General features: G+C 48.8%; 11 protein-coding genes and 2 long non-coding RNA genes across 60 annotated transcripts in view; 7 read left to right on the plus strand and 6 right to left on the minus strand.

Annotated features, from left to right (window-relative positions):
* Window positions 1–7,707: 7,707 nt before the first annotated feature.
* On the minus strand, window positions 7,708–45,935 carry GPR107 (G protein-coupled receptor 107; the record flags this gene model as incomplete). 3 transcript variants are annotated; one of them, XM_080562334.1, is made up of 19 exons in its annotated part: window positions 45,772–45,935; window positions 41,184–41,303; window positions 40,028–40,078; window positions 39,828–39,916; window positions 39,325–39,491; window positions 37,690–37,724; window positions 37,435–37,491; window positions 36,476–36,589; window positions 34,817–34,950; window positions 33,815–33,890; window positions 32,724–32,797; window positions 32,039–32,156; window positions 30,879–31,009; window positions 28,962–29,005; window positions 28,596–28,658; window positions 21,733–21,782; window positions 20,871–20,954; window positions 19,947–20,071; window positions 7,708–13,314 (listed from the first exon to the last, which is right to left on the minus strand). In XM_080562334.1, exons 1-19 carry the CDS (start codon window positions 45,886–45,888, stop codon window positions 13,218–13,220), a joined length of 1,746 nt encoding a protein of 581 aa, XP_080418460.1. In that variant the 5' UTR covers window positions 45,889–45,935. The 3 variants fall into 3 exon arrangements, with proteins under 3 accessions (XP_080418460.1, XP_080418461.1, XP_080418462.1); XM_080562335.1 differs by lacking the exon at window positions 28,596–28,658 and having other exon boundaries at window positions 45,772–45,933; XM_080562336.1 differs by lacking the exons at window positions 7,708–13,314; window positions 28,596–28,658 and having other exon boundaries at window positions 19,943–20,071.
* A 4,886-nt stretch (window positions 45,936–50,821) lies between these two features.
* On the plus strand, window positions 50,822–148,302 carry FNBP1 (formin binding protein 1). Of its 33 annotated transcripts, XM_080562302.1 has the most exons (19): window positions 62,232–74,617; window positions 81,185–81,300; window positions 85,204–85,260; window positions 87,756–87,903; window positions 99,904–99,966; window positions 100,694–100,798; window positions 112,719–112,847; window positions 114,613–114,759; window positions 119,938–120,135; window positions 121,082–121,108; window positions 121,579–121,674; window positions 130,480–130,494; window positions 130,640–130,675; window positions 134,096–134,205; window positions 136,847–136,979; window positions 138,171–138,292; window positions 138,755–138,894; window positions 139,770–139,928; window positions 142,638–144,146. In XM_080562302.1, exons 1-19 carry the CDS (start codon window positions 74,543–74,545, stop codon window positions 142,670–142,672), a joined length of 1,911 nt encoding a protein of 636 aa, XP_080418428.1. In that variant the 5' UTR covers window positions 62,232–74,542; the 3' UTR covers window positions 142,673–144,146. The 33 variants fall into 33 exon arrangements, with proteins under 33 accessions (XP_080418452.1, XP_080418453.1, XP_080418430.1 ...); XM_080562326.1 differs by lacking the exons at window positions 62,232–74,617; window positions 121,082–121,108 and adding an exon at window positions 50,822–51,037 and having other exon boundaries at window positions 121,492–121,674; XM_080562304.1 differs by lacking the exons at window positions 62,232–74,617; window positions 121,082–121,108 and adding an exon at window positions 50,847–51,037 and having other exon boundaries at window positions 121,522–121,674.
* Window positions 148,303–149,138: 836 nt separating this feature from the next.
* USP20 (ubiquitin specific peptidase 20) lies at window positions 149,139–173,162 on the minus strand. Of its 5 annotated transcripts, XM_080562295.1 has the most exons (27): window positions 173,015–173,162; window positions 172,611–172,744; window positions 172,195–172,233; window positions 169,623–169,727; window positions 169,196–169,249; window positions 168,420–168,482; window positions 168,146–168,277; window positions 167,461–167,557; window positions 167,205–167,274; window positions 166,477–166,590; window positions 165,285–165,363; window positions 163,555–163,996; window positions 162,512–162,649; window positions 161,363–161,475; window positions 160,738–160,910; window positions 160,165–160,259; window positions 159,584–159,617; window positions 159,084–159,129; window positions 158,629–158,809; window positions 158,064–158,190; window positions 157,751–157,920; window positions 157,025–157,106; window positions 156,517–156,625; window positions 156,015–156,117; window positions 155,682–155,753; window positions 154,460–154,644; window positions 149,139–149,448 (listed from the first exon to the last, which is right to left on the minus strand). In XM_080562295.1, the coding sequence occupies exons 4-26, from the start codon at window positions 169,701–169,703 to the stop codon at window positions 154,484–154,486; spliced, it is 2,736 nt and encodes a 911-aa protein (XP_080418421.1). In that variant the 5' UTR covers window positions 169,704–169,727; window positions 172,195–172,233; window positions 172,611–172,744; window positions 173,015–173,162; the 3' UTR covers window positions 149,139–149,448; window positions 154,460–154,483. The 5 variants fall into 5 exon arrangements, with proteins under 5 accessions (XP_080418421.1, XP_080418418.1, XP_080418420.1 ...); XM_080562292.1 differs by lacking the exon at window positions 149,139–149,448 and having other exon boundaries at window positions 152,414–154,644; XM_080562294.1 differs by lacking the exons at window positions 149,139–149,448; window positions 173,015–173,162 and adding an exon at window positions 172,871–172,988 and having other exon boundaries at window positions 152,414–154,644.
* A 76-nt stretch (window positions 173,163–173,238) lies between these two features.
* Window positions 173,239–178,447, plus strand: LOC308180506 (splicing factor C9orf78). The gene is made up of 9 exons (XM_080562349.1): window positions 173,239–173,387; window positions 174,384–174,443; window positions 174,950–175,001; window positions 175,208–175,278; window positions 175,455–175,532; window positions 176,040–176,237; window positions 176,619–176,755; window positions 177,502–177,600; window positions 178,040–178,447. Exons 1-9 carry the CDS (start codon window positions 173,305–173,307, stop codon window positions 178,129–178,131), a joined length of 870 nt encoding a protein of 289 aa, XP_080418475.1. The 5' UTR covers window positions 173,239–173,304; the 3' UTR covers window positions 178,132–178,447.
* Window positions 178,448–179,197: 750 nt separating this feature from the next.
* On the plus strand, window positions 179,198–185,105 carry LOC308180501 (torsin-1A-like). The gene is made up of 5 exons (XM_080562340.1): window positions 179,198–179,573; window positions 180,368–180,633; window positions 182,750–182,925; window positions 183,017–183,144; window positions 183,775–185,105. The coding sequence occupies exons 1-5, from the start codon at window positions 179,213–179,215 to the stop codon at window positions 184,023–184,025; spliced, it is 1,182 nt and encodes a 393-aa protein (XP_080418466.1). The 5' UTR covers window positions 179,198–179,212; the 3' UTR covers window positions 184,026–185,105.
* Window positions 185,106–186,127: 1,022 nt separating this feature from the next.
* TOR1B (torsin family 1 member B) lies at window positions 186,128–191,437 on the minus strand. Its single transcript, XM_080562343.1, has 5 exons — window positions 191,143–191,437; window positions 190,768–191,033; window positions 189,740–189,915; window positions 188,593–188,720; window positions 186,128–188,173 (listed from the first exon to the last, which is right to left on the minus strand). Exons 1-5 carry the CDS (start codon window positions 191,417–191,419, stop codon window positions 187,896–187,898), a joined length of 1,125 nt encoding a protein of 374 aa, XP_080418469.1. The 5' UTR covers window positions 191,420–191,437; the 3' UTR covers window positions 186,128–187,895.
* A 1,032-nt stretch (window positions 191,438–192,469) lies between these two features.
* Window positions 192,470–196,109, minus strand: LOC308180502 (torsin-1A-like). 2 transcript variants are annotated; one of them, XM_080562342.1, is made up of 5 exons: window positions 195,081–196,109; window positions 193,749–194,017; window positions 193,491–193,666; window positions 193,191–193,318; window positions 192,470–193,058 (listed from the first exon to the last, which is right to left on the minus strand). In XM_080562342.1, exons 1-5 carry the CDS (start codon window positions 195,265–195,267, stop codon window positions 192,814–192,816), a joined length of 1,005 nt encoding a protein of 334 aa, XP_080418468.1. In that variant the 5' UTR covers window positions 195,268–196,109; the 3' UTR covers window positions 192,470–192,813. The 2 variants fall into 2 exon arrangements, with proteins under 2 accessions (XP_080418468.1, XP_080418467.1); XM_080562341.1 differs by having other exon boundaries at window positions 192,470–193,318.
* A 1,234-nt stretch (window positions 196,110–197,343) lies between these two features.
* PTGES (prostaglandin E synthase) lies at window positions 197,344–216,650 on the plus strand. Of its 4 annotated transcripts, none has more exons than XM_080562345.1 (4): window positions 197,344–197,659; window positions 209,471–209,656; window positions 211,496–211,578; window positions 213,915–216,650. In XM_080562345.1, the coding sequence occupies exons 1-4, from the start codon at window positions 197,462–197,464 to the stop codon at window positions 214,162–214,164; spliced, it is 717 nt and encodes a 238-aa protein (XP_080418471.1). In that variant the 5' UTR covers window positions 197,344–197,461; the 3' UTR covers window positions 214,165–216,650. The 4 variants fall into 4 exon arrangements, with proteins under 4 accessions (XP_080418471.1, XP_080418473.1, XP_080418472.1 ...); XM_080562347.1 differs by lacking the exon at window positions 197,344–197,659 and adding an exon at window positions 199,658–199,808; XM_080562346.1 differs by lacking the exon at window positions 197,344–197,659 and adding an exon at window positions 208,693–208,831.
* On the plus strand, window positions 202,101–208,503 carry LOC308180509. The gene is made up of 3 exons (XR_013940980.1): window positions 202,101–204,632; window positions 205,188–205,313; window positions 205,897–208,503. It is a non-coding gene; the product is annotated as an uncharacterized lncRNA (long non-coding RNA).
* A 4,687-nt stretch (window positions 216,651–221,337) lies between the features above and the next one.
* PRRX2 (paired related homeobox 2) lies at window positions 221,338–242,613 on the minus strand. 2 transcript variants are annotated; one of them, XM_080562351.1, is made up of 4 exons: window positions 242,320–242,613; window positions 224,706–224,890; window positions 224,394–224,572; window positions 221,338–223,868 (listed from the first exon to the last, which is right to left on the minus strand). In XM_080562351.1, exons 1-4 carry the CDS (start codon window positions 242,561–242,563, stop codon window positions 223,751–223,753), a joined length of 726 nt encoding a protein of 241 aa, XP_080418477.1. In that variant the 5' UTR covers window positions 242,564–242,613; the 3' UTR covers window positions 221,338–223,750. The 2 variants fall into 2 exon arrangements, with proteins under 2 accessions (XP_080418477.1, XP_080418476.1); XM_080562350.1 differs by having other exon boundaries at window positions 221,338–223,886; window positions 242,320–242,606.
* Window positions 242,614–247,984: 5,371 nt separating this feature from the next.
* ASB6 (ankyrin repeat and SOCS box containing 6) lies at window positions 247,985–252,886 on the plus strand. 2 transcript variants are annotated; one of them, XM_080561554.1, is made up of 7 exons: window positions 247,985–248,071; window positions 248,473–248,684; window positions 249,063–249,244; window positions 249,324–249,430; window positions 249,788–249,896; window positions 250,004–250,090; window positions 250,816–252,886. In XM_080561554.1, the coding sequence occupies exons 2-7, from the start codon at window positions 248,575–248,577 to the stop codon at window positions 251,490–251,492; spliced, it is 1,272 nt and encodes a 423-aa protein (XP_080417680.1). In that variant the 5' UTR covers window positions 247,985–248,071; window positions 248,473–248,574; the 3' UTR covers window positions 251,493–252,886. The 2 variants fall into 2 exon arrangements, with proteins under 2 accessions (XP_080417680.1, XP_080417681.1); XM_080561555.1 differs by lacking the exon at window positions 247,985–248,071 and adding an exon at window positions 248,086–248,166.
* Window positions 252,887–253,660: 774 nt separating this feature from the next.
* Window positions 253,661–256,718, minus strand: NTMT1 (N-terminal Xaa-Pro-Lys N-methyltransferase 1). 2 transcript variants are annotated; one of them, XM_080561557.1, is made up of 5 exons: window positions 256,627–256,718; window positions 255,899–255,946; window positions 254,913–255,109; window positions 254,529–254,781; window positions 253,661–254,169 (listed from the first exon to the last, which is right to left on the minus strand). In XM_080561557.1, exons 3-5 carry the CDS (start codon window positions 255,072–255,074, stop codon window positions 253,913–253,915), a joined length of 672 nt encoding a protein of 223 aa, XP_080417683.1. In that variant the 5' UTR covers window positions 255,075–255,109; window positions 255,899–255,946; window positions 256,627–256,718; the 3' UTR covers window positions 253,661–253,912. The 2 variants fall into 2 exon arrangements, with proteins under 2 accessions (XP_080417683.1, XP_080417684.1); XM_080561558.1 differs by having other exon boundaries at window positions 254,913–255,114; window positions 256,627–256,708.
* LOC308180266 overlaps window positions 255,967–277,814 on the plus strand; it is a 29,777-nt gene continuing 7,929 nt past the window's right edge. Inside the window, exons 1-3 of one of the 3 annotated variants that reach the window (XR_013940853.1) lie at window positions 255,967–256,056; window positions 258,523–268,622; window positions 268,900–276,929. This is a non-coding gene — a long non-coding RNA (uncharacterized lncRNA). Of the gene's footprint in view, window positions 256,057–258,522; window positions 277,385–277,814 lie in introns of those variants that run through there. The other 2 variants (XR_013940851.1, XR_013940852.1) reach the window with 2 other exon arrangements.

A 277,814-nucleotide genomic window follows, 5' to 3' on the forward strand; every position in this document is an offset into this window, starting at 1 on the left:
GGCTTCAGGGCTCTGCCAGGGCTCTGCGTGCACGCAGGCACGGCCATGAGCTGCGCCCGTGCACTCGATAAATTCGGTTTTTGCTTCCCGCCTGTGTTGCAACCAAGGCCCCGCCGGAGCTGCCCAGGCATGCCTGCACTGCTGTGGCAGCAGCAGCCAAGGAGGGGGAAAATAATAATAAAAAAAAAAAAACAAATCTGTGCTTGGATACAGCGAAACCTGTCCGCAAGGCTGCGGAGAGCACAGCACCAAACACGGGGGCCTGTGTTGTGAAGGGGAGGAGGAGCACAGCTCATGCGACATTGGCTCCGCGCTTTCTTTTTTTCCTTAAACCAGCCAAGGGTTGCCTGCCACTCAGTTATCCAGGGATACGTTCCCCAGGTAGATGTTTCCGAAACACATAATCCTCCGGGATCCTGCCTTCCAAAACCGAGCTCGTTAAGGCAGAGGAGGAAACCCCCCTCCTCCAGCGCCACGGCCCAGCTGGGGCCCCCAGCAGCGGTGTGCCCGCGGGGCGAGCTCCGGCTGTGCCCTGCTGCGAGCAGGAGCGATGCAGGATCCGCCAGGAGGGATGCAGGATCCGCCAGGAGGGATGCAGGATCCTCCAGGAGCGATGCAGGATCTGCCAGGAGCGATGCAGGATCCGCCAGGAGCAATGCAGGATCCACCAGGAGGGATGCAGGATCCGCCAGGAGCGGTGCAGGATCTGCCAGGAGCGGTGCAGGACCCACCAGGAGGGATGCAGGATCCGCCAGGAGCGGTGCAGGATCTGCTGTGCCCGGCTGCAAGGAGGCAGCGAGGGTTGTGCTGCCCGCCAGCACCCCTCGCAGCTGCTAATGGGGTGTGGGTGGCTTTTAGGGACAAAGGCCCGCCTGCCACTCGTGCATCAACCCCATCAGATTTTAGTTTTGCCCCCAGAGCTGCTGCAAAATGCCCTGTGAGTCCCCTTTCTTCCACCAAAACACCCATTTTTGTGATTTCTCCCCAAGCTGTGGTCATGGTGCTGTAACCATGCTGCAGCAGGGGTCCCTGCATGTACGCAGTGCATGACACCCCCAGCAGCTGGGGCAGGAGCACGGCTGACATCCCGCACCCTCCCCGTGCTGCACAGGCCTTCTGGTACAAGCTCTGCTGATGCAAACCTGATGTTGTAGGGATTTAATGCTATTTAAAACTCTGCCCCGTCTCCACCACTGAGAACACTGAATAGAGAGCTCGGATCTCACAGAGGAGAGAAGAGTAATCAGAAACTGTGCAGGCCCGTCACTTTCTCTCCCTAATTAGTAGCTTTAACCCTGCTATTGCTTAAATAACACCACTAGGAGCATTTTCTGGGATGCAGTGACATTTCCACAGCCAGGGGAACGCAGCCCCGGCCCAGAAAGACTCCTAGGGCTGGTGGGTTTGAAATCAGGCACCGGGGCACAAACCAAGCTGCCCAGCCAAACGTGAAGCGTTCGGAGGCGACCCTTGTGCCAGCAAAGGGGCCGGCTTGTTTGCTCAGAGAGGACATCCAGCGTGGGGCCAGCCCTCGAGAGCAGCTCTGCAAATCCCACTGGGGCTCCCTCCCAGCTCTCCTCGCCCCTCCGAGCACGCAGCCCGTGCAGCACAAGCTCGGGATTTTTCCTTGCTCTCGGCACACCCTCTGCCTGCTCCCCAACGCGCTGCCATGGAAATCCTGGAAGCGCCGGGTCCCGCGGTGACATTTGCTGCCTGTCACCGCCGCGATGGCGCAGGGGGAAGCCGCTGCCTGTGCCCCCCGGGGCCGGGAGCACGCTCCACGCCTCGCCGCGGGAACCGCGTGGGCTGCGCAGCCAGGTCTGCGCCTGTGGGGAGCTCATCCTTCCCCAGGAATTCACTTCGGGGTTTAATAAAGCAGCGAGCTCTTTTTTTTCCCCAGGACGCAGCGGGGCCGCTGGCCTCAGGCACGCCGCCTTCGCTCCACGTGGGCCGGCCGCGCTGCGTGCATTTAAGGAGCATCCCCAGGAGCCATCACGGGGCTTCCAACACGTCCTCGTTGATTTTAGCATCCAGATTAGGGTCTCCTCGTCACAACTGCACTGCATGTAAGCAGCATTTCTCAGCCCCCTCCCTAGTGCTCTCCAATTCACAAAAAGGCCTTTTCCTCCCTTCTCCACCCCTGCAGATGTGTTCAGATCTGAAACCCGGCGGTGCTGCAGGGCTGAAGGAGCCAGGGGTGCAGCCTGCGGGTCCCTTGGGCACGGCCAGCACCAACGCTGCTGGCATTTGGGGACAGGGCAATACCCGGAGCTTGGCCAAATGTGCATTTAGATGGGAACTGGGGCAGGAGCTACCCCGGGGAACCTGGTGCTGGAGAGGGCAGCGGCAGGCAGCCTGTGCCAGGCCATGAACTCGGCGAGCAGAGCACACGCAGCCCATGCCCTGCCTCCTGGGGAAAAGCCAAATTTTGCTGTGCCTGAAAATCGGGGAGTCGGGCGGCAGCGAAGGCTCAAAGCCTAGGATGGGGGATGAACGCACGCGCGAGGTTAATTATATCAACTGCAAAAAGAGCGGCTATTTTAAGGTTAATACTTAATGATCGTGAGTCAGAAAAAAAAAAAAAAAAAAAGCAAAAGAAATCATCGGCGTCAGCGCTGGCCGCTCCACCAGACAAGCTGTGGTCACTGCTGGCACAGAGAGCCGCTGAAATAGTTGCTTTGGAGTTGAAAAAATTCCGGCGGAATGAGTTCAGTTTCCTGGTGCCACAGCCGCAAGGCGAGGAGGCAGGAACGCGTCAGCTGGGCCCGGTCACATCCTCGCCTCCCCTGGTGTCACCCCGGGCTCAGACAGCAGTAATTGTACTCACGTGTGTGGTTTCACGGCAAGGGGGCTGCGGGCGGATCCAAACGGGGCTCTAAAGCTTCGAGCTTACCAACCAGGGGGTTCCCGAAGCTCTTTTAGGCTTTACGAACGGGTGACCGATGCTGCTCTTGCTTTGCCCCTGGTTTCACCGCAGGCCACGTCAAACACCCAGCGCCCGGTCCTGGCAGTCACCAGCAGAATTGCTTGGAAAACTGAGCCACACACGGCTAACAGAGGCCTCCGAAATCAGGCCTTATGACCCCAAACTGGGACACGAACACCAGCAGCTCTAGTGGTTATCACCAGTATAAATTTAGATAGCACAGCCTTTTAGTGCCAATACGTAGCATGGTTTTGGACAAAGCACAACCGACATGAAGCACAGTGGATCTTCGAGTAAATGGCTGCAGCAGCAGTGCCTGCGGGTTCTCCTCCCAAGGAGATGGAGTTGCAGATGGTGAAACTCTGGCCGAGCACGGAGGAAGGCCTGGAGTCAGGCACCACCACACGCAGGCTGCCCATGCAGCCGCAGGACTGACGTGCAGCCGATGCGCTGAGCGTTACCATTCGCTACGCTATTAATTTCTCTGCCAAATTCTATTTTTTTTTTAAATTATTTTTTTAAGACTATTCTCTTCACAGCCTCCGGGGCTGTCATTGTTATGCTAACGTGGGAACCTGCAAGGGGTGGCAGCGGGAGCCCATCAGCTGCGCTCGTGTCAGTGCCGAGCATTTGGCTGAGACAAAGCCGAGCAGGAGGCAGCGGCGCACCATCTTCCTTGGTGGCACGTCACAAATCCCAGCTGGCACCTGGGAAAACACCTTCTCTTCTTTTCTCTTCCCTTCCCGCAGTGCAGGAGCCGCAGCCCAGCCTCCTGGAGCCTTCAAACGCCGCTCGCTACTGGAAGCAGGCAGCACCTCGGTGGGGAACAGAGAAGGAAAGGCTCCTCACGCTGCCAGCCCAGCACGCGCTGCGCAGCGGTGCCTGTGCGAGGGAAGATGCCAGCCGCACGGGTAGCAGCGGCTTCTTGCAGCCAAGACACCCCAAGACACCCCCACAGCTGCCACCAGCACCCTCGGGGCTGGAAGAGGGGTTGGAGAGGCCGCTTCACCACCCTGCGACTGTGTGAGGTTACTTGGGCACCGTTCGCCAATTCTACCGCCCTGCTCCAACAGATGTTTTTACCAAAAAAAAAAAATCTGAGAGAGGCATCCCTGTAAACGGCAAGACTGAGACCTAAAGCTTTTATTTTTAGAAATACATCAGAGCCTTCAAAATAGGGAAGCTGCTTTCCTGCCTCCGTCCCTGCTCTGAAGGTAGCTCGGTGGCCGTCCATTAAATTCTCAGCTGAGAGCACTTGCAGGGAGCAGTTGCGGTGGTTTTCGCTCCACGAGCCAGATGGAAGGCAGCCTATTTCTGAGATTACCTGCGAGTCGTGTTCGACCATCAGTGTCTTGGTGCAGGAAGCCTGCCGGTGGCGTACACCCTGTAGGTGGCGGTGGCCCTGCTGCAGCGCAGCCCCAGGAGCAGGGCAGCGCTGGGCACTGCTCCCCTTGGCTGCTTTTAACACAAGAAACAAGCTTTTGGAGCAAGCTTGGTAAGCAAACGGTGCTCTCCAGCTATTTCTGTCCACCCAAACCCCATTGTGCTATAGCTGAATTAAAAAAAAAAAAACTCAAACATGCAAAAACCTTCTTGTACCTATTTTTCAAATTTCATCGCCATAAGAGGTTGTGCGGCTGCCTCCCACAAGGCTGCTCTGATTCACGGTTCCGCACGGGCACTGTGGGGCTGGTAAATCCCGGCAGGTATTTCTGCTCAGCTTCTGCAGCAGCAGTCGAAACCTCGACTGCCCAGGAATACAGATGAGGGAGCACATTTCCCAGCCTCGCTGTACCGGGGCACGTCAGCGCTCCTGCCAGGCAGCAGCCCAGCTCACTCAAGGTATGCGCAAGGTTTAATAATGAAACAAAAAGGAGCCTCCACGCCAGCAATTAGGCAGGCAATACGCTTCCCACGGAGATAAGCAAATGGAAAAAGACCAAGTCGGGCATTTAGTCCAGCTCACGGCTGATAAGGGATTGTTCCCCGCAGTATATTTAGGAGGGATCTGTCCAGTCCGCTGTTCATTATCGGAAACAACACACAACTTCCTCCATTTCTCCGGGGAAGATTGTTTGCAGCAAAACCCATCTCCTTGGCAGAAGGCTTCTCCTGACATCTTTTTTTCCTCTGCTTTCATTCCTTCTCACCTCTCCACACCGCAGCCCTGGGGCCCCACTAACGAGTCCCCAACCCGTTTCCACAGCTCTCCCCGTGCAGCCGTTTTGTATAGCACTGCGTCGTCTTTAATCATCGCGTAGTCAGGCTCAGAGCCTTAACTCCTGTAACCTTCTGTCATTGCCCAGTTCTCTCATCTCAGTCACTGCAGCTGTCCTTTGTACTCCCTCCAGTTCGGCCAACACCTCCCGGTATGAGATCCATCCTGAAAGAGGAAAGTTTGGTTTCTCCCAGGAGATGTGGATCAATACCTTCGTTAAGAGCTGAGCCAGGTGGGGGATTCCTCCCGACTTCCCAGAGCTCCTGTGGAATAAAGCATCCAGAGCAGCTCCACAGGAGAGGCACTTTCAGCCAGGCAGCAGCCGAGGCACCAACAATCACCTCCACACCCTGCAGGAAGAGCAGGGGGTGGATTGGTAGGGTGACAGACTGCCAGCGGGCTATTGTGCTGCCCTACAAAAATGGCTTGAGACCGCAGATGGCATAGAAGATCAGTGACTAAGAGCAGTCTTCCTGGGAAAAAAAAATAATTGTATTTCCCCTTGGTGCAGAAGCCCCATGATGTTTAACAGCTCCTCCCACCGAGGATGCTGGAAGTCTCTTGCCAAGCTCAGTGCAATCACCCCAAGAGGGAGCAGTAAGCTCTAAGCTCTCCGCTCCATTTTGATGCTCACCTACGCCACCTAACACCACCCCAACAGCCCCCCTGACGTTCCTGTTTATTTCATTCAGCAGTACAAGAGTCATCTTACGCATTGCGTCTCAGCCATCCCACTAGAAATATTCTACGGGGGGAAGCAGTCACAAGAAAGCAGCGCCACCCCGAGTTACATTATTTTCCATGAATGGGACTGGAGAGAAGAAATGGAGAACATGCAGTTCCTATTATCTCAGACACACGAAAGCCTTCGGCTCCTGACTGAGGACCCCAGTATCAGGAGCAGCTGTGCCAACGCAAGCTGTGTTATTACCTCGCTGTTCAAAGCAATTTGTTTTTATTGACCATTCACTATACAGGGCACCACAACACGCTCCTGCTCATTAGAGTCTGTCACTCAGAAGGCAAAAGAAGGGAAAAGCAAGGTGTAAAGAGAAGACAGATCTTCGCAGTCATGAAGATAATCTTGCTAGAGCATGAGCGCTGACAGCAGGCACCCTGTGCTGCAACGAGGAGCTGCACGCGATCAAGACAGCTCAGAATTTCAGACACTGAAAGAAAATCCTCAAAGCAGGTAGAACCATTTACCTCCTCTGGTCAGGATACCCACAAACGTGCATTCAGACACGGCACATTCAGGGAAGCTTTGTTAGGGCTCTCGTTTATCCTCAGCCCTGTGCAGTTCCACCAGATGATCCCTGCCTGCAGTCAGCCTGAACCACACGGAGCTCTGTTACCGTTAGGGCTCGCCTCCCACCGGGAGGACAGGCAGAAATCAAGATTTTTCTCACATAACCCACACTTGGTCTCAAGCTCAAGTGTGTCTTTTCACAATTCAGTCCCCCTTGACATTCCCTTCCATTACAGCTGAACTGGTTTTGGTCCAGTACAACCAGCTCCCCTGGAGCCCCGTGTAGTACATCAGCGATGAGTTTGCTGCCACTTCATGGGGAGATGTTTTAAGGTCAAACATACAACGGACAGAAAAAGCAGAGGATGTGCAGTTGGGAGAAAGCAAACCCCCAAGAACTACCTGCATGCAGTTTGTTTTATTCTACAGCAGGCTATTAAGTCCCAAACCCATGTACTTTTTACAGTTTAGCTCCCCAGTAAAACACCACCCACCCAAAAGCTCCAGGCGATGCACAAACGGCTGCTTGGGATTTGCAGGGGAGAGAACACAATCTATTTCTGACACTACCCCTCGGTGGTAGCTTGGGAACTATAGGATAAACTGCAAAGCGTTCTGAAGACCTACATTCGGTGATGAAGGCCATATGCTTTTGAGGCAGGGGGTGGATCGTCAGGGAGAGCACTTTGTGGAAATACTCTGCCCTCCTCGTCCCTGCCAACCCAGGCAGCTTGCAGAACTGAAATGCACGCTCAGACCCTGACATCTCACAAAGAGAACTACAATAGTCCCCAAATATCCTCAGCCTAGCCTAAAATCAAACCTGCTCCTTTCTTTAAAGCAGTACTTCCACGAAGATAATGGCACTGGATAGACAAGGTTATTATGGGTAGAAATCTGTATTTTCAGTAATTTGCCTCTGGTCCCAAGGTTCAGAGCACCAGCTCCATGTCCTCCCTTGCCCATCAGGCTGACACCGAGCCCTGTGGCACAAGGAGCCCCCGATGCTGGCTGGCAGCAGCGAGCCCTGGCTGCGTGTGCCTTCCTGCCTGGCTGAGCCTGCGGGGCTGGGAGAAAGGCTTCATTCATTCGAGACTCAGACCACAGAAACGCTGCTGATGTTCACCTTGCAAAGCCAAAAGGCTTCTCTCAAAGATGACGGGTACGCAGCTGATTTTTGTGATTTGGCCCCTGTACCCACAACAATGTTAACGGCTGCAAGGGGATGTCAGGCATGGGGAAAATAAGGACTTTAAAACCAAAGGTCAGCTCGGTTACTAGCAGTTCAGAAGCAGAAAACAAGATGCGTTAAACTTTCTAGTCATTCAATCTTTATTTTATACATTTGAATCACAGCAGGGAAGCCAAGTTGCACAGACCATCCTGATTTGTATCTGTCTTGCTTCTCTTCAAATACTGGTTGCTGTTCTTTTAATAAAGCTTAAAAAAAATACTGAAAAAAGTTACTTACACATCCGAACATGAACTGAAGAACAGGATAGTTACTGGTCACCAAAAACCCTGAAAGAGGACCTTGCTGTACAGGAGAGTCTTTGAGCTCTTTTGGAGATCATTTACTAAATGAATTCAGAGCTACGTTGTACAAGGTGCCCTAAAGCTGCTTAATGATACAAGAGGATCTGGAATTAATTATTAATAGGTACTGAAGGGAAAGGGAGGCCATTTAGACCCATCCTCTGTTTTGATGGAGCAGGTACCAGCCCAACACGCCAGTATCCTAGCTACAAGAGGAAGTGCTTCGGACAACGTGGAGGTCAGGCTCTACTTTATTACACAGAAAGCAGAACACCAAGCGAAATCCCACAGGAAAATATTTATTAAGAATTGTCCTTTCTACAGGATTGCTGCAGTCAAAACATAAATGGGTTCTTCAACCAGTCAACCTACAAGGAGTGACTCTTTTCCTCGGCCACTTTCTTCTTGTACTATCACTTCCAACAAGTGTAGCATCTCAGTATTTTTCTTAAATCCTGTTCCAGCCACTTGCAAGTACATATCATGCAGAGTTCTTACAGGATCATTGCTATTTCCAAGCAAACTACACGGGGGAAAAAAAAATGCACAGCTTTCTATATTACTAAGTGATTAATACGCCTAACAGCATCATACCCAGCAGCTACAAGAGAAGCCAGATTAAACTGATTTAGCAATCAACCCCAGGGAACATGGGAACATTGGTCAAGTGCCTCTGGGGAGCACCGCCTCGTCTTTCGTGAAACATTCGGGTTACTGAAGTTACACACAAGGTCACAGGTTTTCGGCAGCAGAAGTCCAGTTACGTTTCACAAATCACTGTGCCTTCCACCTACTGGAGACCACGTCTCCATGCTTTTTACAGAAGTGAAGAATGGGGAAACAACTTATGATTGAGATGGAGGTCACAATGCAGAATCAATAAAACATTTGCTTTAAAGTAACAGTAGTCTGTTAGCTATTGTTACAGGTCAAACTGAAGGAGACAAACGAGGCAGTCTGAAGGAGCAAGCGTTTCCTTCAATACCTGCGCTTTTACCTGATTTTGTAAGAGCTAAGCAACTTCAGTTCTCATAGAGCTCAACAGAACCTACAAATACCCAGTATTTGCTTCTAATGCAGCCAGGCAATTTTCAAATAGACACACACTTTGTCCATTTGATCGCCACTGTTCAGCCTGCATTTCTCCTCTTTAAGAGGAGAGTACCGTAAGGAAAAAGAAGAGTTAACACATTAAAAGCCTTCCACTGGACTTTCACCAAGTGTGCACACTGGAGTGGTTAGGACGTGCCCTTTCGTGGCCAGCAGGAACACTACAGCGCTTGACATTTGGTGGATGCACACTCACACTACAGAGTCCACCTAGTTTAGAAAATACATCTCCTACCTTACTAGCTCGAAGACAAAATACTGCAATGCAGCAAATTTTTACAACATGCTCCCAGGGTATGCCAGCATGGAAATCCAGGGACAGGGCAGTCAGATGGAGAGAGACGGCGAACAATGCACTGCGCAGATCACAACATGCTGAGTTAGATGACAACATTAAAGAGCATCTTAATAGGACAGCATGTGGCTTCTTCAGCTAGAACTGCTACGTTTTGAGGAAGCAGCAGCAACGTTCCAGATGACCCCATTATGTCTTCCTATCTTTTAATGTGTCTCTTGATGAACCATCAAGGAAAATATTTTCAAGTCTGAAGAATGCAAGAGTCTGGCAGCTGCACTGCAAGGTCTCCTATGGAAGACAGCTTGCTGAACAGTTACAGCAGTAAGGAGGAGTCCATCAGTGGCGTTTGTATGCCATCATCAATAGGGATTTATTGGGGCATAAGCTGCATTACAATTGGAGAATGAGCCGATCTTTTTTCTCTGCAGAGGGTGCCGAGCACTCCACAGCAGCAACATATGTGAATGCATTCATAGCCATTTACTCAGCACTGCGCCAGACCTCCCTTCCCAGGGCTCCTCTCAGCTATACTGCCGTATACCCAGTGATTGTTTTGGCTGCTCGCTTCTGTAGGAGGCAGACAAGGAAGTAAGGCCGCATCCCAGAATGATCTGCACAGCCACAAGCAGCTCTTCCACTTTCCCTCCCTGTGAAAGAAAGGGAAAGTCTGTCTTCCTACCAGACTGACAGCAGTCAGCCCATGAGAGGCAACCACTGCGATTATCCCGCCTGGCGAGCTGCTGCTTTTCACTAGCAGTAGTCATGCACTTGTCACTTGTGCAGATGTGGGTTTGCCTTGGGAGGAAGGGGGAAGGCGCAGTCCTCCCGTTGATGCTCTGTGGCACAGCACACACCGCGCTGTGCACAAAGCTCAGCTGCTGCCACTCTCCCCATCCTTCAACATCCCAGCCGCTGTCCAATCCAACGTGCAACCTCACAAGGCAAATTTTCCAACCTGCTCTGAGGACTTCTGCGCTATAAAGTGGAAATTCACTTTGCACATGGCTGCAGTAGGAAAATATACCTTTTTCTTTTTTACTTGTATATCCACATATCATTTATTTTTTAATGCATCTGACAAGTCACTGTTGTACTGCTGGCTAGCGCCCTGCATTAAGTGCCAGCTGAAGTTGGTTGTGCAGCTGGTTGCTGAAGCTCAGAAAGTGAACTCCAGAAACAGCTCTTCTGAGAACACTTGCAGAGTCCTACCGTAGCTTTTCATGCCAAGACAAAGTCACCCATTTCTTGGCCTCTGACTAGGAAGGCAGGGTCTTGGCAGACACAACTACACTTTATGCAACGTTAGCAGAAAAGTGCACATAAAGAAACCTGAGACTAAGGTAAAAGCATTTGTCCTATCAGCGGCTTCACTGATGCTGAGGTATGGAACCGACAGCTGTTTGGAACCAGCTCGGCTCACGCTGGGACCCCAACACAGCCACCGGTGTTTTGGAGCGAATCGCACCCATCAGAATTCCCCATTCCATCCACAAAAGGCATTAAGAGGTTCTAAGACAGCATTGTGCCTGGATTAACAATGTGTTATTGCACTTCTGTTCCTGACAGCAAATCCTCACATACCTCAGTGCTGACAGACTTCAGGTCTCCTGGACTACTCCGGGCAAAATTTACAGCCTGTTTGAGTAGCCCTTTGGGAGCAAATAGTGACACTTCCCCAGGGACAGAATAACCATGCAGAGAAGGAGAGGATCGCTTTTTCAGCTATTGTATTTAACTGTGTGATGTGCTGGGGCTGCCTACGTTTGTTTACAGTTTTAATTTCTCACACCTCAGCTACTTAATATGCAAAAGAATTTCTCCTACTGAAGGTCTAAAAGGGTGTTACATGATGTATGAGCCTTTCTAGCGGCGTAGCCTCTGTTTTCACTAAAACTTTATCTTCCCAAGACCGCGACAGCAAAAGTCAAACCAGCTCTGCTGCAATTATTGTGCAGTTACAGCTGAGGAGAAAAATATAGAAGAGGACTCTGCACCAAGATAAGAGGGTTATTCTTTTGCTTTATCTGAAGAAAAACCAGTTCCAGGTATCAAAGCAGGTAGATTCATTTCTACCACTTCGATGATGAATAGAATCAATACCAGGGAAAAGAAGCTGCAACTGGAGAAAACAACGCTGCTCTTCAAACAGCAAGTCTTGGTACAGAGTGCTCACTTGTTAAGAGCTCTACAATCCACGTTCAGGACTGAGAAAGTGGTTCAATGTTTCAAACAAAAAACAACCCTGCAATACAAAAAAACTCACCCGCTTCTAAACTTGAAGAATGAAAAAAAACTTGCTGTAGTCCTTTAATCAGTTGTGCCCCAGAGATGCAGTCCCCTCACTCAAAAAAAAAAAATCTCCTAAAAGTGTTTGTAATACATCTTGGCACATCTGAAGCTCTGTGATGATGCCTGTCCCTGTCCCTGTATGTCTAATACCTCCACATGAAGATTAAGGCTTCATTAGGTCAGTGAGTTATACTTGATTTATTTGTCTTAAAGCTTATTCCCGTTACATCCGTGAACCACTTCTGTCCTCCCACAAATTAACAATCCATCGCTATGCCCTACTAATACAGCTACAGGCACTGACTCACCTTTCTAGCGATACCCAGAGCACTAGAGATAACACACTGCATTTGTAACATGTCTCTAAGTTTAGACTCCACTGCAGATTTGCAGCTGATAGATAAGACTTCTGTACTCCCAGGCATTGAACGTTCTGGCCATAACCCTCTCCTTTCCTGAGGAAAAACACATTTATGACTGGGAGTTGCACTTGCCTGGTTTTCACAGCAATACCGTTTTGACCAGTTCAGCTCACCTTAAATAGTTCTATCACTACATAGCCAGAGAGGTACAAATCGCCATCCAGAGGGGCAAAGCAATTCAGGATAATGGTGAGCCAGAGATTCATGCTGCAGTACATTTGCTGGACAGATTTCTACTGGAGATCCTGGTACTGCTTACACGGTGCCAGGAAGGAGTGTCTTCTGAAATACCTTGAAAATATTTCAGAATGCAGATCAAAGTACTTTTGGTCACAGCTTAAAATTCGTTTAAGACTGCATGGCAGACCCCTAAGAAGTAAGCATCAGTCCTACACCTCTTATGTACTTGTCAGGTGGGCACGAATCAAGAGCAACCCAATTGACAGGGGAGAATTTACATTAATGCTTGTTGTGCTACAGACTGGTGTTTTTAAAGAAATCAGTTGCTTGCTTCCTATACACCAATACATTTGAAAACCTGATGTGTTCAAGTGGAAACCTGCAGGAATAAGAGAAAACACTTCTCAGTGTTCCCACCAATGCGAGCACTGGTGGAATTCATCTGATTCAATACCCCATTTAGTTTGTCAAGTAACTGCAGTTATTTCTACTCATTTGTTTTGCTATATTTTGTCCAAGCCAAAAGAAGAGTTAAAAAAAAATACTTACACCTCTTTTCTTCTTTTCCCCACCTTCTGTGATACTTTGCATTTCCCAGCATACGTTACATAGCGTGTGTATATATATATATATGCACATTATATAAAATATATACTTTACATACACACTAAAGGTCTCTCTTCACGTTAAAATTACACATTCTGAAGAACGCAACCGCAAACAATTCAGAATACCTAACTGATCCAGAAAGGGGAAAAAAGAATAAGCCACCCAAAATCCCTAGGAAAGCTTCACACTCCTTGCAGGTACCAAGAGATCCCATTTTCTTACGATCAGAGGAATAGTTAGATTTCTGCACTGCTTTGCTCCCCCTAGACACACCCCACTCTGCAGTTTCAGTGTTGGGAAGTGCTAGTTGCTCCCTTTCCACTGAGTAATATTAATAAATTAAAAAAGTTTCTGCAAAAGTGCTGCCTTAGTCCAGTCCATCACGCCATGTTTTCCCACTCGCCCCGCGGCTCTGCTGAACCATTCACCACTTTCTTGACCTTCTTCATGCCCTCCATTACTCCAGAAGTCGTCACCCTGGAAAAGAAGGAAACAACATCAGAATTTGAACTGTAACACCCATTTTGCCAACAGCCCATGCTTCTCCTGCACTTATCAAACAACATTTCTCCCAAGTGACTCTTTACCCAGACCTACCAGTCTTGATGTCCTGCCTTTCCTATTGATACCATTTTGCCGACCAGGCATCATCCTGGACACACCACTGACGGGTGTTGGGAGCAATGCTGCTGTCCTTGAGAGTCTCAAGACTCTCCTCATCTGCCATTAAACTAGAACAGACATACGTAGGCTGGCTCGCAGTTTCCTGTTCAGACCAGGTGTCACAGCATTGAGAGAGGGCCAATCCTTTGTGCTTGGCAATGGGAAACACAGAAGTCCCAACAGCCTTGGTGTGCCAGGATCTGCTATAACTGTCTAGACAGGAAGAACTACCACCGAGGCCAGCTGACTTAGTTGCAGTTTTATCATAAAGATTGTTTATCCACTTATGCTTTACAGGGTTCAGATCAAAATAAACTACAGCATGCTTTAGAAAAAAAGGCTCATGCTTACGGATCCGTATGCCAACAGTAACCATGCCACAGTCCCATCTACACTGCTTTTACCTCCTGAAGGAGCCACCCTCAACAAACCCAACAGACCAAAGAAAACCAAAGTAGCAGACTGCAGAGGATCAGAGCAAGAACAGAATGTAACATCAGAAACAAACGTTTAAGACATTTGTATCAGTACAAATGAGTGCAGCTCCTTAGTTAAAGCTTCTTCTCATGGTGGAGGAGATAAAATCACAATGACTGGTAACAGACAAGGTCTAAACTGCACTCAGCTGAAACCACATCATTTAGTTTCCTTCTCTAATGTAGGGAAAGCTGTATCAAAACAGCATCAGAGACAGTGCAAGGGAATAAGCATTACAATATTTGCTCATACTCGAAAGAAGTATGGGGTTGTTTAGTAAATAACCAGCTGGTATCACATTAAGTTTGAGCAGCTTGCTTTGAAACTTTTTGCTCTATAGCTGAGCACCCTTAATTAGGTGCATGGGACTTGCTCCTGCATTTGCAATGCTTTTAACGTGTACCATGTCTTATACAAATGCACACGCTGTGGACGCTGCCCCAGGTGAACATTATTAGCTTAATGCACTCCAACTCCTGTTAATAGCAAAATTACTCAATGAGCAGCAACAAAACAGAAGAGAGGTCATCCCATTTATACCAATCCAAGTCTGGATTTGTCGTGGCAATCTGACCATTGAACTGCAAAGCCTCATAATGCTGTTCAAACACTAGGCAGACCGATCTGTTTATCCAGCTACAACAGCACCACTACTCTCACAACCACCTTGGCTTTCCAGCAAGCTCCTCAGTCCTGTACCCTTCTCCCTCGCCACACAACACAGGCTAATCACATGCACCAGACATTTGCTCTGTTCTTTTGCACAGTATGATTCTCATTCCACACAGGTATTTTTTTCCTACAAGTGTGCTGCAAAGGTTATTTTGGATGCTGGAAGTAAGAGTAGCAACAGTTCAATGCATTCACAAGGGATGCCTGGAAGCATACATAAAACTGTCCTGTTCGATGTCGCTGCTGTCAGTCTGTGTGTGCTTTCACCTGCTGTTTACCATGTAAGAATATTTGATCAGACTAGCTAACAGCATTTTCACAGTATCACCCAAGAGAACTAATCTTCAGATACACTCTTCTGACACCGCCCTTAGTCCCACACTAGATATCAGCTTCTGTTCGTGTACTCTCTAAGAATAATTTACCCAAACAAAAACTTGTACATTTTGTCATTCTAGTGGTGGCAAAATTGGGAACATCAGTGGTTAAGATGCTTTCAAATGGGTCTAGATAAGTTTGTGTTCAAGGAAATAAAAAGGGCCAGAAGAGCACAGATCAAATACCAACTTTATTCCCTATTGAAATAAAAACCAGGGAGATTAAGCAAGCAGGTTGCTTAAGCAAGAAAGACAGAATTAGTAAATGTTCACCTGGAAGAGATCACATCAAGCTTTTCAGCACAGAGAGCATACAGATCTCAAGTTCTCCCTGTTGACAGTGGTTTTCCCACAGCCACACAGGAAAAAACTGGGGAAACATGAGCTAGACAGATCTATCAGTGTAGATGCATAACTAATTGGAAAAGCATGCATTGAGATGTACTTAATGGTTTCCTGTCAAAAATGAAAGAACATTGAGTGTGGTTCCAGAGAGATCTGTCCTGGGTTCACTTCTACTCAATATCTTCAGTAATTGCCTGGGTAATGGAATAGAGAACTTGCTTATTAAATCTGCAGAAGACACTAAGAGCTACATATTTGAGAACAGGACTAGAATGCAGAAAGGTTCTGGCAAATTGAAGTAATGGTCTGAAAATTATGGGACAATGTAGAAAAACAACTATAAAGTTTACTCTTCAGAAATAACTGACTTCATAACTACAGAGTAAGGAGCTGAGCATCAATTCTTCAGGGATGAGTTTAACATTATAATGAACTATAAACCAAAAAAAAAAAAAGATACTACCATAGCGATCCAACAGCAGTCCTACTAGGATATATAAATAGGTGCTTTGCACATGCTTGACACCAAAGTAGCGCTAACACTTGACTCACATCTAGTAAGATCCCACCGGGCAAAGACTCTAGATTTTAGCACTGTACTTGAATGCAATTACAACCCATTATACATCACGAAGATAACAAAAACGATCAGAGGTTACAGCTCAACGGGAAAGATCCACTTCCTACATTCATTGGGGGATAGGACAAACAGATACATACTGAATTTGCAGCCAGGTAAAGTCCTGCTATTTGTTTCCTGCACCCCCGTGCAATGATAGCACAGAACTGCGAGAGATTTGGGGAGGTGGGTAGGGTAAATTCCTCAGTGAAAATTAAAGACTGCCTGTCTGATTAGTGCTATTCTTGTCTCGGGACAAGCGATCAGCATAACCCTTAAGGCCTCATTTCTTCAGACTGTTCACGCACAATGGGAAGTTCTCTTCCCTCTCAACATTAGTTCAGACAACATGGTTTAATGCCCAGTAAAATAAGGGCAGCAGCACCAAGATCAAGAACACTGCAATTCTCAGACTAATGCCCTGGGCAGTCTCTGAACTTGAGCTCTGACCTCCAACACTGCAAGTAAACATTCCCCAGCTGAACAGTTTGCTGAACTGCATTTCTAGCCCACAGATCAGTTGTAGCTGAAATGCAACAAATCCTTCTCACTAAACCATCTCTCCAGAGAGGACTCTGTCACAGAGAAAGAAAATCACTTCCAATGAAGAGCCTCATGAATCAGCCTGCCATGAAGCACAACCTGAGAGAGAGAGAGCAGAGAAAAGCAGCCAGCCAGGACGCTCAGCGCAGAATAGGCTGCCTCATGACACAGCAAGAAACTCCAGATCCCGAGGTATAAGCAAAGGTAGGTCAGCATTAGCACAGCAGTTCACTATGTTGAGGTTGTTTGTGGTGTTAAGTAAACACAAAGTCAGCCTCCAAACACTCAGTAAAACGGATTTACTGAGTTAAGAACAAAACGGTTAATGTTTTTTCCTGCAATTCTTCCTCCCGCATAAGTATCTTAACCCCACATGCGTTTATGAGCACGATTTCAACCCAGATCTGTAGAAGAGCTCTTCTAAAGCAATGCCTACTGAGCTAATGAAATAACTTACTGCAAGAGTAAAAAACCGAAACTGCTTCCTCTGCCCTTCCTCACCCCACCTCATCTACTGCACCGTTTACATTCGTGTTCGTGCCCCAGAAATGGCATGAGGACTGGAAGCCTGACAGCTCTTTCTGCCAAGTGTGGCTGCACCTTTTCAAAGAGAGTACTTTAATCTAACAAACTGTCAGCAACAGGCCCACATACTGACAGAACAGGCTAAAGAAGCTGCCCGGCACAGAATGCACAGGGAGCCACTTTGTTGAAGATGAATGGCTATTGACCCTACTTGAAAAAGAACAGGCTGGTCCTTAGTTCAGGTTTAGTCATCCTCTCCTCTCCACCAGGGCAACTTCTATTGAGTCTGGTATAATTGAAATGAGTCTTAAAACATTTGTGGATGCTTTCTCTCAAGACAGGGGTGTGTTAGCTGAAAAAAAAAGTAGCTTTACAAGCTTATTACAAGTCACCTTCACTGTTCGTGATTCATAGAAAATTTTTTAAGAATTACAACAGTCTACAGAGGGAGGACTTGTGCCTCACGTTGCTTCTGTCACAGACACCTAGATTTCGGATTTTTCTTTAAGCTCTGCAGATTGCCACGCTGTCCTTAGCAATATTTACATTTACTGCCACGCAGAGCTTTGTATAGTTTGCACTGCAAGAAAACAAGCATAAACTAGAGAGCTGCACTTCAAGCATCCTACTTTTCTTGCTGGAAGACAAGCAAGCCTGGAAAATAGACTTGCTGATCATACAGCTCTCCCCTCTATTGGCTCATGGAAATGTTGAGCCTAAAGAAACTGAATGCTTTTGCAGCAAGCTTTTTTTCCCCTTTTAAAAAAAGATAAATAAAAACCCTTTTAGAAAGGAAAACCACCTTAAAGCCTGGAAATAAGACATGGAAGAACACCATGAATTTTGCAGCCTTTCAACTCTTCTGCCACAGCATCTGAAGACAAGTGGATATTTATCACATGAAAGACAAAACACTCATACAATGGTTAGTCAGGATGCTGTCAGACACTTAGTCACTTGCTTGAATAAACCTTGATATTTTTCCCTGTAGAAACAACATTTAATATTTATAAAAACAAAAACAGGACTAACAAGATCAAGTCAAAAAGAAACTTTATACACATGCATTGCAGTGCTTCACCTATCACAGAACGTGTAGACATCATGCTTCTGAAATGTGTAAGCTTAACCTCCCTGATGCAGCTAGGGAACGGAAAACAAGACACTCAGAAATTATCCTCTGCCAAGTGCCCACATGGAATAAAACTCATAGTGAATCAGATGAGAAAAAACCCAGCAAGGCTAAGGGGAACACCCACAAGGCACAACAATGGAAACTCCCAAGGCAAAGACCAAAATGCCTTACTAGGAAGAGGCTCACAAAGAATTCTGATCCTCGAGTTTCTAGCAATGTCTGTATCACTGCTGCAAGATGTAAATCACTTGATTAGTTCATTAAACTTTAAGCTTTTTCCTGGCAGAGCCTCTAAAACTGAGCAGCTTCTCCAGTCCAGTGAAATCACTACATGTGAGAAATGCTTTATTATTAGGCCTAACAAAAACACAAACAAGTAAAAATTCATTAAGCACACAATGCAAAGTTAATTTCAATCTAGCAGGCAATCTTGCAGGAGCTCATTTCTGAACAACCACAAATCCTGCCACATCTTCCAGTTTAGATATTGCCTTCCTAATGAGGATGTTTGCTTACCAGCACCCAGACTGAGAACAGCTTCTTGTATAAACCCTTTAAACACATTTAAGTGATAAGTAATGTTATGGTCACTTGGATTCATCTTTCAACAAAGACGTTTTTATGAACCCAAAGCAAAAATAACTATGCATTTGGCAAGAACATCTCTGTTACTGGAGACATTTCTGAGAATTAAAGTCCTTGGCATGACATTTCAGGCTGGATTCCACCTCATGCATCTATCCTTGTAGCAATTCCCTAGTAAGCTCCATTTCTTCCTGAGCTAACTACGAGGGCAGCAAACATACTCTAACTTTTTTGCTCCTGCAATAAAAATTGGAGGAGCGTTGATTTATTTCACACAAGAACAGGTAAAGGAGATTTGCCAAACAGGAAAGAAACTCTCAGAAATAGAATTCTGTGCCTGTACATGAATTGCAGCTATGCATGAAACGCATAACTAGTAATAGATTAGGGTAGCTCTGCTCCTACAAGGCCACAGAGTGTAGCAATTATAACCATGTTCAACACTTCCAGCACGCTGCACATCTTAGAGCAGTTTCTATCATAGAAAACGAGTGTCATTTCTGAAACTAAGTCCTCAGAAAATCACTGCAAAAGAAATGGCAGGGATTAGGCTGACTCCCACTTTATAGTTGCTCCAGACTAATTCAGGTCCTACTGCATTTGTGGTGCCTCGTGGTTTAGCAGCAAAGAAGTGAACTGTGAAAAGTACTGTTAAAACCCCCATCTCCTCAGCTCAGCGTTACTTAAATTTTTGCAGAGCTACAGACTGACCTCCATGGTAGAAGGGACCTTACATCACGCTCATTTACAGTCAGTAGACTGGTAGTTTATTTTTATGATTTGTATGGTGATTGCTTTTTTAACTAAGAAGATTTATTTTCAGACACACTGAAAATACAACGTTAATGACAATCTATAAGGTATGTTGATGTTCGGCAACATAGTTTGTGTTTAATCTGTTTAGCCTGGCACTTCTCTGGGCATCTTTCTGCCCCACGAAATGCTTTACCAGCTTATTCTACTCTACTGCAATAGGCAGCTCAGAGATTCCTAGGCATATCACAAGCCTCTTTGGTAGTTTAACATACACCAAATAGACACCTCATCTTTAAATATGCAAGCAGAACCTAATCCTTTTCTCCAATAAAGACTTAGAGATTAAAACAAACTGTTTATAAACGTTAGTTTTCTCAGGTCGAGTTAAGAGGTAAAAGAGGGAGGTTCTTACACAGCTTCCATCTCCAAATCATCCTCATCATCTTGAGAAAGCTGTAGATATGGGTTGTCTGATGCTGGACGGAACTTGTACCCAGTGAGGACAAAGAACACAAGTGTGGCCATTTCATCCAGCAGCTGTAAGTAAAAACACAAGATTAAGTTCAGTCCTGTAATCCTTGACGGTCATGAAACACTTCTCATTCATAAGGTTCAAGATTTTATGGCCAAGAAGCCTGTGCCATAGCAGAAACAAAAAAGCAATTCCTGTCCTGTTATCATTAATCCCAGGCAAAAGGCTGTCAAGCTCTTTGTTCTTCCAGCTTTCCCTGTCACTCTAAATACAGTTACGACTCTAGCCATCACTCCAGTGATTTTAAATAGCTACAGCAAGACTTGGCTTTTAAATTGGAAAAAATACATATCCCGAAGTTGTCTGGTATTTTCAACAGTTAATATATTCCAAAGACTCCCTGCACGGTTACTTGGATTATATGTTAAGAAACCAAGTATTTAAAAGTCACTAGGCAAATAAAGCCTGTAAGTGGAAAAGCAAAAGCCTATTTCACTGGCTCCCTGGGGCCTCAATTACACTGGGCAAACCTGACTAATTTTTCTTTCCTCTTTTGTATATTCTTGATTAATTTCCTTCAGATATTTTTAATTTTAAAGACTAAGATCAATAATGCAATTACTTTCAGGCATGTCATATGTAATCCAGCAGCCTTGCTGGACAAACATAAAACTAAAAATACACTCCTGCCACCAGGAGCGATCAGTGATAAAAGTCAGGAGAAAACAGGGTGCAGCATTGCGCTTTGAGATGTTCTACCATAACATGAAGAACTCATTATGGATTTTTTTGGTGCAGTCATATTTAAAGATTACTAAGAAAAAAAATCAAGGAATGGATGTATTTTCCTTTGCAGACAAATACCTGGTACAGCCACTTCCACTGGAATGGAACAGCAATCTTTATGAGAATTGCAATGATCCGTGTGAAGTAAATGTAACACACAATCTGTGGGAAGAAAAAGGAGAAAGCATGTGTGTGAACAACAGCATCATCCTGAGTGAACCTCTTTTTCCAGAAAAATAGCTGAAGCAGTTCCCAGACAACTCATTATGTCAAATTAGCCCTATTATGCTCCTTCGATAAACATGGAAGATATGGGCTGAGGGCTCTGCAGCTTGTTGAACATCCAAATGACTCAGGCTGTTACTAACAAATTCAAGTTACATCAGAAAAATGCTTTAAGTATCAGGATTTTGTAGAACTGAAGAATCAGTACTGTAATTTATTACTCTTAACACTCATAAGAGTCTGAAATGAGACCGCTGGAAATCATTAAGAAGGCTATGCTCTCTTGGGAGGTATGCTCATGGCTCCCACTGACTTAATCAGAATCTACACGCATGCATCTCAAGGCACCATTTGGTCCCATGTTCAGTTTAGCAAGTTTGTAGTACGTTATTCAAGCTCATCAATTCAATTGGCAGCTCAAACTGTCTCCAGAGGAAATCAGTAAGCATTACAAATAGCTGGAGCCAATTTAAAAGATAGAGGGATGCAACTGCTTGGAAAAGAAGGTAAGTTGCTCTGAGGATTGTAACCCAGTTGGCCAAGATGCCAAAGAACAGCACTGCCACAGATCTAGGAGCATCTCTACCCCATTCATCAGCTATGGTAGCTTCAAAGAAGTAATCCACCACAAGGCTTGAATGACTTTGAAGTGCACTGTATGCATGAGCACAAGGTTTGTTTTTTTTTGTTGTTTTGTTTTTGTTTGTTTACTTACCATAACATAGTAATGTCTGAAGAGCTTCAGCTTTGCTAGGTTAATGGCAGCTGTCAAAAGAACAAAAGTTCATCAGAAAATTAATCGAAATGAGAGTTTCTCCTGATGCTTGTCTACAAGGTAAGACTGTGACCAAAACTACGACTTGGGTAATTCCACACTAGAAGTTTTTTCCCCACAGCCTGCTGGGTGCTCTGAGGAATGCTAGTCTGGCTTGAATACATATTGGACAATCCCTAGACTGCGGTGAATGACCTCTTAAAAAGGCAATTCAATGAGATCACCTCTACACTAAGTTTTACATATACACACACAACCTGCAGCATAGAACCTTCCTCTAACGCTTGTATGTTAACTACTCACTGTTGCTTTAGGACTGCCACAAGGGCCATGCTGCTTGACACTACCTCAAAGCTGCTCACATCAGCTGAAGGCAGAGAACATGTCAGGAAGTACTCGATAAAAGACAGATGCTTTCTAGGAGGCAATCCTGCATCCAGGAACCATTGCATCTTGTTAAAATACTCAGCTTCTGTTCAACAGCTAAGCTGTATTCTCCATCACTCACTGCTCAGTCATAATTTACAAGTGGAATGGGGAGACATACTACCCAGTTCGCATGGCAAATGCGTGTTTCAATCACAAACCCTGTGTGCTATGACCCCAGGCTAAGCTGCATTTATTGGACAGATTACATCAGCTCTTGAGGAACACGGCGCATATTCATGTGAATGAGCAGAGGTCAACACCAGATGGAGCAGCTGTCAGCTCTGGTTTAAGAGTCAGGTTTTAGAGGTGCAGCAGGATAACAGATACGGACTCCTGGTGGTTTTGTGACAACAGGAGAGGCAAAGAGTCCAAGATATGTTGACAGCATGCAGAGATGCAATTTAGAGCCAATGAACACATGTTGCCAGTTAGAAAACACTGCCACTCTCTTACTTGTATTCCCTCCAAGCCCTCCTTCTGTTTAAGGGAGATGGAAGTACAACACACGGCACTTCAGTTTACCTGTGCTCCCTCACAGAAAACACCTGCTGCAAAAATCACATCCATAAAACACTGTGTGCATTTGCACATCAGATCTCTCCAAGGTTCACAACAATGCAAAATACAGTGTTATGCATCACAAAGAGAAGGACTAATGACTACAATAAAACGTTTCACTTTGTGGCAAAAACAGTGATACGTTTCTTATGAAAAGGTAACGTCAGATGTACCACTCAAATTGTGTTGTATTTTCCCACTACATAAGTTCCAGTAAACACAGATCATTTTGTTACAGACCTACTTCATTTTATCTAGAAACCAAGTGTCACTTTCCTAAACTTAAAACACTTCCCCTGAAACATTACAGGTAAGCTATGGCCACCCTGAGACACATACAAACCCTCCTCCAGTGGGCACAAGATCACCACAGCACCTGACTACCTGAAAGCATAAGGTGACTTGCAGGTGAATAAAACTCAGCTAAAAGTTGTTCTGATTTAGTACTGCCCAGCGGCATGTCAGTTAAGAGGAAGCATAGCCACAGCTCCAGAGGGAGCAAACCTTAAAAAAGTTTTTTTTTTTTTTACCTTAAAAAGCAAACCTTATTTGGGAAGGAACACCAAATTTGCTTTCATGCAGCTAAAACTCGTTCCATGGCACACTTATCCGAACACCAGACAGGCTGCGATGGCTCTAGGAGAGTGTCCTTGTGGGGGCAATGTTATGGCACAAACTGTATGTCAAGAGCAACACTGGCTCTTGGTTTTGGGAGGATGGTTTCTTGTGGACTGCATATGAAACACTGAACATAGAATAGCACTGACTCTGCAACGTGGGGTTCTGGACTCCAGAACGCAGTGCCCAAGCTGTAGGCTCACATTTGAAGAGTATCTGCAGTCAAGCACAAAGAGCACTTCCCTGTGCAACAGATGCCAAGACTTGCAACTGCTAGAATTAAATCCTTGATAGCTAAATCGGCCCTGAGACATTACCTTGCTCACAAATGCTAGTTTCCCATATTTAAATAGCAAAAACGTATGGATTTTCATAGGTCTAGTCCGCCACCAGATAGCTTAATGTTAGAAGTTTTCCATAATACAGTTAGATAAAAATTAAAACATAAGTATGCAGAACTAACTCACTAAATCATGAAGCAGAGAGGCAGTGTTGTCCTATTTAAAGAATTACATTAAGTGTGACCATGAACATCTTGTGATTCACCACGTATCGGTTTGTACAGAAAGATCTATTTTGAACTCAACGCATCCATCTCCAAGAACTGCTACCAACTGGTGCACTGACAGGCCACGAGAATTCCCAGGCTTTGTAGTTGAAGGAACACCAACTCAACAGCTGTGATTCAAACTGCCAGTCCATCAGTGTTTTAGTCAACAACCGAGTGAGCTGGGGAGTCATTTCTGTTGGATTCATGCAGCGCACAGGAGGAGGAAAGGATAGCGAAGCCAAAGATCTGGCTGCCAACTCAAGCATCACAATGCACTTCTCTCTCAACTGGTAGAGCCCAGCTCAAAATCTCACCTGCCCATCTGATAATCAATACCGAAGAGTCATAGCATTACATCTAGATAACTGGAATGGCTAAGCATGGAAAAGAAGGGTGAGGGGGAAAAAAAAAAAAGAAGACAAGAAACACCAAAAAAAAAAGACTGCAGAGGCACCTTTGGAAGCTGGCTTGCTTGGTTATGACAGCCAGGTGCTCCCCTGTAGTTAACAACTTCAGGAATGCTCCTCTCCACTGTCAGATTCTAGAGTCAGTATTAATGCACAGTTACAAAATTCCACCAGTTTTTCTAAACAGCTCGAAGTTACAGCACACACTCTTCTGAAGAAAGTCCAAAATCATCCTTGCTTGTCATCAGCAGCTTGTGAATTGTTTTTTCACAGGCTGAAGGTGCTTCAAGCGTTAATTCTTGAGTCTTGCTATACTGGACACTTTGAGACTTAGGCTGACCTAGCCTGGCAGCCCAGATACCACCAGCAACACTCCCAAGAGGGTAGGCCAGCAACTGTCACAACTTAAATCACCTGCAGCCCCAGCCTGCAAAACTGTGATAAAACAGCAATCACAGCATGCAGTAAAGGTTAGGTAATTTTATATTTTGAGCATGATAATCATTCAAGGAACAGTGCCTAACTGCAGAGCATAAGAAAAGAGACTCTCTACCAAATGTTTTACAAACTAATTCATACCTGCATTCCACCTCTTTCATAGACTAATGAAGATGAAAGCCATCCTCCAAGATAGACTTATAAATTCTATAACTAGCTTCTTAGTTTCCCCTCTTCATCACCACTTACTTTAACAGCTTATGCCTGCAACAGCCTGATCTGCACTGATCAAAACATAACATGCCACAGAATTTTGGAAATCAATCACTTTTTCATTTTGCTCCCTGTGCTAATTTCAAATGCTGAGGCAGTCTGTAAGATGGAGAAAAAAAGCCAGACAGCGACAGCCCTGCACACTATCAGACAATAGCTTTCTGATGAGTAAATCTGAACTTTTCAGAATATGTATGTAATAACAGAAAAGGACTGCAGATAAGGGCAAAAGGAGCTCAAATTCAGACAATACAGCATGCAAAGACAAACCATAATGTGTCTAGAGCAAGCAAAGTACAGCTAAGAGTATTTCCACAATGCACTGCATACTATACTAACGTGTACATTTGAGATGCGATCTGTGCCATGACCAAACAGTAAACAGAAGTCTTGTATCCCCCCACTCCCCAGCAATGAAGGCAGCATGCAGATTTAGACCTCAAAAAGCAGCTCCAGGAGTAACTCTGAGACATACAGCCCTATAATCTCTATGGCACTCTGCTTAAAAGCATTCCTACACCAGAAAGATGGGGTCAAGCAAACAGATACAGCAACTCTCCGTGTCATGCATTAGAAGGTGGCACTAGTTCATCTCGAATACTCTGAAGCACATTAGCCGTTTGGCACATAAGTCCCCTGTCACAGTCAGAAGAAATTCCAAAGTCCTGGATAAGCAGCGTGTCTCCAACACGTAACTGCTATTTCAACCTTGGATACCTACATCCAGGACGCCTGGAAGCAGTACACTAGAACATAACAGGTCCATTTCATTTCTCAACTTGCATTTCTCAACATTTCCCAGCCCTCCTGTGCTATCCACTGAGGTCTTGACACTTAAATCACTAAGCTTTATCTCAAGGTTTTGAGATGTCCGTGTACTGCCTGGAGCATGTTTACCCTGCACTACCCCCTGCTCCTCGCCGGAGAGCTGCCGAGGTGTCTGAGCACAGGTCTGCACAGCCACCGCCTCCAGCGTCTGCTGAGCTCAGCTGAGCCCAGGGGGCTCTGCACCACGCAGGACCAGGCTCTTTGTTCACAGCATTTGTGGTGCAGAAGCAGGATGATGCCGAACGCAGCAAATGGTTTTTCCTGACATGGGGGCCAAGCATGAAAGCATTCATCATCATTTGCCCAGTGCACGGCACACAGGGGATGTTGCCTGGGAGCTATACGTTGCAATGTATTTCCCCTAGCACTGCTGCCAACTCTGCCATGCTGCAGTGCTTCGGGAAAATAGCTAACCGTTCGTGATCAGACTGCACCGAGCTTCACATCTCTCACCACACGCAGAGGTACAGGCAGAACAAAAGCTGCAGCGGTGTTTCCAGCCCTCCGTTCCTCCCTCAAACAACAGACAACATGACAGGTAAGAGTGGGTTGTGAGACTTCAGAGGTCCAGTGACCAAGAACTGAGTTTCAAGTAAGGAAGCTTACTATATCACGGTTCTCCTCCTTTTTCTCATAATGCCTCTGAACAAGGTAGTGGTAGTTGAGCAGCCCAAACGATTTAGCTTAGTTTGGCTCATTTCCTTAAATCTGCAAGCAAGACATTTGCAATGCAGACCCAGAAGCGGACAGAGAGCAGACTCCCTCTGAAAAATATGGTGACAGATCAGAAGAGCTAAGAACTCGCTTAAATCTGAAGGTGATGATTTTTTTAAAAGAAGCTCCTAAAATCCTATTTTCTACACGCATTTCGGTGCAGGACAAGCCTGTGTAGGTCAGGTATTTTGCTTCAGAGTTAAAGATCACCTTCAAAGGAATAAATAAATAAATAACCAACCAACCAGGCAGCTCAGACCCAGCTGTATCGCTGTGCCATGCCTATCTTTACCAGTGAACCACAACATCTGCGCTTGTGAGGTCATGCTGGTTACAGCTTTAGACCCATTCCTCTAGCTTTGCCACTTTAGGAAATCATTTTTAAACCATCAAGTTTAAATGAACATTAGCTAGTGACTCGAGAGCACTAGCAGTAGTTTTAACAAGCCTTTTATATAATTGTAGCTAGCTAATACAGAGGCCTACAGCGAGCACAGCTATAACAGACTGAATACTCGTAGGCAGGCCAGCTCGCTACTTCATTTCCATTCTAGTCAGACTGCAGTCACGACTGCACTTGACCCAAGGGAGTGCTATCTAATAAACAGGTTGTGAAGTAGCTGGAAGAGGACAAGACAAACAGTCAGGGAACACAAGCAGGATACTGAGCCATAAAGTCCTGGAGTCGTTAGTTCTGATGGACACAAGGAACCAAAAACAGTTTTCCTTAGATTTTCATCACCGGCTAAAAGGTCACCAGAAGACCCAGTGCCAGGAAAAACAGCTATTTCATTTTTAGTATCTAATTCCCCAAGACACCTTGTAAGTTAACAAAGCCTATGCAAGAGGAACAGTGAAAGCAGCCCTTGAGGTAATACTAGACAATAAATCCTAGCAAGCAATAGGCAGGCTGACCAGAACTCTGTCCACACAGGATTAAGACAACCCTAACCACAGGATAGATGGTGCAGCAGCTAAACTGCATATGAAAGGATCCAGAGGCTTTCACCACTTAAGGAGAAAACAGTCTTCACCTGTGGGGAAAAAAAGGGCTGATGAATTCAGAGGGCTATAGGACAGTCCGAGGGGCTACTACGTGTACCAGTGACTAGCTATAAGGATACAAGCAGTGCTTCTCAGATCACCATTTTCTTTTACCTCCTCTTTTACTGTCCATGTGACATAACACATCTTTCAGAATAAAAAGCCGAAAGCAATGCTTGGTTTTACTCAAATCAGGATCCCACCCATCACGGCGTCAGACGGGCAGGTCAGGAGCCTTTATGTTGAACATCCTTGATGTTGTCCACCTTAATTCTGTCCTTCACTCAGTATGTTTTGAAGTTAAACTCCATAGCACCACCTTGTGATAAAAACCACCAAGTGCAAGGTGAGCACAGGCTAATAATCACCTTAGGACATATCCGCATAAACATGCTGATGAGAAAACTACCAATGTTAATTCAAGGTAGATTAATGCTCACTTTTTGCATTGGTTTCTAGGGGTAAATAATATTTTTATCTCTTTTGTCTTACAGTCCCTCCAGAAACAATAGAATTAAAGGATAGGACTGGATTGAATGGATGTTTCAACAAAAGACCTTCTACAAATAAAGCCTTCAAGAAGAGTCAACCCCAAATGACAGAATACTGAAATGGCTGCCTGCTTCCTAGGAAGCCAGCGCTATGTTCCATGTGTGAACCTGCAGCCAAGTGAGGAACTAATCTGGAAGCAGTGAGAGGGCAAGGCAGGAAAAGCAAACACCACAAACGCCGTATTTGGGCTGACTTTCCATCCATCGTCTCACTCACCGCTACAATAAACATAACGTGACTTTACACAAGCAGCCCTTTAAATTGCTGTACAAACATGGACAAGCCAAGAGCTGCGTTACATTCAATGCCAATTTATGTTTTGTCTCCTACTGAGGTTTATTTCCCTTTGTCCAGGCAGGAACAGAATTCTGTAGAAATTAAATAAGGCTCACCATTAGTCAAAACGGACCCCCATTTCCAGAATTCGTTTCTAGATTGCTTCTGAACACCTGAGCCTGAGAACAAGGCAAAGCTGTCAGATGATTTGCTCTAGTTACCATGTCTAGCTTGAACACAGAGCTGTATGTGTATCAGGAAATAAGTCTCATGTATGAGTTCTGACAGTCAAAGCAATGCATGAAAAAGGGCATTTTCCAGAAGTTATTCCTAAAAGTCCACCAAGGAAAAGCAGCAAGGTAACAGTAACATTGTAGACTTATAGCTTTAGTTATGTATTTCAAAATCAACATTACACTGGAAATTTTGGCAATACCTTACGGCGTGTAGCATAGAACAGCAAGAAAATTATGATTACTTGCCTTTCCCATCTGTTGCTGAAGCCTCCTGTAAATGTCTTATTGACCTGAAAATTTAAAAAAGTAGAATAGCTATAATTTTCACACTCCCTTTTCACTGCAGCCCTCTAGAGCTCTTAACAGTTTTGTTAGCTCTCTATGGCCAGGCTATGCCCATATTTAACTGTGCCCTAGCATGTTTGGCACTGCATACATTTCACCCCCATCTCAAGCAGTTAGTTCAAGTATCCGCACCTCCTTGTGATTAAGAAAGCTAAATTGCTAAAACCTGCTTCAGCCTACAGAAAGCTTTGAGGGATGGCGGGAGCAAAGTGAGAAACTGGGGCATTTTCCAGCTTAACGCTTTCCACTTGTACAAGTGAGCTGAGCTACTATTCAGAGTGCTGCCAAGCATTTGGCATCTTACTGCTCTTTTAAGCTCTTCTCATTTAAAGACTTGATTACAGCTTACATGGCGACATAGGCAACTTATGTAACAGAAGCTACCCTGCAGGAATGGAAATTCGAGGGCCAAGTCTTAGTCACCTTGCTCATATGACTCAGCCCACCAGCTGCAGTGAGGCTGTCCAGATGAAAAGGGGCAGGATTTTGTGTCCTAGGCTTCACTGCCAGTTTATGTTGGTACCATGACAATGTAGGAGCACTGGTTGCACGCTATATAAACAGCTACAGGACAGTTCACACAAATGCATCTGTTCTAACAGTTCTGTTACGGAAAGCAAGTTTTGTACTAGCGTATCGCTACACAGCATGCAAATTCTGCACATTATGCAGCTGAAGCTGTGGCTGTAAAAGTTCCCTTTACATAGGAAATCAGAATCTCTCTCCAATGAAGGTTATTATTCCTGTAGTTTTATTTACCCAACCCGAATGCTCTCCACCCAAATGCTCTCAGTGGGGGAAGTGTCAAGTGGGCAGTGCAAATTTCTCGGAAGACATTTCCCTGCCTTGGCAGAAGGCCACTAAGACTGGGTTTGGTCCTTACAGAGGAAAACTGGGAAGCTGAAACCCACCCCAGTGAGCCAAGGTGAAGCTTACTCTCATCTACTGAGCACCGTGTATCCGTTTATACACACACATATGCATCATCAAACAGTTTTTTCCAAAACACTCAGTAGTTGCACACTATAGAGTGAGGACATGTTTATTAGACAGACACATTCCTTCTGCATTTCAGAAAAAACACTAAAGATACTGGAGAAAAACAAGAATATTGTGTTTACTAACCAAGGAGCCAGAAGCTCCTTCATATCCTCTTTTAAATCCAGCTGTTTATCCAATTAAGACTAAAATGAATTTAGAATATAAACGTTCTGACAAACTGGCAAGCAGCAACAATAGCATTTATCTGAATTATCTGTGTTTTGGTTGGGTTTTATATAACCAACATTTTTCCTTGCCAAGTAGAGTGGAAGGAAGGGCAGGGAAATGTTCCCTGTGGGATTATTTCTTCTAAACAGTCAAGTAAATATGCAGCTACTCTGGCTGAAAGAAGCTCTGATCTCAGACAGCACTATTGTTTTAGAATATAGTGGCCTACTTTCCAACCTCAGGCAGTAATGCAAAACCCTATTTTTCAACATACGGGAATCAGCACTCTGCCAAGTTCCAAGCTTCAAAGGCACCTATAGCCTGTTGGCACTGTGCTGGCCATGCTTTTAAAATGCCCCCCACTTTAATTTATCCTTTTAATATATTTCCAAAGCAAGCATCCTCCACAACATTGGACTGAAGTGTTAAAGTTTAATTAAAGTGTTAAAGTGTTAAAGTTTAATTAACAGAAGACTTGACTCCACAAAGGACAGACATTTACTTCTTTGCTTTAGTAGCATCTTAACCTTTAGCAGCCCATAAGCATTAGCTGAGAAGCAGCCCAAGCCATCAGTGCTCAGAAACCATACATCACGCACAGTGACTCACCATACCACTGGAAATAGGATGGCACCACAACACAGCAGGTCTACCAGGAAGAGGATTTCTTTCCACAGCCCATATTCAGTTGTTCCCTCTTCGGTCGACTCTATGATAATGTATGCCACGTTTGCCAGCACCTACAGGACAAAAGGTGCTTAATGGCTTCAGAAGCTTTCCAAAGAGAGATTAGACGTGGGCTGCCAACCCGGTAAAAGCTGTCCCACAGTTGCAGAAAGAGGCTATTCGGTAACATCAATTATTCTTCTGCAGCTCTATGTCAAAAATAACACGTTCAGAAGCATCTTCACAGGATTCACAGAAATAACTGACTGGAATTAAGTTCTGCTGACATTCAGGATGTAGCCCTTTTTGCTACATAATATGCTGAACCTACTGTACCAGTAGAGATAAAAAAAAATGAACAAAATTCCCTTTTATTATTTTTTTACAATACCAAAACAGGAGTCTGCATACACTTAGATAGCAAACAGACTAATCACATTATCCTAAGTCAAGTCAATAATTCAAACTGGTCATTCACAGCATTTTGTACTCCATACCCAAGCTCTACAAGAACCTCAGACACTAAGTATATACTTCTGATTTTGCAGCTGGGCAACAGATTCCATCTTGGAAAGCAGAAAGACTATTCTATCTACAACAGCAAATAGAATTGCTCTCTTCCTTTATTCTTCAGCTGCTCGAGTAGGACATAAGCTCTGATTGCTTTGAACATACTGGGAAAATTTCCCTCAGACGCAATGGGCCTACAAGTCTCAATTTTTCCCTCTCCTTAAACCCATTCAGCAAGCATTTCAGAAGTGACAGCTTTCACTTAATAACTCTGCTGAGTAATTTAGTACTGTTTTGCAGCCCAAGTTTTGTCCCAGAGTGCCTATACCTACATTACAGCTACTTGATGCTTACTGACACTATTCGATAACCATTATCTCATACTTGGTATGAGGAGAAAAATGAGGAAAATTATAGAAATAACTTCTGGCCCTTCCACAGCTTCCAAAACACTCTAAACTCAACTTATATTGTAACCAAGAGACTTATACAAGAAGTAACTGTGATATTCTGTGTAGCATTCACAGTCCGCTACAGTTTCCACAAGCTGCTCTCTCACAATACAGTAAGTATTGACACAGTTCAGTCCTCACCTGAAGCGGGATGACAATCATGAATATTTTTTTGTCTTTATCTGAAAGGATGTGTTTAATGAAAGCCCAGCCAGTTCCAATGAGAGCAATAGTGATGAACAGAAGAGCACCTTTCAGTCTGAAAGAGAAGCAGATAGGGCAAGGAGATTATTTTGTACTTCTGCCTGCGTCCTCTCTCCTACAGACAGTAAAGCCACAAACCCAAATAAATGCCTTGCTTTTTGTAAGTCTGGCAAATGCTTATCCTACAAGAGTGAAGCAGATGTATTTGCTTACAACTGTGCACCACACAGCAACATTACCCTTCATTCACAACTGTCAATATAAGCAATCTTTTCCTGGGGGAGTCATCCATTTACCATCATGAACAGGAGAAAACACTGGCAGCTGCACCCTCTTACTATTCACACCAAGAGCAAATTAGATACTTGAATATTACTATGAATAAAGAATAGCAAAGCATTTCTCCTTTTACTCCTTTACCCACAAAGTACCAATTCTCTGCAGCTGCCCTCTGCAAGTAGAGCTTTCCCCTTTACACAGGGCTGACTGTTGTCTTGTCACTCAGACAGTAGTACAAAAGGATCAGCAATTTCCCTGTTTTCTTTGGAGGAAGGGGGATGGCCACACCACAAATTCAGTTTCATTGTTTGAATCTACCAAATCAATCTTCTGATATACTTACAGGTGAGTGATGTAATAGACAACAGCCCAGCCTTCAATAGGAAATCCCTGAGAAGAAATGTAGTGATAGTCGATCTGGAAGCAGAAAATACAGTATGTTGCTTTATAATCCTCTCATCAGCACCCCACCCATGGCTATAAAATAGGTCTGCTCTCGCAGCCATTTCAAGTTTCATTCTCCATCAGCATGTACAAACTCATCCCTTCCACAGTTTAGAGGATGCTTCCTCCCAACACATTCTAGTTTTGTTTATTACCAATCAGGTCATCTCCATTTGCTATATTTCCTAAGCATTAGTGAATCATTTTATACAATCTACATCCTTCCTACATAGCCTCTACACTTAATTACAGTTAAACAATTGCATATATAGCTTATTAATTCATTGCTCAAGTTCAGTTGCATTAGGGAACTAGAGGCTCCCTAGTTTTACTTTCATTTGGAAACAAGATTCAAACCAGTAGACTCCAAAATTTTTGTAGGTATTATCCTTGTATGACCTTGATGGCGGAGATCATGACTGGCACTAATATTGGAAGATTAAATGTTTGTCATTATCTTTGTTAATGATATCTTTCAGCGGAAAGGCAAAGTCAATGCAATTCAACAGAGACATTATGTACTGAATGTGTTAAAGCTTGTAGTGTTAGGTCTGTCGTGGTATGCCATACTACGTCAGCTGAAGAAGCAGCCCTCAATTTTACAGACATCAATCAAGGCCAACCATTCATTAACATTTACTGTTAAGACATGTAGCTGGAGCTGTACCATTACTCGAGCTTCCAAGCCAGCCTCAGATGGCTGAAGCATTAGAATTCATGGAACTCATTCAAGCCTCCCATGTATGCTTGCTGCTTCCCCTTTTCAGGCCACGATCTCAATTGTATTTGAAGTCACAATGTGCTGATGAAAATTGAATCGCTTCCACCACACAGCTGTGGTTCAGTATCAACACTCCAATACGAAAGACATTTCTCTCCCCCTTCCCTTCTCTTTCCCACCCCCCTTGATGCAAATTCCTCTAACATCATGCCCTGAATTCCACATTTCTAATTCCCAGCTGAACAGCTTAGCGAATAAGTTATACATACTGCATGGAAGACCAAGGACAGAGATTTTGTGAAAGGGAGGGCTGCCATTAGCCAGTGAATCTTAAAGACATCATTTCTGTGAAGAAAAAGAACTGTCAGTTAAAGGCCAGCAGTAAAAAATCTGTTTCTGCAAGGATATTTTCTTTATCCTAAGTGTCAAAGTAACTCCCAGGAGGAGCTGACTGTTAGCGTAGAGGGACTCTTTTTAATGCTGCAGTCGGAACTTCTGCAGCATCCTGAATAACATTTTAACTACATGTTCTACTATTACTTTTTAATTAGTTAAAAACGGTAGTTCATAGTTATGATCTATACGTACCAGATGTATGTTAGAAAATTACTGAATACGATTCCAATGGTATCACAACTGCCACCCCACCCCTCAAAGTCACTAAACCACACCACCAAATGAACTTCAGATCACCAAATAATCAGATCACCAAGTGAACTTCAGACTACCAGATCATCAGATCACCTATTGAACTTCAGACTACCAAATCATCACATCACCTACCGAACTTCAAATCAAGTCCGAGGGTCCAAGCTGCTCCTAGCTTCTGATGTTATGTTTTAACGAGTAAGAAGCACAGCCCATGGCGAGGAATTCCTACCACTTTGTCTATAATCGAAGTGTTTATGGCTCCCCTCTGCCATTCCCCATAAGAAAACGATTATTAAAGATTTCTTGTTATGTAATGTTACTTTCAAATAGTATTCTCTGTTGTCCACTACAGGAATTTCCTGTGTAAGTTTTGCCACAATATATTAAAATACGCATACTCCACGCATAACCTCCTAACATAAGACTTGATAACTTTTGAACAATGGTCTCCTACAACAACACTGATTAACTGTTGCATCTAGAAGCAGTATTAGGTACAAAGCATTGAGCAAGATTCAGAATTTTAAGTGATTAAATCTGAATTGGGTATAATAAGAGGAGGAAGAAAATTAAACAAGGTAGGTCCGTACTTGTCACTGATGCAGCATCAGTTTGCCTACCTGCGTTTACGAAGTACGTGGATCCACACAGTCCCAGACAGGAAAAAGAAGAGTGCCATGGAAATGTAAAGTTTTGGCAGTGGAATCTCACCCGCTGAGAGGTAGCTTTCAGGATTCTTTTCCGTAATTTCTATCTGAATATTAAAGGTGTGTTATGCGTACAATTGAAAACAGATTTGGCTAAAGCACTGTGAACTTTAATTGTTAACTCAAACAGATACACTCGTCTAAAATTAGCCTTTCTGAAGTAGTAATTTATGAAACAAAAAAAATATAATCAGCTCTTTATCCTCAAGCATCTCAAGATATTTTTCAGTATTTTTCAAATTGCACCTGTAATTTCCCTGAAAAGCAGAAAAGGTCAGGCATTCCCTTCTGGTGCTTCAGTTATGCAACATAATTCAGAAAGAAAGAAATTTTCCCACAGAACAGTTGCTCTATACACCAAATTTCACATTTGATTCAGTAACAGTATCTACACAACCTTGTGTGAACAAGCAGGGTTTTAGCACAGTCCTGATTTCAGGTGAGCAGAGAGTCACACCTAGCTGCAAGAACTCTTAGGTTTACTACAGTGGATTTCTTCACGTGTCAAGAGAAAAGAAGTACTCTGCTGCAAGGCTATTACCTTGTGACTGAAAAAACAGCAGCTTTAACATCTTATTTACATCCCAAAAAGGCTTGCTTATGTGTGCTAGGACTTCCTTAAAATAATGTACCAAGACTAATTTGCAGCACTGAAAATATTGTGCATCTCTGGATACAACTATGTAGGCTAGTTATCCAGGTTTTCTTCTCTTTCCAACTTCTTCAGGGGCTCAAAGCAACAAATTGCAATTAAAAGACTTGGCCTTCTAAACATACAACATTAGAAGGAGATTTAAAGCAGCTTAGTCCAAGTGAAATTAGGGCTACTAAGGTCTATCACCTACACATTCCCTTGCTGTAGCATTAGCACAGCCACGTTAACGAGCAGTTCAGGGGCCTGACCCGAGAGTTACCTTAGTCAATGAGAGGATTCATTACAAAATAGGTTATATTAAATTCATTACAGCAGCATGGAAGGCAGTATAAGCACAAGAAAGGGAAAAAATGGAAAGCCCACACTGTTCTAATAATCTCTGGCTCAAGACCACATAGAATTGAACCCTTGAATGATAAAAGAGATAGAATATGTGCTATGAAATGTTACCCTTAAGGGTGTTCACCTAACACTGTAAAAATGCATCCTGATTTAGGCCATTAAAAGCGAAAAACAATGAATTCACAAATACCAACAATTCAGATTGCATCAACAGCCTTAATATCTGTAACTGTTTAGAGAAAAAAAAATGTGATTTTTGAGAGTAGCAAAACATGAACAGCTGTTTTAGCTCTCATCTCATTACAGCATCTAGTCACAACTGTGTACACTGAACCAATCCCACATGCAGTCTTCGGATTTCCAAACATTTCTCTAAAAGTAGTATTTTAATTCTTCTTACTGTAGTTGCTGCCTTCAGAAACGCCACTACAGAGATTAAACGCACAGCTCTGAATCACTTCCCATCCCAGACACACACTCACATACCGCATGTGCTTGGTATACAAGCTAGACTAAAACACACAGCTTTCAATTCTAAGTGAATGAGTTAATTATACTTTAGAAGCTATACTCACATCAAGACTAAATAGCTGCTGATTATTGTTAGGCTGCCCCTTTTCACCAACGCATTTATGGAAATACAGGCTGTAGAGACCTTCTTGGTTATCAGAGCTGATGTTAAAAAAAAACTGAAAACAAAGAATAGGAAAGTCAGCATTGTTCTCATTCACAACAGGGTTGCATTGTTAAGAAGCCATCTCTACTGGGGCCAGAAAAGTCATTTTGGTTCAGTTGGTTCTTTTCTGCCAACATACTGTTCTGAGGATACCTGCGTATCTGCACGTTTCAACAGTATTCCAGATACAGAATCACTATTGCTGTGCACTCTGGAAACCCAGGACATTTGGACATCAGTGTTTAAGTCAGTTCAACACAAAAAATAACAGGAAGTATCCTCTATTTAACATGGTGAAGCACAGAATTTTGATCATGCTTGCCCTAATGCATAAGAAGCTGTTCTGCTCCCACCACAACCACACAAATTTTCACAGCTATGCAAATTTGCTCTGTTTCACATTACGATCTAAAATACACTTGTTTTATAGTAACCAACAACGACAAATGAATCAGTGTACCGAAACAAAGCATTAATCTGGTTTCATGCAGAGCAGCTGTCCCTTAAGTGAATCATCAGACAGGTCACAGCTATTTGTTGTTAGAAATCTGCATGCACTAGCCAAATCCCAGTAAATGCTAAGGCTTTAACAGACCAAATACTTGGATATGCCAAGGCTCACTGACTATCGTATTTAGTTGAACTGCAAAGAGTTTAAAATCAGTCCCCACACTTTATGAATGATGAGCTTTCTGGCATTTATTTCAAGAAGAGTCCATCTCAAACTTACAAAGCTACTGAAGAGGCTCTGTACCAAGGGAACAGGCACTACAATAAGGAGCAGCAGACTTTTCACAAAGTAGTACGTCAAAGGAACCGTCTGTACACATTAAGACTAGACAATGGCAGAAGCCCTACCTGAAACGAGAAAGTTCCTCCGTCGTTGCGAACACGATGCTCTTGTTCTATTATGCTCTGGGAAAAGGAAAATAGACACAAATTTCTAGGCAGGTACCTACTACATCTGGTTACGTCATCCAGACAATCAGAACTGCCTCCTGTACATTTACAGTGGAAGCTGAGAGCAACAGAATACTCCTTTCAACTTTCTGGCCATACTTATATTGTAATGTTTTGCTATTTTTTTTCTGAATGAGAACAGCAGATTCTTACCTGAGAGGTTGTTGTACTTCGTTCAGACTTCTTATCTAGAGATAAAAGTATTAATGGTACGTTTAGAGTGTTTGCATTTAGACAGCCTCATAAACTACCACCTTTTACACATTGCCAATACCTTACTCAAATATTCCTACACTCACCTGCGTGGCAGTTTCCACGATGATCATCAGAGATTCTTCCCCAACCCCTCCTTACTTTCCCAGGACTCTTCCCTCCACTACCATTCATTCTGGATGCATCCTTAAATGTTAAGGCAGGCTTCCCTACTCCTACACCTTCCCCAAAACCCTGCCCAAACTTTCCACCCCCTCCAGCTACAGGGATGCAGGAGGCAGACAGCATATACTGGATTCAGGCTACAGCTTTGTTTCATACACTCTACAACTACATGACTTTAATGTTACCACTGATTAGCCTCAATGTACACATTAGGCCTGACAAACGTAGAAAAAACCTAACTTGTTTGGGGGAAGGAAAAGATTCTCAGCTCCTTACTAGGCAAGGTCACAATTTAAAAAAAAAGCGACCTGCCAAGTAAAGATCTGTTCTGAACTGGAGAAATTTAAACTGGCAGGAGACTTCCACAGAGCAGCATGTGAAGTTCACTGTTTCACTCCACTCACTTCAACAGACCCTCTATGAAGCTTTCCAGACATACAGTCCTTCCATCCTACCAGAAAGTAAAAGTTTAAGACTTAAGCTTTGCTTTTGGCTTCCATGTGTCAGCACACTGTCAATGTTCACACAACACTACTGCAAGAAAAGCAAAGCTAGAGCTGTCAGACAAATTATCTTCAGTGCCATCCAGCTTTAGCTCTTGACTTATTAAAACAGCTGTGCAAAATAAAGACAGCATACTCCATTTTCACCTATATCAAAGATCGTGAACACGACACAACAAGACAGACTCCAACTACTTCAGATCAGACTGCTGCATTTAGGAACTCTTCCGGGAAGAGATAACATGAACTGTTTAGAGCTAATTCCGTAAGGGCAGAGATTGTCAAGTTGTTTCATATGGTCTGGAAGCCAGACAAAGACGTATCCCTGCAAGAAAGATTACCGGTATAGCTGCCTTTGCATCCCCGTAACTCCTAAGTGACAGACTAAATTTTAACCTCTCAGATAAGGAAGGTCATCATCTCATAAAAATAAGGTCTGGAAAGGACATTTGGACGTTTCTAATCCAGCTTTTGAATCAAAGCAGCCCTACTGTCAGTAATGGACCACACTGGACACAAGTGTTTAAAATCTTTAAATACAGCGGTTCTACAAATGACATTTATAATCTGCTGCAATACTGTAATACCCACCTAGGAAAGTGGGTATTGGCCTACCCCAACATTCAGAGTCACCCAAGACTTGATAATGGGAGCAACAGCCACAAGTTGCACTATGTGCCAATACATTGTGTGCCACTACTGAAAATACCTTCTAACCCCCCCTCAGTTTGAAGTAGGTGGCTATCAAATTCCCCTTTAGGCTTCTTTTTGCCAGATAAAAGACAATCAGATACTGTCAAATTCTAGCACAAGGGGATCCTGGAATGTGACCACAACACACTGCTGGATGCACATCAACCAGAAACTAGCAGTGACAGCACACATAGGTCAGGTTGAGCAGACTTACCTTTGCTGTCTGTATTTTGTTCAGTCTCCTCCAGACTTTTACCGGAAACAGCATTTTGTTCTGACGTTTTTGTTGGCTTGGTAATCGTGGCAGTAGCATTTTCCTCAGACACGAATGAAATTTTAGGTAACAGAGAAGAAGCTTCTGCAGAGAACCGTACTTTCACGCTAAATAAAATTTTTATACAAAAGAAAAGCCAATCAACATTCTTAAAGAGGCTTTCATAGTCTACACATGACCAGTAAAAGACAATCACCTTATTAAAATACAAGAAAAACCTACACCAAAAAAACAAATCACATCCCCTCACCCCTTCAACATACAAAAAGAATTCTTGAACCACTTTATACCTCAAAATTTCTTTCACTCCCAATTTTCACGTAACCCACTGAGAATACAGCTACACGCACTGCAGCTTTCCAAGCCCTTCAAGAAGTATCAAATGTTACATTGGCTTCAACTATCAAAGTAACCTAAGAATGCAAAGTACACTATTTACTCACACTTCATTTGTGAAGTCCAGAAGTAAGATTACAATAGACACATCTTGCTCTGGTTTCTTTCTCAGAATACAGTAATCCAATTCTTCATCCTGGAAAGGAAAGCAAAAACATTTTTGAAGCATCCTCCTGTTTATAAGAACTGGGTATGTTCTCCCCCATGTACAGGCTACTATTTTTAGGCCAGCATCCACATCTCTTACCAGGTAAGTGGAGAACCCATCGTTCCTTGTTCGATCCAAACTGAACCCCACCTATGAGACAATTAAGAAGAATCTGTCAAATTACAACAGCTCAGCCCCCCAGGATGGGAAGCCAAGCCACCATGGAATGAGTCAAAAATACTGCTCTCAAATTAAGCTATGTTTAAGGCAGAATTTTTCGCATTACCTATTTAGACAGAAAATCATTCAAATATAATAGACTTGCTGCTTCATCCATACCTACTAAGAATTCAATATATACTGACTCGAACTCCAAGGAGAGTGCCTTCTGGCACTGATCCCTTTCAACTTGTTACAGTACTTTTCCAGATACTTTTGCTGAGGAAAAGATTTAATACTTTTCGTAATAAAGTAGAAGTATGCAGTAAAGTCAGAACACATCTGTTTTCTACCCAGGTATTTCAATATCTCTACTGAAATCACTAATATAATGTACTATGTACCATGTACTGTGAAAGTTCTCTAAAAACCTGGATATGGTCACTGTACTGAGGATCTACTGACAATATGATTACGAGGCGTATTCGAATGTAACAGGACAACAATATGAAAAGTCTCACTTCAGAGGACTGTTTAGGAAACCCCTGTTCAATAGAGAATCGATACATACACACAGTATGTACTTTAGGATGTACGGGAATGGCACAAAGCTGCACTGTGGGATGTTCAGACTGGACATCAGAAAAACTTCCTTTGCCATGAGGATGGTCAAACACTAGAACAGGCTTCCTAGAGAGGTGGTTGATGCCCCATGCCTGTCAATGCTCAAAGGGCGTTTGGATAATGCCCTTAACAATATGCTTTAACTTTTGATTTGCCCTGAAATGGTCAGGCAGTTGGACCTCGTGGTCTTTGTAGGTCCCTTCCTACTGAGCTATTCTGTACATAAAATACATACATGGACACACACAGGTTCAGCAGAGGAGATGATGAGTTAAAATTTGACCTTAAAGCAGAATGGATAGCACTTGAGGCTAAGTCCATAATGTATGTATCCTCACAGGTTGCTCGCAATGGGGAGCAAAGCAAAGAGCACCACCAGTTACAGTCTGACACTTCACACAAGTTCAAACATCCAGTGCAGGGGCAACTTGACACAAACCTTAACGCAGTGATTGGACTCAAAGTGACTTACCTCTGAGCCCTTATCAGCACTCATGGGTGGCTTCAACGAAAGGTTGCTGACATTGACTTTCATGAAACCATCCTTGAAGAAGCCAAAGGTATTCAGGTGCACTTTCTGCCTCACATCATCCTACAAGAAAGAAAAGATAAGTTTACAAACCCCATAAACAGGTCCTGGTTTTGGCTGGGTTAAACCACAACACGCAGCCACCTGCCCGAGCAATTACAGAGGAAGTAGGGTGACCGAGATTGACACTTAAATATTCATGCAAAACATCTGTCTGATCACACCAAGAGCAAATCTCTTCAGGATACCTTCAGATACAACCAACCAACTCTTCCAACAACTTAGACTTGAACTTTAAACAAATGTGTCATTGCTAATTATTTGACTCTACTCCTGCGAACGTTGCAGGAAAAAAGTCTGGAGGAAATTAAATTGCTGGCATCACCGATTAAACAAAATATTGCTACCAAAAAAGAAAAGACTGGAGATGAATGAAGAAAACTCTTGTTTGAACCCTAGCCACTGTCGTTGCAACAGACTGAAGAGGAATTAGTTGACTGTAACACTCTTACCTAACTGAGAGCTGGGTTTGGGCCATGTGTTTAGCAAGTATCACACCACGTTATCGTCCTATCAGATCTTCTGTGTTAGGCAGGGTCACCACTTGGCAGTCAAACACCTAACACACTGGAAAGCTATCTGCACGGCGCAGATGAGAAAATTTCATATGTAGCCTCGTTCTTCCAACTGATTTTTAGTAAGGTCCTGGTAAAACTCGAGGCCTTGAGTCTTACAAGTAGGGTAAGCACTGAATATAGATAGGTGGGGTCCAACAGAACTCCTAGGGTTAGTTTTTCTAACAGAAGTCCCAATCTCTAATCCCCTCCTCTGCCCACAGACTTACTTGCAGAATAATTTGCCTCCTCTCAGACTGGGAAGGAAACTAGAAATTCATACCTGCTCATGCCTTGCTCAGCTGATAAAAGTTCAAGTACACTTGGCTTTTTCTTTTTTCTTTTTTTTTTTTTTTTCGGAGATCATGAAGCACCTAACCTGAGAAGCAGTAAAAATCACACGCAGCTGCCACATCAGACAAGGCAAGGTCACCTTCCTGGTACTTTGCATTCAGAAATCAATAAGTAGGTATAGAATCACAGAATGGGTTGGGTTGGAAGGGACCTTAAAGATCATCCAATTCCAACCCCCTACCATGGGCAGGGACACCTCCACCAGATCAGGTTGCTCAAAGCCCCATCCAGCCCGATACATAACTGGACCCTCAGTCCTACGGGATCATAAACTGGAAGAAAAATAAGAACAGAGCAACAAAAATTAAAAAGCAAATTTAAAACCTAGTTTAAAGCACTTTTACAAGTGATCACTAAAAATAAGTTATTTCCTCCTCCTGCTACCTCTAGAAAAAGAAAATCAGATTTCAGAATACTTGAAGCAGAGAAGTCAACTGCTAAAGGCAATCAGACTCTTCTGGACAAGGCAGTGGAAGACTGAGCTGCAAATTGCACAAGTGAAATTAAGTTGTCTCTTTCCCTTGATCACCAGTGTTAGTTCTGATATCTGCATAAAACATTCCTTACACAAATGTCACTGTAAGAGCAGGACACAAAGCCTGGCACAGCTAACCTGTAATCCAGCTGTACTAAGAGATCACCCTAATGGAATCAAGCTAACCTGACAAATAACCAGATGGTTCCCTTAATGCTCAGAAGAGGGAAAAAAAAAGTTAGTGACACAGCTTACAGCAGATGCTTTGTTTAACCGAATATTAAAGCAGTGCCATCTTTGCATTCTAGGCACTTACATGCTTGAAACAAGAGTCCACCTGGGTCATTTAACAATGCTTTCCGTGTAATTTCTCAGTCAGAATAGAGGATTAATACCAGCTTTTTAGATATATACACCTGGTGTGGTATTAACCGCTTCTGGACAGAATCATGTAGGCGGCAATGAGAGAAATAAAGCGTCATCCAGCCGCAAGGCGCTTCGTATGTTGTAAATACAAACGGAGACACGGACGTCATTCAGAACTCCTGCAAACACTATGCAATTTCAGTTCACTTTAATCATTTGCTTCATTGGCTCCCCAATGTGCTTCCCATGAACAAACAGTACATAACACACACTTTCCTCCCTGGTTTTATATCAGCTTTGGGTGCTTAGAGTTTACGGATTTAGTTCACAAATCCTTCAGCTTTACACGATCCTGACAAGCAACAGCACGCTCCCCAAGAGCATCTATTGCTCCGTGTATCAACAGCCTAAAGACGCTGGCTAACTAACAGTTGTCTCACCTCTCACGACAGGTTTAACGGGTTGGAAATATCTGGCTTTTACTTATACCCGCTCAACTTCAGAAATATTTGATTGTGTGTTTAGAACAAAGGTGTGAACCAGGGCAAATGAATACTTAAGCATCAGAGCTGTTAGCACGCACGTGATTTAAATTTATATAGGATGCCTTCAACATTTAAACATGCCCCTTCAAGAGGGGATGATCTGGGCCTTATTACTAACAGGTTACAGTTGTACCAACAGATTAAGTTGTTGGCTGCTTTCCATAAAAATGTTCCCTGCTTCTCGCACTCCTCTAGGATAAAAATCAATCCTGCACCATTTGAGTACAACTGAAGGGAAGTGGCATCCAAGATCCTACAGAATGGGTAAAGAAATTTTCTTTAACATTTTACCGCAAATCTAATTGGGATGATGCTATCAGTATGAATCGCTTTGAAAGGTCTTTTCAACTTGTGCAACTGAAATCCCAGACTTACCAACATAAAAAAGGCCAGAGGGATTTACGGACAGAAACAACCACTGAAAACTAACATCTTCCAAATAAAAAATTAACATGACATCACAATCCTAAAAGTGTCATAAAACAGGAGGGGTTCTACTTCCCTTTTGGAAGCCAGTAAATTACAAAGCAATCTCACTTTAATAAAGTAACACCACAAACTGCTACACAGCATCGTCAGTTGGATGGTTCCTCTTGAGAAATCACTGGAAACCTCTAATTTCAGCTACTCGTCAGCATTAAACGTAACTGTGTACCTGACAAAGGTCTCATCTAGACAAACTTCCTCATTCTCTGAAGCAGTTGGTATTATGGTATTCAAATGTTAAGACCAAAAAACCCCAAACCCACAGCACATGTCCCGCTTACCATGTTTTTGGTAAACAGAAACATGCTAATTACCACCCACTTTTGGAAACCTCTGAAAATGGTTTCCATCGGTTTTCTTATGCTTGAACTTTTCAAAGCGTTTCTTTGTTTGTTTGTTTTTTTAGGATACCACGTTGTTTTAAAGAAGGTGATAAGTGCTAGCAAGGAAGAGTCTTCATTTGATGAGGTTATTCTAACAGCAACGGTCAAACAAATCCATTTTCTACCTCAGAAAAAATATTTGAATTTGTATGTTTCTATAAAAAGTTCTTTTTATAGCAGCAAGACGCGCTGATTGCGACTCGTTTTTCTGACATCAGAAGAAGTTGCACTTCCGGACGTTAATTACGAAGACAGAAGGAGGCTTTTCCAACGTAAGAAACAACAGCTGGTTTGCGGAGGCCTAGTATCCAGCACTCGCTTAGAGCCACGGCCTTCAGCTTGGCACAGCATCAAAGCACACACTGCCACCAGCAAGGAGCCAACGGCAGCAACACCAGAAGATAGGTTTCATTGTGAAGGGGTAGTGTTGTTGGAAGCTGGTGTTTACATAAACGCTGTAAAGCCGCAGACGAAGAGGCTGCACTCTAACAATAAAGCTCCTGTTTATACAGGTGTGTGAAGGCACGAAAGGGCGTCTGCTTCCCTCGGTGCTTGGCAGCTCAGCAACGCAACTCATGCAGAATACCTACAAAACTGGAGCTATGCGCCGCTTTGATCATAAGAAGGGAGCAAACAGTTCGGCAGTTCAGAAATGCCCCAACAGGATCCGGGAACTGCGGTGTTTGCTGCTGAACACATTTGCTTGAAGCCAGCCCAAAAGTTTACTACATAAGGGAAAAAAGTATTGCCCCGGGAGAAACTTCCAGCACTCAAGCGTTGGTCAAAATTTTTTCGAAACAATAAAGTAACCAGCAAAAGTTCCCTAATTTGTTTCTGAGAAAGGTTAGCTTTTCCTGGGGCAGAACACTGTTCACTCAGTGGCACATCACACAGCCGTACGGACTGGAAAACCCCCTACGGAGGAGTGAGGAACGCATCCCCACGTCCCAACGGCTGAAGGGGAACTCCCGCAAGGCCTTGGCACTCTCCCTACACTGCTCCGGCAGTGCAGATCCCGCTCCTTCAGCACTTTATTGACTCCTTTGGGTGTTTTTATTGGCGAAACGCGATATCGTTAGCCTTGCTGTGCAGAACTGGGACTGAACAACCCCGAGCCCCGCGGCGCGAAGCCCCCGGACACGCGGAGCCCCCTCAGCCCCACCACAGCCCCCGGCTCCCGGCGGCACGAGGGGCAGCACCGGCCCTCAGGGGACGAGGCGGGGCCTGGGCCGGCACCGGGACCAGGCCCGGGGGCTCCGTCCCAGCCCCCAGCCCCATCCCGCTCCCCTCAGGCGGCCCGGGCCTTACCCTGAGGGTGAGGTGATGGACGCGGGCAGCCGCCGGGCCCGCGCACAGCAGCGCCAGCGCCAGCCCCAGCCCGAGCGCGGCCCAGCCCGGCGCAGGCACGGCGCCGCGGGCCGCCATCTTCAGGCCAGCGTCAGCATCCTCCTCCGCGCCGCTTCCGGGGTCAGCGGGCGGGGCGCGAGGCACCGGCAGACACGCCCACTCCCCGCCAAAGCCACGCCCCCGCCACCACGGCCACGCCCCCTGGGCGCGATGGCCACGCCCCCCCCCCCGTCTGTCAGGGCCCGGCCCCGGCCCCTCGGCCCGGCCGCTCCCCCTCCCGCATTTCGCCCCTCAGAGGTGCCCCGCCCGGGTTCGGCTCCTCGCCGGGGGCCCTGCGGGGTGGTGTGAGCGGCACGCAGCGCGAACGGCTGAGGAAACGGGTTCATAAAAAAGACGCGTTAGAGTGCTGACTGGATATCTCGACGAAACGACCATAAAGTAAAGCAAAAGGCTTTCAGCTTTCATACAGGGATGGCTTTGAAGCTTCTGAACTATTTGAAAGCTGTTCAGAACCATAGTTCCGCTTGAAAATAAAATTTCACGCAGGCGGGGCCTGGCTTCAGCGCCCTCCCTTGCTCAGAGCAGCACAAGCAGCGTAACACAACGTAAATATCTCTTGCTCAGAGTAACACAACATAAATAGGGGTGATTTAAGTGGCTAACCCACTGCTAAAACCCTTTTTGAAAGGCTACGCAATATATCTACATTATGGAAGCCATCAATGTAAATAAACGTAACTTTTCAATGTTCTGCTACCTCATAACTCGAATGTTTTCATTTTCCCTTTTAATGTATGAGGCAAGAGCTGCACAGCACCCTTCATCCAGAGCCAGGTAAACAACTGGGCTGGCACAGGTGAGTAGCGAAGTGAGGGTGAATAGGTAGAGAAAAATCCCGACCTTTACAACAGCTACGTTGCGTACGTAGTATGTCACATCCTCGGTCAGACGTGATTCAGGTCTTACTGTACAGGTTATTTCTTACAGTTTCGTTTCCCCTATTTTCTTGGATACTCTTAGGTAATAAAATAAACACAGAAACCTCGACATCAGCCAAGGAAACCTGGACCGATACCAGAAAACACCTGGAAGCATGAAAACCGCACACCCCCTGTGTTTTTCAAGGATTTTTTCTGTGGGTAGTAACCGGGGCGTGCCGCTAGATGTCCTTTCAGCACCAGGCCTTGGAGCGCACGGCCTTGTAGGAAGCCTACGTGACCACGGTCAGAGAATTTATTTTGAAAAGATGGTTCTGGTCCAGATATTTTCTCGGAATATTTTAATAGCGTAATCATAATTTCTGTGCGCAGACCACCCTGGGAAACCCAGAGACAACAGGCTCATGAGAAATGGTTGCTTGTAAGCACTGTTGCAGCAGAGACTTTATGCCTCGCTCTGCCAAGTGTCAGCCACACCGACTTCTTCAGTAGCCAAACAGCATGAGGCTTCCCCCTCTAATTCTGGAGACTGGTTCAGCTGATGAGCCTCTTCTAGTCTGAAGGTGCTTCCTAATGACAAGCAGGGATTTTTATGCCACAGACTGGAAGTGATCTGAAGACTGATTTGTTTTCCTTGTAACTCTCTACCAGCTATTGGAATATTTTAGTGACTAAGTTGCAACTAACAGACTAAGTGAACTGCACATTGGAATTTGTGATGTTTACTTTCTTCGCCTAGGCACTTTTAAAGGAATATATATGTTATAAGATTCTATACTTAAATTTTCATCCCTGTCAATATACCCTTGTCATAAAATGAATGGGATAGATCAGTTGGAAGGGACCTACAAAGATAGAATCCAGCTACCTGACCGCTTCAGGGCTAGCCAAAAGTTAAAACATTACCAAGGGCATTATCCAAGCATCTCTTGAAGGTAAGGGCATATCATGGAGCAGCAAGGACTCACTATTCCCTCAAGACCACAGAGGGCAACAATGCAGCCAACAGGGCAGGAGCCTCACCATGCTGGGTGCAGTCCCTCAGTTCCCAAGCAAGGCAAGCCCATGGAGAGCAGCTGAGAGCCCAGGTCATCAAGCAAGTTTGTAGCAATGAGGCATGGATAAAACTGAATTGAGATGTTAACCTATAGCTCAGATGCTGAATTAAGAAGTTAGTATTTCAGGTGATGGTGAAGGTCAGACAGTCTGCCAATACCTGGATAAGTTTGTAGTGATCAGGCAGGTCTGAGATCAATACTTCAGGGGAGTCAGATGTCCACATCAATATGGTCCATAGCCAAACACACACACACAGCTATAGTTGAACACAAAATAAGTACCCCTAAAACCCAGCTCAAACAGAAGGCAATGCCTCAGGCTAAAGCTTAAATAGGGCTCCTGCCTCTATGGGTGGAGGGTGTGAGGTGGAGGCCACAGGTGAGGATGACCATTAAGGTTTATCAGGCATTAATCAGGTGCTAATCAGGCCCCTCCGGGCCCTGATAGGACATGTAAAGAGAACCAAGGTCCCCTGCTGTGTGTCTGAATGAGGTGGATAATGTTGCAACAGCAGAAAGGAAACAGCTGTAATGCCGGTGGCCTTAGGGAAAGGTGTGTCCTCTTCCTTTCCGGGTGCTGTTTTGGTCCTAGTGTATGAGAGGTTATAAGTAACATCTACGTTACTTGTCTTAGATGTGGATGATACGGGCAGAATTATAAAAAAAAATAAAAGGGAAGCAGCTGCAGGGGTGATGACTCCAAGGGGGAAAGGTGGGTCCTCTTCCTCTTTCTTATATCCTGGAAGCTGGAAATGCTCATACATTGCAAGCTATGATTTTTTCTTGCTTTGCATGATTAAACCCAGGGAGCAGGGATTTAAATTGAACTACAGTTTAGAGGTTTGTTTTACATTGCTTGGCTGCTAAATGATTTAGAAGGTATTTAATCTAGCTACTTTTGATTAGGGTTAGAGTCTCTTACATAAAGTTCTGTTTTAGAAAGGGAATTGCTTCTGCTTAGGATCCAGTTCAGAGACTATGCTAAATCATAACAGGAGGGGTAAACACAAAATTTACAGGAATAGGCCTGTATCTAGACAACAGCTCTGAATAGTCTTATTCCCACTGCAGGTGAGAGGAAAGCCCCCACTAGCTTCTGTACTGTTCTGATTCTGATTGTGTAAATCAGAAATAAAGAGAGAGAATCCATTTTCTAAGTGTTATTTTGAACTATACTTATGAGCCTGGGACCTGCTGAGCCTTCCAGCATCATGCTGTAACATAAAGGGTTCGTAATGCTTCCATCATTGTTAATTACATTAGCAATTAGGGACCAATCATGCTGCAGGCCCTGCTGTTTTGGGCACTGTACAAATGAAAGTAATAATGTAAGTGTCAGTCCCTGTCTTGGAGAGTTTCAGACTAAATAATAAAGACAGGGGAGAGTCTCCTTCCAGAAATATCTGGAATTCATTTCATTTAGGTTTTGTCTTGAGCTTCTGTCCACACATTTTAATAAATTTTCATACATTTTGGTATTGTTGATTCTAATGTTCCATCATAAATAAAAACTTGCATTTCTGGCCTGTATCTTTCTATAACCAGTTAAGCATTTTTTATCTTCTTTCAGCATGGACAGGTTTCCCTGCCCGTGCTGGTGTAACAGGTTTGCCTTGTTCCCCTCCCAGGTCTTTGTGCAAAAGGAAATTCCACAGCAAATTTGCCTCAGATGATACTAGTGCTGCTCTGTTTGGACTCAGTACATTCTTTTTGCTCAAGTATTTATAGATTAAGCTCTCCAAAAGTTGTGAGCCTGGTTTTGTGATGTGTTCTGGGTGGACATAAGCCTAAGGAAGGACAGCGGGCTTTGGCATCCTTTTTCTGAGAGTCTGTGGAAGGACAAGCCCTTGAAAGACTGTGGTTGAGCTTTAGGCAGCATGGCAGACACAAATATTTAAATATGTTGGCAATAGCAGGAAGAATTACTCTGTAAAATGAGTTGAAGAGCGTGTCTCTTAGTTGTTATGAAGTCAGTTCTTAAAAGTAATAACTTTTAATGATGAATAAAAGTGATGCCTGCTCTCTGCATCCCTTCAAAGACGGCTGTGTGAGGAGCAGCATTCTACTCTTAAGTTCAAACCACTTGAACTAACCGGGAAAAATATAAATGCAGTTCCATTATGGGCATAAAACCTGTCTTCATTGTTGTCCTAAACGTTGGAATCACTTAAATTATTATTTTCTTATTCTTTCTGATCTAAGTTAATATCTGAGTGCCAGCTAGTGAAAGGAGAGGTGCATTGATCTAAAGGAGATAAAACCTGCAGCAGCTGGTCAATTTTTATCTCCTTCATCAAGTGGATCCCACCCGTCTATAAGCAGATACCTTTCTTCTCAGGTGAACAAACGTGCTTCCCTTCTGTACCCACTGTGGAAATCTTTGATGAACAGATGCAGCAATAAATATAAAACAGCAATCTAAGGCTCTTTTTCAGCTACAAGAGATGTAAAAGCAAAAATGTAAAATCAGATTACGTGTGACACAGCTCAAACAAATGTTCTTACAAAGGAAGACGAGCACAAAATAAATCTTATTTCTCCGGCAAGGAAATGAGCCATTTTCTGCAAGGCCAGCATAATTGCTACAACAACCCGCATTTATGTGAAAGCAGATAATTTGATTATTTTTGTGCTCGCCTGCTGAGCACGCTGGTGGCAGATGGCGGACTTAATATTTGTGGATTTGGGTCGGTTTGGGGCGTGGGGCTGGATTTGGGCAGCACCTCCCTGCAGCCTGCCTGAAGGGCTGCTTTACTCGGCGGGGCGGATGCCCGCATCCCAATACGTCCTAACAGGAGCGTTTACTTCAAAACACAAATAATAAAAATAGCACGATGGGGTGAGGAAAGGGGGCTGAGGCACTTGAGGGGGCAGCGCGTCCCCGCAGCTCCCCTCAGGCACGGGAGCGCGCAGCGCCTGCGCAGTGCGCGCTTCTCCCCCTCCCCACACACCCACCCGGCCGCGCCTGCGCAGTGCGGCGGAGCTGTCAAGCGCCCCCCCCTCCCTCATCCACCCCCCCCGCCCCGCTCCGCCCGGGCCATTTTGCGGCGCGATGAGGCGGGAGCGGCGGTGAGCAGCGCCCGGCCCTGCCCGCTCCTCGCCTCCGCCGAGAGGAAGGGCAACGAGAGCCTGAGGGAGAGAGAAGGGAGGCAGCCTAGCGAAGGGGCGCCGAGACCCCCGGCGCCCCCCTTTTCCCTCAGCGGAGCCATGAGCTGGGGCACGGAGCTGTGGGTGAGTGAGGGGGGGGAGCCCGTGGGTGCTGAGGGGCAGCCGGGGCCGTAACGGTCCGTGCTGAGGGGGAAGGGGGGGGGCGGGAGGTGGCCCCCGGGGCTCCTCTGGGGGCGAGGGGTGAAAGGGATTAGGGTAAGGGGATGAAGGGGGTTAGGGTGAAGGGCTCGCCCTGCCCGCTCGCCCCCCTTCGTGGAAACTTTTCTCGTGTGGGGAGATCCCGCCGGGGGTGCGGCGGTTTCGTTCGGCTGCCGTGTGGGGTGAAGACTGTGTGGAAAAATAAATAAAAAACCGACAGCAGCCCTCACCAAAATGTAGCGTTAGGGTAGGGGGATTTCAGGTAGGGGTTTGTGTGGGGGCTATGGTGAGAGGGGAGCTTGGGAGGGGGTTGTAGCTGAGGGGCTTTTCTTGGGGAGAGGGCTGTGGGGGGCTGAGGGGGCTACAGGGGCTGCCCCGAGGGATGTGAGCAGGCACGGCTGGGGCTGGGGCTCAGAGGCTCTTTGGTTGAAGTGAGGCTTTAAAGTGGGAAGTGTAACGCCTCTGGTTTATGCCGAGCCCCTGCTGGGAAAAGCGGAGCTGTTAAAGGCGAGTAGAAGGCCGGTGGGGATCTTCAGCGGGCCCCGCTCTGAGAAAACGAGGGGAGGCAGGTAGGAGAAGTTTGAGAAGGCGAAGGGGAAAGGCAGAGCCAGCCACAAAGAGGAGGCGATGCAGCCATGTTTGGCAGCGTGATGGGGGAGCTGGGAGCAAAACCTGTTCGCGAGGGCCGTGGCGGTGGGCAGCAGGCGTGCGAGCAGCCCTCCGGGCTCTGGGGGCTCCCTGCTTCGTGGGGTGGGCTTCTTGGGGGGCACGGCAGTGGTGTTTGCAGTGGGGAGTCAGAAATAAGTCGTGGGGCGTCATCTGGATTGCGAGGCGCTGCAGGGTTTCACTCCTGTATTCGTCTCCTTGTGCCTGGCAATCAGTGTAAGTTCAGATGTAAGCACATCAAAGCTTTTAAACCATCTCCGTGTAGAAATGGTTCCTTTATACATGCTGAATGCCATCCTTCTGGGATGCGTTACTGCTCTGTTCAGTGAGCATCTCATCTTGCCGTGACATTGTGGTCATGATACAGTTAGATCTAGGTAATAAATTAAGGGGAAAATGCTTGCTGAGGGGTGGCTGTGGTATGCTTGTATATTCCAAAGTAAGAGGCGATGTGTACCGATGAAATGCTGGAATGATGCTACTTTGATTCATCAGTATTTAAGCAGCTCTGCTGCATGGGCATGTTGATGGGAAAATCTGCAGTTGCCTTCTGCATCTTGGATGCTTTGGGGGAGATTAAATAGTTTGAATGGAATTACAGTAATGAGCTGGTATAACAATTTTGACACAGAAAAATAAATGTTGAGTTTTCAAGATGGATTTAGTAGCTATTCTTGCATTCTTAAGAGTGCAAGCGATACTGAGAGGTTTCTGTACGTGAACAAGCAGAGAAGTGCTTATAAATAGTCCTTTCTGTTCATGGTAATCTTTGCAGGTGTGTATGCAGGCATGTCTTTGTAACAGCTTCTTTTCCCTAAAATTTTGTTGCTGAAATTCTGTCTTTGGTAGCATCAGTGTTATTTTCCTTGTCTTCGATGTGCTTTGAGAAGTGTAGCAGGTTACTGAGGAAAAGAATTGAGCAACCAGATTAAATGATTCTACGTACCAGGTTGGCAGGACTTGCTGTGTTTTAAATTGTGCAGGGCTTTGAAAACTCATCGGTTTCCAGTGTTCTGGGTATCTAGGCCAAAACACTGATCTCCCTCTCCATATTCCCCTTTTGCTGGGAAAGGAACCTCACAACCAACCAGTATTCAGTGTATGCCACGGCCTTTGTTGAGCCTGGTGGTTTTCAAACAAAATTAAATTTCTGTTTACCTTAAAACTTAGTATTTGTTTTAGGTAGTCAGGGAATGGGCATTCAAACAGGTGTTGTAAATGTCAAATGCCTGCTTTAGGGTGTGACTGGGATATGGTTTGCTGCAACCATTTGATGGACTGGAAGCTGAGAGGAGGTAAGAAGTGTTTCCAACTGTAGTTTAGAAACTGAAAATCTGCTGGAAGATCAGTGGTGTTTGGTCAGGCCTGACTTGCAGTTTTTATCTCAGATGTGCAGACCTACCAGAGTGGGCACGTGTTCGTCGTTTACCCCTTTCATGTAACAAAGGAGAAGCAAAATCAAGGTTGCTCTTTAGAGCACATAGCACGTTAATGTGCATGGATTTGGTAGGATTTCTGTGCGTTCCTGGGGGGAAAAAAGCTGCTTGCCTTCATTTTAGGATTGGCCCTGTGAGCATACGGGGACCCAAAGCCAGCAGAACTCTTAAAGGTACCAGGGCATCGTCTGCATCCAGTGTGAGGTTAAACACTCGGGATAATGAGATCAGCTGGGGCCTCCAAGCAATCCGGTGTGATGGAGCAAAACCTGAAGGTCTCATGTAACTGACGTTGGTCCCTGTGTGCGGGGAGCCCTGCGGGGTGGCAGCGGCTGCGCCGTGCTCTCAGTACAGAATAAGTCTGTCTGTACCCCAAAGAGCAGGAGCCAGGGGGAAGTGGTGGGTGAAGGGCAACGTCGTCACAGGGCCAAAACGTTTTGTTTTCCACTCTGGTTCAAGACTAGCTCTTAGGGCTGGCAGGTAGGAGATCATAGAACTTGCTTCGTGTTTGGTCTTTCACATTTACACTGTTTTCTAAACACTTACGCTAGCATTAAGTGGTAATTAAAGATTGTGTACCAGCATACAGACCCAACTTGTGACTTGGTTAACTAGGCTTTGGGGGAGATAGGCTGTAAAGCATACCGAGGTCTCTCACCCTTCCCCTCTCTTGGGTAATGAGGAACAACATGGTTACCCGTGTGTCGCATCCAGCTGCTCTGCCTCAGCTAGTGAAATGCTGCTGTGTTCTTAGCGACTTCCCACCAGCGGCCTCTTCTGTGGGATGGAGCCCTGGAAGCAAGCGGTAGGAATTACACAGCAAACTGCGCTAAAACCGACCTCAGCCCTTTGGTCCTTGTCTTTTGAGTGGGAAAGGCTGTGGCTGCACACTTGGTATATTGAAGGGAATGAACTCTCTTGATGATAAGTTTTGGTACAGTGTGTAGTTTGGGGGAGCTACGTGTAAATTTGTGGTTAAGCGGTCCAGAAAAACCTCTGGTGTTTCCAAACACTGTCTCACAGCATGGCAAGTGCAGCCAGCAAAGGGATTAAATGTGGGAAGATTCATCTTTTTGCTCCAAGTGTTTCAGAGGTGCAGACACTGTGGGTTTGATTCCACCCTCCCCCCCCAATGTAAAGTTCAAAAAAAGAAAAGATTAAGTGGTGAGAATGTGTTTTAATCCAAGTTTTCGTTGACCTTTGTGTGGCTGGGTGTCTGCTAACAGCTGTCAATGTCCTTTCAACCTGCGAGAAGGTGAGTAGTCTATTTGCAAAGGACTTAATTTGCTGCCTTTACGCAAGGGGCTCTGTTGGCCAACTCCTCACATGACTGATACTTTGGGGACTGGGCCTTTTGTTTGCAGTGTTCAGTGTGCTTCAGTATGAAATAAATACGTCTCGTGGGTAGTTACTTTAGTTGTATAAAGTTCATTCTGCTTATAAATGTGAATTGTCTCTAATGTTTTTATGGTTTAGAAAATGATTTTTTACAGTAATAGTAATTTCTTAATTCACAGAATGAAGACAAGTGGATTCATGTAGACCATGTTCTGCTAATTATTCCTTGTAGTCAGACAGTGAAATGTAGGTGCACATCTGAGAACTTAAGGCCTGCTTCCTACCTGTAACTGATAAATTGTTTCCTCCTTCAGTACCTGCATATCTAATTAATCAGCAGAATTTGTGTTTAAACAGCTGTAGTCTTGAATTTCTTCAACTTTCTTGAACGTAGTATTGTTCTTTAATAGTATTTATAATGTATAGGTGCTGCATTTAGTGGTGAGTCACATTCTGAATCTGTCTGGAGAACCTAGGTGGCTTTGACCTTGATGCCATTACCAAGTGCTGTTTCCTGGGCGCTGTAGTCAAATGTGATCTTAAATGAAGGCTCTGTTCTTGTCAGCATGCTCCCTTGTAAGAGGATCTGCAGAGCTGGATCTGGGTTTGATGCGCTGGATTATTAATTTTATTTGCCAAATCTTGTTTCACTGTATGCACCAGTGAAAGTTGAGTGCATAAAATAAAAATCTTTGTGCCCTCATGGTCCCTCACACCCAATTGCTCTTGGTTTGGGGTGTTAACCCTCAATCTCTGTGAAAGGAAAAGCTGCTGATCTCTGATGGGACAAGGGCACAGATTAGTGGTTTAGCAAGCAAGGCTACTTGTAGTTAACTCTCTCCGAATTCATAATTAGAGATTCCTTAATGTAAGGTAACGGGTCTAACCTTCAAAGGTGGTTGGATGGTTTGCTTGCAAGATAGAATTTTGTGATGGCAAGTGCTTTTATGAAAAGTGAGTTTTGTTGTAAATTGGTTGTGAGTTGTTACAACTTATTTGATGTCATTCAGACAACTCCTAGAGGCAGAACTGTGCCCCTGCCCCCTTTCCCTTTGCATTTTAGTAGAAATTTGGTTTTCATTTGATAACATTAAAACTTTCTTATATTTCGAAGAGGCTGGTGGAATTTGACCTACAAAAATATGTAAGGCAGAGTGACCGAGAGTAAGGTACCTTAAAAGTAAATAGTGAGAGTCTGATGAAGAAAAAAAGGAGGAGGAAAAGAAAACCACACAACCACCAAAAAATTGAGGTCAGGAGTAAATGCATCATATTTATAACTTCGGCTTGTTGATTCCAAGGCTCTTTGTAAAAGCTGTGTACAGAATGCTGGAGATGGGCACTTCAAAGCAGAGTACGCTTCTCATTAGCTCAGTATTCTGCATAGTTATTTGGACAACTGTGAAGTAGCAAAAATGTCTGACATGAATATCTCCCTCTTATTTCATGGTGGATCACTGTCTGTTTTAAGTGGTCAGTCTGTATATGTAGATTACTGAGTAAGAAATTGTTTATAGAGATGTTGAGTCATTAGAGAGTATCTTAATTCTGCAATACACACCTCTGTGCATTTGCCTAGCGCAGGATGGTATTTCAGGCTCCTGCAGCCTGTAAGTATGTGTACTTTAAAATTAATGCTACTGTAGTCCTTTTCCTTATCTTAAAAGTAGTTGGGTAAGAAGATGTGTTGGGGGGAACTCTCCGGCTGCTCTCAGAAGTCTAAGCGAAGCGGGTTGTGCTGCAGGGCTTCTGCATGCAGCCCGTGGTGCTTCCAGGCACGCTGAGTAGAAAGATTCCGTTCTGGTTTCTAAAGAGGTCGCTAGGTCTTGAATGTGTGTCTGAGTAATTTCATTTACAATTCTGCTTTGCTTTAAGAAAGGACTTCTATAATTCTGTCACTGGCCTATTCTTGTATTTTCTACCTATTCGTTAACTATCGGGGGATTTACAAGCTTTCAGCATGAGTCAAGACTGTAGAATATCTCTTTTTTTCCCTCCCAGTCACAGAATGGTCCCATCTGTATTGTGGCTGCCCGAGATCCCCCGCTTTCTTGAACCATGTGGGAAAGCAGTCAAACATGAGACAATGTTTTTCTGGACTCCTTGCAGCTCATTAGTGTTACTCATGTTGTGAAACATTCTGCTAAAGCAGAATTTCAAAAGCCATGCTCCACATGAAGAGCAGGAGCCGCTGCTGGACTGTAACTTAATAATGCGCTTTACATGAGTGCCTTTGTTGTTGATTGCTGGAAAGGTAACCTGCTAATGAATTTTTGGAAACTCATTTTCATCCTGTTTGAAATAGTGCTTCTGACATTGGTTATGCATTGAATCTAATCCAGCCACCAAAATCCAATGCTCTGTTGATTTTGCTTAGCATTCATATAAATATTTTAAAATAACTTCCCCCTTCAACATAAGATTATGTTTTTCAGATGAAACATCTCCTCTTCCTTCCACGCCTAGAAATTCCACTTTTCTTTTTCACACTTTGTTTAAACAATGAGCTAGTTACATTGGCGAGAGGAAAAACACTGTTGTCTGTTGACATATTGAAGTCTTAGTTCTCCTTTGCAAGCAATAGTTTTGGCTCTAAAATCCACTACTTTTTTCCATCTTGTATGTGTTTTATGTACACATATCTATGTACAGGATGTGACAGTTTTCATCTTCTCAAGCAGATGTGATGGGGGTGATTTGGATCCCTTTGGAATTTTTACATGATTGCTTTGCCTCTGTTGTCTGGATAGCCTTGGTGAAATGTTTCTCCTTGCATCTAAAAACGGGGGAAAAAAGTCTAGATGAGGTTTCTAGATTACCTGCAGTATAGAGCAGTGCAAAGTGCAGGAATTGAAGCGCTGATTATTCAGGGTTCCTTGCTGATTACTGCAGTAGCTGTGTGTGTTGTAAAGCTTGCAGAGAAAGAGTCCCATTGCAATGCTGTCCTTTATGTGGGGAAGACTCGATGTAATTGGAAATACAACCAAAAGTACAGCAGCAATCCACCAGCCACCTTCAAAATCCAAGTAAAGGAATGAAACTTCTGAACTGGAGTCTCCCAGGAATTCATGTCTAGTTTAGAAGGGCGGTCCCCAGTGAGCTACCTAGGCATCCCCATGGCCCATAATCATAAAGAAAGCCATAGTGGGTTGTTGTTGTTGTAGGGGAAATAACGTAGGCTTCTTATCTCAAATACGTGTCACTTGGCTGTCTCTTGTTCAGTATTTGTCAAGTGTTTCTGCTTGGTACTTAAAAAAGATGTAAAAAGAACAAATGAAATCCTTGAATTCTACCCTTTTGGTGAGGCGGGTGCTGCTGGTAGCTCTGTGTCCGAAGGACAGAGAAGTTTGCAGAGTTTACACTTACTGTCCTGTGAACAGCAGGTACAATTCTTCTCACCAATTACTCATTTTGTAGTTCAAAAGTTTTACTTGCATTGCACTCGGTCTGTGGATATGCAGATAAAGGAGTATTATCTATGTGACAGGAGAATATTTGTCTTGCAGAGATATTGCGAATTTTTTTTAACCAACTGGATTCTTGGAGACTTTGCTCAGCTTCTGTTAACTCTGGGAAATTGCTTATTGGCTGCATTGCACGGTTTTCTCCCTTAGCCTGTGTTCTAGACTGAGCCAGTGGCTCTTCTCATGAAGGTGTGGTTTAACACTTTCTGCTAGGATCTTCTATGTTCTGCGGCTTAACATTGTTTCCAACTTGGCATGCTCAGAGTGTCATTTTCTATGTGCCTACCTCACAGTTTTTTTTATTTATATTAGTCAGGGTTATTCATTTGTTACCAGGACCAGTGCCTTGCACATGCTAAATGCAATGCCTCTTTGGTTTTGGAAAGCTGCAGTGCTCGCGTTCACTGGAGGAAGGATTTGAAGTTTGGCAAACAATAGCTCTTGAACAGGGATATGCCTTCTGCTGGTCTTGAGAAAATCTGCCCAAATTAGGCAAGCTTGCAAGTCTTTGGAAAAATTTCACTCCGTGAGTACTCAGTGGAGATAGCAGTGCTGAAGGCTTCGGCAGTTGTAGTGGGAGCGAGGTGCTTTGGCCTCGGAGGACTTTGTGTGGTCACAAGGAGGGTCCAAGGCTGTGCCGAGCCACAGCGAAGGTCTGTCGGCTGCTCGCTTGCTCTAGGTGGTGGGCAGCGAGGGAGCAATACGGGGGCTGAGCAAAATGGCAGTGGTTCTTCTGCCACCTTCACCTGCAGGGGAGGAGATGTTGTGGGCAGAGAGGAAGCAACGGGCTTGAGCCTGCAGTGGGGTGGGGAAGGGGGAGGAGAGCTCGGTGTAGGAACTGGGCGCAGAAGCGTGGAGCTGTTTGCCTGGGAACCGTTCCTGGCATTGCAGTGATGTGCCAGGGGTGGTGGGAATGGGGTCACTGGAGGAGAGACGATAAGAATTGGCAGTGTGTGAGGTTCTGATTGCCAACCTGGGAGGTTGAGACAACCGGGGCTAACTGGGCAAACGAACAGCAGGAGGAGATAGGGTGTTTAAACCAGAAGGCCTGGGAACCAGGAACAGGGAGACAACTTATCTAAGGAGCATGTGAGGACAGTAGGGTTGGTAGGGCTGGGAGAGCGAGGTAAGATCATGCACACAATTACAGAGCAGTACATTAGCAGTCGCAAGCCAAGAATGTGATGGGATCAGGAGAAAGAGTAATGGAAAGGAAGAAGTGTGGGGCAAAGGATGAAGATTAGATGAGACGTAGGAAAGACAAGCAGTGAAGGGACCTAGCAGCTGTCTTTTGCATGTTTGGCTTCGTAGCGTTGCAATTTTTGTGTGGCTTTTTCCATGTAATATTTAAGTAGAGTTGACTTACTGGTTTAAATGTATGCACACTGACTTCTGTGGTTGCGTTTTGCATCTTTACTCACTGTGAGAGAATATTTGACTGCATCCCCAAGTGAGAGCTTTATCCAGAAGCACGCACGCTGTTTTTTCACCCTGCACTCATTTTTTCATTTTCTGCACTCATTCTGTGCAGAAAGGTCTGAGGAACCGTCTAGCAAATCGCTTTAAAATACATATAGACAATGTTTTTCACTCTGCATCATGTTTTCTCTTAAAGCAAAAAACTAACAAACTGCTTTAAGTCATTTATTCTGTATTTGCAAAAAGAAAAAAAATTGGCACGTAGCAGTGAGTGAATGAAAGTGTGTTTTCTCAGAAGTTAAATGAGGAAGGGAAATATTTCTTGCCCTCATGAGGGCTGTTGATCTCTCAAATGTGGAGCGTATAGGAGTGGCATTCATTAAGAATGTGTAAGATTCTGCTGTAGTGAAAGGAAAGCCGGCGATGGACAAAGAGAGGGAGCTGTGATAGAGCACTACATAAATGTCTCTTCACCTCCCCTGTCTGAGTGTCTGAGATGCTTTTGCTCATGTTGTCACAGGAGAAGTGTAGACAGAAGGGCAAGAGGAAGGATTTGGGTGTGCTGGTCGAGAGCCTGTGTTTCCTTACAGCTCTGAAGTGTGAAACATCTGTGTTGCGCAGAGGTTGCTTTCTGGTGTATGTTCTTAACGAGTAAAAGCTGAAAGACTGTGTAGCAAAGCCGTACCTCAGCTTGTGGTGTGCACAACCCCTGAGTGTTTCAGAAGTGCAAGTGTGGGTTAGTAATTTCAGTGCTGCTTTTCTCAAAGCCACTGTCGTCAGATGATCCCAAAGGCTGCATGGGATCCTCCTCGAGGATGGCCCACCCCCAGTCATCGAGGCGTGCTTAAAGATCACCCTTGTGTGATTTTTACCTGAAAACCCAAACTGCAAGCTGGGCAGATGCACCAGCCTATCTATCCTTTAGGTAATGTGAATGCGTATCACATGATATGTGTGACTCGGTTCCTATTTAAATCAGTGCCCTGGGGATTTACAGGCTTATTTTTGGAATGGGGGGGATAGGGTTCAATCCTAGCTATTTAAAGGCAAAATAATGTTTCTGTGGCTGTGTACAGTCTTCTGAGGTGCAGTGAAGTAGGCCAACAAAGCAGCCTGGAAGCACGCATCCATTCCTGGTGCAGCATGATACGAGCTCTGAGTGCTTCTGCACCTCCTCTTCTGCGTGACTGGGGGCTGTTTTCTTTTCCCGTTGTGGCTTTTGCTCTGATTCTCATCTGTCGTCTTAATACCAGTATTATGTATAAAATTGCTGAAAGCTCCTTTTCCAGAGCTCCAGTATGATTGGCATGAAACTATCTAGAAATAGGGAAGCTATAATTGTTGGAAGCAGATGACTTTTGCAAGAGATGTGCTGTTGGGAAACACATGCACCTAATTTAGGGATCTTTGGAGACTGCATCTGCACTCTTGGTGCTGCTCTTTGAAAATACTTAGTCTTGACTAGAAAGTTGGTGTGTAATACTGACAATATTGCTTGTGGGAGTGTGTTGAATTGTTCCGGCTAAGAAAAACATTTTCTGGGCTAAACAATACAAATATAAATATTTCTCTTGGTTATTAGCAGTTGATTTGAAACACTTAATAGTTGCAGCTATTAACAACGGGACAAAGTTGCGCACTCCACTCATGCAGGGTCAGAAAACTTTCTTCAATATGTATGGTTTTCAGGCATATAAGTATAAATGTTTACGTTGACTTGAGTGTTGAACGTGTTGTTGGCTTGGTACAGTTATCTTTTGTGGTTTCCTTGTGGGTTAATCTCTGGGAACAAAAAAATCGGGAACACTGATGGGGTGGTAAAAAGTTAGAATCCATGCTTCTTGAAGAGTCTTTTTTTTTTCATTTAAGTGTCAAAATAGTGGAAATTCAGAACTGTATTTTAAAATTAGAATGAAAGAATTAAGTGTGTTTTTCTGTCTTCATAATACATCCGAGTATGCAATGTTTGGAAGCTGCTGGCCAGTGGAGCAATGCTGATTTCCCTCTGGGGGCAAGGCATTCATTCAACCTTCGCAGCAGGGGGTGAGATTGATTCCGTAATCAGAATAGCAACAATCCATCCTGAAGCTTCCTCAAGGTATTAGGGCTAAATTAAACAGTCTGGGACTAATGTGTAAGCCCTAATGCACTTCGAGAGGCTTTCTGGGATGAGGAGAATTTTGAAAATAATCAGAAAATGAGCCCCAAACAAAAAGAAAAAAAGCTGCAGGCACAAATCACCCTTAAAGAAGACGACTAATACACTTTCTTTGTGTGGTACAGTGCTTAATGCTCAGATTCTCTTAGGGAAGAAAAGGAAAAAAAAATACATGAACTACATAGCTCTATTCATGGCATTGCATTCATAATTTGTTTTCTCTCCTTTGTGTTTGTGTTCCATAGTCATTCCAAAAATAGGTATGGTCACATATTAAATTAGTAGAATTAAGCATCTGAAAGCCAGGGAATACACCTTTCTTTTTTACAAGTCACTACAGAGAAAATGTGGGTACCTTTGCATATTGTATTACATTTTAATGTTGCAGCATTTCAAGATTGTGTTTACTTGTGTGTATTTACAGAGTCTACAATTACACGAGTCTCTTGAGGGTAAAAATGTCATGGTTGCATTCAGCTTTTCTGGAAATCCTATCATTAACTTGGATGAGGAATGGAATCGTATGACTGAGTTTTGTTCTGTATATTAAGTGCTCATAAGCAAGAATTAACTGTAATGTGTGAGTAACCTTGCTGAATACACATACTAATAATTATGAATGTCATTTATATACATGAGTAATCCAAAAAAAAAAGGGGGGGAGGGGGAGTAGAGCATATGACGCTGCTTCTGTCTTCCTCTTTTCTTGGCCACTTTGTCTCATTTTACTGCAGTCTGCACTCCAAACCAGGTAAGCAGTAGCTTCCCATCTTACAGGATATTGAGGTCCTTTCCATAAAAGAAGAAATACATCCAAAAGACCTGAGGACTTCATAAAAGTTGGACTATTTTAGAGTGACTCTTTGTTAATCGTGCCCGTGAAGATATGGGTAAAGTCCCTCATGGAAGCTGGTGGATGCTCTCTTCTTGTCTTCCATTGAGCTTGGGCTTCAGAGATGCTCTGCCAAGGTATCCTACAGTCACGTAAACTTCCCTGGTTCTACTGGTTCATGGCCCACCCGTTTGTATTTATCAGCCAAAACTCCAGTATTTGGGAAATGGGTTTAAACTTCAGGATTTGTGGAAAAATGAGCTCCTCACTTCCTGTTTCTTGGCTAAGGGCACTAAGAGTTTCAACTGAACCTTTGGACCAAAGCTCTGGCTTCCGAACTCTGTTAAGTGGAAGGTGCTGTCTGAATGACCTCACTGTCCTTGTTGAGGAAGGGGATGTTCTTGGCAAATTGTGAGAAATTCCCGTTCTTCCCCTTGTCCTCTGTGCAATAGGTAAGTATGCATTTGTCTTTCTCTTCCCCTCCCTCTTCCCCTGGTTCAGAGGCCAAGCTTTCTTCCCCTGCTTGGCGGATAAAACGTCTAGTAGATTCAAGTCAATATCCTCTCATATTTTTAGATGATTCAAATGGTCTGTCGCTGTGTTATAAAATAGTTGGGGAGTCATGGGACGTTCAGGGAGCTGTGCCCAGCAGCTCCAGTTGCTGTGTGGAGATCAGTAGGTCTAATCCACGTGTGGCAAAGGTTGGGCAGGAGGTTCCTGTTGTGCTTCTTTGAACGGGGGCGTTTCTTCTGTGCTTGTGTGCTTTTCAATCCAGCAAAGTGGCAACAAAATGTAGTGGGTGAAAGGGGAAGAGGAGGAAGGCAAGCACGTATTTGTTTTTAACAGTGGGAGGTGATACAGGTTATTGCAGGACAGTTAGACCTCCTATCACAGAACACCTCTGTATCGAGGTTAGATTTGTCTTTTTTCTAAGATAGGTGGTTTGGTTTACCTAAGGATTCCACTTCAACTAAGCAATCAATTTAAAAACTGTTCTTAAAATGCAGTAAGTAACTGATCTTTGTGTTTAAGTCCAGATTTGAAAGATGTTTATTCTACATTTTGTCTTCACATTAAGAAAAAAAAAAATAATATTTTTCTGATCTTCCTGTCCCAAGATAATGTTAACTACTGTTGTATAAATATTAAACTACGTTAAGATACGTGTTTTCAAACAACTGTTTTTAAAATTGATAAGGCGTGTGATTTTCTTCAGGCCAGACAGAAAAGTACAATTGAATAGAAGTGTTAAGGGTGGCAAGAAAGCAAAGACATGAACAGTATACATACCTTTGGGGAGTTTATCTCTAGTGAATCTTATTATTTTTGCTTAAGTTACAGCCTTTTAATTTCAGGGAGAGGATAAACTCATGGGATTTATTTTTACTTTGCTACTACTGTCACTCTAATATGAAGCCTTTATGATAAGCTTCATTTTGCATTATGTTTGCACTTGTGTAGAGCATTATTCAGATTGTCTTTATTAGCATATCTGTTTCTTTAGAAATGGCTTGTATTTTCAGCCGTTGATAAACTAAGTCACATAAGAGACTGGACCTTATTCTTCATCCCTTACTCGTGAGTAATTTCAATTACTTTAGTGTAGATAAGAGCTAAAGGTCTGATCTTTTTGTTTATGTACCCGTTGTGTCTGTTTGCTTTATCGTTCTTTGCTTTTTTTTGAGGTTAATAAGAAATTTAGATCATCATGCTTAGTTTAGTAATGCTGACTCTGCTCTCTGAACATCTGTCGCTGTTTGCATCAATGTCTTTGCAAGGCAGAGCAGTGTTCAGAACCTTAGGTCTCATTTCAGGCATGTTTTTCTAAAGCATTTGTGTTTTTACTATCCTCACTACAACTCTTTTCTACTTTTACACGCAGATGCTGCGTTACATTTCAGTCTTGAGCTCTGGTAAAGTAAAATTTCTCTTTTCTGATGTTCTGCAGCAGTACCGGTTGTTCTGTTACTATCCCATTATCTTCTGTTGTCTCCCCATATGCCTTTATTTCAAGGAGTAGATTACTTATACCAAAATATACTCTTTTTCTGTGTCTCTCCTCTTGCATTACTCTTAAGATTAGCTCAAGTCACCATGTACTTTAGAATTTGCAATGTATGTTTCCAGAAGTGTCAACAAAAGCATGGTGTGATAACCTTGCAGACTTGAGTTCTGAGTCAGAAAGTGTCATGTTTGATGAAGGAAGGCCTCTTATGGATTGATGGAATATATCAACTGTCGCAGAAATAGAAATAATTGACTTTGAGTGTAAGACTCCAGAGCACTGGAAAGAGACTTGCCAGTAGCAACTTGCCTCTGTGTCCTGTAGGATCATTCTGGGGAGACTTGATGCAGGAACTGCAGAGGCTTTTGTTCTGTTGCATACTTCTAACAACTCTTAATTCTTCGCGAACAAGAAATCACAGACATGCAGCACTTTTAGTGGGCCCTATCTTGCAGATTGTGTGACATGAATTAAAGATGTAGAAGATGGGAAGGAAGCAGCACGTGTCACTTAAGGACATAGAACTGGTATGCAGAGCTCAAACCTTTCCAACCTTGTGACTCTCCTGACTTGGGGAAAAAATTTTCTTGCACCTGTATTTGTTATGAAAGTTCATGTGTTACCATATTGTAAATTAGTAAATAGTTGTTGTACTAAGTCACACATTAAAAATAGGTTATTTACTTTGTATCTTTTTATATTGAAAATCAATAGAATATGCTAATAGATTCCTAAAATGGATTCACTTTGCTAGAACGGCTGTGTTCACTGAATGCTCTAAAAAGTCTGCATGTGTCTTAGCTGCATTTCAAAGAATGATTTTTTCCAATACTGTAATTAATACCCTTCAAATAAATAGTCATGAAAAAAAAATAACATCAATATTTAATGGCATCTGCTTAAGCCTCCTCATCTAGACTTGTCAAGTTGTGTAGGGGTGATGTAGAGAGGGCAGAATGTTTTCACTTATGGCATTAATTACTCCTTAAAGAAGTAATTGAAAGATGCCTAAATGACCCTGTTCAAAAATAACGGGCTGTAAGAAGCATTTATCCCTCTTTGCAGGCTGTTGCACGGTGAGTACCCACTTGGCCGTTCCAAAGGTGGCTTCTGTCTCCCGTGCAGCTGCTGGGGTGAGCTGGTCGCCTCCTTCCAGCGTGCTGTAGAACCAAGTGCGCAGAAGTCGCATTGGAAGTGGGCTGCAATTTTCCTCTTGCTTGAGGAGAGAGCGACCCAAGCGACTGACGTGGTATTCTGCACATCACGTTGTTTCTGCTGCTGCTGGCAGAGCGTAGCTATGAGCTGGCCTATATTTCTGGTTCTCTTGCAAGACGCCAGCCTACTCTTGAGCTGTCTGCAGTATTTTTATGCACGAACTGCCGGAATTTGGCGTCATTGCTGTGTTATCAGCTGCTTATTTTGAATGGCGGGCGTATGGGGGAGCGAACTTTAAGAGATTTGTATACAACTTATGGGTGCTGTTTGTGCCAGATGGACTTCAGAGTTGGGGAATCCATTACTTTGGAACCAGAGCGAAGAGTTGTTCATTTCCTCCCACAGCAGTGGTAGGAAGAGCAGCACTGTGCTTGCCGTCCTTTCTGATGCTTCTTAGTTTGTTATCGCTATGGTAGGACACAACACAGCTATCACGTTATAATGTAAGCATCCCCTCTGTTTATTTTTTTGTTGTGATAGTCCTCTACTCGCTCTTCCAAGAACATGAGAAGAGCGGAAACCAGCATCGTGTGGTGGTGTACTTGTATTCACAAGATTTCACTACATGTGCTCTGTGCATAGCATGCTTTTTTGTGAGTCTTAGGAAAGTAATTCACTAAGAAATGCTCCTGTAGAATATAGTGTGCTATACTGCTGGCTCAGAACTGGACCAGCAGCTCTCCCATTACTTTTATTATGAAAATTTTAATAACACTGAACCCTAGTTTGTGTTAGTCCTGTAACTAATAACGTCACTATTCATGTGGTGGTCTTTGTTTTCGTTTGTCTTCAGGAAGGAATGCTTTTTATCGCTGTCCCAGTAATCAGTCCAAAGTACAGCAAGCTGCTTTATGCTTGAAAAACTGTAGCACCCTTTCAGAAAATATCTTTGGCGCCTCAGATTTTTTCAGCCTGCTAACACATTCAGAACACAGGACAAGCAGCTTAAGATCTGAATGAGATTGTTCACCAAATGAGTTGGTGCAGCATGTTAATTTGCTAGCACTTGTAAATGCCTTCAGTGTTACAAGAGTCTGCAGTGTCACTAAAATACCAGGAGCTTTGTTGGTTCTAAACTCCTTAAAAGAGAGTTTTAAATTCTTGTCTACTTGCTGTAGCCTTACCAGCTTTATAAAGAATTTCGAGATCTGTATTTGAAAAATGTTGTGCTTAGCAAAGTTAGTAAGAACCTGTTCCTCGTAGTATTAGTGATTTTGGAGTTTCATTGTGCTCTAGGTTTTATTGTATAGCTCATTATTATATGAGGCTCATTAATGCTTTTATATAATGCCCATGGATACATTATTGCACATTTTAATAAGCATTTAATCTCAATAGACAGTCTTAGGATTTATGATTTATGTCGACAAAGTGGTTGTCCTTATGTTTAGGTAAACTAAAATAATGTGGTTTTAATGAGTCAACCTGATATTTTTATGGGTACTTCCCATGGTGCCATTTTAGGCTTGCAGGCTGAGGCTTAAATGCCAGAGTAGAACTGGTATGTGTAGTATGCCAATACCCCCTTCTCCCTCAAAAACATTATTCTGTCTGGCACTTTTTGGACAGGAAGGATGTGAACAGATTTTTAAAGCTTCAGAAAGTTTTAGACTTTTTAAAAGAATTCTACTTTGAAGGTTTTCCATCTCTATCAAAGCATCCATTTAACACAAACATTTCAGTGAGAGTTACCTAGACGGGTGAAACGTAATTTTGTTACCTGCTGCAGCAGTACTTCTGTCTGACGAACATGAGGTCGTAGCAATTGACTGTTCAGAACGGGATATAAAGCTGTCACAGCTGCGTGTTGAAGAATTGAATCAAATCAAAACATTTATTGCTGATACTTATTACAGTGATAATAGATTTAGGCAAACACGCAGCCCCGGAAGATGGGGTAGGGGAACTGGTGTGACAGACGTGTGGCTTTTCATCCAAGCTCCGTTGCACTGCTGTTCTAAATGTTTTAATTTGGGTAGTGTTTTTATTTCTTGTCTATGCCTTAAAAACTAGATTAATAGATAATCGAAATTACATTGGTGAAGAATCTTTAGGGGTGTGATGATGCATTCTTATTCAAGCGTTCTGAAAGCTTGACACCTATACCCTGGTGTCGCTTTCACAGTATAGCACGTGTTATAAAATACCCACGCTTCTGTCTGAACCCAAGGACCTAAGATCAAGCAAGCTGAATTGCCCCCCTTTGCCAGGCTAGGTTTGTTCGGTCAGTACTGCTGCCCTGCTTACTTCCTAGCGCCTGTAACTTCAGTTTACCTTTTAGCTAGCAGACTGAGCTTGAACATTTTCCATCGGGGCTCACAGCGTGGCCTTATTAGAGATGCTTTGTGGGACAGGCAGCAAACCACCTGGTCACACCGGCTGTGCTGTGGTTCCCCGCTTGCCGCTGCTTTGTCGCCGAGCCTGGTGTCGGCACCATGTGTACAGCACCTCGTGTGCAGGCAGCGCTAGCATGGGGCCGCCGCAAGACTGGCAGGGTCCTTGCTGCTGCTACCGCTGGTTTCAAATGCTCTGAGCAGATCAGCAGGCGCTTCTCGTACATGGATGGGGAAGATGATGGGGTTACAAAACTCTAGTTTTGTGTGTTCCGTGAACATCAAGCTTGTAGGGTAGGAAACATTTATTTCTTCCTATTTTACAAAGCTCGGTGACGTGATCTCTGTACTGCTTGGATGAATGTTTCTTTGGTGCCATGGAGTTGCTTTTACCTCTTTAGATGCTTGTAATTGACTTCTGCCTCTTGGAGAATCTCAAGCATCCTTGACCGAGTAGCTCCGATGGCTCAGCCACAATCCACAGGAGGTTGTAGCTTGGCTGCATGCGTGCTGTGCTATTGACTCTGCAAAGGCAAGATGTGCGTGGGAGAACCTTCTTTTGTATCATAGCATGTAATTTAATTGATGTTTGTTTGGTAATTTGCCTCTGATTCAATTATTCGTTTTCACCACTGAACAAATGCTTTGTGTGCTTTTGGTGGGTCAGCATTTTGCACAGTATTTCCCCTTCTTTATTCCACCTACTTTGGTGCATTCATTTAGTTTTGCTGGGATCTTATTGCTGAACTGAGAGAGGCTTCTATTGGGGAGGGCTGGGTGGTTTCAGAGAGGCTTCATACTGTGATTATTTGGCGAAGGGAAATGTGATTACTTTTCTTCAGATTTAATCTTTGACTTAAAATGAGCTCAAATTATAATTAATGTGAGTTGTACTACAGTACCTGAGGACAAGCTTTGTAGAAAAAGAATTGAACTGAGCATGTGAGAATGAATGAGTACGCAGTCTCTCCCTCCAAAGGAAAATATGCTGTCACTGAAGTTGTCAGAGGGTCAACACGGATGGGTCTGCGACTGCATGGGTGATCACATCTTCTGCAGGGGAGAAGGGGCACCTCGAGGTCCAGCTGGAGGTTTGGCCAGCTGGAGGTTTGGGTATTTTGTGCAGGTGGGCTCAGTCTGGAACAATGTCGGTGTCCAAATAAAGACAAAAGGCCTCACTCTGCAGTTCCACAGTGTCTCCAGACCCAGCAGGGGTTAGTCCCTTTGCTGAAGAGTTTATCATCTAAAAAGTTGGGATGAGAAACCTAATAGGTGATAGGAAGATATTTATCAGGATGTTAGCTAAATGGCTTGGTTGCTGTTTTCATAGCTGTAGAAGGTGTTGGCTCTTGCTCATTTAAAAAACGGTGTGGCAAACCCCAATGGGTGCATTCAAAGAAAACAGCCTTCTCTTTAACTCGTTTACTTTCTATTTCTGGTCTATTTCCAGAATTCATCTATTATTTTCCAGTGTTGCTTGACTGTAGTCCGTGGAGTGTGGGAGTGGATAATACCGAAATATGAAATGCGTTTTTGGACAGTTTGTTAAGAAATTTTGAAGTGATCGACTTTGTGTATAAAATTTAAGGTGGCCTTATGCCTGTTTCTGCAGGCATTTAAATTGCTGTGAACTCAGAATCCCTTCCTTACAAAAAGGGAAAGTGTCATTCTCTTCATTGTGTTAGATTTCCTGACTCCCATATACATCTGATTTAGATGTATATGTCTCCTGTTTTGGAAACAAGCTATTTCTTGAATCAGAGCAGAAGCGCCAGATCTAATTTCTGGGTTATAAATGGAATGCAATGGTAGGTAGAAATGCTTAAGGCTAAGCAGTAATATTATTTGGTCCTGAGTTAGAAGTGGTCCTTGAAAAATCTAGGGCTGTATTTGTAATGGCCTGGTATTTCAGATACTAAACGCTTTTTGAACCCCCATCTGCAAAGGAGTACTTCAGTCTTTATCAGCTGTTAGTTCCATTTAATTTGGAAAAGAGAGGAGGGAACGGTTAGCTTAAGAGATTTTTCACTTTTAATTTGAACTTCAGGGCAGGGCTGCAGTCACACTTAAGGGGGGCTTTCTGACTGTAGATATCTCCATTGTTCCAACTGAAACAGAAGAAAACATGTAGAAAACATTTAATGACTGTAGGCAGCAGCCTCCTTCTGAACAAAATTACAGCAACTTTTACAACATCCTTCTTTTCCAAACTTCAGCATAAACATCCCAGAAGGCCCAGGCCTGCAGTGGAGCTTGGTAGTCGCCCCTCAGAGTGCTTCGCAGCCAGAGGTGGTGGCAAAGAGGAGTAAGGGCTCTTCTATTTGGGGGGAAAAAATAAAATAAAAAATCTTTAGGGTTAGCAACCGTATGGAAAAGAGACCTAAGCCATGCTCAGTTCTAAATTCTGCACCTGACAGGTGATTTATTTCATGGAGATTAGAAGATCAGGGGTTTTGCTGTTGAGAATACCAGGCATTACTTTCTTATTAATGTAGCCCATATGGGCCACCTTTAGACAAAGAGATCCAGGGCTCTTAAGTTTAACGTGGTCACTGTTTGTTTTTTTTAAGTGGTTATATAAAAAAATAAAAGACCACCACCCAAATATAGCTGTTTCAAAGACAATGAACAGAAGGGGATTGATCCCGATCCTGAAGTCCAGCTCTGTGCTTACACCAGGGATTATAACAGAAAAGGTTTGATAACCAAATCATGTGCTTTGAGGATGGGCAGAGCTGCTTGGATATTATGTGATGCATCCTGCGTGCTGTTGGTTTACAAAGAAGCTGGTTTGTTTCCCCAGAATGTTACCAGAGACTACTACAATTTGAAGTACTGTTCTTGTGGTTAAGATTCTAATATTGTAACTCTGTAGGATTTTGTGTAAGAGGGCAAAATTGTCTTTGTGTGTGTGTGTCTTTTTTTAAAGTGTATCGGCACACTTGTTTATTTTTCTATTGTAGCTACCCATGTGATGAGCAGGAACACTGCATGGTTCGCTCTTAATAATCAGTACACAATTGCCCAAAGGGGAAACTGTGTGGGCAAGAGATCTTGTTGATCTTTGTTTTAACAGCTGGTATTATTAAGGAAGAGATTCGCAGTGGAAAAAAAAGAGGATGAAAATCAGTCAACAGTTAATCCAGAGGCATAGGCAGGCACCAGCAGATTTACTGGGAGTTAGTTTTAAAACTGCTTTTGTTGAAATAACTTCAGAATAAAAGAATGGCTGTGTATTAAATCAGGGAAGTGGGATGGTGCTGCGGAACAGTGAGAAGTTGCGACATTGTCAACTGAAAGATCTTACTGGAACAACAACAACAAGTATTTAGCATTGTTACCACGCTGCAACTCCGGAGGGAGGCAGCTCCGATGTGGAGCTGTGCTGCGCCTCCTGATTTATGCCGTCCGGGCGGCAGGGCGATACACGCCGGAGTCTGCTCATTTTCAAAGCTCTTGTTTATAGCGCACGCACCAGAACGACAAATCCCTGTGGGCCATTGCAGCTTTCAGTCTGCAGCTCTGGATACTGTCAGCAAAACTGAATCCTTGTCCCATTCCTCTTCCCCCAGGATGAGCAGAAGGAAGAGGTTAGCATTGTTTGTTTTGGTTCATTGTTTTTTAAATGAGTTTCATGGGTATCATTAATGCTAATGATAGAGATGCAGCATTTCTCTGGGCCCCAGAAGATTTTAGTAGTTACCAGCCTCTGCTTAGGCTTTGCTTAGCTAATGAGTCTGAAGAAATTTATCTGGATTTTAAGGTCCCAGTTCTGCTGTTTGCCCCCGTGTCTATTGGGATTAAGTCCGCATAAATCAGATGAATTGCACCAGTACCACCAAAAGGAGAAGCGGCGTGTGCACGTTTGTCTTCAGTTTAAGTGACTGAACATGTATAGAAAAAGGGTTGAAATGCAGTCCTCCACTAAAACGCTGGTATTTCTGACCTTACTTCTGGCATTAGTTGAGGTCTTATTATTTTGATCTTTAAGAGCTTTCTTATATCCTGGGTTGTAATTTGCACATTATGCTATATTTTGAAACAAAACTCTGTCCCATTCTGGGATTTCTTGTATGTGTTTTATAAGCAGAACTGTGTGCTCGAAAAAGAAGTGTTCACTGCTGAGCAGTCTGCTTGTGACAGATGGTTCTCATTGTGGCAAGCTCGTGCGGTGCCTCAAACCTCAAAATGTATAAACTTATTTGAGGGAAATGAGTTGCTGCTGCAGCGTGGTCATCTATGAAAAGTATCCTTGGACATGGCAAATGGTGCTTTTTGAGCCTTACCTTTTCGGTATTCGAAGAAAAGTGTAACGTTCATTTTTCAAGAATGGGACATTTTGACACCTCTGAGATGCACAGTTCCTCTTTTAAGAGCTGTATGCAACTTTGAAACATCTTCCCACTGGCAGCAGCAGATGACTTGTGTCGAGTCTGTAATGCCTCGGTGCAGCCTTTTTAGGTAATCATTTGAATAAAAATGAAACGCTGCCTGGATAATGGCAGATAACGCTGGATGGACTTATGGTCATCCTCACGTGCCAGCCAGGGCACGTAACCTACATAATTTCACCTCAAAAATCTCAATTCTAAGAAAGTCAGACTTCCTGTTCTTCACTTGCATGCAAAAGGACAGCCTTACTGTCCCAGTCTGCCCGGTATCCTTGAGTCAGTTGCTGTTTGAGTCGCCTGTTGCTCATCGGGTCTGTCCCACCCCGGTTCAGCCGTTCACGTCCTCCTGCCCCGCTCCCCAGAATTAATCACTGCTCTCTGCTGTCTCCCCTCTGGCAGCACCTTCTGCAAGCTGCAGCAGCGACCACATCCTCTCTCCGATGGCACATCCTCTCACACCTTCCTTCCTGTTACTTGCCCTGCTGCTAGAGCAGCACCACAAGCTCTGCGTTACCACATCCTTTGCAGGATACGTCGGGCCAGGGAGAGCAGAAGGCTTTAGTTTGATACTGGGACGGCAGCAATGCAGGCTTTGGGGTTGTCCTCTGTGGACTCTGGTGGGAAAGTCAGTCTGTAGCAGCCCTGGGAACCAGGACAGGCGTCTGTGCTTGGATGAGGCAGCGCTGCCCGTGGCTGCATGGCTTGGCCCAGGGAGCGCCCCCAGCTTCGTGCTGGCAGCTCAGCGCTCTGCTGTTCAGCACGGGCACCTGGCAGCCACGGCAGCGGCTGTACTCGTGCAGGGAGGCTGCCTCCTGTGACCCGTGTGTCAGGTTCTCCAGGGGCCCCCGTAAGAGGTGTCAAAGTGGGTCACGATGCGAAGGGTCGGGCTGCGCTCCAGTGAGCGGCCAAGCAGGCGGAGGTGTCTTGTTGCCCGTCTGACACCCAGGGCTGCCTCTCTGCGAGCCGCTCTCCCTCCCCTCACTGCTTGCAGACCTTGCCAGGTCTTGTTTGGCACTGGGGTTGGCTCATGGTCCCTGTTCCCTGCTGCGGTGCTCTGGTGCTGTGAATCACTTCTCTAAAAGCCAGTTGAAAGCTCTGCTGGTACAGCGACGAGCTCCGCGTGGCGGTGGGTGGGGGACGTACCCGCACAGCTTTCCTGCAGGTGGGTCTGGTTGGCAGATGGCACAGCTTAACCTGCTCCCTGTGCACCCTGATGGTCTTGTTGTGCTCCTGGACCTGGCCCGGCTCAGCGGGACAACGATTTTCCTTGTGCTGGCCCCTGGGCTGTAGGCTCGGTGGCTTTTTCTGAAGTACCTCTTGTATGTCTTCAGTCAAATCTCTGTTAGGGGATGGCCGAAACCTGCACGTGAGACAGCATTTCTGCTTAATTGGCAGGAGGGGTCACTCTTGAGTTTGTGGAAGGTGTTTTTTGGGGTGGGGATGTGTGTGGTTGGTCTCAGGAGCAATTAGAGGGATGCTCCGTTGCCACCCTTTGCACAGGGCCCTGCTGGGGCAAGATTATTTTAAACGCCAAATTAAACCTGCCACAAGCATTGCAATTTACCTTGCTTTCCAGCTTCAGCAAAGTGCTGAAAATTGAAAGCGTCTCAAGGCTGAAAGGCAGACTGCTTAATTCCTAATGTTAATATTGGACAATTAGAGGTGAATTTATCTAGCAACATAGGATATTTCAATGTAAACCATAATCTGTTTCCACTCTTGATTTGTGGGATTTTTTCCCTACAAGTTTGAGGCGCACTCAGTTGTCTAAAAATGCAGCACGGAATTTTGTTTATTTTTTTTTTGTCTAGATCAAGTTCTGAGGAGAATCAGAAGAGAGAAAAGAATAAAAACCTTTTTGGTCTTTATGGAAAATGAGTTAAGGGAGGGAGATTAAGAGGAAATGGAGGTGGAGAGAGCAGATTGGATTTTTCTGGGCTGCTTACCGTATATTTCAGGTGGAAATATGTCTGTTTAAGGTGGAAGGTCAGGAAGAACTTAATACTTAGAGGTTAAAGTGAAACGAAGTGTGGATGAAGAGGAAATCAGAAGGAAAAATGTGATCATAAATGGTTTTATCAGTGCGAACCGGATATACTAATGTAATCCTTCCATTACCCACGTAAAGCAGCCGGTAAAGCCACAGCACCACTTCAATGTCAACCAAAAAGAGATGTTCTCCCCTTCTCGTCGGTTTGTCTTCCCTGGTGCTCTTAGTCCTCCTTATTTGTGCTGCTCGAAGCCAAAGGTCAGTGTCCAGTACTGTTTTAAATGCCTGACGTGGATCAACACAGATGTTTGTTTAGTTGTTGTTAGCTGAGGATTTCACTGCTGAGAGCTGACAAGTTCTGTGTGGGACGTGGCCTCTCGCCGGCAGTGGCTGAGCCAACAAATGCTGAAGTGCTTTCGCATTTTCTGCTCCTCTCTGCTCTCTTGAAGGCTCTTGCACCGGTAGTTTGTACTTCATGTTTGTTTTTTGTTTGTTTTGCATTATTAATTTGCCTGAAGACTGCTACGTTTGCATGTAGCTTTATTGTAGGTCTGAGAACCTGTGTATCTGAACTCTGTCGTATTCTGCTAGCACTACATAGTGCCATATGGGACTTAACTGAGCTTGTGCAGGGCTCATCAGTCTTTTTTTTTTTAATTTGAAGGTTTTGAAATGGACTTAAAAAAAAAAGAAAGTAAATTAGAACTTGAATACTGTAATGTTCTTGATTTTTAATTCCTTTTTTCTATAGAAATGGACGTTTCCTCTTTTTAAATGAGTGGGGGAGGGGAAGGTATGAACCAGAGAAGAAAAATAATAATAATAAAATAACATTCAATTCCCCTATTCTAATATACATTGTTATGAGAGTGGATTCTGGAGTAAACGGAATGGAATTCCCTGGAGAGTGAGAGAGTAGAAAGTCTTAAATATTTTTAGCATTTAATAATCATGGTTCTCTTATTATGTTGCAGGATTTAGTAATATAGGAGGATTATGCTAAATATAAAGGCTTTGTTTCTCTGTTACTAGCATCTGAATTTGCAGCATTCAAATTCACCACTTGGCTTTGTTTTGGTGTTCCTAACTCCTGGCTCCTGCGCTGCTACCTGTGGAAGCAGCAGGAAGAATGGCAGCTAAGCCTGGTTACATCGCCACCTAAACCTAACCTGAGCAGGTTTGAACAGATGACATAATGATGAAAATTGCAGAATTTATTGGCAAAGTTTCCTAGAATCATAGAATCACAGAATGGTTTGGCTTGGAAGGGACCTTAAAGCCCACCCAGTTCCAGCCTCCAGCCCCATCCGGCCTGGCCTTGGGCACTGCCAGGGATGGGGCACCTCCAGCTCCTCTGGGCAGCCTGGGCCAGGGCCTCACCACCCTTGGAGTAAAGGTTTTCCTCCTGTAAAGATTTTCCTCCTTATATCTAAACCTACCTAAACCTACTGTCTTTTAGCTTAAAGCCATCCCCCTTGTCCTATCACCACACCCCCGATACAGAGTCCCTCCCCAGCTCTCCTGCAGCCCCCTTTGGGTTTGTTGGTGACAAATGAAGGTCTCGGCCATTCCTGGATTTGAATGAGCCCTGAGCTGAATGATTTCACAATAGATGAAAGCGCTCTTGAAAGAATTAGGAATATCTTACTGACCTGATCCCTGAAGACCACATGAATAACGTTATTGCTCAATAACTGGTTGTACTCCATGTTTTGTGGCTTAGGAATGGAGAGAGGGTTTTTTAATGGCTAACTTTCTTCTTCCCAAAATACTTTGCATTGTTGGGGAATGTGACTTCAGGAGAATAGTTGAGAAGTGAGGGAATTTGACAGCTTAAAGTAGCAGTTAAAACAAGGAAAAGCAAATAGCAGGACCATTTCCATTTTAAGCATTGTCAGTGTAAAAAGCCTGCAGCTGAGTTTCAGAAAGTATGCGTGAGCATGAGGTTATTTGGGTAAAAATACTGGGAGGGAATTAATGGAAACAGAAACAAAGTCAGAAACACTTTGCCTTAGGAATGAAATTCTCAAAGCCCTCTGGGTATTTGGATGCCCAGTTCCCATTCAGCTTAGCGATGAAGCTCTTTCCTCTTTTGAGTTTACGTTTTTATCTAGCTGCTCAAGAAGATGTTGAGCGCTGAACAGATGCGAAGACGCAGTTTGTTTGTGGCAGCTCGCAGAGGCTGTGCTGTCCGCCCACGTGGAGCCGGGTGGGTCAGCTCGCGTGCTCAGCTCCCCGGCGCTCGGCGGAGGCTCACTGTTTGTGCTGGCGCGCGGCACCATCGGTGGGAGCTGCTGGGGTCCAACGGAGGAACAAGTCCCAGCTGTGTGAGCACTCTCATGATGTGCGCGTCCTGACCATCCTTCAGGACTCTGTGTCTCCTTTAGCGAGCTGTTAGTACCACAGGGAGTAAGCATGGGGATTTGAAAATGAAGGAGGATGTGATTTGGCCCACTGGAAGGCTGAAGGACAGATGGTAACATGGGGGCTGCGGCCACACGCACCTCGTTTGTCACTGTGGTGTTTTGCTCAGGAGCGTTTCTATATGCAAACAGGCCTCTGAGTCAGAGGAAAGTAGCTAACAGTTCTAGAAAACATTTGGGTTTACAGAAAACAGGCGCTAAGTGCCCTTCTGTCCCCCCGCCCTGTGGTCTGGTGGGAGCTGAGCACCACGCCATGCTTCTCATCTTGTTTTCTCACCTTTTCTCGAAGAGTGCTAAGGCCTTGTGGAATGTATTGTTTTCTAACGCCCTCTGAGTGGGAGGGTGAGAAGACTGCAAAAAGGAACAGAGAAGGATGTGCAGGTTGAAATGAAGAGCTGAAGCAGCAGTTCATCGAGGTATCTGAGCCAACTTCCAGCTGCTGAGCACCCCCGTGGAGCCGTAGCATAGATGCTTTCCCAGCCGCCAGCTTCTCCTAGGCTTTCAGTGGGACCTTGATACCTTTATTGAGCTCCGTGTTTGGAAACCCTCACCAAGTTTTGCTGTTGGAGTACAAGAAGCTGCTTACACCTGGTGCTACAAGTGCTTAAGTTAGCCCAAGTGCTAGCTGACCTACTGCTGGCTCTGACCTCTTCATGATACCTTTTTTACTGGAATTACTTGTTTTAAGTGCTTGTTTTATGCAATATAATGATTCTGGAGTTCAGTGAAAACTGAGATGAAATGTGGTACTGAAGTACTGGGAGTCTTTTGAAGAAAATTATTCATTTTTCCCTTCCCAACCTACTTACGGGAAATGTCTTTATGGGAAGCAGTCTATTATGGAGAAGGGTGAAGACTTCATTGTTTATGATACTGAAACTAGACCAAATTTTCTACGGAATAGTTGAGGTTTTTTAACTTTTCAGATTCCAAGTAGTAATGCATTTTTGTAACAAACTTTGGAAATACTAAATGCCTTTTAAATCTTTAAAATTGTTAATTTCTTAAAGGCATGTTATTGTTGATGATTACTGTAAAAAAATCTCCTTTTAGAAATTGTGGTTTTGTACTGACTGCACGTACTGGCGATCTGGGAATTCTGTAAATTAAAGGTTGCACTTTGATGACCAAAGCATTCTGTGTACCTTCATTTGTTGTTACACTTCATTAGCTTTAACGTAGAGCCTTTCCCTACCCTCAGCTTGCTGAGCAGATGCAGGACATGAGGAGGGCATGCATGTTGTAGGCCCCTCTGGCTGCATTCTTTCTTCTGAAATCTCATTCTCTCAATTTTACTGACTTTATTTCATCCTTAAGGAGCACAGAAAAGAACTGAAGGTGGGCCACATGACCCCAGTATAACACATTGTTGCAGGGCGTTGGCAGTTCAGTGAAATGACACTCGGGCCAAAACTGTTCAATGCCCGGAAAAGGACAGAAACTCTATCTTTAGCAAAATCTACAGAAAGGAGCTAAATTTCACCTTGCCTGATAGCAGAGGTTAGTGCTCATCATTTCGTCTGGTCACGGTTCTTCTAGTTACCACTCAGTGCAGGACACAAGTTTCTTTCCTCACTTTATAAATAGAAAGTTAGCATCTTCTCACGGTGTATCAGACAGCAGCAGCACGGTGTGTTTGCCTCTGCACAGCATGGAGTTCTCTTTCTCCAGACGTGACATAGCGAGGCCACTGAAACAGCCCAACAGATTGATCCAAAGGACCACAGAGCAGTCCGTGTTAGCTTCTTGGAGTCATCTTCAGGTTTTTTTCCTACTTTAAAGGGTGCTCTGAGAAACAGAGCCTGGGGGGGGGGAGGAGGGTGGTGGTGGTGGAAGAGGCTTGTACTGCTGGTGATTTTTGTTCAGAAAATAACAAGCCACTACCAAGATTGCTTTTCCAGGGTGTCTTTCCGTGCACTTAGCACAGTTTGAATTCTCTCAAAGGGCACGATCCTCCTCAAAGGGCATTCTTTCCTAATGGGAAGCTATGACCTTTCCTCTTGGGTAGGGTTACAGTAAGATGCAAGCTAGTTTCTTGCTAGCAGTACAGCACATCTGAGAAGAGTGGTCTGATTTGCTTACAGGGGGTTAGTGCATGGATTTCCCTAGCTGAGACTTCCCTTTTCAAAGCTGGGAGTGTGTGTGAATATATGTAAACTTGTGGGTAATGGACTGCCTTGCCGGTATTTATTTTATATGCATGTGTTTATGTTAAATAATGTAAATTGTCGAAGAGCAGAGCGTGGGATAGCTATATGGCCTCTTTATCAGAACCCTTACAAAGGCCATGTTTGCAGTACTTTCTCGACGCCAGCATAGTCTGAGAGATTTAGAGATTTAGAGGTTGTATATTGGGAACCGAGCAGGAGGTGTCTTTGTGCTGCGTGGTCCTCCAGCACTGCGGGGAGCCCCGCGGGCCGAGGAAAGGTCTGTGTGTTACGCCAGCATCGCTGTGCTCTCCCTGGCTGTGCAGTCTGTATGCAAATAACTGCCGGCACAGTACATGCCTTTGCTTTCTGCAGAATACAGACATCCTCTTTTTGAGTGCATGATGTGACTTTGCTTTAAGGGTGACTTATTTTGCTGGATATCGGAGTTTTATTCTATGCAGTTTGAGTCCTTTTTTTTAGTTGCCTTTAACCATTTTTTCCATAGCTTCTGGAGCACAGGTCTCAGGGAATCATAGGAGTTCTTTGCTATTTTGGTATTGTACACTGTTGCCCTTTGCTGTTTCCCCCTGCCCTGTGACTCTTTCGTTGTCTAAAACTGACATTGTTTAAACCGAAGCCTAGTCTGCTTTGGCTGATTGGTTTAAAATAGTCCCTTATGCTAAACCAGAGCAACCGTGCAGCTACCCAGAGCCGATGTGTCCAGCTCCGTGCATTTTACCTGCTGTTTTAACTGGTTTCGTGATAGTTCTGCAAGTTTTCTTCCTGTAAGGCATTTCTGACTTCTTCCCTTCAAAATACACTTAAGACACTTTCATTAGCAAGTAGCAGCTTCTGTGTGCGGTTGTCTTATTCAGTACTGGAAGAATCTTTCCTGATACGATCTCATTTTCTGTCCGAACCGGAAACGCTGCTGCGCACAAAGTGGTATTTGCTTAAAAGCAGCAGAGTCAGAAACGAGGCTCTGTAGTAGGCTTGTTATTTTTTCGCTTTGTGCATCTAAGGAAGTGGGTTTATAGTGCCTTGATAACGCTTGATGATAGCCCTACAAACTGGTAATCACAAGACAGATAGAAAGCAGCATCGCTTCTGTCAGAAGCTTTAATTATAGCAGCTAAGCATTTGACCTAAATCTCTTGGTGTATAGGTATTTTTGGAAAACATTGCAAATCTAACTTCTGTACCACAGATGTACAAAATCTATTCTTTGCTTTCCACGTAATACAGAATGGAACCTGATGCCAAGTCATTCAGGCTGATATTAAAGAGCTCGTTTACATTGCATTTTGGTAGGGATAAGTATGTTGTATATCAAGATATCAAGTTTGCTTAAAACATAGTTTTAAAGTGTTGTAGAAACAGGGACTTTTGAAATGCTACATGGAATCGATGGCTATGGAATTTGAGTGCAGTTGCAGTAACTAAATTTAAAAAAAATAAAAGTAATTTCAGGTTAACTCTGTATATACTGATAAGTTGGCTTGGATAATTCATTTGGATTTAGAGTTGCTTAATTTCTCTTGGCATTTGCAAATCCCAAACTGACTTGTGGAATGTTCTTGATTGAAAAAAACTTTATTGAAAACATGTGTGACTGTGTTTTTGAGGGCAGTGATATTTGAAGAACAAAGTAGCATCTGTATATAAAAGTAGATAGACAAGAAGAATTACTGTAAACATAGCTAATGTAATTTTGTGGCATCGTTTGCTAGCAGGTCTTCTATTTTTGAACAAATCATGAGGCTGTAGGGGGAAGTAAATTCTATTCTGTAGAAAGCTTTAGCTGTTCTAAGTGGTATTTTAAATTCTTAGCACTGACAAAGGCTGAATACAAATTATTTTTCAGGCTAATATTAGAATTATTAATTAGGAGTAGGCCTCAAATTCATGGAACTCCTATTAACTCTTAGAGTACAATAAAATTCTGGCAAGAGTTTTCTTATCATTTGTCTTGGTATGTCTTGGTATTAGAAAATTGTGTTTAGTTAAATTGCCAGAATTTTATGAAATGGAAGTGATTCAGAATGAAGAATGAAGAGCATTACTGACTTGGCCTCATGTTAAAATATAGATTTCTGTTGATTTAAAAAACCTGTGTTGCTACAAAAATGTCTAACTGTGGTAATGGAAAATATTAATAACACTTTGTAGTGATATGTACTTTGGAAATTATTTTTAGTTATTCCTATGTTCAATGAGACTAAACTTTTTTTTTTTTTTTTGCTTCATTGCAGGACCAGTTTGACAATTTAGAAAAACACACACAATGGGGTATTGATGTTCTGGAAAAATACATCAAGTTTGTAAAAGAAAGAACAGAGATTGAACTCAGCTATGCAAAGCAGCTTAGGTAAGTTGATATGCAAAGTTCTGGACTGTGAGTTGCATCTGTTCAGCGCCTGTAATCATCTGTAAGTTCATGTTACAGTGGTGGTAATTTGTATAGCTTATAATGATTGCTTTTAGATGGAGAATAGCTTTAGTTTAAAGAATGGAAAGCTAAAATTAATTTAACATGCTGGTTTTTATCTCTGCTAAACATCATATGCTTTGTAAAAGTAAGGTTATTTAGGTGACTGAATAGCACACTAGGGCTTACTCATGATTTACTCATGGTTAATGGCTCAGGCTTTGGGGTAGCATTGTAATGTTTTCCATGAAATTAGGACTGCAGAGGAATTCTGAAAGTTTTAAGAATTCAGCACAATAATGATAATTTGTTACAGGACAAAGTTTAGTGTTTCTTTTCATAAGAAAAGAACTCTACAACCTCTCGTTGAACTGGTGTTGAAGAAACTGCAGGTCAGAAAGTCAGTCTCCGCACATGGAAATTTAGTCTACAGTCATATTGCAGCCTAAGGTTTGGATTTTGACACTTTTAGAGTCTTGCCAGTGTTGCAATGTGTCTCGAACAGAGCAGAGGTCCTGTGAGAATATATATTAAGTAGCTAAATTACTGGAAATTCCTGCTAGGTGTTTTCTGGGTTGACCGTCAGGATACGAGTATAAACGAACAAGACTCAGAGAACCAATTCCTTGAGGTCAGACCCAGTGTGAATGGAGAAGAGGGAGGAGGGAAGGGGTGTGAAGAACCATCCCACAATGGGTAGCTCTTACCCTTTTCCCCAGAAGGGCAGAAGAGATGAGAGGTGAACAAGGGTTAGTGGGGAGCACAGCACACAGCCCAGCTGTTGTGGAGAGACGCTATGGTGCAACCTAGTTGGCAGCCGCTAGTGCCCAGGGTAATTAAGTGGAAGGGGTGAAGGGAATGGAAGCTAACTAGGGAGGGAAGTACAGGAGTAATGCTTCCCAACCCCTCCAGTAAATCCATCTCCTTTTTCACCCTGCATGATTATAATGCATATTAGAATCTCCTCCCATCTTCCTGGTATTTATAGAGATTGAGATCTGCACTTGTAGTTGATCTGTATATACCTAAAGCAAAATGTCTATTAAAAAGAAAAAAAAAAAACTAGCTCAGATTTTTTGATGCTTTAGTTAGAATGGCTTTGGCCTATTATTTGCTAGAGGCTGGTACCTGATAAAGCCCTGCCTTCATGGTTATGTGCTTTCTCAGGGGAATGCCACAAGGATTCCCCAGGGTTTCTGCTATATAGACAAGCAGGAAATAGAAAATATAAGTTGTGCAGGAACAAATTGCTCACATCCTATGGAGATGAGAAGAGATTGAGTTACAGAGGCAAAGTGAGGTGGAAGAGAGGATGAGTAGACTGGGAAACCCCAGCAGATTACCTGTGTGAGCAAGTCTGTGTTGCAAAGAATCACACCCTTGACCCACTGAATTTCTTTGGATGATGAATTTTAGGCATAAAGAGCATAATCATGAAAATAAATGAACAAACAAAATGTTAAGGGAAAGTGGGAGATGGTCGGAGAGAAGGCTATCCAAAGCTATTAGTCTGAGAATCACGAACCTCTGATGGATAATTGTGTGAAAGAATAAGGTGTCAAAAGTGAAAATGAGGGAGCAGAGAAACAAGCTAGAAAGGCATAAAAACGATGCAGAGTGAAAGGCAAACAGAAACATGAATTGGAGACAGGTGCACAGGCTAGCGCAGAATCATTTTAGAATTGCTATTTTATTGCTGATCTTTGTTTTTATGCATTAGTTGCTTTTTTAATTGCTGTTAGATTTGCAGGTGTCATTGCTTTACAAGCTTGAACCTGAGAAGTGCCAATATTTTGCTCCTGACACTGCATAATTGCATGCTGAATTTCAACATGTGAGAGTCAGATTGGCTCTTACTGGATGAAGTATCACTTCTGGATTCTGTATCACTTCTGTTTTTTGTGGGCATCATGGTTAAAACCCTATGTACTTTTTTTGATTAACAAAGAGGAGATAGAAATCAAAGAACCCAGTTAAATATGATGTACATTTTTATAAGTGCATTATAAGGATTAGCAACTGGGTTAAACATTTTATTATTTTCTATGTACCTTATTATATATTTTCTAAATCCTTTTTCTGTGAAAGCATACTGTCTGCTGTTGTTTTACCCTAACCCAGTAGCATTTCTGTACCTTTAGAGCTTCAGTAGACTGTGGTTTTGTATGTCAGAATTACCTGGGCAGTATGATAGTGCAGGATGTCCGTCCTGAGTATGAAAATACCTTATTAGTTTAGTCTTTAATGTGTTCCCTTCTGTTTTTTTTCTTTCCTCTTTAAGAAGGTGTGTGGAGGCATTCCTTCTACACTTAATCAGGCAGAACAGTTTGCATAATTCTTGCTGTGCTGATATTTGGTTGAAACTGCTGTGTGCAGAACTAGAGAAAAGTTCATTGTTCCAGAGCATCCTCTTTTCAGAGAAAGCAGAGACTGGAATGGAGATGCTTATCTGGGGGCCTCCCAGGAGGGATACTTACATTTTGAGGAACATATGGCTGTCCAAGTCTGCCAGGGCTCTGACTAGTACTCTGTTGGTGCTGATGCTACTTAATTCCTTAGGGAAAACAAAATGAGTAAGAAAAGTGAGGCAAGAGGCTCTGCTGTCTCCCAGTTTGCAGTAAAAACAGCACACGACAGGGATTGGGTTACGCATACTTGAAAAGAAACTGCTTTTTCAGAGAGAAAAGACTTAATTCTGTGAATTATCCAAAAAATTAGCATGGATAGGCCAATGAATTTTAGTAGTTCCTCTGTCAACGACTGCATCAGTACCACTCAAATGTTACTTAGAATCAGTGAAAAACAATCTGTAAAATTAACACAACTGTTTTCTATTTAACTGTAGGGTAACAGAGGCTGCAGGAAGGCATAGAGTAACAAGGCTGAGTTTACAATGCAGGACATCCCAGTGCTGCAGCCCTGAAAAGGTTTTAATTGCTAAGCAAAATTTGTCAGCTCCCTGGTTTGCATCATGTATGGTGTTATATTTTTGCTACAGTCCAAATATGCAACATCATTCTGAGTTTTAAGCATCAGCGAGGTGCACTGGGTGGTGGACAGCACATGATCAGTAAATCTTAGATTTGCTGCTGGCGAGGGGTTTGCAGTTATCTTTTTCAGGAAAAATGAAAGCTGTAGAATAAGTCAGATGTGCTAACCAAGTTAGGTTCAGCTTCCTTGCTCAAGATACGATCACTGCAGAAGGATATCAATATTTTAAAATGAAATCATTAGTTGCGTATGTAGTAATGAGATGTAATCATCTGTGCTAATTGGAATAATCAAATTTCACATTTCTGCCAGCATCAGTTAACAATCATGGAACAATCCCCTTTGTATCATCTCAGTGCAGCTTCCCATAGCTTTACCAGGATAGTTTTTCTTCCTTGGAAGCATCCTGCGAAAGACAGGCAAACTTGCTGGGTCAGTCATCTCCTGCAGCAAATCGCACTTCAGTGAGCTGCCTGCCTTTGTGTGTGGAATAGCACCTTCTACTGGGGGGACTTCTTACAGCTTCTCTGTGTGTCTGAGGACCAGGAAAAGAGCTGTAAAAGGTTCTCTCAGGCGAAGGGGATGTGCATCAGCAGAACCAGAACTCAAGCGTATTGTGTATTGACTTTATGATTTTAATTTATGAACTTCTTGGGTTCAGAGCCTGTTAATTCATTGCAGTTACGCAGATGGAAGCACAATGGGGCCCCTTCTTTTGTGATCATACTTCTGATAAGGTAGTTACCTAGCCAGCGCAAATAAAAACTGAAGTGCCACTGTGTGCATGCAAAGACTATCCACTTAGTTTAAAGGGGATTTAAAATTTAACTTTGTATATGCTTTTAATTTTAGGAACCTTTCGAAGAAATATCAACCCAAAAAGAACTCCAAAGAAGAGGAAGAGTACAGGTATGTTCATGATCTGCTGGGTAAGCATTCATTGACAGAGGAAGGGGAGCTAGTTAGGTTACCTACCAGGATTTGGCTTCTAAACCAAAAACTTACATTGAACTCTAGAGAAGAGAGAGATCATATGTTCAGAAGCAGGCTTATATGTATTCTGGGTATTAGAAGCCTGGCTTTTTTTCTCTGGGTCTTTTTTAATGTACTTTAAAATCTTCAAGCCAGACTATACAGTCCTGGTCCTTTGAAGTGAATGACCAAACTCTAATTACCTTCAGCAGGAACAGAAGCAGTTGTTAATTTTAGCATGAAACTTGAGCAGTCCATGCAAGTATTAAATTACTCTAATGGACTGACGAGGCAGTCTAGTATGTTACTAAAGAGATCATGTTGTAGCTCCACAGGAGAAATCAGGGTCTCTTGAAGAGTAAGGTAGAGAGATGTAGCTTGTAACAGGCAGTGTCCTGGAGCGGATCGACATGTGACTTGCTGCTGTTGAAGGATGTTACACTGCCTCAGGTACCTGCTGTTCGTTTAGTTATTCAGACTGTGTCTCCCTGGTGGCAGGGGACTGACGTAGCGTTTGCAGATAGCGACTGCAGTCTCAAAGCACAGGTCCTTCACTCAGTGACACTGAAAATGCATATGAAAGGCTGTAAACCACGTCAAAAAAAACAAACAAACACAGAACACAACACATTCCTGCCCTTGCTGAGATCAAAGATATTATTAAGGAGCGCTTTCTAGAGGAGAAGCTTTCCAATGGACAAGCTACAAGCCAGAGTTGTAACCTTTTCTGTGGAGCACTCTGACTTTTTTTTCTGAAATTACTTAACTTCAGTGTTTTGTAATGCATCAGCTTTGAGCAAAGGCACTATAAAAGATTCTGACCCTGCAGCCTTAAATTGCAGGAGGCTGCTCTGCTTCAGAGTTGAACCATTGACCTTGAAATTTGAAACATTTCAAAGGAGTTTGGATTCAGGTCCAACTGTACAATTATACTGATTTAAATTCTTGGGTCAGGACCCCCCTCCCCAGCTGGCTTGTACAGCTATTCTAGTGGTTTGTATTAACCAAGATAACAGCCTTTTCATTTTGTTTTTGATTGAATTTTAGTAACGCTGTTTGGGAATCACTTATTGATGCCATTGTTTCCTGAAACATTGATATTTACACAAGGAAGCTTATGTTACCAGCATGCTGGCTGTGTTGGTCTGTACCTGGGGTTAGGAAGAAATGTGTCTTTGGGTAGCTGTACCATAAATGGGTATTTTTAGTTTACTGCAACCTTTTTGACACATCTTCCTTTGCTGGAAAAGGATATTGGAGCTAAGTAGCTCATGCGATGTGACACAGAAGACTCTGTGTATCCTTTGCCCTTTTAAATGTAGTGTCCCCCTGTCTTTCACATCTGGGGAGTTGTCATGTGACCTTTGGATGCCTTGGACGCTGCATTGAAACAGCCTGTCTAAAAATGATGCATTTTCAAGTTTATTATCAGTCTGTAGTTCTGTGGTTGGATCCCCTGGCTTTTGCAACTGGGATGTCTCTTGAGGTACTGCAGCTTGACTGTGAATGTGGCTGCTTTTATTGGTTTGGGTCTCTTCTTTTTTTCCCCACTGTTTTTTCTCCAATGCCTTTCACCCACATTCATACCACTCCACTCTATTTCCTCTAAATCTCCTTCCTTTCGCTTTGGGTTTTTGCCTGAAGGTGATGTTATTTGTGCAAACTGCTACCATTTAATAGTAATAGTTTTTCTAGCGTGCGCAAGTGCAGCGCTTCAAAGCAGCGTTCTTCCAGCTGACCAGTACAAGCAGGGGAATTTAAATGCAGCTCTGTTGGCTCAGTGCTGAATATGCTAGTGACATCATCTGCTGTTTTTGAAATTGTGTGCACAGATGTTCACTTCTTCCTTTTAATAATATGTGGAATGTTGTATTGGAGATTAATATGAAACGTAAACCTTGCAATGGAAGGGACTAAAATATATGGTTTGACAATAAACACCTGGTTAGTAAATTCACTGCCTTTTGGAAAACTTTGTAAGTTACAGCTAATCTAAATCCAACTAACATTTTGAAAAGTTTTTTTTTCTGCGCAGTGTTAGCCAAAGGTTGGTTGGTTGGATTTTGCCAGGTAGAGTTCACTGACTCTGTGCCCTGAATTGTAGGACTTGAAAGAGTGTAACTAGAAAATGTTTGGTGAGTAAAGATTACAACAGTGAAGTCCCAGAGCAGTACTGATAAAAACACTTGGCTTTCTGAAAGTGTTGTATTCTAAGAGCCAATGTCAAACTGTCGAAATGAAGATAAATTTATCAGACCGTCAGTGTGCGGGATCGGTTTCCTTTTGAGGAAATTTTCAAGTGAACCTGTGCCAATCTGTATTCAGTCTCGTGCAGCAATAGTAAATGCTTAAGAAGGGTACAACCTCCCTTTGCCATGTGTATTTCTGAAAACAAAGGGACTAAAAGCAAAATGCATTTTTGTCCTCTGCAGGTACACATCAACTAAAGCCTTCCTAGCCACTTTAAATGAAATGAATGACTATGCCGGACAGCATGAGGTCATTTCAGAAAACATGACCTCTCTTATCACTGGAGAGTTAACACGCTATGTGCAGGAGCTGAAACAAGAGAGGAAATCGGTAACTGAATGTTTTTTATTATTCACAATTAATTGCTAATTAAGACAGATAATTAGTGGTAGTGAAGTTCAATGTTAAGCAAAATTAACATGCAGTTAATAAACACAAGCTTTGCTAATGAACCAAGCATTAAAAAAGTGGGTTACATGCCCTGGCCAAGGCACTGAACCGTTTGAATCAAATGTTATAAAACCAGACAGCTATGCCTTCAGGAGAATGCCTGCTAAATAAGGTCAGAAACCCATCTGTGCTCAAGGCTCTGTTAGCCAAAAGCTTGTTTAGGGAAGAGTCAAGCAGCACCACATAAAGCATGAAATAAACAGAGAAGCTGTATTACTGAAACTTTTATAAAGAATTATTATTACGAACTTGATTCACATTTTCCTGCTTCTCAGCCAGATCTGGTCAACAAAACTCTTTCAGAAAATATTTGTAATGAGGGGTGTGGGGTCTGCTTTGTTTTGTGATGTTGAGGAATATTTTTTCAACCTGTTGTCTTTCAAGATTGCTAAAATTAGGATTTTGTTAATACTGTATTTTAACTGATAGCAGGCACGCAGGTTCCTCAACTACAGGAAATGTTGAAAGCTGATTAATTTGCATGTCACCAACTCTGAAAGGCGTATACTTGATGTGTTTGTTTCTTTCCCCTGCCTTGAAATCTTTTATCCCTGGAATGAGTGGGCATAAGATACTGTTTCTAAGGATTGTTGTTAAAAATATTTATAAACCATGTATGAAATGGCTAAGCAAAGCGCAACGGGGCAAGGGAGCATCAGGCTGCATACTTCACTTCCAGATGGCAGCCAAACTGTTGGTCCATTATGGAAAGTGCAAAGTACTCTTGTTAGTCCAGCAAAACTTAAGCATTTATAAATAGCCCCACTAAACGTTAAGCCTGTGTTAAAGTGCTTTGCAAGATCAGACTCCTGAATATTATTGTATTTTCCTAAGTGTAGTATGAGAATAGTAAGCCTGTCAACAGCGGATGTGAACATACGGACACACCTTTCATTTGCAGAATGGTGTGTAATCTTTCAGAGACACATTATTTGGCCAGCAGCATGGAAATGTGTTTTGCATATAGTTGGGATGGGAAAGTTATCTCGGCTACTTCCATGACCTTTTATTCTATATGAACTCTGTACTATATGCAAAGCCAAAAAAAAAAAAGCATTCTGTATTGTGTTTTGTTGTCATTTCTAATTTTTACCTGATTTTTAAATTATAGGGACTTATGAGGTGATTATTATACTTAAGATGTCTAATAGATATTCCAATGAGGGGCTTAGTATCTTGTAAAGAATGCGAGCAGTAACTGTATTGCTTTTTTCTTACATTTGTAGAGTTTTATATTAAGTTTGGCTCACAAGTATCTGATGGGTGAATGACAAGCAAATTATTTTAATATCAGTCCAGCAATACAGCATAGGAACAGCAAAAAAGGAACTGTCAGTGTGTTTATGTGCTGCTGGTGATAACTTCTAGCTTTTAACAGAAGATAATTGTCAGTCATGGGTGGTTGTTTTGTTCTCGTAACATGAGTATAAACGATGTGAATTATGAATCCTTGTCTGATTCCTTTGGATTTTTCGTTTATGAGCAAGTGGTGTTGAAAAGGGAATTGCTTCTGCCTTCAGGCATTTTTCATACATAGTCTCTCTCATTTCATACCATAAAACACAATTTCATCAATCATGCTGGGACCTGCAGGGTAAGGTGATTGTTGTGTAAATATCACAGAGGTCTGATGCTCTGGCAAAACCTCTTGTGATACGAATTGATGGATGGCTTGGGATTTCCAGTAATATTGCTGGCAGAGTTCTCATGCTTACTGCTTGATACATAATCAGCCATTATGCTAAATGTTGCTGTAAGCTGTAGGAAAAGGTGATCGTTCCTGAGTCTAGGAATGATCCACAGATAGGACCTATGAGGGGGCTTCTTGTCTAGACTCTTGAATGACTTAATCCAAATAATACAAGAGCCTAAATACCTGTAAAATGGAGCAAACTTCCAGTGTTTTCAGTATGACTGAGTTACATAAGTACCCTTGCTTTTATTGTCATAATTTTCTCCATGGAAGAGAGGAATGATACACAGATGCATCGTAAGCATAAATGTGTAAAAGGGGTACTCAGATACAGCAAAGTGGTCAGACAAATGCATCAGACTTGAGAGCTTCTATTTCTGAAGGGAATCCCTTTGAAACGCAGTAGGAATTGTGCATTTAGCAGACGTGAGCGATGAGGCTGGTGACGTTTACACACACAAGGTCTTATGTGTGCCTACATTATTCTGTTTTCATGCTCATTTAGCTCTATTGATTAAAGTGGAATTACACCAGCAGGTGATTGGTTGCACAGAAGTAAATCACACTTCTTTGTTTTCCTCCGTGACAGCTACGAGTCCGTAGCCTGTAAGTAAGCAGCACAGAACCAGATAGTACATAAAGCCTTACACTGGTTTACTGTTGGATAAAACTCAGTTTGCGTGCAATTTTTAAGTACATTTGTTGGACTGCTGTGAAAGAGGTGTGCTTGATAGCTGCCTATGTAAAGTTTTCCATATACCATAGTTCCTAATGGTGAAAATATGGCAAGAAGCTAATTGAAAACAAGCAGGATGACTTGCAAATTCACAGTGGCTTGGTGCTGTTGTTCAAAAGACAGATAAGTCCTATCTCTCCTGGCCTGGTTTGAAGCCTGGGGAGAGTCCTGGGTTACCTTTGTTTTCACAGATGACATGTATGATGGTTTTTGCTCACTAGAGCAAAAAAATCAGGCAAAGAATCTTTTTGTGAAACTTGATTATCTTCAGCGACAAAGGTCAGTGTGTTCAGTTTTATTGTGTTGTGCATTCCTCTTCCATAGCCCACACTGACGTTAACACTGTACCAGATGATGTTTTGCCCTTGCAGTCACTGGAGTTGCCCATACACCCTGCCTGCTTTTCCCATACAGCATGTGTGTGTAAGAGGGAGGACTCCTTGCACTGTTTCAGTTCTTCCCAGCTCTCCGGTGAAGTGAAACTCGTACAGTACAGTTCCTCACTTTCACTTCTTTTTGTGCTCTCTTGATCTTAGTTTGTCTGTGCTCTCATGTGAGTAATTCTCTTTTTCAGCCAGGACCTTGATAGCTGCTTCCAAGCTGAAATGTCAGTTCCTATGCTACGTGTGAAGGTCATAAACCATCCACCTTCCTTTTGGGGTTATTGAGGCCACGCCTGAGTTCCCCTTCACTGTAGGAAGATGTCTGTCACCAAACCACACCAACGAGTGGGGGATCGCCAGTGAGATTCAGGGAAAGAACTTCTACAGGCATTCTTTGTGCATTCCCAATTTCACAAGGACCTTATTTTGAGGTAACTGTGGAAGCTGTCAAGTTTGAGCCAGGCACCCTGTGAAATTGGGTCTTAATCTTGCTCATCTGTGATAAAAGAAAAGGAGGTGCTCCAGGTAACATCAGGAGAGGCTCCTTTGAGGCTCCTTTATTTCACAAGCATTAACAGGTTGGAGATATATTCAAGAATTATTCTACTCCCATCCAGTGTGACTGCTGCTGGTTGTGATTGCAGCTCCTAAGCAGACCACTTGTTCTCGTTATGGGAGAACGATCACCAGCATTTTGGTTGCTTAGGTGGGGGAGTCTCCTCGTCTACATTGCTGTGCCTACTGAGTTACTCAGCATGTTTTATTCTATTAAGAATATGTATATATTTAGACAGCGGCTATTTTTTGCTACCTTTTTTTGGTGACACCAGTGCTTGGACTTCTGAGCAAATGTAGCCAATGCAGTCCAAGCACTGAGAATTTCCTTTTTTTTTTTTTTTTTTAAATTCCTTAAAGCTTCTCAAGAGAGATGATTTAGGTATTTTCTCAACTATGGCTGAGGAAGACTCTCAGTGCTGTCATTTGTCTGGATAGGAACTCACAAATTAATTTTCGTGACAATTCTCATTTCGGGTCCCTGTTCACAAACCAGGTCTGACTCAAGGCCTCCTCTGGCAGCAGCTGCTCTGTGTTTCTGTGTAGCCACTGCTCTGGCATCAGCTTTGCTAAAAATGTGTTTGGGAGTCATGAACTATCCCTCTTGTTACTGCTTCTGCTTTCACCTCTACCTCCACCTCCCCACGGGGATCGGCTGGCTCCATACAATCAAGCATGAAAGTCAAGCACAAGCCAAGAGCCCTGCTGCAGACTGAACTGGTGCAGCACTGGGATTCTGTGGTTGGGGGAGAATTTACCTGATGTCAATACGTTCCATTTTGTGCCAGGATAGAAGCAGAGCAGGGAATGAATGCATCCTTATGGGTACTGCAAGGGTAAAAATGGTCTGGTTCTTCATGGTGGAGCATGTGCGCCCTCCCTGTGTGTATTCATACTGGGGGTGTGCATTTCAGAGAACTTTCTGTTTCTTAGAGACTCTCAGGTGTTGATGAAAAGTAAATAATTGGAGGAATTCTGCCACGTTCGTTCATTCTGAATAGTGCCCTGTTCTGCAAATAGTCTTGTGGTTTTCAACAGGATTTCTCATGGAGTTGCACCGTGCAGGCGTGAGGCAGGATGGCAGAATACAGTCCTGTCAAGTGCACAATGGATTTTCCGTGTGGCGTTCCGAATGTGCCTCCAGGTTGGAGCACAGCTGTGCTTTGTGCTGCAGAGGTACAGAGGCACACTGCTGCCTTCCAGAAACTATAAAGAGGCAACGCAGACAGCAGGAAAAGAGACACAGTGGAAGGAAATGCTTTGTCATACTTCAAATTTGGGTTGATTAGATTCAAAATGAGCTTTCTCCAGCTCTTCTTCTGTGACTTACCCACTTCCCAACGAATGCAGTTAGAGGGATTTACGTTTGGCCTCAGCCTAGAAGTGTAAAAATTAAAAATGAATTAATAGTTATGTTGCCAGCTAGAAGCCTGCAGGAGCTGTTTATGAGCAGAAAGAAAACTCTGGGCATTTATGGGAGATTCTGTTGTGCTCAGTACACTGCACAACAATCCACTTCCACGTGCTCATCCTCTCTTGCAAGGCAGTGCAGCTGTATTTCATGAAACTAAATTGTGTCAGCGTTAGGCAGCGGCTATGAGAAATGAAGGAATGCAGAAAACTGCTTAGGAAAGATCATAATAAACTTTGTATATGCTTAATGAGCCCTTGTTTCTTTTTCCCCCAAACTATAGCACAAATATAATTGTGCTAAATATTTGGATGTAGCATCTAATCCTGCTGTGAAAGATTGTTCTGGAATGGAAGAAAGCAAGTGCTTACCCAAGTTTCCAAAACATTTGTGGGTGGGAAACTAACAATAATACCCAGTTCAGCTGAAAGGTGTACTGTGATTGTTAGTTTTAGTGGGGTTAAAGCTTAGACCACCGGACTTGGTATCTTGCTCTACCCAGTTTTGAATGGATACAGTGAGGTATGAAATAAAAATGCGAATAAACTGACTCCTGTTTACTATGCGAAGGATGCTGGCAGACAATATAGCTGCAAGAAAATGTAGTCTCGTTTTCTGTGCATTCGCCAGAGTATTGCGCTTCAGAGGAACAGCCTGTTACAGGGGTGAGATGAGATGTCTCCTAACGGCAGTCGCATTCCCTGCTCTGTTCAGAACTCTGAAATGCCTGAGGGCCAGAGAGGCCGATCAGTAGCAGTAGGTAGCTCTTTTCTTTGTACCTTAGTGTTTGGTACTAATGTCGGGTCTCCTGTGGAGAAGCCCCAAGATTTCCTCTTGCAGAGCACATTGGCACAACTGGGCTTTTAAGGACGTGATCAGTCCCCAGGGCAGGATTTGAGTGGGGTGCATGATCTCCAAACACTGCAATACCAGCGTTTGAGCTCCCAGAAACCCCGGCCTTCTGGCCTGCTGCCTTGGAGGATGTCAGCATGGCAGAACGTGCTGGAGGACCCCATGGCTCTGCTCCTGTGCTGCTGAGCTGCAGCCATGCAGTGCTGCTCTGCCGTGAGGATCAGCACGCCACGGAGGCATCTCCATGCCCGACAAGTTGCTTGCTTCTGCCTTACGAGCCCCAGCAAGACTTGGTTGTAAGGAAGACTGTAAGACTACATAGCATGAAACGGCACAAAACAGCCACAGACATCACTGTCACAAAGTGTCTTCTAGCTGCATGCTCTTCCTCTCCTTACTGTCCCTGCTGGCACATCTCCAGGCAGGCATGATCATGATCTGCTACTTGTTTGTTTTGTGCAGCTGATCTAGCCTTTGTCTGAGAACCTTGGGTTTTAGTGCTCTGTAACTGATTCCTTTGGCATGCACCACTCCAGGAGACAATTCCAGTCAAATTCACATCAGCTTTGGCTAGATATCCATTCACTCCTGTCTCAGGTTAGTTACATGTTAGGAATAACAATGTTCACGTTGAGGATTGCACAGCAGAACAGGGCTGTGCCACAATGTTATGAAGTAGCAGTGATGAAAGTGTGCAAAGATAGGCAAGTATTTCATGTCATCATTCACAGGACTGTCTTATACTACTGCTATTACAAATGAGAGCGATAAGGCCTCAAGAGCATGTTGTTATTCTTGGAAACAAAGATCTCTTCTCAGGAGGCCATTTCCTGTCTTTTGCGAGGAAAGGAAAAGCATTTGACAAGGCTTTTTGCGAATTAAGCTGGGAAAATTGAGGAAAAAATGTTCTCTAACTTCCATCTCTATTTATGCTTTAGACACTGGTCATTATTTTAGGAATCATTTGTGATAAAAGTGTAGATAGTACTTCCTTTTATCAATAAAACTACGTTGCGAGGACTGACTTTACATTGTCTGTTAATGTGAGCTGAGGGTGCAAGTTCCAAAAGTCAAAGGTAGCTGTTTTTTCAATACGTTATCTAGTTTGAACAAAGAAAACAGAAAAGGAAATGTGTACGTGCATATCTTTTGAAAATTCTTCTTGTCAAATGAACCAAACGCTATGCTTATAAATTAACCAAAATATTTTTTCAGACTATATTTTTATATTTATATATTATAGATATTTTCTGATCTGTATTTTTATAACTTAAACAGACTGTAATGTGCAGATCTTAAATTTAACCACGCAATCAATTGCTAAGAAAAACAAGGCACTTTAATTTTTTTAAGCCTTTCATAAGTAAAATATTCCCCATGATCAGGTTTTGATACAGCATGAGCACCCCTGCTGTCATGCTGGTCTAAGTGTCTGGAGCGATCCTTTCATTTAAAACTGCCCAGGAGCTCCTCAGCAAAATTACTGGATTGCGTTGTTCTTCACAAGGTGCTTCTAACTACGTCTTGCTTTTCTTACAATGCTCTCAAAGGGTCAGAAAGAAGCAAAGTCATCTATCAAGCTTTTGTTGCTTGCTCTGAGTCGTGTGGCTTTGTAAACCCTTTTGTCTACCAAGAAAGTTTTGCAGAAATATCCCCCTGCTACTTATTGTAATAGTGCTGGCAGCAACAGGCGCTGTATTGGAGGTGACTCGCGAGCTGCTCCCAGTGTTTTGATCAACAGGGATGAAATCTGAGCCCAACAAAAGTCAATGAGAGTTTTGTCTTTGATTGCGCAGCAGCCAGGATTTCTCCACAGCTGTTACAAATACAGCGTGGTGAGGAAGAGAGCACACGGACTGGTATGACTTGATTTGGGAATGAAAAACTCACGCATGCAGTGTGTCTTCACATGGATTTCCTGCTCTTTCTAAGCTTCTTCCTTTACTATTCCAAATATTCTTTGAAGTAGGAGTTCTTAGAATGTAATGTATGCTTCTCTTAAAAGTTGATCTAATCCACAGTCCTCATACTGGCAACTTAATGCTGTGCTGAAAATCTATCAAATCTTAGCCACTGTCGTGAGACCACCTAAAACCTAGATTACCAGGTCTCATCCTGCAAGAATAGTCATGGATAGAGACCTCTGGCCAAAGCACGTCCAGTTGTGCATTGTTCAGAGCACCCTGCACCATCCTAAATGCACTGTGCTCTAATGCATATGAAGAAAGGACAGTCGTGGTCACATAGCCAGTCTAGTTTTGTTTTGGCTGAAGCTGCAATGTTTTAAGCTAATTTTTAGTAGGTCTAATGCTTGGATGAAATATTTTTCAGGGAAATCATGAAGTCGGCATGGTGACTGCTAGCATAAGACTCCTAAATGTAGAATAAAAGGTGTTTTGGGGAGATGATGAACGCTGTTAAAAACAAACGTCTCACTGTGGCATTCAGAGTTCACCTGCTTGCAGGTTTTTGTGAGAGTGAAGGTGGTAGGACTGGCCCCATAAACTTCTGAAAATTCTGCACCTCGTTTCAGGGGTGGAGGGTCAGTATGCTTTTTTTTTTTTTTTTAAACAAAGAACACTTTCCTTGTTACACGTTACCTTAATTTTCTTCTGTTGGGGTTTTGTAATCCATTGCACTGATTTTATTAAACCAGCCACGTAGTTAAGAACACTGATTCCCCTGGAACTGCTCTTTCATGGGTGCTTCCAGTGCTGTGGATATGGCAGAAAGGAGTCTGGAGGAAATCATGGCACTTAAACAACCAGTGCCACCATTGTAAATGTACTGGCATGCTTGGAGTGTGATTCATTAACTCAGTATCTTGCTTGGAGCGTGTGAGGGTTTAAATGGAAAGTCTGATTAGGGTGCTTTAGTTTGGGTGTTCAGTGTGGGAAAAAAAAAAGAATCTGTTGTCAAATTTATTACTGAAATGTGTGTGACTAATAAGGAATAGTAGCTTTCCATATGATTTGCTGAATCATTTGTCAAATTCCTATTTGCTGAATCTCCAAGTGTAGAATAACCAATTATTATTTCATTTGATTAGGGAAAAAAAATCTTTAAATTGGAACATGCATCTCGAAACCTCGTCAAGGACAAATTGATCTTTTTTATTTTAACTAAATTAAAAAAAAAAAGCTGAAAGGCATTTGCTGTATCAGAAGATTTTAAAGTCTGTTAAAGGAAATGAGTTTGCGGAAGTTGAAGATAGTACGGGGTTTGAGGAAACTGCACGCTTCCTGTATGACTTTGAGCAGATCACTTAACCGAACTCAATTTTTTTTAACCTTAAAATGGGGATAGTAAAGAAATGTAGGTGGTTGAAAGGTAGCAACTGCTACTGCTTCGTTGCTTTGTATAAAAATGAGGTTTTGGAAGGCAGAAATCATCCTTTGAGTGCAAATGATTTGCAAAAACAAGTGCTCTCAATATATATCTTTCATCACACATAGCTATCTCTCTACTAGCAAATGTATATATGTGACAACACAGCAAGAACTGAGGGGTTACAAATATATTTAGAAAGTGGTTACAAGTGAGAATTGCAAAACACGATGAACTTGTGTACATCAGACTGTCACACATCAGTTCCTTGGTTTTGCTATTTACTAGTCCTCAGTAATGCCCATTGTACATCTCATTGCTCATTCCTGTAAATGAGCTTCTGAAAAATGTAGCAAGGTATGAGCAGTATGAGGTCTTCCTGCTCAGCCTTGCTGCTCTCATATGTGCTTTGGCCAGCTTGAAGTTTATTTTACAGAGAAGGCAAATTTAGAAGGAAGATGGATGGCTCCTGCAAAAATTAAAATTACACTGTTGATTAACTACAAAGTGGTTTAAAAACTTGAGCTGAGGTTACTTTTATATGATACGCTTTTGATTCCGGGTTCGTCCTTCAGCCCCCACATCCACCTGTGTTATGTTAAACTAACCTGGCGTGTTGCTTTCCTAGGGGTTACGGGTCACTGCCAGTATTAGGTTTCAAGCAGGCCAGCTGTTCCCAGATCCAGTCCCTTCCTACACTCCAGCGAAGTCGGAGGCAGAGGAGAGGGAAGCACACAAACAGAGGACGAGGGAGGTTGCAGGCAGGAAGTGCAGTGTGAAGACAGCCAAGTAATTTTACTTGCAGCTTCACTGTTAAAAATTTCCACGTATTCCTTGCTCGTTAGCAAAATGTTTAAAAATGTGGTGTTAAATTGCAATTGTTCCTTGGGACTGTTTTCTTAAACTTTTAATTACAAAAGCAAGCCTGAAATCAGGAGCATTTCAAGCCTCTAGCAAGGAAGATGCAGCATCTCAGTCACGCGGAGAGTTTAAAGGAAATGGGAATGTACAAAAGGAACCGAAATCCACATGGAATCTTCCCCTGCCACCCAGCAGTTTCACAGATGTGTTTGTTTTTAAATGTCACAGTGCGGTGACTGAGGTTTTGGAGAAGCCTAGCGTGGATGGCAGAGGTCTGAACTCCTGAATGTTGTCGGAGCTAGTGGCAAAAGGTGGCTGTCCCGGCCTTCAGCTGCACTGCCCTTGTCGCCCGGCTGCTTCACACTTGCTGGTCGTGATAGGTAGGAGTGGTGGCAGAGCCGAGCGCTGCCCATGCCACCGGTGAAATGTCGTGCCTCTGTTCTCTGCTTCAAGAGTTTCTGTGTAGAGAAGGACACTATCCAGAAGGTTAAAGCTGTGGAGTGTCCCTAGGTTCAACTTACAGTCGAGCACCCCTCTGTAACAGCAGGTGTTGGGGACTGCAGGGAACAGTGTCTGGAGTGCTGACAGGCTGAGGGGTTTTGTGATTTTAAGGCAATAGAAGTCTGTTGGACATTACACAAGAGAATTGCCGTTTGGGGCCTTTTTGCTTCTCTTGAGTGAGGGCTGGCTTGTCTGGTGGAGGCAGAAAGGCAGCAAGGAAATGTTGTAGCACACTTGCTTCAGAAACCTGCTGCTCTGACAGATGAAAATGCTGGTTGGTTTAGTGAAGGATGCAGAAAACCAAGAAGCAGCCAGCTATAAAGTGCTTGTAAGCAGATTCTTCCTGACCTTGGTGGTTTGTGGCAGGCTGCTGTTCTGAGATCAGAGCTCTTCTAACCTAACAGGCTGCTGCCACCGCATTGCTTAAGTTAAATCTAACGTCTGATTCCACGTGGGATAGAATGTGTGGGTTCTGGTGAGGTGCAGTAGGGTTAACTGGCAATATCAGCCCCTTATTTTAGGAGTTTGAAGCCATACCTGTGTTTGAGTAAAACATCCTACTTGTCAGAAAATAATACAGTGGAAAGGCATCTCTTCATATTAGTAGATTGCTATGTTATTTATTTTGCAAGGTGGCTTGTAAGGAGAACAGCCTGTTCCAGCAGTCAGCTGGGCTCTGCGTTCAAATCCCCGGTCTCCACAGCTGTGTCATGGGCTTATGCAATGGTCTTCAGCAAATTGCTTATCCTGAGGAAAAGTGAGGCAAGGGGAAGCTAGAGGGAGTAATACCTAAAGCATATCGGATTCTGATGAAGGGCATTGTGTAAAGCCTAAGAACTGTTATTTAAACTGTCTGTAATTAATGTAATTAAGAGTCTTGCTCCAAAAGGCATGTCAAGAGATGTTCCTTGTCACTTAGCGTGTAGCTGACAGCTCATATTTTGGAACTTCTGTAATACCATAAGGCGCGCACACACACAGTGTATGGGAGAGAAGGGTTTGTGGAGGGACCCAAAGTACTGAATACCTCCCAAGAGAAATAAGCAGCTGGCTTCACAAGCACAGTCAGAAACTAGAAGAGGTTTTTCTGTTGAGTCTGAATGAAAATCAGGATGAACATCAGTTGTTAGAATGTGTCAATCAAGGGCATATTGGTAAATTCCATGCAGAGAGAAATTTTAATTTAGAGCTAACGTACTGTCAGTAATCAAAAAGATCCTATTCAGCTGAAAGTGCTTCAGATTTCGTACTATGGGAAACCAATAATTATGAGATACAGTGAATAATACAAGGTAGAATTGCTAAAGGGATTAATTAGACTTAGACTAACTAACCACTATAATTGATGCAAATATACATCTGTAGCCTGCTGAGACATTAGATAGTCGTCATACACCTGCTCAATTTAGCAGAGCTGCAGAACGCAGCTGTCACAATCATTTCTGTTTTATTCTAGAAAATTCTATTCTATTCTTCGTATCTGGAAAAGAGCTCCTTGAACATAATTGGCTATTTGTTCTTTTGTTGTTCAAAATATTGCCTTTTATCTTTTTCTAAACAGCACTTCCACGATGGCAGAAAGGCACAACAGCATATTGAAACTTGCTGGAAACAACTTGAAGCCGTAAGTGGAAATTTCCTCAGATGTGACATTTAAATCATTTTTATACCATTTTCATAGAGATGGTTCCAAACTTTGTATTTAGTATGTGAAAGGTGTGTGGATAAAAGCTGAAGAAATGTGATTTTTAGAACTTTCCCATTTTAAATACACTGGTAGGTATGAAAAAGTCTGTTTAAATAGTACATTTGGCTTTCCATGGGATCTGTGTGTAGCATGAGTAGTGTTTCATTTGATACAACTTGAAAAGTGTGCCAAGAGTTGCTTGAAATGCATAGTCCCTAAGGATGCTATTCCGATATTCCTCTATAAGCTGAATAGTTTCACCCTGCATGAATAAATCAAGTGTGACCATCTCTTTAGTAAGGTGCTGCTTCTCAGAAGCAAATACACAGGAATTTGCGCTCAGCATTCATCACATGAACCAGTGAGAAATTGTAGGTGGAGGAGAGGATAAGGAAAGGGGACAAAGGTACATGACAAATCCTACTTGCAAATAGCAGTGAAGTTGGTAGAATGAAGCAGTCTGAAGAATGGAAGAAAAATGCGTTTATGGTAACTGTTATTAAGTTCTTTAATGTGGAAATGTATTGCAATGTAAACAAGCTAGTCCTAGAATCTCCTGACAGTTGTTACAGCAGATCAGCTTAGGGTCAGTTATTGATTTTAGGTACAGTTTTAATTTGTGTTTCTTTCCCATGCTGAAAGATTCTTTTTTTTTTTTTTCCAGAGTAAAAGGCGGTTTGAACGTGACTGCAAAGAAGCTGATCGAGCACAGCAATATTTTGAGAAAATGGATGCTGACATCAATGTTACAAAAGCAGATGTTGAAAAGGTAAACCAGAGGGTAGAGAGGCTGTTTGTAAACATGGGTGAGATAGGTTCAAGTCCTCAGTCCCACTGGTAGTATAAATCTTCTGAGGCTTACTGCCTCGCTGGTCAGTCCATGTGTTAATTAAAAAAGGGAGAGCTCCGCCGGGAGCTGTATTTGCATAAAAATTATAAACACGCAGTCAGATTTCTTCAGTAAGATGGTATCAGAATGTAACGTAGCTGACATGACTCTAAATACATTTATGCAAAATCAGTTTTAACTAACACCCCAGAGTTTTTGTACAGTCAAGCTTGTGAGGGCTCCCTGCGTGTGAAGGTTTGCAGTTACCCAGACTTTGATTCAGGTGGACAAACTTCCTGCCTTCTTGAGCAACACCTCAAAAATGTCCTGATGCTACTGGCTGCAGTGACAAAGTATCAGGATTGTTGTTCAGAGTCCTAGATTTACAGCAGGACAGTTTTTCATGTTATGGAGAACGCTGAAATCCCTGCTTGTCACAGATGGCATGTAGCTTTTATTTCTCAGTTGCTGTCTGGTTGCAGTCACATGTGACTTTTGTACATTGATCCCCATTTTGTGAAGCTTTTGAACTGATGTTTAATTTTAAACGTAGATTTGTGTTTCAGCATATCCATCTTGAAATACTTTTTCTTCAATTTGATTCAAAATTGGATGTACAGAAGGATGCTTGAAGTCTCAGTCAAGTGAAGTACCTGTATCTTAAGAAAGCAAAGGAGAGGGAAAAGGTGTCTTTAACTTGCTTCTCTTTTTGATGTTAAATATCTGCTCAGATAATTCAGTAATGTAGACCAGAAACACCACATTACAAAATGTAAGGATAGTCTTTGCTGAAAAGTTTGATCAATGTAGGTACAAAATAGTCAGAATACTTGAACAGGTTTGTTTCTTAAAAAAAAAAAGAAAAAGCTGAAGTGTACATATATCAAATACTTTGTTGCAGAAGTGTGAAGTGAATCTTCTATAGTCCAAGATTGCCCCTGTAAAAAAAAAAAAAAAGTTTTGCTCTTCAAGAAGTCTGCTTCATTCTCTACTCAGTTAATTCAATCCTAGGAAGCTATCAAATACAATTTTTCTCTACATTTGTGGAATCTTAAAAAGTTTCTAGTACGCTGAGCACCATAGCACCATAATATACTGAATATACATTCAGTATAGCTGAGCACAATAGCACAGATTGCTATTAGAATTGACAACAGTAAATGAAAAAGCAGCTCAGGAAAATTTCCCAAAGTGTTACTGAATATTAAAAGGAACAAATAGCTTTGTGGTCTTGTCAACTGCTTGGCTGTTAGTTGTAAATTCACCCTGCAGATTTGATTATCTGTCACCTGGATTTTCCAGCCCACTTTACAGATGAATGAGTGCACAGGGTTGTCAAAGATGTAAGGCCACATGCAATTTTTCTGGCAGAGAAGGATCATCTCTGCTTTATCTGTATTAAATGATTTTAAAATATGTTTTTTCACAGATGAAATTAGGACTTACCCTAGATTTTTTTTCAAAGCTGAGGTCATGTCAAAGGGGATAGAGAGACGTGGCTTACTTTTTCAGATAGGGAGCTGGAACTCATTAGTCCTACATCAGTTTCTAATGCTGGCCTTTTTTGGTCAGCGTAGAAGGATGCATGTTGGCAATGTATCCGATGGATTTAGGTACGTTCTGGGAAGCAATCCTTACTCTGGTGCTGTTTCCCTGTAAAGTGGAGCAGAGGGGCTTCTCATCTAAATTTTTCTAGTTCTTTATTGTGTCTATTTGTAAATTACTTATTGCAAAATGAGGCTCAGTGGCATCTTGAAAGACAAAACCCTGCTGCAGCTCTGCGTGCTGGCTAATCTCTGGAGAAGGCATTAGTCGACTTTCCAGCCAGCCAGTGGAGTAGATGGAGAAGGAAAAGGTTATCAAAACGAGTGGAATGTGAAATAATATTACTGAACAGAGAGAACAGTGTTTTCTAAGTGCATGTGTTAAACTGGGTTCATCCATGCCGGGCTCTGAATAATGCCCTTTCTTTGCTTCCCTTGGCCCACGTGACTGGCTCTGCCTTACATAAGGCCCCAGTGAAAATAGGATATTGTTCGCCCCGCGCTGCTGCCGGGCAGCTCTTGCGGACCCGCTCCAGGGAGAGATGCAGAAACCCCGGGGTTTCAGTTGGAGCAGTATGATGACTTTTCCCTCCTCCTCCTATTGCAGCAGTTCTGATTTCACTTGCCCCTTACAGCTTGGCAGCTGCGCTCTTGCTCCCAAAAATCTGTCTGGCCAGGAAAGCAGACGATTTGGCTGTGTTCGGAGCCAGTGCTATTCACTTTGGCGGAACAAGGTGCTCTTCAAGCAGTGGGATCGTTTGTCCTCATTTCTTGGGCTTGAGATTGACACTTTGGCTACTTTAGCTTCTACCTGCAAATATAAGCAGACACTAGAGTTATTTTTTGCATCATGCGTTGCAGGATAATGGAATTAAAATTCTGCAGTGATCACAGTGACACGTACAATCAGAAGAATATGCAACTGCCTGATGCACCTAATGCTCAACTGTATGAGGATCTGACATGCTCTCATCTGTCAGTCTTTAAATAGTTGTAGCCTTTGACAACTGCAGCAAGAAATTCTGTGCTGGTGCTGCCAGCTACCCGCACTTAACGTGGCCTTGGTGAAAGGAGAGCTCTTGGCATTACAGTTTGCTATGATTAAGTAACCAGAATAGTGGTAGGGAAGCTAATTAGGAGTTACTTTCCTCCTTATTTCTCCAGGACTGTTTAGCAAAATAACAAAGGGCCTCAGGTGTGTGCTTCGAGGCAGGGCTGGATGTGCATGGGCATCTTACACCAAAGCCCAAACTGCTCCTGATTGCAGAGGGCAATGCTGTCTGTGCCGCTCCTATGTCCGGCTTGGCTCCCTTCATGGGTGCAGCCAACCAGCCTGGGGTTGAGCTAAGAGAGCAGGGTGTTTAGCTTTGCTTCCTCCCGTCTCCTTTTTTGGTGTTAGTAGCATGGAGCAAAGGGCTGTGCTCAGGTCTCGGCAAGGGTCGCAGGCTTTGCAGGGGAGTGGGCTACAGCACTCGAGTTCCCCTCCCTGGGTTTGCACCGAGCCTCTAAACTGCAAGCCGCCGGCATTTGTAGGGGGAACGTTTGTGTGAATGCAAAGCGTATTAGGCTCAAAGCCTTTGTCTGTTCCATTTAGCAAAGTCAGAGTTACTGTGTTGCGAGCAACTGCACTGCGAAAATATCTTTATAAAATAAATAAATGGTGGAACGTGCTGATGAAAACACTGGGAAGGCTTGTAGGTATCACTGTGAGCTTTAGCTTTGCTTGGATCGCAGTGGGATGTGAGCTTTGAAAGCAGTTCTTTTTCAAAAAACCACAGTGGAGTTGCTTCAATTTTTTGACCATTTGGGGAAATGGTCTCTGTCACCAGCGCAGAGGCAGTGTACTTATAAGGAAGTGCTCTATTGTTTGTTCCTTCTCTTTAGAGCTGCAATCACTAAAAAGCTGACATCTTTATGGGATAATGTGGTACCCAGCGGTGCCTTTGCAGACTTCTTGCAATAAAAAAAAAAAGAAAAACAGCTGGCTTCTCTAAAGGTTTATTTTCAAAGTGGATTTTTCAGAATTTGTTTTTAAGGAGGAAGTGGTTTGGGGCCAACCATACGAGGGGATGAATGCTTTTTGCATCTTGATTAGCACAGAAGTTGAGGGAGAGGGCAGCAGTTTGAGGTAGTCTGAGTCAGGCAGGACCTGTCCCTTTGCTGAAAAGTAGCACCGTCATGTGTTGGGGTCCTAGGTGATAATTCTGCCAGAAAACAACGTCAGCTGTGAGCCCCAAAAATGAGCTGTGTGTGAGTTCCCAGACTGCTGTCCTGAAGTCAGGGCTAGTCGTGTTGGTTTATTTTTTGTTCCTGTTGTGTTGGGAGGGTTCCACCTTAAGTGTTTTTATGATTGATGTAAACGTTTTGTAGGTTTTGAAAGTAGTGAGAGACTAAAAGTGCAAATTTGACATTAACTCTTGCAAATCAAAAAGGTCCTAACATTGCTCGTACTTGAGGTGGGATTTTTGTTTTGCTCTGGAGGTTTTGACTGACTTAGCTTCAGTATATCTTCAACCTACACTAAGAAAGGCCGAGTGAATCTGCTTTCTTACACACTTACTGCTTTCTTACACAGGCAATTTTAATGCAATGTAAAGAGGCTGTATTGCCCCCCTTACCCTAGCAGATGTCAACTTACATTGCATTGGAAAGTCATGAGCTGAAGCACTGGCAGAGTCGTACGGAACATAGATGAAGAAATACTGCTACTTAGAAAGATTCTTGGAATAAGCCGATCTTCCTGCCTTTGCAAATGCAGTTATACTGTCAAGTGTTAAACTGCTTTTCCAGCAGCCAGGCTGCTGCGCTGCAGGACACAAATCTCTTCATTAAGAATTTACACATCCTTACAATGAAGGATGAACTAAACTATTCTTAGTTAGGCCCCAGAGAAATCTCTTATCTATGCTTCAGCATATCCTTCATACACCGTTTGCAGCATGCTTTGTCAGAGTAGCATCAAGTCGCAGCGGAGCAGGATAGAGCGAGCATCGCTGAAACCCTGCGTACAAGCCACAAAGGAACATCTCCAGCTCGGTGCTGGATTGTTGCGAAGTGCGTCACTGAGGTTTTAGTCAATTAAGACTGTCGGCAGTAAACTCTGCAGCATAGCCAGAGACTGTGGGTGCCCTCCTTTTGCGCACCATGACTACTTAATGAGCCTAACTTTTCAGGACCTGCTGAGTCATCTGCACTGTGACAATTAGGCTTATTGTATTCTTTCCCTGGCTCATCCAACTTTTGAGGCACCTACTGCCATACTGAACTTGTCAGCGGTTGGAAAACGTAGTGCCATGCGAGGGCGATGGTAGAAGCTGGAAAACCTCGACAGTGTTTGTATCATTAATACAGGTGAGGTGGGTAAGGCTTAGTCCCAGACATAGTTCCAGAGAGCCCTGTGCATTTCTTGCTTAGTTACATGCTGCATAAGGCTTTCCCACGTTCTCTGCGTGGTGCTGAATTTTCCTTATGTTTACTAGGCAGCTGCGTTTCTGTTGCTCCACTGATGGAACCGACTGAACCCCTGTGTGTCTTTAGTTCCGATGCGAGTCAAATTTCCCATAAATTCAAGGGCAGTCTTTTCTCGGTAACATGATTTAAAGCCATTAGATTCACGCTAACATATTTTCTCTAGTTTATGCAGATCCCAATCTCCTTTTTGAACTGCTTCTTCCTAATGGGCACTGTAGTGTGTAGGGAGTCCCTCAGGACGGTCATTTGCGTTTCTGGTAGAATAAGCCTTGTTTACAACCTGCTATCAGCGACGCTGAGATGATACAGCAGCTGTTTCCGTTTTGGACTCGTGACTAATTTATGAGCTTTGATTTCTAGACTATGAAGAGTTAATGACCCTAGAAGCATCATCTGGGAAGCTAAATAACCTTATGTATCCCATGCAGACACTGTTATTTGGTGTTAAGAGCTCAAGAAATAAAAATACCAGTCAGTTTTAGTATAGGATTAGGAAATCCATCTGAATTTGTTTCCTCTTAGCGGTACCCATCTGCAATAATGCCCTACATAGCAATTTGACAGTTTCATAACAATGCAGCCCTACTGGGCGGCGGATTGCTAAGTGGAGCAAACAGGTCATGGAGGTAAAAAGGGGTTGTGAAGGGGAGGGTTAAGAACAACTCCTGAATTAAGGATCAACCACCCTTTGAATCAAGGCGTAGGCATTCTTATCTAGTGCAGAGCAATTAGTTTGCACTGTATGGTTAGAAAGCTTGTCTGTAGTTATTCTGTCAAAAATATTTTGACAGATCTTTTCAGCTGTGTCAGAACTAAGGGAAAATGAAGCAGAGACCTCAGAATTTGGCTGTTAAGTTTGTGAGCTGTTCAGTTTAAGTGAATGTGTGGTACCCATAAAGTGAGGCTTTAAGGCTAGCAGAATCATATGGTAACTTTCTTCAGCCCTGACTATTCATCCTGCATTGGCAGTGTTTATAAAATCTTTGTTGGAGAGAGATTACTAGAACCATGCCCAGTATTCAAAGTATGATCTAAGCAATGTATTATACAGTCCTGAAATAAGTTCCATTATTTATATTCCATACTTACATTTATACACTGCAGAACTTAATTGCTTATGTTAGTACAACTGAACAGGTCTCCAGAAATCATTTAAACAGCCAGCAGCTGCTCCAAACACCTCTCTGGTAACCTCCTCCCTCAATTCCAAATATTCTTCTACCTATTGTGCAAGCACCTCGTTCTTTTGTAATAAACTAGACTTTTTAAAGCATCCTCTTGGGACTGGCTTTCTCCAAGCTGTGTGGCAGGCTACTAGTGGAGATTTGTCCATCTGACCCTCTTGCCCATTTGACTGTTTGGTCACCCAGACAGTTTGCATATTCAGTGCTTGTGACACGAGAGTGGCTGTGGAAGGAGACAAAATCTTGGATTTGAGGCACGGGTTTTTTTGCTAGGGCCTTGGAGCAGTTGCAGGACTGGTTGCATGAGTAGAAGACTGACACAACTGGGTGAGTCCTTGTTGCTATTTAATTTTTTTAGTAGTGCAGCTGGGACCAGTGCAATTTAAGAGCTGTGCAAGATCATTGTGCAGGGTGCTTAGCGTTGCTCTCAGCTCTGCTAGATGTGGCCCACCTTTCTCACTAGAGTTTTGGTGGTTTGTTGCTTTAGTACATCTCTTATTAGCGTACACTTCGGTCATCTGGCAGAATTAGGTGGAATGCAAGTTCACCAGATAACAGTTCCTGAGATCTGACCATGAAAATTTTCTCTCCCATCAGCTCTTTGCTTGTTTGTGTATTTTATTTGAACAAAGGGTTTCAAGGATTCACAGGTTGTCATGAAGATTAATTTTTTATATCCCTTTAATATTAAAAGTAAGGATTTTTCTTCTTCCTTTCCTATCTGTTATTTCGCACGTCCCGTTCTGCCTTCTTGCTTTCAGGAAAGCAAATTCTGAAACTTTTTTGCGTGCCAGTTCAGAGAGACCAAACTGGTTATTGTAAAATAGTAAACAATGGAGCTTGACTTGGAGGCTATGTAAATCAAAGCCTGAAATCCTGGCCCTGTTTTGAAGTCCATGGCAGAGTTCCCACTGTTATTAATGCTTCTGCAAATGCTGCCAGTGTTGCTGCTACCAAGAGACGCCCCACTGCTGTTAGTGATAGTGCCTGCTCGCAACAGAGAGCAGCAATGTGAGCCTGGCTGTGTGGGGAGGGTCAGAGCCCGCAGCTGAAAAATCTGTGAGCAATTGAAAGCATTCCTGAAATTGGTGAAGTGTTTCTGAGTCTGCCTTTATCATTAACTTATTTTGAAGGGATTGGCCAGTCGACGAGGGGTGAGGGGGGGATTTTTGTGTTTGCGTTTCAGTCTGATCTTGGATTTACCAAAGACAGATCTCTTTTGGCAGGCAGCGGCCTGGCAGTGATGCATCTCACATGCTGTCTGGGTTTGTTGGTGTTTTTGAAAAGAGGGGGCAGGAGAAAGCAAGCTACACCAGAGTTTTGACTGGAAACTCTGCCATTCTGGACAAGAGCAATGGCTGAGAAGTTGAACTGTTCCACTCCGTGCAGATCAGCTTAACAGCAGCCAAAGCTTTTTTCTGCCCTTTTCAGTTATTCATATCACTCCCACCATAACAGCCCGGAGGGGCTGCATTTTTTGTCTGTGTAAACCCAAAAGACAGTGTGTCCATTGAGTCTCTAGCTGTTTCTGGAATGTGTCTTACAAATTGTTCTCTGCAAAATATCCTTCATTCTTTTCTGTAGTGAAGACTGAAGTGGCAGACAGTGTATTTTTTCTTTCTCCTATGCTTTCTTTACCTATACCTTTCTGTAAGTTAGTTACAGAAAATAGTGCTTTGGTGTGATTGTGTTCAGATCCGAATTGCCATGGCAGTGGAAACTCTAAGTTTACCAGTATACTTGCTGCAGGGCTGATGGCGCTGCAGATACTGGGCTGTCCTTCATTCTTGGGAGCGCTTTTCTTGATGAGAAGTACACTGGCATATGTGACCTTTTGGTTTTATTGCTGCCACACGAGTTCACAGAAGAATTGCCTTAACAAAAATAGACTTTGGAGGGGAGGTTGTGTGTATATACGCTGCACGTGTTTATTTGGGGACTAAAAGATGTTATGAAGGTGTGCTCTGGGGGTGGATGTGCATTTCTTTAACAAGTGCGTACAAGATCTGAGTATCTTTTGCAAAGAAAAGGAAAATGCTTTTCTTCCCCCCAAATCCCTCAAATGCATATACCCTTTTCTGCTTTTTCATGATGATGAAAGTGACCTCACTCATTCCCCCTTTCAAGGGGAGGGGATTTTTTTGGTAGTCTTACGAGTACCTAGTCCTGACTTCTGTTTTAACCAAGAGTGATCTGGCAGTCTGTTGATCTGGATTGTGGTTTCGCATGTGGTGCTAGAAATCCCAGCTCTTGCTTGATCATCCCTGCACAGTTAAAAGGAGAGAGTGTGTTGGCTGAAAGCTGCATCACAGCATCGTCCTCCCATATCTGAAGGCATGGTCTGGTTTTCCGGAGACTGGGTATTCCAAAGCCTTTCCTCCTGAAAATGCTGTTCAGAGCAAATATTTTAACATTAATTCTAAAAGCCTGAAAAGTATCTTCTCTGAAGCTGTTTGCATGCAAAAGTGAGCAGTGAAGAAGATAAAAATAAATTTTCTGTGAAGCTCAACTGTAAATTACTCCCAAAATAGTTCCTGTGACTGTGCAGCTCCAGGCCACTGCATCCATTGCTCTGAATGTGACACTTAATGTCGTCGACTCATTTTTATCATTCTGTGCTTCAGCAGAATGCAGGAACCCAGTTATAAAATGTAATTCTGCTAGTACTAGAAGTGATGATGTTAGAGTAAGTGACATAGTCAAATGAAGTAATAAAAAAATCTAGACTCTTTTATGTTTTTATTTTAAGAAACAAATACCTCATTGGAAAAGTATTTAAACAGTTTGAAGCTTGCCAAATGCATTAAATGGCCAGGAGAAACAAAACATCACTGGGGCTCTCATACAAAAATTCTTGGTTTTGGAATGTACCCAATTTTACTTATTCATCTGCTGCCTCCTCTTATTTGGGGCCAGTTAAGATAGTTTTGGAAACAGAGAATCTACTCCTGTATACACTGAGCTCAGGGTTACCATACCCCACCAGTGAGCTTGCTCATGAGAATGAACTCTGGAGGCTTAATGTTTGCTGGGTCTGACTGGAAATGTGTAATAGTGAATTTCTTGCTCTTCTGTTTCAAAAATAGAGTCAAGGGACAAATTCCTGAGTTGCACTACTTTTTTTTTTTTTTAAAAAAAAAAAAGCTAAGTGGGACGGGGCCTTTCATAGAAGTCAGCTCGAACAATGGGCTGCTCTTAGGTAGCTGAGGAGAATGGGCCTCACAAATGAATATTGATCTCTGGCAGCTGGGACTTGAGGAAGGGGCTGGGAGACAACCGTACGTTACCCTTACAGCTGTCAGCCTTTCCATGGCTGACTTTGTTTTGCTCGTGTATTTGTGTTTGTAGTACAAGGCGATATTGTTTTCCACTTGTGTTCAACATAGCTATACATGAGTGCATGGATGATAAGGTTTAATAAATCATATCGAGCACTTGGGTAGAAAAATGATTGATATGGCTGCTTGGAATTTCATCGCACCAGGTAGAGTTCCCGATGCTGCTTCCTTTGCAAGAGTGAGTGGACAATTAAAACTCTTGGGGAACAGGCAAAGATGCAAGTTTTATATTGGATCTATTTATTTGGTCATAGTCACAATCTTTTCCATTTGATGCTACTGTTTCATCTCCTGTTACGCACTTAGTGCCCAGCATTTTTTCATTGTGCTTGAATTATTGTTTTTGTAGAAAGAATGTGAAAGGGGATCTAGGAAACTCCTTCAGTTGACTGCACTTGCAAAAGAAATAGCTGAATTGAGGCAAAATAAATTATTAGGTGAGAGGTGTGAGCTGGACAAGTGGAAGGGAAGCCTATTTCTTTTCAAATTGAGATTTGAAACCTTTTGGCAGAACTTGTTAGCTTCCAGTTATGATTACTAAAATGTTCCATGATTTGGTATTTCATGGATTTATTGTCAGGAAACTATTGTCTGCTTGGAACAGTTCAAAGGCTAACCCCTCTCTGAACTGTTTTCAATGGGAGCCCACTTCTTAGAATGTATTAAAATTATTTGTTGTACTGTTTTCCCTGAAACATCCCAAAATGCTTTAAATAATTTTTAAGCAGTCCTTCTCTCTCCTTTCTTAAAGGGGTCATTTTGAAATTTGAGGGAATGATCAAAACCTAATATTTTCTGAATACTTGCAGGACTGTTCCAGGGCTAGGTAGACAGCAGAGGGTGAGGAGGCTTCAAGTGCCTGAAAAATAAGCGCAAACAGGATGGATTAAATATACAACGCCAAAAAGCAAGGCTGTTGCTGGCTTCACTGGAGCAAGGATTTGATCCACAGCCATGGAGCCGGCTCTTCTGGGGCAGGTGGCAGTGTGAGGGGCTATATGGGAGCTGAATGAAAACGGCTCTGGATGGTTGGATGCAAATTGTGAATGAGCACGAGAGGAGAGTCTCAGCAAGTGAGCACAGGGTAGGGAGCAAAGGCAGGTAGGTGCAGGGAGCCATGAGGGAAGGGAAGGAAGAGTTTCTGTATGAAGGCCAGCAGCAAGGAAGGAAAAGGCAGCTAAATTAAACAGATGGGATAGACAGCAAGGGAATAATATTGGGCACTGAAACAGACAACAGAAGGCCTTGGGAAGCAGAACTGTAAGGAGAGTAATCTGAAAGTACGGGAGGGTCACTTGGGGACAGATTGTTCTAGGGAAAGAAGTGAGGGTAATTGCCCAGTGCTCAGCTATGCTGGGCAGCAAATGATCTGTGGGTAAAAATAAGAAGGTAATCATGTTTCAGCTGCTCCTCAGGCTCCCCTTTCCTTGCACACTGCATGCCAGCTCTGTCCAAAGAAGTGTACATAAAGGGCTTTGCAGAGAGTACAGTGGGGACACAAATTGAGATGTTTTGTCATGGGTACGTTGGCTGAAGCGTGTTAAATGGGACAAACCATTTTTGTCGCTCCCTTTTCTCTAAAAGATACTGCTAGCCAACAGGTAGGTAGTGCAGTAGAGAAAAGCAGGTGCCAGCCATTACGGCATACAGGGGATGAAGAAGTGTCCCGAAGTGTCAAAAAGCCTCTGCCCCTAAGGGGGCTACTAGAGGGGCAAACTTGTGGTGTTTAGTAATAGGTAGCATCTTCATGTAGTATGAAGAGAGGCAGTTTATGGAATGCAAAATGATTGATGGAACTAACATATTGCAACACAAAAAAAGGGTAGCAGCTCCAAGGGGAGACACTAGCTGGAGGAAGCAGGCACTGCCTTCTGCTAGATCTGTGGCAGCACATTTGTTCTATGAAGATGGCAAATGACTAGAGATGTTCATTCTGAGGATGCAGCTGAGCTGTGAGAGCTATCGCTTCTTAGGCAAACTAGGAACACAAGTCCTTCATATGCCAGATTTTGACCAATTTAACTGAAAATTCCAAATAGGAACAGGCAGGAATGTGTCGATTCAATAGAGGGCAAGGCCCTGCCACATTTAACAGAAGAAAGGACTGAATTTCCGGAGTGCACACTGCAGATTTATGCTTGAAGTAGATGAAATGTTTCACACACATCTGTGTATAGGAGTAAGCCGTAAGTGTATGTGTTCAGAGATCCATATGCTAATGTTTCTGTGCTGCCTACTGGTAAGGGTGGTAAGATGAGGAGTAATGCAGTGTAATTTATTTCCATGTAGTGGAAGTTATAAACTACTTTTGGCATTTCTTTAGGCGAGACAGCAAGCCCAGCTGCGACATCAAATGGCAGAAGACAGCAAAGCAGAATATTGTTCCACTCTACAGAAGTTCAACAGTGAGCAGCATGATCATTACTACACACACATACCAAACATCTTCCAGGTAAGACTCGCTGGCACTGAACTAGAGTAGCTCATACACTTGTGAAAAAAAATAAAGGGATGCATTGCATGTTGGCCCGATTCTATGATCCTGTTTTATTCTTTGGCCATTTTGTCATTGTTATCAAATTTTGTACGCAATCTGCTACCCCAAGTGATGGAGAGCTTGGGTATGTAAAAGTATGCCTTTCTCTTAGGAGGAAGGCAACATTGAATTGTCATGGCAGATTACGGTAGTCCTTGGAATCGTCACAATTTGCTGTATTAAACTCTTGTGTCCATGCAGCTGGGGAATGAGAGCATTATTTGCATTGTTGGAGCAGGAGGCAGCTGGGCATCCTTACATCTGTAAAGCCTCACAGTCTTTTTAACCTGTTTTGAAATCAGATTTCACAGATGTTTGCAGAATTATTGGGGAGTTAAACTCAATAGTGAATGTCAAAGGGTTTAAGCACGCTTGCTGAGTATGTCTTACCATGCCTAAAGAAAGACTGTAGAGAAAGTACAAATCAGATAGCTTTTTTTGTTCTGACTGAAGATCTGAGTGTGTGCTTGGCTGAACAAAGAGATTAATGTCATAGAACAGAAATTCTAAATGACTGTTCCATTGTAATGGGTCATGAGAGTCAAGAAGTGGGAAAGACAACCTCTTTAAGGGAGAAAATGTCACATGCTTATCATCTGATCAGAAATAACGGATACTTGCATAGCAAGCAAGCATTTTCTTATCCATAACTGTAGCTTCTTAGCTAAATGGACACCTTCTCTTTTGTTCATGGTATTTCAAACCAGTATCTTGAGATAAATTTTCCATGGCATCATATATAAAATTCTTCCAGTATATTTGTATTTAAACCTAAATCTGGTAAGTGCTCTGATTTGTAGGTGAGCATACTTATTTTAAGTTGTGCAGAAGATTCCTTTTCACTACCAGTGCTCTAGGAAGCTTTATCACTTCCTCATAGATGGTGAAATAAGGGAAAGAACAGAAATTCTTTACAGCACAACTTTTAACTGATCGTTTTTTGCTTTTGTTGCTTGCATATTAGTCAAGGTAATGGGAATTTCTAAGTTATCAATACTCAGTAAAATTCCTGCAGTCTAATGTGAAACAGCCAGTTCTTGTCCATGCCCTTCTGTATCCTGTTTTATAATCTGTTTTAACCGTGTTATACTACATTCACTTAGCCTCTGTTCTAAATCAGAGATCCATGGAATAGGTGCTGGAGATCGTGGCGTTGAATCCACCAAGTAACAGAGAGCATGTGTTGAGAAACACTCATGTAAACAATGTGTGATGTATAAGACTGCCCATAAACCAAAAATTATCTTCTTGGGGGAAGGGGAGAAAACAACATTTTTTTTTGTTCCCTTGGATTCTCCAGTGGAATGAAAATGAGCTCTTTCACAACATGTCGTGGAAAATGGAAGAGAATTTGTTGTTCCGGAAATTATGTTAACGGCCTTAAGAACCATTCTTACAAATGTCTAAAACTGGGATTTTTGACAAATCAGCATTTTTCAGCATAAAAAAAAATAATTGAAAAATTCTTACTAATAGTAACAGATTGCTTTTAGAGTGGGATTTAGATGTTTGAGGGAATGATACCATTTGCTGCCTTCATGAAAACAGCTGTCCTAGTTTGTCTATTCTTAAAAACATATTTAAACTATACATTTTAAAGCAGTGTTTGCTGGGGAGAAAAATGGGTTGAAACTGTGAAGCTACTCTTGATATTTGATCTGAATGAAATCTAATGTTTTAGAAAATACAAGAGATGGAGGAAAGAAGAATTGTGAGGATAGGTGAATCCATGAAAACTTTTGCAGAGGTCGACCGCCAAGTGATCCCTATCATTGGAAAGTGTCTGGATGAAATTACAAAAGCTGCAGAATCAATTGATCACAAGAACGTAAGTATTATATTGCTTGGATTGTTAATTGCTGTCTTTAGTACTGATCGCTTTGTATATGGAGATTCAAATCCTGGGTCCAAACCACGGTGAGGGCTTTATAGTCATAGAACTAGAATAAATGGTAGGCTTTTGTCCCAGACTACTTTGTCTGAGGTAGATTATCTCCTAAATCTTCTTAACATCTGGAAATGCCACACCTTTTTTCTTTTAGGAATATTCTTTCCTTTTGATAGGATAATGATTTTTTGAAATATTGTTATTGAAGAATAGGCTTCTGCCTAGAGTAAGGAAAATGATGGACATCATTAGAAGTGTCACAGATTCTTATTCAGATAGGTTCTATATCTAATAGTCAGAAAATGGAATGTTGCAGGAATGTCTGCTTGTTACTCTTATAATAGTAATAGAAGTATTTAAAGTGTTGGCTACATAAATTATTGCAACAACTCTGGCAAAACTTCTATTGTGAATTGTTTATTTGAAGAATTAAGACTTGCTAGCGATCTGTAAATGAGCTCTCACAAGTCTTGATTTCTGAATGTCGGAGTAAAAACAAGCCTTCCTGATGAAGGCCGATGAAGAGTTGGGCCGAGCTTGCTGATGTACAGTTAGCACAAGGGTGAATGTGTTTTCTATTTTCTTTTCAGAATGATCTGCTCTCTTTGTAAATGAAGTCTCTGCCTGCTCTTTCAGCCCTTCTCATGGATCACATTAGTGCTTCAAATACAAACAGCATGTGTCTTGCTGGCTGTTTGAAATTCCCATACGTCTTTTTCACTGGAATCTTTTCTAAGCTATTCAGTGCCCAGAGCCTGGAGACTGCAGTTAATTGGCAGCATAAGCCTGAGGCTGAGGTTTTGAAATGAATCCCCTACTTTTTGCTCAGCAGTTGCTCTCACAGAGAGCAGCATGGGAAACCAAGGAATCTGAAAGTTACTGTTTTGGGGTAGGAGAAGGGGGAGCTGGGGAACAGATTCCCATGTTTGAACAATGCACCCTTTTGGGGGTACAGTTCTTGGTTCTGTATGGTGAAAATTGCGCTAAGGAGAGATTCATTCTTAAGCCTACATTCTGCTCTGATGTTCAAGCACAGTCTGAGAGAAACTCACAAACCACTTAAGCTAGGTATTGGAACCAGCTTCACCACCACCACTGAATTTTCAGCTCAACTTGGTCTCTCTTGCACACAGATAAGTCAGACTGCTGGCTCACATGCACAAGTAGGTATTTTGAAAAAGGTATTTTGAGCATTGAAAACCAAGGGTTCTCCTGAAAACACCATGCTAACCAAAATGTATTTAACCAAATTTGTTACATCTGAACAATTACAAAGGGTTTAGCATGTTGTGTCTGAAAACAGGAAAGTCCATAAATGATTCTTCTTTTCTTAAAATATCATTAAGGACTTTTTATCTCAGGAACAGAGGTTTCTCACCTTCTTGATTCTAATAGAAGTGGCATGCTTGTTCCTGCCTTTTCCAAGATGCGGGTCCTGCCACTTTATAGTTGTGTCCATAAGTGCAGACAGTAGCAATTTAAAAGCTGTGTCTTCCCTATTTCCAGGTCATGTACTGCTTTGGCCGGTAATGCAGACTCTTACAGCAGACCTTTCCTGTCTCACCCCTTAAAATTGTAAGAAACAAGTTTCAGTTCTTAGACTATTGTCAGAAGAGTTTCTTTTCTTTGAAAGATCCAAATTGAAGGGTTTCTCCTTTGCTCATCTTTTTCAAGCCTGAACATTTTTGGATAGGAAAGTCACTAGATCTGAGCTGTAGTCAGCTTTGTAAATGAGGTCAGATTCCAGGAAAGTTGAACGCAAGGACAGCTGGTGATAATAGAACTAGTACAATGGTGAGCAAAACCAAGAGCCTGCTGAGCAGGAAAAGCTTTGTGTGAAACTCTGGGCCCACACAGACATGTGTTTCCCAGCTGGGAGGAGATCTCCAGGATCTGGTAATCATAAACAAAGTACAGTATCACCAAACTTGAAACGTATGAGCTCAGAGACTAGGGTACTGACAAAAGGCAGTGATGCATCTGGAGTTCATATTTAGCTCCTTATTGGTACTCTGGTTTTATTTTCACTCTTTTTGTCCAGCTATCGCATACAGACTTGCTGAAGAAGGAGAGAGGTAAATGAAAGTTCTTTTTTTGGTAACTTCAGAAACCAGGGCTTTGAATGGAACAGCCACAACTAGTATAGAAGACGTATTGGTCAGAAAGAAAATAATTACAGAGAAAGCACCAATTCTAGTGCTTTACCTTATGTACCACTGTGAGTCAGCTCTAGCTGAAACGATGTGAGAACCTGCAAGTTCTGCAACTTTTTTTTTGCTGTCAGGAAAACCTTACCAGCTGATGGAAAGGCATTATTGTTTTAAGAAGGAGGGGAAAAAAAGCACACCGTTGCACTTCATGTGGGTATCTCTGAGCTTTCTGATGATCAGTTTTTAGCTTCAGGTAGGTTTATTACAAACACAGACCTTTCAAGGGATTCCTGTGGCATCTGTGAACCGCTGATCAAAATTGTGTAGTACTGCAGTAAGTCAGGACATAGTTCCACAGTCAAGTGGTAACTGTGGAGGTGCAGGCTGCTAGGAACAGGCTTCCTTTCTACAGCCAGCTCTATACGTGCTAGCAGGAGTTTGGAAAACCGTGTTGTTTAAGGGCCCCTGTTTCATTAGATGGTGTTGAGAACCAGAACGATACATGGAATAATTTAATTATTCTCTGCAGCTTAAATATGACAAAGTTCTGACTCATGCCCTTAACAAAATGGCCAGTTGTTCGGGCTTAGTTAGGGAACTTGTAACTGTGCAAGTAGGATTGCTTTCTACCCTCACCAAAGTGTGCGCAGCTCCCACTAATATCAATGGAAACTGGCTGGATATAGCTGGGAATGCTCGTTAGCCTTGTGTTTCTAATGCAGCTATAAATATGCTTCTTTTCCATGTCCTCTTTCTAATAACACAGAGGTCACATTGCAAGGGTGAGCTGTGGTGACTGCTAAGTGAACCTAGGCAGAATTGGCTTCTGAAGGCTCCAGCAGCAGATAGAATGAATTTGTTACGGGTCTGGGAGTTCCTGTTATGACATTATCTCTTCGTGATATATGGAGCATGCTGCATATTTTTAGCTCCATTGTAGTGGAAGGATGTTTTGACGAAATGGAAGGAACACTGTACAGTTAAAAAAGAAAAAAAAGAAAAATGAAAGGCTCTAAGCATAGCATGAAATGCCTGTAAAGTGGTGTATGGAACCTCATGTGTGTTTGTCACTTCCTTCTTCACAATAATTGTCTTCACAATTATTGTTTAAAACCTCTTCAAATGCTTATATCCACAAAAGTTTTAATGTCAAACTGGGTTGAGATAACGGAGAAAGTGTTGTTTTACCTCCTTTAAAAGTTCTGGAGGAATTCTACAGTGCACCTAATAGATTGAGGATCTCAAGCCTTAATTTGCTATGCAATCCCCTGGATATTTTTGCAAAGCTTATCTTAGAGCAGTGTTTTGCTTAATTGTGTCTGGCCTCTGAATAAGTTTATATCCCACTAGATTTTTTGTGAACACTGTTTTACCTACAGACACGAGCAGAAGCTGTGAAATCCCTTCAAAGCAACAAGTTCATCTTTTTTCTCCGAGCAGAATGATGGTGCTGTTCTCTGGAGGCTAATGAGATTTTTGTGTGCTGTGGCACAGTTCCTCTAATGATCTTAGAGCGAAAACTGTTAGAACAGTATTATATAAAAAGCTCCCTTCCATAGAAGTTGAGTAGATCAAAAGTAGAATTTTTTTTTCCAGAGGCCATTAGATCTAAATGCACTTGGCAAGCTGAAGTCCAAATCTGCATTTATGTATAATTAATTGTTTGTAAGCCTGAATAGGAAAAATGCTATATGTTGGGTTTGATTTTTTTTTTTTTTAAAAAAAAGCAAACCCACTGCAGAGTGTACAGGCAGTGTGTGGCTGACTTGCATCTAGTGCTCCTAGTGGCACCAGAAGGGTACGAGGCTTTAATGACAGCCCTGGAGTTAGCGGCCACTGCAGCACCAGGGTGCCTGGCTTTTCGCAGGACCCTGGGCTGCTCCAGTTGTAGGATAAAGCTCGGAAGATAAACTCCTGCCACTTGCTGTAGCTAAGTTCACAAGCACAGACTGGTTAACTCGTGGCAGTGTGGTCACTGGAGGTCAGGTATATAGGAGCATTTATCGGGGCTTTCCAGAAGCTTGCTTACAGCTGCATGCCCAGCAATTCTGTACCTCAACTTCGTTATGAATCACTTAACTTATCTGTTCAGTTACTGAAGTAGGATTTCTCTTCTAGTAAGTAAAGCTAACAATAATAAGCTCCTTGTCATTTTCACCAGTGGACATTTAAAAAAAAAAAAAAAAAGCCATTACAAGGGGATTGTATCAGAACTTTGTTTTTTTGCATGGGTAACAAACCAGGGAGAAGAGTTGCTAGGTTGAGGTCAGGCTGCAGCTCGTGGAAGGCTGGAATGAGGAGACCTGAATTTGCTCTTCCTGAGCATCCTCTGCAGTTAGCTACAATGACTCATGCTGTAATGATAGTTTTGTATGGTTTGCTTTCCCAAATAGACTATAGTCTTTTTTTTATCTGTTGGTATTTTAAGTAATGACTGGTCTCGGTGATACCTTTGCAAAAGGAACTAGCATTTTGTAACACAAATTATGGACTATCTGAGAGCAAAGGTCACCTGCGTTATTTCAGACATCGTTTTGTGTTCTATTCTGAAACTGAGATTGTGACCGTTTATGTTCCCAGTTGCAGTATGTTCTGACTGACACAGGTTGGGTTTCTTGTTGTTTTTAACTTCATTTGCTACTGAAATATCTGGGAACATTCAGTTTTACATGGCAGAGTGCCTTGTTTTGGTGGGATAATAGTCTCTGTGTATCTTTTTGAAGCACATCATGATAGTGAAAATAGTTCCAATGAAAAGTGCCTGGATTTTGGAGCAGAAAGTGGAGAAACTCATCTCGGTCCCAAGTTCTGGGAGGGTGTTGATTTGCCAGGATGAAACTGGTCACTGTAAAGGTTGTTTCCCTCGAAGGCACCCTTGTTTGTCCTTGTGCGTTTCTTCTATGCCACCAATTTGATGACAGCCTTCATCTGAGGTATTTACTCTTGTACTGGATCTGTCCCATTTCAGGATTCACAAATGGTAATAGAAGCCTTTAAATCGGGGTTCGAGCCTCCAGGAGATGTGGACTTTGAGGACTTCACTCAGCCCATGAAGCGGACTGTCTCCGAATCCAGCCTTTCAAACTCCAGAGGGGATGGGAAGTCAGAGCCGAAGTTTGGTGGCAAATCCAAGGGCAAGTTATGGCCATTCATCAAGAAAAATAAGGTACTGACTTGCAAACTTGAGCTTAGGGCTAGGATGTTTGTAGTCAATAGCCTCTGTCTTGTCTAGTGAACCTGGTAATCGCAGTTTTTTAGAGAACTTTAGTTTCAGAAAGTTAATAACTAATGTCTTACTATGGTGTTTTGTGCAAGTCTTTAGTTAAGTTTTTATATCTTTGATTTTTTTTCTTTGTAATTTCTTTAATTATGTTGCAGTTTTTATATTAATTTAACTTTGGTTGTCATGTCTGTGCCATGGTCCATTCCTGTTCCTAACTCAGAGAAGGAATTGTACACCACTTACGTAGTGTCACGTGTGCTAACTAACATGTTACTTTGGGGAAGCTTTAATGTGGCATTACTGTTTGACACTTCTAAAACTCTCCTTAGCTTTTCATTTGAGTTACCTTCTCAGTCTGTGCGCTGGGTTCTGCAGTTGGGTGGCGGGGAACGAGGAATTTCTGCAATTCATTCTCCTTTAGCACAACTAACGGAGCACAACTAACTGAGCAGTTGACTTTAAAGACCATATTAACTGATGTATCCATTAAACCTTTCTCATTTCGCTGTCATATTTTACACCATAATGCATGGCACCATACATCTGGGGTTACCAGAACGTGTCAGGATGACTGGACTAGGTCAGTTTTCAGTAACACTGATGGAAGCCCAGAGCAGCTTCAGTGTTTTGATCTCCTTGCTCTGACCCTCATCAAACCACTTCTAATGATTCCAGTGAGTCCAAAAATCCTACCTGATCAAAATGGGTCATTCCTCTTGTGCTGGTATAAGAGGGAACTCGGCTCTCTGGTGCTTTCATCAGTGTAGCCAGAAGCAAAAACCAGGACCAACTCCTGAGCAAATTCTTAGGGTCTGTAAAAGTGAAGTTTGATGCACATTACTGAGGTATGATTTGAAAGCAGGAAGGAATGTGGTTTGTTGTTTTCCAGATAATAGAAACGCTACTGGGCACTAAGGTACCTTCCTTATCTGATCCATTTAAATTCAGGTATTTGAAAGCTCTATCCATATGCATTATTCTGAGCTGTCAACAGAGTGAGAACAGGGCAGTTTATGGGGATAGTGCTGCATGGAAGAGTCTGCATGAGCTTCCTGTCCAAATACTTTGTGTTACTGTTCTGTTGCATCACTTACTAAAAACTTCCATTTATCACATCCTTCATTTAACACAACTCTTAAATACTGCTCTCCCCCCTCCTTTGAACCATGGCCTTTAATGTTTAATTAATTGTTTTTTTTCTCTGGATTTCAAATATTGTTTTTGATGCTTATTTTCGTTTTGTGTTTTATCTTTTTATTTTGATTTTTATTCTGTCACTTCTCCATCTCTTATACGTAGCTTATGTCCCTTTTAACATCCCCCCATCAGCCCCCTCCTCCTCCCCCTGCCTCTGCCTCACCCTCTGCTGTTCCCAACGGCCCCCAGTCTCCCAAGCAGCAAAAGGAACCCCTCTCCCATCGCTTCAACGAGTTCATGACCTCCAAACCCAAAATCCACTGCTTCAGGAGCCTAAAGCGCGGGGTAAGTTCTCCTCTGGATACCTCTCTTTCTTTCTCTTTTCTTTTTCTTGCGCTTTTATTGCACGTTCTGTTACGTAAAAACTTGTTTTGTTTTGTGAATGAATCCGTTGTGTTTTATCATAACATGCAGACAAATCCAAGGAATCCCAACCTAGAAAGTCACTTGCAGTCAAAAACCCCACAATGAAACCACAAAAAGTGCAGTTCCTGATGGAAATGGTCTTTTTTTGGGGGTGGTGATGGTATGAAAGTGTGGTAGTCCAAAGTATAGAAGAGAGCTGAACTTTAATATTCACATACAAGTCACAAAGTCATTAATGTAGCCCTGCATATGTCTGTGGCAGAGTAGGTTTGGAGGAGTGCCGTTCAGAGGCTTACTATGAACCTGATGCTGAAAGTTGCTCCCTTAGGTGGGAAATTTTCTTTTCTGCAGGGTGGATTGGGCTCAGTATCTCTGCCCAAAGGAGGGGAGTAAATTAGGAGGGATTCTAGAAAATAATTCTTCTGGTTTCAGTTGGTGCAAGTTCAGGCATTTCCCTGAAAAGACCTGACACCACTTGGTGCAGTAGCAAGAACGTCACATCCCTGGGGTTTGTGGCTGAGAGTGCCACAAGTCTGTGTAAGCTTTCTGTTTTGGAGACTCAGCCTTATAGACAGCGCGTCAAGTGCTGAAGTGTTTGCTTAAGTCTGAGTCTTCAGGTAAAAAAACATGAGATGTGAAATAGGAACAGATCCTAGGTGGTAATAAAGATGTTTATGTGGTTCAGGTGTCCTTTAAACCAGGGCTGCCATGCTGGTGATGCTAGGGGACTGAATTTAATGCAGCCACTAAGAGATGCTGATTACAATTGGCTCTAAATGTTTGGGGTTGGCAGTTCCCAAGGACCTGCCACTGTCCTGTGGAGTGAAGTTTCAGTAAGATAGGAAAATTTGATATGATTCTTGTAGAGTGCCTATGAAATCCTGCTCCTCAGCAAGTTTTTCATGTCTGCGCTGGGGCCTCCTAGAGTAGATGGTATGGATTGCACAGTTTTTCAAGTGACCATAGAAAAAATTAAAGTCCTGCAGGGTCTTTGACACTTCAAATATCAATAAAATACCTTTGCATAAATACAAAGTTGAAAAACTATTTTCGATAGCCAGTAATAGCTGCCTTTCTTGCAAATTCTGGAGGAGACCTGAACTGAGAGCTTGCTAAAAATTAAATGATGAACCATAGCTATATTAGTAAACTTACATCAAGGTGTTTGTGTTGAAATAAATTTACAATAAATTAATAAACAAAATAATTCCCTGACAAACTCAGACATCATGATTGTGCTGAGAAGTTGCTAGTGCAGTATTGCTTTGGCTCCTAGGTTAAGGTTCTTAAAATCATTGTTACAAAAATTACAGGAAGGAGACACAACTGTTCAGTATCTTACAGCCTGTTCTAAAATGCATTTTAACAGCAAGGAAGTAACTATTTTAAAAAGTCCAAATTCTGCTCCAGGGACTGCACTGACATTTAAGGATGAAGGCTGGAGCTGTATAAAAGTAGAGATGATTTCAGTGGGGAACTTCAGTGGTTAGTCACAGAGAATTGAAAACACTGTCGTAAACAGTATTCTGTCTCATCTGGTTACAGACAGGACACTTAAAAAAAAAAAAGAAAAAGAGCAGTTTTTGGTTCTTTTCTAAGGAATTGTTATTTAATGATGTATTCAGGCTAGAATCAAAAAACCAACAAAAAAACCCTAACCCTTTTCTGGTGCTTTTCACTGGGGAAGCGGGAAGTTTCCAACTTGTCCTAGGGCAGGTTCTATAAGAGTACCTCCTTCCCTCCCCTCAGTTGCAGTTTGGCCCGCAGCATCTCTTCTCACTAGCTTTTAAGGGGCAAAAGCAGTCTTTCAGTTCTGCTTCTGTATCAGCAGGCTTGGAGGGTGTGCTAGCAGTGGCTGTCTTCATGGCACTGCCATGGGGGGCTGGCTGCTGGTGGTCCTGTTCATAGGGGTGGCAGTGAGACGCTTGGGCCAGTCAGGCACTGCCGAAGGTGGGAGCTTATGTAGTCCTCCAGTAGTGCCATTCACCGAACAGATTATTTGAAATAATGTGGAATATTTCTAACTCAATTTAGAAATGCTAGTTTATGGTTCCCCGGGCAATTCGCAAGCTCATATTTCAAATGTACAAATTCTTCTTTAGTGAGTATTTGGCCATATAAGCAATTATGAGTAGTTGCTTTTAATATTTGCCTGAAGAAATGCCAACATGTGTTATCTGGGAAGTGCAAGAGAGTCTTAAACATGCTTCGTTTTAAACTGGTTTGTGTAAAAAGTGAAATAATTAGAATATTTTCCTATACCTTTCTCTGGAGTCCCTCTAATTTCTGCTGACATGTTCATTAAAAATGTAAAAAAGGTGGCTCTTGCTAAATCTTGATTGGAACCTTTTGCGATGGTCTCCTGTTTTGTTTCCTTCCCCTTTCTGCTACCAGGATGTTTGTATCTAAATATTTTGCTGCCTGACTCATCCAAGAAAGTTGGTGGCCAGCATTCAGTTTATAGTAGCTTTTTCCAGAGGGATGAATTCAAGCCACTGAGTCCATCTAGAAATACAGAGCAGGAGAGGCTGCTAAGACCTGGCAGCTTGCTCTGTCTGACTTGAGAATTTGTAAAGTTCACATTTCAAAGGTCCTTGGTGATTTGGGTTTTCAGACTAAAAGGTCATGAAAGTGCTTCATGATCTTCAGAAATAAAATTCTAACCAGGCAAAAAAAAGACAATCCTCCCCCCTAATCCTGTTTATGAGATGAAAAATGAGTTGCTGGCATTTGTTTCATCTGATAGGTCTGATGTGGCCTGTTTATATTCAGCATAGCTAGATAATACTGTTAATTCTGCTTTTACAATGTTAAATTTTGTAAGATTTCCTTTTCTCGGTTCCTCTCCATCTCCTTGTCCTACTGCCAAATCCAAGAACATCCGAATTTTGCTCACGAGCAGTAATGTTGCAAATACTGGATTGTGATATTACCAGAGAAATCAGACGGGAGGAGGTAGGGAGAAGCTCTCTGCACAGGATGTGTGATCTGTACAGATATACGTTAGTGAAGCAACCTTTGGAAAGGTCACGTGGGGAACCGAGAGGACAGTACAATGTAATGGGTGCTTGGCTTTGGACACTGAAGAATTTCATTTGCTTTGAATATTGTCTCTGCACTGCTGGTTTTGTTCAGAGGCAAAATGCCACTCTAGCCAGACACCTTGCAGTAAAGGTGGCCACAGGAGATCTTCAGTATTTAAGTAATTAAGATTGTTTTAGATTATTCAAGAAAATTGTCAAGAAGCAGGTCATGGAATCATAGAATCATTAAGGTTGGAAAAGCCCTCCCAAGATCATCTGGCCCAGCCGCCCCCTACCACCAGTATTGCCCACTAAACCATGTCCCTAGGTACATGTCCTGGGACCATGTCAGGTCTTTCCTGCCTTTGTTGATAAACTGAGCTGTTAACTCCCACAAAAGACAGGGTAACAATTTGTTTATTTCAGAGGAAACTGTATCATACTCCTTTTTTGCACTACTTTAAGGAAGAAGTGCATGAAAAGGAACTACTTATTGTGAGCAAGCCTAGTAGATAACAAAAGCTTAGCAGGATAAATGCAGGCAGCAGAACTGCACGTTGTAATTGATCCTTGAAATGGGAGCGACTGGATTCCCATACAATTCCTCCACGAAGTCTTTGAGATCTGAATGTGTCTGGAGAGGCAGCATGTTTTAGTAATTTCCTTAAAAAGTTTTGGGTTAGCATCTTATGTTGCATTTGGAAAGAGAAATTACAAAACTAAAGCAGAAAAATCACTGGTGACTGTTAAAATGAATTATGTAATTAGTAATGATATGTCCTGTGCCCTGTCTGGTTTTAATTTTGCTTCCAAACTAAAAATCCAGTGACTCTTGTTTTTATGGAAGGAAACAGATGCCTGGGCAATTTACAACAGATGCGAGGTTAATGTAGAGGTACCTCTACCAGTATCAATGGTCACGGCCAATACAAAACCCTAGTCGGTTTGTTTTAAAAAAAAAAAAAAAAAGGGGAAAAAAAAGTGCTGACTCTTGTCAGTGTCTGTGGTTTTCTAATCATGTTTTCCTATTTTTTTTAAAGTTTCTTCTAACCCCAACAGAAGAAATGTCCACTGTAGCGAATAATGTAAAACTGTTACAGCATTTAGCATGGATCAGAACTAGAAGAGGAGGGGAAAAAAGTCTTCTAAGCAGAGTTTTTCAGTGCTGTTTTTAATAAGATGGTATTAAAAAAGTATAGTGCTTAAAATCAACTCTGTTTCTTAGGGAAGTTAAAGCCAGAAGAGTACAAAAATGAGGAACCACTTACATAAGTCATAATTTCATTTATGCTTGCTCTGCTTTTTCTAATTCCATTTTGAGGACAAAGAAAACTCAGTACTCTGCTAGTTGATATTAATTTTGTGTTCTTTTCTTTAATTGCTATACCGGCAGTAACATCAGCACCTTTATTTAAAGAGCAATACTTCTGAACTAACAAAATCCAGGGGTAGAACTTACACCTTCGAGCTGCCGTGTGCCACTGTGCTGGTTTGCTTTTTCTCTCTTCACTCGGAGGCTGGGCTGGGATTAAACAGAAGATGGGGCTGGGAGTTGGGATGCAAATCCTGCTGTCGCTACCCAAGCCCCAGCCTCCCAGCAGCCCCGTAAGGCACAGTGGAGGTTTTTTTGTGGTTTCCTTCTTAGTGGAAGTTGTTGACTTCATTACAATGTCATTTTATTTCCATTGCACCAGTTAACGTTTTCCCTTACCACCTTGTCCTGCCTGTGTGATGCTCTGCGCGCTCTTCCCCCAGTGCTTGGTGGTTGGTCAGCCTGAGTGACTATTACTTGGTTTGTGACTACTACTTGGTTGTTCTGTGAGTGAGCAGAAACAGCAAACAAAACCAAGCACCCCTTTTCTGTGTTCCCTGTCCATAGGAATACTTGTTATTGTATTGCAAGTGTGTGCATCTCTGCCAAGACTGGGGTGTTGGGTGGGTGGGGTCGGTAAAGCCGTGGTTTGTTCTAGCAGAGATGTTTTCTGACCTGGCGTCTTTAAGCTAGCCTTTAAAAATATGAGATGTAAATATTATGAGTGCGCTAAACCCTGTTAATACTCACCTAGTATCTAACAAGCTTCCACTTTGCACTTAAAGGTTCGTTAAGCGTCAAGCTGTCTTTTGCTGTAGAAGCAGTAAACGCAGGTGCTGTGCTAGTCTCCACCGTAACGGATGTGTTTTCTTTTGCTGACTCACCAGCAGACACAGTCTTTGTATTTTCACAAAGAACTCATGAAGAGGACTTTAGGGACACCCACGTGTGCCATTGAGGCTAGGGAATATGTTGTAAGTCCGCGTATGGTGTGATCAGCCCATACCGTCGCTGCACAGTCGCTAACCCCACTTACAACGCCGCTAGAGTGTGCTTTGGAAATGTGCTTTGTCAAAGATAAATGGGAAACTGCAAACTTGGTGAGAGGCAAGTTGCAGCTTACTGTGTTGTGTGCAGGAAGATGATTTGTCTGCTAGTCCTGGAAATGCTGAAATTGGCAGAATTAAAGCAGATGGACCTGTGAAATTCAGACTACAGTGGGAACCACTTGAAGTGTGCTTGGCTGTAAAATAAAGAACTAAAAAAAATAATTCAAAATTGGTTAAACTTGTAGGCTTACCCAATAAAAGGCTTGTAGGCTTTTACAACTAAGCTGTTTTGTGTAAAAAGTACTACAGGTGGGTTCCGTGCATTTACTCTGAATTATTTTATGAGTGCAGTCTGGACTATCAGGAGCCGACCCTTGGTTCACAGCAGTGCGGTGACACGTTCTCTGCCTTGGTGGTAGAGCACTCTGAAAAGCTTTCTGAAGCTTCCCCGAGCTCTCTCTAATGATGATAGTTCATGGAATCAGTGCTTGTGACCTCTAAATCTGATACCCAGATAAAGCATTGTATAGGGCAGATTGCTACAGGAGCACTAAAAAAAGAAGATTTCCTCTTGGAAGCACAGTGCTTTATTTCAACCCTCTTTTCTGTAAGTGAGGTTAGTGTCTGTGACTGTCCAATAACACATGGACTTGCTGGCTTTCATGCTCTCTCATGTGTTATTGAAGCTTGTGGCTCTTAGGCTCTTCATTTTTTCCTTGCAAGACTAAGCTAGACGTGGTTTAAATTGACAACTTGAAACAGATTTGCGTATTTTATAGCAATGCAATTTATTTGATTGTTTGGAGGGAAAAATGCTCCGGTTCTTCCAGGAGCTGTAAGCAAGTTTCTAGCTTTGAAAACCCAACTGACTGGGCAAAAGTAATTATTTAGTGAATGTTTAATGCAGATTTATTTTGTCTGCTTATATTTGCTTATATCAATTGAATCGCTGTCATGTAGAATTACCAATGCATTTCAAAAATGGAAAATGGACTATGACTTATTTCAGCATTTCACTGTTTTCAGTCCATGAGCTGCTTTGTTATTTGTACTGGTTGTAACAATCCCCGATGTGGTCTTTTTGGAAATGCTTTTAATAAGTTCTCTATTTTTGTCATACTTAACAGTGTAAGAATTTGGCATACAGTGTCTGTAATCACTTTCAAATTTGCTGAATTTACAGCGAAAAATAGTCTTGATGCAGATGGTTCCTCGCAGTAGCGTAGTGCCTTTAGAGTGAGTAGTGTTTAGAAACTAGCGCATGTAGCCTACATTTGTGCCTTTTATAGAGCGCTTCATAGGTAAATATTTCTTCTGCACCATAAGTCTTGTCTGTATCTATATGTACAAGGATCTCAGTTTGTGCTGATCATGTCTATGCTAAAGTTCACAGGAATGCTAAAGCAATTACGCAAACCAAAGCTGCCTCCGTTGAATTTCTTCAGCAACACGTTTTAGCTCATTCTTTCTCCTTCTGTGATTATTCTCTCAAATTGATTAGTTTTGTTTGGTTTTTCAGTGGCCTCTTAGCTAGGAAGGTAAATTTCTTCACTGCACTGTGATTATCAAGTGTTTACGTACCAGTAGAATGAACTTCAGAGGGAAGTTTAACTGCTGCATTGTTACTGAATGTGTTGGTTCAAAAGGAATATTTCACTATTTATTTTAAGACCATATAGTTTCCTTGAATGGTTGGCATATATCACTGTATAAATTCTAACTAACGATAATGACTGTATTTGAAAATTTTGTATTTCTTAAGCATGCTGTTGAAAACACCATAGATGTAGAGCCACCTTTATTTTAAATCCAACCCTAAAGAACTGTGCTCCTGCTTAAAAAAAAAAAAAAAAAAAAAAGGAGCATTTGATTCTGAGAGCACCATATCTGGGAGCTATCAGTGGTAATAATTACAGAGAACTCTTGAAAAGAACGTGCAGAAGTCTGACGATATGATCATCACCTAGAGCAAGAGGTGTTTTCCTATTTTCACCTTTCAGCTGTCTTTAACATACAGCATTTACGTACTTGGAAGTTTTGCATGGTTTGAGCATTTCACAACTGTCCCCAGAGATCTAGTAGCACAGTCACAGTGCATTTTACTGGAAGAGGAGGCCGGATGCAGTTTTCATTTTCCCTTTAAAATCTGGGTTTGTATCTTGAATAGCAGTCAACTTGTGCTGCTTGGCATAGAGCAGAAAGGCACTGTGACACCGTGAGGCTCCCTATCTCTTGGAAAACGTCACGAATAGCAGCTGTCATAACATCTTGCAACACTGGAAGAGGGCTTTGGTAATTCTGGTGGTCGCCTGCCCAAGCACATTTGTCCACCTGTCAGTTTGAGGCCCTGCAGCACTGTTGAGAGCTGTACGTGTAAGTGATGTAGGACAGAGGCGAGCTATGCTGCTGTGTAGGCTTTTTAAGCGTGTACACTTCACTTTTTGCAGTCTCTTTTCTTTCCCAGAGTAAGTAAAAGATAATGTTTTGGCTCTGTACCAGGAAATGTGTTAACCTTTGAAAAATTAGATCATGTAAATCATTTAAGGGGCTTGAATAATGTCTTACTGGGCTGTCTTTGAATCAATTTGGTATAAAGAGAAGGGATTTTTTTTTTCCTTGTTCTTGGTCCTGACCTTGTCTGACCGTGTGGCCAAAATACATTTGAGATGATGAGTATCTGCGTTTGAATTGTTCAAGAACATGAAATGGCTTAAGAGACTGCCCGGATGGCGCTGTCCCCAGTAAATAGGGATATTCTGGGAGGATTGTCGTTTGGCCACGGGCCTGAGAGCGAGGCTTTGGCTCCTGGAAGTGGCTGGAGATGGCACCATGCAGCAGGAGGCTGAGCAATAGCGCCTTTCCTCTTCATGGCATTTTGGCCAGGCGTCATCATCCCTTTCTCTTGCATAAAGCAGCTGATGCTTGTGACTGCGTTTCAACGTATTTTTTGATCTAAAGCAACTTGCATAGTTTTGCAAGTTCAGAGGATTTTCTCCACTTCAAAGTTGTTGCGTTAATGCGAGAATCACTGTTGTAGCTGCTGTAAATGAGCCAGTCCAGGGCAGATCTTCACCTGCAGTACTGAAGCACGTATGTAGAGGTACAACAAACACTTCCATCCCTGCTCCTGGCGAGGAAATGGCAGCTGACTGGTAATGCTGGGCCGTCTTGTGAACTTTTGCACAGATCTGTTAGTGTTACCCATTTTGCATTCCGACAGCAAGGGGAGTATGTGTCATTGTATTGTAACGTCAGTCTGAAAAAGTTCCTCTTCTACTGATGCACTGTTGTTTTTTTTCTCTTTTTCCCCCACCCTGTATCTCTCCAATTTTACATGAAGCTTTCTCTCAAGCTGGTAAGCACATTTACAGCATGCCTGTCCTGTGTTTTAATCACAATTTTCTGTGTGTGTTAATGTGCACTGTGCCACATGTGACATGACACTGAAATTGTTAAATTTGTTTCTTCTTTGTGTTTGCTTTTTTTTTGATGTTTATCAGATAACTCTGAATACACAGGTCTGGAGTCTAATAGAGGTGATCGGAACTCAGTCTTTCTAATAAGTTGCTAAAAAATTAACTCTAATATCTAGTTTAGCTTTCATTTTTGTAATCTAGGGCTACGAAAATGTAGAAAAACAGTATCAAGTAATTCTGCTACTGTATAAGTATAAATTAAAACATTAAAAGAAATAAAGGTGTCTATATTTGGACCCTTTTCAGAGAGAAATGCATGCATTTTGTTTAAGTGTAACATAGCTGCAAAGTTTACTTTCTATGTCCAGGTATTACTGGAAATCTGCATCATCGCCTACATTTTACAGCCCTATGTAGTCCTTCAGAATAACTAATAATGGTATTAATTACAGTTCTGTAAACCTTAACCAACAAGGTTAACTCAGTCTGATTTGAACTTGCAAATTATGTGTACAAATCCTAAATTCTATCTTGGATGCAGCTGCGAAGGTTGCTTGAACTACGGTAAGATAAAGTTACTGAGTTGGAAAGGGAACGGGTGAGCCTCTTGGGGAAAACAAATTGGGTGGTCAACTTTCCATTCAAGGTACTGTACTGCTTGAGATATTCCACGCCTTGATGTTCCTGATAGCTTGTCAAGATTCCTTTGCCTTTGATGATTCCAGTCACAAGGGGAATGCGACTGGTTTGCTGACCCACTTGGTGCAAGCATGCTGGAGCCACAAATGACTGGTTGCAACTTCAGAAAGCTTCCGAGGATCCACAGTAGCTCCTTAACTGCATTAGCTTCAAAGTTTTCTTTTTCCTCACCAGTCAGTGCCTTTAGGTTCTCTCTGCCTCTTATTCCTCTCCTCCCTGCATACACCTTGTTCATGGATGCATCATTTTGGACCTGTTCTGTTCATAGCAGCTTATTCTGGGGAAAGGGCTGTGCCCTGAAAGCTGCCTGGTGTAGCTCTGGTGCGTCTCCGGAGGTCTCGAGCCCTGCTGCTGCACTGTGCACCACAGTGACTCGCTTTGGCTTCACTGCAGTATTGCTTCCCTGAAGACCTGTGGTAGACCTGAGGGATGATGGAGATCCCAGGCTTACTTGCAAACCTCGTTCTTTTGGCTGTTGCCATCCACTGGCCTATTAGTCCAAAGGGTTTATACCAAGAATTTCCATGTGTTGTTTTCCTGGCCACAAAGTTAGTGTGTTGTGTAGCTGAGCCAAGCCTTAGTGAGTAGGAACACATCCTCCCCAAACAAATGGCTGACCTGGCCTTTCCCCAAGAATTACACAAATCAAAAAGATGTGCATTTCTAGAAAACACAGGCAATACTTACTACTAAAGAGATAGCCCAGGCGTGTTTCGCTTGAGAGCATGAAATGTGCCCAGCATGTGCAAAAATTGCTCCTTGACTCTTTCTGCTAGAAGAGGATCCGTAGCTTCTGTTCTGGTGGGAAGTTACCAAGCATGGAATCAAGTCTCAGTGAGTTCACCTGGTCTCAGGCATGCGTTTCCACGCGACACTAGTGCTTTGGTCTGAAGCATTGTCAACACAAATACTGAATTTAGTCCAGCCTGGAGCTTTTGATTGAGGTTGAAGCAAAGAATCCAAAATAAAAAGCTTTTCCAAATTGGTTTGACTAAATCTAGTATAACTGGGGATATTTTCAAGCATCTCTGTCTCTTCTGGATAGAATTGAGTAGAACACCTTAAAATCTTTCTTTTAACTACTCATTTTTGAAGCTATATCCAGATGCTTTGCATTAAAAACGTATGCATGGCTTTAGTGTGCAGATTAGACTGTTTTAATATATTTTAAAGTTAATGTGATGTGGGGGTTACTATGAAGCAAAATGCTATCAACATTAAAGGACTAATTAAAGTACAGCTTTCCTGTACCATGCGTAGCAAGTAATGTGAGCAGTAATTCAGAACTGCAAGGACTGCAAATGACGCAAGTTTTAGAATGTGTCTAACTTATTTAGTTGTTTCCCTCATTTATTTTAAATTTTCTTTCCCATTGTATCATAAAACGTAATTTTAAGAGTTTGTTACACAGAAGATCAGGCTTTGATTTAGCTGCATGTGCTGTCTTGTACTGAAAATTTCATTAGGCTAGCCTGCTCTGCTTTCTTGCAATTACTAGAGCAGAAGAGGAGGAGATGGCCTGTCTGTACTTCTTCTCCATCCTCTGACACCCGCATGCTTTCTTTATAAATAGCATGTCCTGTGAATGCAGAATAGAGAGTGCGCTGTCTCAGAGGGCACACTCAGTGCAGAGCTGAAGGGGTCTAATATGTAGCCTTTGTGGTAAAGTGTCCACTAAATCACTTTCCTCTAAGAGAAACATTTGGCATTTGAGTAAAACTAATGTTGCAACTTTACTCACCAGCTTTCAGTAAGCTCCTGAGCTATTGAATTGCGTTACTCAGCTTTGTGGTTTTCCCCTTCTGTCTTGCACATGCCAGTATTCCCCCTTAGAAATGGCGTGTGGAATGAGCAGAAACCAAGACAAGAAAAACCTTTACAAATTGTAGATTACATGAAAGAAACTCATTCTTTTACAATGCAGCTAGTTATCATTGAAATCTGTTTGTTATAGCTCACCCAAACTTTCCTCCTTGCCTTCTTGCAAGCCAGAAATTGTTGGTACTTTGAAAATAGTGTGGGCACGTTTTATGTAAGTCTACCTGCTATACCAAACTGGGGCAATCGAGAATAGGCATAGCAGTCTGAGGGCATAAAAGGGGGGTTTTAAGCAGAATCATACATGGGAAACCACTGTGGTCTTCCAGTTTTATCCTTGAGTTATGACTTCAAATAGATTCTGTGGCTTTGACAAAATTCCTGATTTCTATGCCAATACAGGTAAGGAAGGAAATATTGAGGATAATCCATGAAATGTGGATTCCGGAGAGTGTGCAATGTGCTCTTAAATTATATAATCCCAGATTAAGTGGTTCTGTTACCTTACTTTGTTTGGGAGAGTCCTGACATAAATTAAGCATATTGGACCAACCCTCAGACTACATAGAGCAAGCCAGCAATTAGCAGTGGGCACAAGAAGCATGACTGTGACACAGGAGTAGAAGCTAACAACTGCTCTAAAGAGTTGCTGTCTGTAGAAGAGTAGGGAAAGGCAGGGAAGATGAACTTTCTGTGAGAATGTAACTCTGTTAAATAAAATCTGCTGTTAAACGTGGATAAAAATAGATTTTCAGCTTTGCCATTGAATTCTGGCATTCTCTGTTTGCTGATCTCCCAATAGCCATTTGGTAGGAAAGTGGGACGGGGTCCTGGGATTTGTTGTTAGGCATTCAGATTCCTAGCCATTCAGGGACTGATAAGTACTAGTACAAGCAATAACAATGCTTCAGACCATTCATTGTGGTTTTTGCACAGATTTTTGTGAGATAGTGTCAAAATGCAATCCTGAAATGATTCTTTTAGATCCTGATTTTTTCTTTTTTCCTCCATTCCGCTCTGCAGGGAGCTGGGCCAGAAGACTTCAGCAATCTCCCACCTGAGCAAAGAAGAAAGAAGCTTCAGCAGAAAGTCGATGAACTAAACAAAGACATTCAGAAGGAAATGGATCAAAGGTAAGCCAACACCCACAATGAAAAATGAAATAGGTGGTCTTATACAGCAGAACTGAAACAACTGAAAAGTAAGAGCAAGGTTCTAGGGTTTTCTAAGGTGCTATTCCAAGAAAAGGCACAGAGGTTACATATTGCTAAAGATGGGAATTAGATACACGGTAAATGCAGACAATTTTTTCTTCTTTGTGGAGATTCTGTCTTGGGCCTTTGCAGCAGAGTAGCAGTTTAGTCATGATCCAGACAAAGATCAGTGTTGGATACACAATTTTTTTGGGTGATGTGATCTGGTACTGGGGGTGAGTGATGGTGGTGCGGTTTTTGTTTTATTTATTTTTTGTTAGTTTATTTTAGGTAAGTACAGGATGTAAGTACAGTCTCAGTCAGTAGCACAATCAGACCTCTCAGCACTTAGCGGGTCAGCTATAAACATATGATGGGCAAAGGTGGGCATGGGTAGATCCCAACAAAAGAGGCTATTATGAGCATGATAACATCGTCAGAAGTGCAGATTGATTGTTATGTATCTTAAGACTCTGGTCTGTAGCATACACTTCCTGGAAGCAGAAAAGATGAGTCCTGTGTTTTTGTGGATGTTTTTTCTACAAGGCTTGGTTTATCATTGTGGTTGAGAACAAGACCATTTTAGTTACACACTTTTTGTTGATTCTGGCAGCTCATATTTGTTGCTTCCAGTGATTGCTCGTATTCTGGCTCCTGCAGTTGCATTAAAGATTCAGCATGCTATGTTTGTAGAAGACGAAATTTTTCTTCTCTGAATGATTTTAAGACTCAGCCTCACTGGTATTAGTCCATCCCAAAATACTGCTTCGCATTTGCAAAGATATGCCTACATTTTCTGCTATTTTGCTTTGAAGATCCTATTTATGTTGGTTTGGTAACCCGGACTATCTCTTTTATATTTTATATCATAAAAGAGAAAGGAAGACAGCACATGGTTATATTACTTCCATAGCATTTTTCCCTATGTGGTAACTTAACGTTTGTTTCTGTATAGATTTTCCTTTCTGCTCTGTATTGATTCTGAGGTAACCCAATATTAAAACCTGATAGGAAATCAGAGCAGAATGAAGCGATTTTAAAATGAAGATAGTATACGATTGAGGAAGTAGCACCAGCAGTTAAGCAAGAGTTAAAAAATTAAAATCATCATGACTCATAGGTTTGCAATATTGTCCCTTAGGGCTTCAACCACAGAGCAGTCCCACTTCCTTGCCACCCACTCTTTTTCTCATTTTCTCTACACACAAAGCAAAAGCAGGCACAGGATTGCAATTGTCAAGAGTTTGGTGGGAAACTCTAAAATATAAAGAGTGTTAACTTGAGTCGTGGGACTGACATTAACCTTTCTCCCCCCAAGTAATGCCTAGAGAAAAGCCGAATAACTGTGCCAGTAATACAGGAAATTGGCTCGTAAGTCACCCATCTCTCAGCTGTGAAACGTTCATCATGCAGATAACTTTTTTCCTTAAGTTCAGCTTCAACTTGCCTCACGTCAAAGGCAGCACACTGCTGTCGGTGAAAGCTCCGCAGGCTTCCCTAAGGGATCTCATGCTTGTACTACATTAATGTTGGTATATTCATCATAGTAGGCCCTAAAATTAACAACTCTGAAACCCAAGGCATTTGGCATCTGGGTTGATACGAAACACAGCCCCCAGAAACAGTCTAGTAAAAATAATGTATAACTTAACAGGATGCAGGGTCGCATTATGTGGCCTAAGGTCCATCTGTTGCTATGCTGTGACAAATGCAAACCATCTGGATTTCGCTTCATTTTAAGCAGGGTGAAATAAATATCTTACAAATTATTTGCATTGCAAAGGACAAAATTCAACAAGCAAGGTAAGAATTCCTGGTTATCACTCCATTTTTGTTATTAATACATCCATGTCCAGCTCTTCGTCCTAGTTTCTCAATTGGATTTCAGCCCATGATGGAGGAGAATGATGCAACTGTTTGTTGTCTCCCCCCCGAGATTGCCACCCCACCCCCTGGGCTGGCAAGTGGAATTCCTAGTACTAAATAAAACAGTGTGTCAGGCTAAAATTCAATACCAAATTCCTTCTTTTGCTTTGCAAAAGGCAATTATCCAAGCGTCCAGTCACTTCTCTGCCGAAGTTGTTCAAGTGGGCCACATGGAGCTTGAATCATTTGGTCTAAATGCAGTGTGTGCTTGTAGCAGCGCAGTACATCCGTGTGGCCGAACAGTTCACTGGTGAGGCTCCAGCTGCCAGCCTTGCTTATGTGAAAAACCCTCTGCTGATTGTAGAGCAAGAAGCTCCTTTTAATATAAGAACTGAAGAGTTAGGCTTGTAGACAGTGCCTCTCGTATCACCTTGTAGGTAAAGGTGTCACACACACACATTTTTTTTTCCCCTCCACCTCTGACAATGTGAATTCTATTTTGGCAAGTGATTTTGCTGTTGCTTTTTGAGGGTTGGTTCTATACAGGACAAAAGCCCCTGTCTTGATGTTTCCCATTACCATTGTAGCAGATAAGACTTGAACCACAGAGTAAAGAAAAGGCAGTTTATTATCCTTTTGCTTTCCCTCATTTAGAGAAAGAGATTTGCCCCCAGCTGCACTAACATTTGTATACTTTGTTTTTCTTCTCTTTCAGAGATGCCTTAACGAAAATGAAAGATGTGTATATCAAGAACCCACAGATGGGAGATCCAGCAAGTGTGGACCACAGATTAGCAGAACTCGGACAGAACATTGAAAAGCTACGATTAGAAGTTCAGAAATTTGAGGTATGGGAAGAGATACAAGAGTAAGTGTACAGTAGTGATGTTGGTCTAAGTGAATACGCCCTGCTTCAGTGACAAGTAGCTCAGCACATGCTTGATTCTAAGCAGGTGCTTCAGTGCTTTTCTAGATAGAAATGTACTGAAGCATTTTCTCCCTATCTATGGGGAAGTGCTACTTAAGCACTTAAGTTAATTGAGATCTTTCAGCCTATTTGTGTAACATAAATATGTACCATCTCTTGTGATTGTCAGCCAACTTGCATGCTCTTTAATTTGCCACAGAAAACAGGCGATGCTAAGTAGAGGATAAGAGAAAATGTAGTGCTCTCTGGACTGCTCAGAGGGGTTCAGATGCTTATTTAATTAAATAATTTGAAGCATCGTGTTACAGATGTCTGTGGAAAATCAGAGGAACATAAATGTAAAGTACTATTTAAAGTCTTAACAGCAAGACAGAAGCCATCAGAAGAAATACATTTTAAGGAATAGTCTGCCATTAACAGAAGGCTTCTTAGAGATGCAAAATCTCAGGAGTATGAGAAGTATTTGGAATATAAGAAGCCATTATAAGTGTATCCCATTATAATTACACCAGAAGGATTATAGGACTGAGGAGAGGTTTCACTCTCTAAGTTAGCCTATGAACATAAAAAGATATAAAGCTCGTTAATTTTAGATGTTTCGTACAGTCGTTGGCTTTACTTGCCAATTACTTGGCAATTTACTTGGCATTGCTTGCTTAGCCATTTGAAAATCACTGGCTCTTTTTTTCTCCCCAGATTACTCCTCTTGCATTCAGCAGTCACTAGGACTGCTGTGTGTCTGATGTTCTTGAGACTGCTTTAAGCTGCCACATATCTTCGTACTTTATTGTGACGAGAGCAGCAGCATGTCCAAACAGCTATTAACTGCTCCTCTTAACTCGGTGTTTTCAGCACCCAGCGTCACAAAAGAATCAAGTTTTCAGTAAGCGTGTTTTGTGGCAAGACCAAGAGTTTTAATAAATGTTGAACATACAGAATCTATTTATACCCCTGAGAACTGCATCTCAAAAGAAAACATTTAAATGTTTACAATCTGTTTTTAGTTCCATAGTCTGAATGTCAAATATAACAAAGCAAAGTAAAAACAACATATGTCCCCCTGCAAGTCTAAGCACCAGGGATGTATGAGACCACTGCTTTTCCTTCGCAGGGCTGGCTGGCCGAGGTGGAGGGCAGGCTGCCCATGCGGACTGAACAGGCCCGACGGCAGAGCGGGCTGTATGAAGCCCAGAACACGTCAGCAGTAAATAGCTGCGCACAGGACCGGGAGAGGTACAGTATCTGTATAGAGCTGACTTGTTTGGACTGATATGGAACTTGATTTCCTGAGCTTTAAACAGGAAAACTGTTGCTCTGCAACGTTCAGGAGTTTATTCAATGACCAGACTGAAGGCAGGCACTCCATGAAGGGAGTCTTGCTTACTACTTTTAGCATATAGAATATTCCAACTTTAAGAGCTGCTTTTCTAAGTATGATGAAATTTATAATAGCCCCAGTGCTGTGAAGGCAAATGAGATGGATATATTTTACAGCTTTTGAAGAGAAAAATGACTAGTCTTACCCATTGTGTTGTGACAGCTGCTAGTGGTAGCAGCCTGTCCTGAGCATGCTTTGGAATCGCTGAGCGGCTCCAGCTTGAGTTGCTCACCTTGCCTTAAGTGCCTCGTAAACAAGCCATCCTCTTTGCTCCCGAGGCTGGTTGCTATAGTTGCTCTGTATTTTCCTCTCTTGAGCAGCCCAGATGGCAGTTACACGGAAGAGCAAAGTCAGGAGACTGAGATGAAAGTACCTGCAACGGATTTTGATGATGAATTTGACGATGAAGAACCACTACCAACCATAGGAACATGTAAAGCTCTCTATACGTTTGAAGGTATTACTCAGCTTTTACTCTTCATTTTGCTTACTGTTTTGTTTGGTTCCTATGACAAGTGGAAAACCTCCGTTTAACCCCTTCAGCGCTTAAGTAGGCAAAGAAAGGCTGAGTGAGGCTTTGGCATGATTCTGTTTTGCAGAGGCACCAGGACAGTGATCGGCCTTGCATTTTGCAGGGCCTCAGCAAGAAAAAAAAAAAAGCTAGAATTGTTTATCCTTATAGTGCTAAATAGTTAGGTAATAAAATGTTTTCTATTCAGTGCGTTTCCTTCCCTCAGTGTGCTTTATCCCATACTTACTGAAGGTCTCCATGAGAATTTTTTGACTGGGATTGCTTGCTGGGGGATAAGCTCTAAACATATTATCACAGGAGCACTATATGAATCACTGTCACTGGTGGAAAAATCTGTTACATTACGTGTTTGGGACTTCTGCTGTGAGGAGAAATTTGTGTAAGGGTAGCATTATTTGGGGTTATGATACTCATTCGAAGTAAATTCTTAGTGGTACGTACATTGCCTTGTAATTTTAGCCCGTCTGTGGTAAATAAATGCTCTGGCCTGTGATCACTGCTTTCCAATAGAGCAGTTGTAAAAGCTGGACATTAGCTACAAGAAATTTTATGAGGCTCATGGGTGTTTTCTCTTTGTTGGTGGCAGTAGAATTTCCTATAGCAACCCTAATGTTAGGATCACATTTCTCTGGTTCTTTGAGCGTGCTCTCTTGGCTCCAGAATCATGTATTCTTGTTCATGCTGCAGCGACACAACAAAGGTGTCAGCACCCTGTCCCGACATGCCATAAGCATCTCCCACTCCACCTGTGATTCCCATTGCACAGGGTAGCCTAAAATCCATGTTATTGTGTCTTTCAGGTCAGAATGAAGGAACAATTTCTGTAGCAGAAGGAGAAATGCTCTATGTAATAGAAGAAGACAAAGGTGACGGGTGGACGCGAATCCGAAGGAATGAAGATGAGGAGGGCTACGTCCCTACGTCGTATGTTGAAGTCTATTTGGACAAAAATGCCAAAGGTGCTATGACTTATATTTAATACTATTATTATTATTTGCTTTCACAGAGATACCCAACCCTGCAACTGCTCTGTGTTGCAGATAGAGCCTTTTAAAAGTCTGTACAATGCCACCAAGTGCATTATTTTGTACATGGACTAATACTGTGTGCTGTACGCAAAACATGCTTTTTATTGATCAGAGGAGGATAGCGTGGTAGAGGGAAAATGCAGCCTTTCCTAGTAGGTGCTTATTCAACTGTCACTGCCATTGCACACCCAACTTAGGGCAGGAAACAGAGCCATTTGGAATGATTATTGGCTTTCCTTAGATATCGAGGGGGCACCTCAGACGTATTCACAAGTCAGTTGTTCCAAACTGGTTCAGTGAACTGTTACATAGGAAATATTTAGCTGCTGTTTTGTATCTCAGTGTTGTAGCTTTTCAGAGCCTAATGAGTTCTGTGGATCTTTTGAACTGAAACCTGTTCATCATTTAGTTAGTGTCCTTGGAAGAGGAAGGAGAGATCTTGCCAGGTGTCTACACGGCACTCTGTCATCCTTAAATGCTTGACATTAAGGAAGATCCTCTATTCTTTTCCATCTTGATACATTTCAGAAAATGTTTTTTTGGATGTATTTGCTATTTCAGATGAAATACGGCTATTTCAGATGACCCATAAGAAATGGCTTCATCTTTTGCTCACACAATCAGTGGAGGCATGCTGAGTTTAGACTGGGCTATCTTCTGTTTCCTTTTTTGCTTTTGACTCCTCATAAATAGATGTGTTGTGTAAGCAAGCAGAGCATACAGGGAAATACTGGCTAGAACACATGCTAACACGTAAACACCTGGTAATATAATACACAGAAATTATTTTAATCCTGTTCCAAAACAGGACATTTGTTCCAAAACAGTTATTTTTTAGTCATTTAATCCTTCAGATTATTGTGTTTCCTAGCCCTTGAAGTTCCGGGTGTGAAGCAAGGTGCCTCATCCAATCTAAAAGAAAGTTGAACCGTTCTTATAGGGGATTGCAGACAGTAGGGAGAGAGTAGAGCTCTCTCTGTAAACAACAAGCACTATAACCTGATTAGTTCGCTGTTCCTGGATTCAGTATTAAACAGCGCAGTGCCTTGTCTGCTGCAGATGAATGTCTGGGGTCTTCTTTTATTTTGCCATCATACAGTAGTTTTATGTTTGTGTTGGCAAATACAGAGTCAGCTGAGATGCAAAAGAGTGCAGAAGGCTCAGCGTCCCTCTGTCTGCTTTTGTTAACCTTTGAAAGACGGATGTGGATCGTACGTTTTCCTTCATGTTCAGAGCAAGACAGAGCACAGAATGAGAGACCCCTTCTTATAATTCTGTGTTCTCTCCTTTGGAGATTGACTGCTCTGTGTATGGCAGTAGTTGAAAGCAACATTATCATTCTGCTGGAAAAATTTGTTTTTCAGCAGAGTAGGCTGCTTGAAACAGCTAAGCTACTATGGCATTTAAATCTGTCTTAAGGAACAAGCGTGTCTCTCCTGCCCAATATACACAGTGTAGTTCACATCAGAGGACGGGTACAGCAAATCGCCTATTTATGAGCAGAGCAGCGGGTTGGATAGGATAGGAAATGAAACAAAGCACGTCTCTGGGTAGGGTGAGAAATTCTGCCACAGTCCTGTTAACTGAAGCAGCAAAAGTTTTCTTTAACTTATTATCCTGAAAAAAGAATATTGCAGGAGCATTACGATACCAGCCAGAAGATAATATTAGTGTATTAATGGTATAATGCAAATTACAACATGAAGCTGAATGGTCCTAAACAGGCAGTCTGTGCTGGGGGTAGGTGAGTGCTGCTACAGTTGCAGCCACTTCTGTAGCAACAGTGGGGGCATTCCAGATCCCTTAAGTTCTTCCATTAATTTTGCTGGACTTTAAGAACAAAATCAACCGTATGGGTGAATATCTGATGTAAATTAACTATAATATTTACATCTTTTTTCTCAAATCTCTGATGAAAAAGAAAAGCTAAAATTTAAATTCCCATAAAATGTCACAGTAGCAGTATAAAGATTTGTGGGAAATGCTGCTGCATTTAAAAGTCAAACCTTATTGCAAGTTGAATATTTCTCATTTGATATTAATACATTAGTAGAAGTGACTTATTCAGTCCTTGCATACTTAAAATGGGAACTACAACTTTCCTGAAAATGTCACTGTAAGTGCTAAAGCATTTATAAACTTTGGTAATTCTTTCCTGCTTTTGAAAAGATGCTCGAGCAGCTGGTACCTCTAAATGTAGTTGTGTGAAGCGTAAGAGCATTTCCACCAAATGAGCACATTCATGACTCCTCCAGCCAGCAGAATCGATAGTATTGCAGGCTTGCCTGCACGACGAAGTTTTGCCTGTCATAAGCTGCAGGTTCCTGAGAATGGGGTTGTTAAATGCACTGTGAAAAGCCACTCAGCAGCTGGTGTGCTTTTTTGGTTAGCTGAAAGCTGTGTTGTCAGGGCTCTAGTGCTAGAGCACCTGAGATGGATGGGACAGGTAAGTCGTGTGCTGCAGCCACCCTTCTGACCGCAGTCCTCGTGCGAGCGAGGCTAGGGCGATGTGTTTCTGCAAATACTTGTATGAGGGCTGCCTGTAAAGTTTACAATACCTCCAGTCAGAGGCTGGTAGCAAACCCTATTGAAAAAGAACGGTAATGTCTATCTTGTTTTGCCTTTTTTTTTTTTTTTCAGATGTGTACAAATCACTTCAGAAAATCTCTGAGTAGGTTTGCATAGGCCTGTTCACCTTTTATCCTACTGGTTTGCTGCTACGATTGTTTTAAGAGATCTATTTCAGAAGGTTTTCTTTTAGAAGAGATGAATGCACAAGTCATATCTCCATCACTGAAAGACTCCGTTAGGTACAGTTCCCTCGGCTGATGCATGTATAAGTTCTCCTTGAAATTTAAATGTGCATCGCTGCCAATAAAAGTACTGGCCTGATTGTACCGATTCAGTTGTAAACAGCGTTGTTGTCCTTCCTAACATAAAGGAGAGCCAACGCGGTTCATTCTCCTTGTGATGCATGCAGGAAATTATTATAAATGCTAAAAAACGTGCAGACTAAGAACTGGATCTCTTGGCTGTAAGCTCACGTTCTGGGACTTGTGCCAACCTCTAATTGCTAGGGGACGAGGAACACAATTCCTCTGTGCACGCATTGGTGTAGCTTCTTGCAGGGCTTTTACCTGTCAGGTGTCTGGTGCTGACAACTGATGAATACTGGAAGTAGTTGGACCTTTTCACTCAAGACTGACCGTACTGTGTTATTAAATATGGTACCTCGTAATCTGCTTGGGAACAAAGCTCCCTTTCGCTGAGGGATGTTGTGAAATAAAATGTGATACACACAAGAACTTGCACGAAGTAACTGTTGTTCTGTAAACTCTGCATTGCACCGAGCAAAAATGCTGTGTGCTCCCACCAGAAGGACTGGCTGCTTGGGCTGATGCGCAGTGAACAGACTGTTGTGTGAAATTAAACTTCTGTGGGGGGAGAACAGCAACAAGGAAAAACAACTTTGGAGCCCTGGGCTGATTAGCATTTCAGTTCCTTTGCCACTGTGGGTCTGCTCCTGTTTACCTCCCCACCCCCCCAGTTATATAAATAAATCCCTTACAGCATTGTGGCTCTGCTGTTTGCTTGCTCTAACCATTATGCAGAGCCTTGACTTATATAAATAAATAGGTGAAAGTTAACCATGCTGATGCACTTTTTATCTAGGATATATCTGATTATTTAATGCTTGCCAAATTATTTAGGAAATGGTAATTAATTATAAACTGGACTGTGTCTTTTTTTAAAATCCTTTTGTTAAATACTTGCCCTTAGTTCTCCCAGTATAAAAAAAATGTATATAACATAACTTAAAAAGCTAAAGTTACTTGAATTTGAATTGGTTTTATCCTTTTATATAAATATATAAATATAAATGGTTTTATAGGTTGTTGTTCTGCTTAACCTAGCTGTTGTTTTGATAACTATTCAGTCCTTATGTTGATAAGCCTTTTTGGTTACTCAGCTGCCTGCATCTGGTTGGAACTGCATAGAAACTTTTGTTTTGTGTTAAAGTTTGTTAAGTCTGGCCAGTGTGGTTGTTCCATTTCTATTCTTATTTTTTAAAGAATCATCATCTGTCAGGAATCTCTTTATAGCTTGATGTACCGTGGTGTCTTCTTCTAATAAACATTATATTTTCTCATTCCTGTGAGTTTATTAATGGCTATTCATTTAACTTTATTAATGGAAAAGAAATGGTCCAGAGCTGCTTTTCACTTGCTTCCCACACAGAGAAACGCTAAGTATAAATGCAGTTCTTTTTCAGGAAGAATATTTTGTTGTGAATCTGTGAAAACAGTTTTTGTGCTATCATTTGGAGTTTTTTCTTTTGTTATTGTTATGGAAGTGGGTGCAAAGGAGATCTGAAGGTTCCAACCTTCTCCCAAGTGTCAGGGAAGTTTGGACTCATCCTATATTCCCTTTGATACAGCAGCCTCTTCAGCCAAAGCAAACTTCTGGATTGTAGCTTTATTTGACCACAGAGAAAACTTACCCTCAGCCAGCAGTCTGTGGCTACAGGAATGTGACAAAGCGTGAGTTTAGAAGCTAAGAGCACTGTCACTTACCTGCTTCTTACTTGGCTTCCTTTAGGAATGAAGGATCTTCACAGCCTGTGTTGTGTAAAGGATAGCTAGTCTGGTCTCATCTGCGAAATTCTTTATCTTTGTGTTTTAGCTTCATGCCGTTCTTCAGTATCAGTCATGGTCTTTGGAGCTGTCACTTGATCAGCTACAGCACTTTGTGCAGATCGAAAAGGAAAAAGCTGTTTGTTTTCTCTACTGTTGCACTGAGAAAGTGCTGGCAGGGTCCTGCTCAGGGGTTTTACATCCTCCTCCCAGGGGGGAGCAGTGATCCAGTGATGCTTCCTGGAGGGAAGGGCTGAGGGTGAATGATGACTGCTGGTGATGTATGCCTGAGTTCAGGAGCTGTTCTTAACTCTTTGTAACCTGGTAGGTGCTTGGATTTCCTTTAATCTCCTGCAGGCAGTGCAACTCTTAAGGGATTCCTTTTTCCCCAGTCTCTTTCTAATCCAGTCTCTTTCTTTTTGTCTTTCTTATGTTTTAGATTCCTAAAGGTGTTTGTGCTGGTGCAAGAACCTCGGGGCGAGCTTGTCACAGAAGGAGAAACAAAATGGTCTGTTTACCCTGCAGGCAGTTAAAATACACCCACGGAAAGCCAGGCTCCCAGTCTTGTCTGGAGTTCCCACTTGAAAAATTCAGACCTAAACTCCATCCCAGTATCATTCAGATGCTTGCTGTTCTTCATGGCATGCTACTTGTGGCTCAGATTAACTTATCAGCCTTCCTTGCTCTTCTGCCAGCTTGGCACAGCCCTTCCATAAAAAATAACCAACACTTCCCCCACCCATTTGCTCCCAATACTGGTCACAGAACCGCTGGCTGCCCTTTGATGCGAAGGGTAACCAGGGAGTCCCAAGCATGTATTGGTCTGTCTTCTCTCCTCCCTTGTCCCTCAGTCCATCTGAATGTACGCACTGGTCCATCAGCATTTCACATGGTGCCTTTAGCGCTAATCCTGCGGGTAGTTTGATCAGGTAGCTTGGAACGGAGGTGTAATACACACGGAAAGCCACTCTGGGAACAGTGTTACGGCAGCTGGACTGGACTCTGAATTTGCGGATATTAAACTTTATCCACATGCATTATTCAATACTCTGCTCTCCCCAAAAGGTCACTAATACTTTTCAGCCTTTATTTTTTTTAAAACCTAGGCTGATGCTCATTCCAAGTATTAAATCCCTATGACCTTACTGTTTCCTGAAAGCCTTCAAGCTCACGTATGTACACTTGCTTTCCTGCTTGTTCTCTCAGCCCTCTCCTCTTTACTCCCCCTTCCTTTCTCCCTCCTCTTCCTCACACACACACAGACACACACACGAACACAGACACCGGCGTTTTGGTTTGAAGCCCCATTTTGCTCGTCACAAAGACCTCATTTTGCTCTTGTTTCGGTCTGCATGCTCGCCCTGTTGCCTTGCCTGCGCCCACCTTCCTGAGGGCCACGTTATTTTGTGGCTCGTCGTTTATCTCTTTGCAGTTTTCTTTTGTTGGTTTGTTTTTCAGCGTTTCAGACTTGCCTTCTCTTTTTGCATGACCTCTTTGTGCGTTCTCATCAGTTAATGTTTGAGTAACAGATTTTTTTAGAAAAATAAAAGAGAAGAAAAAAAGAAACTGCACTCTATTTCGTTCTCCCACCTTGTCATGGACTGGACCTCGACCCAGAAGCCAGACAGGAATTGTGACTTACTCCTCAGCCACCCTGTTCACAAGTGGTTTTATTTGAAGCAGAAGTAGCATAATAAGTGATGCTGTACTGTATCATGTCATGCAGTGGAGAGAAAGCTTTAATATCTCCAAATACCACATGATCTGGACCTAAACTGGCTAAAAGGGGGTCAATTGCTTTCTAAACCTCTATACTATTAAAGTGTTGGTTTCCCCTGCATCTTTACTGTTGCTAGGATATTACAGTAATCTTGTACATGGTTAAGCCCTGTAAGAGTCAGTTGCTCCTAATAGCTCCTGAGGGCCTAATTTATCCATAAATCAGCCCATCATCTGGGGAAATCTACTTGCTCTTAGAGAACTTCAGCATCTCTTGTAAAATCCCCAGAATTTGAGGAAATTGCTATGGAAGCCGCTCTGGCTAGCAACCCTAAAATGCAACCTCTCAGGTTTAGTTTGCAGACAAACGTGTGTGCGTGGCGTTTTGCTGCCTGCTGCGCTTTTATGCGGGGTCAGCATACGGAAATGTGTCCAGGAATCATGTGCTCTCCATGTTGGGGACTGCTTTAGTCTTCCCCACTCAGGATGAAGTAACTTTTGAATTAGTTTCATGTTGTCTTCATGACTTTGTCCCTTTCTCTCCATTCAGGATACCGATTTTTGTTTTCAGTAGCACAAAGTCCCTCAGTCCTACAGTTAGTACTGTAGCTGTCGTATTATGGTGCTTAATACCTGCGAGCATCAACCAGCAAAAGGTTACGTTTTTTAATCTAATTAAAGGGGCTCAGGAGCCTGCACCCTTGAGCAGGCACTACCAGCACTGACACCTCAGCTACAGTGTTACCGGAGTCGGAAGGGTCATCCCCAAGGGAATTGCCATCCTTATTGCTGCTACCGTGGTCCCTTAACTGCTTAGATCCACAAGCCTCTGATAGCCTTGGCACCTGTGGCTTTGGCCAGAGGTCCGTGACAGCAGTGCGAAGGCTTCGTTGCATTGCACAGCCAACGTACATCTATCAGGGGATCTAAATGGTTAAGCAGTTAACAGGCGTGCAAGAATATCTTTAAAATATTTTAGCTGCAGTATTTTTATTCTCGCGTCCAATGCACTGTCGAATCAGCAGCTAGGAGAATTCATTTTCACCTATTGTTGTGCCATCTATGTAAAAATTAGATAAAAGTTTGCTTTTATATATTTAATCTAGGTGGACAGTATATTATTGTCAGCCTCTGTGGAACATTTGAACAATTGCAATGTCTGTGTCGCTAAATAGCGCTTTAGAAGGAGCATTAGCTTTAGCTGCCTGGTTTTCTTTGAACGTTTTAATGAAAAGGCCAGAGTTTACAGAGTTTTTATAAACTTGGCAAGTAGTTCCCGAATGCCTGGATCTTAAAACTAAATACAAGAAAAATTAGCGACAGTCACGTATTGTAGCCTACACATCTTTATTCTGCTGCCTCTATTCAGGGTAAAGAATGGGTAATTTTTGTTGAGTTTACCTTTTACAGAATCTGAAGGACTAAATATGTGACTGGCTTATAAAAACTCTGCTTGAATTTACTAATCCTGCCCAGAACTGCGGACTGTACAGCCTACAAAATCACATTGTCCTCAGCAAAAGTCTCTAATGCCCTTTCTTAACATCTGTAAATAGAGAAGAAACATATTTACTGATACAGAAAGTTGTGTTTAATGCTGAGTATTTTTCAGAGGTTCATTTAGTTTGATGCATATTGTTTGTTTGTTTTTTCCTGCCTGAAGTGTCAAAAGACCTAAAAAGAAGCCAAATTCTATTTTAACATGATGATGTCGAGCACTTTTTTTATTTGTATATGTGTGTGTATGTGTGTTTGAGCACTGATCTCTAGATTTTGGTGGCATCTCAGTGTTGTGATTTCATTGCCAATGTAAAAGGTTCTGGTGTTGCCCATTCATTTCTGGAGACAGAATTCAACTTAAATAAAGTGCTTCCATTTGAAAGCGAATATTGACCTTGTAACAATGAAAGGAAAGTCATCCGCATATTTAAATAAACATTTAATTCCGGAAATCTAGTTCACTGGACCCTTTTGATCTTCCAGGGAAGAAGAAAAATGGTTTTGTTCCTTTTCTTTCCCAATAAAAAGGCTCTGCCTCTTTGCCGGGGCTTCTCTGATTTGTCGAGGCATTATATCCATTGCTCTCCAGTGACCGTTCAGTCTTGCCACAAACATTTCCAGTTGAGAATGGGAATTTAGCTGTGACTTATTGTTTCAGCCAGATATAAATTTTATAGCCCGAAACTCCCCTAAGCTGCTCTCATACTCCTCAGCATTCACCTTGACTGGGAATGGATGTTGTAGTCATATCCAGCTGTAAAATTTTCAGCGGATAAGCGGAAACAGCCTGTTCCAGCGCAGTGTTTGTGTCTAGCTGCTGTGTTCACAAGAATGATGACATCCTTACTCACAGCGCTTGGCTTTTGGTTCTGTTTCTCATACCAGAATTTGCAGGTGTTTGGAGTATTGATTTGGCTCTGCCCGGTACCTTTGGGTGGCTGTCCTACGCAGCTAATCCCTATTAGGTCACTTTGAGACACAATTTTATCAAAGCTTTACCTTTCTGCAGCTGGCACTGAACATTAAAAAGGTGGGGGGTTTTTTGGCTGTTTTTTTAATTTGGTCATTTGAGGGGAAAAAAATGGATCGTTCTGGTTGGAGTTGTTGGTGCACTTGAGTAAGGCAGGTATTTTTTGTTTGTCGTCTTTTGTTTTATTTTAAAACTTTCCTACTTCAGTAGGAGGGCACAGGAACTGGAAGCTTGGGGAAAACATTCCCTCTAACACGGAATTGTGCCTTGTGATGCCCATAGTGAATGCTTTGGTTTAACTGGAAGGCTTGGCAGATGTTTTTGATACTAATTGTTTATAAACTGAAATTAAGTCTGTTGTGACCCTAGCAAATAATGCACTTGTACATGCATGCAGGAACACAGAGGTACAAAATACAGTACTGTTTCCCTTCACTGAATAATCTGAAAACCAGATACATTTCTGTAAGGCTGGATAAGGATATTTACAGTTCTATTTTAATATGCAGGGGGTGGTCAATAGTGGATGGAAGGGGCTCCAAAGAAATCTTCTGCCAGGCCACAGGTGCTGTGGGTACTGTGCGTGTACTTTGCTGGAGCTGGCTGCCTTAAGTTGAGATTTATTTTCCTTCAGAAGAAGAGAAACAAAAAACATCTTTAGAAGATTGCATTTTAAATGTCTGGAGCTCACCACAGCCCCGGAGAGATCTGAAACGAGTGCTCAGGAGCTGCTTTGTTTCTCAGCCCATGCTTGTGCTTTCCAGCATTTGCACATGTACAGCTGCCTCCTGTTTGAGCTCTTTCTGCCCAGGTTTGGGGAAAGGTGGTTTATCAAAGGGGATGGGAACATGGCTCCCTGGCCAGCAGGCGGATGGGGGCGTCATGAAAAAAATGTAAGGGATGCAGCTGAACACAGCAGTTGGTGGGTGTCTGCACAGAGGACTGAGACAGTCCCCCTCCCTGCAGACCTTTTTCTGGCCACCGAGCTGTGGGGAGGGAGCAGCCGCCAGACAGTGATGGGGGAAACGGGCACAGGGCTCACAATTGCATGGTTTAGGACTCAGACAACTCGTGAAGTTCCTTTGGCAACCTTAGTTTTGCTTTTATGTCTTTTGTCCAGCATTAACAACACAAAGTAACTGTGGCTGGACCAAATTTCCCTTCCTCTTTTTTGAGAAAGAAACAGCTTATGCCAAAGAGGAAGCGATCCTTGACTGGCAGATGAAAGGTTCCCTCAGTTCCCTCAAATGCTGCAGTAGGAAAGCCATGGCTCTATAAATCAGGGTGTCAGGGAAATACAGAGAAACAGGGCAGGTAATTAAAGTGTAACACAACTTTCTCACTCTGTGGGAAGCAACACCTCCTTTACCCTCTGCTTGGTTGCGGGGTTGAAGCGGTGTGCCAGGTTTGTGGGCGGTGCTGTGTGGTGCCGTGTTGCACACAGTGCTGCTCTGCTGACACTCTGGCCTTGCAATTAAGCTCTAGATTGACCTAAAAAGGCTTCCCTGTCCTTGAGACCATTAATCTAAGAATCTCTTCTTCCTCTCTCTAGCTGAGCCAAAAAGTTGACTAGCTTCTGGACAGCTTCTTCATCACCTGTTAGCCCAGATCATTGGAAATAGCCTCATCTAGGAACCGTGAGGATTTGCAGTTGTGCAGCTCATAGTAGGTGATACTTCTAACTTGAAGCAGTTATATAGAGATCTAAGATCAGATTGCTGTTTTGTTTAACAATTTCAGTTGTTCTTTGTCAGCACTCATTAACAGCATTTATTACAACCAGGCAGAGAGATAATGTGCTCCATGTCTGCATTTTTGGGGGAAACAACGAACAGCAGGGAGTGTCAGTCTGGCGCTTTCATTTATCTTAAGCAGTATTAGCATTGCTAACTTGAAATAGAAACAGCACAACCAAATGAGTGAGCGAAGGCAGGAAACTGAAGCCAAGGTGAGCAATAACTAGGAGAAAAATAAAATGAGCTTTATATACACCAGATGTGTCACTGAACATGTCCCAGAATACAGGATGCTATTTACTTTGGTCATTCTGGAGGGTGGAGATGTGCTACAGAATAAGGCTGTGACCGGGTGAGCAAGGGGTCACGAAGATAAGCTGTGGGGTGAAGCTCCAGTACGGTGGCCCTGCATCACCGAAGGAAGAGCTATTTATTTCTCCTTTGCACGGGTTGAGGTGTGACACGTGCATCATAAGGTAAGTGTGTGGTGCAGGTCACTGCAGAGTACTCATCGTCTGTCTATCACAGCCTCAGCTGCCTCAAAACTGTGTCTGTAAGGCCGTAGTCTAAGGATGAGAGTAGGCAACAGAACAGCAGCTCCTGTAAACCAAAGTCCCTAGTACTTGCAGAAGACTGGGGAAGGGAGCAAATAATCTAAATAGCGAGGCTAGCTCCATCAGTCCAATGCAGGAACAGCTTTCCTCTTTTTACAATGAACAAGAGACCTGATAAAATAGAGGGAAAAGGAAGTGATTTGCAAAAAGAGCTGATACAGCTCAGCCATAACATTTGGCTGACATTGACAGTGGGTCACAGAGCTAGCTGCACTGAGAGGTGCTCAGAAAATACCCTAGACACCTACTATGGGAGGCAGAGAAAAGCAACAATGAGGTCAGATTTCCAATGAAATATAGATGCAGAACTAAGCTTTTGAGTGTTTTAATGGATAGAGAATAACAAAAAGTACCGCTCTGGTTTTGCCAGTGCAGTGCTCGAGCCGTTTGTCTAGACGCTATATAATCCATCCCTAGGGGAGGTAGTTTGTTAACGTCTCCTGGAATGCTACAAACTGTTCTGCAGTTGCTGAGGTTACGGGGTTTGTTTGCTAGATGCAAGTTTTGACGGTTGACTTCAAGTTGCTAGAGAACGAGCTGCGTGTCCTTATTAACCCAGCTCCAGCTCTGTTTCTTCAGATATTCCAAGTTTCAGCTAATGCGGTATCATTTGCCAAGCTGGCAGAGAGCCGCCCGTCTCTTCCAGCCCCGCACCCCTGGGGGCAGCGTTCCTATCACCTACCTCTTTTAGCAACCCTGTTGTTCACAAGGGCAGAACTTGCCAGCCTGTTAGTTAGCGTTTCCTGGCACGCGGTAGCAATGCTGCTGCCTGCACTGTGCCCACGAGCAAAGCTATGCACACGAGTGTTATCAGAGAAGTGGATTGGATCAGTAATGAAATCGTCAGCCACCCAAGGCTGACAGAAAACCACACAGGCTCTAAGAACAGCTCCATGGAACTTCAGCCTCTCCCCTCGCATGTTACTTTCATCACGCTGATGGTCATGGATAGCACCTGCTTCCTGGACAACACAGGCTTTCGGAGACACAGTCAGCTGAAACTCAGCAAATGAAGCAACATGAACAGGAAATCTCTGTAAACAGAGGCTGGAACGGGAGGGTGCAAGTGCAGTATGATTTCATGGACTGGGCTACCGCTGCTGCTCAGAAGGATCTGTTATTGCGAGGCCTCCTGGCAGCAGAAAACTTGTGGTTTTTTTTGGTGTTTTTTTTTCATTAACACCAGAAGTGCCATGGAAACTGTCAGACCCTCTGGCCCTGCAGGCAGCAGTCATGCAACTCGTTGAATGCACATATATTTATTGTAACACATTTTTAGCACAGAGTTTAACACTTAAGCACGGGAGTGTTATTACAATCTGTACAGCGTCCTCCGAACAGCACAGACAACACAGACATGCAGCCCTACAGGCTCTGCAGCAGCTTCAAAGAAGGCTGCAGTGGCTAACAAAGCTTAAAACAACGAGAAATCCCAACAGTGGCTCATTCTTCGACCTCCCCTCGGGCCCGACTGGATATATACAAGCATCCAATAAACAGGATAGTAAAACTAACATGCTGAACCATTTACAGACACTCTTTTTAAAGAAGAATTTGCTGTTGGCAGCAAACATTTGGTCTAAAAAATCTGAAGGCCACGTTTTTCTTTTCTAACTCTCCTCTCCTACACGCTTTTCCACCTTTTATCTGTGAGTCAAAGAGCAGCCTTCCTCCTCCCCCCTCCTTTTCTTTCCCTTTTCATGTGGGGAGCTCAGAGCCCCAGACCACCACGGGGTGGCCAGACTTGGTGCTGTGGAATCATGAAGGTTCCAGCACCACCATGAGTACAGGCTTTGGGTCCTCAGCCCAAGAAAGGTCACCTCTGCCTTGCCAGCTCTGCCTCGCTCTGATTCCACTAAAGCTCACTGAAACATTTGCAAAGGCATACAAGATTATACTATTGCCTTGCTGGCTTAGATGAAGGAAGAACTTTTGAGAATAGCCTTGCTAAGAAAAATAGTGTTTAGCCTCTTTTGTCTTTGTGCCTCTCTGTTGGCTGTTATCAGATACTCTATGGCTGCATTAGCGGCAGTAGATTAGGGAGCTAGTTATTTCTGTTCATTAAATGAGCCACTGTATACACAAGTAACATCTGCATTGAGAAGCTAGAATGACCTCAGCACACAGGTGGGGGCTTGTTTGCAGAAAGCAGCTCGTTCCTAAAAAGCTGCTTCAACAGCCTGGACCTGCTCAACCAGGCGCCTTCCCCAGCTCTGAATTACTGCCCTAGCCAAGGCTGACCCATCTGAATAGGCCCTGTGCAAACAAATGGGCTCCTCCTTCACACACCCTTTGCTTCTCAGGACAGCTGTGGAGATGGATCTAGGCTTACAGCAGGGTCCTTCTGAGAATAGAGGCTGGGCTTATGAACCAGACCAGGAGCCGCAAAGCCTGCAACAGAGCACTCCTGTATCCTGCTCCAAGGAAATCTAAGCATCAAACAGCTTTGAGTTGAAGCTGCTCACATCCCAGCCCTGTGGGTTTAATACCTGGAAGGCTGCATCCCATATCTACAGAGCTGCCAGGAGCTTTAGAGGAAACAGTACAGCGGGAAGCCAGTGTGCAGGAGAACTTGTCTTCCAGCTTTGTTCTCTGAAAACATGCTGAACACATGACATCAGATACAAGGAGAAGAAAAGTCTGCCAGGATGGTGAAGGTGTGACTTTAGGGCTTGGGGGAGAAAGAAACAGCTTATTTCAAAATTTCTGAGTTGCAACTGAAGTTGCAGGAATTAGATAAAGAGCAAAACTAGGAAGTTGTGACAGCTGTGCACCATCAGCACAAAACTACAAGGAGACCTTGTGGCTTTAGTTAACTTCAAATAAACAGGTTTCTCTAGTTGCAACACTGCTCACTGGAAACATAAATAACATTTCATTTTATCTTTACACATTTGGGTTAAAAAGGAAAGTGCCAAAAGCAAAACCTGCAAAGGAGTGGAGAGATTCAGTTTGCTCGGGGCAAGCTGGGAGTGCTGATTTCTTGTAAGCAAACAAAAGGGAGAGGGCTCAGGTCAAAACATATCCTAGTGACGGTTAGCTGCAGTCTCACCACCATTTTTTTCCCCACTGGGGCTGCCAAGATGAATTACAGAGAAATGATTTCTCCCGGTCTTTCCCAGCACTACCCCTATATTCAAAGCCCCGTGAAAGGATGGCAGAGGAAACCTGCCTTCCCCAGCAGTGGTGGTGGGAGCTGCACACACCTCGAGTACCAGATAAAGGAAGCGTTTTGACTCCTCAGGGTTCCCCAGCCATCCATCCCCACACGGACATATTTGTGCCATACCTTCCCTGCCCCCTCCTGCACAGATCACACAGCCCGGGTCTCTGCTTCAATCTTCTGCTCCCCGTGTAGGTTTTCCAGTTCTTGGACCTGCGCCACGTTCTGTCTGATAGCAATCTCTGGCCCCCCTCCGTACAGTGTGCTTAAATAAATCCATGTCTCCTCGGAAATCTGCCCGTAGTCAGCACCTGAAAAGGACAGCAGACATGCAGATAAGCAGACGTGCAGCCAGTATGCTTTGTTCCACGCAGCCATCGGACAGAAAGGCTGGTACATCACAGCGTGGAGGACGTCTTCCCAAAAGCAAGGCACACCTGGTGCCTGCAGCTGCACTGTCCAAGTCACCCAAAGCCCACGCCCGGTGGCAGCCCTGCACCAGAGCTGCAGCAGCAGTGGTCTCCTCCAGCCCTCTGCAGTGCCACCTGCTGCTGGAAGCCACCGAGGCTCCACTGCAGTTCAGCTGACAGTTTTGGAATCCACTGCAGTCACTTCTTCCTGTCCTCAAAGGGAACTGAGCAGCAGCAGGCCACAACAGCAGGGCCTGCCTGACCCTCTCTCATGCACAGCAGTGAATGAGCTCTGGCAGCCCACAGGGCCTACAGAAATGCGCTCAGACACACCAGTCCCCGGCAGCTGGGGCTCCACTGCCTCAGAGAGACTAAAAATGCTCCTCTAAGCTGTTTTAGGAGGGACAAAAAGTGGTCAAAACACAAAGCAGGGAAAGCAGAGACCTTTGCTAATGAAGGTTACAGAGGAGGAGGAGAACAGAAACGATTGCTTTGAGAGATAACCGAGACACAAATGCAACCTTCATCTGCTTGGCAGGAAAGCCCAGCAGTCCAGTGAGGACAGCATATGCAATGCTATTTCACAAGCTGGACCACAGCAGATGTTGAGTAAACACAAGGCAAGAGCAACACAAGATCACAGATACAACACTGGGAAAGGGAAATGATGGAAAGGATGTGGGGGACAGCAACAGCGGGAGATGGAGGACAGCAGGATTTGCTTTAACAGATCACATCAGCAAGCTGGTCATGCAGGAGCTGCGAATGGAGAGGCGAGATGGCTCACTCAGGGCAGTCAGCGCAGGGATGTGCAGCGAACTGTGTTCCTCTGCAACACCATCTTGTCCTGTTCTTGCTTCATTACAGACAGACAGACCCAGTGGAACACTCTCCCTCAAGTTTTACAAGCACTACGAGATGGCAAGGACAGGCCTTACCCTGCTTAACTTGCACGTGGCCACCGGCTTTTGTGAGTGCAATCTTGCTGTTGTCAATTGGTCCAGGAGGTTCTGTAAGAGAAGAATAAACACATTTAAAACCATTCTGCATTCCTTGTTGCCACCCAATTCAGCTTATTTCCCATGCTAGTTCTCTTGTTATTTCTGCCCTGCCCTGGGGGACCTGCAGGCAGTCTGGGTGGCTGGATTCCATGCAGCCTCAAGTCGTGCCTGTCAGGTTCAGCGCTCACTGAGGAGGTACGCCGAGCATACACACTTATTTCCATTCTACCTCTCACCACCACCCGTCTCCAGAGGTCTCTGGCTCCTTACCATTATCTTTCCCCTTGACAAAGGCTTCCCACTCACGGAACCACTGCATGCTGATACAATAGATGACGCTTGGAGACTCCTCTGCCTGGAAAGCCTTGTTCAGCTGGGAGAGCAGAGAACAGAGAAATGCAGGAAAGATTTAGTCACTGCTGAGATCTGGAGGAGCCCCTTCCATTAACTGTAAGGCAGCCTTTCCATTCTTCAGAACTACCCTTTGTAATTCCACCACCTTCTTTGCAACCTGTTCCTGCCAACTAGAGCAGGCAAGAGACTAGGATGGCTTCAAACTTTACGTCTCTGCACAGTCACACACAGCATTATCGTATTCCAGCTGCCCCTCCCCATGGTGTTAGCTATGTGGAAGCCCAAGATGAGTCTCCTGACCATGTTCTAGATCATGTTTGAAAAATGAGGGCGACAGTTTTCCACTGACTGTCTGTGACAGATCTCCATTTCCCACCTCAACCTTTTGCCATTACCTCCAGATCCTTCCCACACAAACCTTGATGAAGGTGTCGATTTCAATTCTCCTGCGTTTGGCAAGTGCTTCAATCTCCACTTGGCAAATGGAGCACACGTATAGATGGTTCACAGCAGGGCCGCCCCCAAACCTGAGCACAGGAAGAGAGGGAGAGGAATGCAGAACTGCAGGAAAATGGAAGTGCTTCCCAGCCCTGAATACCCCACAGATAGATTCTTACACTACTCCAGACAGCGGTGAAGGAGGTGCATCTGCAGCTATTCTCTGAATGGAGAGTGCTGCCTTTATGCAACACAGAGAGGGTCTCAATATTGTACTGGGACAATGCACTGATACAGCTCATTTTGCTTTAGATCGGTAGGCTCTAGCAAATACAAGTCTTTGCCAGTCCACACCAAGTACTGCATGCTTTTAACGTGCCATTGGAAGGCACTTAGGTCTTAGTAAGTGCCTGAGATGGGAATACCCCAAGCAGACTATCTAATAAAACAAAATACATTGGGACAAATAACGAAATGGTAATATTTACCTGTTGTAGAGATACTCCCACACGTTCTGGGGCAGAATCAGAACCAGGTCATCAATGTAATGGTATTTATTAGGAGGGATTCCTGTGAAAGAAAGGCAAGGAGGAGAATTAACCAGGGAACTCGTTATTGCTGGATAGACACAAATAGCAAAAAGAGAGATCTTCCTCACTGAAAACTCTCCGATTCCAGAATCTGCTTCCTCTGCTAATGGAAGACCCTAAAGAGTTTATTGGTTTTGAAAGTTTCCCAATTCACAGCCTCAATTTCTAATCAAGTGCTTCATTTCCAATTGGAGATACACAAACACAAGGGCTCCCAAGCATGACGGATGTAAGAGAACAGTAAAACGTGGTATCAGGTCCCTTCACTAGTGTGCACTCCGTTGTCCAAACACTGAAGGAGAACCTTGCTGATAGGGTAACACAGATCAACATTGTCTTATGTGCTTTCTACAGGTTTGTTTTTTAAAAACAAGTAGAGAACTGAATACTATTGTTTCCCAGCACTAGCCATTCCTCCGGTCCTCTGATCAGCAGGACAATGGGGTAATTTTCTCATCTCTCCCTGAGCGGGCTGGAGCTTCTGCAAATGAAGCAGATCCTACGGAAGCATGCACTGTAACAGATCTACAGCTGAAGCCTTTTTTCTGCATTTGTTAATGCATCAGGAAGCAAAAAGGCATAAGCTGAAAGTTGCTTTTCCCAGCTTCAGCAGCGCTGCCTTACCTCCATGAGAGCACAGAAAGGTGTGATTGGTGATGGGACCAGGCTCAGCAAAGGTGTTGAATTTGTTGAGCCATTCTCGAGAAATGTAGAACTGGAGTAAACTGTGCTCCTTCATGCTGGCAAGGGACACGACTTTCTGACGCTCTCGCACAGCCTCTTCACTGCTTTTCCTTAAGGAGGGAAAGAAGGAGAAAACGAAGCAATTCCTGAACCAGTTTTGAAGCAATGAAGCAATTCCTGAATTAGTTTTCCACTGATATTTCTAGGTATTTTGCAGCCATGAAGGGACTGCTGCATCTGGGGTGCTGCTCACCTGTAGAACAAGACATAGGCTTCTGCATTCTGTACCACGGTCTCATGGACTTCGGTGACATACTGGTCATCAAACTCGTACCACTGGCCATTGATCACGTTCTGACAGTAGGCTATGTAATGCCCACCTGCATCAAAAAGAAATAAAACACAGCTGAGATTCAGAGTGCAGGTGGAACTCAGGCCTGGGATAAGGTCAGCAGCACGACAGGATTAGCTGCTAGCAGAAATAGGAGAGAGAACAAAATAATAATAGTAATAATAATTCCTGTTCAGGCAAGCTTTGCAGGAGCAGGGGAGTCTGTCACTGTCGCCATGGTTTGCCTTCTTTGGAAAGGGCCTCTAGGCCAACCCATGGGTGAGGCCACAGCAGCTGCAGAGAACCTGTCAGAAGCTGTCTCGTTCACTTTTCAAAGGGCAGAGGCTGAGCAAGGCTGGGAAATGGAGGAGCAGGCCTTACACTGCACTTTATCCCAGAAGAGGGATGGCAGAACACACACTGCCTTGCTCATACTCATCTCGTTCCTGTTCACCTCTGCCATATACTCACAGGAAGAAGGACTTACTGCCTGCTGTGCCGTGATGGCAGATGACTGACAGCAGGTCGTAGGTGGTGATCTGGGAGACACACTCCTTGGCTAGGAAAGGTCGCAGGTCCAGCCCTTCCAAGGGGAAGGAGACGTGACTGTTGATCTTGAAGGAATACATCACCTCATGCCGGAACCGTTTCAAGTGGATGCAGAGAATCTAAAAGACCAAAGACAGAGAACACCAAAGTGCAGTTTTGCTGTGGGTATTCTAATCCAACAGCATATCTCTGTGCATCTGATCTTTGCAAAGCTTTTTTTCCTTTTAGCCACAAATCCTGCTGGCTCATCAGCTTAACACGGGAAAGTCTCTTCTGGTCTAGATACAGGATTTTGCCACCAAAACAAACTGATGTTTCAGTTCTACAGCCAGCCTTACCTCCTCAAACAGCGGCTGCTGAAAGAAAAGTAAGAAACAAGGTGCTCTGACTCACCTCTGGTAGCCGGAGGACTTTGCAGTACTTTACTCCATTCCTCAATCTGAGGGAGAGAAAATTAGCTGTGAGAGAACTCTAAAGCAAAGGGATGCCAAAAAGCAAGGCAATTGTCTGCTGCATCTTGCTCACTTTGAAATCCAAGACAAATGCTGACTTTCAGCAGCAACAAATTCAGGCTTTTTGCAACATCCCTCCCAAATGAGGCAAGGCACGAGCAGTTTGTCAGGCCTCTTCTTTCTAATGCAGTAACTCAATTACTGCCAAGCCATGTCCCTGTTCACACCCTTCTTCCTTTCTTTTCTCTGCTGAAGCCAGCACTTTTCCTACCTGCAGTCAGTGACTTCTCAAGACTCAGTGTAAGAAACTCAGTATAAGACAAGGCAGATTTTACATGACACTCAGCAGAAGAAATGTCCCAGCAGAGGATTTAGCAATATGTTTAACAGTAGTATAAAGAAATAATTTCCAGAGGTATAATACAGGTAAAGCAGACTTACTTTTTACACCGTTCACAACTGTACATGTTGTCCCCTGTAGATGAAGAGAAGAAAGCCGTTATGCAGTTACTCAGAGCACACAACTCTGATACGAATGCATTTCCAACTCACGCAGAAAGATCACATTAAGTTGATCCTGACACTATTCTAAGGGTGAGAAGAGATCCAAATAACTATTTCCCTCAGTAAGTGTAGGCAAGAGAATGGAATCAACTAGGAGAAAAATTCACACAGAAGTGAATACAGCAAATTGTTTAAGTCCTCTAGGACTTAGGGAATGGATGGAGAAAGCAAAGAATCTAAGAAGAATAAAGATCCATGGCACTTAAAGGCGACTAACAGCCATGTCTGCTCCTTGCTAAGAACAGTCTCATCCAGATTCAAAATGAAAAATCACCCTTGAGCACATGGAAAAACTTCTTTCTGCTCAGAGAAGCTGAACTGTCAAGTATTGGTAGTGTCAGATTCTAAGTGAAATACTAGAGCATGCTTTCCAGACTTAATCCGCCCCCCAAACGCATGTGAAATATGCTGCAGTTTTTCTTGTTTCTGGCTGTCAGACCCCACCGAAGCTAACTCACCTTTCAACTCATCTGCTGCAAAAAAGGCAGCAAGACAATCCTCCAGTGTCACAACAGGACCCCAAAACCAGCTAGGGATACAGGACACCACAAATCTGCAGAGGAGAGGAGATCAAGAGTTACATGTAAAATAATTGGACACCTTGGCTTACAAAACCCCACGTGGATGGGCATTCTTCTAGCTGTACATCCTACATCATCACACACCCCCATGGCACAGGGAAAGCACGATTTCTCCCAGCTGATAACCCTATTCCGATTGCTCAAACTGGAAGCGATTTGGAGAACTACGCTGGTAATTCATTTGCTCTGGAGGGCAAGACAGAGCTAAAGGCAGAGCTGAGGGATTATCATTTGCGCACGAGATCTCAAGGTGAATGACAGAAGTAGAACAGCAGCAGCTGGCTTACGAGAAAAGGCCAAAACAGACCCGTGAGGTACCACACACTGTCCTCATCCAAGGAACGGCTACAAGTGGCATTTCTGCTGTACCCACCACTGGCTAGGGACAGCTGCCTTCCAGCCACTGGAGGGCAAACCCCAGAAGAAAGAGGTCCTGCACAGGGAACACACCTCCGGATATACTCCATGATGAAAGCAATCCAGCCTTGTGAGGCATAGTTGTCCCCACATGCCCCTGTCTTAGCTGGCACGTTTTGGTAGATGGCAGAGTGTAGCTTGGCCAGGTCCTCCTTCCCTGGGATTGGGAGTGACAGGTCCTGGAATGTCTCCACTGTTGTAGAAACCTGGAAATATCCAAGAGGAAGAGTTCTGGGTTTCCTGTGCATGTAATGGAGCTGGGACCTGACTTTCATCATCACCTTTTATCTATGCTTGGATTTTGTCTGGGCTAGAAACCTGGCCTGGCACTAAGAACAACTCTCTCTGGCTAATTATTGAATAAATTGCTGTCAGCAGGAAGACTTCTGTCATGTTTGTAGCACTGGAATCTGTTTTCTGATGTGAATGTGATATTGCTAGACCAACTAAGTGACACAGATAAACAGACCACTATGGAGGCAGACAGTTTCTTGGCACAGCAGGTCTCTCACACCTCCTCCACCACCCACCCATCAGCATTTTAGCTGGCCTCCAAAATGCATCCCACAGTACTTGGCAACAGGAGCTCCATTTCCAAAGAAGAGGTCTACGAGCTAGAAGACTGTGCTCTTTGACTGACAACTATCAGGAGACTCACTCTGTCGCAGGTGAGGCACTGCACCAGGCTGAGAATGGAGCCATCAAAGATGTCAGAAATCACACTGCGATAACGAAGTTCTTTCTTCTTTTTCCCGGAAGCTTGCATCTGGGCTGAAAGAGAGACAAAGAGGCTCCATCACGTAGCAGCTCTTTCCCAGTCTCTGGTCTCATGCAGAGTCACGCAGACACACAATAACACAAGACAAGAACTGATTGATCCTGGGTGTTTTGCTCTAAGCTTTACACTTGACTTCCTCTCCCCCTCACCTGTCCGTGTATTTTGTCCCTTTTTCCCCCTCTAACATTTGCCAGGTGTTCACCAGGTGTCTTGTGCTGGAGAAGACTCTCCACAGCAGGGACTGGCCAAACGCAGAGTTTTGTTTAATAACAAGCCTCCTTCCCTATGCACATACGCATGGAGACAGAGTGCTTTTCATCAGGCCAGAACATCTGCAGCTGTGCTGACCTCAGCCAAGGGGCTGGGGCACAGTTTTGGCCAGAATGGCATTATTGAACAGCTGTAGGGACGGTGCTATAAGCACATGTCATTGTGTTTGCTGGCTACGCAATGCTGAGATTTTGTTCTGCAGTTTGCTTGGGACAAAGAGGACAGTTTGACACAACAGAAGCCAGGCTCCACTCCGAAGGGTAACAATGCTCCCGGCACCAGATTGACATTTGCAGCTTAATTCTGTTACTGTGAGCCCAAGACATCTAAGAGCCCAGAAGCTCTCTCTCAGTAAAACATCATCTTACACTTCCTGGACTCACATGCTATGACGTGTGAGCCTGGCAGACAAACGTTTACACATCTCCACACTCCCCTAAAGGGACGGAGCTCGTGCCTAGGACTTCGTAGCTCTTTTATTAATAACAAACACAGCATGCAGACATAGACATGGAAATCATTTAGTGCCCCAATATACGAGCATACTAGAACATCCGTTGTATCCAGAGCTTGACTTTACCTGCAGGTTTACTGTAGTCTTTGCCTGGTATGATTTTATAAAGCACTGATATTCCAGGGGGATCAGCACTTCTTCCAACTGTTAATCAAGGATCATGAAATAATTCTTTCCCCTTTGAACCCCTCCTCCTCCACATGCTCCCCTTTGCCTCCCAGCATACCCTGACCCCTTTGCACTACCTTTCTTGAGCACATAGGAAGGTCCGAGCCTGGCAGGACTGGAGCGAGGAGGACTGCTAGAGAGCTTGGAGTGCATTTCGTGATGGACAGGACTGCAGGGGCGTGAGGAGCAGCGCACATAGGCATCGTTATCAGGTTCTGTTTGGGAAAAAGGGGAGGCTGAAGAGCACTGGTGAAAACCCGTTATGAAAGCCAGCTCTGTTAGAGTCAGTGTCAGCCCAGCTCTGTGTTCCAGCACAGAATCTTTCTCAGCACTCAGTTCAGATGTTACGAATTGTCTTACTTGCATGGGTTGGCAGATACAGCTCTCAGTGCATGGCTAAGAGTGCATACAGAGCTATACTGAACAGCTAATAATTATATATATAGAAAAAAAAAAACCCTGCTATTTTTTCACACTTGTGACTAATTAGGTTTTACAGCTTGCTCCTGTATCCCTAATCCACACAAACAACATTGCTGCCTTCAGTGCCAGTTGGCAGAATAAGACTCTTACATAAAGAAGTGTTGAAAGATCGGATATGTTCAGTTCGGGGTGACTCCACACCTACATCTTAACAGCTGCTCTTTTCCCTAACACACCGAAATGCACAAACTGTGCAGCAACCTCTTCTCTCCAGAGTCTGTAGTCCAACAGTAACGAACATTTTCTTCCATGTCTTTTTTCCACAGCCAACATTTCCCCAGGCCAGCCTAACAGATAAAGCAATGCACATATATGAAACCTTTTTCTTAAATTAGGAAAAAACACAAATGCTGCATCTGCAGGCTTGGCAGAGGCAGCTATTGCTGCCTCAGGATGTAGGCTTCGCTCAGCTCCATAAGCACTTCAGCCTGACTAAGCACCTCCCTGGTTTTCTTACAGAAGGAAGTGTGCACAAAGGCAGAAGTACTGCCAGAGACACTGCAGAGAGTCTTGGATGTAAAACCTTTTCAAACCCACAGAAGGAACACACACACGACGTGCTGTTTGCCACTGCACTACACCACCACCCATGTAGGACAATACCACATCTCACAACGTGACTGGAAGAGGTTTGTACCTGGTGTCCTACATGGGCTGGCAGGACGGGGAGCTGGAAGCATCTCAGGCGAGGCTCTGCCATCCACTGGCATCATAGTAGTGTCCACATCTGCATCCTCGTCCACCTGCTCCGAGTTGCTGCGCCGATGGCCACAGGAGAACTTTCTGTCCTTCATCCTCTCTTTCTCGGAGATCCCTCTCCCTGCTTCATCCTGGATCAACAACTCTGTCTCTGCCAGGGAGCTGCCGCCCACGCCCCCTGCGGTCCGGCTTTGACCATCTCCTTCACCCCTGTCACTGCTCGAGTCACAGGAGAGGAACTCATCTTCTGAAGGACTTCGGTCACCCTCTCGCTTGTCATCCTGGTCACTGGTATCCAAATCTCTCGTCTCTGCAACAATCGGTTCCTTCAGTTCTTCGTGAAGCTGGTCCATCAGGCAGCGCAGGAACTCCTGAGTGTCCTGAAAAGCGGGAGTATTTCCATGTTAGCATCCATCCAGAAACAGGGCAAACAAGAGGGGCAAAATACAGATACAGCTCCATTCACAGCCTCTTTCAATGCTGCCCACGAAAGTTATCCAGCTCCGTAACACACGGAGACCCTCCTAAAGCAGGGAGTTGGAGATGTATTTTTATCTGAACATCTTCAGCTGAAAAACACAGAGGAAAACTAGAGAGCAGCTGCAACATGCAAACCATGATCTTATTTACCAGGGTATTACCACTGATAAGAGGCAAGAGACCAGGAGAAAGCTGAGGAAGGCAGCAGGCCATAGAAAACAGACTCCTAAGCACAAAACAATTTTCATGAACACTGATGTCTGCTTATAGGAATCCCTCTCTTACAGAGGGCAGATTAAAATCTTTAATAAATAGGGAATGGAGCCAGAAACCAAAGCCTATACAGTCAAGGTGCAAGCTCCTAAATTTGCAATGTGTGGTAAAAGAAGTGATACGTTGCCTTCAAAGGAACTGCTGAAAGCAACTTGGTATTTTGACAATTCCAGAAAGTTAATTATGATGTTTCTGTTATTTTAAAGAAGCTTGGCTTTCAGCCTGCCCTATCTTCCTTTCAACTCTATCTCTTAACAGCTGAGTTTTCCAATCCAATATACTTCACATCAAAGATAAATATAGAAATTCTTTCATTAATCATTATTTTTATCCTCTGTTTTGACTTGCTGTCAGAATCACAGTTTAGATATACTGTCTACTGTCATTTCTTTTGTAAATTTTCAAATCAAACATAGTTTGATGTTTACATTTTATTCTAAAGAATAAACACTGGATAAATACTTCAAAGAAAAAGATACTATCTTTCAAATGAGATTCAGTCGGCTGAAATTCCCCAGAAAAAGAATATAGATCATCGGTATTTTTAACTTCTTGGTACAGATTAATCCAGGTTTCTCAGCTATAATATGAATAAACAATACCCAACTTATATAGTACGTATCAATAGATCTCAAAGCCCTTTATAAAGGAGGTCACCATCATAATTTTAGAGGTGATAAGGCTGACACAGGAAGATGCACTGACTTGGAACCAGCAAGCCAGGGGCAGAGCCTGGAAGAGAACCCAGGTCTCCTGAATCCCACCCAGGTGCTCTATCAGGTCACTAATATTGACACAAAACAGGCGTGACTCCTGAGCTCTAGCTCTTCTCTCTATACACAAGCACCACCACTGCAGGAAGGAAAAAAAAATCACCATCTTTGTAATAATGGCATGTTTGTGTTGAGGCCCCACCTGCTGTGCATAGCCTCGGAACATGGGGTTGACGAGTTTAATTCCATGAGATAGACTGCTTGGAACAACATAACTCGGGCTGTTTAAATATGGAGAAAAAAAGAAGTTAGTTTGCTTATCAGGCCTGGAGCCAGTTTGTGTAATAGGCAACAGAACAGGGTGTGGTCACTAGTTAAAGAGGACAAAAAATAATTATGCACCTGCAAATCCTGGTCTTAGTTTCCCTATTAGCTGGGTGACATACAAATTAAGAGAAGGAAAACATCTTAGTCATTTCGGCCTATCCTTCCAGAGAGAATCGCCCCTAGAGCACATTTAATGTAAAGCTCTGTCCACACTTTGAATCCTCTCAAGTGATTCTCTCCAGAGTAGGGTTTTGCAGTTAGTTACTCAGTTTCATTTTGCAGCAGCATGTCTGTCTCAAAATCTGTGTGGGCTGGCCAGGGACCAGTAAATGAGATAAGTCAAAACCAATACTAAATTGATCTTTTTCTGCTTCAAAGTCTGCAGCCTGCTACATAAAGTTACAGTTCACCTTTGCTCCGCATCTTACTTATCCCTTGTTAAAAACTAACCTGAAACAAATGTCAAACCAGGAATCTAAATGGTATTGCATTTTTTTTTCCTCAATCAATTACAGTTGCACAGAGCAGACGTTTAAATTTCAACAGAGCTGCATTATTTTACACTGTGCTTGGAACCAGACTAGAAGGTGATCCACTAGCAAACACTTCCCAAAAAGCCACCTGCATTTTCCACTCTCTTTGGTAAAATCTCAGTGTCAGCTCTGTACCACTTTCTCCATCCAAATCATCAGTCCCTCTGGTAATCAAGAGCAGCGCCTTCAAGTGCTGGTCAGTCCGTACAACAGACTCAGAAATAGCCAAGAGGGTTCCATTATCCCACCATTTTTTTCTTCTCTGCCAACAGAAAAGGTATATAAAAAAAATCTCTTCCTTTTAAAAGTTATTAAGAATGTATTCTTTTGATCACTGACAACGACGTGCACCAGAAGCAGCATATAGGATCTCCTAGATACAGGGAAATCTATGCATACCTGTCTATGTAGGGTTTGACTGCCTTAGAAGGTGCACTTGTCACTGAAGATCCCATTTCTTGTTGTTGATGCCATATTTCAGAACCAACATAAATGTGAAAACTGTCCAGATTAGATTAGGGAGCGACCACTCACCGTTTCTTATGCCAAACCTCAGACACCAGCTTCTGGTAACTTTTGCACAGTGCTGGTTTCTTATCTGTACGGACCAGTCCACCACATTCCAGAAAAAACTGTGTGAGAGGTGGGCTATGAGGAAAAAACAAAGAATTCAGTGCACAGAGACTTCTCATTTGCCTCTATTTAAGGATTTATCAAAACTTAAATGCATGTCTTTTTGAAAACGTGCTTAGGATACTGCTTTTAAATCAAGGGAATAATTGATTTCAGATGCAGGCTTAGATTCTAACTTGAATAAAGAAAGCTGACGTGAATCTGTACCAGGTATAGTACAGAACAGATCCTGGAACTAGTTTTCAGCAGGATGGCTACAGAATATTTTAGGATAGGAGTTGTTACAATGATATCACCGGGGAGAACAGAAAGAGGTGACATGCTTTCCTATGTGATAAACACGTTTCTGTCACAGTGGAAAGGAGTTTTACTTGTGTATAGATGAATAATGGAAGTCTTATAAATGGCCATAAGTTCACTCATTTCCTACTTTAAAACTTCTATTTTCACTCATTTTCCTACGGTAAAACTTCTATTTTCCTAAACACTAAATTTTTCATATTCCTTTTTCTGCACCTAGCCTGGCTGATTTCTCTTTGCATGACTCACAGAGGACTCAGATCAGAGGTGCCACTTTTGGTATTTAGTGAAGTCTAGTAAAGACTCAACTGAAAGGCCCTAATGCCTACCAGTTAGAGAGAGCCTGAAGTGCTGCATTCATGTAGCAGGAGTTCCCAAGATTTTTCATTCCAGTAAGGCCTAAAGCACAAACAAGAGAAGCATGAAACTTTCCAGAAGTGCTGCTTTCTACGTTCCTTCCCAAAGGAGAGGGAATCTGGCCCTTGCTAGGTAGGCTCTTCCCTCTGCTCCTAGGAACCTCTCAGTGCAGGTCCTAGAGATTGCAGAGTTACCCTCACAGCCCTTTCATCAACTCGATGCAGTTACCTCTTGGTTTCAAATCATCATCCTCTGATTCGGATTCGCCTTCATCAGCCACTGCAATTGGAACGGCCTTCAAAGGGTGAGCAGGCAATGGAGAATCCTAGATTAAAGACAGAAAAATAAGCACCAGCGAGAGTCCTGCTTCAAAAGATGAGTTATGAGAGAGATCATCTTATATGTAAATCTAGCCAGCCTTTAGAAAAGCATATTCGGGAGAGAAGAACCAGTTGCGCTGTCTGTCCTTCTCAGTAATGCACACAGGAAATAGAAATGATACAATTATTGCTTCCAGTGTGCATGATGAAAGAGGCATCAGGAATATGCAACAGTGTCACAAGTACAGGCGTTTCCAGTCTGGATTTTCCAGCTAAAATTTTGATAGGCTATGCAATGAAAATTAAGATGTCACAGCTGCTGTCGTTCCTCCCAGAAACAGATGCCCCACAGAAGAGGCTAGGAAAGGTTACAAAATTCAAAATGGATATTGAAGTCATTTGGAAGTCATCTGGTGGGGAGGTTCTGTAAGACAAAGCTATTGGAATACGACTACAGTTTGCCACCTTCAGTGAAAGAGTTCTTATCACAACAATCGCCTGGACAATAGTGGAAATTTCTTGGCTAATTTTGCAAGAGGTAAACAAAAAGCCTGTCAAGCATTCACCCCTGTCATGCTGTGTCACAGACCCACCGGTTCAGTGAACTTCACTGGCGGTGACTGCGTGTGCGCTGCCAGCCGCTGGTCCAAGAACACTTCCTTCTCACAGGCATAACACCAGACCCGGAAAGTGGTCAGATTCACTGTCAGGTTGTGCTTTTTGGCCTAGAAATTGAAAGACGAAATAATGATTTGACAGCTGGCTCAAACTGAAGCACGGGACCACCAGATTACCGTACAGGAGGATTAGAGAATGGGAAAAATCCAACTCTGTCTGTTTTAAGGTGGACAACAGAGAAAAGCTCACCTGTGCGTGAAGCGTGCTGTGGTCAGCAAAGGACTCCCCACAACCAACATAAGGACAACCGAGCTGGAGAGAGAAAGAACAAAAGTACAGTGGCACACCAAATTAAAACTGTCACAAAACAGTCTGCAACTCCGGTCCCACCAGCAGCTGCAACTTCAGAACCGATCTTGCCATTTTTCTAGCTTTTTTCTTTCTCCAGGGCCCAGAATAAGACAGGAATTTGGAATTGCTGAATTTAAGAAAGAAAACCTGCAAACCCCGCATGGGTTTGCACCCGTGTAAAGTCCCCATTCCAAGGCAACTGCTCCAGCAGGCAGCTCATTTACCAAATCTCCAATTGTCTGGGCATTCCAGTGTAAAAATAAACTGCCCCTGCCCACCCTCATGCCTTTTGTCATTCCTTTCTGCCTCCCTGCCCTGAGCACCTGCCCTCTCTTCCGAGGTCTCAGACTTGCAGTCTCCCTTCACAGCTGCCAGCAGAGGCAGTCGATGCTGGGAATTATATTCATTCCTGCTGGGGCTACTGGGGGGAAAATCACCTATGAGAAGCAAACTGTTAAATCTCAGTGTATTCTGACAGCATTAGCTTTTAATCTTGGGAGACTTTTTCTTCGAATCCATCAAAAAACAGTGGATATTTCTACTGTGAAGCCCCCTCGTCATTTTCAGTTGTTTTTTTTTCTGGTCAAATACATCTTCTTTTTATATTTTTATTTAGGTTTATATTTAAGAAAAGTCCCACCATATCATGCACACGAATAGCAAGCCATTTTTACCTGAAGACAAGCCCAGAGATTTGGTCCCACAGCTCCACATGACTGGCAGGTTCCCTGCATATTCATGATAAAAGAAGGTTTGTTTGCTTGTTTGTTTTTTTTTTTTTAAGTAATCTAGTCCTTCAAGACTGGGAAACTTCTCAATGAGAAAGGCTTCCCCAGCCTGCAGCTCCCAATATTTCATTTCTTAAACCCATGCTTCTGATTAAATATACAATTTGCTGTGTGTTAGACAAGTGACACATTTGAGCAGGATAAAGTGTCAGTGAGAAATACGCCAGATGGGACTGACAGAGGCTTGCTTTACGGGACATGTGCAAGGTACTCTTCTCTACAGAGATAGGCAGCATTTTCTTTGAAAAGCAAATATGCAAAAGCATGCACAATAGCACAAAGGGAAAGGACTGACAACCAGAACAGCGTGTACCTTGGATTTGAGCAGCAGATCATCCCTGGTCACCTCTCCTATGGAATCCAGGTGAGGACAGATGTCTCTTGTATCCCCCATTCTCACCTGTGCGAGGGTGTTTTCCTAGGACAAGAAAGGATAGCTCTGCTCAGTCACGTGTCAGAATTGCTCTCACAGCCTGCAAGAAGAGAAATTAGCTTGTTTTGTGTATTGGAGATTAAAATATTCATCTTTAAGGTTCAATGAGATCAAAAAAAATCTAAATCAGGACCCAGTGACATTAGCTAGCACAGTTCTGACCCCCTGTTGAGTGGCTGCGTTACGATATTGTAGGTAAGTGAGCAAGGCAATGGGTTGTGGAGGAAATACACGAACAAAGCTAATAATGTGTGTAACATGGAATGTGCGTTCAGAAATGTACGAGGGTGCTCAGCACGCAGGGACAGCTTCAGAAGCGCTGCTGCTGACTTGGTCTCAGGTAAGCTTTCAAGCCAAGGGACGATTTGCTGTAGCTGATAAAATCACACCACAAAACGAAAGCAGTGGTACAGTGACCAACTGACCACCATCTTCTTAATCTCAAACTCCCAGACTGATCACGTAGCATCTCTGAATGATGCAGGGGCCTAAAGCAGTAAATAAAAACTGCCATTAATTCACACACGCCTTACCTACGTACCTTCACTGGGCTTACATACCATGAATACACGGTACTCCATTAACCTGACTAGACTGACCAACTCCACTTTTCCCCCTAGAAAATGGGTTTTATGTTCTAGCTCAGCAGGTAGGGTGGGAAAACAAATGTGGTGGTCTGAACGTCATTCCTCTTGCCAAACATAAACACGCAGCACGAAGAGATACAAATCTAATTAGCTTGTTTGCATGAAACTCAGATTAGAAGCAAAAGGGTGCTGCAGCCCAAGACAAGTACTTAGCATACGGTGTCTGGGGGCCTCGAGGTGCCCGTACTGTGCTGATCTGGATCTGACGTTTAGTTCCTTATTACACTACTTTATCAAACGTTAAAAATATAATTTAATTATATTAAGTTTTAATGAAGCTGTGCAAGAGGGAATTAGACTTAAAAGATCTGTAACTGATAACCAGTCTTCAGTCTCTGAGAAATTTCTCATTTAATATAGGTTTTAACGAGTCACAAAACTCTCAAAGACTGTACGAAATGTAACACGTTGTTCCACCCATCTCATGCACCCAAGCGCTGCAAGCACAGAGGATTTCAGAGCTGCATGCTTACGAGCACAATAAACACTTTCATGGTGGTCCACGGGTACATTAAAGACTTGAAACGTGTCTCAGAAACGTGCAGCTACAAAAAGAAGATGAAAAGGGTTTGTGTTTCTTAAGCATAGATCAAGTAACCTCACTTGTGACTGTTAAAAAAATATATAAGTAATATTAACAACACAAACCAGGATCCAAAATATTGCTATTGGCTGGAAATGAAGCAGACATGAAAAGCTTACATCATTACCAAAAAAATCAAAAAATTGGATGAACTTGAAGTTAAGAACAGTTGCTACTCTCTGTTGTTTTCACATTTTGAGAAGATTTGAAAGAATTTCTATTGCTACCTGGTCTGAATCACTAACAGTAAAGAGAGGGAAAAAAAATAAAATGAGAGGGTAAACAAATAAGCCATTTCAGCATCACTTATCCTGGGAGCCGAAAAGCTTGCCTAGCACCTTGCCTTGGCAGAAGGCAAACCTCAAGGATAATTTTGTAACAGTGTTTTTGCAACACTCTTTGGAACTGAACTGGAGGAGCAAAGCAAAACTGGAGGGGGAAGGAATCATATTTACATCCTACAAACAGCAGTGGTTGGAACCAGGATCACAGTAACCTGCGAAGAGATGCTTAACAGACAACCGAGTAACGTCATGCAGCTTCACACAGGCAAAGCAGTGTCACGTACCATACACTGATTTAACAGACAAGGGACAAGAGCACTGTATCCGTGGCTAACACAGAAAACTGGGACACTTTCAGACTCAGAGATCCTTCTACAAAACCGACTCCGTTTAGTATCAGTGCCATTTTTGCTATTTCACCTTCCCTGGTTTCTTATCCCTTTCCCAAAAGAGGTTTCCCAGAAAACCTAATGAACAAAATATTGTTTTAAAATGAACTCCAGACCCCCTAATCTCCACCAGTTGAAGCTAACTGCAGACTGCTTTTGGAACACGCTATGTTAAGTACAGTCTTGTGGATGGTTTTACTGCATTCCACGGGACCACCCCTCCATTCCAAATTAAATCCATGCCTTTCAGCTTTCCAGCACCGGGATGCTGAGCTTCCCACCTACATTTTCCTTTCCTAAATAAAAGAGCAAAAACGTCATTTTCACCTCTCGGCCCTGACCGAATGCATCAGAAAAGGTTCGAGCTGTGGCTGTTCAGAAGAAAGTATTGAATCCCTGCCTCCCCACAGCTCTGCCCCAAGAGCTTTACCTGGCGCAAAGAGCTCTCAAACGCTGCTCAGGAAACTAGGAATTTAATAACAAAAGCACTGCCGGAAAGCTTATTTTTGCTTGTCAAAATGTATTAAGTATGATAAGAAAAGAAGTTACCTTAAAACAAGTCCTCCAGCCTGTCTCTCTCAAGAAGCGCTGGGGAAGAACAGTACGTGAACATGTCAGAACAATTCCACGGCAACTGCAACCTACTTTCGCTCGCTTCAATCGCTGCCAAAATCAGCGGCTCTGCCTGCACGGTGACACGCTTCTCTTTTTATTTTTATTTCAAAACAAGTGCTTGGTCTGGTGCCAAAACGAAAGCCAGTTTTCAACAGTTCAGATTCAGAGAGCGCAGATTCGGAGGGGAACAAATAAAAACCAGCCTGATACAAATAAAAACAAGCCCCAGCGCTGCTTTCACGAGGCAATCACCAGATCTGCTCGCTCATCCCGCACAACCCACCACGACGATCCGCGGCCGCTGCCGGCAGCGCCGAGGCAGGAATTACTTACCGAAGTGAATTACTTACCGAACCGCCCTACGGACGAGAAAGAGCCAGAAACCAGGCGTTCCTCAGCGCGACGCGGGCTCGGTTTTCCTCGCGGGCACGTCTTCACGGAGATTTAGCCCTTGGGGGTCAGCACGGCGCGGAGATTTGGGCACCTGGGTGAAAACAGAAATTAAATATTGAGGGGCGGGGACCCCGCACACATACATATACACCCCCACGGCAGCTGAAGCTCACTCCCCTTTTACCAGGGGCTGCCTGAGGGGCACTGGAGACCCCACCTGAGGCTTCCTCAGCCCAGACCCAAAACCTGGGCCCCGCTCCTGAGGCGCAAAGGCCGCAACGGCGCCTATGGGCGCCGTTGCGGCCTTTGCGCCTCAGGAGCGGGGCCAAGGGCCGGCACCCAGCCTCCGCCTCCCTCTCACCTGTTCGCAGCCCAACCTTCGGGGATCCCTGAAGGACCCCAGGGGATCTCCGCTGCCACAGCCCCCGCCCCGCCGCCGCGAAGGGAGCGGGAGGGCGGCGGGGGGAACGTTTGAGGCGGGGGGGGGGGGAACCAAAGGAGCGGGGCCGCGGGGCGCGCCCGGACCGGAGGGAGGGGGACACGCCCCTCTTTTTGCCAGGTCGAAGTGCTGGCGGAAGGGGCGGTGTCGGCGTGGCTGCGTGACGTCATCGCGCCGCGACGGATGGGGGGGTAGGAGAGGGGAGGGGCGGCATGGCGGCCGCCAGGTCGTTCAGGAGGCGCAGGGAGGAGCCCGAGGAGGATGAGGAGGACGAGGAGCTGGCCAGGGAGGTCAGGTGAGAGCACGGGAACGCCGGGGGAGGTGGGCTAACAGCGCCGCCCGGGCCCGCCGCGCCGCCGTGATGTCATATCGCGGCATATCGCGTCGTATCGCGTCGTGTCGCGGCGTCCCGGCGTCACATCGCGCTGCCGCGCCGCAGCGTCGCGTCATGCCGCCGCGCGACGCCGTTGTGTCGCGTCACGGCCTCGCTGCGCGGCGTCACACTGCGTCATATCACGTCACGCTACATCCTATCGCGTAGCATCGCGTCGTATCGCGGCCCCCCCCCCCCGCCGTGCCCGTCCCTGCGCTTGCACCCCGCGGAACTCGGCACCTGCGGGCGGTGTGTTACCCGTGCAGCCCAACAGCACCTTGCCGGTGGTGGTTTACTTCTGTGAGGGGTTTCCTGGGGCGCCCTTGGTGACAGGCAGCGAAAGGCGTGCCTCCTTAGGAGGCGCCTCAGTGCCTGAAAACATCGATAACGTGAGCGTAGAGCCCTGGATTGAAGTTTTCACCGAACCTTTCCCTGATGCGCCGATAGATCTTCACCTGGGGGCTGCCGTTGGTTTTGCTGTTGGTTGTCCCCATTCTTCAGGGCACCGACTGCGTTGTTGTGTTAGCTCACGCGGGCGGTTGAAGGAGTAAAGGAGCCCCGTGTTAGCTCCTCGTGCAAGGCGACCCTCTGTCTTGTGAGGGAGATCTTCATTGTCTGGAGATCTCAGCAAAACGAAATCAGAAGCAGGGGTTGTTGGCTCGCATTTCCCATGTTGGCTTCTTAAACTCTTTCGGTGTCTGAATGTTTTGTGCCTCAGCTGAGGGAAGATGTGTTGGAGGGACAGCCCATGTGTTTCTTCTGATCTCTTTAATAAAACTTTTAATAAAGTAAAATATAAAATATCTACTTAATCTGTAACCAGAAGAGTAGATGGGCACTAATATTTAAATGCAGGAAATCAAACTAAGTTAATTAAAACCAAAGCATCAAGTACTAAGTCCAATGTTTTTTCTTCAGGTTAAAACTCGAGGAAGCCAAAGAAGTGCAGAGCCTCAGAAAGCGACCCAATGGGGTGAGGTAAGGGCTGTAGCACCAGGGGTGTGAGGATGTGCTCTGTCTGGTGGTTTAATATAACAGTAAATTTCTCTATTGCCACGTGCCTCCTTTCCATAGAAACAGTTACTTGTCCAGTAGTGCCAAAAGTACATTACTGATAGAGGATTTTGTATGTTAAATCCTGAGGATGGAAAAGAGGGTGAGTCAGTTACAGACACACCATGTCAGTTTAGCGTACAAAATCTGTTCTGTGTCCCAGCCATGAGGAAGAAGAGTAAGATTGGGATTTGTCGTGAAATGCATTTAATCAGAATACGTCTGTCCCGTGCACGTAACAGAATGGTAGGTGTAAGTTGGACCCTTTCACATCTGCCTCCTAACTTACCTCTCTCCTCTCTTACCTACTGTCACTGTGTTTGAGATCATCTGTTAGATGTGGTGAAGGACGAACAAAGACGGTATTGTTGGTAATATGTTTAATTCTACTGATTTTTATTTATTTTTTTTTACTTTATCTGACTGACTAGCGCTGTAGCTCTGCTTGTGGGAGAGAAGCTGCAAGAAGAAGCGACGCTTGTGGTAAGTTCTGGATACTTTCACCACCTCACTGCTAAGCTGTAACGATGTGAGGACATCAGTGTGGCGCAGTGGGTCGCTGTGGCAGTCTGGTCTGGAATAGGCCTCATGTCACAGCTCAATAATTTTTGTTTTCATTCAGATTTTGAAGACTAGGAGTAAACTGAAGGGAAGCTTCAGGGTTTCTCATTTTTTTTCTTAAATTCCAGGATGACCCATTTAAGATAAAATCTGGGGGGATGGTGGACATGAAGAAACTGAAAGAACGAGGCAAGGACAGGTGGGTGCGTGTGACTTCCAAAGACCTTTCCCTGGACTGATATTAAGACACAGCAATAAACTGACCAGATGTTGCTGAATTTAATATAATTCAGCTTGGCTAGCTACTGCTATGTTAACTTGTCAAATTAGTTAAAACAAGCAACAAACAACTGTAGCACTGTGGTTTCCATTTAGGATTAATGAAGAGGAAGATCTCAACTTGGGAACTTCCTTCTCGGCTGAAACCAACAGGCGAGATGAAGATGCTGACATGTAAGTTGAGCTGCATGGCGCGTCTGTGAAGTTGAATTCTGGGTTGGGTGTCCTCTCACAGTTGTTGTGTGTGTGTGTGTGTGTGTGTGTGTGTTTTTTTTTTCTTCTCCTATCTTCAATACTGAGTGTTCCCAAAACGTCTTTCTGATTCTCACAGAAACCTTCGCTTGCTCTTTCACCTTTTGGCTGCCAGACTCGAGAAGGCATTTTCGTGGGCAAAGCTAGGAGGTGCCAGTCAGCCAGCCAGTACGGTGGCATTAAATACCAGCAGCTGCCTTCCTTGCTGGTTGTGAAAGAGCTCGGAGGATCTGATCGTTTCTTGGACAGAGCTGAAAATACCTTGTTTCATGCAGTTGATGTTAGCTGAGTACTTTTGGAGAGATTATTCATTCCTCCCTCCCAGCCATTGAGCGCTCACAGAGCGCTCGCAGCTGTGCACAGCAGTGTTGGGATAGAGTACAGAAAACAGAACTAAATACCACATGTCCCTTGTGTGCTGCACTTTAGGATGAAGTACATTGAGACAGAGCTGAAGAAGAGGAAAGGAATTGTGGAGAATGAGGAGCAGAAGGTGAAGCTTAAGAATGCCGAGGACTCTCTGTACGAGCTGCCAGAGAACATCCGTGTCTCCTCTGCCAAGAAGACTGAAGAGATGCTGTCCAACCAGATGCTAAGTGGCATCCCTGAAGTGGACCTGGGAATTGAGTATGTTGTTCACAGACCTGTTAGTCATGGCCTGAATTGCCAGGAGGAGCACCGTGACTAGGAACTGTCAATTGGCAGAGCAGTGGGGTGGTTGGATTACACAGCTCCCAGTTCGCTCTGTGGTGGGATTCGGCCTTGGTCTGGATTAGTGAGGTGTTCAGCAGATGTGAGCTTCCCTTTTGCCTTTGAAACAAAGCATCTAAGCATCAAAGTTTCTATAGCACTGCTTTCTCTCTCAAAAAGCGTATTAAATACAATAGCAATGCTATTACTACACCCAAATCCATATGCTCAGGATAATTCCTTTGCCTGTTACTCTTTTTAAATATGATTTTGGTGTTGTTTTTAAATATGAATATTTTTTCTTTGTTTTTCTTCTAGTGCAAAAATAAAAAACATCATCTCGACTGAAGAGGCGAAGGCCAAGCTGCTGGCAGAGCAGCAGAACAAAAAGAAAGACAGTGAAACTTCCTTTGTTCCTACAAACATGGCTGTTAACTATGTCCAGCACAACAGATGTAAGTCTCCCGTAGCTCTCCTGACCCAGGTGTGACCTGCTCCTCTCCTAAAGAAAATCGGTCAGCTGGGATGTAGTCTGGTTCAGGAGAAATTAGTTCATGGATCAGCACAAGCAGCTGATTCCTTTCTCTGGGATGCTCATATAGACCCCATGTGGCTTGGCCTGTTTTTTCCATCCATCAGCAAGGAGAGGGGATTATTACTTACGGCCTAACTTTCTGCTCTTGAACTCCCAGTTGACAGTGCCTCATAAATTTCCAGACTTTTTCTTTAAGTTGTTTCGTGAACGTGTGCTGTAAATGCCTGCCTTGTCTGTGGTTATAAATGATGGGTTATAATTTAGAGAATCAATTTTCCGGGCTGCCAAAGCACACAGGTGGTCAAGCATACATAGATCTTACTAGACAGGAGATGGGAATTAATTTCCGGGAGAGACGCTCATACTGCAGCCATCTGGAGGAAAGGCAGCCTTCTACTGTGTCTAACCACGCCTACAGAGGTGATTTGGAGTCAGATTTGTGTGTTCCAAAGGAAATGAAGAATCTTTGGACCACTTCTGATTAAACAGTGCTACTGAAATTTGCTGTATCCCATCTTGCATGCATTGATTATCCATATAAACCAATTACAAGAATGCTTGTTCTGTTCTTTCCGCTGAACATCAGTTGTAACAAATACCATAGAAATATGTCTGTCTAAATAACACAACTGAAATGTTTCTTATCTGATGTTTTCCTTCCTTCAGTTTATCACGAGGAGCTAAATGCACCAGTGAGAAGAAATAAAGAAGAGCCAAAGCCCCGTCCTCTGAGAGTGGGGGATACAGAGAGACCAGAACCCGAGCGTAAGTTCCGAACTTGAAGTGTCGTAAGAGGAAGATGCTGAAATGTAACAGAGAACTGACCTAGCTGCTCTTGCTTTCTCTTCTCTTGGGTGCCCTGAGTTAGTGGGGAAATGGAGCAATCTGTATTTGAAGTCCATAGGAGGCAGTTACACTTGTACCCACGGCAGGTCACACAGGATGGAGGATGTTTTAGGGATTCCTAAAGGTGGAGTAGCAGAGGTCAGAACTGAAACACATTGGCCACGCTGACTAACAAGGGTTTGCTGGGATGACAAAGGGGCACTAGATTTAGGAGCACAGGTGGCTAAAGGAATAACTTTTCTCATAGCAAGGGGCTGTAGTTCTGTGGAGTTCATAAGGGAAGTGGTAGAATTAAAACTCCTTTCTGTTGCATATGTGAAAGGACAGGAAGTGTTATTTCCTTCTCTTTTGTTTGAAGGGTCTCCTCCAAATCGCAAACGTCCACCCAATGAAAAAGCAACCGACGATTATCACTATGAGAAGTTCAAGAAGATGAACAGGCGATACTGATGAACGTGGACTGAAGTCTTTGCAGAGGTTCTTGTTTTCTACTAATAAAGAATTCTGTGTCAGTGACCTGAAACGGAGGTGGGGAGAGTCACTGCCTTCATGTGCTGGTGTTAACTACAAACCTTTTCTTGTGATCTTGTAGTGAATCAGTTTGCAGGTGATTGTGAACTCTGGTCGGTAAAATCTTGTATATAACTTATTTTCAGTTATAAAACTTCTTTTATAAAACTGTGAGCTTTTTTTTTTAGTGGGAAAACATTGCTTTTACAGATTCTTATACCTTAAAAATGTGGGAAAAAAAAGATATTTTAAAAGCAGCAGTGCTGTTTGCCTTGTGAATATGAAGGGAAGGTTTAAAGCCGCCTCGGGGGGGGGGATGCAACTTTGTAAAATGCTGCTTCTTTGTTCCCACGGGCCCTTGCTGCACATAATGCAATAGATAGCGGCAAGCTCGGTGCTGCTGCTCCTCAGCTGGGCTCGCGGGTGCTCCTGCAGGAGCCTGGTGTTGGCACTGCCTTGCTGGGTCATGTCACAGCACGAGGAGTGACAGCAGGCACCCGGCACGTGGGTTACGCACTCTGTACTGTGCGTGGCGTTTTGTATTTTTCTGCCTGTAGACCTCTGTAGCAGCTCACTGCATTTTATGGTAGCTGTGAGCAGGGAGAAGCTCGGCTCGGGCTGTACCTGTGGAGGCTGAGGAACGTCTCTTTTCAGCTCCCTGGGCAGCTGGGGGAGAGGCCCTGCAGCCTGCGAGCCAGGAACTGTCATGTGGGGGAGCCTGAAGGCAAGACTTTGAATTTAAAAACAATAAAAGTGTTTTTAAGCTGTCACAAATGTTTTTTTTCTTTCTGGGCTGGGCGCAGCTTCCTGAGCACCTCCACAGGCCTGGGGGGATAGCCCCCATTCCTCCTTTAGCCAAAAATAGGGGAAAGGGGAAAAATCCTCCAGCTTGGCTGGAAGTACAGGCACAAGGGACACCCGCACTCTCCGGCCCATCCTTAATGAACAGCCCTTAATTACAACACCCTCCCAAGATGGCCGCCGCCACACCCAAGATGGCCGCCATGGCGCCCAACACCACATGTGCCACACCCAACATGGCCGCCGCCTCGCCTCCAGCTCCGCCTCTGCCCGGGTCCAAGATGGCGGCGGCGGAAGCGGCGCGGCGCGGCGGAAGCGGCGGCGGGGCGGCGGCGGGGCCGTGCGGGCCATGACGGGGCTGCGGGGCGGCCCGCGGGCGGCCCCGGGGCTGGCGCTGTTGCTGCTGCTGCTGCCGCCGCTGCTGCTGCCCGCGCCCGCGGGCGCCGTGGAGCCCATCAGCCTGGGGCTGGCGATCGCCGGCGCCGCCGCCTCGGCGCTCACCGGCATCATCTCGTACCCGCGGCTCTACTGCTACTTCAGGGAGTGCTGCCTGCAGCGGCACGACCTGCGCGCCGCCGCCGGTACGGGCGGGGCGGGACCGGGGGGAGGCTGAGGGGACGGGGGGGCCCTGCTCTTCTGAAGGCTGCGGGATGAGGGGGAGGGGGTCCCGGGGGGACGGGAGAAGGGGGACTGGGAAGGGGGACGGGGATTTGGGGTCTCGGGGGGACGGGGAAGGGGGCCCCAGGAGACCGGGAAGGGGGACGGGGAATTGGGGTCCTGGGGGATGAGGAAGGGAACCCGAGGGTAGGGGGCCCCCGGGCTCTGGAGGACGAGAAATTGGGTCCCGGGGGGACGGAAAGGGGGGCCTGGGGGTAGGGGGTCTGGGGATTAGGGGGTCTAGAGGGATGGGGAAGGGGGATAGGGGAAGGGGATGAGGAATTGGGACCTAGGGGATGGGGAAGGGGGCCCCAAGAGATGGGGAAAGGGGACGGGGAATTTGGGAACAAGGAGATGGGGAAGGGGGTTCGGCAGGACAGGGATTTGGGGTTCTGGGGGATGAGGAAGGGAACCCGACGGTAGGGGGCCCCGGGGCTCCAGAGGATGGGGATTTGGGTCCTAGGGGGATGGGAAAAGAGGACCCCAGGGGACGGAGAAGGGGGTCCTGGGGCATGGGGAATTTGGGAGCAGGAAAGCGGAAGAGGGAAGGGGGACAAGGAAGGAGAACAAGGAAGGAGGACGGGGAATTTGGGCCCAGGGGACAGGGAAGGGACTGCGGCTTGACTCCAGCTTGGCCAGCCCTTTGATCCCGTGGCTCCGGGGAAGGGCCGGGAGCTGCGGGCGGTTCCTCCCCTGACGGCGGTGTCCTGCTCCCCAGCCCTGCAGGAGAACCTGGACAGAAAGCTCTTCGGGCAGCACCTGGTGAGCAAGGTGGTGGTAAAGGCCGTGAAGGGCTTCCTCAACAACGAAAACGCCAAGAAGCCTCTCACCCTCTCCTTGCACGGGTGGACTGGAACAGGCAAAAACTTTGTCAGTAAGATAATCGCCGAAAGCATTTATAAAAAAGGTCTGAAGAGTAAATACGTCCATCAGTTCGTGGCTACTTTACATTTCCCTCACGCTCAGGACATCAACATCTACAAGGTAAGGCGGAACTCGCGGCAGGGGGCAGCAGTCACTGCTGTGTTCGGTTGTAAACATTACAGCCCGGAGGCGCTAAAATTATTAACCTTTATGATTTGAGACATGTGGCTAAGTTTTGCCTAAGAAAAAGAACATTCCTTGTGCCTAACAGCTGGCAGCATGGGGGTATTTGCAACCTCTGTATCCAACCTAAGGCACTGCTGGCTGTGCCACCCCATAGGCTCTGCCAGCACCGACTGCACGCTGTCGGTTGTGGCAGTTAACAAGCAGCCACAGCTCGCAGGGTTGGGTACCTGGCTTTGTTAACGTTGGAAGGATTTTTTTTCCTCGCCTCTTTGAAGCAGCACACAAGTCTCGGCAGTCACTGGGCAGAGAACAGGGGCGCAGAGGGGAGGTGCAGCCCAGATGCTTTTTTGCTGCCATCACGGTTAATAAGCTTCTGTCTGACCTGTCTAAAATTGTATTGCCGTTATTATGTATCTGGACTTCCTAGGTTTTCTGGTAGCACCATCAGTACTAAAAACCTAGGTGCTGTTCTACGCTGTAAAATGTACCCCGTGCCAGTTTTGGAATCTTCTGCATAGCATTAGGTAAATCCTAACATACAGCAGGACTGGTTCTCCTGTGAAAGTAAAGACTTTTTTTGCATCTGTGTTGAGCCTCTCTTTAGGGAAGAACGATGTGGTTAATTTTTATTGTTCTACGCTTTACTTAGAGATGTGTGTGACTTAATGATAACAGTGAATCGGCAGGCTTCCATCGTTAGGTGATATGCTGAGGGGCACTGCGAAAGACAAGGAATGGTTTGTGACACTGATGAACCGTCTGGTGGCCTCCAAGCACGTTAGGTACCGTGGAAAGCTGAAGCTTTCTGTCTGAGGTGCGTGTGTAACTTCCTGCTTCTTGCACTGAGCAGGTTGTTTAGTTTTGCTATGCTACCATCTCCCAGCTGTAAAACAAAATAACAAGACGCTGTTGCCAGAAAGGTACGGGTGAACTTATTTGGAATCATTCCCCAGGTTTGGGAAGCATCAGTGCAGCTTTGTAGGCTGGTGGATATTGTGGGGCGGTATTTCAGATATACGTTTTCTGGTGTGTTTTTTTTGTTTTGTTTTGTTTTTGTTTTAGCTTTGTTGACAGCAGAGTTTGAATGAGTAGTACGGTGTTTTCTAGTACCGAATGTTTATATTCTATTTGTATGTGTTGAAAATGGGAATAGGTCTACAAACCTACTTTCTAAGTGGCAGAAGTAGATATTTCCTCTTTTACAGCTTGCTTTTATCCTTCTTGCAGCTGAGCTGTTCTAAAATAAAACGGATCCCTTTCTGCTTTTATTTTGAGATGAACACGCTGCTTGGTAAACTTGCTGCCCATGGCAGTAGGAGGAACTATCTATCGCTTTTTATACACAGTATAAAGTATAACATTACTTATTACTTAACATTACTTATAACATTACTTAACACAGTATAACATTATTTTGTTACTGATCTTAAAGGTCACACACAAGGAGAGAAAAATGTAACCATTAAGTGAGAGAATCTTTACAGTAAAGCATTACCCTGTCTGAGCAATACTGTGGTTTAAGAAGGGCTCATAATTGTCTTCATTTAACTTGGGAATGATTAAGGGCTGAGAACTGAATTCTGTTTCTACTTGTGCTAGTGACAGCAGGTGGAATTTCCTAATGGTGCTGTTCACGTAGTAAATATAACCTTGTTTGTAGTTTTGACACCTAAAGATGTTCAGACCAAAGTGCTGCCAAAAGTAAGCAGCTTACTTGACAGGGCTTTGCTTTGTGTTGCTGTTCCTTGGTGGTACCTGTCCTTTGTCCTGATGAGCAGGCTTTCATTTTTGTTATTTTTTCAGGAACATCTTTTGAGGAGATCTCCTGCTTGTTCTGTGTTGTCTCTTAGTGTTTTCAAAATTTCTCAGAGCTAGCATGACATTTGGTTTTATAAGTTTTATTTACAGCTTTCAGCCATGTTTTAGCCAAGAAGCCAAAGCTATTGAAGTGACACAACTGAAAGGAATACAAAACTCAATAGGCACCAGTCCTATTTTCTGTCTTTTCAACGCAAGTTCTTTCAGCTGCTTCTGTTTTTACGCCACTCAGGACCAGTTGCAATCATGGATTCGGGGAAACGTGAGCATCTGTCCCCGATCACTCTTCATATTTGATGAAATGGATAAAATGCACGCAGGACTCATTGACTCCATCAAGCCATTCCTGGACTACTACGAGCTCCTGGATGGAGTGTCTTACAGGAAAGCCATCTTCATATTCCTCAGGTAGGAGGAGACGTCTCAGGCTTGCTGTCCTGTGCGCTCAGTGCCTTTTAAAACTACCTTCAGATACAACCTTTGTTTTCTCTTTACTTAGCAATGCTGGAGCTGAAAAGATAACGGAGCTGGCGCTAGATTTCTGGAGAAACGGGAGGGCAAGGGAAGACATAGAGCTCACAGACATACAGAACGCACTGTCTGTATCTGTCTTCAACAACAAAAATAGTGAGTGAAACTCTGATTGTTTTTGAGGTGGTGAAAACCCCACAAAAGTGATGGCCTGGTTTAGTGTACGAGCTGTACTTTGACAGCTCTGATTTCTTGGTGTGGCCTCTGGGTTTTGGCTACTGAGGAGCCACAGCGCAGTTTGGAGGCCTATGGGACAGCTCTTGTGAGGAAATAGAGCTCTGCGTGTACCTCGGTTGTCTGCTGGCTCACATAGGTGGGGGGAAGTCTGTGCTGTGCATTTACTGACATGCTAATGGGCTAAGGGGAAAGCAAGCATAAAAGAAATCTAAGGCTGGATGAAAGCTCTGGGGAAAAAAAAATCAGCTCTCCGAGAGCAGATTGTCTTGCTCTTAATAGAAGATACGTTCTTTACGTGGAAGGGGTGAAGGTATGAGACCAGCGTCTGGGGAGCAAGGTTTTAAATGTGTTCATTTGAAAGAGATCCAACAGGCCACACACATCTGTGTGTCTAAGATTATGCAAAAAGCACTGTGAGAATGGACTGATTTGTGCGTTATAGGGCCCTAATAATACACATAAACTTTTACTGGTTCCTAGCAGAGGGCTGTGATATCGTTGTGTTTAACTAGAGGAGTAGAAACAAGGCCCTTCTCTTTCCCTTTGTAGGTGGATTTTGGCACAGCACCTTGATTGACAAAAATCTCATTGACTACTTTGTTCCCTTCCTGCCTCTGGAATACAAACATGTGAAAATGTGTGTCAGGGTTGAGATCAAATCACGTGGCTACACCGTGGATGAAGACATTTTAACCAGGATAGCGGACGAGATGACCTACTTCCCCAGAGAGGAGAGAATTTATTCAGATAAAGGATGTAAAACTGTGGATGCGAAGCTGGATTATTACTATGACTTCTAATGCTTTATTGCTGCAAATTTAACTTAATCACAAAATGAAGAACCCAGGACATTTCATTTTTAAGCACTTTGTAAAGAAAGGACCATTGTTTTAAACTGGTGTGTAAATAAGTGGCAGTGCCTCTGCATTTTTATTCTGTCACTAGTCACGGCTCCCAGGTACGTCGCGTTGTGCCATCAAGGTAAGGAAGAGCTGCTCTGTGAACGCAGGGACTCTTTGTCTGATCGTGCCCAAGACTCCTCTCAAATCGTGTATTGATCACCAGAACCATTCGGCAGGCTGTTGGCATGTAGAGCGGGACTAAGATTATGACCTGATTTTAATTTGGTTTTGGATTGGTGTGGATGGTCTCTAGGCAAGGTTGAGAATCATGATCAAAGTCCCTGCTTGTGAAAGCCGTCACTGGGCTTGTGTGGGTAAACTCCTGTAACAGCATTAAAAGCATATGTGTATTTTCTCCTCATGTAGCTTAAAAATACGTATATTCTTTCCAATGCTGTGCAGTAACGATGTCTGTCTCAGAACAGTGCTATGAATTGGCTTCCTTTGAGTCAAAGTTAATGTGAAACTCTTTGGTGTGAATACTGTTCAGTGAAAAGACTTAATATTAAGTAGAAAGAGGAAATAAGGTAAAATCCTTGACTGTATCTTTATCGTAGTTGGTTCCAGTTTTTGGTTATTTTTTTAATGAATAAAGTTGCCCGCAGTTCTCTCCTAGGAGTGATCTTCCTAGGAGAAAAGCCTGTGTGAGTGCTGGGTCAGCTTCATGGGAAGGTTGTAACGTAATGGGAAACGTGTACAAGTTAAATTTTACACCGAGGAACTGGAAAAGAGGTTTCTCCTCTTCGCCCCCGTGTAGAATTCAGAAGCCAAACGGCAGGGTTTTGCCTTTCCTGTTCTCACAATCCCGTATGCCCTGGAGGTAAGGACTAAGACCGATCCAAATGCGTTTGCGACCAATGTGAAACGTGTCAGCTGAAGTTACTGCAGAGCGCCCGACTTCCTTCTAAATGTGAGCACTGCGGAGGCTTTTTTCATTCCAGTTTCTGTTCGAAATAAACTTTCCTCATCAGAAACGTATTTCGTAGCTACCTTCTGGTGGTGTGTGTTGAGTGACCTGATGTTGTTTTCTGAAGCATTCTGCTGTGCTTGAATGCAGGTACTTCCCTTTCTGAGTACAAAGGGAATGGATGCAGGGAGCTGTGATTCCTTTTCTGTTGAAAAGTATTTCCTTGGTGAAAGGGAAACAAGTGGACTTTGTACTGGAAACTAGATCATCAGTACTAGCTGTGCTCAGATGCTTTTTGCAGAGGGGAGCTTTTTAGATACAGATGTGCTGAATGCTGTTGCAAGGACGAACTTGTCTTCTAGAAAGCAGGTAAAACCCTGCTTCTCGTCTCCTCCCGCCGTGGTGCCGCTGACTGCCTACCTTCTAGGCTGTGATTGAAGCCATGCCCATTTTCAGAAGCAGCATGTTGAAGTTTTCTCCCCCAGGGGATTAAAAAAGAAGTCATTAAGACTTCAGCTGTCTACTTCTGCTCTGGAGCTGCGTCATATGCTAATGAACTTACCAGTCCTAGAATCTGACAGCAAGCGAGTGCTCTCACCTCAGGTATTTATCTGCTTCTTTGACCTAAGGATTGCAGCAAATGACTAGTTGATGGAAAAAAGCAGGCGTGGAAATGATAAACTTCTAGTGCTGACTGGCACCTTCTCATCAGAGGAAACTGTTCAACAAGCAGTACTGTGGCTCTTCCAGCCTGAGATCTGCTCTTAGTTCTGCTTCGTGTGCTATTGCAGTGGTGGCAAGTATTTCGTTACATCCGAGCCTGAGGTGGCTTAGGGTGGATGGAAGAAGGTTCCTCCAGAGGAGGTGGAAGTGATGGTCAAAGGGTGGAGACTGGCTCCCTGTCAAGTCTCCCCTCTATAAACCAGCAGACCTGGCTCGGAGCATCGCCCGCGTCTGGGTGAAAGAATTGTTGGTGTGCCTGACCCCGCTCCTGGATTTGATCCTTCTGAATCCTGCAGGACTAAAGGAGGCTTAATGGAAAGCTGCCATAAAACAGTCCTTTTCTGTGGCTGGAAATAATTAAGGCACGAGACAAAGTGACTTAAGATTTATTCCAACTGCAGTACAGTAGTATTACTTAGTGTTTTGAAACTGTACAAATAGTTGGCACTCGGAGTAACTGAAACTGGTGACATTTACACCTATGAATAAGTCAGTTAAGAGGCAAAACGCTCCTTAGGAAAAGCAACAGTCCAATGTCCCAAGGTTAACGGCTAGCTAGCAGTGGGCTCTGGAGATTGCATCAGTGTCAAAGAGTTTGCCAACGTTTGACAAACTCCACGTGGAGCTGTAAAAGGCAATTGACACTTTTAATTTAGAGCTTTACATAAACACTAAGTTCTCTGTTGTAACATCTCAACATTAGTATGTTAATTTGCCTACAAGTTTTGCATCACATTTGTAAGCTTAAGTACGGGTGAGGGATTAAAAGCTGCAGTTCAAAGAGCCCGCTTCCTTAAAACAGTTTAAAAACACTGCACTCAGACAGGTGATAGGTACTTCTGCCCTGCACGAGGGATGGATAGATGATGAAAGAATTGAAGCTGTAACAACGTCTAAACCCCAGCCTTACCACACACATGAAGGTTAAATCAATCTTTCCCAGCCTCCTAAACTGTCACTCGCCCTTCCACACAGACACCGCTTAGTATTAAAAGCTACTATAAAACATACTTCACTAGATAGGTATGGGGTTATCGGAGGCTGATCTCCTTCCCCATACTCCCGTCTCTGGTTCTCTAGCATTGCATTTTTGTTGCTTACACTTCAGTATAAAAATACACTATTAAAAAATAACTTCAGCCATGGAAGTGTCTTCCAAGCAGCGTGAGAGGAGGATTACCCACTCCAAGGCTCTTGGGTGCAGCTCGGGGGACTGATGAAGATCTTGAGGACTTCAGGCCCTGGAACACACGCCCAGAGTAACCTGACAAGCTGCAGCAGTCAAATCCTTGAGAGTTTTCCGCTTAAGAAGAGGATACCAGCCTAGTAGGTTGCAAATCAGACCCCTCTGCTAAGACAGATGCCCTGGAGTTACCATGTAAGTTCACTCAGTCCCCTCAGAAAAGTATTAAAAGAGAAAATATCACCATTTCTTTTTCCCCAAAGAAGTGGAGTGGCAAGTGATTACATTCATTCCCTTTCTCCCCCATTTAGTACCGGATCTTCTGAGCTCATCGTGACTTTTTGTATTACCATAGCAGGAGATGTGCTAGGATGTAACAGACAAACTGTAATCCTGCTGTTCTGTTCCTAAATAGCTGGATCTCATCAGTAGAAGCCACAACAGCATCAGACTGCTGTGAAGGACAGGGAGCCTCCCAACACTGCGCTTTCTTACTGTGACATGTTGAGGTGTGTACCCTTGCAGACGCTATCACAGGCAGGATCACACCATAAACTCCTCTAACTTGGCTAGCCCATGAACTAGAGCTTCTGTGTACATGGAAGGGAGTATAATTGTCTGCAAGAGTTCCTCAGTTTTGAATTGTTTTGTGGAAAGGCAAATCAGGGATTTAACAATCCCAGCAATTAATAAATCAGGAGAGGCTATATCCAGCGCTGTGTGTGCCATGCTCAGAAGTTTTCTATAGGTTAAAAAAGGGGGCAATATTTGGATATCAGGCAGTTTAGAGATGAACAGTGGGATTTTATGTTTAAAAAAAAAGTTTAAAAGGCCACACTGCTCTCTCCGGGATTTTCACCATATTCCCTGCAATAGTAAAAAAAAAAAAAAAAAAAAAGTGCAAATAGACAAGTTTCCAAAAGCTCTGGCAGTGCTTTGGAGAGGTGAAGGGTAATCAATCCTTGGCTTTCGTGTATTTCACTGCGATGTCTTCCTGAATATCCAGCTTGGCCTGTACAGTCTTGCAGCCCTTGTCAGAGTAGATTTTCGCTTCTTTTGGGAAGTACGTCATTTCATCAGCCACTGCCTCCACAACCTTCTCATCGACAGCATGGCCACGGGCTTTCATTTCAGCTCGGACGCACATCTTCACATGCTTGTGCTCCAGGGGCAGAAAGGGAACAAAGTAGTCGATGAGGTTCCTGTCGATGAGGCTGCTGTGCCACAGTCCACCTGCAGGAGAAGGGGGGAAGGAAAAGAAAATAGCTACCAAGGAAGGACTTTCTCTAAACTTGGGCCTGCGTAGGGCAGGAGCTGCAGACCAGGCTGAATTCACAAAGCAGTTTATCTCGACGGCTGCCCAGGGAGGCAATGTGTGCTGGTTAGCTGGATGGCTCAGAGGGACTGCACCTTGCATTGTCGCTGCTACTCTTCGGTGTCCCCACGTAGCACCTTCTGTGCTGAGAGCTTTCCCGTGGCGGGATGACATTGGAGTGAAGGGACAAAAGGGCAGGGAGCGGGGACACCACAGGAAGGTGCGTGGGGGTGTCACAGGAAGCAGGGCAGGGTCAAGGCAGGTGGGAACAGATTGCAGAAATAACCCTGTCTTATGAAGTAAGGCAATTTCCCATTTTCTGGGGAAAGTGACTTACTGTTCTTGTTATTGAAGACTCCTACAGATAGCACAGGCTCCAGGTCTTTCAGCTGTATCTCTTCCCTGCGCTTCCCACTTGTCCAGAAGTCAAGTGCTGCTTTATTAATTAAGTCACCACCAGCATTGCTGTTCATAAAAAAAAAAGTTTACAGCAGTGAGCTGAGACACAATTAGGCCAGAATTCCTTTTTAGCTGGTTACATGAATCGCTAGTCTTCTTGAAGTCAAACAAGTAACCAAAACAGAAACCTGTAAGCCAAAATGTACGGGAAAATCTCCACTTCTTATCAACTGCCATCAGTGTGGGGCAGGTTGACCCCAGCCAGCAGCCAAGCACCCACACAGCCACTTTCACTTCCCCCCACTGCCCCCAGCATGATGGGAGGAAAAAACAGGAAAAACAGAAGTGAGAAGACTTGGTGGTCAAAACAAAGACAGTTTAATAGATAAGGGAAAGAGAAAGGACAAAATAATAATTTTTAAAAAGCACACGGCTAAGGAAATCACTCACCATCCTCCCAGACAGACCAGTGCCCAGCCAGTCTCTCAACAACCGTGCTTCTGGAGGCTGACACCTCACACTGCCTTCTCTACCCCAATTTTTCTTGCTGAGCATGGCACTACCTGGTTCAGGTCAGCTCTCCTGATTGTGTCCCCTCCCAATGTCTTGCCCACCCCCAGCCTGCTCTCTGTGTGCGTGTGGGGGGGAAATCCTTGAAGCTGTGCAAACACTTCAGCAACAGCCAAACACCGGGGTGTTATCAGCACTGCTTTAGCCACAAATGCAAAACAGCACCAAACAGGCTGCAACGGAGGAAGTTAACTCCATCCCAGCCAGACCCAGTACACGGTGCACCCACCCCACAGAACTGTCCCAAAATCTGAGCTCTCAGCTTAACTGTGCCCTGGGCCAGTCTCCTGAGCTCAGCACACTGCAGTGACCTGCTGCGCCGTCAGACCTGCTCCACCATAGCCACGGGCCCTGCACTCACGAGCCCAGGGTTCTCCCTTCTGTCTTCGAGGGATGTTCTTCACCCCAGGGCAGCTCTTCCGCTGTACCTGAGCAAGGTCTCATGGGAACATCGTTAGCATCGTAAATACGGATTTATCTGGATATCTCCAACAACTGAAAAAAGTGTTACCGACCTGAGGAAGATGAAGATGGCTTTCCTGTACGACACCCCATCAACCTGCTCGTAATAGTCTAAGAACGGTTTGATGGCATCGATAAGGCCCTGGTGCATCTTGTCCATCTCATCAAAAATGAAGACAGAGTGAGGACAGGCACTAACATTGCCCCGAATCCAGCTCTGCAATTGCTCCTGGAACAAGAAGGTGAGAAACACTGAAAAGCCAGGGCTGCAGAAGGCGTACCGCAGGGTGGTTGCGCGTCACAGACTCCCAAAGGCACCCTTCCAACCGCCCAAATCCTGCGCTCACTGGTTGTATCCTTAACCCTAGAGAGGACCACAAACATGTTTGCGATTGAACCCTTTAATGTGACACTGAATTTAATTGTGAATTCTTTTCCTGCTCACAAATCAGAGACTTTCTTTTTCTTCCTGCTTAGCGTATGGATATGACACTACAGTCAGGCTAGGATGGGAAGTTTTGGAGAAACGAAAGTGTTTTCTGTTTGATTTAACAGCGTTTCCTCTTTCATACAGAAACCACACCTACCAGCACATCAGCTTGGGGCACCTTCAAACATTGAAACGTGAAGCTGCGAGGTCTCTTGTTTCAAGGAGTGAAGTCACCTGAAAGCTCTCACACAAGTTACAATTCCTCATGGCCCAGTGATGTGGTTTTTAGTGCTCTGCACGGCGCTACGTGGTGCAAAACACCCCTTGGTGACTCCAGGCCAGCTCTCCCAACCTGCGTCTCCCTCCCAGCCCACTATGGAAGAGGGGAGAAGCAAACAAGCCTCGAGGCTGCACAGGCGCCGCTGAGCGCCACCGGGCTGTGCCCAGCGCTGCTCCAGCCGCAGCCACAAAGCACAGCACCGTGGGGCCGCGGTGGTGAAGGGCTCCAGTTAACGGGAGGGCTTTTAACGGTGGGTTCCGCTCCCAAAAAGCCAGCAGCGGGTAGCACCGGCGGGCGGGCTGTCCCTCGCTGCTCTGGGGCGGCTGTCAGCCGCTCTCCCAACATTTCGTGCCCGTGCGGGATGCGCTCACCCGGTAGAGCTGCAGCTGCTGCGGGTGCGGGAAGTGCAGGGTGGCCAGGAAGAGGTGCACGAACTTGCTGCGCAGCCCGGCGGGGTGGACGTGCTGCGCCAGGAGCTGGCTGAGGAAATTCTTCCCGGTGCCGGCCCAACCGTGCAGCGACAGCGTCAGCGGCTTCTTGGGGCTGGGGTTGTGGCTGAAGCCCGTCACGGCCCGCAGCACCACCTCCTTGGCCAGGTGCTGCCCGAACAGCCGCCCGTCCAGCTGCTCCCGCAGCGCTGCGGGGAGAGCCGCCCTCAGAGCCCGGCTGTGGGGCAGGGGGTGCCCGGGGCTCCCCGCTGCCCCCCCCTCGGTCCCCCCCCCCCCCCCACCCCGTCCGCCCGGTACCGGTGGCGTTGAGGCGATGCCCGGCGCTGGGGCAGCACTCCACGTAGCTGCAGTAGAAGCTGGGGTGGGACAGGTACCCGGTGAGCGCCGAGGCGACGCCGATGGCCAGCCCCACGCTGAGCGGCTCCAGCGCCGCCAGCCCCGGCAGCAGCAGCAGCAGCGGCAGCAGCAGCCCCGCCGCCCCCGGCATGGCGGCTCCGCGGCCCCGCTTCCGTCCCGCCGACAGCGGGCGGGAGGACGAGGCCAGGCCGGCTCCGCCTGTAGCCGCTGCCGCCATCTTTGTTAAGGGCACTATGGGGGGGAGGGAAGGGGGGGGAGTGCCCTTTTGGTGATTCGGGTGGGTCGTGACGTAACGCTGGGGGTGACGTCACGGGTCGGAGTGACGGCATTAGGATCTGGTGACGTCATGGGGTGAGCTGGGACCAGGTCTCGGTGCCTCAGCTCCCCCCCGAGCCCCGCCGGGGTGGGCTGTGGGGGCACGGCCCCAAGCTGTACCTGAGGGGCACTGGGAATGAAACCCACGTTCACAGGGACATCAGGGTTGGAAAAGCCCTCCGAGATCACCGGCTCCAACCGTCCCCCTACCACCGATGTCACCGCTACACCCTGTCCTAAGCACCACATCCAGCCTTCTCCTTGAAGAAGCTTCCAGGGCGCAGTGTGGCTGCACCCCATGCAAGTTCCCTAGGCCCCCGACCTTAGATGTTGGCCACGCCGGGGGAGCTCGGTGTGCTGACTGGAAGAGCATAACTCATAACAGCTAATTGGGCATCACTCCCAAATACTTTAACACAACAGTGCCCCAGCCCCCAGCCTCCTCTCTCTCCTCCCTCACCACAGCCCAAGGGAACGGCATGGCAGCCTCAGGCACAGGGACGTGGCAGCAGGCAGTGATGGCGGCCTGCCGAACCGCTCCCCCAGCATGCTTCCAGCCCCCTCTGTGTGCGTGGCAGCAGGCGGCTCCCACAGACAGACACCTGGTGAGCCAGCACCGGTGCCTAGAGACCAAGGGAAACGGTATGGAGACACAAAAGGGTTTCTCCATGCCCTTATCTGGCACCGGTGCGCTGTGATCCCCAAGCAGACAGCTTGGCAGGGCGGGATGGCCACGTCAGCATGAGGCGGTGGTGCCATGCGGGTGGGCTGCTGAACTGGGACCGCTGCCTCTGGCCAGGCCGTCTGGGTTTGGACCACTCGGTCTCCTCCTTTGTGCTTTGGTTTCCACGTCTGTAAAGCAGGAGCTGTGGTGCTGATCTCCTGCGTGATTTCTGTGAAGAAGGTGGGTGACAGGCTGTATAAAGCAGGCTGATACTACTCCACATGATGGTTATTTATGAATAGATTTTATTAATTAGGGCAATGCTGGGTGCAAACAGTCCTGCCACAAAAGTGGGAGATTGTCCTCTTTAAAATACTTACATTTGGGAGTGATTGTGTGGCAAGGAGAGCAAGCCTCATCCTCCATGCATGTCCCTCTTCCGCTTACTCTGTGCTACGATTGTTGCATTGCCCTTTGTATTTATTTAAGGGCTCTTCTGAAGGTCCCTCTGCTATGGAAAAGCCCAAATCCCATCAAGGAAGAACGTGTAGCTTGATGGGGAAGGGAGTTACTGGTTCTTTCATCTGCTTTGGTCTTGCAGTAGGAACATAAGGCGTTTGGCCTCGTAATGTCTAGGTGCTCAGAGTCACTCTGGAGGCGACAGTCTTGCAGCCTTTGCTGGAGTAGAGTCTTTCTTCACTGGGGTAGTCGGTCATTGCCAAGGCAATCTCTGTGATGAGGTCCTCATCCTCAGGATGCCCTTGTGCACGCAGCTCCTCCCGGACACACTGTTTCACATGTTCATATTCAAGAGGAAGGAAAGGGATGAAATAGTCAATCAGGTTCTTCTGGATCAGTTGACTTTGAAAGAAACCACCTAGAAGAGAGAATGGGGAGCTTTCCCATCTGAGTGCTGCAGAGGCCAGCGCGTTGCTGCACGCTTCCCAGACCAGTCTGCAGAAGACACTGAACGTCAGCAGTCCTGGAACTGGGGCCCAGAGGTACTCACTGTTTGTGTTGCTGAAAATTTCCTTAGATAGCAGATGCTGGAGCTCCTTCACAGGGATGTCTTCTCTTCCCTTCAGACTTCTCCAGTAATCAAGAGCAATCTCTGTTATCTTATCTCCACCTGCATTGCTGTTAGGAAAGAGATTTGTGAGCTCATTAGAGCTGCATCTTTGCCATCTTTATTGCTCAGATCTTGGCAGTGGTTTAAGTTGCAGTCAGCCACAAACCTATTACTAACTGTTACTCCCTTTGTCCCTGCTGATTCTTTGGGACTGTAATTCTCTTTTTTAGCTTTCCTTACTTCAAGAAGATGAAGATTGCCTTGCCATAATAAACTCCATCCATCTCTTCATGGTAGCCAAGGAAAGGCGTAATCGAGTCTATCAGGCCATGTGGCATCTGATCCATTTCAGAGAAGATAAAAAGGGACCTTGGACAGGCACTGACATTGCCCCGAATCCAATCCTGCAGCTGTTCCTGTGAGAAGAGGCAATGTTATCTGGGGCTTGCACTCACAGTTGCAGACAAATTAGAGAAAATGAGGTGCATCTGGAAGTACCTTGTACAGATGGACATGTGAGGCGTGTGAGAAATGCAGTACCGTGTCAAAGTGGTGCACAAACCTCCTTCTTGATGTACTAGGCTGATAGAGGTTCTCTGCGATGATACTACTGACAAACGTTTTGCCTGTTCCAGTCCAGCCGTGGAAGGACATCACCAGGGGTTTCTTGGGCCGTTTGGAGTGAATATTTGTCCTCAGAGCTCTCAGAATTAATTGAACAGCAAGATGCTGGCCAAAGACTTTTCGCTCCAAATCTGTTTTCACAACTGGAAGAATGAGAGGGGAGACAGAAAATATCATTTATTCTTCCCTTTTTTTGGCTCTAGCTGAACGACCATCAGAAAGAACAATTATTCCCTGCCCTCAGCCCATGATGAGATGGGCAGGCATCCCAACAACATGGTAGCTACTGCCTCCTGTGAAGCCCTGGGATGGGTTCTAATTTACTTGAGGGACTTGTTCTCTACATGTGCTAAATTCTCCTTAACTGTTTTTGTGGCATCTAACGTACCTCATATTTATAGAAATAAGTCCTTCTGTTGCTGTATCATGTCCTCTTAAAAAAGAACCACGACTGTTTTTTTCAGTGGCTAAAGTGTTAAAAACCAGCCTGTTTGTAACCAGCCAAATCCATGGCCGGTATGAAGAGATGCATTGAAGTGCCTGGAGGCACACAGGTCTCAAGTGCTTGAGAATTTCCTTCAAAATCTGTGTCCCAGCCCTGAAATTAAACAATATTTGTAGTCCTATGACAAAGGGGTTGGGGATTTCCAGGTGGCAGGATCTGGAATTTATGGTTGAAAAGCTGTGTAAGCTTTTTTCAGACTCTGCACTGGTTCCCCACAGGCAGGGTGAGCCAGCTGCCCGTCTTCCCCTTTCTCAGGAGACTTCCAGCCTGCTTGGCTTGGGGAAATGAAACAGCAATGTTCTGACTCTTAGAGCTACCACTGATCGCTGCTCATTTGACATCGATTATAGGCCACTGCTGCCTGGGGTCTGGGATACCACCAGGGTGTCCATCTCACGATGTGGGGTCGTTAGCTGTTAGCCTTAAATTTACCTACAGAATTTTGCCTGCTTCTGCCAATGAAAACCAAGGCACGAGCAAGGAAAAGGCTCCAGTAATTGTATGGCAAGCAGGGAACGTGTCCTCATGCGGGATAAGCTAAATGAGAAGCTTTTGCCTTCTGGAGCTGCTGTGGGCTTTGACTCTCATCTTTCCACGCCCACCCCGGGGATGCTGGCGTTACGAGGGAAGCCCTCGCCCCCCTGGGACCGTCAGCAGGCCCCACTGGCAGCTGGCTCCCGATGCCCTTGCCACTGCCTTACCTGAGAAGTTCAGCGTGTCCTTCGCATTGCAGCACTCCAGGAGACGGCACTTGAGCCAGGAGTGAGAGGAGAAGAGCTGCCAGGTGATGGCGGCACCCCCCATGAAGAGCGAAGCGCTGAGCGGGTCCAAGGCTGGCAACAAGGCGGGCACGAGAACAAAGACTACACCAACGCTCAGAAGCTTCATGGTGGAAACTGGAAGCCAGCCTGGCTCAGGAGGGAAGGAAAGCGAAACAGAAACTGCAGAACAACTCCCTGCAGCGCGGTGCTTCAGGCTGCTGCAGCAAATGGGAGCCGAATTTCCCCGAAGCTGGATGTGTTGATGATTTCATGTCAAGGGCAAAGTCACCGCTCTGTGTGGTGAGAAGTGAAAGTGCCTGAGCAGGGCATCGCCCAGGAACGGGCGGTATCGCGTGAGGAGAGTGAGAATTTGATCAGAACAACCCCAGCCCTGAGTAGAGCAGGACTGGGACCTCATGGGCATCTGAGGTGCTAATTGATCCGGTGATTACAGGAACGTAGCGGTGCTTGTTCTGGGCTCAGCGCCGGGGGCTGCGCACAGCCCGGAGGTTTCTTTCTGTGCAGCTCAGAGGACTGGACACATGAGAAAGCTGCTTTTTGAAAGCAGGTTCTCAGAGCAGGTATTTTGTCCTGACAGCTTCGTGATCCCTGCCCTGCCAAAACGGCGTACTTGCAAAGGGGGGGGGCAGACAGCGAAACGTTTCTCATTTTCTCAGTAAACATTTTTTTAAATGATAAAACGTGAAAAGCACATGTAAGTAATCCCCGTTTTATTTTTAAAAGCCTCGCTGGAAAAACACCGAACAGCATTATTTAGTAGTCAGTGCACACGTTTAACGCTTGATGTCTCTCAAAACGAGGTTTGCCCTGTGCAGCTTATGGGGAAAGCCACGGCGTTGCGCATTTCGGGTCCTCTCTGTCCGCTGCCCTCGAGCCGGGCACAGCTCCTGCTCTTGGCTCCTTATTCCAAGGCACCTTGCCCAGGTGGCTCCCCTACGGGGGGTGTCCCCAAAGCCCCATGCCCTGGGCTGCCCAGGAGCTGAGGCACGCGGAGCTGGGCTCGCTGGGCTGTCAGGCTGCCGCCTCTCCTTCAGCTCCGCCGGAGCCTGCCTCGAGGAAGGGATCAGCACTGGAGGCGTCGTGCAGGTTTCCTTCTTGCCTGGACTCTCCCGAGGTCAGTTCAAAGGATATTTTTACAGAAGTGGCTTGACACAGCTGAAAAAATACTGGGAATTTTCCAGACAGCGCTGGTCCCTCGATGCACCGGTCCTCTGCATTTGGCTGGGCTGAACGCTAGATGGGGTGTCAGACAAAGGGTTTGGGCCAGAATTTATGGGGCTAGGACGACTGCAGAAACTGAACGTCATTCCTGAGAAAAACAGGAAAGGAGGTTTTTAAAAACATCGCCTTAAAAACAGAGGTTGTGTTATGAAATGTTATTTCTTGGGATATCAGACAGGACAGTGCTCACGGCTGCTCGGGCTCCCCGAGGACAAGAGCCTCACAGGCAATCTCAGAGGGGACCGAGAATGGCCCAAGTTATCTCCCAAAGGAGGACAGAGTTTGAATAAAGAAACGGGGCGGCAGAGCTGCGATCTGCAGATTCTTTTGGCTGCACATCCGAGTTAAAGGTGCAGGCAGGTTGCACTGCTCACCTCGCAGAGCTCAGCAGATGTTTTCCCCTTCCTCTCTAGGAATGGTGTGGTCCTGAGAATGGTGAGGTGGGAGGTCAGCCCTGAACCTTTCTGGGATAAAGCACAGCAGCAAGTTGTGTCTTAGAAATTGTGTGTAGGCTTCACGGTTGATAATCTATATTTTCTTCTCAAATATATCTGGAATTGAGGCTTTTCTGACTGACTGTGTGAGGGGGACAACGTCCGTAGTAAATTCTTCACTTTGGTCTTCTGGCCTTCCGCGAGGTTCCACCAACCTGCAGGGGACCACATCTCCCAAACTCGGTTAAAAAATGCAAAGTGACACGCTAGAAACATCACAGAGAAGGAGAATTATCTCATTCATGTACAAAGAAGGGGTAGCATGGGACACATCTATAGATCTTCTCCTTTCCATATGGGAGGGAGGTGGCATATATTTCCTATACAACAATAGGATGTATGCTGCCTAACAGGTACCAGATGGGTGTTTAAATAACCTTCAGCTGCAACATGTCATGCTGTTATCTCATTATCCCTTACAACTTAAATGGGTTCAAGCTGGGCCCGGACATGGATGAGATGTCTAATAGCGGTGCTGAGGCTGACACTGATGGCAATTTCCTCGAACAGCTGTCTGGAAGCTCCAAGTGGAGCACAGACCCCGCACACGCAGCGTGCCGTCTTGTTGCCAGTTGTGCTGCGCTGATGAGCACCTTGCTCTGGCCGGCTCAGCACCCTCCTGTGCCCCCCAAAACCAAAACTGCCCTCCTGTCCTGTGCTGCCACCAGCCCCCATCGGCGTGGGGCTGGGGCGGTCAGCCAGCAGCCAGTCATCGTGAATCAGCCGCCCCAGGCTGAGGGAACTGGAAATTTGTGGCTGAGAAGAATTTTCCAAACGCTTTTGGTGTGTAATGGGCGGTTTGGGGTGTCCGTGACCTGTGGTGATGGTGGGTGGTGGGAGTGGGAGGGGGGGGAGGCGAGGGTGTGGGAGAGGTAAAGACATGGGGAATTACAAAATGGGGGAAAGTGAGGATCTGGGGAGCAGTGGGGTGGGCTGGAGGACGTGGGGTGTTTGCAGCGGGTAGGCAGGGGTGGGATAGGGGAGGTGGTGGGCAGGGTGTGTTGTAAAGGGAGAGACAAGGGATGCAGAGGTGGAGTGCTGAAGGCCAAGGATGAGGAGAAGAAAGTCGCAGGAGAGAGCTTTGCCTGCCCTTTCTCTGCTTTCCGTATGTTGAAATTTTCTGTCACCCGCCCACGGTTTGATTTGTGCGTTGTTGGTTTAAAGGCAGCGCTCCCGGGGCTGACTGTGAGCTTGCAGCCCTGTGGCGGAGAGCCGAGGGAGTTTGGGATACGGCTGGTTAGCAGTATCAGTACCTGGGGAGCCAGGAAAAAACGTCTTCAGCCATGGTTCAGGGTGATAGGGATCGGGGTTGCAGCCCTGCCTGGTGTCCTTGGAGTGCAAGAGGTTTCCAGATAAGAGTTGTAGGGTCGAGGAAGCAATGCTTTTCCAGAAAAAGTCTGTGTTTTTGTTGGAAGATGTGTATATTCTCTATATTTCCAAGGTTCTCTATATTTTCCTCCATGAAAGAGGTTTGGTAACGTGACCGCTGGTTTACACAAGGTGCTGGGCTGGCAACAGGTTCTCATTGGAAGAGAAGAAATGGAAATTCTCTTTTCCCAGCATTCATTTTAATCTCTACCTAAGCACCTCTCTTTCCACATGCTCCTCTCCCTGCCGTCTGACCCTAGCTAGACGCTCTCTAATGCTCAGAATTTTTCTGAGGAGACTTTGATTTATTTTTACTTTTTTTTTTTTTTTCCTGTATGTGTGGTTTGGGTTTGTTTTCTTTCCCTTCTTCAGTTTCAGCATCATCTTCCAAGTGTTCCTCATCCTGAACACAGAGACGAGGCAGCGACAGGAAAAGGCTGTCGCTCTGACGTACTTTGGGACCTCTGAAGGAGGGGATTGCGGTGGGCTTTATCCAAATACAGAGCCTGGCTAAGCTCTGAGGACGGCACTAACGCTGCGGGAAGGCTCTGACTCACTGGAATGCGTTCGTTGGCCTTTCTATAACGTGATGGTTATAGAAATAACACCAGGCACCAAAACCTACATTAACGATGAGCAAACACTGTCTAATCCTGGCAACACCCCGGGAGTCAAGAGACTGTCATCCTCCCCTCGTAGGTAGGGAAATTGAGGTTTGCAGACAATGGAAGTTCTTCTTAATGGGACCGTTTATAGCTGGAAAGCTTATAGCGAAGGGATTAGCAGCTCTGCTCTCTCTTTGATATCTTTGCTCAAGAGCTTGAGCTGTGATTTGCCTTGAGCAGGTTTAAAAATCCCTGTCTGGGACACAAAATCAGAGTTCCTCATGTCAGTGTGCACTGCTGGGGGTGGTTGGTCGGACAAGGAAAGGTAAGGAGGAGTTTGGGACGTGGGTGAAGGGGAAACCTCATGCACATGTCCAAAAACCTCTGCCCGTGTGAAATAATTCCTTTGTCTGAACCCCTGTGAAGTTCTGATGTACTTGTAGGGTTTGTTTTTTTCTTCTGGATGCAGTCTCTAGAGAGCATAGCTGGGAGGTTCTTCCCTACAAAAGGAAAGGATTTCCCATCTGGATGCCCAACCTGAAAGTCCTTTTGCCTGAGCCTATGTTGCGGTCGGAGAGCAGCCTCAGCGCGTTGTACAAGCAGAACAAAAAACTAGCCCTGGGGGCATTGCAGCAGCACCAACCCCGAGCAAGGTGCAGCAGCTGAGGGGGCAGCGAGGTTTATCAATGCTCCTGATGCTGCTAGGCCACGGTGAATGCTGACAGTCTGCAGAGGGGAGAAAAAAAAAAAGGGGGATTTTTTAATCTGATACCAGGTGGTTTTCAGCAGGTGGAGCTAGCCAGGTGGTGTGATCTGGTGGGGACAGGAGTGAAGGGAAGAGGAAAGGTGGGACAGGAGCAAAAGGAGGAGGAAAGGTCTTCAAAGCCAGGCTTGATCTACAGCACTGGTGTGGGTGAGCGAAGCTGCTGCCTTGCCTCCTGTGGGAACTCCCCTGAAAGGTAATGTTTTATGGGTAGGTGCAGGGTGGCAAGCTGGCAGAGCGCCCCTCTGCTCCTTAAAGCTCTGCTCCTTAAAGGCTGGCAGCTGTTGCTGAGGTGCCTGTCTGACTTCCAGTTGTATTCACCCCCTCCAGCAACGAGGAAGGAGAGGGATGGAGAAGGGCTCTCGGGACAAGCACAGGGAGGTGTCTGAGTGCCCAGCACCCAGCCTGGCTCTGCTCCTCCTCACCCCACAGGTGCCCGTGAGGGAGAAGGGATGGTGGGGCAGCACTGTGGTTTTGGGAGGACAGAAATTTCTGCTCACCTGAGCAGGAGATGCCAGGACTGCTGTAGTGACAGGGTATGAGAACGGGGTTTTTAAATCTGTAGCTGGGCAATCTTAAGAGGCGTTTGTTCCTAAAATGGATTTTTGTGGCATCGACACGCTCCAGGCTCTTCTGTTTTGGTGGCAGGAGTGAAGAGGTTAAGACACAGTTTGGAGAAAACCTTTGTAAAGAGTATAAGTACCTGAGCTGCAAGGACAATGGGGCTCAGGGTGTTTTGTGAGCTGGTTTGAGTGTCTCTGGTTGCAGGGCAGGAGGATACAGTAGCTCCAGGGCTGACGGTGTCACCCAAAGCCAGGCGCACAACACCGCAGCCACAGAAGGACCATGCAAATCCTCCTGGGCTGAGGGAAGCAAAGCAGGAGGAGGGGGCCGGTGTGCCACCAGCCTCACCTCGTCACCCATTGCTGCCCAGAGCTGGCCCAGCTCCTCCCTGGTTGCATCTGGGCTTTGATTTCAGGGGCTGTGTTGTGCAAGATCGAGACTGAATAATGGGTGAATTTGAAATGACAGAGCCAGTGGACGGGCTATCAGGTTGCACTGCGTGCTGCTGGTTAGTCTCTGTTTTGACTTGTAAGCTCCTGGTGCAGACATCACGTCACCTGTGGTTCAGTGACCAGGTCTGGGAACTGTGCTGTGACCCCGAGGGTCTGGCCACGGAGGTGTCACCCAGCTCCGAGCAGCACAGAAGTCACCTTAGCTGTGCTGTGAGTTCCTCATCGGTGGGGTGGGGATGCTGTGAGGCTGGGTTTGCCCATCTCAGTCCCATATTTAGTTATTTTTAATTGAGATCAGAATCTGAAACTGGAGACTGTTCCTGCTTGGCTTGCAGTGGGTTCCAGTCTGGGACTAGGATCTGCTTTCTGGTTTTGTTCTCCAGGCTGGCTTGGAAGCAGCTGGAGCGGAGTGGTTCTCGTCTGAGCCCGTCTGTGCAGCAATAGTTCGCACTAAGAGAGCAAGAAATAATAGGGAAACTCTACCCCCTCTCTTAAAACTTGATTTCTATTGCGAATAATAACGTAGGGATGAAAACTGTGTGAAAGGGATGAAGTCTAAACTTGACTAAGTAAGAAAACACTGCACTCAACGTGGCGGGGGAGGATCGCTACGGGAAGAGGATTATAGGGCGTAAGTAATGCGGCGCCCTCTGGTCACAAGCTCTCTGATGTGGCGAGTGGCTTGTATCTCATCCAACGTACATAAGGTGGTGGAGCTATTAACCAGGCATCCCTGTCCAAAGCTTTCAGACCCTTAGGTGAAAGAGGGTCTGAAAGCGTTCAGGAGGCTTTGGGCTGGACTCAAATCAGAGGCTGTGTTTGGCTTGGGGTTTGCAAAACTAAACACTCTCCTCCTTCGCCCATCTCCTGTGGAAGAGCAGTAAATACAGGCCACTAAAATTAGTCCTGCAAAGCAGCTATTCCAACTGGCGCCTCTGTTTTTCCTGCTCCTTTGGTTCATGCTTGGGTAAAGACCTCTGTCTCGTTTTAACCTGGCTTTGAAGGACATGTAGATCCACCAGGAGGTAGCCATGTGCTGCTGTAACTGTACCCCAATTTGTTCTGACAGGCAGAGCCTGGCTGCCCTTGGAGGTTTCCGAGCTGGGCTGGTGCTTACTGGCTGCTCACGGGGCATGAGGAGGCTGTTTGCCAATGTCAGGGAGGGATCTGAAAAGGTTCGGTTCTTTTTCCGGGAGAAACGTGGTCTAACAGGGAGGAGAACGGACTCTGCTATGAATAGATGATTGCAGGCAGGGCCTCAGTTTCCAGCTATTGTTAAAATGCGTGTGAGAGCTGGGAGCCTTGCGGCTGGCAGTGAGCTGGAGCGAGATGAAAACAGCACGGACACGCTTGACAAAGAACAGTGTTTGGGCTATGCTAGCAGCAGAGGAGACTGCTGGGGGATACAGAAAGGCCGTGGAGGAACAGAGATGAGCAAGGCAGATCTGCTGCCGGATGGCTGCGGGGTGAGTGTCCCAGGCTTGTCTTCTGCCAGAACATAGCTGGAATTCCTTCAGTTTGGAAGTAGCCCCTCCAGAGTACTAAATAACTTGGTGCGGAGTCATCCTAGCCCCTCCTCAGTGAGGACTTGTGGCATTTAAAAGAAAAACGAGCTCTTAGGAGGCTGAAGGACGGTCGGAGTGTAGTGAGTTGGGAGTCATGTGCTGGTCATCTGCTTGCTTCAGCGTTGGAGGGAAATAAGAAAGTATGACTGGGATAATCAAAAGCACGGAGGAATCTCCTTTGAAGAGAGATGAAAGTGAATGGAACTGTGATAAAGCTGAGTAAGAGGTAATTTCACAGATATGTATCAAAGGAGGAGTACGCTAGACAAAGCTGAGCAAGAACTGCCATTCTTCCTAACCCCCAGCGTGCCTCTGTGACATGAACAAGAGGGAAGGCAGATCCTATAAAAAGATTATTATCATCATCTTAACTTAAACTGCGTTTTATTACAGAACTCGTTGTCCGTAATGAATTCACTGTCCATTGTCAGCCAGGTAATTTAATTTTAGCAGTTTGGGAAAACGACTCGACACATATAATTATCAAGCATTACCGTCAGCTATGACAACAACAACTTGGGAAGGGGAATTAAACCTCGTGATTCAGAGCTTAAATTAATCCCCAACCTTTGAAGGGCACCAGGGTGTGTATGGGGCCAGCGAGCCCCAGTCCATTGCTCTTTACCCCTGGTAGGTCGTGGAAATGGTGGTGGACCTGAGGCTGGTGCGGCTGGGCAGTTCCCTGCTCCTGTTGAGGAGAAGCAGCCCCCTTCTACCAGCAAGCATCCTACAAAACCCTTTTAATCACCCGAGTCCCTTTTTGGGGCAGCTCTAGCCCTGAAAACGTGGCCTCAGCATCCTGCAGCCCCCATCTCTTCCCACCTGGTCCAGCTTCTCCCTTGTTAATGGGTGAGCTTGTTCGGTTTTGGCCAAGCCGGTGGCACTGTCAACAGAAATGTGCCGTGCTAGGCAGATGCCTTCTGCTGCGCTGTAAATATTTGTAATGAGAACCTCTCTCTCCTCATGGAGGGCTGCGTAAAGTAGTCATGGTTGCATAAACACAGCGTGAAGCAGATTTCTGGAGCGCACGTCATGGACACGGGAATATGGCCTGCGAGTCAGGAGAGCCATCAAGGCACCGGACCTGTCAGGTTGCTGGAGGCCTGCTGATGGATCGTTCAATGGGGAAGAAGTCGTAGGATGGTTTATCTAAGTGTTGTTGCCCATGATGTTACCTGGATGTTGCCTGTGGGAGGTTATCTGGTCCTACATCCCCTTCTCTTTCCTTGCTGTGGGTTTAGAAAACATGCCCTGACTGCTTCTAAATTCCAGCTCAGTGGATGCCGCGCTGCACAGGGCATGTAGTCCCTGCTCTGACGTCCAGGAAGGGGCCTGTGAGCTTCCTTCCCTTCTCCTTATCTGCTGCTCTGCCACCTTGGGACGTGACTCTGCGAGCGATCCTGGTGCTGTGAGCAGGAGGGCAGCTGGGATGAGAGCTTCCAGGCAGTGGGGGCTGGGAACAACACAGCTAAATTGCTCCCTGCTTTCCAGGCTGATCGCGGGGAGGGTGTTCTTAGCATTGGGGGGGGTTTACTTATTAATAATGTCAGCACCAGGGCCTGGGCCACCTTTCTCCTGGCTGCTGAGGTGCAGTTGCTGCAGTCGCCGCTGCCCACGTAGGCCCAAATGACACGTTGTGCATTGGTAAAGGAAAGGGAAAGTTGTAAAATGCACTTGGAGCATTGCTTATGGGCTGACAAGTGACTTCATCCGAACTGTGAAAAACCTCAAACCTCCAAGAAGTGTTCCCTGGAGGCCGAGCCAGGCACAGGGCCCCAGTTTGGGGCTGTTTACGGGGGGAACAACCCATCCTGCTAACAAGGCACCAGAGCAGCCTGATTTCACCTCAGGCAAGGTAACCGAGCTCCTGGGTGGGGGGATGAGACGAGGGCAGGAAGGGGAAGTGCAATTTTTTGGTTGATTTAAGCTCTTCACGGTGTCTGCCACATAATTCTCGGTGACTAAGCTCGGAAAGCATGGCTGAGGTGAGCTGAGGAGCTGGCGGCGGCGGGGATGTGCTCGGGGCGGTTCGTGCGGGCCTGCTGAGGAAGGAGGACAAGCGCCTCGCTCCAAGAAGTGCGAGCCTCCAGGAGATCAGCGTGTGTGATAAAGGGGTTTAGAAAACATGACCTATGAGGAGGGGTGGGAAGAATTAGCCCTGTTTAGTCTAGGGGCGATGGAGGGGACAGAGAGGACTTGGGGTTTTGAAAATAAGCGCTGTGTTTTGGAAAGGTTTGCAGTCGGTGAAGCTCGGTGGCAGGCCGTGAAGGGAGGCTCTCCGTGGAGCTGCTCTCACCAGGACGGTGTCACTGCTCCGCTGGTTTCGGGAGAGTTGAGGACACACTGACCCTTCCCTTCCCCTTGTGCTACCTTTGTGTCACTGCAGCAGCCTGAAAATGCCTTTTTAAGACCTGTTTTCAACAGAAGGCTTCAAAATGGGTGAGTTCTGCTGTTCTTCCTGGGTTTCAGAGAGGGTTAGTCTGGAAATGAGAGGTTCCCACTTACCTCAGATAGGTCCCCGACATTGAGGTGGGCACAGGCTGGACTCCTGAGAGCGAGCAGAGCCCCGCGGGGCAGCCCAGCAGGTCACAGTGTGCTCAGGCCCCGGAGAAAGGCCACCTCAGGTTGTTTTCTCCTTCAAGCTCCTCTTCAATGTCAGGCCTCTGCAAGGCTGAAACGTGGGCCCACATCTGCGCTCTGTCCTGGCCGTGTTAGGCAGCCAGAGCTCTCACAGCTGTAAAACGTGCCCCGAAACACGGCATGTGGAGGCAGGACCGTGCAGCATCCCTACCTTCGCTCTTGCTCAAGAGCATCCCAGCAGGGCATCTGTAATTGTTTTGTATGTTTGCAAATGCTTGCTTCAAGTTTCGGGAACGCTTCCTGATTTTGGAATTTTTGGCAACAGGATTTATTTCTCTTCTCTCCCCAGCCTGGCTGGGAAACCCCCTCTTTTTGGCCAATAACTTAAGTGTTTTTTTTGCATGCTGTTTACAGCTGGTAGGATCCGGTTCTGGGGAAAAGAAACGCGTCGTGAGTTGCTGCAGTGTGAAGCAAGAGAGAAGCTGGCTTTCCGTGCCCTGTCCCCTGTCGCCCACCGTCTCCCCATGGCAGCAGTGGCAGGTGCAGCTCTGCAAGAAGCCAGCCTTTGGGCCAGCTGGGTAAAAGGGAGAAAAAAGCAGGGAAAGGAGAGGAGCTTCCCTCCCAGCTGGGCTGCATCCCTGTGCGCCCTGCAGCCCAGCCAAGGAATTCTTTCCTCTAAGAGAAAGCTCAGGCGTGAATCCATGTGAAGCTCAGACCAAGAAAAAGTAGTCTGCCTCCCACATGCTCGCAGCCTGACAGCCTCTTTTCCAGCAGGCACCTCCCTGGGGCAGGAGCGGGGCTGGGAGCAGGGCAGCAGACCCGTGGCGTTTGGGAGCGGATGGAGCCTGAGAGAGAAGCGGGGAGGACATGCCACTGCCTCGTGCACTTGGCCTTGGCAAGGAGGAACAGCAGCTGCCTCTGCCGTGCCAGGGACCCTGAGCCACTGCACCCCTTCCCCAGGCCCCTCTGCTGCTGCCGGCATCTGGTCTTCTCAAGCACGATGCACAATTTGGGAGAGTCCCATCACACATTCTTGTGCCTGAGGCCTCCCAGGCAACTCCTGCCAGTACAGCTGTGGGGAAAATGCTTTAAAAAGCAACAGACAAAATCTCTTCCTTTGCAGGAAGGCTGAAGCAGTTTCGGGAGATGCTCATGCTGCTGGTTTTGCTCCTGAGTTACTTTGCGGTGTCTTCTCCTGTCCCACACACCCCAAAGAGCAGCGCAGACCCCAGGGGACAGGGAGCTGCACGTGGGGCAAGGGCATTTCACTGCCAGCCAGGGCAGAAGGTGCGGCATGGGCAGGGCCCAACCGCGTCACCCTGGCTTCATGCAGGCTGAGCAGGGAGCGCAGGTGGAGCGCCTTTCTGGTTGATAAATAGCCGAAACAACTCATGCCTTTACTTGAAAACGTGGCTGTGTTTGAGCCGGAGCAGCGCTGCCTGCCGTGGGTCACTGGGTTCCCCGGGGCTGGCGCCTGCCTGCCTGCTCCTGGGCTTTGTGCTGGGAGAAGTGGGAAAGGAGGCACCTGCGCTGGCAGCAGCCTCCAGTCAAGCTGGGAATGTGGCTGAGCACCACCTGCAGCCCTGGGCAGTGGCAAAATCCCAGCTGTGCTCAGGGAAGGGCTCTGCACCATGTCCAGCAGCAGGTAGGAGCACCCTGGGGCCGTGCTGCTCCCTGCCTGTCTCTGCGCTGCAGCAAAAGCCTCCTCCTTTCCCCACAGCTCCTGGGGTCGCTCTAACCCGGCCACTAAATCTTCAACCCTTTCAAAGCCTGGCCCTGATTCTTATTAATAATTTCTCCAAAGAACACTGTGTTTTTGCTAGCAGGGGTGGTTTGGGGTGGGTGTTTTCCTGAGCTGAGACCTTGTGCCCTAAAGGCTTTAGGGCACGGCTCATGTTGTGAAGCCGTGCTGCCCTTAGGACATGGTTTATGTTCAGACGATGGCTCTGTCCTAGCAGGATGCGATCCGTGTAGGAGGATCAGCACGCTGACAGTAACAGCCTGCTTCCTCCTGAATCCGTGGGGTGGCTGAACTTGTTCCTGGCAGCCAGTGTTGCCCCATGCCAGGAAGGTACCGCCCTGCAGAGGCTGTGTCCTGCAGTGCAGGACCCCAAAACGTGAGGCTGGGATCCCAGGAGCACCCCGTCTGCCTTCAAAGGTGGCTTCTGCCCCTCGTCCCTATCTACAGGGGTGCTGTGCCCTCCGCACCGGGCTTCAGCTCTGTGGGAAGGAGGCTGAAATGCAAAAACCCATGGAAGAAAGAACTTTCTTTGCCTGCTGAAGGTTTGTACACCATGGATCCCACCCCGCACATCCAGCACGTGTGTCTGGGTCTGCTCCAGGGGCTTACACCTAAACAAACCGCGTTTCTTGATCACTTCATGTAATTTATATTGATGCGAGTTGCTGGTGTAAATTGGCCAGGACTTCCTGCCAGTGCTTGAATAACACCGCAGAGAAAGTCCGTCCGTCTGTCTGTCTCCAGCTGCCAGGAGAAGTCCTGGCTTGTCCGCAGGTGGTACCGAGCTCGTGTGTTCCTGCTGTTCAGCAGGGCGTGCTGCTGCCTCGGGAGGGGAAGGCACAAGAAGGGGTTCTGTGGGATGCCCGTGGGCTCAGCTGGCAAACCCAGAGCGGGTCCCTGCAGGGTGTGAGGGGTCGGCGAGGGGCCCAGCTGCCTGCCCCAGCTCCAGGCTCCCGGAAGAAGGCTCACCCCTGTGGCAGGGCTGGTCTGTGCCTCGCATCGCCCAGCCCTTGGGCACCGAGGTCCCCCCCGCTGTGGGGCTGCACCGAGGGGAAGTGGAGGCGAGCGGTTTGCACCCGGCATTGCCATCGGCTGCTCGCGCTTGGCAAAGGCAGAGGAAACATTCCTAATGCTCAGCTTAGAGGGAGACGTGCGTGGGCTTGGATGCGGCCCTGCGGTGACACAGGGCCTGGGCTCAGGGTGAGCACCCGGCTCTGACTGCAGGGTTTGGATCCCCCTGTCTGTTTTGGGGTCCCTCACAGCCCTGGGAAGCAGCCAGCCAGAGCCATTCCCTGCCTGGCCACCGAGCACCGCGCCGTGCCGGGACTTTGTTCCATTGCCTCCTCATCTCTGGGGTTCTGGTGACAGGCTGTGAGTGCCTCCCGTCAAAGCTGGGCGTTTGGGGTGTTCAGGGGCTCTCTGCATGCTCACAACGTCGTGGGGCTGAGCCGGTGCGTGGCAACGGGTGGCACGGCACCTTTGGGTCCGTGGCATCACCCCACACCCGCTCCGCAGAGCAGCCACGGCGAGGGGCATCCAGAGGTGGATGCAAAGAGGTGGCAGATCTCTGCACCAAGAGAGGGGGCTCCTGCTGTCCGTCCTGCCCTGAGCCCCCCCAGAGAGCAGAGAGGGGGCTGCCACCAGCATCCCACCGCTGGGGACAAACCTGTCCTCATGCAGCAGGGAGGGCAGGGGGGGAGCAGCACCTGAGCTTGGTCCTGATTCCTCTTGGACCAAAGCTTGCTCAATGGGTAGTTAAAAGGTTAAAAAGCACAAAAGAACAAGAGCGGACCTAGAAGCAGCAGTGCTTTGGTAGATTCTTTTGATAGATACCAGCCATCCTACTCTGCTTGTTGGTTTTCTGGGCTTTTTTTTTTTTTTTTTTTAATGTGGCTGGAAACAACTTTTCTGTTCTAAAACATCAGTTAATGAAAAAACCCACTGACATCCTCAAAGCACTCATTTTCCGCTCAACCTCTGGAAGTTTCCATGTGCCTGACACGCGTCTTTTCGCGTGTTTAAAGGAACCGAGCCCCGGATGCAGCCCTCCCACCCCCCCCCAGGCTGGGGGAGCCCCTCTGTGCCCCACGCTGCGGGCTGGGGAAGGAGGAGTTAAAGGCTCGCAGCGGAGCAGCAGCCGAGCTGCGACCCCTCCGTGCAGGCTTATAGATCCTGCTCTTTCTTTAGCCGGCCGGGCAAAGGCAGCTCCGAATTCAGGTGCCGCTTTCTAGACCGGGGATAACGTCGTAGCTGGCTCCCCTGCTTCACCTTGCTGGAGAAATCCCAAGCCTTGCTGTCCCCGGGGCCGGGAGACTTGGTCTGTGTTTCCTTCTGCTCTTTGGGGCTTTGGGGTTTTGTTCGTGCTTGGTGGCTTCGGGAGCATCCCAGTGCCCTTTTGGGACAAGGGACGGCTCTGTCCCCTGTCCCTTGGCAGGTGGCAGCGGAGGGGAGGGCTGGCTGCCTCTGCCGGGGAGTGCTCAGCCCATGCTGGGCGGGACTGGGAGCACTGGGAGCGCTGCCACGGAGGGGTGGCTGCGGGATCGGAGGGGTGGCTGCGGGATCCAGGACGGAGGGAGCGCGGCAGCACAGGCTGGGTGCAGCCGAGGTAGGTGCCTTCCTTCTCCCCACCTCCTCCTCCCTCCCAGGGCTGCTGATGGGCGAGGGATGCTCTTTGCAGCTCCAGACACAAACGGGAGGCGAGCAGGGTCTGGGGGGCCGTGGCGGGGTGTTTTAGGGCTGGCTGCTGCTTGCTGTGCACCCCAAGAAGCCGAGGGAGCCGTGTCCCAGCTCGGGACATCCCTGGGGGGGCACGAGAAGCACAGAGCAGGGCGAGCGGCTTGCTCTCCTGCCCACCCCTGGTTTTCGCTCGCTGTTTGCTTCTGCCCAGCCCGAAGGGGCTGTGGGCTTGCACCGAGAGAGCGGCCGTGCTGACACACCGCTGTCCCTGCCCCTGCAGAGCCCTCGCAGCCCAGGCAGGAGCTCGGCGGGCTGGAAGCGCTGCAGACGGCCGGGCAGCTCTGATCCTTCTCCCACGATGATGGAGAACAAAGTGTTCCTGTCATTTGCGTTCTACGGCACGGTCCTGATTGTAAAAATGTACGTCGTTGCCATCATTACGGGGCAAGTGAGACTCAGAAAGAAGGTATGTTCCAGTTTCCTTTCCCTTCTTCCCCTGTTCTGCTTTTCCCTCGGGTTTCTGTTTGGGTTCTCTGCAAGCCCTTTCTTCTTTTAATCCTGGAAAGGCCGACACAAAGTTTTGCAGAAGCAAGCTGGGTTTCCTTTGACTTGAGTTGAAAGCAAAACATGTTTTATAGCTGCAGCAGATAAATATCTCGCTTCTCTTTGGCTCTTTTTGTTTGTTTCTACCATCTGTAGCTTGATGTTTATCATTTCTGAATCCTAATCTAAATAGCAATTTCAGATTTAAAATGCCATGCAGGTGAACTGCTTCTGGAAGGAGGCTCTGTTTACAGTTAATTTGCTCTGTCTGGAAGAACAGGAGAAAAAAATGGTTTGAGCACAAATCGTTGAAATGCCAGAAGAAACGATTGCGATGGAGCAGAAACCTTTCGTGCTTTCAGAGGCTGAATCGAGCAGAAAGCTTTTGTGCTTTCGGAGGCTGAATCGCTTCTTGGGCGCTCCAGGAGAGTGAAAAGTCGTGGCAAAAAAAAAACAATAGTGAGAGGAAATGATTCTTGGACACGGGGAGAAAAGGAGCAGGAGCTTGACTGCCTGCAGCCTGGTGGGAACTTGTGGCAAAACTCCGCTGTCTGTAAAAATAACTTTAAAAATATTTGAGAAGTTTCCGACAGCATCAGAGGAGTGCGAGGGAGATATTTCTGCTCTCAGGCAAAACGCAAAGATGGACACTCCTGTGCTGCGGCATCATCGTAGCTAATGATTTGGCTTTCCCCCGAGTTTGTGAGCGATGCTGCAGCCCCGGGACAGCCTGGGCTTGTAACACGACTGAAAGAAACGCCAGGGTCCCTTTCGGGCTGCAAAGCGAAGCTGTCGCGTGTAAACAGGTCCCTGCCGAGCAGCTTCTGAGCATAGGTGGGGAGCTTGCATTAATCATTTCTATTTGTGAGCCTATCGATGACGGATCCAATTCCCCCAGGGCTTGTTTCAGTCACAGAGCATCAGTGCCCAAAAGCCAGCCAGGGAATTTTCTGTCTCGGTAGGGCAAACCGATCTGTCATTCCCGGTTATCTTTTGGACGCTGCTTTTGCTGTCTGCAAGCGCTGTGCCAGGAGTGATCTCATTCACTGGTTGGCAAAGGCTCTTCCAAATGGATTTCACGGAGAGAAGTGGGCTGGGGCCAGGCCAGCACGGGACCCCCAGGAGCTTGGAGCCCCGACTTGGGATCTGCCCGGCGGGCAGTGGGGTTTTTCAGGGGAAACCCATTGGGACGAGTGGGGCTTAACCCCCAGGGTCGTGCACGTGGAGGCGTCTGCCCTTGTGTTTGTGAAGGGTGGTGAGAAACTGGAGCTTGGAGATCTCCTTGGTCTTGAGGGCTGGGGGTAAAAAGCCCACCTGTAGGGTTCCAGGAAGCGTTGTACGCTCTCCGAAAAGGGACTGGGACAGATTGGGGTGGAAACTCCCAGCTCCATTTGGGGCCTCCTGCGATAAACGGGATGGATCGGCCGCACCTCCTTGGCGTCCAGGCAAGGTGCTGACCCCTCCTCAGCCCTGGCTGCTGCCCAGGGTGGGCTGGGGGACCCATGGTGAGCTGAGGATGGGGGCCTGGCAGGGATCTGCACAGCCGAGGGCACCCAAATGATCTCCAGCGTGCCCCGAGGTGCAGCACAGGAGGCCCCGAGTGAGCACTGACTGTGCTCCTCCCGTCTGGCTTGGCTGATTTAATGATTTTTTAACCTCGCCATTTAAAATTTGCACGGAAATCCAAACAAAACACCTAAATGAAGCCCCCGCATTGGAGACGTGTCCCCTGACAGCCCCCCCGGGGGACTTTCTCTTGCAGGCCTTCGCCAACCCCGAGGACGCGCTGCGCAACGGGGGGCTGCAGTACTACCGCCAGGACCCCGACGTGGAGCGCTGCCGCAGGCAAGTACCGGGGCCGGCATCGCTCCCTGGTGGGGCTGGAAAGCTAAAAGGGTCATTAATTAAGTAATTACCCAGATGGGTGGAATGCCTGCAGGTCCAAGGCAGGCCCTGTACACCAGGGCAGCTTAATCTTTAATGGGAGCCTGGTGTGTGCTACAGCGAGGAGAAGTGGAAGGGTGTGCATTTGGGGCCAGCAGACACCACAAAACCCCAGTGCTCAGAGCCCTGCTGGCCCCTGGGGGCTTGTCCCGTGCCCACAGCCAGGGGGTCCTCGTGCCCTGCTCCGACACGACCCCGATATAAGCGTGGCTGCTCCCAGCGCCGGGTGCTGCCCTGCTTGGAGACCTGGCACGGGGCCGGGCACAGTGGCAATAACTTCTCCCTCCCCAGTTAGGCAGCCCCACACCTTCCCCCTGCCCTGTGGGGCTCACCCAGAGGAAAACCCCAGGTGATGCAGCCCCGGGCTTGCCTTGGCTCCCCAGGGGAAGGTGCCTGGGTGCTGGACCTGATGCCACGCAGGCTGGTTATGCACAGGAGGGCTGGAGCTGTGCCCGGCCCCGCTGAGCCCCAGCTGCCAGCATGGCACTGGGGGGGCTCTGCTGCCCCCATCGCCCCCGCCTGCTGGGTTGGCTTTGCAAAACATCCCGTACCACCCAGTCCCCGGGCTGCCAAGGGTTAGGAGGAGGAGACAGTGAGCTGTTCGCTTGCTAGGGAAAAGAAAATAATAGTAGCGATGTTAATCATAACCCTTTTTTTGGTTAGTCAGAAAAAAAAACAGGCTTCCATAAAAAATTAATAACCGGAGCTGGAGGAGCAGCCTGGGGAAGTCTGGGGCTTGAACTGTGCAGTGAGCACAAGCCAGGTCTGACCTTACAAATCCTTTTGCAGCCCCGGGGGAGCCAAATTAAACCCGAGGCCTCTGTCCCCATTAGGGTGCAGCAGGGCGCTCGGCCCTGGTGCTGTGCTGGGGGCTGCGGGGGTTGCGCGGAGCAAGTGAGGTTTCCCCCTTGCCTCGCCTGGAGGCCCCTGGCTGTGCCTCAGCCCTGGAAGGACAATTTGCTTTTTTTTTTTTTTTTTTAACTTTCTCCTCCCTGTTTTTCGCCGGTCCTTCCAGCCCCGCCACAGCTCTGCCGGGCTGGGTTGCTTGGGACTGGTTTGGATGTGGCAGGGACGAGCAGCCACAAGGAGAAACCCGTGCACAGCACCCACAGAACCACAGTGGGGCCGAGGGACTCATTTCAGTGCCTCCTCCAGGCCAGTTCCTCCCTGCTGTCCCCAAACCACGCGGAGAGCTGCTGGAATGGGCTGTCCAGCGGGCTCCTTGCTACGTCCATCCCTCCTTGCCGGGGGACAGAGCGGGCAGAGCCCTTGTGCTGCTGCCACCTGCGGGGCTCACGGGGTGCTGGAAGCCCTGGATAAAGCTCTCCTGGGCACAGCAGCCTGGGCATTGCCCTCGTGCTGTAGCAAAGCTGGGGCCGGAAACAGCTCAGGTTTTGGCAGACCTTGTCCTGAGGGGCTTGGTATGTTCTAGGCGCAGAGACCAGGGCGGACACCAGGACACCTCCCCTGCTATGAGCTGCCTCCAGGGGCAGGAGAGGGGCTTCATAACACAGCCCCTCTTCTGTTTGCAGTCAGCCTCCAGCCAGGCTCATCGCAGCCGCGTCCGCGCCAATGAGCCGGGACTGAGCAGCCTAAAACCTCACGGCCACTTCTCAGCTTGCGCAGAGTAGCAAATGTGTCTTGGCTTTTGCTTCAGAGAAGAAACTATTGAAGACTTTCTCTGGGCTTTGCGGACATTTGAACGTGCTGGGGCACAGGAGTCAGGAAGGGGACGGGGTTTGGCCCCATGGCCATCCACGGACCACCCTTGGGCCATGGCTTTCTCTGCAGCCCCAACACGCCGCGGTTCCACGGGCACGGGGCGTGGGGCGAACGTGCCACGAGTCCTCCAGTCCTGGGACATATGGCCGCCTGCAAACCACCCGCTTGTTGAGCAACTCGGCCACATTTGGGGCCGTGCCGCGCTGGCCCCTCGCCAGCTCCCAGCGTTTCGCAGCTGTGTGTGGGGTCTTTGGCTTTGTTTGTTTATAACTCCAGCCCTCGAGCTGTCATCCACCGCGGCAAAGGTGTCCCAGGCACAGAGGGCAGCTCGCCGATGGTTTTGGGAGCGCGGCATCCCCTCCAGAGGGATGCCAGGTGCAAAATCCTGCCGTGTGCGTGTGTAAGGGGGGGGTCTGAGCCTTTTGGGGGCTGCATCCACCCCATCAGCGGGCTGGGTGGGCTGGGACACAGCAGGGAAACCCGGTGGGAAGGAACAACCTTATCTCCCTTTCCAGGGCGCACCGCAATGACATGGAGAACATCTTCCCCTTCCTCTTCCTCGGAGCCATCTACTCCCTGCTGGAGCCCAGCCCCGCGGTAGCCAGGCTCCACTTCTTTGTCTTCTGCGCGGGGCGCATGGTGCACACCGTGGCTTACCTCCTGCGGCTCAAGGCGCCCACGCGCTCCGTGGCCTACGGCGTGGCGCAGCTGCCCTGCTTCTCCATGGCTCTGCAGATCCTCCTCGCCGCCGCCCCGTATTGGTAACGCCCAACAAGACCGGCCACCCAAACCCCCCCTCGTCCTGCTCTCTGCAGCTGCGTCGGCACAAAGACGGCCCCGGCTGGAGCGGGTTGGGGTGCGGGGGTGCGTGCGGGGTTGCTGCTGGCGCTGCGGGGACGTGCGATGTGGCCACAGCGAGGTGCCCGTGTCTGCGGTGGAAAACGGGCAGGGGAGTCCCCAGGGAGAAGGGGAGGGGCTGCTGAGCAGGCTTCCCTCACTCCTGCGCACGTCCTGTCCTCGAGGAAGGGGTTTCACCGAAGGAAAACAGGTTTTCTGGCTAACTGACCCAGCCTGGGGTGGGGAAGATGTGCCCTTTCTCCTCAGTCACTGACACCCCATGAATCAGGAGGGAAAAGCCACAACGGTCCCACGGCTCAACAGAAACTCTTGTTTGGCAGACGTGGGTGCTGGCAGAGGGAGGGAGTAAAGCGAACACCGTCCTGGTGCCAGGAGCGCTGCAGAGCCAGCGCAGCGGGGGCGAGCGCAGCCCCCTGCAGCCCCTCTCGTGAGCAGGGGCGGCTGCTCTGGGCTTTGGGTCTCGGCCCCATCACAGGATGCACCGGGGACGTGCCCAAAACAGCCGGCAGGAATTGCCTGCCCTGCAGGAGCTGCACCCTCGCACACATCTGCATCCGCACGCTGGTGTCTGGAAAGGCTCCTGGGGCTGCGGGGTAAATTTGTTCTCTTCCGCTTGCAGCCTTTCCCTGGCTGCAGGGCAGCCCGTTGCTATTTGGGGAACGTGCCGTGGCTGCTCTGGGGTTGTTTTCTTTCAGCTGTCCCCTGCCGTCCACCGCTGCCGTGCACAGCACAGATCAGCTGGTGTTGGCAGAAAGCTCTGGAAACGAGCGGAGCGGCTTTGAACACGCGCCCAAAGCCGTGCCCCCGGCGGGAGGAGGGTGCTGCTGCTCCGCGGCGCTGCACGAAGGTGCGGTGGTGGAGCGGAGGGGTTGGGACCAGAGCCCTGCAGGAGGACAAGCCCTGCAGGAGGACAAGCCCTGCAGGACAAGCCCTCTGCTGCCACGCAGCTGTCCCCGAGCACCAAGGGGCAGCGGGTGATGGGGCACCCCTTTGGAGGACAGAGCAGGAGGGAGGAAGCCCCTGCTGCTCAGGACCTGGTCTGAGGGCAACGCAGGGCTTTGCTAACATCACAGGGAGAAGGCAGAATGAGCAGAAAATAAACTCCCTTTCCACCTGTCCTGAGCACAAAAGCTCTTCCCTTAGCTACGCTCTCCACTTGGGTGCTCTTAGCGAGAGCTCATGGAGCACAGGGGGCAAGGGCAGCTCAGGCTCTGAGCCCCGACCCAATTTGGGGAGCAGCCCCCGTGCCAGCCACTCCCAGCCCCAGCAGAGACGTGGCTTTAAGCTGAGCAGTTCGGGGAGGCCTCAGCACGTTGCTCTTGGCCACATCTCGCTCACACAGCCCCGGCTCAGCAGATGGCTGGATAATTCCCCTTTTAACAAGCCTTTGCTGTCTCACACGGTGCACAAGGTCTCAAGCCCCCTGTACGTTCCTCTGCTGCCGCATATGCGTCCTGGTGGCAGGAAGCAAATATTCCCAATAAAAACAAATCATTATGCTCTGATACATCCTTCCTTCGGGAGCAGCCGGTGCAGCTGGGCAGCAGCTGGGCCCAGCCCCAGCAGTGCCCCCGGGCTCCTGGAGAGATGAGGACCCCCTCTTCCAGGCCGACCTGCCCTGCAGAGGAATTTTTTTTCCAGGTGGGCATCGTTTGTGCTGATCCTTTAAATTTAGCAGAGCTGGGGCTTATGAAGCAGCTGTGCTTGGTTGTCCTGCCTGGAGCAGCAGGCTGCTGTAAGGTTCGGTGTGCCTCCCAGCTCCTCTCCATCCCTGCTCCCAATGGGAGATGCTTTTTCCAAGCAAGTTTTCTCTGTACCCTGCTTGTATTTCTTCCCCATGGAGCCAAGCTGGTGCTTAAATCCCGGAGGGTTGGAGATGTGCAGGTAAGATGTAGTTGCTTTCCATTCTGTCCTTGTGCCTTATAAAGGAGCCACCTGTGTTTTCTGAGCTCAGCAGCCCCCTCCTTTTGCTGTAACTTGCTAGGAAGCAAAACCCTCACCTCCCTGGCTCCCTCCTGTTTTCTTAAGCTGTCGGTGTTTGGGAGGCGCTGCCCGCCCTGTGTCTGCGCTAGGTGGCTGGGATGGACAAAATGGTTCCCCTTGGCAGGCGCTTCTTTCCCTCTGCTTTTTGTTTTCAAGTGAGAAAAGTGGTGGCTTTGTGAGGTGGACTCCATCCAGTACACGTTGCTGTGTTTTGGGATGTAGCTGGATTGAGACTCGGGATGGGAAGGAAGAAGCGGGGCTGCAGGAACCCCAGCCCCCAGAGCTACGAGTTCTTCCGGCCTCCTCTGAGCTGCCGTTCTGGTGCCTGGGGCTGGTGCCCTGCGCGGGGAAGCTGAGGTTATGTGCAGAGCTCTGCTTGCTTGCTTTTTTTTATTAAAAAAATAATAAACCCTGCTGTACTGGCTGTAGGGAAAAAAAGCTTGGGAACGTGAACTCTCCTGGCTCCAAGAAAACAAACAGAAAAAGCCCACAAGGCAAACTTCAGAGAGGCCCAGCCATCACGCTTGTTTTGAAACGCTGGAGGTGGGTGGGGGACCGGACAGAGCCCGGCTGGTCCCTGCACGGCCGGGACTGGGACCAGCACCGTGTCACTGGGAGCTGCTGGCTGTCCCCAGCACGGCCACCGGCGCCGGCTGCGCGTGGGGAAATAGGGAGCCTGGGTGGGCACCCAGCAGGCTTGGTGGGGAGCCAGGGTGTTGCAGGCTGTTTTGAGGGGGGGAGACGGGTGATGGAGCCCGATATCTTCCCTCTTGCCCTGAGGAGGTCGGGTCTGTTCACAAGTGCGTGCCAAGGTGCTGTCCCCTGGGGCAGGAGGATGCAGAGCAGCGAGCAGCTCCCTGTTTGCACCCCAAGCCTCCTGCAGGCAGTGCCTTCACCCAGCGGTGCTCCCTGTGCTGTGCAGGGCGACTTCAGCCCTTCCACCTCTGTCTGGCTTCGGGCATCTGGCTCAAATGTTATCCTGAAGCTCCAAATTCCTGCTCTGGCCTCGGTGCAGGGGGAAGGCATCCCCGGTGTCCCCTGCAGCTCCTGGAGGGGCTGTGGCCGCACCTACCAGTCCCCGGGTTAGCGTGCGCGCTGCGTGTGCCAGCGGTTTGTTTTTCACACCTGGCTCAGACACGAAACGCTCACCCTGCACAACCCACCTGGGACCAAACATCTGCGGAGTTCGGTGCTGAAGGATTTGAATATGAGTCACTCCGCCAGCACGTGTCCTCCCCTCCGCCCAGCTGAGCCCTGGGACTCTGGAGGTGGGGGAAAAGCAAGCGGGGACCCGGCGAGGAGCCCCTTCCCCTCCTGCAGCCACCTCGCTCCCCTGGGCTCTGTGCTTGCCCCTTCCCACCCTGCTCCATCCTCACCTTCCCCTGGGCTCTTGGCCCAAGGCTCCCCTGGGGCATCTCCATGTGTGCACAGCCTGCTCCGTCCTCACCCTAAATCCCACTTCCTCTAGCAAGCATGTTTTGTTTTTTTTTTTTTGTCCCCTCTGTAGGGTTTTGCCATGCAAATCCCATTATTCCCCATGAGGATTCGGGGTTCCTGTGACTCAGGGGCAGAGGGAAGAGCCAGCTCTACAGGTACAGGCATCCAGGAGGCTTGGCCCCTGGGAAAAGAGCGGCGTGGTGGGGGGCTCTGGTTTTTGGGGCGAGTAGGATGATGCTGGGGGGTTCCCCCGCTTTGTGAGACGGGGGAAGACGTTTCCAATCCCTGCTGGAAAACCCGGTGGGAGGGAGCTGCGGGGCCGGGCTCTGACCCCAAGCCCCGCTGGCGGCCCCAGGGCCACCCGGCGCTCCGCTGCGTGGTGCTGCAGCACCCTCGTGTGGCAGCGGCCCGGCCGGAGCACCCGCAGCTGGGGGGGCCGGGGGGGGCACCCCAAAGCCACCCCCAGCCCTGGTGACAAGGGGACCCCCGCCTGGGAGCCGGGGTGCTGGGTGCTGGGGGGGGCTGAGGGTCCTGGGCAGGACAAGAGGGGGGGGGTTGGAGCTGGGGGACCCCCTCCTCTGCGCCCCACGTCGAGCCCGTCTGTCCCCTGCTGAGGATTTGGTGACTTTGCTCCTTGGTGCTGCTATCGGGGGGGCTTGGGGGGTCCTGGGGCAGCCGGGGGGGTCCTGGGGCGGCTGCTTGGGAGCGGGTTGGGGAAGGGGCGCAGGGGGGCTCCCACCAGCAAGCGTGCTGTGTGCTGGGACTCTGGCTTTGTGACACCCGCTGCAAAGCGGGTCTCGCTTCCCAGATTGTCCCAAATTTAAGGGGCAGCCCCCACCCAGCCCCTTAAAGCCCCGCACCGGCCCTGGGCTGCGTCCTCTGGGGCTTCGGAAAGGGGCAGCGAGGAGCGAAGCACCCGCTGCAGGGCGGAGGTGCTCCCTCCAAACAGCTCGGGTTTTTGGGGGGGGATTGTCGCATCCCCTGGGCCAGGAGGGGACGTGTGGGTGCCCTGCGGTGGGGACTTGCAGGAGGTGGTGGCGGGGGGGACCTGGAGGGGCCCCGCACCTTCCCCTTGCCACCAGGGGGCTCAGCGCAGCCGGAGGGGAGGGTGCTGTGCCGCTAGGTGCCTGCCGGGGTCGGGCTGGACGGGGATAACCGGGCTGGCATCGCTGCGAGCTGGAAAATGTGAGCTCTGTTTTGTCTCGCTGCCGTGGCAGCCGGTGCTGATGACAATACAAAAAAAAATGGTTCGCGTTAAAACATCGCAGGGGCGAACTTCAGCTCTTCATCGGGCGGAAAGCCCCGTGCAGGCATCGGGCTGTGGGGTCAGGGGCAAGGAGAGGGGTGCGGGGTGGTCCTTCCATCAGCTGAGACCCCTCATCTGGGACTCGGCTGGCTGAAAACCAGCTGCTTCAGGGAAAGAAACAGTCTGAAAACCACGTCCCTGCAACCCTCCCAGCCTCCAGCCGAACCTAGGGCGTGGGGATGGAGACCAGAAATCGGTTCTGGTGATGGATGTGGCCGTGACAGACCGCTCCCTAGGAGGAGAAGTCCCCTGTGCTGGGAGACGAGGAGGCAGCACGGTGCCTTTGAGCTCCCCATCGCTCTCAGACCCCTCCCTGGTGGTGTGCGGACCCTGCCTGGCTCCTGGCTTGCAGCCCACCGGCTCCCGGAGCCAGCAGGACATCGGCTGGGACCTCCTGCTCGAGCAGGGGCTGCACTGGAGCTGGGGCAGCACAGGCAGGAAATAAGTGACATATTTCCAGCAGCTAACAGGAATGAGTCACTGGAGCAATCTACCCTGGGATCTGCAAGGTCTTCGCTTCCAAGGGTCTCTTGACTCGGGGCTGGATGCCCTCCAAGGGGATGTTCTGCACTGGCCACATGCTGAGGATGTGAGGATGCTGCCTGGGTGATGTTCCCTGCCTGGGGCCAGGCAGGACAAATGGCCAGAAAGATCTACAAGGAGTCACTTATTGAAGGGGTTCAATAATAATAAGTGGTTACGGAGCAGCAGTGAAGCAGCACAAAGCCCATGGGGTGGTCAAGCTGCCGTTGTGTGGGACCACGGCTAGTGGAGGGGGTTGGTGTGGCTTTGTGGGGTGCGTGCCCTGCAGAGCTGCTCCCCAAATTGCACATGGGCTGCCTGAGTCCTGGAGGCTGGCTGTGGGCATCCACACGGCTGCAGGTGCTGAGATAAAATCTCCCCTGTGTCTGTCCACGGATCTGCCCGATCCACACGCAAAGCTCTGTGTCTGGAGCGTGGAGGGTTTCTGACTTCCAAGCAGTTACCGTGTGGCCACCCCGTGGGCTCCCTCCCCAGAACCGGTGGCAGGGTGGGAAGGCAGGAGAGCTCCCACCACTCAACCCGCTGGCTTTTGGTCTGTGGGAGTCCGATGCCGTGAGCAGCAGCAAGGTGCTTCAGGTGGTTTCCCTGGGCACATCTCACCCCTTGGCATTGCACCACTGCTGCTTTGTGGCTCAGCACCACCACGGCCTGGATCTTCCTGCAGGCAGCATTGGCCGGGACCGCTCAGTGTCACCTTTGCTGTCCTCCTGCGTTTTGGAGCCCTGTGAGAGCTGGTGCCTTATTCCTGCCCTTCTGGTCCTTACATTCACCAGCTGTCAGTGCTGGGTCTGATTCATCAGGCTAGCGCCTGCCTTGGTGCACAGGATGGAGCTGGGTTTGGTGCTGACTCCTGCTCCTGGTGATGCTCAGCCCCTACCAAGTCAATGTCCTTGGGATCAGCACGTGGCTGCAATGAGAGCGCAGGAGGCCACCTCCTTAGCTCAAGTTCTCCTCCAGTTCTCCAGGAAGGTCCAGATCTTTCTGCCTGTTCTCTTGGCTCCCAAATCTGTGTACTTTTCTGGTCTTTGCTGTGCCTGCAGACAAACGCTCATCCTGGGTGGACAGGACTTCTGTAACAGATGCTCTTCCATGACATCTGTGGAACATCAATTAGTGGTCGGAGGCTTCCACCCCCATTTGTGACGCTGGGTTTGACCTGACAACGTAGCAGCCAGGGGTCTGCCAGCTGCTGCTGGCCTCGTCCCATCTCAGCCCCTTGGCCTGCTGCTGGGGGACGTGAGCTGCTGCTCCAGGGAGGTCTGCAGGCTGCTGGGGGCAGGTGCTGGTAGTTCTGCTGCTCCCAGCTTGGATCTCAAAGGGGAAAAGCGAGCTGAGCCCACCTCTTGGATGCTTCTTTCCCTTCATAGCCCACGCTCATGGCCATGTAATGAGCCAAGATGGACCTGGCAAGGTGCTGCAGCTGGCTGTTATGTGGGGCCTTTGATAGGCTGACTTTGGTCACCTCCTACCACCGGGGTGAGCATCCCCAGCCTGAGGACAGGGCTCAGCTGCGGGACCGAGGTCCCCTGGCTCCATGGGACCCCCCAGCGTGCTCCCCCCTGCCCCTCTCCCGGGGTGCAGGGACCAATGGGGACCCCAGGATGCAATTTGGGTCTGAAGAGGGGAAGGTGTGAAGGCAGATGGGGCTTCTCCCCATCCTTCAAAGCCTTCCGGGGGACCTGCAGCAGCTCCTGGCATGAACAGCAGCCCTGGGCAGAGAAACCCTCACCAGCCCCGGGGGGCTGCGAGGTGCCACTTGGCCAGGGCAGGTAGGGGAGCAGCCACATCCCCGTCCCGTGTGCAGACAAGTCTCTACTCAGTAAAATATTTATTCCTCCATTATTTCACAAGAGTTGTTTTTACAAAAACCTTACAAAAAATTTCCAAAAACACAGACATGCAAAAAAAAAAAAAAATTAAAAATCCACCGTGGATCTTGTTACAAGTAATTGAAATGTACAAATAGAAAGGGAGAGAGCAAGCTCAGGTTACACTAATTCCTCCGTCCTGATATCCCTCCGTGGGTGCAATTTGCGTCTCGTCTCGGTGAGCCTTCGACGCTGACTGACAATCCGTGATAAGCTGCCAAGAGCGTGGCGAAGGAGGGGCCCGAAGATTAGGAACGAATGTTTTCAAATATATATATACATATAGATATTTAGTGAAGAAATATTTATTCCCTGCTTTTTTTAGGTTTACAGAAACGGCATCTGCAAACTATTAGATGGGTTTATTTTCATTAATGCTCACAAAGAGGCAGCGACATTTATATCCCTGTGGTTTCATCTCGTACAACTGGAAAAAGAGCCCCGTGCTTTCCATGGGAATGGGACCCCCTCGCCCCCCTGCCCCGGAGCTGTTCCTGGGGGGGGGGGGTTTGCTCTACGGGGAACCTGCCCCCACCCCAGCAGCTCTACGAGGTCCCTGCGGTGTCTCCCTGTGGCTATCCGGGGAGCCGTGTCCTTCCCACTGAGCACAGGGGGGAAAAGAAGGACTAGGGGCTCAGGTTGGGCATTTGGGGTGGCTGTACCCCCATTGAGGTGACTGTACCTCCAGGAGGGGTGGGCGGTGTTGGCTGTGCCCCCGCCGGCTGCAGAGCATGGGGCAGGGAGGTTGGAGCAGGTTAGGGGCCAGGCTTGCCCCCAGCTCGGCTGCCGTGGGGGTTCCAGGCACTGGGTGAAGCCCCCGGGCAGGCACCACCTGGGGTGTCCCCGAGGTCCTGGTGTCACCGCTGGGAACCATGCAGGGCTGCAGCCAGAGCCCTGGGGAAAGTGGGACAGGATGCTCTCGGGTGGGCACGCGAGGGGTTTGGGTGCTTTTGGCCTTGGCTTTGCGCACTGGTGCGTGCTTATCTCAGTGATCGCTGCGTTCACCCTGGGTTCTGCTGCTGTGTTTCAGTGGTAATCTCTCGAGGTCCCTTCCAACCCCTACAATTCTGTGATTCTGAGATTTGTCCGCTTGGTATTTGCTCCACCGGCCCGGCTGGGTGAAGCCCTTCTGCAGAGGCAGGGCTGGTGCCTTCTCCACCCATCCAACCTGGCACTGGGCTGCTGCTGCTCCTTGCAGGGGGTTCCGTGGCCTCCCGAGGACGCTGTCCCTGGGCTCCAACCTCCACCACCCCACCACCAGCTCGTCCTGCATCGCTGTGACGTGGGTGTTGGAGGCCCGGGGTGAGGCTGCCTCCCCCGGGCCCGCTTTGCAAAACGGAGCCCCCTTGTTCGGCTGCGTGCTGGGGTGGGGCGAGGGGGAAACCATTTCCTTTCGGCACAAACACAAAAATGCCCCATGGAGCCTCCGGCCGCGGGCTCCGCGGCACATCTGCGGAGCTGCCGCTGGGGAGGCTGTGCCTCCGGAAGACGAAGCCGGCTCTGCCGTTGGCACGAAGCACCGGGAGCCGCCTACTCAGCTGAAACCAACAGCTTTTTCCAATTTTCTCTTTCCCTGGGACGGTTCAATGACCTGGGGCTCTGCAGAATTGCTGGCAAACCCACGGCCGTGGGGCGGTGGTGCCTGGCCGGGGTGCGGCGATGTCCCCCCACAGCTCGAGGGCTCCCGGTGAGGATTTTGGGATGCTCCAACCCCACTCACTCCTCTGGGGAGGGGCAGAGCCCGGTGGCACAGGCACTGGGAAAGAGCCTTTGGCTTGCAAAAGTCTCTGCCGAGCCCCACGGCTGGCGATGCACAAGGAGGCGAAGGCACGGGTCGGCTTTGGCCGCACGGGCGAGCGCCGCGGGTGGCAGCCCAGCACAAAGGGGGGGCCCTAAAGATCGGCCTCGCACAGCTTCGTGATCCTCCCGGCGCTGCGTGCCGGCCCTGCGGGAGGAGAAGACCCAATAACTCTTTGGCTCTCCGGGCAAGATACCCAAATTGGTCAAATCCAAAAGTCCAAGATCCTTCCATGTTTGGAAGCAAATTCTTGTTCGCTTGGCAAGTCTGTTTGTCCTCGAAGAGCGTGCAGGGGGTATGTGTGTGTATATATAGCCTTTATTATAAGGGTGTGCGGAAAAGCAAGTTTCTAACCAAGTTTGCTCCATATGTGGCTATAATTATGTGCCACTTCAGACTGGGACTTGACTCTACCTTCAAAAGGGAAGAGGAGAGGAGAGGAGAGGTGCTGAGCCGTCGGGTGGGCGGCACACGGGGCGGGCGGGCGGCGGGGTCGTGCCGGCCGGTGCAGGACCCCACGCTGCGTCCTGGATGAGGCCACAGGGGGGTTTCCCCCGGTCAGTTCACGGTCGGCACCTGGTTCTGATGGAGGCTGAACTCTTTGGCTTTGAGGCGCAGGCTGGCAATGCTGTTGGCCATGTTCACCCCTTGGGTGGGCGTCGCGGTCCCGCTGGAGCTGTAGGACGGCACAGTGCTGCAGGGGGAGCGGGGAGGAATGAGGCACGGCCGAGGAGCCCCCGCGCCCTGCCAGCTTCCCAGCCCTCATCGGCTGCTCCCTCTTAGGCATCTCCCACAAGAGCAGTCAAGGCTCCGGCATTTTTATGTGGCTGGACGCATGTGGGAACCCCTCGAAGTATGTGCCAGGAGAGCCTGCCTCTGGCTTTTGGAGAGCTGGGAACCAAAGGGACCCGCTCCACCCCCTGTGCCGAGATGTGGGAAGGGTCAGCGCGAGGCCAGGAGGGCCCCTCGTGGGGACCAGGCCCCCCCTGGCCCCAAAATGCATGGAGGCTGCTCTGCAGGGGGCAGAGGATGTGCAGGCAGGGCTGGTGTGGGTTCCCAGAACAAACCCCGGTGAGCTCCTGCCCCTGGCTCCTTTGGCCCCTGCAAAGCTCCCTGTGTCCTTGGCAGCAGCACGGGGCTGCCCCGGAGGTGGGGATGGTCCCTGCCCCGGTGCCCTGTCCTTGTCGGTGCCTGCACCCACCTGTACGGGGAGGTGCTGGTCCAGGAGAGGTACTCGGGGCTGAGCGCCGTGGGCCGCGGTGCCATGGGCTGCTCGATGGCGGCTTCTTGGCTGTAGGACTTGAGGAGCGACGCTGACCTGTTGGCCAGCATCGCCCTCTCGTTACGGCGGAACTTGGCCCTCCGGTTCTGAAACCAGACCTGCACGGGGAAGGGGAGGCATTAGTGGGATCCTGAGGATATCCCCGGTGTCCCTCCCCCCACCCAGACCCTGGTGGTGTGCGGGGGAGGAAGGCAGAGGGGTTCTTCTTCTGCCTCACAAACCTGCGCTCACCTGGACCCTCGCCTCGCTGAGGTTCACCCTCCTGGCCAGCTCCTCCCGCACGAAGGCGTCGGGGTAGTGCGTCCTCTCGAAGACTCTCTCCAGAGCCTGGAGCTGGCTGCTGTTGAACGTGGTGCGGTTCCTCCTCTGCTTCTTCTTCCTCTTGGCCGCCCCACGGCTCGGGCTCAGGCTCTCGCCTGGGGGGGACATCGCAGAAGAGGCCCCGTGAGATCCCACAGACCCCACCAGGCTCCTCTGTGCGGAGCTGCTCAGGACCAGCCCCGATCCCCTGGGCACGTGTGATGGCCACATGCACACAACCCCGCAGCCTTCACGAGAATCCAAGCCTATTTTGGGACCTGCTGTAGTTTGGGGTTAAACCCAGCACCTTTGGTGTCCTCATGCCTGGCTAAATCCCTTCGGGGTCTGATTTCTGCTGCCAGCCTCCAGAGACTCCCGTGGGGCAGCGCTCGTCCCGAACCCAGACCTCAGAGGTGTTCTGGGCTCGGCCCTTCCTAAACCTTCCTAAACCGAGGTTCGGCACCAACACCTCTCCGAGATCTGGGGCTCAGCTCCCACCTCCAGCAGCCTCCGGAGCTCCACTGGAGCAACACCATCCCGCAGCCAAAACCTCAATGCTCCCCAAACCTCAACCGTGCAGCCAGGGAGAAACACGACCGCGTCCCTTGGGGCTCAGCTCCCCCCGTGTCTGTTTCAGCCTCCGCTGGCTCGTGGAAGCATGGAGCAGAGGGTGTAGCTTCATTTCTCCCTATTGATCTTGGGCTCTCCGCCAGGCCGGGATTAATCCCCTCTTTGTCACTAGATCCTCAGGTTTAGGCAAGTTTGTGAAGATTTTTTTCTGATACCCGGCCTGCTGCCTGCAAAGGCTTCATGGGAAACGCGTCGTGCTGCTGATCTTCCTTACGGAGGTACTGGGTAATTATTTTTTCCATTAATAAAGCATCTGGATCCAATCTGTACCTACTGGTGGGAAAGTATTTGGGAATTATTTGAAATGTTAATAGTTTTATGGCATCGCTCTGATTCATAGCAGGGTTATATTCGGGTTTTCTGTTCTGTATCAGTGCAGAGGCCACGATGGCAGGAATTACTGCTCCCTGTCTGTGCTGAAGAAACAAATACTTGCTAATAAGCTATCCTGATACTTATTAAATAGACGTGCAGCGTTTTCAGACGATACACGAGCAAGTAACAAAATCTACTGGAAGGGATCTTAACTCTCCTGCTTCAAGACACCACCGAGCTGTTGAGCAGGAGGAAACTACATGTTCCAAGATCTTAAGGCCAAAAAAACCCTTCTTGGCCCTTAATTCTGAATAGCTCAAGCTGTGAAACCTCTGCCAGCAAGCTCTCCACCAAGCCCCTCGGGTCCCTTTGTACATCACGCTCCGGGGCGGCCCGCCCTGAAACACGAATGGCTCGGAGGGATGCGGCAGAACAGGAGGGGCTGCAGGTCGGTTATTTCCATTGCTGGCCATGGCCTGGAAGGAGCAGGTCAATTTTCCAGTGCTTGGCCACACGAGGACCAGAGGCAGGGTCTGGGAGTACCAGGGATGCCTCCAGCACCATGACCCACAGGGGGACCAAGCAGGGGGCGCAGGGACACGGCACCGTACCCAGTCCCTGGGTGCACACAGGGATGCTGCAACATTTTGGCCATGATGGGGCCAAGCTGCTGGGACCGTGGGGAAGAAAAAGCATCCTGGGGCTGGAGGGGATGGCCAGGAGGACAAGCAGCTCCGTCCAACCCCCGTGGCATTGCTTCAGCCACCGTCTCTTATCATGCTCCAGGTGCGTTTTGACCTTGGTTGACCGTGTGCTGGGCTGAGAGCTGCCCGTGCTGCTGTAGGTGGGATGTGGGCTTCTAGGTAGGGCAAAGACGTTGTGGTCGGTGTCGTGCTGGTGATACGTGTGGGTTTGGGGCCCTTCTTCTGCCTGGGAGAACGCAGGCTGCCCCTCGCTGTGGTTGGCGTAAAGGCTCACAAATAAAATTCCCCAGATTCCCTCCAGCCCTTGTTTCTGCCGCTTCAAATGTTCTGCCAGTCTCCGCTTTCCAGTTGCCCCTTTTAGTTAAACTCCTTTTTTGGTCCTGTTTTCCTTCAGCGAGCTAACGAGCCGCTGGATTAAAATACATGGAGTCCGGCCGTGGTTGTCCCTGAGTTTTTTGGGAGCCTGGGACCGAATCAGGGCCACGGGCCGGGAAGGACATGCGGGACGGAGCGGGCGAGCGGCGCCTGCTCGTGGGTTGTGCTCACTTTGGAGGCTCCTGGAGAAGTGTGGGACCAGGGTTTGGGTCAGAAAGTGCTGTCCCCCGCTGCCCCCGCCCAGCTGGCTCCAGGCAATGGTTTCAACAGACCGCTATTAAATGTATAAATAAAATTTATGAACCCCATTTGATTTCCTCCCGGTTAAAATTCTGGCTATAGGACTTTTCCATAAGCGATGGCTGCTCTCGCCCATCCTGAACTGGAAAAAAAAAATGAAAAAGGAGGAGAAGGGCTTGCTTAAGTTGACTCTCACAGCATGCAGAGCTGGGATGGATCGCTCCTATAAGGGACACCTTCATAACCTGAGTCAGCTTCATGAAAACGAGCACCACAAAGCACCCAGGGAGCACAGATGGGGTCAGGTTGGGTCCCGTCCCCACGTCACTGCCACCATGAAGCCCAAAGACCCGCTGCCACCCCGTCGCCAGCCGGAGTGAATCAGATTTAACCAAATTCACCGAAACCCTCACGGCAGAATCAGAAAACCTTTCTGCACTCTGATGGGCTTCCAAGAATAAGAGTCGCAATTGCCCGAAGTCAAAAACAGCTCGACGCTGAATTTCTTTTGCCCCCGAAGCCTCGCCTGGGGAGGCTGGGGGGAGGTTTTGGTGAAAGCTGAGCCTCCGCGTTTGTCACTTGTAACCTGGGGGGGCTGCCAGCGGCGTGGCTGGGGCTTCGGTTGATTGTCCAAGCCAGAGGTCAGAGGGGACCTCTGAGCAACCCCCTCGCCTCGGTGTATTTACCTTCCACTGATTACAATTTCCGTTGAAGGGGAAAAAAAAAAAAAACACGGGGAAGGGGGGAAAACAGGGGAACAACGTTACCGCCCAGCAAAGGATGGCACTGGGGAGGGCGGAGGGGGGCTCAGCATCTCGCACAGCCCCATGGCTCACGGCACGACACGTCCCAATGGGGCCAAGCCCCGGGGCTGCCGGCACAGGCGTCCCCAAAATCACTTCGGGACCCCCAGTGGTGCCCCAAAGCGCACTGACGAGGGCAGGAGCCCCGCCAGGACCGCGTGCTGCCGGAGAACGGCCCCGCCGCAGGGGAAGGGGGGAGCGCGTGGTTGTGGCCCATTTGCAGAAGCAGTGGCCCCAGCGCTGCTGGGTCAGAGCCGTGTTGGTTTAGCTGAGCACGGAGCAAGCCTGCTTTTCCGCCTCTTGCCCTTTTCCCCCGTGCTTCGACTCGTTTTCTGCAGAAACGACGTGCCGGGCTGCGGGAGCCCCAGACCAGCAGACATCAAGGGCTATAAATTGGTGATTCGTGCTGGGTTTCCACCCGGGCTCCAGCTTGGATTTAGGACCGTGGGGCTGTCCCCAGCTCCAGGCCAGTGCTGGCCTCACAGGGATGCTCGCAGCATCCTCCCCACCCTCCGGACGGATTTCGGTGCTCCCTCTCCTCCCATGCTTTCCATTTTCCATCGCAGCGCCGACCCCGAGCCCCGGCCCGGCCGCAGTTGTCTGCCGTTAAATTATTTCACACGTTCCATTTATTTGCAAGGCATTTGCCAAGGACCTTTTAAGCCTTAAATTCCACCCCCCACCCCCCAGCCAGATGATCAAATCTGCCGTACCATTTACTTTCCTGCTCCTCCTGGAACGGCATTTTTTTTTTCTTTCTTTCTTCTTCTTGGGTATAATTTAAGGGTTGAAATAGCCTGGAGGGAATTAGCTGTAAATTCTTCCTAAGACAAATAAATTCAGCCCTCTAAGTTTCTACGTTTTTCAAACTGTTGAGAGACGTTTTAGGTTTGTTTTACTTGAAATAATGATCACGGCATATCTGACCCTCAGGCTGCGGCCGGCTCTAACCAAATAAATAGCTTTTATTAATTAAGGTTTATCCTTAACAAATAAAACCCCAATTTGATCTCGGCCGGCTGAATTAGCAAAAATAAACAACTGGTTCTCCGGGCACTTGATGTGGATTTAACAAATTAACGCTGGGCCTTCATCAGGGAAGCCGCAGGGTGGTGGAGGCCTTTTACAGCCAAGAAATCCTTTGGAAAAACAATGTCTTTCGTTTCTCCCATGGTCTCTCTCTCGGTAAACATGTGGACCGCCTTCATCCCTTTATATACTCGGGGGAAGCGAGGAGGCTCCAGCGATGACGTCCGTGCGCGGCCGGTTAACTTGTTCCTCGCAGCCCCGTAATCGGGGAGGAAGCGCTGCCCTTGGGGTCGCGCCGGGAGGCGTGAGCAGAGCTCTCTGCTCCGGGAATTTCTCCCCCTGGGGGTTTCCCCCCCCTGCTCCGGATCCTTTTTTTCCCGTAACTTGCAGCCGAGCTGCCCGAAGCAGCTGGGGACATTGGGTCTGTGTTCTGAACGGAGCTGGGTGAAGGATGGGGGCGCGGAGAGGGGTCTGTCCCCCTCCATGGGAAGCAGGAGGCACAGGGCTGGTGGCAGAAGCGATGCTGGGAAGCACCCCCCCTCCGATCTCCCCAAATCATCTCCAAAAGCCCAGGGAAGGTGAGGAGCAGCTGGAAGCTCCCGCAGAGAAACCCTTGGGGCCACCAGCCCCGGGGTGCCAGCTCCCAGCTTTGCTCAGGGCGATGCTGCATCGCCCAAACCCACCCCAGGACCACCCCATGGGCATGGGGACGGGGTGTCCCGGGGCTGCCAGCCCCACTCCAAGCTCTCGGGGCGTCCCGGGGCTGCCAGCCCTCCTCTGGGCTCTCCTGCTCTCAACACAGGTCTCCAGCCCCTGCCCCATCCCGCCGCCTCTCCCTGCGCCTCCAGAGCAGCCCCAGCTCCCCCAAAACCCCAGCAAAGCCTCAGCCTCAGGGGGAGGCCAGGGAGACCTGGGGGGGTCCAAATGTGCTGAGTCCGAAGGAAACTTTCCCGGCTCAAGTGGCCTACATGAAAAATTTAAGAGAGGGGCAAGTCTCAGCTACCGGAGAAACATTACAGCGAAATGTTTCCGAGGATGTTTCACCTCATTAATTGTGAAAAAACTGAAACGCTGACACGTTTTTACAGGCTGCCAGTTTTGCTGGGGGAAAAGTGTCTCCGTTAAAAAGGAGCAGCGAAAGCCTGTACCAAGAAAGAGGCCAAGGCTGTCCCGGGAGGGTCTTAGCCTCTGCTCACTGACAGGCAGCAGCCAGCTGTTTTATGGTTATGGAGCTGCCGCCGCACCAGCCAGCAGCCACCCAGCGCCGCAGACGCCCGCGTTTCGGCAGGGTCCTGCCCGCCGGTGCTGCGGGGAACCTGGGGAAGGTTCTGGGGAAAGGGCAGCAGGACCTCGTCCGGCATCCCCGCGGGGATGTGCCCGGCCTGCGCTCGAAACCCTCCGTCGGCTGCTGTGTGTCACCAAAGCCATGGTCACCTCGGTTTTGGCTCATGGCACCTCATGGGACCGTGAGGGTTACGGGGTGTGGGGGCCGGAACGAAGCTGGAAAGGAGCAGCCCAGTCCCATGGGATGCCGCGTCTCGTAGGGACGGTCCGAGCCCCGCAGCAGCCACGCTTGCAGCTCGGAGTCAGCTCTCCAGAAGAGGCGGTGATTTTTCTGCTGCAAACCCAAGCGCGCCGGAGGAACGAGATCGGGAGGTGTCACAGCGAGGAGGGGACAAGGAGACAGGCAGTGGGGCAGCCGGGAGATGACCTGGCTGCTGTGATTTGGGGAGGACGCCCTGAAAGATGAAGCCTGGGATTTCCTCCAGCTCTCCACCGGAGCGATCCCTGGCCACTCGTTGGATTGCCTCGGGGACGAGGGCCTGGTCCTGCCCTTCCCTTCCCCAGAACAACCCCAGTGGGGACACAAAACTCCCCAGGCAGGGCCGCAAGGCTCCGTCAGACCGCGGTGATGGGTGGCACCAGCCCCGGGCACCGACCTCATGCATCCCTCGGGCTCCCTTGGGCGCACACAAAGAATTCCCTCCCATGCCCACGGTCAGCCCGGCCTCGCGGAGGCTTTCAGGAGCAGAGGAGGCACCCAATGGCCGTGCCATCTCCAACCATCACCTCCCTCGTGCCAGGTCCCCGTGGGGACGGAGCGGAGCTGGTGTCCCCATTGGTGGCAGGAGCTGCGCGGCCGGGGCCGGGCGCTTTCTGCGCACCGAGGGGTTTTCATTTGTCCTCCAGGCTGCTCTGGGCGTGCCTCGCTTGCACAACTCGCCTGAGCTGCTGGCTGCTACCAGAACACAGCGCCCGGTAAATAAATAAGCACTCATCCTGCACCCCGCTTTCTCCGGCGGCACAGAGAGAGCTCAGCGACTCGGGGGGGTCAGGGCTCCTGGCTGGGGCTGGGGGCACACAGAGCCCAAAAAAAACTCCTCGGTGCCGTTCCCGCTGTGGGACGTCCCTTGAAAACGCCCCAAATGGGTCAAAAGGCAGATATGGAGGCTGTAAGGACGCGGTGCGTGTGGTGGGGCTGTGCCCAAGGGTGCTCGCAGAGCACGCACCGGACGGGGGGGGCTCCTCTGGGGGGACGCTCGTGGCCGGAGCTGCGCCGCGGCGGGTTCATGGTGCTGAGCCAGGCCAAGCGCTGAGCAGCACAGAAGCAACGGGGGACCGGGAATTTTTAATTTTGTTCTCCCGCAAAACTGCCAGCCCCCGCGGCGGGGGCCTGCGGGCCAACAAAAGGCGCTGGCTCTGCCCCAGCCTCCGGTGGGGAGCCTCCCCGGCCAGGAGGCATTCACGGGGTGGGGGGGGGGGTGGAATTTTGCCTTCATCTGCCAGCCAGGAGAGCTGCTGGTGGTGGGAAGAGCCCAGCGCCGGGTCTGTGCTGAGCCCCGGGCTGCTGCATCGCCCTGCCAAGGGGCCCCCCGGGCACCCACCCGGGGCGCAGCCTCTCGGCTTCACCAGCGCCGCCGGTGCCGTGCGGGAAAATAGCTGAGCGCGGGGCCTGGCAGCACCGTGATGGCTAACAGATGTGGGAGCGGGCTGCTGCGGCGCGCGAGAAATCAGGGACCGAGGGAGGAGAAAGCTGCAGAAATGGGGAGGTTTGGGACCTCGGGGGACTGCGGGGTCCGTCCCAGGGTGGGCAGAGGGGACAGGCACTGCAGGATGGGATGGGATGGGGTGGGGTGGGGATGGGGATGGGGATGGGGATGGGGATGGGGATGGGGATGGGGATGGGGATGGGATGGGGATGGGATGGGGATGGGATGGGGTGGGATGGGGTGGGATGGGATGGGATGGGGATGGGGATGGGATGGGGATGGGATGGGGTGGGATGGGATGGGATGGGATGGGATGGGATGGGATGGGATGGGATGGGATGGGATGGGGTGGGGATGGGATGGGGATGGGGATGGGGATGGGGATGGGGATGGGGATGGGATGGGATGGGGATGGGATGGGATGGGATGGGATGGGATGGGGATGGGGATGGGGATGGGGATGGGGATGGGATGGGATGGGATGGGATGGGATGGGGATGGGGATGGGGATGGGATGGGATGGGATGGGATGGGATGGGGATGGGGATGGGGATGGGATGGGATGGGATGGGATGGGGATGGGGATGGGGATGGGATGGGATGGGGATGGGATGGGATGGGATGGGATGGGATGGGGATGGGGATGGGGATGGGATGGGGATGGGGATGGGGATGGGATGGGGATGGGATGGGATGGGATGGGATGGGATGGGATGGGATGGGATGGGATGGGATGGGATGGGATGGGATGGGATGGGATGGGACGGGACGGACATTGCTATGACTGATGATACTGGGATGGATGATACTGGGATGGACGATACTGGGACAGACCCCACCATCCTGCACTAAGGCTTATGGGGCCGTATGCTGCTTCCCTCCCACCCCACAGGCACAACCACTTTCAGACCCACTTGGTGCATCCAGAACCGTGACCCCGCAGCTCCCCCGCCGCAGCCACAGAGGTGCTAACACCGCTCGCCTGCCGTACCAGGTTACGCAGTCTCCCAGCAGGGCACTGGGCACGTGTAGCTAATTAACGCTAACGAGACTCGTGCAGCACCAACCCGGGCAGCAGCACCCGCCTGCGACTGCGAAGCCCCACTGAAAACTCTGCTCTGACTACAAAGTGGTTTTCCTCAGGGGGGGCACGGGTGCCCTGCCCGTCCCGGCGTGGATAGCGCCCGGGGAGTTTTTGCACGGTGCTTAGAAAATAAAAATAATCAGCGATGGCTGCGTAGCAGGAACGCTATGTAGGGGGCTGGCTCCCAGCCAGAGCCCCCTGGCATGGCAATCGCAGCCTTCCTCTCCACCCCCGGCAAAAAAAAAGAAAAAGAAAAAAAAAAAAAAAAAGGTGGTTTCTTGAAATTTAATAAGCAAAAACCCGTAGCAAGCCAGCCCCAATGGCATCTGGCACTGAAACCCAACACCAGCCCTCCAGGTTAGAGCGCAGACCTAATTGCATCAGGGTCATTGCCAAGACGGGGGGGGAAGAGGGCGTGCGTGGACTGGGGGGGACGACGCAAACCCCGTGGGACCCCCCCCTCAGGCCAGCTCTGGGCACCGGGACCGGCCCCTGGCACCCGTCTGCCTCTCTCCTCTTTTCTGAGGCCAGCTGGGGGCTGAGATGCCACCGAGCGCCCGTGTCATCAGCAAGCACCGACACCAGCACCTGCCAAAACCCACCCCGCAGCCCACGGCCATGGGTCACGGTGCCAGGACAGGGCCACTGGCACGTCTGGGTGGGCGAGGGCTGGGCACAAGGTGCCGTTGGGGAACCCGTCCCCCCCCGTCCCCCCGCTCCGAGGAGCACCCCGTGGGCGCCTGCACACGCATTCATCCTGGAAACCCTCGCCAGCCAGCAGAATTGCTGTCCTTCGGTCTGGTTTTCATTTGAGGTCGGTGGCCTCTCGCCAAATTTATTGTAAAACATTCATTTTAATAAGTGGCTCGTATCTTTTTTCTTTTTTCTTTTTTTTTCCTTTTTTTTTTTTTCTAAACCCAGCCCATTTAACCGTTTCCAGGTTAACGCGCAGGGTCCTGGATCAGGATCCCAGGGGCAGGTGCTGGCTGCGGGGTGATGCTGGGGTGGGGGCTTGGAGGTGTTGGGGTAGGGGGGCTGCTTCGCGGTCCTGCTCTGCAAAGCGTGGCAGAGCCGAGACCCTCACGTTCATCACACCAGCGCCGTCCCCTCTGGCTCCCTGGGGAGCCCAAGCACCTTCTTGCCGTGCTTGGGACCCCAAAACCCATCCAGGAGCTCAGTGGGGGACACACTGGGGCTGCTGTTTGGGGTCCTGGGGCACCATTCAGCAACCTCTGGGTTCTCTTCTATGAATCTCATTAAAACGTACAACCTGATGGGTACCCTGGCGGTGCCGGAGCCAACGCACACCGAGGGGACGGTGCCTGGTAGTTCAGTTCTGACATTTGTTTTAGGTTTCATAAACCTCTAATACTAATAGAAATGCTGCAGTGTCTTTTAATTTAAACGAAAACAGTTATTTTTTTAATTTAGGAATCCCCCTGAGGTATTTACAACCCCCAAATTACAGACATGTGGCCGGCCGGGGCTGCGAAAGTGAAATCAGGGCGGAGGGAGCGTCCCACGGCCACGGCTGTGCAGGGCTCGGGGCGCGATGCGGGGCTCCCCCATCGCCAATCCCCCCGATTTGGGGTGCAATGGGATGCACCCGCATCAACGCTCCCCAATCTCTGGCACAAAGGGGCTGCGCTGTGATGTTCCCGTCCCTCTTGCAGCGCCTGCACGGCTCAGGGTTCGGTGCAACTCTCCCGCAGTGGCCCTGCAGTGTCCTGCATGACTTGGGGTACAACACAGCCCCCCTGCACGACTCGGGGTGCAGTGCAGCCCCCCCCGTACCACTGCCATGCCCTGCACAGCTCGGGGAGCAAGGTAACCCCCCCATCAACCTCCTGCACAGCTCAGGGGGCAGCGCAACCCGCTCGCAAACACTGCCGTGCTCTGGATAGCTTGGGGTTGTGATGCCACCCCCCCAAAAATGCCATGGTCTGTACAGCTTGGGGTATGATGCCACCCCCAAAAAAATGTCACGGTTCAGTATAGCTCAGGGTGTGATGCCACCCCCTAAAAACCACCGTGCTCTGTACAGCTCAGGGTGCAATGCACCCCCCCCCAAAGAGCCATGTTCCGTACAGCTTGGGGTGTGATGCCACCCCCCCAAAAAACCACCGTGCTCTGTAGATCTCACGGTGCAACGCACCCCACAACACTGCCGTGCCCTGTGCAGCTCGGGGTTGTGATGCCACCCCCAAAAAAACCACCACGCTCTGTACAACTCGGGGTGCAATGCCAACCCCTAAAACCCCACTACGCTCTGTACACCTCGCGGTGCAATTCACCCCCCCAACCCCGCCATGCCCCACACACCTCAGGGTGCAATTCCGCCCCCCCTTAACACCCCCTCAGGCCCTGGGGAGCAGCCCACACCTCGGCCAGGCACCACCACGGCCAGGATGCCCCCGCTCCAGCTTTGTCCCGCGGGTGCTTCCCCACCCTGGGGCCGGGCTCTGCCCCCCCTTTCCCCTGCGCCCCGCTTGCGCCAGCGCTGCCATGTGCTCCCCGGCGCTCCCCCGGCTCCCCTGCCATGTGCACTCCAGTTTCCTTGCGTGTGAAGCCTGCAGCCTCTCAGATTCAGTGGCTGGAAAGGATGGCGCCTCCACACATCTGGTTCAATGCGAGAGCCTGGCGCCTGGCTTAGCCACAGTCTCCATTCAGAGACACACAGACTTTAATAGACTCATACAATTCTTCCTGATCTATCACTGCAGCCGCAGCTGAAAAGCTGCTTTATTATATGCGCTCCAAAGGGGGAAGAGGAGGGAAGGGGAGGGGGCCGGCGGCTGGCGCTGCCGCTCTCTGAAGACTCCGGAGCCCCCCGGCGGCTTCGCTCCCGCTCCCCCAGCCCGCCCGCTGTCCCCCCAACCCCGGGGGCAGGAGCAGTGCGGCGGCCTCGTTAGGTCCCCTGCTTAATTAGCGCCCGCCCGGCGAGCTGCTGTTTGCAGCCCGGTGCCAGGCACAGCCCGGTCCCCCAGTAAGGACCCTGCTTGTCCTCCTGGGGTCCCCAGAGGTGTCCCCTGCCCCAGGACGGGGCGATCTCGCCAGCCCCTCCAGAGCCAGCGTCCCCTTTATCCCCCACCCCACCCGGGGACACGCAGGAGGGTCCTGTCCCCCCGCAGCATCCCCCGGTCCCTGTGCCGGGGGGGTGGTCCCTGGGGGCAGCGAGGGATGCTGACGGTTTCGGTACGCCGTGGGAAGGTCGCCCGCAGCCACGCGTCCCTTGGGCTGGGAATGCCTCGAGGGCAAGGGGTTTTTTTAACAAATTCTCAGAAATTTGGGGGCGTCCAGTGAAAAAACAACCCAGTTCTGAAGCACGGCAGTAAGCGGGTGACAGATCTCGCCCTGAAAGCCCAAGGCAGTCCCTTCCCAGCAGGAGGGCTGCCTGTCCCCATCCTCCCTGGCCATCGCCGGCCCCACTCAGGGGATGGTTGCCCCCGGCCACCGATGCCCGGAGCTTGTTCCCTCTTCCCTGCTGCTTTTTCCAGCTGGGATAAAACTGATCCGTGTTCTCCCTGAGCTAAACCCCTCTCCATTCCCAGCTCAGCCCCCGACCCTGGCATTTTACAGGATGCTCCGGGCTTCCCCCGTGGCACAGGGATGCTGTCCCAGCCTCGCCACCCCCCGCAGGATAAATCCTTCCAGCTGCTGCTCCTGCCGAGCGCGCCGCAGGCAGGGACACGGTGCCAGCCCGGGGGACGCCCAGGCTCTGCCAGCCCCGAGCCACCAGGGGCTTAACCGCAGCAAAGCACCCGGGCCCCATCCTGCCTCCAACCCCGTCCTTTCTGCTCAATTATTTCACAGCCCCCGGGGGGGGGGGAGGAATTGCCCATTGCCGGAGGAAAGCAGCCCTGGGAAAGGGGGCGATCGCCCCGCTCCCTGGGAGAGAGGAAGGGTTTCTAACCAGGCAGCCTCAAAGCCCTAAATCATTTCATCAGCCTCCCAGCTACAGACACACGCCCAGGCTCTCTTAAAATGCTGATTCGTTGAAATTCGCCCATCTTGGCCGTGCGGAGCCGAAAATTTCATATTTTTCCTGTGAATCAGCCCCGTTCCCTGAAATAACAGCCCAAAAAGAGAGGGGAAATAGTCTTGCACTGAGCTGTTCCTGGTCATGCTAGACATAACAGCCCGGGGGGGCGGGCAAGGTGTCCCCGTGCCCTGGCTCCTCCTGGGCTGGACACGGCGGCACCGGGCACCCGGAGCTGCTGGGGGGACTCCCGATGGAGCAGGGCAAAGCCCCGTGTCCCCAAAGCATGCAGGACCCCCCTGTCCCCTCCGGACCCTGCCAAGAAAAGGTTTTCACACCCGTTTCTTGCTGGAAAGGAGGTGGGAAGGAGCATCCCCTGCGGCGGTGCCACTGAAAACCCGGCTCGCTGGGGACGCAGAGGGGAGAAAAATCACAACAACGCGGGGGGGAAAGGGGAATTTCCAGGCACTTGGTTTAGGATTTTTTCTCTTCTCCCCACGGCAGTGGCTCCCTCTCCCCTGGCACAGATGCGAGCAGCCCCACAGAGCCGTGCAAACGCTGCACGACACGTGCTGGTGTTTCTTCACCGGGAAGGGCTGCGAGCGCACAGCACCACTGCCTGGGGCTGCAGGTCCCCGAGCTGCAAAGTGTGCACGTTGGGAGGGGGTCCTGGAGCCCAGGTGGGGGCATTCAGCCCATTTGTGGGCAAATCTCACCCAAATTGGGGCCCAGGTGCCACCAGTCTGTAAGGGCTTGAAAGCAGCCGGGGGCTGCACGCACCCTCCCAGCCCGCAGGAGGAGGGTGATGGTGAGCTTGTGGCACCCTTGGGGGCTGGAGGAGGATGGGGAAGCAGGGAGCGGTGGTACCGGGGTACCTACGCCAGAAACCCCGTTTGTAGCTGGGGTTTCTCCTTGCCCGCACCTGGCAGTGGTTTGTGCTCTTTCAGGGTGGTTTGCAGGGTTTTTGGATGCACAAGACCTGGGGACCTGTCCCACCGCACCCGTGGAACCACCAGGCAGGATGGGGGGTCCCATGGCAATATGTGGGGTGACCTTCTGGGGAGGGGGTGTATGGCTGTAGGGTCTGTGCTGCAGGCTGGGGGTTAGGGCCGAGGTGGGTCCTCCCCATTATTTCTGTGACCGGGATGCGCTCGGATCCCATCTGCGAAGTCGACCATGATTAATTGGCAGTTAATCAACCTGCACGACGGATGCTGCACCTCTGGGTGAGTGCTGGGCTTGGGCACCCAGCCTGGCTGTGCTGCCCCCCCCCCAGCTCCACAGACAGCACCCCTGCGTGGACACAACCCCCATGCCCTGGGGTTTGCATCCCTCCCTGCAGGGCAGGAGATGTCCCCACGCCCTGGGGACAGCGATGGTGGCACGCAGCCCCTGGATGCCACGGCCACGTGAGTTTTGCTCCTGCCCCAGCCCCGTGTGCCGCCTGTGCTGGCTGTGCTGGCCTTACAAGGACCGAGGCAGCTCGCCTCCCCCGGCCCCCCCGGCGGGTGCCACCCGTCCCAGCTCTGTGCAGGGACAGTCCCCAAAAGGCCCCATGCAGGAGGCTCGCGGTTCCTGTGCAGGCTCAAAGGGGGGGTGAAGCGGGGTGCTGACACCCCCAGCCCCTGCTGAGCATCTGCAGACATCAGCCAGAAGCCCCCCGGGGGAGGCAAAGGGGAAATTTCAGCAGTTTTAGGGCTGAGATGTGCCAGTCCCCAGGGGCCTGTACTCCCCTGGGCCAGGCTCAGGGGTTGGCCACGAGTTAATGATGCTGTCCCTAACTGCAGCCCAGGATGTGCACAAACACCCCAGGGAAGGCAGCTCCCAGGGCCTCACGGGCACAAACCAACCCTTTTCCAGCAGCGGAGGTGTCCCTGAGCTGTGCCCCCGCCTGGTGGGGACGAGCAGCGTTTGGGAAGGCAGGACAGGCACGGCACAAACGTGTTTTGTGAACTAGGACCCCGGGAAATTTTGGGACTGCTTGGGACAGCTGGCCAGCGTTTGACCCCAAAAGCAAGTCCCTTTTTGTGTCTTGCTGTCACCAAGCCCCTGCTTCACCTCTCCTTTTTCATCTGTCCTTGTTTGTGTAATTAAAGCCGATTTTCTGTAACATCCATCACCGTAACCCCTTCTGCCCCTTCGGGTGCAGCCTCTCCCTGCTTCATCGCGGGACCAAGGGCAATTCTTCCCCCCCATTTCCCAACAAGGGGATGGGGCGAGGAAGGGTCTGGACCTGCTGGTGGGGTGCCTGGGGCTGCCACCTGGCCCCGTCCCATCGCACGCTCCCATCTCACTGCCGGGACTGGCCAAAATATCACATCGGGCAGGCAACGGGCACCTTTCCCCCCACCCAACCCTGAACACCCAACTTGGGGATGCTCCCACGGGGCCGCAGCCCCTCCCCGAGCCCATCACACCGGTGGCTCGCACCCAGCTCCCAGCCAGCCCCAAAAGCGTCTGCCGGAGCCAGCGCCCGACCCTCTCCCATCCGCAGGCAGCACCAAAAGGCCGCTCATTGTTTGAAAAGCCATCAGTCAGGGCCTGCTGGCTAAAATTACCCTCCTGCTTTATCATCTTGAGAACATTAAGGGCTGTTGTTAACAGATGTTTCGCGTTACACATTATTTGTTAGTCTAATGAAAGGAGGTGAACAAGCTTTCAAGACCTCAGAAGTTGTGCGGAAGGTTTTCGCCGGGAGGCTGCCGCGCCGCTCCGGGGGAGGACGGGACGGGGACGGGGACGAGTCCTCGCTGCCCCCCGTGGCATTTCCTCTGCCGCTGTCCTGCCTGGCTTGTGGGATTTCTGCCTCTTACCTTTTGGGACAAACGTGTTGCACGGCTGATATCTGCGCCCGGCCCTCGGCAAGGATGCGCTGGGTGCCCTCGGGGCCGGTTTGGGGCGGGGGCTGAGCAGCCCGGGAACCCAGATATAGGGCTGAGGGACTTGGGGTGCTGAGGGAGGGCAAGGAGGGCCCAAATCTTCCTCATCAAAGCATAAAACCTGCCTCAATATTTTCCAGCATCCCCAGGCCATGGTGAGCCCTGCACGGAGGAGGGGGGTGCCCGCAGCAGGTTTGGGGCCACCCTTTCTACAGCCCAGCAGCGCAGTGACCCCAATAACCGCAGCCCAGCCAGACGCAGAGCCGCAGCCTGCGGAGACACAGTCAGATGCGGGGCCCGTTTGCACTGACAATTAACCTGCTGCCACCAACCCGGGGGGCTCCAAACCTGCACCCGGTAGGAGGAAAAAAAAAAAGTGATGGTGAAGATGAGAGAAGACGCCAGGAGCCTGTTTCGCTTTAGGGTGACGATAAAAGCTAGCGCTACCAGGAGAAGTTCCTCTGCTGTCATCACGCTGATGCCGAAAGCATCGCAGATGCGTAGCGAGATCTGATGCTCGCAAGGGCAGGGCGTTCGCGTGGGGTTTGGTGTTTCCCCATCCCGACTTCGGAAAGTGCATCCCAGATCCAGCAGTGTCGGTGGTAACGGTCCCACACGGCAGTGTGTTCATGCACGGGGGTTTTCTCTCCCCGTTTCCGTGCTTGTCTTCCTGCTGCTTTCAGCTCCCGTCGCTCAGGTATTTCCCTCTCCAGGTGGGATTGTGGGGAGAAAGGTTTCCATTCCCACATGCGCTGCCGGTGCATCCCAGATGCCGACGGTGTCTTTGTCCCCATGCCTTTGCAGAAGCAGGTGCCAACGGGAAGCATCCCCCTGGTCCAGCGGTGCCAGGATCAGTGCGCCAAAACCCACGGGGCCTCTGCCCCAGGAGGAATGGGCTTTTAGGGTAAAAAATGGGCTGGTGAGGATCAGCCAGCCCCCTCGGCTCTCTCTCTGGTACTTGCATCACCCCTGGTTGCCGCTGAGCCCCTTTGGGGTGTGCTGGGATTTCAGCAGTGCGGTAATTTCTCTGCCCTTTTGCAAATAGCCCCCTGAGATGAGTTGCTGCTGCGGGACAGGATGGGTGTCCGAAAGTTGTGCCCACCCCGTGCTGCCGGCAGCCCCCCTGTATGATCCCATCACCAGGCAAAAACTTCCCCACGGTCCCAAAGCCAATGTAAGAAGCACAAACAAACGCCCAGGGAAGGGGAAGGAGGACGGAAAACACCACCAAAAGTACCTGAAACCATCCCAAAAAGCAGCACCCAGCCCTCAGCACCCCGAGCAGGGCGGGGGGCTCTGGGGGCTCTGCCTGCGGAGGAAGGAGGTTGTGCAGGGAATAAATGGGGGGCCAAGAAGGGTGCTTCGGCCCCAAGGTGCACACAAGGAGGGGGCACGGGGTGCACCCTGCTCCCATCGGGACCCCTCGCTGCAGCTCTGGGGGGGCTGAGCCCCCTTCCCCTGGCCAGGCACGGGTCAGGCCCTGGGCAGGGCGCGGAACAAGCCGGGGGTACCCGAGCCCAGCCTGGCAGCAGGTTTTGGGGCTGCGCCACCACCCCGAGGCTCCCCAGCCCCTTCTCCTTTCCACCACCCCGAGGGGACTCGGGGGGGGGCTTCCAGGTACCCCAGGAGCGGGGCTGTGCAGCAGGGACGGGGCCGATCCTGCTCGCTCCGGAGCCGGGATGCGCCTGGGTGGAGCGGGTTTGTCCCGGTACAAGCGCTCCTCCTGCTCGGACCGGACGAGACCCGGGGGGTACCGGGCCGTTTCCCGGCCCCAGCCCCGGCCCCAGCATCCCGGGGCAGGATGAGACCCGCTCCGGGGGCTGCGCTCCGGGGGCTGCACCGGCTCCCACCGGCTCCCACCTCTTGGCCCAGGGGGGGAGCGCACGGACAAAGGCCGGTCCCGGGGCCGGTCCCCCCCGCTCCCCCCCCGGGGCCGCCTCCGCTCCCGGGGTGCAGAAACCGACCCGGGGAGACCCGGGAGGGGGGGGCGCAGCCTCGCAGCCCCGGCAAGCACCGGGAGGGAGCTCGGCACCGGCCCGCAGCCGGCACGCCCGGTGGCGGCGGTGCCCCCAAGCCCCCGGCACGGTGTCCCCGGCCGGTGCCCTGCCCGTGTCCCCCCCCCACGAGCTCCGGTGCCCGGTGCCTCCCCCCCCGGCGCGGTGTCCCCCTGTCCCCGCTGTCCCCGGGCTCTGTGTCCCCCCGTCCCAGCCGTCGGGGACTTTCGGGGCGGCGGCGGCTCCTCTCCCACCGGCATCCCGGACCCCCCCACACCCCGGTCGCCCACCCCTCCGACGGCCCCCCCCAGCCTCCCCCCGCCACATCCTCGCCCCCCATCCCGCCCCCCCCCACCCCCGTCCTCGGGGGGACCCCGAGCCCCTTTTTCCCCCCGTGCTCGGCGCTGCCCACGGGCCGTAACCCGGAGGGGGGGGGGGGGGTAAAGGGGTGCAGGGGGGGTCACCCTAACCCCAGGGCTGTCGGGGCCGGGGGGGGGGGACATCCCGGGGCGGCGGCACTCACCGTCCTGGGGCGCTGCTTCGCTGCCGCTGCTGCCTCCCGACGGCTCCGGCATCGCCTTGCCGCCCCCGGCGGGTGGGGGGCCGGCGGGGGGGGCCCCGTTCATGCCGGCCGCCACCTCCTCCAGGTCGAGGAGGTGGCTCACGCTGAAGTTTTTCCGGCCCTGGGGGTTTTCGGGAGGCTCCGGACCGCGCACGGTGCCGGGGGCGAACGGCTTGTCCATGGCGAAGGCTGGCGCCGAGTCCATGGCTCCCACCCCCAGCCCACCCCGAGGTGCCGGGCCGCTCCCCGGCCCCTTCCCCTTCTCCACCCCCCCCCTCCCTCCAAATAAATAATAATATAAAAAAAGAAAATAATAATAAATTAAAAAAAAAGGCAAAAAAAAAAAAAATCCCGGCTGCCCTGCGAGTCCGGCTCCCTCCCCAGCCCCTGTTCCGCCTTGTGCTGACGTCTGGGGAAAAAAACCACGCTCCCAGCCCAAACTTTTTTCCCCTGCTCTTTGCTCTGGAGCTGTTCAAACAAACGCCCCTGCTCCGAGCCGAGCGGGGCGGCCCCTCGCCCCTCGCCCCTCGCCCCTCGCCCCCCGGGCCGGCGACCTGCCCCCTGCCAGGGGCCGAGCACCGGCGGCAGCCCGGGCAGGGAACCCGGGGTTGGGGGGGTTTGGGGAGGGAGGGGGGGGCAGAGACCCGCTATCCCCCCTTTGCCCCCCCCTGCGAGCCCCCCCCAGCCCCTCTCTAAGTGCTTCTATCAACAAGTGGAAGCGGCCGCGCTCCGTGGGGAGGGACGCGGGGGGGCTGCGCTACCCCGACCCCAAATGGGGCCGGAGGGAGAGGTGACCCGCGGGTGACAGGGGGACACGGCACCCCCCCCCATCCACCTCCAGCCCCCCCTCCCCACCCCCCCAAGCCCCAACAACCCCGGAGCAAGGTCACCTCTCCTGGGAAAAGCCTGGCTCTCTCGCCTTAATGAGATAATTACGTCCTGCACCACAGTTAAAAACTCATAGGCTGCTTCCCTTGGGGCTTCGAAAGAAACCTCCCTAATGAAAACCAGCCGCCGGGAGAGGAAAAAGGAGTTTTTCCCCCCTTTAAAAAATCCGATCCCGCTAGGGGTATATGTGTGCGTGTGTAGACGGAGGAGGCGATGGGAGAGAAGGGGGCAGAGCTGGGGGGGCTGGGGGGCGATGGGCAGCCGGGGGGCTGCGGGCGCACGTGGACGGTGCTGGGCGCACGGGGGGCTTCGAGGCAAAATGGGGCGAGCTCGGGTGGTGGAGCCCGGCTCTGAGCTCCCAAGCAGCCCTCCCAGCAGCGTCCCGGGGAGGCGAGCCCCTGGCCGAGTTATTTTAACATTTGTCGCAAGCTTTTTCCTTGCGCTCCCTCTCCCCTTCAAGTCGGAGGCGTGCGGATTTCGAAGCGAGCCAGCGCTGCCAAATCTGATCTCCCTGACGGGGAAGCAGCTTCCCAGAGCTGCGCAGATTGGAAGGGGTGTAGCTGAAGGCAAGATTTTGGCTCTCCGAGTCCGCGGGGGGGCTCCCGCAGTGTGCAAAAACGAGCCAGCCCAGCCTCCCCGCCCCCCCCTCCTGCTTTTTGGGGGCTGTTTTACTGGCCCTCCTGGCCCGATCTGCTGGCCCTGGGGTTGCTTTACAGGCTGGAGTCAGCTCCGGATTCCCCATCCTCCCCCTGGCCGTGTAAACCCGGGGGTGGTGTCACACCGGTTCTGCCATGCCACCCTGCGCGGCACGGGGCACACGGGTGGCACGCGTCGCCGTCGGCCCTCCGGGCAGCTCCATGCCTTGGGGGGCAATGTGCCACGTGCTGGGGCCGTGCGAGGAACCAGCACAGCCCCTCCTTGGCCCGATATCCACGTTATTCCACTTTTATTCCCCGCGGTGGCTTCGGGGACATGCTGTCCCCAGGACGGGGAGGGACAGCCTGGCCCCTGCAGATGGCTCGGTGTCCTGGTGGCGACGCGCCCCGCTCCGTCGGGGTTTTGGGGGGTTATTCTGGGGGCTGGGGGGCTTGGGGTTTGTTGGGGTGGGAGGGGGCAGCCCTGGGCACTGCCCCCCTGCCTCCTCGCTCAGGGCCAGAGCTCGTTCTGGAAGCGTCTGGCTTTTCCAGGGGAGACGCCTTTCGCTCAGCCCCTGGCATTAAATAATTAAATGGGGGGGGAATAATCGTCGGCGAAACCCCCTCGGGTTCGCACTTCCTCGGGCCCTGTGATTGCCGATATTTTTTTGGGTGAAATACGACCTTTTTTATGATCAAAGGGGATCGGAGTTCCAAAGGAAAGTGAAAAAAAAAAAAAAAAAAGAGGGCAAGCATTTTCTTTTTCCCAATCCTAGCGGTCTGGTAAAGTTTCTTTAGACATGCAAAGATTTACACACCTTTCTGCAGGGTGCCTTAAATTACCCTCCGACTCTTTACACATTTCCATGAGCAGAGCAAGAACAGTAAGTCATTGAGAAATTAACTGGCCTTTCAGTAATATCCCCTGTCGGCCTTTCAGAAGGAGAATGTCTAATGACTTTTTTGAAGTAGAGGTCAGGGTTTGCTTTTTTTAAATAAAACAATCTGTATTAATGCAATTTCCTTTTTAGCTCTAGGATTTGCCTTTTTTTTTTTAAGCATCTTTTTTTTTTTTTAACTCCGCCAGCCACACGAGGCATCTAAAGCTAGACCTATTTGTCTGAAACCCGCTCTCCTGTCGTTCCCCAAGCCTCTCGTGCGAGATCTTCTCTCTCTCTTTTTTTTTTTTGAAAAATGCATTTTAAGTGATTAAAACTGGACCTCGGAGCTGGCAAGGTGGCTCTCAGCCGTGCTGAGCAAAGCATGTTTGGGGGAAACGGAGCCAAGCACGTTTGCTTTGCCTAAACCCGAGCGGGGCGAGCGCTCCGACACCGAGCGGAGCTGCGGGGACCAAAGCGGCACCGGAGCTGCGGGGGGAGCTCAGCCTGCCTTAGGGTGCCTTAAAAAAAAAAAAAAAAGGACAATTTGGGTTTATCTCAATTTGTGTCCTTTTAGGGGGTTCCTGGTGCTCCTGAGCCACCTCCCGTGGCTGTGCCGTGCTGGGTGCGAGCGCCGCTGGCACCGGTGCTGCGCGGTGCACTCGGGGCTCCCGTCGGTACCGAGATGCTCGTTCTCCTTGATATTCCCCAAATCTTGCCCTTTATATGTTATTCTGCAAAGAAACTGGGCTGGGGTGCCCACATCCCCAGGGGAGGAAGGTTTCTGGTTACGGAGCTGCTCCTCTGCCCCGTAACAAGGAGGACGCATGGGATGGAGGCGGGGGGCTGACGGTGCCTGGCCAGGACGCGGTGAGGGCTCCGGGGTGGGTGGCACCGTTGTGCCCTGCTCCGTGCCAACCTGCTCCCCAAAACTGGGCTGGGACGGCCCCGGGACGGCACCTCTGTGCCCCCCCCCTTGGGGATGGGGTCAGCCATCCCCACACCAGCACCCTAAACCTCGCAGTGACAGGGATGCTGCCCGCGGAAGGGCCCCGTTGACCCACGAGGACGGAGCAGCTGAGCCACGGGGTGGGGGGGGGGGGGTGGGCATCAGGGGCTGAGCACTGTGCTTGTTTTGCCCCCCAAAATGTGGGCACCCCCCCCGGGCACCGCAGGGCTTTCACCGCTCCCAGCTCTGCCTCCGTCCCTGCCAGCCCCCAAGGGTGCCTCGTGCCCCACGCTGGGTCCTCGCCTCTTGCTCGCCCCCCCGGCTCTCCCAGCTCCCCCCGCGCCCCCCCAGCTCCTTGTCCTTGGTGGCATCGTGCCCCCCCGCGGCCCGTGGTAAAGGTTTTTCTCCCCCATTCCCCATTCCCCCCCGTTTCTCTCTCTTTCTTTTTGCTCATTCTTTCTCTCTCTCTCTTTCTTTCCCTGCCAGGAATCCCAGTCCCAGATGAACCAATACTCCGTGGCTCTGCTATTTCCCTTTTATTCCCCCCCCCCCACAATCCCCCCCCCCCCCTTCAACGGCGAGATGGGAAAAGACTGAACTAAAAAAAAAAAAAAAAGAAAGAAAGAAAGAAAGAAAAAAATCAAAGCTGCACATATTGGATCCAGATGTGCTCACAGCCCTTTCCAGCAATTTAATTAAATTCCCCCAGACAGCCAGGAGGATTTCTTAATGATCAAATTTCCCTGGCTTTCCTCCTAAAATGCCCCTCTTTCTTCGGCTCGCCGCTGCTCTGTCTCCCTGATGGATCGCCAGCTCGCATTCTTCCCCAGCCGCCCCGCCAAGGCGCTGGGGAGGCAGGGGGCTGATCCCGGCGCTCTGATCCTGGCCGGGCATCGGCACGACGTCCGTGGTGACCCGGAGGGGTCTTTGGGGTCGGGGTCCCCCTCGCGTCCTGCTCACCGGCATCACCCTCCCGTCCCGGCCCCTCCTTGGGGTGAATTCCCCCCAAAATGGGGAAATTTCCCCCGGGGGAGGTTGGACCCGCACGGTCCCCAGAGGTGCTGTGCACGCGGGGATGGTGACGATGGCCATCGCATGGAGGGTTTGGGGGTCCACGGAGGGTTTGGGGGTCCACGGAGGGTTTTGGGGGACCACAGAGGGTTTTGGGGCTGGGGGCAGCAGAAAAGCGCCCAGGCAGCGTGGCCTCCTTGCCCCCTCTGCCTCACGCCGCAGTCTGGAAGCGCTCCACCAGAATAAAACAAACCCCCAAAATAAAGCAAAATAAAACAAAAGTAAATAGGAAATCCGAGGCGGCTTCGGTTAGTGCCGGCTCTCCGGAGCTCCATGCATCTGGGAATTCCACCGGAATAATAATAATAATAATAATAATAATAATAGTAATAATAATAATAATAATAATAATAATAATAATGATAGTGGCAGGGGGGGCACCCGCACCCTTGGGTGCTCCGTGGCGGAGAGAGGTGGTTGGGCAGGGGGCTGCACGGCCACACTGCCTGCGGGGGTGTGTGTGTGGGTGTGTGTGCGGGTGTGGGTGTGCAAGGCCTGGGTGTGAGCGCCTGGGGGCACGCCGGGGGCTCCAGGGGTCTGCACGCGGCTGGTGCACACCTGGGGCGGGCACCTGGTGCGTGTGCGTGTGCGTGGATGGGTGTGCACGGGGTGAGTGCGTGAGTGTGCAGGGATGGGTGTGCACGGGGTGAGTGTGTGAGTGTGCAGGGATGGGTGTGCACGGGGTGCGCGTGTACCCCACGTGCATGCGCCGGGGTGAGCGTGCGCTGGGCGCGTGCACGGCTGGGGGCTGCGTGTGCACCGTGTGCGCGCGCATGGCTGGCTGTGCGCTGGTGTGCACGTGCACTGTGCGCGCGTGCACGGGGGTGCGCGTGCACCTTCGGTGGGCCGTGTGCGTGCCCGGCTGGGCGTTCCCGGGCGCGCGCACCACACCCCCCCCCCTCCGCGCGCGCCCCCGCCGCCGCTCTCCTCCCCCCCCCCCCACCTGCCGCGCGCGCCCCCGCCCCGCGCCCGCTCCCGGCCTCTGCTGCCCCCTGGCGGCCGCGCGAGAGAGACCACGCCCCCTTTAACCACGCCCCCTTTAACCACGCCCCCTTTAACCACGCCCCCTTTAACCACGCCCCCTTTAACCACGCCCCCTTTAACCACGCCCCCTTTAACCACGCCCCTTAACCACGCCCCCTTTAACCACGCCCCCTTTAACCACGCCCCCTTTAGCCACCACCCAATCCACGCCCTCTCCCGTGAGGCCACGCCCCCAGAGGCCACGCCCCCTCCGGGCCCAGCCGCCGGCTTCCGCTTCCGCTCCGGGCGGCGGCGGCGGCGGCGGGCAGGTGGGGGCGGCGGCACCGGGACATCCCCCCCCCCGGGGTCTTCGGGGACCCCCGCGGGCCTCAGGGGGCGGTTGGGAGCCTCTGGGGCCGTCTCGGTGCTGGCTCCCGGGCGCCGCCCCGGGGTTTGGGGGGGTCTGGGGGCTCGCCCTGCCGGTGAGGGGCCTGCAGGGCCCCGGTACCGCGGGGCCTGGGGGCTGTGGGGCCCGGCCCCGTGTGTGGGGCCCGGCCCCGTGCGGGTGGGGCCCGGCTCTGCCCCGCTCTGCCCGCAGGAGATAAGGGCAGTGGGTGGGGGGGGCTCTGCGCTGCCCTTTGTGGCCTTTTACAGGTACGTCAGGAGGCTTTTTATTTATTTATTTTTTTAACTGCCGAATTACTCAAAAGCCGCGTTCGTTTTAAAATAGGGGCGATCCTGTGGAATTCGGGCCCTGCCGGCGTCTGCCCGCCGCGGTCCTGCGTGGGACAAGGCGGCACTGCCATGCGGGGGGCCCCTGGGCGGGAGCACCATGCCCTTCCTGCACGGCTTCCGCAGGATCATCTTGGAGTACCAGCCCCTGGTGGACGAGATCTTGGGGCTGCTGGCGCTGCAGGACGCGAGGCAGAGCGCGCTTGAGAGGTAACGGGATGGGGCTGGAAGCGGAGCTTGGTGCCTGCCCGGTGCTCGGGAGGGGGCAGCCGGAGTTCAGCCTGCAGCGTTGGCGCTGGGAACAAGCCCTGTCCCGGGGAGCTGCCGGTCCCGGGGACCTTTGGGAGCGTGGGGTTGGAGCAGAGCAGGCACGGGGCTGTGTGCGCTCCCCAGGAGCCTGCCTGTGTCAATAAAAGCTGCACTGGGGTTCAGCTGTGCCCCCCCTGTGCTGCTGCTTAACCCCATAGCAGGACAGGAGGAGAGACTGGGGCTTTTTCTTTCTCTTCGGTGCTGCTTTGACCTCTGCAAACCCATCTGAAATGCATGACATTCACCTGAGTAATTTTCTCTCTCTCTGTGCGTTCCCAGCCCTGCCTGCCTGGGCAGCGACAGGAGCCAGCTCTCGGCTGTGAGGCGAGTTTTGGAGAGGGAGACCCACTCCCCGTTCTACCAGGAAGGCGTGAGCTATGCCCTGCTGAAGGTCACCGAGCTGGGGCTCGTCGCCGCCGCAGAAATCCTCCTGGAGTTCGGCGCCGACCTCAGCTTTGAAGGTACGGCTGGTGGGAAGGGGGCTGTGCGGGGCTGCTCCCTTCTCCCTTCTCCAAAAACACCGTGTGTTCTTGCCCCCAGACCCCGTTACCTACTACACCCCGCTGCACATCGCGGTGCTCCGCAACCAGCCGGACATGGTGGAGCTGCTGGTGCGCCACGGGGCGGACATCAACCGCAGAGACCGGGTACGGACCTGGCTGCCTGGGCATGGCTAACCCTTTGCGAGGGATTGTGTGGGGACAGCCCCCCCTGCTCCCCTCTCCCAGGGCCCCCCGGTGCGTCACCTGCTGTTGGTGGCCTCCTGATTGCTGCCTCTGGCCAAACAAACCCGTCCCTGCTGTGGAGTGGTGGGTGGGAGGAGGCTGGTTTAACCCAGCTGTGAACGCAGAGACGCTGTGGAGGGGCTGTCGCTCTTGGTTCTGGGGGGATGGGGTGAAATCTATGCTCTGATGTTGGCCCTGATGAAGCCCCAGCAGGGATTTCCAAGAGGAGCTCACAAAGAGGCGTTAATGCTTGTGGTTTTTTTGTCTCGACCTGCGCAGATCCATGAGAGCAGTCCCCTTGATCTGGCCAGCGAGGAGCCCGAGCGGCTGTCGTGCCTCCAGAGGCTGCTTCAGCTGGGGGCCGACGTCAACGCAGCCGACAAAAACGGTCAGTGTGCCCCTCCAGGTGCTCCTGCAGAGAGCAGGGAGCTGCTTCTGGGGTGAGCGTTTCTAGGTGGAGCACTGTTTTCATCCGAGTATCTTCTCCCACCGCAGGAAAGACGGCGTTGCTGCACGCCCTGGCCAGCAGCGACGGCGTCCAGATCCACAACACCGAGAGCATCCGTCTCCTGCTGGAAGGAGGTGAGGACAAACTCCCCTCTGCACACAAAAACCCCTCTAGCCAGGCTGATTCTTTGTGCAGCACCGGGTGCTGCCCTCCCAGCTCTTTTACGTTCCTGATTTAGCAAGAGGAAAGCCTGGCGGAGGCAGGGTTAGCGCTGTCCTGGTCTCTCTAGCTGCGTTTTTTCCAAAGGATGCTTCCCAGGCAAACGTGTCAAATACAGAAACCATGCTGTCTGCTTCTTGGTTCTGGCAGGAAATGGAATAGGATAAAGAGAAAAATGTCTTTCTCAGAAATCGCGGCCTGCAGCGTGGCTCCTCGTGGAGCACGTGCCGGGCTTTTCGTAATGGGGAGGCAATGGGCTTGTCCTGGTGGCGCTGCTGGGGCAGGCAGCGGGGAGGCTCTGTGGTAATTCTGTGTTCTCCTGGGCCCGTCCCTGCAAGAAGGGAGGAGGGTTTGGTGCTGGGCGACAGAGACCAGAGGCTCAGGGTGTTCTGCAGGGACTGGTGCTCTAGTTTGAAATCCTTTCCCACCAGGCAGCAGCAGCAGCAGGGCTGTGCGCTTACTCTCGTTTTCAGCTCCCCAGTGGGTGCAGCTGTCGCGTGGTGGGCGCGTGATGCATTTAAGCGCCGGGTTTCCTCCCTCCTGAAAATACCGGGGGGGTCCGCGCCTCCCGTGGTGCCTGTCACAAACCCATCCGTGTATTCTCCGCGTTGCCAGCTCTGTTCTCTGCTTCTCCCTCCAGGCGCAGACGTCAGGGCCACCACCAAAGACGGCGACACCGTCTTCACCTACGTCATCTTCCTGCTGGGCGAGGTGGCGTGCAGCAGCGTGGAGGAGGCGCGGGTGACAAACCGCTTCTGCTTCCGCGTCACCCAGCTGCTGCTGGCCCACGGTGCCAACCCCAGCGAGTGCCCGGCCCCCGAGTCCCTCACCCACCTCTGCCTCAGCAACTTCAAGCACCACTTCCCGCTCCTGCGCTTCCTGCTCGAGTCGGGCGCTGCCTACGACTGCTGCCTCCACGGCCCCGCCTGCTGGTCGGGCTTCCAGGTCGTCTTCGAGTGCCTCTGCTCTCACCTCAGTGTCTCCGAAGATGACAGCTTCTACGCAGACCTCATCCAGAAGGGTCAGACTCTGCTGGAGCTGATGATGGCCAGCTCACAAGCCGTCCGGCTGCCCAGCAACTTTGAGGTCAACACCAGCAGCTGCAGGTGCCACGGGGAAAAGATCAGGACTCTCTTCTGCTCCCTGAAGCAGCTGGAGCACACCCCCCAGGCACTGAAACATCTCTGCAGGGTGTTTATCCGGCAGCGCCTTAAGCCTTGGCCAGTAGATGTTAAAATCAAGGCTCTACCTCTTCCGGACAGGCTGAAGTGGTACCTCCTCATCGACCACGCTGCTGTTGGGCACGAGGACCTCTGAGCCCGGCTGGTGCCTCTCCGGCTCCCCTCTCCGCGGTCATGGTGCCCGTGGCCGGCCAGCAGGTGGCTGACCTGCGCCGGTTCTCCCCGCAGCGAGAGGCGCTGCCCTCCCCGTGCCCACGGGGGCCTCTCGGCCGTGTTTCAGGGCTGTGCTTCTCTGTGCACGGTGGTGCCCGCGTGTCCGTGGAGGCCCTGAAACGAACGTGCTTATTTTTGAGTTTATTTTACACCAGAAGGAGTCCAAGGGGTGCTCCCGGGGCACGCTGTGGGGGGGTGGAGAGGGCCGCTGGGAATCGGGGAGGTGGACGCTGGGGAGAAAGGTTTGCGGGGATGTTAGGTGGAGGGCCGGCGGGGCAGCGTGACTGCACAGGTCCCCTCCTTCCAGCCCTGCTGGCTTTGGGGTGGGCGAAGCAGTGCCTTGGACGAGTGGCAGAGCCGTGAGGCGCCTCGGGGTGCCGAGGGAAGAGTTGCTGCCTGAGCAGGAGCACGGAGAGGTGCCGAGGGTCTGGCCCAGTGCAGCCAGACCTCCAGGGGAGCGCCGGCAGCCAGTTCTGTGCCTCCTGCTCTGTTGGGGGAGGCAGCTGAGGCGGAGGCGGGTCCTGCCTTGATGTGGTGCTTTCCTCCTCACCTGGGCTTCTGAGAACAGGAACGTGGAGGGGACGGGGGGAAGCAGGGCTGGCAGCAGCAGCCTGGCTGTTGAGCGCCCTCAGAGCTTTTGCCAAGAGCACTCGATCCTCTCGGCACAGGGGAACATCCACCAAGGTGTCTTGGAGGCGCTGGGCTCCGAGACAAGCAGATGAGCGGCTGTTCCTTGGTGTGTTGTGTGTGCAAGGAGGAGGAACGGGCAGCTAACTGCTCGGTGCCTCGCTCCTCCCTGTCCCTTGGCCCGTTACGCGCTCCTTTCCCTGCCTGACTGCACGCTGGACGTCGAGCTCCAGCGCCTCCTGCCCAGGAACAAAAAATTGCAGCAGAGCTCGGGGTTTTCTCGCCAGGCTGCTCCAGGAAGCCCCGACCTTTGGAACTGTGCCTGAAGGTCCCGAGTCCCAGCCTGCCACAGCTGTCTGGCAGCTCCTAGGCATCTGCTTCCTTGTGAAGACCAAAAGATGCCGCGGAGCTGAGCCTTTCCCACAGAACAGGTGCAAAAGAGGAAGGAAATCTCCCGTCAGCAGGTATTTACAGCAAGCAGAGCTGGGATCCGCAGGGGTGTTTCCCCACCCTGCCCTCCTGGCAGCAGCTCCTGTTCTTCACCTTCTCCCACCCCGCGGAATCGGGGCTGTGCGTCTTGAGGAACTGATGTTTAAAAAAAACAAAACGAAAATGTGAAATCCTCCCCCTCCCCCCGCTGTCTGGAATTGGAAAAGAGCAATTAAACAAGGCCTTTTGTAAGCGCAGCAAGGGGCTTGTTTCTTCGGCAGGGGGGTCGGGGTGGCGAGGGGCTCCACGTGGGACCTGCCTGCTCCTCGTCTCGCATCTGTGCTGGATGGGAGGAATTGCACGGGCCGAGCCGCAGCGGTTCTGTGCCTGGGCTCACCCCGGGCCAGCATGAGCAGTGCAGCGTTGGGCAGGCACAGGCCAGGGGCCAGGCTTGGCAGAAATGCCCTGGATGTGGCAGGGGAGGAGCTGGGAGCGTTCAAAGCCGGGGGGAGCAGCGTGGGGTGTCGGGGGGCAGCTCAGAGCAGGTGCCCTGCTAACACCCGGTGCTCACTGGATCTCTCCTCGGGGTCACTGGGGCTGATAAAAGTGTTGCAGGAGGTAAGGCAGGGCCTTGTCTGCGTTACGTGAACGCTGGAGAACGTGAGGGAGCCAGGATTACATCTACCTTCTGTTTTGCCGCGTACGTGGGAGACCTGCTGATGGGTTTAAAAGCCCGCCTCCGAGCCCCAGAAGCCGTAAGGAAACGGCAGAGGTTTCTCCTGTTCGCCTTACCCAGCTTGTCGCTGAGTTAAACCCTCACTTCCGTGAGCAGCAGCGAGTTCGTGAGTGGGAAAGGGGCAAACTCCCGAGCGAGGAGGGGGCGTCCGGCCCGTCGCAGCCGCACCAAGCTCCTGTGCACGAGCAGGGAGCACCTTGGGACCCTTCTTGCTCTCGGCGGTGTCAGGCACCCGCACGCAGAGCCCCCGAGTGTGGCGGCAAACCAACGGCGCTGCGCCTGACAAAGCCCGCGTGTGGAAGCGCGACAGCAGGAGCGTGTATTTGGCAAACACCTCTTTTTTTTTTCACAACCAGCAGCAACTTGGAAGACAGAGCCCCGTCCTCACCACCAGCCCTGGAGAAGGGGGAGTCGCGACGCCCTCGCCGCCGGCTACCCCCCTGCGGTGAAGGCACGGTCCTCGCCCCTCCCGGCCCCGGCAGGACTCGCTGTCCTTGCCCGTGCTGCTCCGAGCTGGCCCCGGAGAGACCTCCTCCAGCCGCCGGGCACCCTCATCTCATGGCGAAGGTGTAGACGTGGTAGATCTCGTCGGGGAAGTTCTCCTGGCGCTCCTCGGCCAGGAGGTGCAGCCCGGCGCGGCGGATGATCTTGCGGACCACGTCCAGGTCCCGGCAGACGCTGCTGTCCACATCGTCCATGATCACGCCCTCCTGAGCCATGTTGTCCTTGATGACCACGATGCCGTTGGGCCGCAGCCCGGCCCGGCAGCGCTTCAGGAAGTCGGAGAGGTGGTTGTCGGTGAGGTGTCCTGGGGGGCAGAGCGGGGGTTAGCGGGTGTGAGACCCCCTGGGCAGCACGATGGACGAGGGGAGGAGAAGGGGAGGCTGTGTTGGGATCCCTCCTGATCAGAGCAGTCACATTTTTGAGTTGTTTTCAAGGGAAAGCTTGGGGGTGTCCAACTTGTGTCCCGTGGGCTCAATCCAGCTCTGTCCCACCCACCCTCCTGCTCTGGTCTTGAGGATTTGGGGGAGAAGACCCTACGGTGTGACACCCTCCATGGGGCAGGTCCCAAGCCCAGCCCCACCCCAGTCCTCCCACTCTCCTCAAGCCCCCCCTGGTGCCCGTGGGGCTGGACGGGGAGAGGACAGGCCACCGAGCGCCCCTCACCGATGACCCACTGGATCCAGATGACATCGTAGGAGTTGGGCTCGGGGCTGAAGTCCTGGAGGCCGCAGCAGAAGTAGTTGCGCACCCGCCTGCCCTCCTCCCCCAGGTAGCTCTTGGCCTTGGTGAGGAAGTCCTCCGTCACGTCCACCATGTCCACCGTCTTGAAGAGGGGCAGCAGCAGCCGCTTGGTGATGCGGCCGATGCCCGCCCCGCAGTCCAGAGCGCGGGTCGTCCCCGTCCTGTTGGGGCCGTCCTGGAACGAAAACCACGAGGGGCTGAGCTCCCCGGCAAGGCAACCGCGCAGGAGCAGCCCAGAGGGGAGAGCCCAGCTCCACGCCGGGACAAGAAGAGGGCTTTGGGAGCACCTCTGCCCGTTTTACCCACCCGCAGGAACCGCTGCAGGAATTTCCTGGAGCTGTTGATGTCGATGCTGGAGATGTGGCCGTAGCCGCCCAGCATGCCGTCCACCGTGGCGGGCACGTCCTTCCAGTACTTCTCCGCCTTGGAGTAGAACTCAAACTCGTCCTCCACCACCTCGCTCGACATGCTGGCCGAGGGGGGACGTGCCCACGGGGGACTCGCTGCTCTTCCACGAGGGGAGAAACCACAAGTCAGGCCCGAAGCCCCCCCCCCCCGACCCAGGCAGGGCTTTGGGTGAGCCCCCCAGCGGGACAGCACCACCACCAGCCCCAGGGCGGTGCCACAGCTGTGGGATCAGCTCTCTGCGCATCCCGACGTGTGCCTGACACCCCCTTCCCTCCCAACAGGGCTACTTCAAACCCTAAAAACTTCTAGGAACAACGAGCAGGAACAAGGACCTCAATCTTGGTATTTTTGGAGACCCTCCCGGGCAGGGATGCCTTAAGCCCGCTCAGCAACATACCCCAAAATACCCAATTTTATTTTTTGAAGGCTGACCCACCCTTTTCACCTCTCCTGCCTCCTCTCTTAAGAGCGTTAACAGCTCAACACCTAACCGGTGGGGGCAGCCCCACCGCTCGCCTCCGCTTCCAGCGGGAGTTTGCCAAAAGCTCCCCAAAGCCCCCACCCGAGGGCCGTAAATCTCGGCCGCGCCCGGGAGTTAAGGTATTTGCGATATACCAAAACCAGGCTCTAATCGGCGCTACGAGCCGCAAATCCCCCCCAGACACCCCATAATTCACCCCACCGTCGGTTCGGTTAACGCCGCGGGGACCTAGCGGCGCGATTTGAGGTGGCCAAAGGCTAAATTCAGCCCCCCCAGGCGCCTTCGCGCGGAGCCACGCGGGGCTCGTGGCGTCGGCGCGCTGCCAGACCCCCCCCCCCAAGTCAGGCGCAAAACCTGCTCGTGGGGGGGCTCTGCGCGGGTCGGGGGGCGCTGGGGACCTCACCTCAGTGCTCGGGGGCCAGCTTGGCGCGGAGCCGGTCTGCGCTGTGCTCTGGGGGGGGGGGGGGGGGTAGAAAAAGCAGGTTTTTAGCCCCAAAATAGTGCTGTAGGTGGGCGTGAAACCAAGCGCAGCCCCGAGGAGGCGGAGGTGAGAGCCCTGAGGTGAGAGCCCCCCCCCTATGGGCACCCCCTGGCCCCACAGCCCCGTTTTGGGGGGGCTGCGGGTTAGGGAAGGGGCCCGGTTTCGGGCCTGGGGACCCCCCCCTTCCCCAGCGGGGGTGGCGCAGGCACTGCCACCCTCACCTCTGGGGGCCTGGGGGGGGGCCCGGTGCTGGGGGTGCCCGTGTGTGTGTCCCCCCCCCCACCCCGGTTGGGGGGTACTGGGGGGTCCCGGTGCTGGGGGGGGGGGGGCACATAAACCGGGTGGGGGGGCCCTGGTGAGGCAGCGAGGCCTACAACGGAAACCTGCCCCCCCCCCGAGCTGCGGGCTCGGTGTGGTCCCGGTGTGTGCGGGGGGGGGGGCCCCGGTGAGATGCGGGGGTCCCGGTGTGGGGGTTCCTTGGAGGGGCAGTCCCGGTGTGGGGGTCCCGGTGCCGCAGCTCCTCCCGCCCCCCCCTCCTCCCCTCCCGTACCCGGTCCCCCGGTGCTCGCCCCCTCCCCTCCCCGCCCGGTGCCCCCCCCCCCCCAAGCACCGCGCGGCCCCGACCCCCCCCCCCCTCCCCCCCCGCTCACCGGGCGGCCGCGGGCACCAACCGGGCGGCGGCGCTCGCCGTGACGTCACCGCGACGGCACACGCCGGGGGGGGCGGGGCTTCCCTCCGTTACCGGCGGGGGGGGGGCACCGGGCAACCGGGGGGGGGGGGGGGCACGGAGTGGGGGGGGTACGGGGGGAGCATGGGGGGGGGCTGGGAGCGGGGATCCAAAGGGGGGGGTACGGTGTGTGGGGGGGGGCACCGTGAGCCCGGTGCCGTCCCGTCCCGGAGCGCCGTGCCCCCCCCCGGCCGCGCGGTGCCGCTGTTGTCCCGCTGTAGGAGCGCGGGGCTGCGACGGGCACCGGCTGCCGGTGGCCGGGCCGGGCCCGGGTGTCCGCCCCCCCCCCCCCCCCCCCGCGGGGACAGGGCTGCCGTCGGGGGGGGGGCCGCTGCGCCCGGCAGGCACCGGCACCGGCACCGGCACGGCGGCAGAGCCCCGCGGTCAGCCTGTGGCAGTGCCCCCCCGCTGCTGTCCCCACACACAGTCCGTCCTGGTGGCACCACAACACTTAAAGTCCCCCGGCCTGTCGCCCCCCCGGCCCGTCAGCCCTCAGCCGGTCACCCCCTGGCCCATCACCCCTTGTCCCGTCGCCCCTCGCCCCCTTGTCCCTCGTCCCGCCACTCCTCATCTTGTCACCCCTCAGCCTGTCACCCCTCGTCCTGTCACCCCTCATCCCATTGCCCCTCATCCTCTCACCCCTCGTCCTGTCACCCCTTGTCCTGTCACCCCTTGTCCTGTCACCCCTCATCCCATTGCCCCTCATCCTCTCACCCCCCGTCCTGTCACCCCTTGTCCTGTCACCCCTCATCCTCTCACCCCTCGTCCTCTCACCCCTCGTCCTGTCACCCCTTGTCCTGTCACCCCTTGTCCTGTTGCCCCCCGTCCTCCTGCCCCCCGTCCCGTCACCTCTCCCCACAAAGCCCTTCTTCTCCCCCCCCAATCATGCCCCAACCCCCCCCCCCGTTTTTGCCTCCCCTCACCCCATCCCACCACTGCCCCCCTGCCTCCATGCCCATCCCACCCACGACACCCCCCCGTTAGTCCCACATTAACGCAGACCACGGCCCAAAATTGAGACGGAAACAAAAAGCAGGATCAGAAATGGGCCGAACATCCCCAGGCGCCCACAGGCGCCTGGGCCAGGACACAGCACCCAAGCCCCAGGGACACTGCAGGGCCCCAGCACCCGGTCTGGACGATGGGAAATTGCCCCCAAATTGCTGCCCCCACACCTCCGAGGGCCATGGAGACCCCCGAGGACAGAAGGGGCGATGGGGCCGGCGGGGGCTTCGCCTCTCTGAGCTGTGGAAGGCTCCAGAAGGCAGCAGCTTGCCCTTCTCACCCAGCTCTGGCTGTGCCAGGCTAACGGCCCTTGCGATTTTACCCAACAGAAAGAAAAAGCTACGCACGGAGCGCTTTTTTTTTTAATAAAAACCCCCCATCTCACAGCAAACCCAAGTATCCCCTCCCCAGCCCAAGGCGCTGGCCACCCAGCTCCGAGCCCCCAGCCGGGTTGTGCAAAACCGAGTGAAAATGTGGCAGCTCCGGCGGCCTCCGTGCCCAGCCTCGGCTCAGCCTCCCCGTGGCCGCGGGCTCCACAGCTCCCTGCTGCCTGGAGTACTTCTCCTCCAGCCGGCTTCAGTCCTGTCCCTGGGTGGCTCCGTGCGCCAGCAGCCAGCAAACACCCCCCGGACCCCATCGCCAGCCCGTTTCTTCCCTCGCACGCTTGCCTCCTGCTCCCTTCGTTCGCCGCCTCTCAGGGCAATCACCCTCGCTGCAACGTTCAGGGATTTTCTCCTCCCTCCCCCCCCCCCAGGTGCTTGATCACCCTTATTACCCTTTTCGGATTAATTAATTCTAATTAATTTTGCGCCAGCATTTGGAGGAGAGGTGACCAGGGCTGTGCGAGCTGTTCCAGGTGATGGGCAAGGCGCATCCCTCCGCGTGCCCTGCTCGTGTTCGGAACAACTTGGGGGGCGCGGGGCTCACCCCCTGCAAGCTCTGCCCCATGCCTGCGCCCCCCGGCTCCTTCAGCTGTGCCATGGCTCGGTCTGGGCGGTCACAATAAATTAGCTGAGGGTTCTCCCCACGCCGGTGGCGATGTGGGTGCCCCAGCACCAACCCCGGCAGCTCCGAGCCCCCCCAGCCCCGGTGCTGGTGTCTGCCCTGTGCAGCCGGGGCTTTGTCCCCGTGTCCCCTGGAGCTGAAACGCAGCTGGTTTGGGTGACCCTGCCCTCACCGTGTGCTCGCCTAGGGGGCAGAGGCCATCGTCCCTTTGCTGTTTGCCTGGTGCCCGGCAGCTCTAAGTATGTAAAATCCATTTGTTACATGAGAAGTGTAGTCTATGCTATGCACTATATATGTTATACATTATACACTATATAGTATATAGAATATACTATGTACTGTATACTATATACTATATTTTACTTTATACTGTCGTATACTATACGCTATATACTATTTACTTTATACTATATGCTATACATTTTATATTATATGCTATATATGAGATACTTTGTACTACATGCTATACGTTGTATACTATTTACTTTATATGTTATATACTAGATACTGGATAATAGATAATATAGTGTATATATATAAATTATCTCTATAGACCGTGTGTATAACATTATGAGTATAATACCACGTATATGTGTGCATGTGTATGTACATATACATAGAGCAATTGGACTATGTATGTATATACATACAAATATTTACCTGTGCATACATGCATATACATAGATGTAGATGTACAGCATACTCTATACACCATGCCTACATACACATATGTTTACACACCAGATAGGTAGATATAAGTATATGGGTATATGTATACATATATATATATATGCATACGCAAAAATATGTATACATATATAAAACTTTTTAATATGTATATCCGGTGCAGCGCGGAGGGAGAGAGCAAGAGCAAGCGAGCAAGAGAGTGAGCCTAGGTTGCAGCAGCGTGTCTGATCAGCACATCTTGCCGTGCCCTGCGAGCCACCCAGGCCGAGCCGTGGTGAGCACCACACATGTCCCAGCTCGGTGACGGTGACATGGCCCCGGTGCACGGCCGGTGCAGGGCAGAGGGGAGGGAGAGGCGGCAGTGCAAAGGGAGAGACGTGGGTGAAGGCAAACTGCTCCGAGTTACAAACGCTCCCTGTTTGATTAATTGTACTTTCTGTTTGATAAATGTTACTCGTGAGCATAAAATATGCAAAGCACTTAGCAAGTTCACACTGTTTAAAGAACTCAACTAACCAAATTAAAATTCTATGCTAGGAGCCGAGCCGCTGCAGAGCACTGTGGGGATATGATGCTCGGGGAGCCGACCCCAACACAACACCCACAACAGGGCCGCCCTGCTGCCCACGGGAAGGCGCCTCGGTCCCCTGGGGCTTTGGTGAGGCCACGGGCAAGGGCTTCTCGTGCAGCCCCCCCCCCCGGCCAGTCCCTGTGCTGTATGTGATGAAGTTGACCACTGCCAGCACGCTGGGGCAGGGGCACGCTGCTGGCTTGAGTGAGGGACTCAATAATTTGGCCTAATTCCCAACCTTGGTGGGGGCAGCCAAGCACCCAGATTCTCCCCAAAAAAATGTGTGGCTCTGGTGGGGTACCCAAACCCCAAAATAGGGTTTTTCCTTCACTTTGGAGCCCTGATGCAGCACATCCCCCCCGTAACACCTCCATTGAACCACAGCATCATGGTACCCTGGCAAGTGTGACACCTCCCTGCATACTCACAGTGCTCTGTACCCTGCCAAAACTGCACCCTGGGATGAAGGGGAGCCCCCTGGCTGCCCCGGAGAGGGAAAGAGAACAGCAGCCCCAGGCTTCAGCACCGGCTTTGCTCATGCCCCCACAGGATGGAGTTTCCCTGGAGGTATGGGTGACTTTCTGGTCGCTCTTGCAGCTCTCCATGGGTAAAGCCACCGTTGGGTGGGGGCACCACAGCTCAAGCACCAAGCAGGTCCACACCTTCCACCCACGGTGTCCTCATGAATCGGTTAAAACGTAAGGCATAAGCAAAGCTGCAGATGGGAGAGGCTCGTTTCCAGGCAAAAGCAGCCCCCAGCCCTCCTTGTCACAGAGCGGCGCATCCTACAAGAGGCCACAAACCCAACCTCGGGCTCTGCTCTTGGTTTAGGGCATGCCCACCCTTGGTGGCACCAGAGGCGGGTGCCCTCGGGTCACTGCACGCTGCTGGGCCAGCAGCTGGTGCGCGAGGAGCTGGCCCTTCCCGTCCCCACCACTTCACAGCCTAAATGTTGCTGGAGCTTAAAGATTTTTGCGTGCCAAAAAAAAAATCCCTGCTGGTCTTTTGCTGCCGATAAACCCTTTTGCAAGGCGTGACCCACGGCAGCACAGCCCCACCTGGGACAGACCGAAGTGAACCACTTTTTGCAAAGCCTCCCGCCAGTTTTGGGTGCCGCATGGAAGAGGCAGAGCATGGCCCCAGCACAGCCCTGAGCACCCCACACAGCCAACACCGGGCTCCTCGGCGGCAGGACGCCCAGCCCCGTGCCGTGTCAGCCCGTTCCTGCAGTCTGAGCAATGCTTTAGCACCCATTAACCCATGCGGCCGTAAATCCTTGCGCAGACAAGCCCCAAATACTCGTTTCGGGCGCTGCAGCTTGTGTCATTTCAGCATTAGCATGCACACTCTTATTAATTAATACTTGCTAAACCGGGACTAAAAATAAAGCGCTCGGCGTCTCGTTTCGGCAAACGCCTCCCTGCCCTTGCGGAGCAGCGTGCCTGGGCTTCGACGGGCTCGGCACACAAGGCTTTCTCCCTTCCACAGCCAGAAAGAAGAAAAAAAAAAAAAAGGGCTGCACAGAGCCAGGAACGCCGATAAAGCAAAACCTCCTCTTTCCATCCAGGCAAAAGCGCCCGTGGCAGCTATTGCTACGGCGCGCCACAGCGTGAGGCTCACGCTCACCTCCGCGCCTGGCTGGGATGAGCTCTGGGGTCAGAGGGCTGCCGCATCCGGGGCGGGGAGTTAACGTTTCTTTTCCATCCCAACTTAACTTTTTCTTTTTTTTTTTTTTTTCTTTGCTGCTTTTTCCTTCCTGGGCTGGGCTGCTTTGGTTGCACTTCCCACTCGGAGCCGATCGCGTGCCCCCAGCCGGCAGCGCGGGCTGGATTGCCACCGAGGGAAGGGTTTTAGCAGCCGAGTGCTGCGGGTGGGTTTGTGCATGCACCCCTGGCTTCGATTAAAGCCGAAGGACAGCGGCTGTTGCAAAAGTCCCTTTTCCCTGCAAGGGGCTGCTGCTACCCACCAGCACCCCCCCCCCCGATTGCAAAGCTGCTGCATCCTTCACCCCATCCCGTCTGGGAGCAGCCTGGGCTGTGCACAGCACGTGGATCTGGGGGCACAGCGCCGAGATGCTGAGCTGGGACAAGAGAGGACCACGGGGATCAGGGGGACAGGATGGAGCCCCCAGGACAGCACCGTGGAGGGGACACGGGGGCAGGGGAAGGTGGCATCTGGGGCTGGAGGGTATCGCCGCGGACTGGGGTTGTGCAGGTGTTGCGGAAATCATGTGAGTTATTGCAAGGGGCAGCAGCTTTGTAATAATCATAGTAATGGTAATAATAACAGTAATAAGGAATTAATTCATCTTTATTAATCTTTATTAAAGAAAAAAAAAAAAAGCCCACAACTTTATGCAAGTCTGGGACAGCCCAGGGCCACCAATTTGCATCACGTAAAACCCCAACTCCTGCAAGATTTGAGGCTGCTCTTGGCCCCCCAGCTTGGGTCCCATCCCCAGAGTACTTTGGCTGTCATTTGGGTGAAAAACCCAAGTTCCCAGCCAGCCCGGAGGCTGCAGAGCAAAGCCTGAAGCCAGGGTCCCCCTGGGCACGGCCAGGGCTGAGCACCGCTGGAAGCACCCTGCTCCCCTCCCTCCTGTGCCGTTCATTTTCCTAAAAGACCACGGTGACAAAAATAAAGCAGCCCCCTTCCTGGGTGTGAGAATGGGGCCAGGCGAGGCTGTCTGGGGGGGTCAGGGCTGGTTCCCCTGTCCCTCACCCCCTGGCCAACGCCAGGCCCTGCAGCGAGGGCTGCGCTTGGCGCTGCAGCACGGCTCGCTCGTGCCAGGAGTGAATGTTAATGGTGCCGAGCTCCTCGGAGAAACGCTCAGATTCTCCCTCTAAACCAGGGAGGAAAGGAAGGGAAGGGGGAGGAGGGGAAACTAGCTCCGCAGATTAATTCTGCTGATGAAAATTAAAATCGGGCATCTCCAAAGCGAGCCAAGACGGAGCTGCCTCAGCGCTGCAGCCCACTTCTCCCACCCCAGCCCCTGAGAAAACCCAGCTTGGCTCCGGTCTCCTCCAGGGTCGGGTCGGGCGAGCAGGCATCTGCCCAGGCTTTGGTCACGCTTGTCCCACCAAAGACGTGCTGAGGCAGCGGCTCCCCGTGCACGTAAATGTGCTGCAGGTGGTGGGGCAGGATCAGGCCCCCGGGATGCTCTAACCCAGCTGTGAGCGTGGGGAGGGCGCGCGCCTCCTTCGGGAGGGCGAGTCGGCCACCCAAAATCGTGAGGTTAGTTGCAGTGCCAAGGGTTTAAAAAATGAGCTGTTGAGGGCTTTTTTATAATCGTTATTAACTTCCTGGGCTTTGGGGCTCTACGATGTACTTTTTTTGTCCCTGTGCTCGACGGCGAGGACGGCTCCAAAGATCCCCCAGGGCTGGCACAAAGACAGAGACCGTGGGACTCCGGGAGCTGCTGCTTTATGAATGAAACCATCCGGGCAAGGTAAGTGCTGGGGGCTGCTGCAGGATCCGACCCTCCCGGCCAGCACCTCCCTCCCGCTCTGCTCCCACGGAGCTGGGAAACCTCGTGGGTGTCCCTGTGGCACAGACATGGCTCCGGCTGGGCAGCCCCGGGGTGGCTCTGGGGACAGGGGGAGACTTTGCTCTGCTCGGACAGCTTCGGGCACATGGGAGGGCACAGGGCACTGCGGAGAGGGACCTTGAGGTTCTGGGGTTGGGCACCCAAGGGTGGGACCCCTGCCGTGCACCCCGCTGCACCCCACCTTGCGGCTCCCCCGGCAGCGTCCCCGCTCCCTGGCGGCGAGTTGGGTTTTATCTCCGGCTGCTTCCCTCCTCCCTCCCTCCGCCCGCTCCCTTCTCCTCCTCGCTGCCAAGTCCGCAGGTTTCCTGCTGTGACCTTGAGCTCGTTCCTGGAGCTGGTTATGGGCTTCTTAAAGGAGCCGTGTGGGCAGCGGGGGCCCCCAGAAGCCCCCTCCTGATGCCCCCACCCTCACCGGGAGCCCCGGGGCTGGGGGATGCTGGGACGAGGGCATGGTGACCCCTGAGCCCACCAAAACTGGGAGAGGGTGCAGGTGGCCGGTTTGGCACCCCCAGGGTCACCGTGGTGGTGCTCCCCCAGCACCATGCAAGGGGTTTGGGTGGCAAAGCCCCCACCCATTCTGGGGGGTCCCAGCAGTGCTGAGACCCCGGGGGTGGCAGTGGCATGGGGAGCCTGGTACTGGCACCAGGAGGCCGGGGGTGCGCCCACCCACCGCCCCGCACCAAAGCAGATAGGTGGCCCTCGATGGCACCGTGGTGGCCCTAGGTGGCAGCTCAGTGGCCCTTGATGGCAGCATGGTGGCCCCACTGCTTCTGACAGTGGTAAAGAAAGTTTGAATGCTGCGCCCTCCGCTCCCAGCTCCTCTTGGGACCCCTCGAGCATCCCCCAGGGGCTGCCGTTGCTGTGCAGGAGCAGCACCTGGAGCCGCAGCGAGGCAGAAAGCGCCCCGGCTGCCCTCACCCCGCGTGCCAAGCACACAGCTCGGACTCACCTCAAGCCCTTCCAGGAAAATCCTTCTCAGTGGGATTCCCCACCTGGGAGCTGGCCTGGGCTCGGGTTTAGGAGCTGAAAACCCAAGGGGAAGCGCAGCCAGCTGCGGCGGGACGTGCGTCGGAGAGCCGCTGCCGGGAGCAGCAGCAGCATCCCATGCCACGGAGGTCTGAAGCCACAGCTTGGTAAAGCTGGACGGGCTGAGGCTTCAGCCAGCCCAGGACACGCTAAAAGCTCCGTCGGCTGGAGAGGACCCTGATCAATAAGTGCCTTCGAGGCACGTAATAAAACTTTGAAATTATGCAGGCATTGCCTGGCAGTGTGCAGGGAAGGCGGTGCTCAGTTCATGGGGGTGCTCCTGGGGAGCCAGGGAGCAGGGGGCTGAAATTAGGGAGAAAGGACGAGGGCCCCGGTGCTGGTGTCTGGGGGTTTTGCCACAGCAAGGACTACGTTAGCCATAGCCATGGAATTACGTTATGATAGCCATCCTTCCTGCTATCGAGCAGCAACCTCGGCTGCTCCGGGCATGGCCGATGCTTCGTGATTCGTAGCTGCTGGCCAGGTGGTGCTAGCGTGAGATCTGCAAGCCCGACACAGCCAGGGCACGATGCAAATAAAAAAAAAAAAAAAAAAATCAGAGCATAGAAAGAGGGTTAAGGAAAATATGAATTGTAGGAGTCACGAGCTGGTTCACCAGAAAGGCATGAGCGCATTCTGGTGGCTGCCTGCTGGGGCCGTTGCTCAGGGTGGGGACTGCGCACCCCTGCGGCACCGTCCCCAAGCTGGAGCGAAGCACACGGGCAGGGGGTGCTGCATGCAGCATCGCTCCCTGACGCCTTCTGATTGCATGGATTTGGGGACCCTGGAGATCAGTGCAGGGACCCCAAAACCAAGCCCTACCCCAGGCCCTGTGAGCTGGGAACCAGCCCCGGCTCCAGCCCTGGGCCCAGACCCGGCTGGCTCGGGGAGCAGGAGGGGTGTTCTCAGCACCAGCTCTTGCAGCTACACATGGGGAAACTGAGGCACGGTGCAGTTATAGACATAATAGAAGTAATTATAGCGGAGAAACTCAGCAGGGCTCATGAGCTAGAGCAAACCGACCCCACAGAGGACGAAATCTTAGAGCTTTCTCCGTGTCACTGAAAATATAAGGGCCATGATGTAGAGGCTCCAACGGGCCACTAAATCCACAGCCCGGTAGCCAGGGCACTCAACGGGAGCTCCTTATCTCCACGAAGGAGAGGTGAAACCACTCCTCTGCGATCCTCAAGTGGGATGCTGAGCCCGATGCTCAGTGCTGGCCCACGGGAGATGGGACCAAACCTCCAGGACTGTGGGGTGGCACGGGACGAGCAGCCCAGGGCTGCCACCACGCATGGGGACAGCTCTACAAAACCCCAGCCCGCACCCCACCGGGCGAGGGGACGCAGCCTCCGCTCGTCCGAAGCCCCTCTGGCAGCACCAAGCCGGGGGTAGGCAGGAGGGAGCGGGAGGAGGCTGGCGAGAGGGAAGAAAAAGAGAAAAATGAGTTTTCCTGCTGCCCCAGCGGTGTGGCGATTGATCGGGTGCAGGTTAGTGTGGAGCGGTGCTGAGAGCCTCATTCCCAACCGCCGGCTCACAATTATTGGAAAAAAACCCGCGCTGCTGCTGCAGCGAAATTAGTTATTGATCTCTTGTCTGGGTGACGAGCGCGGCGCTGGGGCTGCGGGGCTGCTCTCCCCCGGGGGGCCGCAGCCTCCCCGCTGCGCTCAGCCGGGGCCGTGCCGCGGCCGGAGGGCTGGGTGCTGGGGTGCTGGGGTGCTGGGTGCTGGGGTGCTGGGTGCCGGGGTGCTGGGGTGTTCAGGTGCTGGGGTGCTTGGTGCAACTCCAGTGCTGCTCCCTGGGGGCAACCAGCTGCAAACTCAGGGGACAGAAAGGTGCTGAGCACCCCCAGCTGCCCCGTGCCAGCCCTCCTGCTTCAGCCCCCACCCCAGCAGAGCTTTGCTGGGGGTCCCAGCCCTTAGGGAGCGGTGTCCTGGGGCATCTTCCCCGTCCTGGTAATGGGGAATCACAGAGGTGGGGGGGATCCAGGAGGTTTTGTGGCCCGAGAGGCTCCTCACCCCCTGGTCGCAGCTGGCCGGAGAGGCTGGAGCAGCGTCAGCGCCGTGGGGACAGGGACGGGAAGGGGGAGCTGAGGCTGGGACAAAATGTTTCCACCCATCCCGGGGCTGCTTTCACAGCTTCAATGTGCACACACACACACACAAACAAACAAACAGAGATTTATTTCCTTCGTGTGATTCCTGATGCAAAGCAGGAACAGGCAACATCTGCAGTGCTCCCGTCCAGGGGCTGCCCTCCGAAGGGTTCGTTTCGGGTCTCACCTTTTGCTTTTGGTGAATTCCGGAGTTTCTTTTACGCAGCACAACAGTGTCATGGGCAGGGAAGGTGGCTGGAGGTTTCCCTGGGCGTATCGGGGTTGTTTCACCCTCCGAAGGCTTCATCCCCCCCAGCTTCTGGCTCCAGAAGGAGACTGCCTGAAGTGATGCCTGCCCAGGGCGTTCGTGCCTTGGCTTTTGGGATGGGAAATAAGAAGTGACCTGAGGGGTTCCCGGTGGGCAGGGGGTCTCCGCAGCACCCCCAGGCTTTGGTTTGGGCTTTTTCCACCAGGACGCAGCCAGTGCCCCCCCCTCCTCTGAGGTCCCATGGGTACTGGATGTGCGTTACCATCTGGGGGTGCTCCGGGGGGGGCGGTGTGAGGTCGACGGCCATACCCAGGTGAAAACCCGAAGGCTGGTGGCGATGTGACATCAGGAGGGGACGGAGCGGGGACAGGCCGAGCAGCAGCTCCCTCCTTCTCCTGCCTCCAGGGACGGGCAGAAAGCGGCCCTGCCATCAGCAGGGGGGGGGGGACAGCAGCTGGCGGCCACCGAGGTGGCTCTGGGGGTGTCCCCAAGCCCTGTGACAAGGCACAGAGCCAGCCCTCACCCCCTGCCTCCTGCTCAGCACCCCGGGCAGCTCAGGACCCGGTCCGCATGGGGGTCCCTGGGGGAGGCCGGGGGGGGGGGGGGCAGAGGGGGGGGGTCCCGGCCCCTTCCCTGAACAAAAGCCTGGGAACAAAAGGCTGCTAGACGCGGGGAGGCATCCCCAGGCCGGGATGGGGGTGGTATTTGTTTAACCCACGGGGGAGGTGGAAGGGGGAGAGGAAACTGCATTTCAAAGCCTCTCACCCTTTGTCAGCCCCTGGCAGCCCCCCCTCGGCGCAGGCATTCCTGGCGCAGGGCCGCGCAGGGGGGTCCGGTTACACAGCGGCCCCCTCCCCACGTCCCCTGCCAGGGGGTCCTGGCCCCTTCCCACAGACCTCCTCTGGGGTGGGGGGCACAAGGGGAGAAGGAAAAACGCAGCTGGGAAGGGGAGCAGAGGGGCCCAGGAGCATGTTCCCCCGGCTCAGCCCGTTTTGGGGCTCCGAAGGCTGTGCCGCCGGCCCGGGGACCGCCGTGCGCAGCCCCACGTGAGGTTTCCTGGGGCTGTTTTGGGGTTCGGGTGCGCTAAGAGCATCCCTTTCCTCCCCCAGGGCTCCTGGCCCGGGCGGAGAGGCTGAACGCAAACTCCCTGGCGCCTCCTCGGAGAGGCAGCTCCCCGGTTTGGAACCGGGCACCTTGTTGGTGAGGGCCGAGCTCGTCTCACCCATTGCTGGCACTGCACGAGCACAGCCCCAAAACCCCAAAACCCAGCACTGGGATCCTAAAATCTCCTGACAACCTCCATTTAATTAATGAACGAGGGGCCCCGAAACAACCCGCTGCCTCATACCCCTGGCACCCAAGGTTTTCCAGGCCAGGCCAGGCTGCTTTCACCCCTGAATGCTTTCCACCCTATTATTTTTGTACCCTAAAGGCTGCCCTGGCTGTCACGGCTCCGTGTCACAGAACTAAGGGGACGAACACAGGGCTGCACCACCCCGACCCCGTCCCCATCCTGCCCCGCTCGTCGGAGCTGGCTGAAGCCGAGCCCGGGCCGAAAGCAGAGGCTGGGCAGATGGGAAGACCAAATGATGGCTTTGCAGGGGGGCTCGGATTTGTTTGAGCCGTCGCTGTCTCAGTGAGCGCCTTCGAAGAAGGGACACACTTGAGAAAATCGCCATCTGCTCCCGGACAATTCGCAACCAGAGGAAAAGGTGAAATAAATTCAGCGGCTGCGTTATCCGCCCGGCCCCGACGCCGGCACCCGGGTCATGCTTTGTGTTGTGTCCTGAGAGCAACTGGGGAACGAGAGGGTGGTTTTGGGGCGAGCAAAGCCCAGAAATTAGGAGAGGGTGGACGAGGAGAGGAGCTGGGCTCGAGCGCCGGCAGCGAGGCTCTCCGAGCACCCAGGCTTTGGTGAATTCGGCAGCAAGATGAAATCTTGCCAGATTGATTTTTTTTTTTTCTTTCTTTCCATCTCTCGGTTTCTAGTGCCTCCTGCTTCCAGCTGGGCTGGAAATACCACAAAAACAGATGCTACAATGCAGCACTTCAATGCTTCGAAGCCGGGAAGAAAACGACACGAAAAATAAAGGCAGGCAGGGAGCAAGAGCCCAGGGCATGGGGACGGTGCCGGCGGGGCTCCTGCCCCTTCTGCTCTGTGCTGGGCTCCCAGGGCACGAGCCTGCCTTCAGCCTGGGGAAACTCCACCCAAAGCCACCCAAAGTGACAGTGCTGGCTGTCACCTCGGCCACCTCCCCCAGCCCGAATGCTCCCCGCGGGGCCCACAGCTCCAGTTTTGGGTTTTCCAGCGGGCTGGAGGTGGGCAAGGGGCTTCCCAAAAATGCTGCTGGTTTGTTTGGAGAGGGCAAAACGCGGCAGTCCAGCTGAGCTGTGCCTGCTGGGGAGCACCCAGCTGGGTGTCCCTGCTGGGAGACCCCATCCCAGTGTCTGGGGGCTCAGGAATGGGGGCTCTGCCCCACAGTGAGCCCCCCCCTGTAGCCACACATGGGTTTCCATCAGTGTCCTGGGCATGGTGCTGCCGGGTGGCGATGGGTTTGATGCTCTGGTCTGCATTTTGCCTTGGTGTGGGTGCAAGCATTGCTTGTGGGGGGTGCTGTGGCCGCAGGGGATGGCACACGGAGCCCCCACTGGGACCCCCCAGCCCCTGGCCACACCAAGCCCTGCGCTGAGGGCAGGTCTCACCCCGCACAGCACACGGCAGGGAGCAAGGAGCCCGGAGCAGGGAGCAAAGCCAGCCGGACACCCCATGAGGATGAAGAGGAGGATGAGGAGGATGAAGAAAGGGAGGCAGAACGGCAGGAGGAAAGCGCAGCCGAGCCGCAGCGAGCGGGAGAGGCTCAGGCACGGCCGGGCGAGGGAGAGGGAGCCGAAATCTGCTGGGCAGGCTGCGCCTCGCTGTCAGCCGGCTCTGATTAACGGGCTGCCTTCCAGCTCCGCGCCGGCTGCGTTCCTGGCAGCAGCGGCGGCCCCACGGCTTCCTGCCGTAGGAGCGGCTTGCTGAAAGGTTACATTTGCACAATGTGCCGCTGGAAAAGCGGTGCCAGAGGTTGCAGGCGGGGGAGCCGGGCGCGCGAGGCAGCTCCGCTCTTGCTCTGCCTGTGTAATGGAAAAAACCCTCGGGGGGACGCGCGGGAAAAGAGCACGCTGCCGTCCCCCCGGCGCAACGCGGCTGCGGAGCGGGGCGAGCCGCCGTGCGAGGGGCAGCACGGGATGGGGGGCACGGGGAGAGGGGTGGGGGGCTGCCAGCGTGCCCCCCCTGTAAGCTCGACGCCGCTCAGCGCCAGCCCAAATGGGGGAAAACTGGGGCTGATCGGGTTCTGCCCACCCGGCCCGTCGCCGCTCGCCAAAACGCTGCTTCGTGTCGCCTGGCGTCGTTTTGCACGTGCCGTGATGGAGATCGCGGGGTGCTGCCGCTTGGTGGGGAAAACTGGGCTTGTTCAGGGGGAATTCACAAACCTGGCCAGGATTATTTCCTTCGGCGGAGCCTCTGAGCTGCAGCGCCGCGATTTACAGTGCTGGGCACGGCCACGGCTGCGGCCGCACGCGCGTGCTCCCCATCCCGACCTGTCCCCGTAACTTTTGGACCAGCTCCTCGTGGGCTTGCTGAGCCCACCCCAGCTGCTGTCTGCTCCACAGCTTCCCTAAAAACCTCTGCTCGCCTCCTCCACCGCACCTCCTGCACCAAAACAGTCTCCTCCAAGTGGCCCAGGCTGCAGCTGAAGCCACCTCGGCACGCAGGACTTCCCTCGTGGAGCTATCCCCACCTGCCAAACGTTCCCACTCCCTCCTTCAAGGCGAAGGACTCCATCTTCTGCCACTTGCCCCCCCCGTGTTGCCCTTCCTTTCGCCTTCTCCCCCTCCTCCTGCACCACCACCGCTCACCTTTGTGCCCCAGCACGGCAGCACCCACCCTCACCCCGGGGTGCCGCGGCCAGCTTGCTCCGCCTCGCAGGAGCCGACGTTTTCCTTTTTGTCTCCCTCGTTTCCTTGGTTTCAAGGTTTTTCTTCCTCATGGAGCCCCTAATTAAAAAAAAACAACAAGGAGGATTCCCAGATTCAGGGTGCTGCTGGGCTGGGAAGGGGGGATCGCAGCCACCCCAGCCTGGTTCTCCCTCCCTGGTTGTAGGACCCAACAGTTTTGCCCCAATTCCCTGGTTTTGCCCCCAAGTTTTTTTATAATCTCGTTTCCCCTGTGCTGTATCTCTCTACCAGAGCTGACCGGACCCTCAAACCAAGCCACATCCCCCCGCACAGCATCTCCCAGCCCCAGCCCCATCGCGCTTGGGTGCGAGTCCTCCCCTTGCAATGTCCCTGGCTTCCCTCTGTGTCTGTTTTCATTAGGATTTGGAGATAAGCTCCAAAACAAAGGCAGTGTTTTTAACCACCCTGCCTTATCAGCCAGCATCCAACAGCGTTCGCCATCCGCCCAGCAGGGCTCGGACCCTGGCTGCGTGGCACGGGATGCTCTCGGGGAATAGAGACCCCCAAATCTCCAGGACTCCCCTTCTCCACGCGCAGAGCAGCCCCACGGCCTGTGGCGGGGCTCCAGAGGGCACTGGAGGCTTTGGGAAACCAGCTGTGCACCGAGCAGCCCCTGCCTGGGGACGGCAGCGTGCGGCACCCACGGGTGTGAGCACAACCCAGGGACACCTGGGTTTTATTCCTGGTTCTGCTGCTGGCCCAGGGACGACCTTGGGCGAGTTGTTTCCCTTCCTGTGCTTCCTCTCCCGTTTTATCTCGCACTATCAGCCCTTTTTTTTTTTTTTTTAACCACTGGCTCTGCCCACTGAGGTCTCATCAGCCCGCGGCAGCCTCCGTCCATCGGGCATCACCGGCGGGCAGCGCCTGGCCAAGGCACCTTGTGAGTGTGCCATGATGGCCAAGCTGCCCCACCACCACCCCCAGCAGCATTTGGGCCGCTTAAAAAAAATAAATAATGAAAAATGAAATAAAAAATAATAATAATTAAAAAAACATGGCCCAGGCAAAACAGCTGCTCCCTGCGGAGCCGCGTCCTGGCCACGACTGCCACCAGCCATGGGGAGATTTTGCATCAAGCCCCTAAAATTTGTGCAAACGACCCCTGAGCATTCCCGGGGGACAGCAGGAGCAGCAGTGGGTCCTACAGCCCCCGAGCGCTCAGCGAAGCCCCCCGCTTTGAGCCCCCTGCCCACGAGGCGCTGGCTGTCCCATGCTGGATTTTATGGCCCAGGGCGCTGAGTATCCAGCGCAGCTGCAGGCAGCTTCCATCCCCCTGCTGCTCCGGGGAAAAGCAGCTCCCTGCGTGTGCCTCACCGCGGGGGCTTCCCCCCGGGGGGGCAGGACTGGGAGATGTCCCCCCCCCCCCCTCAAAGCCCCGGGGGTCTTGCAGGAGGGCAGAGGTGCAAGGAGCAGGACGGCGGTGGGACCTGGCCCGGGGGGACGGCGGGGGCAATTTTAGCCCGTGAAGTGCCTCGGGTGCAGACCAGATGTTCGGAAGAGCTCGGCTCCCGGCCACCCCCGCTGCAAGCCCCGTTGCCAGATCATGCGAAGAATCCCGGCCCCGAAGCGGAGCCAAGACACCCAGCTCCTCGGGGAGCCAGACCTGGCCAGCTAGAGGCAGGCGGCAGCGGTGGCTTTCGGGGACAAGCGTGTCACCCGGCAGCTGCTGGCCCCTCTCGCCTCCTTCCCGCACCCTCGAGGCAGAGCCCGTTCCGAGGGCAAGGCTTTTTTCCCTCGCCCCTTTTCCCAAACGAGGTCTCCAGCCCTAGCAAAACGCATCGAGTCCGCCGAGCGCTCGCCTGTGGACGGCGGAGATCTGGCTGATTGCACGGGGTTGGCGTTCGTCCTCGTTTCCAGCTGCTAAATTGCATTATAGACAGTTAAAAATACAGCGCATACTTTCCTAATGTGGCTTTTCCGTGGTAAGCAAGCAGCACGGCCGCCACCGAGATGCTGGGCGACGGCGAGCGGGGCAGGGGGTCGCAGGGAGAGCTGCTCTGCCCACCAGCCAGCACCTGACCCCCAAGTTGGACCCCAAAATTAGAGAATCGTGCGGCCCTGTGGGGGCAGCAGGCTGGCCGAATGGCTGCCCTGCCCCGTGCCTCAGTTTCCCCACCGGTAAAAGCTTTTGTGATCCTTCCTCTGCGATGAGATCTGGCAGCAAGCAGGATACGTGTGCAAGAACCTGGCGTTATTTAGCCGGGTTCTACAGAAAAAGGGGCTTTTGCACAGGGATCAGGGGTTAATAGAAGGCCAGAACCGAGCTAGAAGCGCTCTGTTAATGGTGTTATGGCACAAAAACCTGATTTCTGGGCACGACTGGAACTGCCACACAGCACCCTGTTGAAATGCCAGCGACACGGAGACCGTGTCCGCTCCAAGGCAGCAGCAGTGCCGCGAGCTCAGACCCATCTCCCCCCGGCACCGATGTCCCCATGGGCCTGTGGCTGCAAAACCACCTCCTTTGGCTCGCCGCAGCACTGCAAGGAGCAACCCAAGTCCCTGAGCGGGCAGGGATGGGTTCCCTCGGGGCTAGGGAGACATCCCAGCGAGTATTTGACCACGTTTGGAGTTGGGGCACAGGGGGCTGGGGAGCTCTGCCACCCCCCCGGGGCTCCCAAACGCCTTCTCCCTCGCCAAGGGCTGGGCGTGGAGGTGACAGAGGCGCTGCAGAAGCTGTCACACCTCCTTGGACCTGCAGCACCGCGATGCTGAGGGATGCGGGGCACCCTCCTGGGGCACCCAGCCCAGCCCCGTCGGGTGCCGGTGGCGCAGGGAAGGGGCGCGCAGAGAGCTCCGCACCCACAGGTGCCAGGGTGGAGGTGCCAGGGGCAGCCCTCAGCTCCTGGCACGGGGATTGAGGCTGCTTCCAGCCCGCTGCAACCCCTGCAGGCACCTCCTGGACCTCCAGGGGACCCACGGGAGCCCCACAGCCAGCACCCAGCACCCAGCGCAGGCGAGAAGGGGAGAGCCGCGAGAGGGTGAGGAAGGAGTTAAAGCCCGGCGCAGGCAGCCCCCACCCTCCCGCTTCTCTGCTAACTTTGGGAGGAAGGGAATAGCATAAAGGTAAGAGTGGAGGAAGGAGAGCGAGGAGACAGATGAGGGAAGGAGAGAGAGAGAGGGAGAGGGGGAGCCGGGAGAGGAACAGACGGCAGAGAGGGAGCGCGTGGGGGGGAAGATGCTGACGCTTCTCCTCCATCTCCGCGAGATGCGGAGAGAGGGGAGCCATAAAAAAAATAAATAAATAAAAAAAAGAGGCAAAGACCGAGGGAACATGGGAGAGGGAGAAGGAAGGAGCCCGAGCGAGGGAGCATGTGTGAAAGTCGCAGCGAGAGAAGGGGCCTCTTTGATTCCCCGTGCCTCATACCAGACAGTGTCTAGACTGCAGCAATTATTGTCAGCTCAGAACACCCAGGCATTGCCATTTCAGCTGAAAGGGAGCTTAACAAAGAGCGGGGAAGAAAAAAAAAATACCCTGCCAGCGGCGAGCTGGTCTCCCTGCAGCACAAGGGGCTCTTCGGAGGGCCCTCCGTCACCCCTCGCCCCCAGCAGACCCCGGCCCCGTGCGCCCTGCGTGGCGGGGGGGCGACGGGTGCCAGCCCCAGCCCGCAGACCCCTGGGGGTGGCAGCGGGTCCTGCTGCAGCCCCGGGGCCCTTCGCTGCTTTTTGGGTGCTTTTTGGGCTGTCGGGGTTCTGGGGCACAGGGATTGGGGTTGGGGAGGTCGGTGCCTCAGGTTCCCCGTGGGCACCCGAGGCGTGCTGCTCCGGCAGGGCAAGCTCTGCAGCTCTGCTGGTTTAAGGAAGCGATGGGAATTCTCCCGGGCAAAATCCCAGGAAAATATCCTTCCATCTCTCTTCTGCTCCCTTCCCCTCTCCGTCCTCCCTCCCCGCTGCTCTCGGACGAGTTACCCCTTCCCCTCTCAGGCCCTTTGCCCTCTGAGGGGTTTTTCTGCCTTTGGAGCCTCCCAGCAGGGAAATAACACCAAAAACTGGCCGAGAGTCAGGAATTCCTGCCGTGCACCCAAATGCCCGCGCCGTGCCCACCCCGGCCCTCCGGCGAGAGCCAGCTCCAAGTAAGACGGAGGGGAAGAGGCCACGAGGAAGGCTGGGTGTCCTCCCTCTGCCCTGCCTCCAGTTTGGGGAGCTGCAACCATCCCACCCCACGGCTCCGGGGCTTCTTCGCCCGTCCCCAAAACGTGGGCGCCGAGAGCAGGGAGCTGAGCGAGCAGCGTGGCCAAAGGGCCTTCCCCTGCCCCATGGCTCCGGGGACCGTCCCCGCAGCCTCTCTGCTGGGAAAGGCAGCTGATCCCTCCCGACACCGAGCACAGCTCGGGTTTAATTAGCACTGTTAATGCTCAGAAGGGAGGCGCGAGGGAATACCCGGCGACTCGCACGTTTTGCTCGCTGGAGAGCCGGGCTGGTGGCGGGGGAGCTCCGGGTTGCGTGGCCAGGACGGGGTGAGCCTGCCCTGGGGGCTGAATGTGGGTGACCCCCACCTAGACCCATCAGCGCAGGGGCACCTTGGCCAGGAGGTTGAGAGCTTTTGTTGGTTTAAACAAAAAATAGATGGAAAAAATAAACTGCTCTGCAGTTTGAGAGGCGACCGCTCCCTGCTCCGAACCAAACCTGGCTCGGGCGAGCTCTTTGTCGTTGTCACCTTTGGGGAACAGGAACCATTTTCTGACCAGGCCTGGCCATGTCTGCCAAACCAAGGACTTCTCCTTGAGAAGATGGCACCGACGTTGCTGTGTGGACAAATCCAGGCCCATTCTGGATCTAGCCACTGCAGCAGACCGGAAAAAATGACAGCAGAAGTCCTCCTACAAAGGACTGAGATGGCAATACCTGCATGGGGAGGCACTCGTGCCCCTCGTTCGAGGTGGGCTGGCCATGAGGAGACACATTTCTCCACACGGGGCTCCCCAGGTGATGGTCACAGGAGGAAAGCGCCCGCCCTGCCCACTGCTCACGTCCCTGATGTCTGGGCAGTGCCGGGGGGAGCAGGCAGGGCCCCAGCGAGCGGCACAAGAAAACACAAAACTGAGGGTTTTTACCGAGGAGAACGAGGTGTTTTATGGAAGGACTCAGGGTTTGTCAGGCTGGTGCTACAGCCACGGGGGACACCCAGCTTCCACGCGAGCGTGGGTGCTGCAGCAATATAGAAATACGGGGGGTGGGCAGCTCTTCACCTTGTGGGTTTGGGGAAACATTTGACCTTCACGGGGAGCTTTGTGCCAGCCCGTGCTGGCCCTGGGCCGGGAGGAGCCCGACGCACAGCGTGTCCCGTGAGGGTCCCATGAGGGTCCCACGAGGGTCCCATCAGCGCTTTGAAGCCAGCGCCCGGCTCTGCAGCACCCCGGGGCTCGGGGAAGAGGCTCCCTGAAGCTCTGCCAGCTGCAGGGCTTCGAAACGCCCGCCCCAGGGCTTTGTACCTCAGACCAAACACAACCACGTAATGCAGTGGGAACGGCACCAAGACGGCTCTGCAGCTCTCCCGTGCCAGACTCCCATCGCAGCATTGTTGAGCAATGAAAGAAGTAAGACCTTGCTTTCTCCTCCGCCATACCTTCTCTCCAGCTGCCCGAAAAAAAAAAACCCAAAACCTCCCTCGGGCAGCCTGGCCGGCCTTCCAGAGCGATTTGGGGACCCCCAGCTCCCCATGGAGCCCCTGCCAGCCCCGGCCCTGCGGAGATGCGGGACTCACAGCAGCTGCCCCAGAAGGTTGCAAAGCCCCCGCTGCCCTCGGGGTCTCTGACACAGCCGCAGTCCCAAGCAGGGGGAGCAGAGGCCTGCGGGATGCGGTGCCCTCTGCGTGCAAGCAAAGGCTGGGAGGAAACCCAGCCACATCCAGCAGCCCTGGGGCACCCAGCGGGGACACCCCCAGCAGGGACTGGCACCGCTCTGCGTCCCCGTGCCCGTGCGCCGGGCACCCCAGCGCCTCGCCACCGCCCTCTCCCCCCCCCCCCGCAAAGCTGTGTGCAAATGCCAACTGCTTGTTTTCCGGTTCCTCCAGATTTACCCCCCCTCCCCTTTTTTTTTATTTTTTTTCTACCCCCCCCCCCTCCCCTTTCCTTCCTTTCTTCTTCCTGGGTTAAAAATAATCAAGTTTCTGGGAAGCAGCAACTCCTGCTGCGCCTGCCTCCCCGCACTCGCCCCGGAGAATAGCTGCGCTCGGTGCTGGGCTCCGGCCCCTCCTCGCTGCCTGCTCCTTCCTCCTCCCCACCCCCTACAGGGATCTGACTAATATGCTTGGGCTCTGCTTGCCAGCTCAGCTGGAAAGGAATTTAACCGTTGCGTGCTCTGTTGGGAAGAGCGGGGAGCCGAGGGCTCCCCCGGAGAGGAGCCACCCTCGCTCCATCGCCCCTGGGTGGGCTCCGTGCCTGGACACCTTGCCCTGGGCACGGGGAGGAGGGTGATGGAGGAGGAGGGATGCGTCGTGCTGGCACCCCTGGGTGCCAGCCCCGAGCCCCAGGTGGGTGCGATGATCCCAGGGGATCCCTTGGATGTGTCCTTCCTTCCCGTGGGGGAGGCGAGGCGGACCGCAGCACCCCAGGTGCCGTGCTCCCCACGGAGCTCCTCACCCAGCCCCGGGTGCTCCCTTGGGCACCTACACCCCAAGCGACCGAGCCTGCAACTCGCCACAGGCCTCAGCAAAAGGCGAGGGTGCAAGCTGGGGCCCCACGGATGCTCTTAGGGGTGGCGGTGGGACCGGCTGCCCCACGGCCCCAGGTCCCCTCCTGTCCTGCAATGGGGCCGGCGAGCCCCGGGCATGGGGAGCTGTGGCTCAGAGCTCTGCAGTGCAGCTCTGGCAGGAGCGAGCAGCCTCCTCCGAGCCGCCAGGAACCAGCCTCTCCTCCAGCTCTGTGGGGAGGAAGCGGCGAGCTTAAGGCAATGTCATGCCT

This window comes from Anser brachyrhynchus (genome assembly GCF_964034855.1).
Source record: "Anser brachyrhynchus genome assembly, chromosome: 19".
Lineage (NCBI taxonomy): Eukaryota > Metazoa > Chordata > Aves > Anseriformes > Anatidae > Anser > Anser brachyrhynchus.

What these genes read in the sequence shown, in the direction of transcription:
- FNBP1 (XM_080562301.1), top strand. Translation starts at nt 74,543, where the DNA reads ATGTTCTCCCCTTCTCGTCGGTTTGTCTTCCCTGGTGCTCTTAGTCCT. An exon ending in AAAGAAGAGGAAGAGTACAG is followed by an intron (nt 85,261 to 87,755) that starts GTATGTTCATGA and finishes TGTCCTCTGCAG; the next exon opens with GTACACATCAACTAAAGCCT. An exon ending in CAAAAGCAGATGTTGAAAAG is followed by an intron (nt 100,799 to 112,718) that starts GTAAACCAGAGG and finishes GCATTTCTTTAG; the next exon opens with GCGAGACAGCAAGCCCAGCT.
- USP20 (XM_080562295.1), bottom strand. Translation starts at nt 169,703, where the DNA reads ATGGGGGATACAAGAGACATCTGTCCTCACCTGGATTCCATAGGAGAG. An exon ending in ATCATGGAGTATATCCGGAG is followed by an intron (nt 160,260 to 160,737) that starts GTGTGTTCCCTG and finishes TCTCCTCTGCAG; the next exon opens with ATTTGTGGTGTCCTGTATCC. An exon ending in CCATCACGGCACAGCAGGCA is followed by an intron (nt 158,191 to 158,628) that starts GTAAGTCCTTCT and finishes TTTTTGATGCAG; the next exon opens with GTGGGCATTACATAGCCTAC.
- LOC308180506 (XM_080562349.1), top strand. Translation starts at nt 173,305, where the DNA reads ATGGCGGCCGCCAGGTCGTTCAGGAGGCGCAGGGAGGAGCCCGAGGAG. An exon ending in GAAGTGGACCTGGGAATTGA is followed by an intron (nt 176,238 to 176,618) that starts GTATGTTGTTCA and finishes TTTTTCTTCTAG; the next exon opens with TGCAAAAATAAAAAACATCA. An exon ending in AGAGAGACCAGAACCCGAGC is followed by an intron (nt 177,601 to 178,039) that starts GTAAGTTCCGAA and finishes TTTTGTTTGAAG; the next exon opens with GGTCTCCTCCAAATCGCAAA.
- LOC308180501 (XM_080562340.1), top strand. Translation starts at nt 179,213, where the DNA reads ATGTGCCACACCCAACATGGCCGCCGCCTCGCCTCCAGCTCCGCCTCT. An exon ending in CGACCTGCGCGCCGCCGCCG is followed by an intron (nt 179,574 to 180,367) that starts GTACGGGCGGGG and finishes CCTGCTCCCCAG; the next exon opens with CCCTGCAGGAGAACCTGGAC. An exon ending in AGGACATCAACATCTACAAG is followed by an intron (nt 180,634 to 182,749) that starts GTAAGGCGGAAC and finishes TACGCCACTCAG; the next exon opens with GACCAGTTGCAATCATGGAT.
- TOR1B (XM_080562343.1), bottom strand. Translation starts at nt 191,419, where the DNA reads ATGGCGGCAGCGGCTACAGGCGGAGCCGGCCTGGCCTCGTCCTCCCGC. An exon ending in GCATCGCCTCAACGCCACCG is followed by an intron (nt 191,034 to 191,142) that starts GTACCGGGCGGA and finishes CTCTCCCCGCAG; the next exon opens with CGCTGCGGGAGCAGCTGGAC. An exon ending in GCCATCTTCATCTTCCTCAG is followed by an intron (nt 188,721 to 189,739) that starts GTCGGTAACACT and finishes TTTTATGAACAG; the next exon opens with CAATGCTGGTGGTGACTTAA.
- LOC308180502 (XM_080562341.1), bottom strand. Translation starts at nt 195,267, where the DNA reads ATGAAGCTTCTGAGCGTTGGTGTAGTCTTTGTTCTCGTGCCCGCCTTG. An exon ending in GGACACGCTGAACTTCTCAG is followed by an intron (nt 194,018 to 195,080) that starts GTAAGGCAGTGG and finishes TCATTCTTCCAG; the next exon opens with TTGTGAAAACAGATTTGGAG. An exon ending in GCAATCTTCATCTTCTTGAA is followed by an intron (nt 193,319 to 193,490) that starts GTAAGGAAAGCT and finishes CTTTCCTAACAG; the next exon opens with CAATGCAGGTGGAGATAAGA.
- PTGES (XM_080562345.1), top strand. Translation starts at nt 197,462, where the DNA reads ATGAGCACCTTGCTCTGGCCGGCTCAGCACCCTCCTGTGCCCCCCAAA. An exon ending in GAATTTTCCAAACGCTTTTG is followed by an intron (nt 197,660 to 209,470) that starts GTGTGTAATGGG and finishes CTGCCCCTGCAG; the next exon opens with AGCCCTCGCAGCCCAGGCAG. An exon ending in AAGTGAGACTCAGAAAGAAG is followed by an intron (nt 209,657 to 211,495) that starts GTATGTTCCAGT and finishes TTTCTCTTGCAG; the next exon opens with GCCTTCGCCAACCCCGAGGA.
- PRRX2 (XM_080562350.1), bottom strand. Translation starts at nt 242,563, where the DNA reads ATGGACTCGGCGCCAGCCTTCGCCATGGACAAGCCGTTCGCCCCCGGC. An exon ending in TCAGCGAGGCGAGGGTCCAG is followed by an intron (nt 224,573 to 224,705) that starts GTGAGCGCAGGT and finishes TTCCCCGTGCAG; the next exon opens with GTCTGGTTTCAGAACCGGAG. An exon ending in ACCAGCACCTCCCCGTACAG is followed by an intron (nt 223,887 to 224,393) that starts GTGGGTGCAGGC and finishes CTCCCCCTGCAG; the next exon opens with CACTGTGCCGTCCTACAGCT.
- ASB6 (XM_080561554.1), top strand. Translation starts at nt 248,575, where the DNA reads ATGCCCTTCCTGCACGGCTTCCGCAGGATCATCTTGGAGTACCAGCCC. An exon ending in AGGCAGAGCGCGCTTGAGAG is followed by an intron (nt 248,685 to 249,062) that starts GTAACGGGATGG and finishes GTGCGTTCCCAG; the next exon opens with CCCTGCCTGCCTGGGCAGCG. An exon ending in CGCCGACCTCAGCTTTGAAG is followed by an intron (nt 249,245 to 249,323) that starts GTACGGCTGGTG and finishes TCTTGCCCCCAG; the next exon opens with ACCCCGTTACCTACTACACC.
- NTMT1 (XM_080561557.1), bottom strand. Translation starts at nt 255,074, where the DNA reads ATGTCGAGCGAGGTGGTGGAGGACGAGTTTGAGTTCTACTCCAAGGCG. An exon ending in TCCTGCAGCGGTTCCTGCGG is followed by an intron (nt 254,782 to 254,912) that starts GTGGGTAAAACG and finishes TTTTCGTTCCAG; the next exon opens with GACGGCCCCAACAGGACGGG. An exon ending in CTGGATCCAGTGGGTCATCG is followed by an intron (nt 254,170 to 254,528) that starts GTGAGGGGCGCT and finishes TCTGCCCCCCAG; the next exon opens with GACACCTCACCGACAACCAC.